Source organism: Rana temporaria, chromosome 10 (genome assembly GCF_905171775.1).
Source record: "Rana temporaria chromosome 10, aRanTem1.1, whole genome shotgun sequence".
In the NCBI taxonomy this organism is placed as follows: Eukaryota; Metazoa; Chordata; class Amphibia; order Anura; family Ranidae; genus Rana; species Rana temporaria.
Genome location: NC_053498.1, coordinates 37,795,718 through 38,055,086, shown reverse-complemented (window position 1 = coordinate 38,055,086; position 259,369 = coordinate 37,795,718). Strand labels below are relative to the sequence as shown.

Sequence of the window (259,369 nt, the reverse complement as noted above, 5' to 3'; positions counted from 1 at the left end):
TCTGTGGGTGGATATTTTTAATTTCCATCAAATGATGTGCCATCCTTTCATTCCTAACACATTGCCCAGTCCATATCAGTATAGATATCCAGCATGAGATTTTTGCCCGTTGAGATCTGATATGTTTTCAAAGTGTTCCTTTCATTTGATTGAGCAATATATATAAATAAAAAACATATGCATCATGAAAATTTCAGACGCAATATCAAACAGGATCTACCAACATGTTTTGCGGTATTGCTTCTTCAGGGCTTTAATATCAGTGTGCGAGTCAAAACACCTAGTATATGTATAAACAAGACAAAGTTAGTAACTATACATTTTATCATACTGTACATTAAAATATTATATATTGTCATATATACACACACACACACAAATAACCTGAAAAGGGAAAGAAGAAAAAAGTTGGTAATGGGTGGGGACCAAAATTGGAGGTGTTTGAGCTAGGAGGGACAAAAATAAGACAATTCACCTTGCTAAATATAGTGCAGAGACACGACCCAGTCATCACATATATTACCCATTACAAAATGCAGGAAAACCTAATGAGAAAACACCAGGGACAGAGAGGGAAGAGAACACCAAACCCTCCATTCAACCATCAGTGTAACAATATACACAAAAACAGGTAAGGTGACCAAAATCTAAACAAACATTGTTGCACTAACCTGCATGGAAAAAAAGGGCAGCACCAAGTATATTCAATCATTAAGGAGCAGAGCACAAGGCAAGCCCAACATAAATTTAAGCCACCAACAAGAAAAAAGCCACTTCAGGATATACAGCGAAAGATGCAGATAAATACAACTTCCCTATATATCACGCATAGACTCCATTGTTAGGGTAAGATATGCACAGTCTACCTGACCAAATGTAGATGGCATTCAATCCAACGTTATCAAATCCTTTATGCCTGAGAGGTCAGTGCAGTTGTCTCGGTCTCCCAGGAGCCCATTACTCCAGCAGAAAATCCCTACACAGAGCAGCCCTCAAGAGGACACAACTGGGTGGGCCCTCTCTCACTTGGCCATTATCCAATCAATCAATATGGGTCCATTAGCCCAATGGGGAAGGAGCGCCAGAACGGTGCCAAAATATACCTGCTCCCCCTTCCCTCTGACCACGTCCTTGCGGTCAGTCCAGATGCCAGCATTGCCTTCACTTCTTCCTTCATAAACTGTGCTACCACCAGGATACTCGATGTTCTCGAATGCCCGTGCCACAAATTATATGTAGGCAAAACAAAAAGACAGTTACGGGTCAGATTCGGGGAACACCTGAAAAGTATCAGACAGAAAAAGGAAATCCTGGTAGCTCAACATTTTTTGAACTTCCATGAGGGTAAAACCTCTGGTTTAACTGTGAAGGGTTTTTTCTCCCTCTCTCTGACTGATCGCAGAGGTGATTTTGACACGGTGCTCCTACGTAAGGAGAAGAGCTGGATTTTTAGGCTCAGGACCCTTCAGCCGAGGGGCCTGAACCATGAACTCAGCCTAAGTGTCTTCCTTGAACCTTAGTTGGCTCTCTGTCCTCCTCTATGTATTAGAGTGTCAATCATCCTAGTACCCATTCCCTCCCTCCCCACCCCCTTTTCCATTTCCCCCCCCCCTTTTTTTTTCCTTTTTGAAGCTGCAGAAAGTCAGATAGAGCCCACACCTTGTTTTTCTGGCTGCAGGATGCCCAGTATTATCTAGTCTTTTCCTCCACAGCTGGCCTCCTCTACCAGCCATAATCTGAGAAGTGTATGAGGTCGCTGGGTCTAGAAAAAGATGTGTAAGGAATATGAAAAAGCTTTATTCAGAAATGGTATTAGTGTATTGATGAGGAGTATGTGAGCTAGAGATATACGGTAACTTTATGGGCCTACTTCAACCCCTTACTCCCCCCCCCTACCCTTTTCCTACTCCAGGCCATCCTATTTGGTTAAGTTACTTTTACATATGCGATTATCCTGCGGGTTTGAGTTTGAGAGGACTGTGATTTTAGAAAACAGATTGCTTTATCCTGCCCCCCCCCCCCCCCCTCAAAACTCTCCCCGCGGCAAGACTTTATTTAGCATTCTATTAGCACCTTTTTCTTTTTCTCTTTTAATTACTGCATTATCAAATATGACCACAAGATGGCATAGTATTCACTTTAGTGTTGATTGATGTGATTGGATATCTATCTCTATATAAGTAACATATATGCCAACACTAATTTGTTCTGAAGAAGTGCATGGAGATGCACGAAATGTTAACCTAGCCTATGCAGAGCTAGTAAGCTGGCTTCAAGTTTGCTACCCAGTCCAGCAATGCAAAGGACTCACTTGCTGTAACCGACTACATTTAAGGCACTGCTATCTACAGTCCACTTCCGCCCATGCTGATCCAACATTGTGTTCCAGACTTTCCTTTTGCATACCTGACCGGTCATGTGACTGCACATTACGAGAGATCTCCCTTTGGTAATTTACTGGATAATCCAGCCACATGCTGCAGCTCTGATGACAGCCTGAAGCCGGCATACAGCCATCCACGGCCGAGCAGAGGGGGGACAGAGACTAACTGTCCCTGGCAATAGGGCTATCGAGCGACTGATTTACTGAGAGCCCAGCTGGGCAACCGTTCGCTACCTTTTACCTCAAACCCTCTCTCATATATGCCTGCTCCTTCTTCCTCTATGGAGGTTTAATGGACACCTGCTGTCCCAGTGAAGGGTGAAACTCTATCCACCTATTCCGGTCAGATTTAAGGACCTGAATGAACCACCTAATATTAAGAGTCTGAGACCTTGCTATATATGCTCCTGGATTTGGATGCTTTCAGTGTCTGGAACCCTGCATTTTTAGCACATAGGTGGTTAAATCAACACAAGTGCTCTGAAGGCTGTTGATGATCTAGAGATTTCTGTGGATCTGTGTGTGTCATGAAATACCTCAGCCACCAGATGGCGCTAGCGGCGCATCGGCGCGCGCGGGGCACGCGCAATCGCGGCAACGGCGCACGGGCACGCGCGTTCGCGGTACTACGGCGCGCACGGGCACGCGCACCGGCGGCAACGGCGCACGGGCACGTGCAAACGGCAATTCGGCGCCAAAACAAGGTACTTAAGGCGTCCTGAGAGTCTGGCCTCTTGCTGTCCGGTCTGAAGTGTTTCCTGAACCTGCCAGTACCTGTTACCCCTGCTTGAATCCTGATCCTGATACCCGGCTTGTTCCTGTTGATCCTGTCTTCCGCCTGCCCTGACCTTTTGGCTTGCTCCGACCATCCCTCTGCCTCATCCCTGGTACTCTGCCGCCCGCCTGTTACTGACCCGGCTTGACGACCCCTCTACCATCCTGACCTTCCTGTGCCTGATCGGCTGGTCCAGCTTCTCTCCGGCTTCTGGGACTTGCACTGTCTTCTGGGACTTGTTGCTGCTTGATCTTCCAGACCTCTTCCCACCGGTCTGCTACTTGCCAGGCTGCACCTGCCTTCCAGAGACTCCATCAGATCCTGCAGAAGCAACCACCAGCCCCTGCATCAGCGTCTCTCCAGGCGCTTGTGCGACTCTGTATTTCCGTTCCCCCTGTCTACTCTACCAGGGGTCCCGGAATCAGAGGAGTAACGGCTGCCACTTCCTGCACGTCGGGCTCACCCTCTGAGGTACGTGACAGTACCGGACAGCCATGTCCGAGCCCGCGCAGGGAGTGGATCCTATGCAGGAACTCTGCCGCCATCTTGAGGGACTGACCCAGGCCGTCCGAACCCTACAAGAAGGCTACACGCGTTTGGAGAATCGTGTCCAGGCTCTATCTACTCCCACCACCACTGCAGCGGCTTCTGGGGCATCTGCTTCCCCATCCGTGATCATGCTGCCGCCCGAACCCAAAGTCCCTATGCCCGAGAGGTTCGCGGGTGAGCGTAGTAGATACCGGGCCTTCCGCAATGCTTGCGAACTGTACTTTGCTCTGCAGCCACGGACCTTTTCGTTAGAAGCCACTAAAGTGGGTTTCGCCATCTCACTGCTGTCTGGCGAACCGCAAGCTTGGGCCCGTCGCCTCCTGGAAAACAAAGATCCATCACTTGACAATGTTACTACCTTTTTCCAAGCCATGTCTCTGCTGTATGAGGACCCTCACCAGGCCGCCTCCGCGGAGGCCGATTTGCACGCCCTGCAACAGGGTCGCAGACCAGCAGAGGACTATGTGTCCGAGTTTCGCAGATGGAGCTCAGACACAACCTGGAATGACTCGGCCCTCTGCTACCAATTCCGCCTTGGTCTTTCTGAGCCACTGAAGGACGAACTGGCCCGGGTAGGGGTTCCAGGGACCCTGGATGCATTAATTAACCTGACCATCCAGATCGATCGGCGCCTGAGGGAGCGCCGAACGGAAAGGACCACTGCCCCATCTCGTCCGGTCTGGATGCTGCCACGGGTGCCTCCCGTTTCCAGTATAGTTCCTCCGGTTCTTTCAGCCTCATCTGTTCCTGACACCTCAGAGCCCATGCAGCTGGGTCTCCTCCGTCCTTCCCTGACACCCGAAGAACGACAACGCCGCAGGGTCAACAACTTATGCCTGTATTGCGGAGAGGCCGGGCACTACGTGAGGACCTGCCCTGCCAAACTTCGTAAGTGTCTGTCCATGTCTTCCGTTCACCTACCTGTTCTGCCAAGTAATTCCGCTCATCTGGCTATTCCTATTCTCTTCCAGCTTCCAGGAGAGTCCATCCAAGTCAGCGCTATAATTGACTCAGGGGCCTGCAGCTGCTTTTTGGACCAGTCCTTCGCCATCAAGCATCGGATCCCTCTTCGTCCCAGGACTACTGGACTCTCTGTTTACCTAGCGGATGGCTCGGTGTTAAAATCCGGACCAGTCACCCGAGAAACCCAGCCTCTGCCCACCACCATTGCTGAAAATCACCATGAATTGCTATGCCTAGATGTGATTCACTCTCCCCTGTTTCCTGTCATACTGGGGGTACCATGGCTTCAAATTCACAACCCGCAGATTGACTGGACCGCGGGCAAGGTCAGCTTCGGTTCTCTGTTCTGCCGACAGCACTGCTTACAAGTGTCACCTCCTCCTCTGCCTTTACTTTGTATGGACTTCGACATCGAGACCCGTCAATCTGTTCCAGAAGCTTACCATGACTACCTGGATGTTTTCAGCAAGAAGGGGGCTGAGACCCTTCCACCACACAGGGCCTACGATTGCCCCATTGAACTCCTTCCAGGTGCTGAAGTTCCTTTCGGAAGGATCTTTCCCTTAACAGGACTTGAACTAGAGACTTTAAAAACATACATCGATGACAGCCTGAGGAAGGGGTTCATCCGCCCGTCCACATCACCCGCGGGAGCGGGCATCTTTTTTGTGGAAAAAAAGGACCATTCCCTTCGCCCTTGTGTGGACTATCGGGAACTTAATAAGATAACAATTAAGAACCGGTACCCTCTCCCCTTGGTGCCTGAACTGTTTCAACGTCTTGGGTCCGCGGTTGTCTTTACCAAACTAGACCTCCGTGGGGCCTACAACTTAGTCCGCATACGTGAAGGGGATGAGTGGAAAACCGCTTTTCGTACCCGTTTCGGGCACTTCGAATATTTAGTCATGCCCTTCGGGCTCTGTAACGCCCCAGCAACGTTCCAACACTTCGTGAATGACATTTTTAGAGACTACCTGGACCTCTTTGTCATCATTTATCTGGACGATATCCTGATCTTCTCCCCTTCTCTGGAAAAACACCGGCTACACGTCAGGAATGTACTTGAGCGTCTCCGAACCCACGGACTGTATGCCAAACCCGATAAATGCGAGTTCGAACGCTCAAGTATACAGTTCCTGGGGCTTATAATTTCCATAAAAGGCGTTGAGATGGACCCCCAGAAGGTCTCCGCGATTCTTGACTGGCCAGCACCTACTGACCGAAAGGGCGTTCAGCGATTCGTCGGCTTCGCGAATTTTTATAGGAAATTCATCAGAGCCTTCTCCAACATCATTGCTCCTATAACGGATTTGACCAAACAGACTGCTCGTTTCCGTTGGACTACAGAAGCCCAAACAGCCTTTGAAACCCTGAAGGACTTGTTCACTTCGGCATCCATTCTCAGACACCCCGACGCGAGTTTGCCATACATTCTTGAGGTGGATGCGTCTGAAACCGCGGTTGGGGCAGTTATTTCGCAGAGACAGGGCCCCAAGGCTCTGTTACACCCCGTTGCTTACTTCTCCCGTAAGTTGTCTGAAGCAGAAAGAAATTATGACGTCGGGGACCGAGAGTTGTTGGCAATAAAGGCCGCTCTGGAGGAGTGGCGTTACCTCCTGGAGGGCGCAGCGCACACAATTTTAATTTACACCGACCACAAGAATCTCGAGTACCTGAAGGTGGCCAAGAGACTTAAACCACGCCAGGCCAGATGGGCACTTTTTTTTACGAGATTCTCTTTTCATATCACGTACAGGCCAGGGTCAAAAAACACCAAGCCGGATGCTCTTTCCCGCATGTACGGAGATTCAGGGTCTCTCAGCCCCCCTGACACCATCTTGTCATCAGGAAACTTTCTGTTGTTACAAAGGGACTTATTACCGCAAATCAGGCAAGCCTCTGCTGGAATTTCCCCTTTATCTGGTTCGGAGCTGCAGTCCAGGGACGGTTTGCTATGGCATCAGGACAAGATCTTCGTGCCCGAGAGTCTACGAATTGATGTTCTGAGCTCTTGTCACGATCATGAGTTGGCCGGTCACTTTGGGATACAAAAAACCTCGGAACTTTTGCAACGCACCTTTTGGTGGCCTCAACTTCTGAAGGATTGCAAGGACTATGTGGAGTCATGCACCACGTGCATTCGCAACAAGGGAAGCAAGCTTAGAGCCTGGGGACTCCTTAAACCGTTATCAGTGCCAGAGAGACCATGGAGAATGATCTCCATGGATTTCATTGTGGAACTTCCCCCATCAGAAGGCTTCACCACTATCTTTGTGGTCGTGGACAGGCTCTCAAAGATGGCACACTTTGTCCCTTTGAAAGGCACACCCTCTGCCCCGGAAACAGCCAAAGTTTTCATCAGGGAAATTGTTAGGCTTCACGGCGTCCCAGCGGACATCGTGTCCGATCGGGGGGTGCAGTTCACTTCCAGGTTCTGGAGGGCACTCTGCAGTAGTCTCAAAATCGGTCTCTCCTTTTCATCAGCATACCACCCACAGTCAAATGGGCAGACGGAGAGAACAAATCAAACTCTTGAGCAGTATCTCCGCTGCTTCTCCTCTTTCTCTCAAGAAGATTGGGTGTCCCTGCTGCCCTTAGCGGAATTCGCTTACAATAATTCTATTCACTCCGCCACCAAACAGTCACCCTTTTATGCCAACTACGGGTTTCATCCTTTGTTCCTGTCTAATTCTATTCCGGAGAGTACGGTACCCGCTGTCCAGGACACTTTAAACTTTTTCAACACAAATAACAGGATCCTGCAGGAGACAATGACTAAGACACAGGAACGCAATAAAGAGATCTTTGACAAGGGAAGAAGAGGAGAACTCAATCTGGAACCTGGAACCAAAGTTTATTTGTCCACTCTGAATCTAAGACTTGCATGTCCCACGAAGAAGCTAGGCCCTAAATTTGTGGGCCCCTTCTCTGTTAAAAGAAAGATAAATGAGGTAGCCTACGAACTTGATTTACCAGAAACCTTTCGAATTCATCCAGTCTTCCATGTTGCTTTGCTCAAGCCGGATGTTCCCAACCCCTTTCCTGAACGAGATACTGGTCCCCCAGAACCGGTATTAGTCAATGGGGAAGAAGAATTTGAGGTAGAATCCATCCTTGATTGCAGGAGGAGACGCAACCAAATTCAGTTCCTCGTTAAGTGGAAGGGGTATGGGCCCGAGGAGAATTCATGGGAACCAGAGGACAACATACATGCTGAGAGACTAATCCAATCATTTAAGGACTCGCATCCACTGGAGATGTCTCGATTGGGCATCCGGAGGCTGCCCATTGGAGGGGGGCAATGTCATGAAATACCTCAGCCACCAGATGGCGCTATCGGCGCGCGCGGGGCACGCGCAATCGCGGCAACGGCGCACGGGCACGCGCGTTCGCGGTACTACGGCGGGCACGCGCACCGGCGGCAACGGCGCACGGGCACGTGCAAACGGCAATTCGGCGCCAAAACAAGGTACTTAAGGCGTCCTGAGAGTCTGGCCTCTTGCTGTCCGGTCTGAAGTGTTTCCTGAACCTGCCAGTACCTGTTACCCCTGCTTGAATCCTGATCCTGATACCCGGCTTGTTCCTGTTGATCCTGTCTTCCGCCTGCCCTGACCTTTTGGCTTGCTCCGACCATCCCTCTGCCTCATCCCTGGTACTCTGCCGCCCGCCTGTTACTGACCCGGCTTGACGACCCCTCTACCATCCTGACCTTCCTGTGCCTAATCGGCTGGTCCAGCTTCTCTCCGGCTTCTGGGACTTGCACTGTCTTCTGGGACTTGTCGCTGCTTGATCTTCCAGACCTCTTCCCACCGGTCTGCTACTTGCCAGGCTGCACCTGCCTTCCAGAGACTCCATCAGATCCTGCAGAAGCAACCACCAGCCCCTGCATCAGCGTCTCTCCAGGCGCTTGTGCGACTCTGTATTTCCGTTCCCCCTGTCTACTCTACCAGGGGTCCCGGAATCAGAGGAGTAACGGCTGCCACTTCCTGCACGTCGGGCTCACCCTCTGAGGTACGTGACAGTGTGTTTGAACTTTGGTTTGGCTTTGATTCACTATTCACATGAGCCATTGAGCCTAACGTTGAGTAATTTCATCATTCTAGTGCATCAAATACTCTGGATGTGTATACTGTATGTGCGTTTTTCAAAATACCAATATCACCAAAATTTCACACTTATCTAACAGCACATTATTGACTTTTTTGCAGTGCCTCTCTTTTCTGGACAAACGGAGTCTGCAAATTTTTGATGCCTGTTAGAGCGCTCTGCATTTTTCATTTATATTTGCTGCAGCATGTTTTTTAATTAAATGGTTAGGTATTGTGAGATATACTGTAGGGATGCACCGAAATGGAAATTTCAGAACCGAAATGAAACCGAAATTAAAAAAAAATTCAGTCCGAAACCGAAAATGACGTTTCTTTGTTTTTTCCCCTATTTCATATTTTTTTTCAATAATTTTATGTATGGCACAGTGGCTGCGTTTGATGGCACAGTGGCTGCGTTTGATGGCACAGTGGCTGCGTTTGATGGCACAGTGGCTGCGTTGGATCACAGTGGCGGCAATTGATGGGGCAAACTGGCAGTGGCAAAAATAATTGATGGTTACAGTGGCTGCGTTTGATGGGCACAGTGGCGACGTGTGTTGGCACAGTGGCTGCATGTGATGGGCACAGTGGCTGTATGTCTTGGCACGGTGAGGCTGCAATTAATGTTTTTTTTGGTAGTCAGATAAGGCAAGCATGGCTCAATAACACACAAACGTTTTTTTTTTTTTTTTAAAAACGGTTTGTGTGTTATTGAGCCATGCTTGCCTTATCTGACTACCAAAACAAATATCAATTGCAGCCTCACTGTGAAAAAATGGCAGATTTTTTTTTTTTTTACATAGTCACTCACCTTAGTTAACCATGTGCCTGTGCCTCCGTCCCACCCCCCCCAAAAACAAGGAACGAATTTGCCATTTAACAGATTGCTCCAGTCCTAACAGGTTTTGTACACAACTTAAGTTACTTAGTAGTAGTACTGCTTACTTTTTGTGGAGGTTCCTCCTAGGCAGGCAGTGAGATGTCTGATCCGACACAGCTCCCTGCGCGCTCCGAGTCCTCCCTCGCCTCTGGCCGTGACGTCACGCGGCTCACGCCGCTGGTCTAAACCAAGAGACTCCCCCATAGGGGGGAGTCCAAACAACAGGCGATAGGTCTTGCTAGGAGGACAAGGTGGAGCGCGAGCAGCAGTCGGCACACAGTTAGTACAGTGCCGCTGCTCGCGCTATGTGCAGATCTGGCGGCCAGCATGTGGGTCTACATACTGTATATTGATATGAACATTGCCTCCCCCGCCTCATAGTAAAAAATGGTTTCACCCAGCTTGATTATCGGCATTTTAAGTTTATTTCGGCAGGGACCCAGAAACGCTATTTTCGGCCGATATGTATCGGCCACCGATAATCGGTGCATCCCTAATATACTGTGTTATATTTTGTTCCTCACATTCAGCCTATCCCCGACGACGTCCTGTTTGTGACTAAACGCGTAGGTGTGGCCTAGCTCGAGACGTCATCACGCACTATACGGAGACACGCGGCGACGGAATTGAGCAGACGGAGGAAGAACAGAGGAGACGCCACTCCATTACATTCACTTTTGCGCTGTACTTTTTTCAACTAATTGTAAGTGCAAACTTTTACCTTATTAACCACTTCCATACAGGGCACGTATACACCTTCCCGCCCAAGCCAATTTTCAGCTTTCAGCACTGTCGCACTTTGAATGGCAATTGCGCGGTCATGCTACACTGTACCCAAACAAAATTGGCGTCCTTTTTTCCCCACAAATAGAGCTTTCTTTTGGTGGTATTTGATCACCTCTGCGATTTTTTTTTTTTTTGCGCAACAACTAAAAAAAGACTGAAAATTTCGAAAAAAAAATACGTTTTTATTTTTTTCTGTTAATTTTTTTGTAAATAAGTACGTTTTCTCTTTCAATTACGGGCACTGATATGGCGGCACTGATGAGATGGCACTGATGGACATCGATGAGGTAGCACTGACGGGCACAGATAAGGTGGCACTGATTGGCGGCGCTGGTATGCGGCACTGATGGGCACACATAGGCGGCACTGATGGACACACATAGGCGGCACTGATGGGCACTCAGGCGGCACTGATGGGCACTCATGGGCGGCACTGATGTGCACACATAGGCAGCACTGATGGGCACACATAGGCGGCACAGATGGGCACTCATGGGTGGCACTTATGGGTGGCACTGATGGATACTGATAGGTGGGCACTGGGCATGGATGGGCACTGTGGGGTGGCACTGATGGACACTGTGGGTGGCACTGATGAACACTGTGGGGTGGCACTGATGGGGCGGCACTTATTTTTCCTATGTTGCCAGTCAGTGCCCATTTGTGGGCACTGATTGGCATCTTTTTTTTATTTGTAATGGGTTTTTTTTTTTTACTTTTTTTTTTTTTTTTTTAGACTTTTTTTTGTTGTTGTTGCCCTTCCCTGGTGGTCCAGGGTGGGCTTCCCTGGTGGTCCATGTGGCGATCCGAGGGGGGGCTAAACAATCAGGGCGAACCCCCCGTCAGGAGAGCCGCCGATCGGCACTCCTCTACTCGCATCTGTCAGACGCGAGTGAGGAAGAGCCGTCGACGGCTCTTCCTGTTTACATCGTGATCAGCCGTTATTGGACACGGCTGATCACGTGGTAAAGAGTCTCCGTGAGAGACTCTTTACCGAGATCGGTGTTGCGGTGTGTCAGACTGACACCCCGCAACAACGATCGCCGCGATGCGCGCCCCCGGGGGCGCGCAGCGGCTTAGAATCCTGAGGACGTCATATGACGTCCAGTCAGGATTCTACAACCACTTTGCCGACGTCAATTTGTCATTGGCGGGCGGCAAGTGGTTAAAACCCTCAATGTAAACGGTTTCACTTTATGTGGTTTCCCATAATTTTTCATTGCATGGGAGTTTGAATCGATATTCATTGGTGGCACGCAGTGTGACGGGCTGGGGTATCACATGAAAGACAAAACAGGCACCCCATAGTCTGTATTCATTTATTTTTATTTTTGCTATCCTGCTATTCTATCAACAACCAGTAGATGGCAGAGAGGGTACCCAAACAGAGTCTATATAAGGCCACAGGCACCAAGTGAAACTCAGTCAAGTCATAAAAGGTAAATGGTCACATATCTTCCTGTTCGTATATTCTTGCAGGTATGTACTTTAAATCATTCTCATTCTTACTAAACTGTACTAGAAAGATTCCTAAACATCTGGAGCAGATGTAGGAGAAAGTTTTAGTAGATTTTGTGCAATGGTTTTGCTGTGATTGGACTTTCAGAGGAGCATGTGTTGGGAGCAGTGAAAATGGCGCCAAAACCCTAAAACTACTGTACTGGTCGGAGTAACTGTTTATTGCAAGCACTAGAATGTTATATATGGGTATATTTCAACCTGATTTATGCAAAGTTACATATATTAGAAACCACATGTTAAAACTACATGAGATGATAGAGTCTCTTACTGAAAAGGTTATACACTGCTCGTACAGACATGCAATGTGCACCATCTAGTGGTCAAAAGAGAGAATTGCTTCAGAATGTATATATTTATTAAGCAATGCTATGCAATTCTCATTATGACACAGCTAAAGTGTGCCATAGAGATAAAGATAAGTGTCTATAACAAAAAAACTGTATGTACGGTTATATAAAAGTGAAACTCATGCAAGTCATAAAGGTGAATGGTCACATATCTTCCTGTTCGTGTATTCTTGCAGTACCCGCCGAGATGATCACATCACATCATTACGTCTACAACCATCAGTTCCCTTAATCTATATTTTGGGACCGGTAACATATACAATTTGAAATTGTTCCAGCTTCAGAGGTAGTCTTATTGGGAAGCCTTTTAAACATCCCTGAGCCCCATAAGACCGCTGAAAAACCGGTCTTTCCATCTGGTAAGGAGACTACATCTTTATTTATCGGGTGTTCCTTTCGGTGGAGGACTTCTTCTCAATTTATTTAGACACTATTATCCATGAACTTTTTTCATTTATTTATTTGGATGTGGAATACATTTCTTGGACTTTTTTTGACATCACAGTTCTTTTTTTCACAGTTCACTTCACCAATTTATTTTTCAGTTGTTTTTGGTGGTCAATATTTTTTTAGCGCTGTACTTTCTTGTTTTAATTGTTCCTTACATATGCTTGATATGCTTAATGTATATGCTACCCCCACCCCAAATAAAGCCTTTTTCATCTTTTTGTACCTTAAGCCGTTATTGACCAGACATTCTTTGCTTTCTGGGGGCTCCCTTGTCCCCGCCAAACCTTTTTTATATTGCCATCTCTTCTACCTTTGTCAAAAGCGGAAGTAACGTCAAATCTTGTCGGGCGGAAGCAGCGCCAAGGAGATCACAGCCCACCGCCATATCCAAAAATGGGTTCCAGCACACACTCCCTTAGTGGTAGACCATGTAATTGCATGCACTGGCAACCAAACTAGTCTGGAACACAGCATGACAGCATTCCATATGCTGGCAGCGACAATAGTCCCAAACAAGACACATATCAGTCTAGATGTCCCACCACATCCTCAAACTCAATATATCCAAAACCGAGCCCATCCCTGCATGCCAAGGTCCTAGGTGTAGTCCTGGACTCTGAACTCTCCTTTAAGCCCAATGTCTTATCACTGTCCAAATCTTGCCACCTCAACCTTCACAAAATATGCCCCTTTCTAACCAATGGCACAACAAAGCTCTTAATTCACTCCCTGGTCATCAGTCGCCTCGACTACTGCAACTCCCAACTCATTGGCCAACCTCTACACCTTACCAATCGCTCTGTGTCTGCTACTCCTCTCTGTCAATACCTCCACTGGTTCCCGCTCACCCAACAAATTAAATTTAAAATACTAACTTACAAAACCATCCACAATTTAGCCCCCAGCTACATCACTAGCCTAGTCTCAAATACCAACCTAATCGTTCTTTTCTTTCCTCTGAAGACCTCTTGCTCTCTAGCTGCCTCGTCACCTCCAAATTTGTTTGCCTCCCAAGATTTTTCCAGCACCTCTCCAATCCTATGGAACTCCTTACCCCAACCTGTCCGATTATCTCCTACTCTATCAGCTTTTAGACGATCCCTGAAAACCCCCCTCTTCAGAGAAGCCTATCCTACCCATACCCAACAACTGTACTTTCATTTTCCCCATCAGTTCATCCCCCACAGTTATTACCTTTTTTTTTTTCACTTGACCATCCCTTCTAGATTGTAAGCTCCAATGAGCAGGGCCCTCTGATTCTTCCTGTATTGAATTGTATCTGTATTGTCTGCCTTCATGTTGTAAAGCGCTGCAAAAACTGTTGGCGCTATATAAATCTTGTATAATAATAATATTATCATCCAAATATCCAATAAACTGGGGACCTTGCAATGATTACAATACTGACTGGAACAGCCTTGAAGGAGGCTACCATGAAGCCTAGAACACACTAGGAGAATCTTACAGGATGGGTGTATGTTTGACCTCAATTCCCGAGCATGGTCTCCGAGAGCAAGCAGTTTCTTCTCTGGAAGGAAAACATTTGCTTAGGTTGTGTGCAGAATCAGATCCAAGTACTCCAAGCAAGGAGAAGGCTGGAGAACAGATTTTTGGAAGATGTTCACCCAACTGAAAGCCTGGAGAATCTGAATTGTCCTGTGGATGTGTACAGATAGCTGGAAGGGATAGGAGTCCTCCAGAAGTAAAATAAGGCTCTACAACAGTAGATCTTGGTATAGTGACATTTAATCACATAAAGCAAAAAGGCATCACAGGATAACTTCACTACAGCACCCTATGCAAACTGTAGTGCAGACAGATGAAATACAAAATTCTTCTTCAAGAGAAGGTCATCTAGATAACCTGTGTGACCTAAATGCGTTCTTAGACGGCAAGGATTGCTGCAGGGGAATGTCTGCCAAAAGGCAGTGCAACAAACTGATTTTTTTTCTACTGCATAATCTACGAGATAGGATATTATCCACCTGATGAAGTGGATAAATGGCAAAATGCAGATAGGCATCAATGGCTACAGATGCCAAGTATTCTTAATTTTCCCATGAAGGCAGTAACTGTCCTTGAAGATTCAATTTAAAATTTTGGAACTGCTAGGTATTTGTTGAAAGATTTTAGAATCTCTTGAACATATCTGACCTGACCTGGCTTTGAGCCACAAGATTCTGCATATGTAAAACTGAGATCAGAGCCTTTCTGAATGTTTGTGTAATTACTTGATTAAGAGCATCCACACAAAAGAACAGGGCAAGTATTAATTGCTATAATTTCTCAGGTAAGGCAACATCCTGAAATACAGGATTGTGATGGTTGCTCATTGCCTTAGTCCAGTTAGCTGCAGTATGAAAGACAGAAATTGGATTGATTGATTATTATACAGGATTTATATAGCGCCAACAGTTTGCGCAGCTCTTTACATCAGGGAAGACAGTACAGTCACAATACAAATCAATACAGGAGGGATCAGAGGGCCCTGCTCGTTAGAGCTTACAATCTAGAAATTGATGGATAGAGCTGGGTCTGCAAGTGTTAAAAAAAACATCTTATGAGTGTCTCAAACTTCCTATCTTCAGAATCTTTGGATGAATATCTCCAATCGATACAGTGAGATGTTTAAGGCTGAGATGGAAGGATCAACTACCGGAACAGACCACCTTTTGGTAAACTCTGTTTTTTCATTGGATAGTGCTCAGCAATGATTTTCAGAGCAGTGAAAATCTTTTCTGGATTGACCCAATCATCGTAAATTGGCAATTTTATTTCGTAATGAAAGGAGAATGTCTTTTTAGATTTAGTTGGAATTCTTGTATTCAAAGGGGCAATGAGAGGCAAAAAAGAGGTTCAAAAGTGAGGCTTTTGCGCACAGCAGAAGTGAGCATGTCCATAAAGGAAAGCATGTTGCGTAATCCTACAACTTAAGGTGTACAGGATAATAGCCTGTGGATTACTCACAATGTAGATTGCAGGATAATGGGTTAGCATGTTCAGAAGGAATACACAGTAACCCTGGTGCTGTGTCGTCCTGTAGCAAAGTCTTTGTGGCAAAAGGATGGAAGGAAGCATTTTAGGTGGAAGTGGCAGTACAGTGTGTGACCTGTGGTTGGATGTAACATCTGGTCATCCACATGAGACTAAGCTCTGAGTGGTTGAGTTTTTAGCACCAAGCATGAAAAGTTTATACTTTAAGTAAATACATTGCAAACGTAGCCCCAGTTTTTATAGTTATTGTCAGAAATACTGGGTGATCTCGTCTTACCTGTCCACGATGCTGGTCTAAACAGAATCTCCAGACTTCACCTGTAAATGTAGGCCAGGGGTGTCAAACTCAAATTCATCGGGGGCCGCATTAGCAGTATGGTTTGCGGTTGTATCTGTAGGACTATGTGTCCACTATTTAGTATCATAAAGAATTGTCACTGCATTTGTTTATTACTGGTTTTATGGAGTGCAGGGTTCAGGAGCTTGATGCGTATGGAGCGCAGGTTTCAGGAGTTTGCTGCATATGGAGTGCAGGGTTCAGGAGTTTGCTGCATACGGAATGCAGGGTACAGGAGTATGCTATGGACAGTGTGCAATATCTGACCTGATGAGATGGGGTGGGATAGGATGGGATGGGGTAGGGTGAGATGGGGTGGGGTAGGATGAGATGGGGTAGGATGGGATGGGATGGGGGTGGACGGGATGGGGTGGGGTAGGATGGTATGGGGTTGGGATTTGGTGTGTGTGTGTGGAAGTCTTGCAGATCTCACCAACAGAGCACACAGTAAGTATCCATGCCCCCAACCCCTGTGTGTGTTGTAACTTGCACAGACCTGCTCGCTGCCACTGCTGCACGATAACTGCTTCCTCCACCAGCTCTCTACTGCTGGAGATCATAACCTCCCCCACCTCCTGTTCACTGCACTGCCGCTGCCTCTTTCTGAGCTGTGATGAACGAGGGGACACTTGTACCTGCAAGAGCCTGTACGATGTCACCTGGGCCAATCATGGTCCTCTCACCCGCTACACCGCTGTCTTCACTCTGCAGAAACATATCCTCTGACAGTCACGTTGCATGGCGCTCGGAGATGGAAAGGACACTTTACCAGGGGTGAACACATACCCTGCAGCCCGCACACATATCTGCTAGTATTCCATACTCAGCAGCGTCCCCTCAATCCTGGAAATTAATACAGTGACAGAGAGATAGTGAGAGCGGGGAGGTGACAGGGGCAGGTTCTGTGCCGGCTGGTATAAACACTCTCCCGAAAGCCTGCATAGAGGAAGCCACCATCCAGTCTGAATGTGTTTCCGGGTTTCGAGCGTGCTGAAAACCAGACACATGACTCAAAAACCAGACAAGGTGGCAACAGACGGAGGATGTTTACTCGTGTTGCCTGGGAGACAAAAGAGGTGGCGACCTGCCGGCCGTTGCGCGGGCCACATGGCAAGGTCTGGCGGGCCGGATCCGGCCTGCGGGCCTTGTGTTTGCCACCCCTGATGTAGGTACACCCCTTTAGGGGTCTTTAGGATTTGGGTTCCACAGGGATGAGCCATGGCCATGTATAGCACCCTGCAGTTAGCTATTTGCGCTGGACAAAGTTCCAAGGTGAGCACCTATGCAGGATCCAGTGCCTGAAGAAACACTGCACGTTGTCCCAATGGCGTGCGATCTGGGTATGGCTCCCACGATTTTACTAAGGTTGCACAAATCCAGATGCACTGCTTCTCTTGTTGTATTAGAGGATAGTTAAGAGTTGATTGAAGATAAAATAATAAGCTAGTTAGGCCAAGAGTGATTTCTCTATAGGGGAGACTTCGGCCATCACCTTAGGACCTTAAAAATCTGAGGACTCAGAGTGGGTTAGGATTATAGGGCAAGCACCCAGGAGACATGTCCTCAATCTTTTCCAGTGTCCAGTTACCTGAAGGTACAAGCTTATAACCTATGGTCTATGAATACATCTTGTAACCCCTAATCAGTTCGAGAGACAAGAAAAAAAAAAAAGAGAGACTGGGATATTTAAATATTGGCTTTTTATTGCCCTCAAGTCCTTCCCGATTTGAAATTGCATTGATGATGGCAAGAACAAGAAAAAAATAATTATACAAACTTTTGAACTAAACACAGAAAAAGCAAGTAACTCCATAAAGCCAGTTGAATATAATAAAAAAGGCTAATTTTGTCTAATAAACATATGAAAAAACATTGTGTTGACTTGTGCTAGAAACGTATCCATAGAATGCTCTATAGTGCAATTAGCTAAATTAACATTGTGTAAATATCTTCAGCATACTGGTGGCCTACATCAAAAGACAGAAAATGAGCAGTGTATCAAACAAAATACATTTTGTCCCGGTAAAGGTTTTATAAAGTGAAAAATTACTTTGATAAGATGTTTTGCCAACATTGGTTGAAATATTTCACTTCTTGAGTCATTTAAATGTGTTTTCTGGTAAAGCCCAAGTTCACAAATGTACCAAACATTTATTTTTATTTTTTTCTTCTTTTTTTTTTTTTATAATGAAAGGATCAAGAATAAAAACCATTTGCTTCTAGAGCAACCAATAAACTTTGTGAAATCTACTCAAGAAATTGGCAGCTGGGGAAGAACGGTTGGTTCTTATTGGTTGATCCAGTTGCAACAGTTATTTTTGGAACTAGAATACATAAATTTCCCCCTTTTTAGCAACAGACGATTTAGTGCGTTTCTTAAAGAAGAACTAAAGTTCCACTGTCGCAATCTGCGATCAGGCAGGCTTTTCACTGCAGAAGAGAGACAATGCATGCGCAGCTCAGCTTTTATTACTGATACAGTCCCTACACATGAGCAGGAGTTACGTCATTCTGCTCTAGCCTGTTTTAAGATGGGTCTGCAGGTTTCCATAACATTAGTAAGAAGTTAAAAAAAGACTTAAAAAAATAAAAATAAAAAATAAACCCCCCAGCGCCATTTTTAAGTCCCTTCAATACTATAGGGGGGTCATAGGTTAGTATAGAGCGGGAGCTATGGAGATTTTATTTTATTCATTTGAAAATAACAAACATGTCATACTTACCTGCTCTGTGCAGTGGTTTTGCACATAGCAGCCCCAATCCCCCTCTTTGCAAAACAAAAGAACAAATTCTTCTGGACAGCCGCACACCGAATAAAAATTACCTTTATTGTAAAATCCAAAACGGCACTACATGTCACAGAAAACCGGTAAATCTGACACCTTTCACACTATATTAGTGTTTAGTCATAGCTATGACGACAACACTAATATAGTGTGAACGTGTCAGCTTTACCGGTTTGCTGTGACATGTAGTGCCGTTTTGGATTTTGGGATTTTCCAATAAAGGCCATTTTTATTCGGTGTGCAGCTGTCCAGAAGAATTTGTTCTTTTGTTTTGCAATCACGCATGCATTGCCTGCACCCGTGGTTCTGGGAGAAGTAATCACCTTGACGATTTCCACACCTGAGTGTTTTTTTCTCCTTTGCCCAATCCTCCTGTTCTCGGATCCCTCTTCGGCGCTTCTGGTCCCTCCCCCCTGCCAAGTGCCCCCATAGCAAGCTTGCTATGAGGGCACCGAGCAGAGCCACTGCTCTTTGTGTTAATTTATACACAAAGCCGTAGCCCGGCCCCGCCCTCTCTCTCCTCATTGGCTCAGTGACTTTGATTGACGGGAGCCAATAGTGCTCCACTGATGTCTCAGCAAATCAGGAAGGAGAGTCCAGGCAGCCAAGTTTCTTGTGCAACATCACTGGATCGAGATGGGCTCAGGTGTGTATTGGGGGAGGGGGGCTGCTGCACACCATTTTTTTTATCTTAATGCATCAAGATAAAAACCTTCTGAGTTTACAACCAATTTAAAGAAACCCTGCCACCAGTTCAAGCTTTTGAATTTGAATGCCTTTATAAAAACAGGTAGCATAACAAATATATTTAGGTTTTATTTTTTCTTCCTCTATCTATAAGCCCTGTAAAATTAACAGGAAACAGACACTTTGCGTCAGATGCCATTTTCAGGCTTCCTCCTGCAACTGTCACTGTTCATGCCGACAGAGCTTGAGCCGCATGACGAAAGTATGAAATAACGTTTTTTTTGGTCAGTTGTGGGGGAGCTGGAAGAGAGAAGTACCTGAGATTTTTGGGAATGTCAGGTTCTTATTCTGCAGAGCTTTCAAATAAAGTGTGCACTAGTGATATGGTCTCTTATCGGAGCAAGATTCAAAGCACAACTAGTAGTGTTCACCACAGAACACAGTAGGAAGAATGAATTCGAAGAAAAAATAGAGGGGGAAGTGACAAGATTTGTTTCCCATCTTTCCGAGTATATTCCTTAAATTGATAGCAAAGACAGTAGTTTTGCACAGAGCAGCCCGTATCCTTCTCTTCTCGGGTCCCCTGGTGGCGCTCCAGGCCCCTCCTTCCTGCCAAGCTCCCCCAAAGCAAGCAGCTTGCTGTGGGGGCACCCGGTGCCACTGCTCTGCTTGTCCATTCACACACAGAGCCACGGCTCAGCCCCATCCCCACTGGCTGTGAATAATAGCAGCGGGAGCCAATGCTGTCTCAGCCAATGAGGAGTAAGAGCCGATGCCGTCGTGCACATCACTGGATCGCGATGGGGCTCAAGTATTAGGGGGGCTGCTATGCAAGAATAATGTGTATGCATCTTATCCCTGTCTTTTAGAATAGTTAAACAGTCACAGTAGCTTGTAAGAATAATTTTGACCTTTTTACAGACCCACAGAAACAACAACAGGTTTCTATTCTCTCTCCTGAGCTGCAGCCAGACTCTGGCAATGTGATGTAGTGAACTTAATTATGCTGATAATATTTATTGTTCTTACAGAAGAGCAGCATGGTGCTTTACCAGAAATCACTTCTAGTGTGGACATCAAGGGTACTAGTATCTTAATAAACATTCTGATAATTTAGTGAAGCTATGGGAAAAAAAAGTGACAAAAATGCAGAAAAACTGATAGCTGATAAACACTTGGCAGTATATTCATGCCAAGGAGAATCATATACTCTAATAAATGTACCCAATTCCCCCCATCAACACAAGTCAACGGGGGAATCCCTCCTGCTGCACTATTGTATTTTGAAAACAGGATGTTTTTCCGCGGTTAGATTACAATAATCACTGCCAGCCGCAATAGCTACCGGCAGTGACCACGCAAAAAACACCTAAAAAAAAAACGAACAGGCTGGCTGTACTGAGGTCGATCGGTAGATGGACTTCAGTACAAACAGCCAGCTCATAGATCAAAATTGTCCATGGCCAGCTTAAAAAAAAACAATAGAGGTAAAATAGTACTTAGAATTCAAACAAAAATATACACAAAAGATAAAACACAAAATAAAATGTTTGCATTGAAATTCAGGTATACAACTTGGCTTATACAATAAAGCAAAGGTTAACATGCAAAATTCTGTAACAAAGAGCAATCACAAGCTCTCTTTCACGAAGGCCGGCCATGCACGGAACAAATTTCTTAATTGCAACCACGGGATGCAGGAAATAAATTAGCTTGATTCCCTCATCAACAGTGTTGATGCAGATATCCCTCCTGCCGGGCCACCGAAGACAGTGATTAGTGCTAGTGGCTATAGCAGCCGCAAGCGATAATTGAAGGTAACACCCAGCATGCTGGTTGTACCCAAACTGATTGATTGATAAACTTGGTACATTCTGCTTGCCCATCATTCGAACCGAGTTCGGCCTGCCAAACCAGACTAAAATAAACTGAAATCGGTTTAATAACTATGTTTTGCTACAACATTAAACCTTTTACACCGTCTTACTGAATAAACCAAGTATTATCCATATGTGTGTTTGTGTGCGACTCTTAAAGTAAACCTGACATGGACAAAAACTGCCACTGGCTTCTTCTGGTACTTACCCATCCATGGGTCAGTTTCCCCCTTTCAGTGCTTTAAGCACACTGAATCCTAGGTCATTATGGTATACGAATATAACCGCCTTCTTTGTCAGTCTGGCTTATGCTGACCATGGTGCTGAATAGTACCTAGAGATCTAGAGATTGATGTCTACTATGTGGAGCCGTGGCAGTCTCTTTTTTCCCCCCACACATTTTCGGTTTGCTTTATAAGACATAGTAAAAATTAAGTCTTTGTTTTATACCCGTGTTGTAATTTGCTCAAGTATGACCCATAATCAGTTAGAGATGGAATTGTAAAAATAAGGATATTACCTAAATAAGAATTTATAAATAACAGCCCCAAACATTTTGATTGATCGTTCTTTCCTATATGTAGCTCTGGTGGAGATTTTTCTGCTTTTTTAGCTTAAATTAGTTAGCTTAAATTAGTACTCCACCTGAAAATGCTGGCTCCGGGGTAAAACAAGCAAGTCATTATATGGGTTTCAACTGCTAAATCAACCATACCCTGATTATTTCCACTGAGAACATAATTTGTTTTGGTGGGAGTCCTCTAAACTGAAAGCCCAACTTAAAGATCATGTCTTTGGAAAGGCATAGAATAAGGTGAAAAACAAAGAGAAAAAACAATTACTTTTAAAAGTATGAAATAAAACTTGGCATGATCAGGCAAACACTCCAGTTCAGTTACAGCAGCAATAAAGCAAGCAACACATATAACATAAAGCCAAAAAAAAAAGGGGGTCTTTGAAATAAAAGGAAAACTGTTGGTGCTTATGGGGTGCCTCAAACAAATGTGGCAGGTATGACAACTAGGAAAAATATTGCATTGCGTTGCTTGACACTTCACTATAATAAGCCATAAATTTACACAGAACATATAAGGCACCAGCTCACGCACAGAACTCATCCGATCTCCAGCACCTTAAGCAAGATGCTTGTTCACATTGCACGTCATACATCGATTAGAAGTATGCTTTTGTAAAAAATTAAACTCAGGGTCTGAGTTATACGAGTATTTCCCTCAGCACATTGTTCCTTGTATACAGGAAACTTGAATGAAAATTTGTGACAGATTGTTCTTCTGTTGTGATTGTACTGCTTCTTGAATACATGTAGGATCTTACATGTAAGGCAGTGTTAGACGGTACTCATCATGCAGACGAGGTTCTTGTAGCTTTTTGTGGCTGAGATGTAAAACAATGGTCCCAGTCTTTGGAAGCAGTTCAGTTGAATTTTTTTCTTGCTCCTTGAATGTAACTCCTAGATGTTTGAAAGGCTGGCAGGATAGTAAAAAACATTCTACTTATTCTCCAGCTTGAACAGGCTCAGAATGTCAAGCAGAGATTCTCGAATGTGCTTGCCAAAACGGTGGGAATCCTGCGGAGAGCGAGATTGAAAAAATGAAGGTCAAAATCAGAGGATTGCAGATTGGTGTTATAACACCTATAAGTGCACTAGACCCACAGGAAACAGTGCTGAAATGCAAAAATGTGTGCAAACAGATATACTATACTACATCATGAAGGGTTTTTGCTGCATCATTATCAGAATTTGTCATCTAAGGCCCCATGCACACAGGACACCGGTGCAAACTCTGCTGAAGACACGTTTTTAAAGGCTAAAACCAGCGTTCAGAAACGCCCGTTTTGCCGAGATTTTCGCAGCGTTTTACCGCGTTTGCGTTTAGTTAGGAAACATCATAAGACCCTCCCTAAGCTCAAAAAACTGTATTGTTTAACCATTTCAGCCATTTTGTGAGACCAGAGTGAGTAGCAGCTGAGAGAGCAGCAGTGTACGTGTATTTAGTGTGTCATTTGCCACATCACCTGTCACAAGCTGAGGATTGTCCACTTGCCACATCATCTGCCACAAGTTGTGATTGTCCACTTGCCACAAGTTGTGGATTGTCCACTTGCCACGTCACCTGCCACAAGTTGTGGATTGTCCACTTGTCACGTCACCTGCCACAAGTTGTGGATTGTCCACTTGTCACAAGTTGTGGATTGTCACCTGCCACAAATTGTGGATTGTCCACTTGCCACGTCACCTGGCCACGTCACCTGCCACAAGTCGTGGATTGTCCACTGGTCACGTCACCTGCCACAAGTTGTGGATTGTCCACTTGCCACGTCACCTGGTCACAAGTTGTGGATTGTCCACTTGTCACAAGTTGTGGATTGTCACCTGCCACAAATTGTGGATTGTCCACTTGCCACGTCACCTGGCCACGTCACCTGCCACAAATTGTGGATTGTCCACTTGCCACGTCACCTGGCCACGTCACCTGCCACAAGTCGTGAATTGTCCCACTGGCCACGTCACCTGCCACAAGTTGTGGATTGTCCACTTGCCACGTCACCTGGCCACAAGTTGTGGATTGTCCACTTGCCACGTCACCTGGCCACAAGTTGTGAATTGTCCACTGGTCACGTCACCTGCCACAAGTTGTGAATTGTCCCACTGGCCACGTCACCTGCCACAAGTTGTGGATTGTCCACTTGCCACAAGTTGTGGATTGTCCACTTGCCACGTCACCTGGCCACAAGTTGTGGATTGTCCACTGGCCACGTCACCTGCCACAAGTTGTGAATTGTCCACTTGTCACGTCACCTGCCACAAGTCGTGGATTGTCCACAATGCAATGCAAGCAATTTGTTTTTTTTATAGTTTAATGGTTTTTCATCATTTGCCATAACTTTTGAGATTTCTAATGTAAAAAAAATAGGTCACCTTTAAAAACGCTTATAAACTAAATTGCGGTAAAATGCTGGTACCGCGTTTAGCTTCTGAAACGTGGAAAACTTTTGAGCCTGAACCCATTTTTTTGCTTCTGGAAAAATGAGGTTAAACGCAACTGCCTAAAAACGGCAATAAACGAGACTGTGTGCATGGACACATAGGATAACATTGAATGCATTCAGGGGCAGTTGAAAAAAGTGTCCAACTGCCTCTGAACACGTGTTTAACAGTGTCTCGTGTGCATGGGGCCTAACAGCTCAGCCTTTGTTAAAAAAAAATGCAATGCTGTCTGAAAAAACAAGTGTAAAGCCTGGTGCACAATATATATATATATTTTTTTTACAAAAAATAACTGTTAGCTCTGGTCGGAGCAGCTGTACTAACCATGCAAGGCTAGTTCAGCGATCTCCCCTGCTGAGCTGTTGTGTTCTGACAGGGGGATGGCCCCCTTACCAGAACACTTCGATCAGCGCTCTCTGCCATAAGAGTGCTGATAGGGAGACCGACATACACATGGGCCGAATGTCGGGCGTTTTTTTTAGCCGTTTCCCGACATTCGGCCTGTGTGTACAGGATTACTGTGCAAAAGAACGCCAACTGAGTTTAGCATTTACATAGTCTAAACTCTCGTTATGAAAATACTATAATGATTAAGCACAGATCAGATGTGTGAAATGCGTCTACGTGACTAGCACCTGATTGTCTCTGGTATATTTTAACCGTCTGCAATAAAAGGTATTTTTGGAAACTTTGGATATGCAGCCATTTCTTCTTTTTCTCTAATATTTTTATCTAGGGTTGCACCGATACCATTTTTTTTTAAGACCCAGCACAAGTACCGATACTTTTCCTCAAGTACTGGCCAATTACCGATACTTAACAAATAAAAATGGAAATACATTTTTTTTTTTTTAAACACTGTACCTTTAACTTTTTTTGGTGGAGAGGTGGGAAGGGGTGTTATTGTTTAGGGTGTAGAGGTTAGGGAGGAGTGCAATTGTTTATCGGGGAGTATTGAAGTACTTGTACAATATTAAGGCATCATTCCAGCCAAGAGGGCACAAAAATAGGATTATTATAACAGCGTACCTGTAAAATCCTTTTCTTGGAGTACATCACGGGACACAGAGCCTAGTAATTACCAAGTGGGTTATATTCCACCTTCAGGTGCTGGACACTAATCAATTAAACGATATAACCCCTCCCATACTGGGAGCACCTCAGTTTTTGTAGCAAAGCAATAAGTGTCCCAATATCCCCAAACAAGAGGGGCGGGAGCTCTGTGTACCGTGATGTACTCCAAGAAAAGGATTTTACAAGTAAGCAGTTATAAAAATCCTATTTTCTTTATCGTACATCATGGGACACAGAGCCTAGCAATTACTAAGTGGGACGTCCCAAAGCAATGCCTACTGAGGGAAGGGAGACACAAATAACACAGACCGCCATCAGATGTGAGGACCTATACTGCTGCCTGCAGCATACTGCGCCAAAAAGCGGCATCCTCTTGCCGTCTTACATTCACCCAATATAAATTAGTGAACGTATGCACCGACGACCAAGTTGCAGCCTTGCAAATCTGAGTCATAAAGGCTTGGTAATGCACCGCGCATGAAGCGCTTACTATCCTGGAAGGGTGCACTCTAAAGGAAAAAGGGGGAAACCCTCTTTTTAAACCACAAGCCTGAATCATAACCTGATGAATCTACATAGAAACAGTTGATTTAGGACGCTGCCTGCCCTTTCCCAGGGTCTTCAGATAGGCCTTGACTGCTCTCACTCCAACAAGAGAGCGTAACCATTTTAATAGCCGATTTGAACGCTGCATGCCCATTTCTAGGGTGTTCTGGCAGCACAACAAAACGTCAGTTTCCTAGATCTGAAACCTTCAGATAGATTTTTAAGTGCTCTCATCTATATTGAGAGAAAAGTAATAACTCTTCCTTCCGCAGAACAAGGTTCTGGAAAAAAGGAAGGCGAGAAACATCAAATGAAAACTAGATCCTTCTAGGAAATAAGGCTGGGTGAGGATTTAACATCACCCTAGCCTTAAGAATAATTAAGTATGGATCTATACAAAGAAAGCTGCCAATACTGAAACTCTCTTGTGGAGGCTACTGCAACCAGGAACACTAATTTCCTTGTTAGAAGGATGAAAGGGAAATATGGTGCATCGGCCCAAGGTGGTAAGCTGACAAAACTAGACTCAATCCCCCAAGCACAAGGGCGACCTAACTGGGGGACTTATACGCATTACCTCTTGTATAAAGGCCCGGATTTAAGAGTGTGAATCAAGCGGCCTTTGAAAATACTGACAAGGCCGACATCGGATCCTTGATGGAACTTAAGGCTAGCTCCATCTCCTTTCCTAATGTAGGAAGGCAAGAATTCGACCTATGGCATACTTCCAAGGATGCCACCCCTTGGTTTCACACCAGGAACATGGGCTTCCAGATACTATAAAACATGGTCCTGGAGGCCAGCTCTCCTGTACGAATCAAGGTAATTTGCCGCCGATTCTGAAAGCCTCGATCCTCAAGAATGCGGGCTAAAACAGACAGACCATTAATTCCTATGTTTGCAAGACAGGATGGCATACCCCCTTGCTAAGTAGGTCTGGACAAGATGTAAGGGACCCTGGGTCCTCTACTACAACCCTTACGATCCCTGCACAGTAAGGTCGTCTGGGTCATGCCGGAGCCATTAGGCCGGCTTCCGTTCCCCTCCGATGTTGCATAGAAGCCACAGTAGTCACTGTGGGGAGAGAACGCATAAACCAGTGACAACTGGTCCCATGAGGTCACTAATGCATCTGTCCCGCATGCGAGTGGATCCTTTGTCCTTGACACAAAGCTGCTCAAATTCTTGTTGAACCTGGACACCAATACATTTTATGTCCGGGGTACCCTTTATCTGGTACTTGGCCAGAAAAAAGTCGGAGTGTAGAGGCCATTCTCCCGGGAACAATTTTTGACGGCTCCAGAGAACCGCCTGCCAATTCTCCATTTCATGTAATGAAGATTGTCAATAGGCAAGGCACAAGCTCCTCTGCCCAAGCCAGAATATGGCTCAATTCCCTCTGGCTGTGTGACTTCTAGTGCCTCCTTGGTTAATTAAGTAAATCACTGGTGTGGCATTGTCGGGTTGTACTCTGACAAAACAATCCTGCAACCTAAACACCCAGGCCCCTAAGCCAGACGTGCCATCCGTAGTTCTAGAATTTTGACGGATAAGGCTCACTTGGAGCTTGACCACTTCCCTTGGGCAGTGGTCTCTTCCAGGTCTGGACTCCATTCCTAGAGACCAGCCTTCGTAGCCGCCACCTCCCAGGTAACCGGCATGAAGGATCTTCCTTTCTGCCAATCTTTTGGTTAAGAACCACCAACTGAGACTCCAGCGTATCCCTGGGACCAGACTCTTTGGATAATGCTAGGTTAGGATCTACTTGTTCTAGGCCAACAGAATAATGTTTATAGCAAACTTGAACGAAACTGAGCATAGGGAACCGCTTTGAATGAAGCCACCATCTTCCCTAGCACCTTAAGCAAAGGGCAAATGTAAGGAACTCTTCTTTGCCTTGACCACATAGACCAGCTTTTTTACAGCGCTGACTTTGTCTGAGGTAAAAAAAAAAAGAAAAACTCTCCCAAACATTCCAAGCTTCTTACCGAATGTAAGAATGTACCTTTAGACTGGGATCCTAACCCAGGAGTTCCAGATACGTGACCATGCTGGAGACACTTGGGTCCAGCCATGCTACTGTCTGATCTATCAGCAGCAGATTGCCTAGGTCTGCCATTACTGCTATTCCCTAGGCCTTTAGACCTGCTAGGAGGCACGCCCTAGCAGCCTTTAAACCCGAGCGCGGTGGCTAACCCAAGGGGCAAGACCACCAACTGGAAGAGGTGCTGTTCTCCTGCAAAATGCAGACAACCTCTGCAGTCTCATGTAAATAAACACATATGCAAATGACTCTCCATATGTGTATGTGGCAGGTGTTAAAGCCATGTGCCTCTATGGAAGCGTGTGTTCATGGAAGCATGGATTCATACAAATATGTTTTAGGCAAAACATAAAAAAAGTGTACGCTGTATACACGCATACATATATCACGTGTGCTATGGAACGGGCATCGTGCACGCAAGCATGCGTTTTTGAACGTGTTATGCAACATTGCGCAACATGTACCCATGCAGACAGGTATTCCTACGTGAACACAAGGAATCCTGTATAATTTAAAAAAAAAAACGTAATTTATCATGCCTCATTATGCAGCCATGCAAAATCTAGGTGAACATGCAACTTTAGGCGATCATGCATCCTTATGCGATTCAGCATTTGTTTATGCCATCAAATATCTTATGCATTTTAAGCACTACTGTGCGGACAAGTACCCTTGTGTGACCAAGGACTCTTGTGTGATCAAGCACCCCTGTGCGATTCAGCATCTTTATGCAATCAAGCATTTTTATGCGATTTTAGGCATTTTTGTGAAAACAAACCTCTTTGTGTGACCAAGTATCCTTGGGTAATCAAGGACTTGTGTGATCAGGTAACCTTGTGTGGTCCAGCATCTTTATGCAATCAAGATTTTTTTAATGCGACTCTAGGCATTTCTGTGCAAAAAAGACTCTGTGCGACTTAAGCACTTTAATGTGACCAAGCATCCTCATGCTACTATGTAAAAAACATATAAATCCATACAAACAGAAACATGTATCTTTATGTGATCAACAATAAACATGTTCTGTGACTTGTTTTTACCCCACATGCATTTTGTACATTCCAAACTCATGTATTTTAGGCATACATGTGGAAGTTATCCTCTGCAGACGTGCGTTTCCGCAATCATGCGATATAGCTGTTGTGCCTTAGCAATGCGCACCAGCAACTGTGCATCCCAGCAGTAGCAGTTGTACGTTTGGCTAGCCTGAAGCCAGCACCAGGATGAGGATCCTGTGGAGGTTTTTCTAGCAACCTATACTCCTCGGCTAGAGTTTTTAGGGGGAGAAAAAGAAACAGCTTATGCGGGTGCCCAACCAGCAGAAATGAACTGTTGCAGTAATGGATGGCGTGGGAAGGTACAAGCAACCTATGGGATTTTTTTTTTTTTTTTTTTTAAAACCCCAAGGAGAAGCCAGAGTCTTTGGTCGTCTAGGCTGAGGGTAAGTTATATGCAGTATGAATCTCTGGAAAAGACTGCAGCTGCCACTCCAGACCTTGTGAGGCTTCGGATACCTCTGCCTCGTTAGACTGCACCTGTTCCCTGTCCTCTGATGGTGAACTTTCATCCTCAGGACTTTAATCCTCTTGGTCTGAGGATTTAGAGCAGGAGAAGGGGCACACCCCGGTTTATGCTTCTGGTGAGGATGCTCCTCCAACATTGCAGAGTGGCTGCAATGTTGGAGGAGGCTGCAATGCCCGACAGGTCCGATGGCTCAACCTGTGCGGCTGCCTCAAGTCTCTACAGGGAAGGATGGTATCACGCAGGCATGAGAAGGGCCACCAGATTCAGATGGCGATACCTTGGTCCTGCCCCTGAAACTTTTCTACAGGGAGACATAGTCCTAAACTAAAAGCAGAGGAACTTAACACAGGTGCATCAACAGCTGAACTTAGTCTAGCAAAAAACAATGCCTGCTAATCTGCACAGCTTGATGCCGAGTAGGCATCTTGGGTATGTCTGTATCCAACACACAGGAGGTGCTTACGTGCCACAAGCTGCTGTGTCCCTCTGGCTTTATAGAGCTCTGGCGTTTTGGACTTTTTTGAAGGGCCCGCCCAGCGCGACGGCGTGCACACCAGCAGCAACCACACCCCCTCCCCCTCCTACTGGTTTCAAAATCGTGCGTGCGTAAGGGAAATGGTGGAGGCGAGAGGGGGAGGGCGAGAGATCCCCCAAGGAGTGCCGTGGACCCTGACTACAAGGGACCCCCCAACTGTGGCAGAGCCTGAAGAGGAGGAAGTGAGCCGCTCAACAGACCGGCTGACACTGAGCTTTCGTTCGTGGAGAGCATGGCAAGTGAAACACCAAGTATGTCTCTTTACTGCCTCTAGTGGTGGAAAACAGACAAGACATGCAGCTACTTATGGGAGATAATCCTTAAGGTAGTTACCAAGGATTGTCTTCACTTACCTTCTCCCCGCCGCAGGATACTGCTGAGCACACAGACCCAATCTTCACCCATCACGGCGGGTTAAGTCAACAGACCTTCAGGGACCGGGATCCTAGACAGGGTTTCCACTCCCCTGGACCTGAACTGCATCCTGCCAGAAAATCTTTGGTATGTGGTTATAACCAAAGTACTGAAACCCAGGATCCAGCCCTTCGAAAAGAGGCATTACAGGCAAAAACCTTGTGCTTCGGATATGAGGCCGAAGGTACCATCCAATTTGGCCTCAATGGTACTTTGGATGGATCTGGTCTTTATGGAGGCTATTTAAATCCAGCATAGATTCCTCCAGTGGAGCTTCTTAGAGCACATCTTCACTCGTGACCAACACCTTATACACCGGTGAAAAAACCGAGGTGCTCCCAGTATGGGAGGGGTTATATAGGGAGGAAACTTCCTGTCTAATTGATTACACCAGTGTCCAGCACCTAAAAGGCGGAATATAAGCCACTTAGCAATTACTAGGTTGTGTGTCCCGTGATGTACGATAAAGAAACAAAGTCACAAATAGGTTAATCCAAAGAATAATATTCTGCAGGCAATGGATTCATTTAATTATCTTTAAAAGTTACTCTGCAATTATACACTCACCCCATTTAGTGTGGTTATAGTCTAATTTTCTTCCCAGAGGACTTCTGAAAACCCTGCTCAATCTAGCAAAGGGAATATTTAATGAAAGCCTGTGAACTTCTAGGACTAGTTCACGCCAGGTGCAGAATGTGTGCTTTATTTAAATGTTTTCCCACACCACACAAATGCGCTGCCTTTTTGCAGCATTCACAAATTACCAAGCATTCTGGTGAGCCATGATTTTATAAATCATGCCAGCACTTTTTTTTGTGCAAAAAAGCAAGCGTCCTTAGGACGCACCTCTTGGTGTAAATGATGCCCTAGAGCAGGGATCTTCAAACTACAGCCCTCCAGCTGTGGTGGAACTACACTTCCCATGAGGCATTGTAAAAATCTGACATTCACAGACATGTCTAGGCATGATGGGAATTATAGTTCCTGAACAACTGGAGGGCCATAGTTTGAAGAGTTGACCCATGCCCTAGAGTTTTTGCAGGCTTTTTTAACTTCAGGATGGCAGAAATATCTCCTGAAAAGTAGCAGGTCAATAATGAATGATTAGTCAAAAATAATTTGGAAAATATTCAGGGCACTCACTGTCTCATGGCTGGAGACCTTGCAGGACACATGGAAGTTGATCAGATTTTCACCAACTATTATGTAGGAGACCCCATATCCATCATCGGCCACCTGAAAAACAGGAAACAGAAATACAGACACTGAATACTGGAAACACAGCTTCCTGTAACCCATTTATTAGAGATAAGTGAAGCAGAAAAGGAAGCTAATGAGATTCTCTGGCAAACTTAAATACATACAGTATAATGTGAAAGCAATTAACCTTCTTCAAATGGACAAAAGGTCAGCAAAACTGTTCCTTTACACATATGTAATGCAGAAGGTAATTTGTTTATCGCGTTCATGCTTTTTTTTTTTTTTCGGTGTCCATTTCTCCTGCAGGTAGTAGTAAAACCCCACCAGTCTAAAAATTGTAAGAATTCCTGTATCCCTCAAATGGACTCCAAGAAAAGTATTTTTTTAGGTATGTAAAAAAATCCCTTTTATTCTTTATTCACAGGAATTCTTAGAACGTTGGGATATCAAAAACAGTTTTAACAGAGGGGTGGGCAAAATAGCAACAAAAGCCAATAGGCAGAAGCAAAAAAAAAAAAAAAACAGAAAACTGGGTCTGCCTGCAGCTCAAAGAGCCACCTGAAGGACCTAATGCCTGAAGCTGGTGTCAGATGAGCCTAGGGTCTACTCGCGAGGAAAAAAAACCCACAGATACTGAAAAAATAAAGAAGCACCGCAAATTTACTATACCACAGGTTTTTGGTGATTGTCTAAGACCCCTTTCACACTGAGGGCGCATTGCAGGCGCTAAAGCGTTAAAAATAGCGCCTGCAATCCGCCCTCAAACAGCTGCTTCATTGTCTCCTGTGTGAAAGCCCGAGGGCTTTCACACTGTAGCGTTGCACTAGCAGGACGGTAAAAAAATCCTGCTAGCCGTATCTTTGGAGCAATGTGTTTACCGCTCCTCCACCGCTGTTGCCCATTGAAATCAATGGGACAGCGCGGCTATACCGTTTTTAACCCTTTCTCGGCTGCTAGCAAAGATTAAAAGCGCCCCGCTAGCGTCCGAAATGCTCCGCAAATCCGCCCACAGCGTCAGCGCTAAAAAAAAAAAAAACAGTGTTTTACCGCCGACGCTATGGGCGGCTCAGTGTGAAAGGGGTCTAAACAAGTAAAAAAGGCGCAAAGCACAGGTACCTCAAGTAGTAGTACACAATAGTCTAAGGGCAAAGGTAAGAAGGTGTGTATATACACATATATATGCACACATAGAACTATATGGCAGGGGATCAGTCAGGGCAGCCACCAAGAAAACCAAAAGCCGGTTCCAGTATACTAGGAAAAAAAACAAGAAAAGGGGCGCCTCTGAGTATATATCATAAGAATAAGTTAATAAACAACAACATCCACTCATATGGAAAACAGGTAAGTTGCATTCAGATCTGGTTGCTGGGCTGAAGAGATGAAAGTGGGACTGCAAGTCACAGCAAGTCCTGTAAAGCTGGCACCACATCAGATCTGTTCAGGATGGAGTGGGATGGCTGAGCACAGCGTGGTTTTCTTCAGTGATCCAGGCTTAGGCATATCTTAGTCTATTAAGAAAGGAAAAGTCCATCTGATAAGAATATGGGTTCCAGGTAAAAGGTGTAGTGCAGAAGGACAAGCGTCAGTGGTTATGGCAAGCCGCTCTGTGGCTTCGGTGTGCACTCTGGCTCACGCTGCTGTCAATAAAATCCAGTGGCGCGTCGGGGGCAGGGCCGAGTCATACACTCAGCGGCTATGGCCGCAGATCGTATCACACGGAGCACGCCTGCAAGGTAACCACCTTGGGAGAGAGCTTCCCAGAGGGTGTCAGCTCTTGCAGGGAGGAGCCGCGAGACCCCAGAGGAGGACGTTTGGGGCCACTTTGTGCAAAACGAAGTGCACAGTGGAGGGAAGTATATGTTTGTTATTTTTTTTTTCTTTAAAACAAAGCTTTAGTACCACTTTAATGAGGAAGTGGAGAGACAAAAGAAACAGTTGTTAACAGTAAGAGGGATGGGTAAAACTTGGCAGTCTATTCCTTGGGCTTTTTCTGCAGGGGAAGATGGGTACTCTTGCCGTCAGTAGCATCCTAGAAAATAGTATTTAGAAACAATCCAAAGGGATGTTCCTTGAAGACCACGTGGAACAAATTCCAGAGGGTAGTATTGGGGGCATTAGTCGTAGGTTGACTAAAGCACCTAAAACTGCGGTTAGTACAGTAACAAGTCCTATTTGCAACCTCAGAACACCCAATAAGGAGATAGTATGCATCCGGATAGTATGTGTCCAGACTAAACTACATGGCATGTTCACCAATGCCAGGAGTCTGGCGGACAAGATGGGATAACTAGAGCTACTGTTGTGCGATGAGGATTTAGATTTTCCGAGACTTGGTTCAATAGCTCTCATGATTGGCTGGCAACCATTCAAGGGTATTCCCTATATCGCAGGGATAGGGAGGGTAAAAAAAGGGGAGGGGTATGCCTGTATATCACAAATTATCTACAAATGAATGTGAGGGACGACATCACTAATGGAGCAAGGGAGGAGGTGGAATGGGTAGAGCTACAAAAGGAAGGAAACTAAGGGCAAAATAATACTGGGAGTATGCTACAGGTCCCCTAACCAGAGGGAGGAGGGGGAGGTGGCAAGGATGGCATTTGTTATTATAATGGGGGATTTTAATTATCCAGACATAGACTGGGCGGAAGGAACCACACATTCATCTAAAAGCTCACCATTTTCTACATGTCTTGCAGGACAATTTCATGGGTGGTAAACGCACCAACAAGAAACAAAGCGTTATTAGATCTACTGATTACCAACAATAGAGTCCTGATCACAGGTGTGGAAATATGGGGCAAATTTAGGAAACAGCGATCACAGGTCAATTTGTTGCAGTATAAATCACACAAAAGGGAATACAAAGACACTGAATTGAAAAAAAACTTCCCTAAACTATGATCCTTGCTAGAAGATACTAAATGGGATAAAATCTTAGGAACAAAACAACACAAATAAAATGGGTATGTTTTAAGAGCATATTAAATAAGGGTATTAGCCCACGCACCCCAATGGGAAATAAAGGAAAAGGACTTAAAAAAAAATACAACGCTGAGGGATCATTATCAGCATTCCAACATTACAAAGAATGAAACAAGAAATGTAAGGGTGCAATCAGGGCGGCTAAGATAGAACACGAAAGGGACATAGCGGAGGAGAGTAAAAAAAATCCAAAGAAATTCTATGTATATAAATAGTAAGAAAGGCAGGTCAGATCAGATATTGGCCCCATAACGAATTGTGAAGGGAATCTGGTTACAAAGGATGGAGAGATGGCGAAAGTACTGAATTTATTCTTCAGTCCTCACAAGGGAAACGGGGAGGGGGCTTGAGTAACCAAAACTGCAATGCTTATCCTCATGACACGTTACAAAGCACCCTCAAGGATAACAGAGGACAGAATTAGACTTGAAAAACGTAACATCAATATGTCACTGGGACCGGATGGCTTGCACCCGAGTGTCCTTAAGAAACTTATTCAAGTAATTGCCAGACCATAGTTCCTAATTTTTATGTCTGACTGGAATGGTACCAGCAGATTGGAGAAAAGCCAATGTAGCACCAGTATTTAAAAAAAGGCCAAGATACATCCCTAGGAATTACAGACCAGTAAGCCAAACACCAATAGTATGCAAGCTCTTGGAGGGGATGAAAAGGGACTATATACAAGATTTTAGTAATGAAAAGGGTATAATTGGCAGTAATCAGCATGGATTCATGAAGAATCATTCTTGCCAAACCAACCTATTAACCTTCTATGAGTAGGCAAGCTGCCATCTAGATAAAGGAAGGTCCGTAGACGTGTTGTATCTGGATTTTGCAAAGGCATTTGATACAGTTCCCCATAAACATCTACTGTACAAACTAAGGTCTGTCAGCATAGACCAAAGAGTACATGAACTGAAAACTGACTACAGGGGCGAGTTCGCAGGGTAGTGATAAATGGGGAGGTTCTGTCCTGGGATTTAATTTATAAACAAACAATCTGGAGGATGGGACAAACAGCTCAATTTCAGTATTTGCGGATGATACCAAGCTAAGCAGGGCAATAATTTCTCCGCAAGATTTGTAAACCTTGCAAAAAGATCTGAACAAATTAATATGGTGGGCAACTACAGTGGAACCTCGGATTACAAACATAATCCATTCCAGGAGAATGCTCGTAATCCAAAGCGAGTTTCCCCATGGAAACAAAAAAAAATGTGTTCCGCATTGACTTCAATGGCATGCAATACCGCATGCTGCCAGAGGTGGCGGGACACCAGAGAGCCTCGGAAAAGGCCGTAAAGGCCCGAGGACACCTTGGCAAACCTTTAAAAAACTCAGTTCCCAAGGTTTTCCGAGGTCAGCTGAGCTGTCCTCTGGCCTTTCCGTGCAATTCTGAACGACGCCGTTCAGCTCCGCTTCGCTTTGGCCTGAATCCTGCTCGTTTTGCGAGACAACACTCGCGTTGTGTCACATGTCACGTGACTTTTTCTTTGAGAACTACTGTATATGGAGAAATTCAGATAAAAGCATACATTGCATATGAAGATTACCAGACAGACTTGCGAGCCATAATCTGGAATTGATCAATTGGACTAATATTATGATCAAGTTAGTTATCTTTATTATTAATGGCACTCACTAATTACGATTAGATGAGTAGGCTAGTCCAAAAGTGGTGGTGGTGATCATTTGTTTACACATTGGATTTTATTGTTACATATTTAAATGTATCGGTTTGTTTTGTTATATCTATTATCCTTGTTATAGTCTTGTGCAATATTAGAAGGTTGATTTTAGCACACTATTGTTTTATTATTTTATTAACCTTATACTGTGTAGAGGGTTCTTTACTGTAAGAGTGGTAATGATGTGGAATTCTCTTCCACAGGGAGTGGTTTCAGCAGGGAGCATCGATAATTTCAAAAAACTATTACAGAAGCACCTGAACGACCACAACATACAGGGATATACAATGTAACACCGACATAAAAGAACACACACAGGTTTGGATTGATGGTCTTTTTCCAACCTTGTCAATTATGTAACTACACTATGTAACTGTAACGACACCCCGAGTATGAAAGGGGTTAAAGTCGTTTAGGACATTCCCTTTCCGAACACTAAGGCAGCTACCAACACTCCAACCAGCCGAACAAGAAACCCATACAAATGATTCTCCTCCAAATACGAGACGAGGCTCCGTGTTGGGGGTCAAACAGGAATATCTATCTTTATTGAAAGACTACAGGCTTATATACAGTAAAAGAGGTGCAGCATACATATCCTGCTCATATTACTCTGAAAATACACCTGTGACCTGACCTAATAAACATGAGCTAATTAACTAATCCCTTTAAGCAGCCAAGATGACTCAGAGGCATGACCTTTAGGGCTATACTTGCTGTCTTGTAGACACAATCAACATTATCACCAATCAACACAGAACTCCTTCACACAATTACAGGGTCAAGTAGCACAAGCCACAATGAAAGACCCTTAGAAGTTATCCTAGACTCATTTACATTATAACAGACAGACAGGTGGCTGGAGGTGAAGACATTAGCATCTCCTTACAGTATATGTCCCAACAGTATGAATGAGTCACTCTTTCCAATATGGAATATATCCTGGAAGATATTGTGGATAAATATTACTGTCCCATTTGAAGTAGTCAAACATATTTTCTCAGTTACCATATGCCCCTAATGGACATAGGGTGATTTAGACATAAGAGGTGCATGGGGAGCAGAAGAAAGGGTATCCCATAGTTTCTGGGATTCTGGGTTCAACGGGCCCTCCAGTTACAGTAACCATGCAAAGTAATGCTACGGATACAAGAAGTCTACAGTCCTGCACCATAATCAGGGTGCCCACACGAGTACTAACGGGAGCACAATGTGATTGCAAAACTGGGAAGCTTTTAAAAGAATGACACAGTTGAAATAATAAAGTTACAGCTATATGTCCAGGCGCGCACCATGGTTTGACAAGATATCAAAAACAGGAGCCATTGATGCCATTGTGACTGTCACAATAAGGAGAAAATAAATTCTCAAATGTGGGTGTAATAGTTGCAGACTGAAATTGGCCTGAACTACAGAGGGCATAGAGCCCATATATAATTATGGATCTAAATGGAAAAACTGCCTGTTACAAGGCTATTAAACCAATAGATGGCAACAACAGCATCAAGCTGCATTTACTGTGTACAAGACCAGAAAGTTCCTTCCATATAGATCCAAGGAAGAAAGGAGGCTATTGTTTGCTCACACTCCCAAGCTTACCATGCACATACCCATGTGCATGACCCAAAGCATTTAGTAAGAGTGCTTCACCAATGCTTGGTCACAAAAAATGACACTCACGGCTCCCGCGGACTGAACCCCCCCCCCCTTCTCAAGACTTTTTTTAAAATAAATGACACTAGCGGCTCCCGCGGACTGCCCCCCCACCCCCGCTTCTCTACAATCAAGGATCCCCAACACGGCAAGTCTGCAACATCCACTCACCAGGATGAGTCTCCAGAGACAAGGCCAAGTGAAATCTGGCTCAGTTCTGGAAGATAATCCATAAGGAATGCCCAGACATACTGCCTTGACACGAATAGTGAAGTCCTCTGTGAAATGCAACACAAATATCACTACCAACTGCAGGCCTAATGCAGTGGGAACACCAGTATAGGAAATGAACTGGAAACCTGTGCTGTTTGGCCAACCGAAGAGTCATTCACGGTTTTCATGAATCTACCTGCAGCTCGTGATAGCAGGAAGATCATCAAAATCAACAGAGAACTGCACAGCTGAAAAATAAATTTCCACCCGAGGACAGTTGCTAAACACAGAGACATGAAGGTGTGGGCAAGGGTATTTCATGCTGACCAATGTTTTATTGTTACCAGTGTCCGTTTCTCCCATAAGAGGCAGTATAACCATGACAGACTAAGAATCCTAAGAATTTCTGTGCAACTCAATGGATGATAAAGAAAAGCATTCTTAAAGTAATGACAGACTTCTGAGCGTTTTATGAGACATTAAATCCTATAAAAAGGTCCTTAACCATCTCAGTACCAGCATGTTTCACCCCCTTCATTGCCAGGCCATGTTCAGTTTTCAGTGATGTGATATCTTGATTGACAATAACGTGGCCATACAACACTGTACCGTCTCCGCTCTCCCTGCATTCACAGGTACAGAGGCAGTAGCAAGGGCCATTTAAACTACTGCACCAGTAATTCAAAGCCAGTAAGGAGGGAGCAGGGGGTGGGGCCACGCACCACACAGCAGCGAGCCCACTGCGGTACACCCCATAGGAAGAAGCTTTTATTGGGGCACAATGAGAAGAAAAGGGAGCAGAGAGCGCTGGCAGGGGACCCCAGAAGGGGAGGATTGGGGCTGCTCTGTGCAAAGCCATTGTACAGAGCAGGTAAGAAAAGGTTCATTATTTTAATTAAAAGACACAGGAGCTTTTACATCGACTTTAATATACAGGTCAGAACAAAGACAGCAGGGCATATCCTTTAGAAGTATGAAAAGCAAAAAGGGGTGTATTTTATCGGTTAGCCCTTTTACTGAATTGCACTTCTCCCTTGCACATACTGGCTGCTTTTATCCCCTCTGCTGCACAAACTGTTCAGCTGCCATAAATATTGTTTACTATGCATTTCCCTAAAATGGTCAGTGCACCCAAAAGTAATATTTTAGTTACGAGTGGACCCTGGTGAGCTGAGTAAGATCTTGGCCTATTATATGCCTTGTTGTCTTGGATAGTACACCTGGGAGTTATGGTGTCCTCACCCACCTCTGCATTAATCAGCACCTCTTGTTGCCTTTTACATAATAAAAAATAAATAAAAAAAATGGAGAGTGGGGAACCCCAATAATGGTCACAGCAGCTGTATAAACTGTAGGGGTGCTGAAATTAATTGCTGCATCACGATTCGGGTGTCCGTGATGTGGCATTGATGCATGCAACCGGAAAAATCTATGTCGGGTGACCTCATTTCAACTTGCCCTGCCCTTCCTGGGATAGCGCTCCTGGCTGTCAAAACAACTGTGTGGTAATAAATGCAGAGTTACAATCCATTAAGTGCCCACCGCTGTATGTGCATTTTAAAATATATGCAGCTTCATACCTGCATTTCTTAATCTGTGTATATGCCGCTCATGCGACTGCCCGGCCTGCTCCTCTCCTCTCATGTCTCTCCTGATGTCAGCCTCTCTTCTGATCTGATAGCTACAGTAAGTGGGCAGGGCTGAGAACTCCCGCTGACGTCAGGAGGAGAGAGGCGGGCTGGGCAGTCGCATGAGCGGCATATACAACTATACACAGACTAAGAAATGCAGGTATGAAGTTGCATATATTTTAAAATGCACATACAGTGGTGGGCACTTAATGGATTGTAACTGTGCATTTATTGCAACACAGTTATTTTAACAGCAGTAGAGTACAAATGTGTTTGTACTCTACTTACACCTCCTACACTGCTCTGTGCTGACATTTTCCCAAATTCCCTCATTTGCACATTCCACTGTGTTAACTACTAGTGTGCTGGAAGGTGCAAACAGAGAAGCCATGGAACTGTCAGCACAGAGACAGTAAGTACAGGGAATTTCACAGGGCTGTTTGTCAGCTGTAAATTCTAATTTCTACTGACCTCCCAGCAGCTATGTGCATGAAGGCCTGTACCCTGTAGTGCACCGGATTAGTGCACTCCTTAAAGCGGAGTTCCGCCCGTTTTTTTGTTTATTAAAAGTCATCAGCTACAAAAAGCATAGCTGCTGACTTTTAATAAACAGACACTCACCTGTCTCACGGTCCATCAATGCTGCCGCACGGAGCCCGGCTCCTCTCCTCGGCGCTGTCACATTTACTGTGGACACCTGGCCATGACAGCTTACGGCTTCATGGCCGGGCACGCACTGCGGGAGCCGCACTGCACTCAGCCATTGGCCAGCCAATCTTCTGCAACCTGTGTGGTGTCCCAGAAGATCGCTGACAGGGAGGGGCCGCCTAGGCGGCCAGGACGTACCACTAAAAAGGCAACACACAATAACCCCCCCCCCCCCCAAAAAAATTACATGCCAATTACATTTTTTTTTTATTCAAAAGCAGAGTAAATTTTGTGTTTATTAAAAGTCAGCAGCTACAGAAAAAAGTGCATCTTCTGACTTTTTAAAAGACACTCACCTGTCCCACAATCCAGCGACGTGGCCACCCAAACCCTCTATTTTTCTCCCCTGCCTGTCCACGGTGCTGGCAATACTACTGTGGGCACCTGTCTGACAGCTTGCAGTTTCACAGCTGGGTGCGCGTGTCTCACTGCGCTGTTCTGCATAGCTGGACAATATTCTGGGACCTGTGATGTGTCCCAGAAGATTGCAGGGAGGAAGGGCCGCCTAGGCGGCGGAAGTGGGAGCGTGTCAGTAATCGTGATGCATCGCAAAATCGAATTGTTGACCAGGTAATCGAAACGTGAGACCAGTGAAGATGCGCATCTCTAGTAGACTGAGGTGAGGAAATGTACAAAACTTGAGCAGTCGAATTATGGAGCAGCTGTACACAGTAACCAATCTGCTTTTAAAAAGGAACTTCACTATCTCAATCATCAATTACTATATTTAATGCTTATGCTGCTAGCATTAGTAAATAGACAGGCAAGTATATTGTATATTTACTTGTTTTAAACTTTTTTCACATTTCCCCTGTTACTTCCTGGTTTCCAAACCTAGACAAATAATGTCATATATCTACATAAGTCTTCAGGAGTGGAGGAGAAGTTTTCTCAGCTAAGCACACCATCCTCCTGCCTGTATGCTTAAAGGGACACTAAAGGTACATGTTTTTTCACCTTAATGCATCCTATGCATTAAGGTGAAAAAACACTTAATGCTAAAAAACACTTACTTACCTGAGCCTGTTCACCAGCAGCGCTCGCCCCCGACGTCCTCTTCGCCGCTCAGCCTGGTCGTTGATTGGCTAGAGTGGATGGATTGAAAGCAGCGCAGCCATTGGCTCGGTCAATCACATACAATGAAGCAACGCACCGGGGGGCGGGCCCGAGTGATACAGTGAGCAGCTATAGCCGCTGGCTGTATCATGGGAGCGCGCTCGCAAGAACTTACCACCATGCGAGCTTGCATAAAAGTGGAAAGTTCTTGCGGGCAGGACCAGAGACAGCCGCCGAGGGACCCCAGAAGACGTGGATCGGGGTCACTCTGTGCAAAACGAGCTGCACAGTGGAGGCAAGTATGATATGTTTGTTATTTAAAAAAATAAAATTCTCTTTACAACCCCTTTAAGCGAAGGCCAGAACGATTTAGTGGCAATAAGTGCTACATGAATCATCTGCCCTTACACAAGATGGTCACTACCAGAAATGCTAAGTGGGTGTTTTTCAAAGTGATTTCTCAACAAAATAAAGCATGGGTCCGTTTTAATTTCAACTTGTTACACTTTGAATATGACAGCTGGAGGCGGATTGACTGCCATTCACGGCTGCACCAGATTCTGGCTACTCCAGTCTTCGTAAATTCCCCTCAGAAACTCAAGCACAGACATTCCAAGAAAATTGTCCCCATGTAAAATAGGTACACGTTAGGTGGTATAGCCATCCATCATATAGCAAAGGCAAGCAAAAAAAATTATAATAATTATATATTTATTATTATTATTTTTGGCAGACTCTTTAACCCAGTCAATTCGAAGAGAGGGGATTCCAACAATAACAACATCACATCATTCACCTAGGTGCGGTCATATTCAGACTCCATTACAAACCCAAACTAAGATATATCCAAGAAAAAAAAAAAAGAAATAATGTACTAGTAAAAAAAAAAAGAAAAAAAGAAGAAGAGGTCATTCCAACAACCACAAAGATGAATGCCCTTAGAAAAAAAAAAAAAAAAGCTAAGAATCAGCTTTAAAGTTTGGTGTACGAGTTATCTTGAATCTGAAACACTGCACTATAGTTACTTACAGGGCCAAATCCACCTCCACATGAGACATATTCTGGATGGTTTACTAAATCAAAGAGTTCCACTTGCTGGATAGGAGTCTGGCTTGTGGAGAGGCGCCAGGGTTCAGACAGCACCTAGGAAAGCAAATTTACATAAAGAGATAGTTAAACTACGAATAGTAACACTGTAATTTATTCAACAAAGCACACATCAGTGTTTTACCTCTTTCAAGAAAGGTGAATCCATCCCGAGGTATTTGGATACTACATACATACAAAACAAATGCCGATCAATTCCAGCTCCAGTCATTGCATTTCTGTACAGCAACTGATGCTTATCTGCTGCTTTTCTAAAGAGTTTTAGCCTTTCCTCATCCTGATAAGAGATAAAAAGTTAGCATACAAGCTTGTAACAGGGGGAGCAAATACTGCGCTAAAGGTAAAATTTGTGGAAATTAAATGGTGCGACACAAAAACAGGTGATAATCATGTAAATATGTGTAAAGAGAAAAAGTTGTGCTAAGTGTATGTATAAAAAGTATGTACATGATGTGATATTGAAATGTGTGATTAATGAAATTAGTGAACCTTGGGTGAAAAAAAGTATCCAACCAAATAAACCTGTTCAGCACCCTACAGGAATGCCATAGCTCTGTGGTGTCCAAGATTTCACTATGCAGGGTCTAGCGCCCGAAGGTCACATTACAGGAAAAACCTCACAGGATCCTTGTGTCTTTTTTTTGAGGCTCGGGTACCATTTAAGCATATAAGCTTTTCCTAAAATGGATCCGATCAGTCAATCCCTTGATTCATTATAAGAACCGTTTTTGGGACTAAAGACCTGGAGCTCAGAGAGCTCAAACAAATGTGCCCATCCACCCTGCAGACACTGGTAAAAAACTGAAGCACTTCCTGAATGGGAGGGGTTATATAGGGGTGGACATCCTGTCTAAAACTTTACCAGTGTCCATTCACCTAGAGATGGCGTACAACCCAGTAAGTAATGAATAATAGCCTATCTCTGTGTCCTGTGATGTAGGATAAACAAATGATAAATGTTTTTCAAAATTATTTTCAAATGTGTGAAAAGCATGGCGTGTATTTGTATACAGCCACAGTAAATACTTTGTAGAACCACCTTTCGCTGCAATCACAGCTGCAAGTCTTTTTGGGGATGTCTCTGCAAGCTTTGCACATCTAGGAGAGTGACATTTTTGTCCATTCTTCTATGCAAAATAGCTCAAGATCTGCCGGATTAGATGGAGAGCATCTAAGAACAGCAATTTTTAAGTCTTGCCACAGATTCTCAATTAGATTTAGGTCTGGACCTTGATTGGGCCATTCTAACACATGACTATACTTTGATCTAAACCATTCAATTGTAGCTCTGGCTGTATGTTTAGGGTCGTCGTCCTGCTAGAAGGTGAACTTCCACCCCGGTCAAGTCTTTTGCAGGTTTTAACAGTTTTTCTTCTAAGATTGCCCCATATTTGGCTCCATCTATCTTCCCATCAATTCTGGCCAGCTTCCTTGCCCCTGCTGAAGAAAAGCATCCCACAACATGATGGTGCCACTACCTTGTGTAACGGTGGGGATAGTGGGTTCAGGGTAATGGGCAGTGTTACGTTTTCCACCACAGAAATAGTTTTGCTTTTAGGCCAAAAAGTTAAATTTTGGTTTCATCTGACCAAAGCACCTTCTTCCACGTTTGCTGTGTTACCCAACTGGCTTCTCGCAAACTGAAAATGGGATTTCTTATGGCTTTCTTCTTGCCACTATTTCATAAAGACCAGATTTGTGGAGTGCACAACCAATAGTTGTTCCTGTGGACAGATTCTCTCACCTGAGCTGTGGCCCTCTGCAGCTCCTCCAGAGTTAACATGGGCCTCTTGGCTGCTTCTCCAATTAATGCTCTCCTTGCCCGTCCTGTCAGTTTAGATAACCGACCATGTCTTGGTAGTTTGGCAGTTGTGCCATACTCTTGAACAGTGCTCTGTGAGATGTTCAAAGCTTGTTTTTGTTTTTTTATAACCTAACTCTGCTTTAAACTTCTCCACAACTTCATCCTTGACCTATCTGGTGTGTTCCTTGGCCGTCATGATGCCGTTTGTTCACTAAGGTTCTCCAAAAAACCTCTGAGAGCATCACAGAATGTTTATTTTTACTGAGATTAAATTACACACAGGTGGACTCTATCCGCTAATTAGGTGACTTTTGAAGGCAATTGGTTCCACTAGATTTTAGTTAGGGGTATCCGAGTAAAGGGGCTGAAAACAAATGCACGCCATTATAAGTTATACATTTTATCGCGTCCATTCTTTTTTCTTTTCCTCCACTATTCCTTTCCTCCCTGTGTACAGGGATGAAGAGATGTAAAAACATTTTGAAAATAATTTATCATTTTCCTTTCACTTCACAATTATGTGCCACTTTGTGTTGGCCTAGCACATACAATCCCCAAAAAATACATTTACATTTTTGGTTGTAACAGGACAAAAAATTGGGAAAAATTCAAGGGGTATAAATACTTTTTCAAGGCACTGTATATTACATTTCATGTCTAGCCATATGAAACCACCTTATTTACATTTTATCAATGTAAAGTTAGTTTGTCGAAGATGCATATCTATCTTGTACTCTGCCATTATAACATTCATCGAATATGCTTGGAAAAGGGGCATTAGTGATCTGAACACTTATTTTTTAATAACTGTTGCAGTTGGTAAAGAGAACCAGCCAAAACAGACCTTATGCAAAAATCCGATTATTCGCTCTTACATTATCATAAGCATCATCCTTATAAAATTCACTAAAGCAATCTACACACAATTTGGTGTCTGGCTGTAAATTAATGATCCAGTCGCCAAGCAATCGTACCAATGAAGCAATCACTAATAGAGGTCTTCATTTATCCTGTTCACACGGAAACTCAAAACTATTGTGAACAGTGATGATAAATTATTAGCTACTTTGAATGACAAAATATCTTTAGTTGAAAAAAATAAAGGGATTTTTAATACAGCTTACCTGTAAAATCCTTTTCTTGGAAGTACATCACGGGACACAGAGCGGCATATTCATTACTATGTGGGTTATATGGAGTACCTTCAGGTGATGGACACTGGCAATCTCAAACAGGAAGTCCCCTCCCTATATAACCCCCTCCCATAGGAGGAGTACCTCAGTTTTGTAGCAAGCAGTATGCCTCCCAAAATGGTCCCTATAAGAGGGGTGGGAGCTCTGTGTCCCGTGATGTACTTCCAAGAAAAGGATTTTACAGGTAAGCTGTATTAAAAATCCCTTTTTCTTTCTCGTACATCACGGGACACAGAGCGGCATATTCATTACTATGTGGGATGTCCCAAAGCAATGCTTTAATGAGGGGAGGGAGACATCTTCCCAAGACAACAGCATTTAATTAGAGGTACACTCTAAAATAATAATAATAAATCCAACTTAGTCAAAAAAAGAATAAATTTAAATGTAAATTTAAATCAAGGGTGCCCCCGATTCCGAGGGTCTTAAATCGCAGCCTGCAGCACTGCCTGCCCAAAGGCTGTATCAGTATTCCTTCTTACGTCCAACTGGTAGAACTTTGTAAACGTGTGGACTGAAGACCAGGTTGCCGCCTTGCATATTTGAGCCATAGAGATCTGATGGTGTGCTGCCCAGGAGGCGCCCATGGCCCTGGTAGAATGAGCCTTTATTGATAAAGGAGGAGGCAACCTCTTCAAGCCGTATGCCTGAGTAATTAACTGTCTAATCCACCTCGAGATGGTGGATCTTGCAGCCGCCTGCCCCTTCTTGGGCCCGTCCGGCAAAATGAACAACACCTCTGTTTTCCGAATCTTCTCTGTAGCTTTAAGATAGGCCTTCATGGCCCTGACAATATCTAGGGTATGCAGCAACCCTTCTTTTCTAGACGTAGGTTTCGGAAAGAAGGAAGGTAGAATCAAATCCTGGTTTAGGTGAAAACCGGATATAACCTTCGGCAGAAAAGAAGGATGAGGACGGAGAACCACCCTATCCTTATGCAGAATAAGATATGGTTCCTTACAAGATAAGGCAGCCAATTCTGACACTCTCCTGGCTGAAACTATGGCAACCAGAAATACCAATTTCCTTGTTAGTAAAACCAAAGGAATCTCAGCCAAAGGCTCAAAGGGTTGCTTCTGCAAAGCTGATAGAACAAGATTTAAGTCCCACGGACAAATTGGCGACTTGATCGGAGGATTAATACGTAAGACCCCCTGAATGAAGGTCTTAACCAGCGAGTGGGTGGCCAACGGCCTCTGAAACCACACTGACAGAGCTGAAATCTGTCCCTTAATTGTGCTTAATGCCAGGCCTTTATCCACTCCCAGCTGGAGAAAACTTAACACTCTATCAATGGTATACTTGCGAGAAAGCCATTTCTTGGACTCACACCAGCCTACATAGGCCCTCCAAACCCTGTAATAAATTATTCTGGAGACCGGCTTTCTAGCCCTGATCAGGGTGGAGATAACCTGCTTAGACAGACCTCTACCCCTGAGAATCAGGGATTCAGCCGCCAGGCCGTCAAATTTAGACGCCGTAATGCAGGGTGGAGGATCGGGCCTTGAGAGAGTAGGTCTGGTCGTAGTGGAAGAGTCCAAGGGTCTTCTACTGCCATCCTCAAGACTAGTGAGTACCATGCCCTCCGGGGCCACGCTGGAGCAACCAGGATTACTGGCTTGTGCTCCATCCTTATCCTGCGCAGCAGGCGGGGTAGTAACTGGAGAGGGGGAAAAGCATAAAGGAGTTTGAACTGATGCCAAGGGCAAACTAACGCATCGGTTCCGCAGGCCATCGGGTCCCTTGTGCGGGACATGAACCTGTCTAGCTTCTTGTTGAACCTCGATGCCATGACATCCACGTCTGGCACACCCCACCTTTGGCAGATTGTCTGAAAAACCTGGGGATGTAGAGACCATTCCCCTGGCGACATAGTTTGGCGACTTAAGAAGTCTGCCTGCAGGTTGTCCACTCCGGGAATGAATATTGCCGATATGCAGGGCACATGAGCCTCTGCCCACAGAAAAATCAAGCTCACTTCCTTCTGAGCGGCCTGACTCTTGGTTCCCCCTTGGTGGTTTATATATGCCACAGCCGTGGCATTGTCTGATTGTATTCTCACCGGGAATCCCTTCAATTTGGATGTCCATGCCAGGAGGGCTAGCCGAGCAGCTCTGAGCTCCAGGATATTGATGGGTAGCTGCTTCTCCGCCGCTGCCCAAGTACCTTGGCGAGTATAACCATCCAAGACCGCTCCCCAGCCTTTTAGGCTGGCATCTGTGGTCACTATTTTCCAGGCTATGGTGCTGAAGGTTTTCCCTTTCAGCAGATTCTGAGGGTTTAACCACCAGCACAGACTTTGCCGGGCTCTTGATGATAGAGCTAAAGGAAACTCCAAGGCCTGTGCTTTCCCGCTCCAAGCCGCCAGAATGGCTGCTTGTAGGATGCGAGTATGGCTCTGTGCGTAAGGTACCGCCTCGAACGTAGCCACCAGCTTGCCTAGTAAACGCATACATAGGCGAATAGTTGGTTCTTTTTTGCTTAGAACCAGCTGAATCAACTCCTTGATAGCTTTGACCTTTACCAGGGGTAAAAATACTCTTTGCTGAGCTGTATCTAACCTCATGCCGAGATATTCCAACTGTTTTGTTGGTTGGAATGCTGATTTTTCTCGGTTTAAGACCCAGCCGAAACTCTCGAGGTATTGACCCGTGAGGGCAACCGCTTGCTCCAGGCAAGCCGGTGAGTGATCTATGATCAAGAGATCGTCCAAGTATGCTAGGACCGTGACCCCTTGGATTCTTAGATTGGCTAAAATTGGAGCTAGAACCTTCGTAAACACCCGGGGGGCCGTAGCCAGCCCGAAAGGAAGTGCCACAAACTGGAAGTGACGCTGAGCCACCGAGAAGCGTAAAAATCTTTGATGTGGCTGAAAGATCGGTATATGAAGGTAAGCGTCCTTTATGTCTATGGAAGCCAGAAAGTCGTCCTTCTGGAGCGCGGCGGCTGCTGACCGAACCGATTCCATCCGGAATGACTGAACCCTTAGGTAAACGTTTAAACCTTTTAGGTCCAAAATTGGTCTGACATCGCCGTTGGGCTTTGGTACGACAAATAGATTGGAGTAGAAGCCTAGTCCTTGCTCTTGGACTGGTACCTCTACAATCACGCCCTGGCAGAGCAGACGATCCAATGCCGTTAGGAACGAGGCCTTTTTTGCTGGATCGTTCGGTACCCTTGACTCCTGAAAATGAGGCGGCGGAAACTTTAGAAACTCTAACTTGTAGCCTCTGGCCACAGATGACCGGACCCATCTGTCGGGGATGTTGGCTTCCCAAACCTCCGAAAAGAGACGAAGCCTTCCCCCTACTCAAGTGAGCGGGGGCGCCCCTTCATAAGGCAGACTTAGGGGCTGGCTTTGTTGGTTTGCGATACCATGGCCTCTTGCCCCCAGGGGCCTGTCCCTGTGACTTATTGTTAAAGTTGGATCGCGCAGGAGGCCGTCGATACTGCCTGGAATTTGAGGGCCCCGGGACAGGGGAAATCGGCCTCTTAAAGGCAGGACCCCGGAACTTCTTTTTGACTGGTAGGAGGGTACTTTTACCACTCGATATAGTCTGAATGTATTTATCTAGATCTTCTCCGAAGAGTCTTCCCCCATGGAAGGGAAACCCTGCCAGAAGTTTCTTACATGGGGGCTCGGCCGCCCAGTTCTTTAACCATAAGAGCCTTCTCATATGCACTACTAATAGTGATAAACGAGATGCCTGCTGGATGGAGTCCTTTATAGCATCCACCGCAAAGCATAAAGCTCTGGGAATATCAGATAGCTCCTCTGCCTGTTGGGCAGGGATGTCTTTCAGCATCTGTTTAGTCTGGACCTTCAAAGCCTGACAAACTCCGATAGCAGCTACTGCCGGCTGTACCACTGCTCCTGCCGTAGCAAAGGAAGCCTTTAAAAGTGTCTCTAAACGTTTATCAACCGGATCCTTAAACATTTGTATGTTTTCTACCGGACAAGTTAATGTTTTATTTACGCACGAGATGGCTGCGTCCACAGCTGGGGGCGCCCATTTTTTGGAAAATTTCTCTTCCATGGGGTAGACAACAGAAAATCTTTTAGGCGGCAAAAAGATTCTGTCCGGTCGTACCCAATCTTGGTAAATCAATTCCTCCAACAGAGGATGGACCGGAAAAACTGCGTTATTCAAGGGGGCTTTTAAAGAGCCCAAGGAGAATCCTCAAGCTCTGAACCTTCTAGGTTCTGGTCCACCAGGTCCTCCTGAGATTCTAAGTCCCCTAGGGAGAGAACCTCCGCATCTGAGTATACACACTTTGGTGAAGGGGACCTAGTCCGCTTTTTGTCTGGCAATGAATTAGCGATCATAGCTGCCAATCTTTTCTCTAGCCCTCCTAAGGAGATAGCTAGCATTTCCTCAGTGATAAACACCGGGTTGGGAGGATCTGGGCCAGCCTCCGCACCAGACCCCCCTATTGGCTCAACCAAGGCGGCCATCCCTGGGTCAACAGGAGGGGAGAGTACTGGCATAGCCTGACTCATATCCTCAGAATCTGAGGGGGAACCCTTTTGTTTTTTGGCATTTTTTGCCCCTCTAGATCCCGAGCCTTTGGGAGCCATGGTACAAGACCGAGGTACCCCAGCATACAACAACTGACTGTTTGTAGCTAGGAAAAAACTACGTGGTTAAGGGAACAGTAGTATTACTAATGTCCCTAACCTGGTGGGGCTCCGTATGTTCCAACAAAAAAGAACCACTTTTTTTTTTTTTTTTTTCAATACATTAAATATATATATATATTTCCTTTACCTTATTAAAGGCTTTTTTTTTTTTTTTTTTTTTAAAACATACAGCCCCACCAATACTTTACCAGCCTCCAACCTGCTGCAAAGAGGATTTTTGGCTTAATAGATATGCATAGGCTAAGCCTAGCATGTACTACCCCTTTCCTGCCACCGGGGGTCACTAGTGTGCCGCTCTGTGTCCTCTCGCTCTCAGCTCAGTTTCAGACTGAGCCATAACGAGGACCTGCTTCAAATAACAGAGGCGAAAGCCCGCCTCTTTCGACGTCGGCCTGCACGCTCCCCGCCCCCCCTCCTGAACGGCGCGAAACTGCTCTATTAAGTGTGCACGCGCCCGCGCCCGTATGTCAGGGGAGGGGAACACACGGAGACGCGCTGCCAGGCTTCAGGAAGCAGGGAGGATCGCCCCTACGGCTGCAGAGCGGCAATTTCAAAAACCCCGGCCAGGTAGGACTTAAACACAGGCCTATTAAGGACACATTTATAGCCCTGAGACAGATCTCCAAAGAAGACCTTCCCAACCAGCGGGGCAGCAGGTAGCCAGTAAAGAGATGCCTAGACAGGGGGATCCAGTCATGGGGGGAAAAGTTAGGTCATCCAGACATAACAGACATAGTGACCATGGTGCCAATGCAGAGCATACTCAGGCAAACCCCCCGCAGATCTCCCCTGGAGAGCCCACTGTCGGACCAAGTCCCGCAGACTCTCCACTTACCTGCTCCATGCCGCAGGACGTTTGCCAAGCAACAACAGTCCAATCTTCTCCCATCTCCGTGGGTAAAGTAGTAGACCATCAGGTACTGGGGTCCTAGGAAGGAACCGACTGACCTGGACCTATATAGCACCCTGGCAAACAGGATACTTTTGGCTTAGGAAAAGCTCTAAGTCCTGGGCCCAGGGTCCATCCCTCTAGAGAGGGCATTATAGGCAAAACCCCACGGTTTGGGGCCCGGGTACTGTCCACTTTGGCGCTGAGGCACTTTGGACAGATCCGGTTAGCCCGCCTTAATCCCAAGGATACAGAGGCAAAGCTAATCCATGACCAACACCTAAGACACTGGCGAAAAAACTGAGGTACTCCTCCTATGGGAGGGGGTTATATAGGGAGGGGACTTCCTGTTTGAGATTGCCAGTGTCCATCACCTGAAGGTACTCCATATAACCCACATAGTAATGAATATGCCGCTCTGTGTCCCGTGATGTACGAGAAAGAAATGAGATCAATGAAGAGAGTAAAATGCTGGACTCGCAGGATGAATGAAGATGTGGGACAAATCTCTCTACACTCTTCTCTTCTTCAATCTTGTATCTTACCCCATTTCTCTTCCCTAATGTCAAGTACCGTAGATCTAATTATATTTTCTACAGTTTACACCAGTATTGTTACTGTTGTAAAAAGTCCTTTTGATAGAAGGCTCGCTTTCTTTTTTTACATATGAACATGAGGCATGGTGTTTTATTGCTCTGACCCCGAAATTGGGACTTGCATTAACTCGGGAAACCTCATGTCACATCTGAACCATTCAGCCCCGGAAGGATTTACCCCCTTAATGACCAGGCCTTTTTTTGCGATATGGCACTGCGTAACTTTAACGGACAATTGCGTGGACATGCCAAGCTGAACCCAAAAAAAATAATGTCCTTTTTTTCACACAAATAGAGCTTTCTTTTAGTGCCATTTGATCGCCTCTGCAGTTAAAAATGTTTGCGTTATAAAAAAAACAAAAAAAAAAGGTCGACAATAATACATATACAATTTTTTTTTTATAAATTTCTTCATCAATATGTATTCTTCTACATAGTTTTGGTAAAAAAAAAAATCACAATAAGCGTACATTGATTGGCTTGCGCAAAAGTTATAGCATCTACAAACTATGGGATAGATTTATGGACTTTTTTTTTTATTATTATCGTTTTTACTCGTAATGTCAGTGATTTTTAGCAGGACTGACATTGCAGCGGACAAGTCTGACTCCAAGTGACAATACAGTAATCCGTGCTAAAACAATGCACTGATCACTGTATAAATGACACTGGCAGTAAAGGGGTTAACATCAGGGGCGATCAAAAGGTTAAGTGTGCTCTAACTGTGGGGAAAGTACCGACAGGAAGAACACAGAGATTGTTGTTTCTTATTACTAGGAAGATCTCTGTATACTTCCCTGTCAGAACAGAGATTTGCCTTGTTTACATAGGCAGACCCCTGTTCTGCCTCTCTGTAAAGCGATCGCGGGTGGCTGGCTGACATCGGGTCAGCCGGACCAGCGCATTGGCTCCCCCCTCCATACAGGTACGTGGTTTTGCACAATACACCAGCCCTGCCGCAGTATATAAGTGGTTAACTGCTTGCCGACCAGCCGCCGCAGTTATACGGCGGCAGGCCGGCTCCCCTGCGCGAGAGCCCGTAGCTAGATGTCGGCTTTCGCGCAGGCCACTGAACAGAAGATCACGAAAAATATGTAGAAGAATACGTATCGGCCTAAACTGAGGAAAAAAAATTGTTTTATATATTTTTGGGGGATATTTATTATAGCAAAAAATATTCATTTTTTTCAAAATTGTCGCTCTATTTTTGTTTATAGCGCAAAAACTAAAAAACCGCAGAGGTGATCAAATACCACCAAAAGAAAGCTATTTGTGGGGCTTTGAGAATGGACGACTGCTTTCTGGGATACACACAGTTCCCATAAGGCAGCTTGACTCTTATCATACTTACCCCTCACATAATATGATGGACAACTCCCCTACCCCCCCTGTATTACTCAGTTTGCTACTCCAGAAAGGCAATGTCACTTTGTTTGAGAATGGGAACTATTTCCTGCTTCTTCTACCCTTCACCTGTTGCTAGGTCGGTTCCCTGTCCCTATCCTTCCCTTGACGGGGGAATGAGGTACTCTGAATTGTTATTACCGAATTGTACTACTGAACGAGTATGACGTTTTGCACTGTTTTTACGCTATCCCTTTTAAGAGGGAACGACTGCATGGATGATTGTTCAACTGTATGTTATGTATACGACCGCGTATGATTACTTCAACCATTATCACTGCTCTATGGGGGTTTTTTTTTCTGTTTGTATTGCTTTTTTCTTTTGAAAATAAAAAACTTTTCTGTTAAAAAAAAAGGTTTTGTGCCAATATTGACACTAAGGCCCCTGTTTCAGCTGAAGAAAAAAACAGCCCCAAAGCATGATGCTGCCACCACCATGCTGTGTATATGTAGATGTGTGTGTGTGTGTGTGTGTGTGTAATATATATATATATACACACACACACACAAAGTCTACACAAACAGACAAAGATAAATCAGCTCTCCCCGTTCTTCAGCTCCGGGGACCGATCGCGGGACTCCGGCGGCGATCGGGTCCTCGGGTCGTAGAGCTTCGGACCAGACCGGACCCATGGCTGGGCACTTAAAGAGGACGTACAGGTACGTGCTTGTGCCCAGCCGTGCCATTCTGCCGACGTATATGTGCAGGAGGCGATCCTTAGGTGGTTAATGTTGCTGTAGACCTCTTGGCAGCCTCCCTGACCATTTTTCTTCTTGTCATTTCATCAATTTTGGAGGGGCATCCAGTTCTTTGTTATGTCACTGTTGTGCCATATTTTCTCCACTTGATTATGACTCTATTCACTGTGTTCCAGGGTATATCTAATGCCTTGGACATTATATTGTACCCTTCTCCTGACTGATACATTTTAACAATAAGATCCCTCTGATACTTTTGAAGCACTCTGCGGACAATGGCTTTTGCTGTAGGATGCGGCTAAGAATATGTCAGGAAAGACCTACTAGAACCGCTGAACTTTATTTGGGGTTAATCAGAAACACTTTAAAATGATGTCAGGTGTGTATCGACTCCTATTTAAAATGCGTTTAAATGCGATTACTTATTTCTGAACATAGCTACATTCCTAGTTATATTTATTTTCCAACACTGAGTTATATAGTTTATAGGTCACATTTAAAGATTGAAAAAGTTATGAAGTGATTTATCTTTGTCTGTTTTTTTTACATCACAGAAACCTGACATTTAACATATGTAGACTTTGTGTGTAATATATATATATATATATATATATATATATATATATATATATATATATATATATATATATATATATATATATATATATATATATATATATATATATATATATATATATATATATATATATTTATTACACACACACACACACACACATCTACATATACACACACGCATACATACGTACATATATTATATATACACACACAAACGTATTATTTAACAGAGACTCTAGGAAATAAAATAGCGATTGCTGCAATTTCTTTATGTTACACAGCATTTGCGCAGTGTTTTTTTAAATGATTTAAAACAGCACAAGTCAATCAGCGGGTGTCGGCCAATAGATGTCCGCCGACACCCGCTGATCAGCAAGGAGAGATACTGTACAGAACAGATTTCTGCCTATAGTGTGGAAAATAATGATTTGATCCCCTGCAAATTTTGCCCACACAGTTTACAGTGTTTATAAGCATTATGCGTGTGAAATGCCAGTAAACTACAGCCTTAAACACAATTTTCTGCTGTTAAAAAAATGCCTGTAACCTTAAGTGCCTCTAAACTGCTATAAACTACTAAGTGTACATGTACACATAAGATAAGCTAACAGAGGAGGATTCAGGAGCTGCTAAAAAACGTTAGTTTAGCAGCTCTGGGCTTAAAGCGGAGCTCCACCCTAAAGTGGAACTCCGGCTGATCGGAACCCTCCGATGTAAAATTTGACAACTTTCAGGGGGGAGGGGGGTGCAGATACCTGTCTAAAGACACGTATATGCACCCACTTCCAGCCACACAGTCTCGGGTAAACTGCGGGAATGACGTCACCTCCCGTCCCCCCCCTGTTGTGTTCTGGGAACATTCGGCTCCCAGTACACAGCGGGAGCTAATCGGCAGGTGTAGCGTGACTTGCGAATGCGCCGTAGGGAACCGGGCAGTGAAGCCGGAGCGATTCACTTCCTGGTTCCCTCACCGAGGATGGGGGGGCAGCAGAGTGACGATCGCTCGTCCTCTGCTGCGGACGGCGCTGGACTCCAGGACAGGTAAGTGTCCTAATATTAAAAGTCAGCAGCTGCAGTATTTGTAGCTGCTGGCTTTTAATATTTTTTTTTCAGCGGACATCCGCTTTAATATGCTTCTTTTCTTGAGTCACTCCTTTGTTGCCTTGGCAGTAATGTTTTTGGGTACTTTTGTGAACTTATGTTTATACTGTATGTGCACACATACGTCTGTATATAGAGGTTCTTTACTCTAGGAAGCATTAAAAACATAACACTTACTGTTTTTGTTGAGTCCATCATAGACTTTACAAAATTTGATGACTCTATAGTGCATGAACGCACGGTTTCTGTTCTTCCTTCTCTGAAAAGTCGTGTCATGGATGCTTCGTATGTTAAGCAGAATTTTCCTTTGTCCTGGAATACGCAGATTGTTTTCTCAAAATAGTTTTATTACACACAGCAAAATAAATGAAAACACAAAAATGTATTGCACCAGAGCACTGCAATGTATTAGTGTGTATCACTGCAGAGCAAAAGGTGTGACCCTTAATCAATACTTTAGAAAAATGTGTGACAAAAATAACATGCATTGCAATTACCGTTGGAGACCGCTACAGTTCATCACTGTAACTTTTTTTGAAATGCAAAAGAAAAAATACTGCGCTAATAATGTGTGAGTGGAGCAGCTAACACAGCAAGAAAGATCAAATTGCTAAAAAAAGTATTGTGGAAAGAGTGTAGCGCTAAAAATGATTGAATTTCTAGGAAAAATTCATAAATAAATGGATAAACAAAATTCATATACAACACCACATGTGAAAATGGATAATGTCAACACTAATATTAGTCCATAAATTTCCAATAAATGGATACTAGTGACAAAATCTGGCCGATGCAAGAAGGACAAAGGTGAAAAAATCCAGATGAAGTACTATTGTAACGAAACATGCCGGGAAGGACTGCTGTCATCATTGCTACCCTGATTTTATGAGCTTGTTTTATCACTGCAATATGTGAGTTTCTTTCTTTTAATACATTTCGTGCTATTTATACAGAATTATGCTATGTGCACTCCAATTTCTTCTTTTACATTGGGATATCTGATGTGCCATCTCTGGGATTTTCTGTAAACCATCACCTGGTGTAAACCCCTGGATTTCCCTGCCTGAGGTCTTATCAATGATTCCTGGCTTTGAGACATCTGTGGTATATCCTCTAAAGTGTATCGTATTTACAAGCTTGATTGGCCTAGTGGGTATATGCCCTTCTGGGTCCAATCTATCCGGTAAGCTCCCTATCATAAGTGGAGGTGGATCTTCTGTCTAGCAATCACCGTTGGATTCTGTTTATCCACCTAGTCACTGGATTTCTTATATACAAACTTTTTCCTCTACGAACATTTTTTCACCTTTGTCCTTCTGGCATCGTCCAGATTTTGTCACTAGTATTCTTTTTTGGAAATTGATGGACTAATATTAGTGTTAACATTATCCATTTTCACATGTGGTGTTGTATATGAATTGTGTTTATCCATTTATTTATAACTTTTTTTGAAGCCAACAACAGTTTTGTAATGCAGGTTGGAGCCCAGGTTGTCAAACTGACAGAAAATCACTGCACCTACTCGTGTAGACGTGTGCTCAGTAGGGCAGGACTTCTGAGGTCTATAACTGGTTAAACTTCATCTTTCTGAAATACATTAAGATTACCATTGATCAACTACCTTCCCTCCTATTCTCATACTGTACATTATAATTATTACTAAATAACACAAACATTTGAAGAATAATGTACCCCAAACGTGCATTTATCAATTATATTGCCTATGTTATAATTGAAAGCTATAGAATAGAGAGAGTGACAGAATGGTAACGGAGCCTCACCCTGTAGTGAGCAAGTTGTAGAGCGATCTGGATGAAAGCATCAGGGCTGGTTTTACACTTCTTTATTAAACCTTTACCAAACTCTTTGAAGGGAAATGTATGGAAGTCAACATCTTCTGCTAAAGACTGGGCCACTTTTAGGGAGTCCTGTATGATTTCTTGACACTGTAAGAGAAACATAGAATCAGCAAGTTTGTGCTACAAAGTTAATATTTGGGTAACACACTGCGTACTTGTGGGTTTAAAAAAATACCAATGGAATATGGGTTCCATTTTAAAATTAAAAGATGAACATTAATAAAAACACTTTTTTGTTCATGAATAAATCAACATTTCTAGTTTTCACTTTCTTAAACAGCAGCTTTAAAAAACATAGGCGGTCTGAAACCCTGACTTTCAAGTTCTCCATTAAACCCGGTTCACACTGGTGCGACATGCGCTTTCGACTTCAAGAGCACACGTCGCATGACAAGTCCTACCCCATTAAGTGCAATGGAACCGTTCTAATGGGAACGACTTGAGAAGCTCTGACTTAGAATAAGGATTCTGTACTACTTTTGGTGCGACTTCTGCACAACTTGCATTGACTTCTGTTAACCACTTGCCGACCACCTCCCGCGTATATACGGCGGCAAGGCGGCGCAAACTGATGTACCTGTATGTTGGTCTGTGCATGTGGTACTGTGGGAGATAGAACGGGGATCTGTAAAAAAGGCGGATCCCTGTTCTGACATGGGAGGAGAGAGAGAGATCAGCTGTACTTAGTGATCAGGAACAGCGATCTCTCTAATCCCAGTCAGTCCGTCCCCCTGACATTTATAAACACCTCCCTAGGGAACAAGCACCCTAGTGTTAACCCCTTCCCTGCCAGTGCCATTTACACAGTGATTAGTGCATTTTTATAGCACTGATCACTGTATTGGTGTCACCAAAAAAAGTGTCACTTGGGGTCAGATATGTCCACCGTAAGGAGCAGTCCTACTAAAAGTCCCTAAAGTAGTGTCAGAAAACAAGGGGTGGGAAAAGCATCAAACAAAATTCACCCCAAACAAACAGAGCTCCTCAATGGAGGAGTTGCAACCTTAAACAGCCGCCTGTAAAACCTTGCGGCCGAAGCAATCATCCGCAAGTCAACCTTGTAAAACTTAGTGAAAGTGTGGACAAACGACCAGGTCGCCGCCTTACACACCTGTAAAACAGACACTTGATGTCGAAAGGCCCAAAAGGCACCAATTACCCTGGTCAAATGCGCCGTGACAGGAAAGGGCGGTGCCCGCCCTTCATGGGCGTAAGCCTGAATCAAAATCTGTCTAATCCACCGTGAAATGATGGCTAACGAGACCGCCAGTCCTTTTTTTGGACCAGTCACCTAAACAAACAGTGAGTCTGACCTCCGAAACTGAGCCGTAGCAGACAGATACATTCCTTAGACATGGTACGTGCTCTACAGGTGTAACGCAACCTCTATGAGATGCAACGTCAAAGGACACAAGGATGGAAGTACAATGTCCTCATTCAGATTAAAAGCCAAAACCACCTTCGGAAGAAACGAAGGCTGCGGTCGTAGCACCGCTTTATCCTTGTGGAAGATCAAGTACGGGGACTTGCAACAAAAAGCCGCAAACTCAGAAACCCTCCTGACAGAAGTAATGGCCACCAGAAAGGCAACCTTCTGAGAGAGTGAGAACATCAGAGATTCCTCTTTTGACAAAGGGAGGTTTCTGAAGTACAGAGAGCACCAGATTCAAATCCCACAGAGGTAGAGGTGGTCGAACTGGAGGAGCCACATGTTGGACCCCTTGCACAAACGTACTCACCAGTGAATGAGCCACAAAGGGTCATTGAAAGAAAACAGCCAAGGCTGAAATCTGTCCCTTAACGGTGCTTAAGGCAAGTTTCTGATCCACTCCACGCTGTAAAAACAGCAGGATCCTGGAAACCGAATAAGCCCGTGGGTGCCACCCCATCTCCTCACACAGAGGATGTAGACCTGTTACGTGTGGTGATAGATCTTCCAAGAAGATGACTTCCGTGCACCTCAGAATGGTGGTAACTGAATACAACAGGCCTTGTCCCCTTAGTACCTGACATTCAACAGCCACGCCATTAAAGCCAGCGACTGTAAAGCAGGATGAAGAAGTATAGGACCTTGCGACAGAAGGTCCTCTCGCATCGGCAGTCGCCAAGGGGCATCCGCCACCAGGCGCACTAGGTCGGTGTACCAGGGACGCCGTGGCCAATCTGGGGCAATTAGAATCACCGGAATCCCCTCGGTCTCCACTCTGCGGAGCAGACGAGGACGAAGTTCCAGTGGGGAAAGGCATAAATTAGCTGATACTGTCCCCACGGGACCACCAATGCGTCTGTCCCGTCCGCCCAGGGATCTTTGGACCTGGCCACAAACCTCAATACCTTCCAATTGAGTCGAGAAGCCAGGAGATCCATGTCTGGCGTGTCCCATCTCAGGCAAAGAATTCGAAACCCATCCGGGTGTAGCGACCATTCTCCTTGGTCCAGCATCTGGCGACTTAGGTAGTCTGCTTGCCAGTTTTCTACACCCAGAATTTTTACGGCCGATAGAGCCGGCGCGCTCCGTTCTGCCCACCGCAGGATATGAGCGACCTCCGATGCTGCAGCCGAGCTTCTTGTTCCTCCTTGATGGTTCACATACGCCACCGCCGTGGCGTTGTACGACTGGATCCTGACTGGACGCCCCTGTAGCCTCTGTGACCATGTGCAGAGGCACTGCCTGATCGCCCGAAGTTACAGGACATTGATTGGCAGGCGGGATTCTTCCCGTGTCCAGCAACCTTGCGTCGACTGAACACCCTAAACTCCCCCCCCAACCGTTCAGGCTGGCGTCCGTCGTGATCACTGTCCAGTGAAAGGGAGGGAACGACTTCCCGGACTGAAGGGCTGGAAGCCCTAACAAGTTGACTCACCCGGATTTGACAATCCGGGGACAATGGAGACCTGTCTCATTTGGACAGGATCTCCTTCTGCAAGACTCGAGTGTGGAATTGAGCATACTATACCGCCTCGAAAGAGGCTACCATGAGACCCAGGACTCGCATGCAAAAGCGCAGCGTCGACCACCTGCGGGATGCCAACAACTTTACCATCGTCTGCAATTTTTCCAAAGGAAGAAAAACCTTTGCCTCCGATGAGTCCAGAATCAAGCCCAGGTATTCCAGGCGCTGAGTCGGCACCAACACTGACTTCTGGAGGTTCAGTACCCAACTAAATTCTTGAAGGGTCCGACTGGCAATCGTCACATCCTCCTCTAATTCTGAGTCTGAAGCAGCTCTCAGAAGGAGGTCGTCCAGGTAGCCCACGATTGCGATCCCTCGCTGTCTTAGCAAGGCCATGATCGGGGTGAGCACCTTGGTGAAAACCCTTGGTGCTGATGCCAGGCCAAAGGGAAAAGCTACAAACTGGTAGTGATCGTCCCCGACTGCAAAACGCATAAATCTCTGATGCCTGACATATATGGGGACATGCAAGTGTGCATCCATGATGTCCAAGGACGCCAGAAAATCCCCCGGATGGAGTGCAGTGACCACAGAGCAAACTGATTCTATCCTGAACGTTTGTATTTTTTTACAAAGGTGTTAAGGGGGCCTCGAGATCCAAAATTGGACGGACCCCGTCCTTTTTTGGGATGAAAAAACTGATTGGAGTAGAATCCCTGAAACCTTTCCGGCAGTGGCACAGGTACTATTACCCTGCGCATCAGCAAGTCCTGCACTGCCCTAAACAGGGCATTCCCATGAGCCGGAGGAAGATGAAGGTTGGAGGGAAAAAATCTGTTTGGTGGACAAGAAAGAAATTCTATCTTGAACCCTGATGAAACCACTTCACAAACCCATTGGTCGGAAAGCAGGGAGGTACACCGAGCTGCAAACTCGCAAAGGCGACCCCCCATCAGAGAGTCGGGCGGGGGCAAACCTTCATGCTGTCGCAGATTTGTTCGCAGGCTTGTTTGGCTTGCGAACCCAGGGACGCTTTTGTCCCTCAGCTTGTCCTGAAAAATTATGTTAGTGCAAATAAAAAAAGTATCACGGACAGTACTCAATTTTCTCTGTCACAATTGCACTAATATGTCTACAATCACGTCAAGTATGTCTGTCTCAAAATACTTTAATAAAAATAATAAAATAAATGAAATAAAAAAGAGGCTTATATCAGACAATTTAAATAGCCATAAGAGAAAGGACCTAGCAGCTAAATGGGCAAACAATTTCAAGACGAACTAATGGAACTGGGGGTAGTCCTAAAAAAATGAAATAGCAGTATTTAAAGCGATATTAAACCCAAAAGGCAAACATTTATTATATTGCAGCTTACTACATTCTTAGACATGATGGCTGCATTTGTTTCTTTTTTTAGGCTCGTTGAGATAAAGCATATAACACAGCTTTTTTTTGTAAAACCGTCATCTCAAAAGGAAAAAAAAAAAAGATGTTTCTGTAACTGCTTATAAAGTGTTAGCTAGAATTTGACTTCAATTTATTAGTGTATTTAAAAAAGAGAAAGAATGCAGCCACCACACCTAATGATTGGTAAGCTGTAATAAATGACATTTTTGGTTTCGGGATTAACCACTTAATCCCCGCCCCATAGCCGAATTACGGCTACAAGGCGGTTCCTTAACTCTGGTAGGATGTCCATGGACGTCCTCCCAGAGAATCGTTCCCACGCGCACACGTGATCATCTGTGCTCGCCGGGTCCACGGGACCCGCAGCAACAAGGATCGCGGTAAAGGGCCAATGAACGCGGCTCTTTACCACGTGATCGCGCCGTCCAATGACGGCAAGATCACAAATGTAAACAGGGACACGGGGTCAGTTTGAGTTCATCTCTCTCCTCTCCTCACACCGATCCAGCGTGAGAGGAGAGCAACTAGAGACAAACTAAGTGCTTTTTAGTGCCCAATAGTGCCCAGCAGTGCCACGCCTGTGCCACCTCTGTCACGCCTGTGCCACCTCTGCCACCTTTGCCCATCCGTTCCACCTGCGCCGCTGCAGTGCCACATGTCTACTTTCCAAAAATGGGTCATTTGGGGGGTATTTGTACTTTACTGGCTTGTTAGGGTCTCAAGAAATGAGAGAGGCTGTCAGTATATCAGGTGTGATCAAATTGATCAATTTTCAGTAATTGGCACCATAGCTTGTAGACCCTATAACTTTCACCCAGACTAAATAATATCCACAATTTGTTTTTTTTTAAACTAAAGATATGTAGCAGTATACATCTTTGGCCAAATTTATGAAGAAAAATTACTTTTTTGCAAAATTTTATAATAGAAATTAAGAAAATTTCATTATTTTTTTTTACAAAATGACGTTTTTTTTTCATTTATAACGAAAAAAATAAAAACCGCAGAGGTGATCAAATACCACCAAAAGAAAGCTCTATTTGTGGGGGAAAAAAAGGACAAAAATTTCATTTGGTTACAGTGTTGTATAACTGAGTAATTGTCATTCAAATTGTGAGAGCATCAAAAGCTGAAAATTGGTCTGGTTATTAAGTGGGTTTAAGTGCCCAGTGGTCAAGTGGTTAATACCGCTTTACAAATTTAATAAAATTTAAGATTGACCAGTATTTAGGATGTTACCTCATTGGAGATTTCCCACTGCATTCTCTGTGGTAAAAGCAGTGTTGGGTCAGCCTGGCCCTTGCAGTGTCCCTCTTCATTGTATCCAAGCTGGAAGCAGTCTGTATACAATGTAGACTAAAAAGTATGAAATAAAAGGTGTTAGAAGCAAAAGTACTTTTAAATAAACAAGGATTATATGATAACAGACCTAGAGACATATGCCTGTACCTCCCACAGATGTCCAACAATGGGTGCGTCTGCCCATGAATGTTCAGCATTCAATCCAATTTTCCCATTTTTAAAGATAATTACAGAAATCGATTTATCAAACCACCTGAGGAAGGACACATGAAGGAAATCAACATGTTACATAATTAAAAAGATATGTAAAAATACAGAATATTTATATATTAAAGCTGAACTCTGGGCAAAAAGCCAAATAAACTCTTGGTACTAGCTTAACCTTTTTCTTTTTTTACACACATAATTAGAATTTTTGTCCATAAAATGACTTAAAGCTCTCGAAACATTATACATTTTCAGAAAGCAGAGTCCCAGTAGAATTGAGATAGTAATTGCAATTTTTTAATGTTGCATATTTTCTGGAGAGAATATAATAAAATACATTTTAATGCAAAACACACAATAAATACACAATTATTTGGCAAAATATAAAAGATGGGGGTTGAATCAAGTACATAGATGCCAAACAAGTCTTCATAGGCAACACTAAAAGATTTTATTGCTTACCAGTTTAGAGTCAACAGGGCTAAGGTGCTAGAATTATTGCGCTCACTTTGAGTTTCATGGTGATACCTTATGAGTGGTACAATTATGGTTTACATACACGTGTGTACTCTGTGCATGCGTTTGCATTTGTAGGTGAGTGCAGGGCACTGAGGGTTACGGTTATTTTTTTTTTTTATAATTAAAATTTTCTTTAAACTTTTTTAAATTCAACTTTATTGCCATCACATAGGGTTAACAAAACACCATGTTACAGCAATAAGCATGTGACAGGTACCTTTTATGAACACGACAAACTAAAACAATTGAGAGGACTAAAATACGACTAAAACTAAAATGACAAAAGACTAAAATGGGACTAAAACTAAATAGAAATTTGACTTCAAAATTAACACTGGTCTGTAGTGCATGTTCATACCTCAATACCATAAATAACATATGAGATTTTTCACTCCAGCAGTATATAATGAGTTTGGAAGTTGTAGAGAAATGCTTAAATAATGCATTACAATTTAACTACACCCATTAGATTTTAGATGACTAAAATTAGTTTTAGTCTACTAAAATGTCCTTGAGATTTAGTCGACTAAATACGACTAAAACAATTGCAGAAGACTAAAATGTGACTATAATTAAAATGCCATGTTAGTCCTAAGGCCAAGACTAAAACTAAATTTGCTGACAAAATTAACTGCAGGGAAGAACCTGTCCAAGCCAGGGAATGATGGCCCCGAAACCAGAAATAAAGAAATAATCATTGCTTCTGGCTTCCTTAACTGCAGGGGAAATAAAAGAACAGATGCATCTTGGTCTTCTCCAGCTCACCATCCTGAAGCCATTCAATGGGGGGGGGGGGGGGGGGACGACCACACCGCCCGTACTTAAAAGTGCTATACAGCCGCATGGATACATTTTACTTTACAGTTAGGAGCTGGCTGAACAAAACAACAAGCTTATAGTTGCTACTGCTCTTCACTTAACCTCCTCATGCCCGCGCTATAGCCGAAAGAGGGCTGCAGCGCAGGCCTAAATTGCCGGGAGGGCATCCATGTGCGGGCAACGCACTTTCTGATTAGCAAGTCCATGAGACTCGGCTGACCACAGATCAAAGCAAGGGGCCGATTCTGGCCCCTTACCACTTGATCAGCTGTTCACGTGATGTAAACAGAAGCCAGTTTCTCCTCACGCTCACAGCGCGAGAAGGAAAAAAAAAGCTGATTACCGGCTTGTGTAAATGGGACATTGGTCCCGCACACGGAGAGCCACTGCCGTCTCATCAGTGTTCATAAGTACTGCTAAGCAGTGCCTCATCATCAGTGCAGCCCATCGGTGCTCATCAATGAAGGAGAAAAATTACCTCTTTGCAAAATTTTATAACAAAAACTGTTTTTTTTCTAAATTTTTTGTCTTTTTTCTGTTCGTTTAGCAAAAAATAAAAACCCCATTAGAAAATAAATACCACCAAAAGAAAGCTCTATTTGTGTGAAAAAAAAGGTCATATGGGTACAGTGTAGCATGACCACGCAATTGTCATTCAACGAGTGAGCGCTGAAAGCTGAAAATCGGCCTGGGCAGGGAGGGGTTTTAAAAGTGGTTGTGAACCCTTACAAACCACTTTTTTGCTACAGGTAAGCCTATAATAAGGCTTACCTGTAGCTACCCTGGATATCTCCTAAACCTGCACGGTTTAGGAGATATCCCCTGTATCTGCATGTGCCGAAGTCATCGGCATGTCGTGCCGTTGCTTCAGTTAGACTGTGCCGTTATCGGCGGCTCCGGCCAATCACAGCCGGAGCCCGCGATACCCAAAAGTAACTCCAGGAGTGATGTCAGCGGCTGGTGCTGTGTACACAGCACCGCAGTGAGGGCTTCGATCACAGGTGAGTTTTACATAATAAGCTAGTACTAGCTCATTATGCCTCTGTCTCGCAGGTGTTTTTTTTTTTTTTTTTTACACAATAAGGGTTTACAACCAGTTTAAGCTAAGCAAGTGGTTAAAAAAGGGTGTTACTCTTTTCCTCCCCTTCCAGTTCCCTATCCTACTTTCAGAGTTTTTCTTTTGCTTGGAGAAGGTATCTGCTCCACGTCTGCTCAGATTTCCTAGACGATCCGAGCCGAAGCTCAGCCCCCACAAAACCTCCTAGGACATGTTATGTTATAGGTCCCAAGAGGCTGTGGGTCTATTGAGAGAGCACAGCACTACTCACGCATATGCAGTGGGAAGTCAGCTGTGAAGCACCAGGAAGTCACAGCTGGCGGCTCCAGGGACCCAAAGACTGGCAAAGAACTTGCCTGGGTTTTTTACCTATTTTGTTACATTACAGCCTTCAGTTCAATGTCTTTTTAATCTGAATTATATGTGATGGATCAGAACACAATAATCTAAGTTGGTGAAGTAAAATTAGAAAAATACATACATAAAACTATTTTTCAGAAAAAAAAAAAAAAAAATGATAATTGCCATGTGCGTATGTATTCCCCTCCTTTGTTATGAAGCCCATAAAAAGCAAATGATGTCCACCTGTGTGCAATCTAAGTGTCACATGATCTGTCATTACATATACACAGCTTTTTGAAAGGTCCCAGAGGCTGCAACACCTAAGCAAGAGGCACCACTAACAAAACACTGCCATGAGGACAGAGCTTGATCCCATGACTGGTAAATGCATTTTTATTAAAATTCAGCAGCTATAATATTTGTAGCTGCTAACTTTAAAAAAAATGTCAAGAGTGAAGTTCCTCTTTACCTCCATCAATACAGGGCTTATTTACCCACCTCCATACCGGCCTATTCTGGCACTTCTCTCCTACATGTACAAATCATCATTCTTTTGCTAGAAAATTACTCAGAACCCCCAAACGTTATATATGTTTTTTTAGCAGACACCCTAGGGAATAAAATGGCGGTCATTGCAACTTTTTATCTTGCACGCTATTTGCGCAATAATTTTTCAAGCGCCTTTTTTTTCCCCTCGAAAAAAATGGTTTCATGAATTAAAAAATAACAAAAAACAGTAAAGTTAGCCCAATTTTTTTGCAATATATAAAAGATGATGTTACGCCGAGTAAATAGATACCCAACATGTCACGCTTTAAAATTGCGCACACTCATGGAATGGCGCCAAACTTTGTTACTTAAACATCTGACTAGGCGACGCTTTGTAACTCTAAACTGGTAACCTGTAAAAAAAATTCAAAGGAGTGCGTTCGCTTCTGAGCACGAGCTACCAGGGACAGGGGTGTTTTAATTTTTTTTTTTTTTTAATTCTTATTTTATTATTTCATTTTTTTTATCACTTTTTTTACCATTTCATTTTTTTGACCACTTTTATTCTTATTACAAGGAATGTAAACATCGCTGTGTGTCACAGGTCCTCTTTAGGGAGAGATGCGAGGTCAATAAGACCCCACCATCTCTCCTCCAAGCTGAAAAACATGAGATTGTGAAAAAAAAATTCACTGATCTCATGCTTACTAGCCGCAATCGCGGCTTTGTTTACTTCCGGGAACCCGGGCGTGACATCATCACATCGCGCCCGGGCCTCCGACAGTCATAGAGATGACTGGTGACCATCTGGTCACCAGTCATTTCTATGCTCCCCATCAGGCGCTGGACGATTCTTTCTCCGGGCCCCCGATGGCACAAGAGAGCCCGGAGAAGCACCGGATGGCGGCGGGAGGTGGGGGGGGGGATGTCCCCTCCCGCCGCCTATAGGAATGATCAAGCAGCGAAACCGCCGCTATGATCATTCTTATGGTGCGCAGAATCGCCGCTGGCAAACAATAATATCTGAATGATGCCTCTAGCTGCAGGCATCATTCAGATATCCCCTCACAAAGCCCAGGAAGTCATATGACATCCACCCGGGATGGGAGATCCCCTCTGTGGACGTCATATGACAATGGGCCGGTACGGAAGTGGTTAAGCCTAGGTTCACACTGAATCCGTTTTGCAGTACAATTCGAAGGAGCAGCTCCAGTGCGAGTTGATGTGGTTCAGAAGTGATTATAATGCGTTTTTGATACTATTTGAATATAGCAAGTCAGTCTCATTCTCTCTTGCTGACATGGACCAAGAATGTGAGATAAGGAACAAAAATTTACAGTGTTATCTTAGGACAGATGAGCAATCTGCATGTAATTTCCATTCAAGTCTTTGTAGCTACAAATTGCACCACAGTGCACCAAAAACTCACACACGCCCATTTTTAAAATCACATTGGAATTACACTGCATAAATGTAAACAGCCTTCATAGAAACTTATGTTACTTCACTTGTGATGCCATTTCATGAGCTCTGGAACACATCAGAAATCACATCAGTGTGAACCAGGGCTTAGCCTTCACTTTTTAGATATGCTACGTACATCCAGAGAGCTAAAATGGTTAAGACAACACAACAGAGAACAACATTTTTTTGTAGATCTTACAAATTATTTCTACCAAACAATTAAAATTACTGTACTATAAAGACAATTTTTAAAGAACTCCTCTGGTCAAGAAACTTGAACCAAGAAAATATTTAGGTTGCCAATGCCAAATTTGTTTTGAAAATGCCATTTGCCTGGCTATTATGTTTCAAATGCTTCATTACCTTTAGTCACTGATCTTGAACAAGCATGAGGATCATGAGTTTGAATCTTGCTCTGCTTTGCAAAGCTTTTACTAGGTCAGGGACAAAGTAGTGTAGTCAGAGCCAGCCAGAAAAATGCCATGTTTGGAAGGAGGACAGTAACTGCAGCCCTAATATGTCTCCCTGTACATGTTGCCCCTACATATATATATACACACACACACACACACACACACACACACACACACACACACACACACACACACACACACACCCTGTATGTACCTGTCATAGCATTGCCCATGTAATAGAGATTTAGCATAGGCATCCAATGAATCCACTGGATCTTCACTACGAAATCCCTTCTCGCTTTCATCTAAGGTGACAAAGAAAGCTGCTTTCTCCACTAGATCCAACGACTGCAGGTTTTTCCCACTGCGGAAGTATGCTTTACGAGCTCTGGCCCATGTTGCCCTACAAACAAGATCAAGAAAATACCTAACATTCAGATTCTTTTGTGGGCAGTTATGCAATAAAAACAACCAAGAGAACAATCAGGTACAAAATGGAGATACTGAAACAGTTACTTGGATGTACAATCAGTGTCCAGACCATAAACAGTAATATTGTGCTTAAGCCGGCCATAGACCAGTTCGAATCTCCTGCTGGACTGGCAGAGATTTGAACCATGTATGGGAAGGCTAAATGTACCCAAGTTGATCGATCAACTTGATTACAGCCAGCCTGCTGGATTTTACATGGCTCTGGCAGGAGGAATTCCCCCATCAACACTGACAAATTGTAGTTGCAGGAAAGAAAAATCGCGCTGTCTATGGCTGGCTTTAGAAGAATGTTCCTGAAGATGCAGATAGAGGGGGAAGAGGGAGAAAGCGGGCAGCACTGGCAACACTTATGGCGACACTCATCTCGGCATGAACAATAGTGAACAGGGCAGAGTTTCTACCTTGCCTGGTTAAAGTTGGAGGATGGGGGCCAGCACAATTACATGACATTATCACCTGATCCATCACCTCATGTCTGGGAGTGCCTTTAGACCTTATGTGTGTGCCAATGCTCTGATGCCACTAATCTTAAACACTACCGTAAGTCCCCTACTTACGAACGAGTTCCGTTCTGGAAACTTGTTTGCAAGTTCAACTTGTTCGTAAGTCCAGCAAAGATCAGCCCTTGCAGACAAAGGCTGCGAGGAGCCCTGATCAGTGTGTTCTGGTGAGGGGGTGAGCCCCCGTCAGAACACAAATGCACAGCATTGGAGGTCGCTGCAACAACATTACTTGTATTGGTATGGAGATCTGTCAGTTTTTTTTTCATTCAGCCCGCTGGGTTGAATAAAAAAATAAACTGGAGTGTGTGTACCCAGTTTTACAAGATTAGACATGTTTGTATCTGTGAAAGTCCGTAAGTAGAATGTCCGTATGTAGGTGACTTGCTGTATTTGTTTGACACGGTTTGACTATATACACACTATATATATATATATATATATATATATATATATATATATATATATATATATATATATATATATATATATATATATATATATATATATATATATATATATATATATATATATATATATATAAAAAAATATATAATAAAAAAAGCAAAAAACAAATAGGCACCTTACCTCTCTCCAGCAGTTAAAGCAGCTAGTTTCTCCTCGCCAGGCTGAGAAGGGCTAGTGTCCTCCAGAATGTTCTGGAACTGCAGCTCAAGTTCCTTAGGGTTCAGCAAACGTCCGCTATTGTAGACCCAGACTCTGAAGAAACGCCCCTTGTGATACACCACTATGTGCTTACTATCAGAGTAGTGTTGGATGCTGTCTACACAGAGATTAGCATGAAAGAGGGTAAACATCTTTAAAGGCATTCATTAACAAAATGTTTCTATTGTGTCTATTCTAAATACACAAGCAACATATCAAATATGGGCACATTTTTTAATAAAATATAAAGCAAGCTTACCTAATTCTACTACTAGTCTTCAAAGAGTACAAAAATGCAATACTCTATGCAAGTGGCAATTTTTCCTTAAAGAATAAGCAGATTTTGGGCGCCAAGAAGTTGCTAGGATAGTTCTATTACGTGGTTGCTCCAGGTCTTCCCTGCCACCAGCCTTCAAATCATGATTTTTATACAGCCCATGCCTTATTAAGAGAACACATATTCCCTTCCACATACCAACTTGCCAATTATGTGGGTGTGTGGAAGGGAATAAGGCGCATCTAAATCAAATGCAGAAGGTCTAAACCTTGCAACTTTTAAGATCAAAATAAATCTGAGAAGTTTGAAGTTTAGGCGATATCCTTACCCCACTACTTCAACAGAAATAGAAAAGGTGAAAGAGAATATTTGCAACTGCTTGATTTTCCTGCATGCAGTACAGGAGCCTTAAACTTATAATTACTTTTTTTCAAAGTAATACACAATAAGACCTACAGTGCCTTGCAAAATCATTCACCCCTCTTGGCATTTCCGTGGTTTGTTGCCTCACAACCTAGAATTAACATTGACTGTTTGAGGATTTGCATTATTTAAATTTACAGAACATGCTCACAACTTTGCTTCACAGTAATAAAAAAAAAAAATCTTCAAACAACAAATAGGAAAAAATAAGAGAAAAAGTCAACGTGCATAACTATTTACCCCCCTAACGTCAATACTTCTGCGGTCATCACAGCTCCAAGTCGCTTGGGATAAGTCTCTATGAGCTTGTCACATCTTGCCACTGAGATTTTTGCCCATTCCTCCTTGCAAAACTGCTCCAGCTCCTTTAAGTTGGATGGTTTGCGCTTGTGAACCGCAATCTTTAAGTCCAACCATAGATTTTCTATTGGATTGAGGTCTGGGCTTCGACTAGGCCATTCCAACACATTTACATGTTTCCCCTTAAACCACTCAAGTGTTGCTTTAGCAGTGTGTTTGAGGTCATTGTCCTGCTGGAAGGTGAACCTCAAATCACACACACAGAGAAGTACAGGTTTTGCTCAAGAATATCCCTGTATTTAGCAACATCCATCTTTCCCTCAACTCTGACCAGTTTCCCAGTCCTGACTGCTGAAAAACATCCCCACAGCATGATGCTGCCACCACCATGTTTCACTGTGGGGATGGAGTTCTTGGGTGATGTGATGTGTTGGGTTTGTGCCAGACACAGCATTTTCTTTCATGGCCAAAATGTTAAATTTTAGTATTTTTCAACCAGAACACCTTCCTTTTGCTGAAAGTAATGTCTTTCTTCTGGCCACTCTGCCATAAAGCCTAACTCTATGGAGCGTACGGTTTATTGTCATCCTATGTACAGATACTCCAGTCTCTGCTGTGGAACTCTGCAGCTCCTCCAGGGTTACCATGGGTCTCAGTGCTGCCTCTCTAAAAAATGCCCTCCTTGCCCGCTCTGTGAGTTTTGGTGTGCGACTGGCAGTTGGCTGTTGTGCCATGTTCTTTCCATTTGGTTATGATCGATTTGATGGTACTCCTAGGGATCATCAAAGATTTAGATTTTTTTCCTTGGTTTTTGGTTAGTGGTGCCTCTTGCTTAGGTGTTGCAGCCTCTAGGGCCTTTCAAAAAGGTGTGTATTTGTAATGACAGATGACGTGACACTTAGATTGCACACAGGTGGACATACTTTCCCCAATTATGTGACTTCTGAAGGTAATTGAAATGGGAAAAGGAAATTGTTGGGACTTTAATTTAAACAGAACACTAGGGCAGAGTGATTCAATATGATAAAAAAATATTTATTAATGGCATGCAAGGGCACAATGCAATGTAGGTAAACAGGATAGATCAATAAATGAGTTACAATGTATAACAGACGCATGATTGGTAAATCATATAGCATTCTAATAGTAACAAAAATAAACATAATAACACGATAAACAATGAAGCCAGCAATGTGACCCAGAATGACATATAACCATAATAAATATTAAAATACACTTGATTCAGAAAAATATCAAGCCCATAGTAATAAACACCTTAAGGGTTTTATATGCCCTGACCTGATTTAAATATTTTCACTTTTATCATTATAGTTTTTGCCTTTGACTAGTTCAGTTCACAATTTTAATGCATAATTTATTATTTGTTACAGAAACCCTCATGGCTTTCGCTGTTATACCTATCACTACATTATTACCTTGTCAATTTGGGTGTCCCCTGCCGCCGCTTTGCAGCCACTTCAGCTCCCGGGGATATGATCTCTCAGCCCCCAAATCCCTTCTATCAGTTTTCCTACTGCTTATATTGTTTTACCAAATACCCATAGGTAAGATTGTTAGGATCACCGTGTAGTGTTCCCTCTCTTCCCTTTCTAATTAATTACCATTAATTAGTTTCTCTTTATCAACTATTATTTATTGTAGGTTACCCCAGTCCCTAGCGGCTCCTGATGAGTGGAGTTATTCCACGAAACGCTTCGAGCATACGAACATACAATATAGCCGTCATGTCACAGTGAAGGTGTTTATTACTATGGGCTTGATATTTTTCTGAATCATCAATTGTATTTTACTATTTATTATGGTTATATGTCATTCTGGGTCACATTGATTGTTTCATTGTTTATCATGTGTTATGTTTATTTTTGTTACTATAATAATGCTATATTATTTACCAATCATGCTTACGTTAAACATTGTAACTCATTTATTGATCTATCCTGTATTGCATTGTGCCCTAGCATGCCATTAATAAATATTTTTTAGCATATTGAATGACTCACTCTGCCCTAGTGTTCTGTTTTAATTAAAGTCCCAACAATTTCCTTCTCCCATTTCATGTTGCCGGGGATAGAGGCCTACGTGCCGGATGGCCATAGCCTCATTTAAAGTCCCACCCAATTAGGTTTTAAATTTAGTAATTTAAACTCCATATTCTGAAGGTAATTGGTTGCACCAGAGCTTTTTATGGGCTTCATAACAAAGGGGGTAAATACATACGCACATGCCAATTATTTTTTTATTTCTGAAAAATTGTTTTATGTATAGATTTTTCTAATTTTACATCACCAATTTAGTTTATTGTTTTCTAATCCATCACATATAATTCAGACAAAAAAACATTGAACTAAAGGCTTCAATGTAACAAAATACGTAAAAAGCCAAGGGGGGTGAATACTTTTGCAGGGCACTGTATCCCAGAAGTAAAGAACCTTAAATGTTATCAGATTTAGCAAGCCATAGCATTTTAAAATACTGTCTGTTGGATATATAATGTAAGGTTTAGTTACATTAACTGCACATAACATTTAGGGGTTGATTTACAAAAGGCAATTGGAGTGTGCACTTTGCATAATGCAGTTGCTCCAAAGTTTAGTAAATTTGGTAAAGCAGTATTTTTCAACAAATACCCAATCACGTGCAAGTAAAATAAAAAATACAAATAAAAAAATGTTTTGCTTATTTTTGCTTGCACGTGATTGGAAGATGAATGTTAACAGAGCTTCTGCTCATTTACTAAGCTCTGGAGGAACTGCACATGCAGAGTGCAACTGCACTTTGTAAAGTGCAAAGTCTATTTGCCTTTAGTATATAAACCACTTCGTCTTTTGATCCAGTGGTTCCCTCTTCGTATACACATTTTGGATATTTTCATTTAAAGTGAGGCAGTCAAGGTAACAATTGTACTGTAATTTTTTTTAGCAGACAAATGTATTTTACAATACACACTGCAAGCAGCATTAGATGCATAGGGAACATTTAAAGGCACACTAACCCTATGTTTTCATTTGAATCTAAATGTCTGTAAGGCAAAACATTGACAAGGCGCTACAGACCCATTAAGTTTGCAGCCTATATTTTTTTTGTCAGATACTGACAAAAAGACAAAAAAAATCACTAAAGAAGTAAAAGCAGAATCATTGCCCACAGCAATCAATGAGGTTGCGAATTTCATCCTCAAACTAGTTTTGTTCTTGGCTCCCCCTCTTCTCCCTGTGTTCCAAAATCGTGCCACATGCTATGGGGGTACACATGCATGCTTGCTCCATAGACACACTTCGATCTCACAACATTTGATTGACAGCAGCAGGAGCCAATGCACCACTCTGCTACCCAAGAGAAGAGATCCAGCCATGCACAGTGAATTGAGGACTCAGGTAAGTATTTAGGTAGGTGGGGGAAGACAGCAAGCTCTAAAAAATGTTTTTTTTACCTTAAAGTGGAGTTCCAGCCTTTTAATGCTTATTAAAAGTCAGCAGCTACAAAAAGTATAGCTGCTAACTCTTAATAACCAGTCACTTACCTATTCCATGGTCCAGCGATGCGGCCGCACGGAGCTTCGCTCCTCTCCCCTGCGCTTCCATATACACTCTGGGCACCCGGCCGTGACAGCTTTCAGCTTCACGGCCGGGCACTCACTGTGCATGCGCAAGTAGCACTGCGCTCCCTGTCACGTGTCCCAGGAGATCGCCTAGAGAGAGGGGCCACCTAGGGGCAGAGGAGGAGTCGCCTAGGCGGTCCCTACGAGAAAGTAGGAAGTGGGACAGGAAGTCTCACTCCTAATGAACCCACCCCCCGCAAAAAAAATGACATGCCAAATGTGGCATGTAAGGGGGCGAGGAGTGCTTAAAGCGGAAGTTCCACTTTTGAATGGAAATGCATTAAGGTATAAAATAGGATTTTTAGAACAGCTTACCTATAAAATCCCTTTCTTGGAGTACATCACGGGACACAGAGCAGCCATAGCAATTACTATGCAAGTTATACAACACCTATAGGTGAATGGACACTGGCATACCAAAGAGACAGGAAGTTCCCCTCTGTATAAGCACTCCTTCACAGGAAGCACATCAGTTTTTTTGTGGTAAGGGATCTCGCGCCAAAAAAAATGTGAATAAAGGAATAAATGAATAAAGCTGCTCCCCACAAAAATTCAAACTTGAATCTAATGTATGGAAAAGGTGGATAAGGGGGCGCTAGTGAGCCAAATACATATAAAAATTAATCAAAGATATACAATTAGATACATAAAGTGCATGTGCAATGATAATAATAAAAAACTCGTGATATAATAAAGAAAAAGGTGTGCAAGTACACACAACAAAAGTCCATATAGTGAAATGAATGATCTATTAAAAGTCCATAGAGATCTGGGTTTTCACTGTGCCTGTGGTAAATAAATTAGTAGAATTCCACCTTCACCGATCTAAGACACCCAAACGTGTGTAAACAGATGGACCCTTACCGCATGGAGTTGACCTAGTTCGTTAGAAAGAGGTCAAATAAAGCTTAATTGTCACCTAAGGACAAAGATAGGAATGCCTGGAGTTCCTGCTGGTCAGCTGGTATGGAGCGTCATAAAATATAAAAGAGAGATATCGCCATCGTATAATACTGTTTATTAAAGGTTAAAACATAGAAAATGCCGAATGGAGGCTTACTTTTGTGGTGCCCGCATCCCGGCACTGAGGCTTGAGGCTATGTGAAGCAGCGGATCGTGTGTCCGGAATATGGAGAGGATGATGTCCGCGCTGGTGGAGTCTCCGGCGTGCGCTTCACCTCGCTTGAGCCGAGAAACCAGCCGGACCGGAAGTTTACTTTGCGTGGTCTGCGTGTCGCCTCGACGTGATCGGTGAAGGTGGAATTCTACTAATTTATTTACCACAGGCACAGTGAAAACCCAGATCTCTATGGACTTTTAATAGATCATTCATTTCACTATATGGACTTTTGTTGTGTGTACTTGCACACCTTTTTCTTTATTATATCACAAGTTTTTTATTATTATCATTGCACATGCACTTTATGTATCTAATTGTATATCTTTGATTAATTTTTATATGTATTTGGCTCACTAGCGCCCCCTTATCCACCTTTTCCATACATTAGATTCAAGTTTGAATTTTTGTGGGGAGCAGCTTTATTCATTTATTCCTTTATTCACATTTTTTTGGCGCGAGATCCCTTACCACAAAAAAACTGATGTGCTTCCTGTGAAGGAGTGGTTATACAGAGGGGAACTTCCTGTCTCTTTGGTATGCCAGTGTCCATTCACCTATAGGTGTTGTATAACTTGCATAGTAATTGCTATGGCTGCTCTGTGTCCCGTGATGTACTCCAAGAAAGGGATTTTATAGGTAAGCTGTTCTAAAAATCCTATTTTATACCTTAATGCATTTCCATTCAAAAGTGGAACTTCCGCTTTAAGCACTCCTCCCAGTTTTTTTAGCAAAGAGGGGAGGGACATCTGTGTCCTGTGATGTACTTTTCTTTATCGTACAGCTTGCCACAGAGCCGGTCCAGTCTTGGCGTCATCACAACCATGGAGTCGGGATCCACCTAGATCCCTGGACCGCAATCCAGCTCAGCCTCTCATCAAGAGACCGACAGTCACCAGCTCTCTGTTCGGGGAGCTGTGTGAACCAAGCGATCGACTATGTTCGATCGCTCGGTTCACAGTGTAGAGGCGCCAGGGGACCCATGCTGCATTCACCTAGGTAAGTATGAATAAAAAAATAAAAAAAATAAAAACACACATACTTCTCTTAACTTTCTAAGTGTAGGAGAAGGAACAGTTGGGATTTAAAGGGGTTGTTAAAATTCATGTTTTTTCACCTTAATGCATCCTATGCATTAAGGTGAAAAAACATCTGATGTTTGCCGCCCCCCCCCCCCCCCCCCGGTTTACTTACCTAAGCCCTCGAAAGTCCCGTGTTGAGAAACGCGCTTGATCTCGGCCTGGTCTTCTCAGGTCTTCATTGGATAGATTGATAGCAGTGCAGCCATTGGCTCGTACTGCTGTCAATCAACTCCAATGATGCAAAGGGTTGGAGACGAGTCCTGTAGTTGGCAGCTATGGATGGCTAGGGAGCGCGCCCGCAAGGTAACTCCCTTGGGAGAGCGCTTCCCAGGGGGTTACTAATAGCGGGGAGGAGCCAAGACAGCTGCCAAGGGACCCCAGAAGACGAGGATCAGGGCCACTCTGTGCAAAACGAGCTGCACAGTGGAGGGAAGTATGACCTGATATTTAAAAAAAAAAAATGTTTTAAAGCTTTACAGCCCCTTTAAAGTTAAACTGAAGACTCATTAGAACAGACCTCCAGCAAGCAGGGTATTATCACAGAAGACACATGCAATGTCTTTGCCAGCGCTGGCAAGGGACCTGGACCTTTAGATAGGAGGCAAATTTAGGTAGGCTTAGGTTTACACATTTTATAGATCTATTCTAGAAACATAGAATACAGGGTGCACCCATGTCACTGTTTTTTTTTTTAGAGAAATCTTGGTTTTAATATTAAGCATTTTATCTTTAGCGGTGTGTGCCTTTAAAAACATTCCCTGAATAGTGTTATTTTGTTTAAGGCAAAATTAGGTTGCTTATTCTTTAAACCAATATGGCAGTAATGATCTGGACAGATGGAAGAAGAGAAAGCACAAAGAAGAGACTAAAATGCCACTTCAAACTGCAGAACTTGGGCAAATTACCTGACACTGCTGTGCACTACTGACAGTAAGCGAGATTCAGCACCATGCTCGAAAGCGGTAAGCACATTTGAGGGTTCTAGTTTTTATATGCTGTAAGTCAGTGATCCTTCAGATACACAAGATTGTTCCTACCTGTATCAATTCCTGGAATACGCGCCGTGTTAAACATACGCTCATACTGAGCAGAGCACATAGGCAAACAATCTTGGATCAACAGCTGTATAAAGGGCAAAAAGGGACCAACACCAAAGAACACAAGACAAAAAAAACGCAAGGAAAACACAGCAAATGATGACAGATTTAAGACCAAGGGTGCGTAAATTACAAAATTAAAAAGGTGAAAATAGACAATACATGGGGAGACAATGATTTTAATAGACAAACAGTTTTGGATTGTGTGCATTGTGGGTAAATGATCAATTAATATAGCAGGATGCAAAGACACAAAAATAAATAAAAAATAAAAAAAGGAAAGAAAGAAAAAACACAGAAAGGAGAAGAGAAGGAAGCAAAGAAAAGACACTAATCAATAAAGACATTCCACCATTACAGAAAGATTCATCAATATAATACACGTTATATGTTAATCCCAGCATCTGCTGACACAACCGATGCTGCAGGCACACCTTTACCCTTATAGAGTTCAGGTTACCAGTTTAAAGCTCATTAGGTTTTAAAGAATAATATGTTTGGAGCTTTAGAATTGGACTTTATTGCTGTTATTAAAAAACACTTAATAGATACACTGGCCAAGCCAGGATATTTTATGCAGGTCTCAGATGTGTCTGAAAACTAAAAAAATAAAAATAATCTTTGGTTTTAGCTCACTGTCCCCTAGCCATAATTAAAAAAAAAAAAAAAAAACAGTTTTTAATGTACTGAAACTTAAAAAAATGGATCATATGATAGGGAGAGTACAACATCACAGTGAAGCAGTCAAGAAACTGTTCAACATATTAATGCTGCCAGTGTCCAATACAGATGAGCATGCCTCTAAGCAAAAGCTCCAAACATAGAACCCAAAACCTAAAACAGATTTCACACAGATATACCATTTGAAAAGAGAAAAGGAAAACAAATATGGCCTTTGTTAGGACCCATTCACCATAAGGTATAAGGGTTCTGAATGGGGTGCAGCTGCACACTTACCAGTCTCCTCTCCAGGTATGCGGGTGGTATTAAAGGTGCGTTCCCACTGGGACGAGCACAGCGGGATAATAGATCCTGGAACCCTGCTCTGTACCCCGTTATTACACAAAAGGTAGGGACGTCATGGGTACAGAAGCATCGCAGACACACCATGGGGGAAGATAACAATGCAAGAGAGAGTTGACATCACTGTCTAACTTACATTCCCATTATGAAAGCATATTCAAAAATGAGAAACATATTTGCTTTTTAGGTATGAGAGGGCTGCATTTTTTTATGAAGGGTCACAGTTGAATGAATAAAGGAGGCTGGATTTTTTGGGGTTAATTTCCTGAACTTGTCTTTTAGTGGATACATGGAGGCTCTGCCATTGCTGACCAGATGCTGGTTACCTTATTCTCATATCAAGCTTCTGGTTTCAATACTAACAACATTACTATGTGTGAAGAGGTATATCGGCTGGAGATATTAACGCCCATTAACAGGCTATTGTTTATAGCGCGTAAACTTAACGCTATGAAATGTTTTTCGCTGAGCCCGCCATTTGAAGAATGGCGTCTCCAGGTAAAAGGACACCCTCCTGAAAGAACAAGTTTACCGAAATAGGGGCACACTACTATAACTTCTACAAACTCTGGGAGCCAAGATCAGTATGTGGATCAGGATTGCTGACAAAGTGATTGTAATCCTAAAGAAAACAAAGGTCCTGTTTTTTTTAACCACTTAAGGACCGGGCCTATTTTTCAGACTCAGTGTTTACAAGCTAAAATTATTAATTCTTTTGCTAGAAAATGACGTAGAACCCCCAAAACATTCAATATTTTTTTTTCAGACACCCTAGAGAAAATGTCGGCCGTTGCAATACTTTGTCACACCGTATTTGTGCAGCGGTCTTACAAGCGCACTTTTTTTTGCAGAAATACATTTTTTTAAATAAACAAATATGACAACAGTAAAGCCCAATTGTTTTTTACACTGCAAAAGATAATGTTACGTTTCCCCCCAATCTTCTCAGACTGATAAACCAGACACCGAGAGGAGAGACACGGGACCCCGACAAACAAGTCCATGATATCACGATTGGATATCGTTGAATGTTTAACCCTTTAAGGGTTGATGCAGTTTTGCCGAGCATGAGAGTGCAAGGCAACATTATTTGGCGAGTGCATAACCAAAAGGGAAGTGGAAACACTGATTGCACGTGGTGTAGTGAAAGCTGTGAAGATCTCACATCAGGACATTTTCATCTTTTGTTTAAGACCCAAGGTCTCATGTATGGACTGTTTAATCATGGACTTTACTAGATATTGTTTATGATTATTTTTTTTCACCAATTCATGAGGTTTTATCATCATCACCTGTCACTGGGTTCATTGATGTTAATTGATTATTTGGTCAGTGCTATTTACTTTAATTTATATTGTAAATATATTCAAAGATAAGGTTACGCCGAGTAAATTGATACCAAACATGTTACCAATCAAAATTGTGCCCGCTCGTGGAATGGTGACAAAGTTTTACCCTTAAAAATCTCCATATGCGTCGTTAATTTTTTTTTTTTTTTACAGGTTACCAGTTTTGAGTTACAAAGGAGGTCTAGGGCTAGAATTATTGCTCGCACTACAACGATTGTGGTGATACCTCACATGTGTGGTTTTAACATTATTTTCATATGTGGGTGCGACTTGCGTATGCGTTCGCTTCGTGTGCGAGGACAGAGGAGAGCTGCGGACGACAGAGGTACATAAACTGACCACCGTATCAGGGGCTCCACAGCCATGATAACCCTTGGTCAGTTTACAGAGGCGATCAGCCAGGTATTTTAGGTGATATAAAGGGCCAAATTACACAGCACAAGCACTGTGCTGTATAACACGACATGCTTTAAAAAGGAAAAGGATTCCTTTATTTAGGGCAGGGGTCCTCAAACTACGACCCTCCAGCTGTTGTGGAACTACACATCCCATGAGGCATTGTAAAACTCTGACATTCACCGACATGACTAGGCATGATGGTAATTGTAGTTCCTGAACAACTGGATGGCCGTAGTTTGAAGACCCCTGATTTAGGGTTACAGATGCTTTATCTCTGACTTTCCTGATAGGAGTACATGTTTTTGGTCAGTGACTTTCAAAAAAATGAAACCAGAGCTTAAAATAGAACTTTAGGCACAATATTTTTTTTCCATTTTTGATAGAGCAAGGGAGGGTTATAACCCATCAGATTTTTTTCTTGCCACCTGTTCCTTTTCTGAGATTTTCCTCCTCCAGAACTAGTGTCTCCATTGGAAGATTTCCCTATCCCCTTTTCTGGGGACAACCCAAACTTTGGGATTTTTTTTTACTTTCAATTATAATGTTAAACAGGACAAAGTGTGAATCTCCTTAAAAAGGGACACAGAGCAATAAAAACCGACAGGGGTTGTAATACCTCTCCACTCTATCCAAAAGCTAAAAAGTTTTACCTTTAGTTATACTGTAAACATAACACTAAGGCAACTAGATTTTCAGAATGTGGTCACCAGTGGCAGTTCCTATATTTCTCATATTGACAGCAGGTACTATCTGCAGATCAAAATATCTGAAACTTGTTTACAGATTTTCTGCTTTCTAGAGACTTACAAAAGTATGAATCTGAATGCTAAACGAATATTGCACCCAAAGGGTGAATTTGAGGGCAATCCTTGTTCTACCAATCTGTCACCTGTTCCCGGCACCAACAGAACTCACAGGTAACACTTTCACCTTACTGCAGGAGGCATTTGTCTATACACTTCAAAAATGGCAAGATAAAGCAGACATATGCAGGTGCGTTTTTTTCTGTCCTGGAACTACCCAGGAAAACGTACTTCCAAAAGATATACGAATTGAGCGTTATTTGCTCCACTCTACCCTTCCAAATTCAATTAGAAAAAACCTGACCTATTAACCATACAACATTTAAGGGGGTTTCTTATGTAGATGTTTTTTAAATAAATGGTGGGTTTGCACACAACTGCTGTCAAGGGGCGGGGTTAGGGCATGCTGCTTGTTGTTGCTGCTGCTCAGGGTAACCAATACATACAGAACAGCAACTAAATGCACAGTTGGGGCAACCTAAAGATAACCATAAACATGCATACACAAATCTACAATGTTATATAAACAAGAGCACTTAGGTATTTTTAGATCATACTTCTCTTGTGGGTCACAAGAGTGTGCTTACTTTTCAACTCCTGTGACCAAGAATCAGCCTATAGTGGGTATCAGCTGATCCATTTAGCTGGCTTCAACTCTCAATGTGCAGTTGAAATCTGAAGCTAGCTGTGCCAACACTCTCTCCAATTTGGCACCCTCGTGAGTGATTGAGGGGAAAGCGGACAGCGGTGACCGACATTCACTGCTCTCATATCACACTGAAACTGCAGCATAGAGGAGAGTATGTAGGTTTTTTGTTTTAAATTTCCATATTTATCCTTTACCTGTGCGAGGGCCAGGTTTGCCTGCACAGGGATGCAATGGTGTCCGATGCATTCTCATGCAGGCAATCCCATTGATGTCAATTAGGATGCAGTGGCTCCACGGATAGAGTCGCTGGTCCCATTTTGACATCCGTGCAGGTGCGTTTCCCCAAACGTACACTCTTTGCACTTGGATGCAAAGCACCCAGACAGGATGTTAAACTGTAACCTCTCAGGTGCTGAAAAATAAAAATCTTTTTTTCTAATAAGCATGCAAATCATATGCAGTTTAATATTAATATCAATACTACTTAACATCAAACACTACCTAGTAACAATTGTAATAATGTGTTTACAGACAATAATGTGCTTTATATTATCCTGTCAAGGCTCCCGACCTACTAAAAATACTAAGAGTAGGCACTGGGGCAACAGGTGCTTTTCTTTCTAGGCAACTCCTCCTCTGTGCACTCCCATGTGCAAGCTTAAAGTGCAGCCTATTCGATTGTGGTGTAGTAGGTCAAATCGATCCAATTCAAAATCGAGAATACAGTTCTGGCATGCACTTTACAATTGCAGGAGGAGGTGGTTTCCCATGTTCAGAAAAGAAGAGTTGACTAAAAAAAGACATTTGAGAAAAAAGGTACATGAACCTTGTAATGCATGCTTTTACTTTACATTGTTAGTAGGTGTTGCGACAGAAGTATGTTCTTGCTTGTTTTTTTACAAGTATACTTTAAGGCAGGAGTGCCCAACATTTTGAAGCGTGGCATGCCACAATAAGCGGAGTGGGAAAATGACAGGTCCGTGTCTGCTCTGCATATGCAGAGCAGACACAACCCACTCTACTCTATGGGCACTCTGATCCGATGCTGGCTGGCACTGCTGGCGGGTATTGCTGGCTGGTTTCCGACCCGCCATCTGATCAGTGCGACAGGATTCGGTGCTAGAGGAAGCATGCGGCTGCAGTAGGAGAGCAGAGCCGATGCTTCCTGTACCACTCCTGTCACAGTCAGAGTACATTTGGCATCACTCCCCCTGTGACAGGAAACAGCGTAATACAGGAAACATTGTCTCGGCTTCCAGTCTTTACACTGATGCTCAGAATAGCAGGTTGAGAACCTGCAAACTGGGCTTGCCAACCCACCATCCCAAAGCAGAAGGTGGCGGGAGACATCAGAGGGTGCTGCAGGCCAGCGGTTGGGCACCCCTGCTTTAAGGCAGGCCATAGACAGTGCATATTTTTTCTTGCAACCCTTGGTTGCAGTCAAGAAATTTGCACGATTCCCCATCCCTGCCGGGAGAAGACCGTGATTATTGCTAGTGGCTGTAGCAGCCGCTAACTATAATTGCAAGTGCATCCGGCAGGCTGGTTGAACCCATGCTGATCGATCAACTTGGTACATTCAGCCTGCCCCCACACGGTTTAAATCTCTCCCGGTTCCTGCTGAACATCTATGGCCATTCCAACTGGTAATGGTATGCACGTATTCAAAAATATTTTTGCAGGAAATCTTAGTTTAAATGGATAATCGCATCTATAATCTTACCGGTTTAAGTTCCTCACGGCTGAGCTTACGTCTGTAAAGGAGCAGAGCATGGACGATGTTACCTGCACGAGCTGCCTGAATTGGAGTTGGTGTCACATACAAGAAGTCCTAGTGCATAAAACGTACAAATATATCTGTGTAAGAATAGTTATCAATTCACATTTTATTCATGTATTAAGTGCCGACATATTCCAGAAAGCGTTACACAGCAAGGCACATCAGTCCTTGACCAGATGGTCCAACAGGCAAACATACCCAATAAACTGCAACATGCAGCATGATTTCATGCTTGAGCAGGTGGCAAGCTATACAAGTTTGGCTCTAAATTTACTTTCTTTGAAACAGTTGTGCTAAAATAGACCTAATGCCAGTGATGAAGAATAAATTCATCGGGTATGGAATCATGGATATATTGCACTTTACATACACATGGGTTCTGAAGATCTCCGTCCCCAATACTTTTATTCCCAAATGTTTAGACCATTTGATCTTACTACTTTTTTAAAGGGATTATTCTACTAGATAGTATTGCTTACAGTTGATTATGTTCTATATACAAAATGCTATAACGTGTACCATTAGTACCTCAGTTTATAGGTTTCCATGTGTCATACAAGTCAATGTACTGACTCGTTATACCACTGAGCTTTAAAATATATATATATATATATATATATATATATATATATATATATATATATATATATATATATATATATATATATATATATATATATATATATATATATATATATATATATATATATATATATCTGAAGAGAAATTAAAAGTATAGGCCTGATTGCAGACAAATGAAACATCTTTAAGCGCTACAATCCAGCATGTTCTGTCAGGGAAGAAGACACTGAGGATTTGGTATCACTGCCCACAATGCATAAGTGTTTATTTGGGGCTTGAGATTAGGCTGGTAGCGTTTGAGATTAGAAAGGTTCTTTCACCTTTTAGGGCTAGGTTAGCAAAATAACTGATGGGTGTTGTGTGTTGATGTGCGGTTATATTATTTTGGCCAATGGCATGAACGAACGTCCAAAACTTGACATGCTTGAACAAGTTTGCAAAATGTGGCATTATGTTCATTTTTATTAAGCTACTTTTCCTCTTCTGAAGCAAATCCATCCAGGAGAAGAAAATTACTATATGCCTGGAAGTGGGTGCAAATACCTATATTATACAGGTATCTGCACCCCCTTCCCCCCTGAAAGGTGCCAAATGCGACACCGAAGCAGGGGAGGGACCTTCGCTTTAACAATTTTTTCAAATCAATTAATGTTGGAAGAGAAGAAGTACAACCCCGACATCAGCAGAGGGGCAAAAAGGTAGGGTGTTTCACTTACCATATTTATCGGCATATGACACGCTCTGGCGTATAACACGCACCCCAATTTAAAAGAGAAGTTTCAGGAAAAATAAATAAAAATAAACCACTTTGAAGCAAAATAATGGTCAGTGTCCATCTGCAGCCTGTGTGTCCATTTGCAGACTCAACATCTCCTCGTACAGCCGTCATCCCCTGTTCACTCGGCGTCAGCAGTCACATACACAGTCCCGCCTCCGCCATCGGCATTGGACCAGCTCCTGTGATTGACAGAACACTGGTCCAATGCCGGTGGTGGAGGCAGGACTGTGTGTGTGACGTCAGAGCCAAGTAAACAGGAGATTACGGCTCGGTGAATTCCGGCGGCACTCGTTCCCCTCTGAGTCTGAGGTGCACTATCGGTGTATAACACGCACACGTGATTTTCCCCCTATTTTCAGGGGGGAAAAGTGCGTGTTATACGCCGATAAATACGGTATTTTGCAAAACTGGACAACCTCTTAAAAGCAGGACTACATTCTCCTATCCTTTACAGCCTTTACACAAAAAAAAAAGAAGATAAACCAAGGGTTTAAATAGAAGCTTCAGGCTTTTCGATTAGGATGCCGTACGCACGCACGTGAGGACGTGAGTCGCGCTCTTGGGTGAGGAGGAAGGAGCATGGAGGAAGCAGGAGACAGGACGGATCGCAGCATGTGAGGGAGTGACGCTCTCCATGCACTCGCCGCACATTGCTCGCCATCGACATCCCACGGAGCCGCCGGGATTCCCCCCCCGCCGTGCTGCTCTGAGCGGGCTGTCAGCGCTGTATCATATGCCCTGTAGTACCGCGGCGTGCAGTCGGATCTTGGGCGGTAAGTCAGGAGACACCGTAAGCGGAGCAGGTTATGTATCGGGAGGATAGCGCCTACTGCCCACAACATCTCTGCTCAAATGCACACCCACACATGTAAGTATATGGAGCCGGCAGTACGCTGAGCTCCGGAGGAAGAGCCTGCACCCTCCCCCAGTGGATACAGACGCAAGGTACTTTCCTTTTTTTTTCTTTAAAAAGCGAGGGGGAAAAAAAATGTTTAAAAAACTATGTAACAGAAGATTTTTGGTAAGCAGCAACCTCGATGGACATAAGGCGTAGTGCTAAAGAGAGATACACTTGGCTGATTAGTAAAGCTCGGTAGAGCGTCCCTTACTTCTGTTTGGTATCTTACATCTTGCTTGTCCTCTTTCAGTTGGATAGGTCATGTCCTTTATGAGAGTGAAATTTGGTCATTGGTTGCTCTGAGAAAAAAGCCCTGTAAGATCTGACGGTACATAGGACTCCCTACAATACCTAATCAGGAGGACCCAATTATTGGGGGAGTGGGAACCTAAGGATAAACAGCTGCAAGTCAAGAGTGACCTCGATCGGAGGGGTAGAATATAATTTTACACAAATACACGATCTTAATAACCAGTTTTCAGCAGGGTTCACCCCTCCGTTTTCCTATCCGTACCTCCTCCCTTCTCTTACTGGGGAGTGTCCTTGGGAGTCCCACAGTCTGGACCCCCCACCCACCCCCTTAAAAGCCTCATTTCTACTCCCAGGTCTCAAAGACTATGCTTCTAGTAGACCCAGATAAATATACTTTTTGAAGTATATTGGGTGTTATCTTAAAATCACGGTCAAAACACCTGAAAAGGAGAGGAAAATTATTGGGGAAAAGAGGAAGGTAAAATAGAGGAGGAAAATAAAATTTCTGAAAATCGATCTGAAAATTCGATCAGGACCACAAATAGATAGGAATTCGGATCAAAACCAGAAAAGAAACTCAAACTTTAAAAAAAAAAAGGGGAAGAGTACAAAAATATATATTTCTCTTCTTTTTTTTTTTTTTTTTTGCCTAGACACTTTTCACCCCTCCCCGCCCTGCAGCCCACATACGTTATTACATCAATATTAAATCCTGATCTCCCTTTCTTTTTGGAAATAAAGGGCCAAGCTGGGGAAGAGAATTAGGAGGAAAGAATCTAACATGAGTAGAATGATAAGCAGATCAACAAAAGGGGGCCCCCCCACTACCCCAAAAAATATAACAGCTACAAGCTCAATAAGGCCCTTTGTGACCAGCAGCGAAAGCCCGCAGGCTCTCGGAGCTCAGGGGACAACTAAGCAACAACAAGGTAACAAAATGAAAAAGAATGAAAACAAGAAGCCCCAGAGGGAAATCTCCGGAGAAATCTCTCAGGAATCAAGGGAAGAGGTACCTATGGGTAGTGGACTGGAAAGCAGTAGGATAGACGCACAGTCCCCCTCAAAGGGTGAAATGGCAGAGATGTTGCTAAAGCTGGAAAACGCGATAAAGGGGGAAATACAGAACTTGCGGACAGATTTGGGCTACTTGCTCGTCAGAATAGAATCAGCAGAGGAGCAAATTGAGAAACAAGCCCAAGAATCAAACATACTAAAAAGTCAGATCGATCAGATCCAATCACAACAGAGGCATATCCTTTATAAATTAGAAGACCAGGAAAACAGAAATCGCAGACAAAATCTAAGGATAAAATTAATACCAGAGAAGAGGGGGGAGGATCTCAGGGTAATAATGCAGACAATATTTAACCCTGTATTAAAAAGAACAGCAGACAATCCCATCATGATTGAAAGGGTACATCGTGTGGGAAATTCGAAAAGAGCACCATCCGAGCTAACAAGAGATGTTATAATAAGGTTTCGATTCTATGAAGATAAAGAGGAAATTTGGAAAAAATTGAGGGGGCAACCCCCGATAGTATTCGAAGGGGTGGAAATCCGGATTTTTACCGATGTGGCCCCAGAAACTTTGGCGAGGAGATGGTTGTTAAAACCACTCCTAAAACAGTTGATCGATCTAAATATTAAATACAACTGGGGATTCCCAGCGTGTTTAATCGGGACTAGAGAAGGAAGAACAGCGATCTTGAGATTCCCCGAGGACTTAAGTGAATTTTGCGGGAAATTGGATATTCCGATCCCCGACTTGCCGGGATGGGTGTAGGGGGGGGAGGGGGTCTTCCTTTTTCGGGGATCCCCCCCCCCCTCTCCCTCTCTGTCCACCCGGTCCCGATTTGGGTTGCAACATGCCTCTCTGGAGCCCTCATTTGAGGACATACCCCCTTTTTGTTTTTGTTTTTCTCTGTTATTTGGGCACCGGGCGGATACAGGGAAGATGGCTATGACTAGTCCCCCACCCCTTCTTTTTAAAGGAGGGGGGGGGGGTGGAGAAAAATCCTAAACCTCACCCAGAGCAAACTGAACCAAGAAAGGGTAATTGGTTCAGAGGTCTTTAAAAGGCCAATTGGGAGGGAGGGAGGGGGGGAAGGGGGAGGGGGGGAGAGGGAGGGGAGGGGGAGGGAGGAAGGGGGGAAGATATCCTATCTCACCAAAACAAGTGGAAGAAACTGTAACCAACAACCAAGATGCCGGTAATTAAATGCCTATCTTATAATGTAAAAGGCCTCAATAGTCCATCAAAGAGACATAAGGTACTAAAGGAACTAAAGAGGTATAGGTCAGATATTGTCCTCCTGCAGGAAACCCATCTTACATTGGGATCAAACATAAAGCTATATTCCCCTGACTTCCCCATATGGTACTACGGCGACACCATTTCTAAAAGGGCCAGAGGGGTAGCAATTGGGATAGCTAAGGGGACCAGGTTTGTGTTAACAGACCGAATGACAGACCCAGAAGGGAGATTCCTCTTTTTAAGGGGAAAACTAGAGGAGGAGGAATATACTCTCGTAAACATATATGCACCGAATACCTCCCCGATGAAATACCTCCAGGGAATCCTGGGGAAATTAAAAGATTTTAGGAGGGGAAAGATAATATTGGGAGGAGACTTAAATTTCTGTATGGACACAAAGGCCGATAAAACACACCAAACATTAGAGACTCAAGAAAGGCAACTGAGAAGGGTAAAAGGTAGTCTACATAGAAGCCAATTAGTAGACACATGGAGGATCTTTAACCCAAGCAAACGAGACTATACATTTTATTCTCACGTACACGAAAGTTACTCCCGGATCGATCACATTTTCATTGAGCATAGAATGTTAGATGCGGTGGTCGAGACAAAAATAGAGACCATGACGATTTCCGACCATGCCCCAATCAGTATATCCATAAATATTACAGGCAATCAAAGGACCTACCCAAATTGGAGACTAAATGAGAAACTACTCATAGAAGAAAAAAGTTTAATGAGGGTTAAAAAAGAATTAGAGGAATATTTTAAGATAAACAAGACAGATGAAATCTCGGCAGCAACATTATGGGATGCCCATAAGGCGGTGATTAGAGGGGTGTTAATCTCCGAAGGGGCAAGGAGGAAAAAAGAAATGAACAGTAAGAAGGAAAAATTAGTAGATGAGATCTTCAATTTGGAACTAATACATAAGAAAAATGGTAAACAACGAGATATTTATATGGACTTAGTTAATAAGCGGAACGAACTTAAAGAACTTATTGATCGGGAAACAAGAAGGGAATTTAACTTGGTGGCAAGGGAGAGATATAGGTGGGGAAATAAAACAAGCAAACATCTAGCCCGGATGGTACAAAAAAAGAAATCAAGGAATTATATAGATAAAATTAAAGACGAAAAAGGAGAGGTCTTGCATACAACAAAAGATATTGCTGAAACATTTAGATTATATTATGAAAAATTATATTCAGTAGAACAAAAAAGCTGGCAAAAAGGGGAGAAAGACAAAAAAATCTCAGCATTTTTAGAAGAAGCAAGGTTATCAAAAGTCAGTCAAATAGACGCACAGGAGATGGACAGGCAAATAACGGAAAACGAAATTAGAGTAGCATTATCAAGCTCTGCCTCAGGTAAAAGTCCGGGGCCAGACGGCTTTACAGTAATGTATTACAAAAAATTTAAGGAGATACTTCTGCCAAGGCTATGTCAGTATTATAATGGGCTTGGAAAGGAGTACGAACTAAGTAAAGAGGCATCGGAGGCAACTATCACCGTTATCCCTAAGGAAGGGAAGGACATCGGAAACTGTTCAGGATACCGGCCGATATCTTTGCTCAATACAGACTTAGAACTGTTTGCAAAGGTATTGGCTGGGAGAGTTAAACAGGAAATGGCGAGATTGGTGTACCCGGATCAGACGGGTTTTGTCCAGGGAAGAGAGGGGAGAGACAATGGGGTTAGAACACTGTTAATCCTCCGGAAAATGAAGGCGGCGGGGTCCCCGGGTCTACTTCTGTCGATAGACGCAGAAAAAGCGTTTGACAGGGTAGACTGGGGACTCATGTTGCTCACCCTGAAGGAAATGGGGTTTGGACAGAGGATGATGGAGTGGATTGGCACTCTCTACAGGTCCCCCACGGCCAAAATAAAAATAAATGGAAGTCTCTCTCAAACCTTCTTAATGAGAAACGGTACGAGGCAAGGGTGCCCCCTATCGCCATTACTGTTCGTGCTCGCATTGGAACCCCTGCTGGCTAGGATCAGAAACTCTCAAAAAATAAAAGGGGTTAAAATAGGAGAGGAAGAACATAAACTCGCAGCTTTTGCAGACGACGTCCTCTTCTATTTAATGGAACCCAAAACATCAATCCCAAACCTCCTAAACCTCTGTAGCGAATACGGAGAAATCTCAAACTTTAAATTAAACATCACAAAAACGGAGATTATGAGTATAAACATAAGCAAGATAGAAGAACAACTCCTGAAAATGAAGTACAAATTTGCTTGGGTTAAAGAACTTAAATACCTAGGAATACTGCTAGCAAAATCTACTAGGGAGATGTATACGATAAATTTTATCCCTTTATTAAATGAAATTAAGACAGAAACAAAAAGGGTAGAAAACAGGGCAATATCATGGATAGGACGAATTAATTACTGCAAAATGGTCATTCTGCCAAAAATTTTATACAAGTTCCAGATGATCCCCATTGCCCTCCCCGGGACATTGTTCTCGGCCCTTAGAAAATTAATAATGAATTACATTTGGAGAAATAAGAAGCACAGGATAGCACTTCAGACCCTAAAACAACCAAAAAAAAAGGGTGGATTAGCGGTCCCCGATGTCAAAAGATACTATGAGGCGGTGATATTAACAAGAGTGGTGGAGTGGGCCAGGGCTAGCAAAGAAAAAAGGTGGGTTAGTGTAGAAAATAAATTGTCACAGGCAAGCTTAGATAAGATAATTTGGAACCCTCCACAATTTAGAACAATAGATAAAAACGCACACGAGATAACTAAAAATGCACTTAAAGTTTGGGACACGGTCTATAAAAAAATTGTGAAAGAATACAATTCACCCCTTATACCACTAAAGAATAACGATTATTTTGCACCAGGTAAAACACAAGTAGGGGGAAATTGGATTAAAATGGACACTATACAATTAAGGGATATAATGAAGGAAGGGCACATTTTAACACTACAGGAGTTGAAATTAAAAAACTCTTTCCTAGAAATTAATGAATGGAGATATCAGCAACTAAACCATTTTATCCAAGACCTTCCACACCCACTGAGGTCGGGAGATCAGTTATTGGAATTGGAAAAAATATGCTCTACAAAAAAGGCCAGAGGAACAATCTCGGGACTATATAAGATGTTACTGAAGACGGAAGAGCAGAACATACCCCCATTCATTAAAAAATGGGAAAGGGAACTAGGGACACATCAGGATAGGATCACAATAGAGAAAATGCTGACCCTGACACACTCCTCCGCGGTAGATAGCCGCACAGCAGAGATGTGTTTTAAATGCATAGCCGGATGGTATATGACACCAGACAAATTAAAAAAGTTTAAAGAGGGACAGACTGGAGAGTGCTGGAGGGGATGCGGTTTACCAGGAAATATGGCGCACCTGTGGTGGGGATGTCCTAAGATAAGGAGGTACTGGGAAAAAATATTGGCCTGCGTCGAAGAGATTACAAAGAAAAAGATAAAGATGGACCCTTGGGTTGTCCTGTTCCACGGGGGGGAAGAAGGCACTAAAAGCTATAAAAAATCACTAGTACCACACCTATTAAATGCTGCCAAAAGATTAATTCCAAGGGGCTGGCAAGAGGTGGAATGCCCATCGATCTGGGAATGGATCGATGCGGTTGAAGAAACGTATAAAATGGAGGAACTGCAGGAGGACATGGAGGGTAATAACATATTACAAAATATGAAATGGGAAAATTGGAGAACTTTTAAGAAATCGTGGAGTTACGCGGAAAAATTAAGAGAAGACACTTAAGGCCATTATAGAAAAATCAGCGAGAAGTAGAAGTATAAGGAGATTGTTTTGGTGAGATAGGGGGGGGGGGGGGGGGACGGGTAAGGGGAGGGGAAGTATTAAGGGAAAACTTTTGTATATGCCTAGCAAAAGAAGTTAAAAATGTACCCAAGAAAATAATACAATATATATATAATATAAAAAAAAAAAAAAAAAAAATAACACAAAAGTGGAAAACAAAACAAAAACAACCAGCATAAAAAATAGAGACACTAATGATGCAAAACCGAAATAGAGATGCAATGGGCTGGTACGCAGAACATGAGCATGTAAATGCACACTCTATGAGGTGGAGTCTGAAGTAAAAAAAAAGAAAAAAAAAAAAAAAAAAAAAAATAGAAGCTTCAGATGGAACACTGCAGGATAAATGAAAAAAAAACTTTAATTAATGCAAAAAAAACAAAACACATAGAAACGTTACAGCTGGCTGATGAGCCGAAATGAATAGAACCTGGATGTTTAATAGTCTGGGAATTGGCATCTGGCAACACTAAATACTAGGGAGAATACATTTCAGAGATCCCCTGAATCCACTGATGAGACAAAAATGTCACAAACTTAGAGCCAGAAATACCACTCTGGAAAAACAGCCACAGTAAAACCAACAGTATGGTAAGAGCAGAGATGCACTTGTTAAAAAAAAAAAAATTTGTATGTATGCAGATACAGTTGTGCTCATAAATTTACATACCTTGGTAGAATTTGATTTCTACTTGGACATTTTTCAGAGAATATGAATAACACAAGCTTTTCTTTTACTCATGATTAGTTTTTGGCTGAAGCCATTTATTATCAATCAGCTGTGTTTACTCTTTAAATCCTACTCACAACTGAAACTACGAAAATTACCATGATCAAAAGTATACATACCCTGGTGATTTTGTCCTGATAACATGCACACAAGTTGACACAAAGGGGTTTGAATGGCTAATAAGGCTGGGTTCACACTGGTACAACACGAGTTGTACTACTTTGGATCCGACTTTGCCCTGCGACTTGAAGTCCCACATGCATCCGACTTCAATGAACAGGGACCCAACTTCGATCCCTGACAATACCAAGCACTGTGTCCACACCAAATAAAATAAAAACGCCATGGGTTTCCCTCCCCAAGAGAATAGCAGGCCCTTTAGTCTGGTATGGATTTTAAGGGGAACCCCCTACGTCGAAAAAACTGCATGGGGTTCCCCCCAAAATCCATACCAGACCCTTATCCGAGGACGCAGCCCGGCCGGTCAGGAAAGGGGTGGGGGCGAGCGAGCGTGCCCCCCCTCCTGAACCGTACCAGGCCGCATGCCCTTAACATGGGGGGTGTTCAAGAAGGTAAAAGTACACAAACCACAGGATGGGCTATGGGTGTCCTAAAGTAGTACAGTGCCACGTCCTAAACTGTAATAGGAGAATTTGTTGTTGGAGGAAAAAGTGGACTTTCTAGGCACTAATCGTTGACACAGAATACATTTTATTGACGCAATCCCAAAAAGGGCTATTGAATCAACATTACAGTAAGCATTTGTAAAAATACATTAAAAAACAATTATCACAAAATATTTGTAATAACTTTACAGAAAAGTAATATCAAAACCAATTCTGGTCCAATGAAGACATCAACAGTTGTTGATGGCCAACGTATGTATTGGTAAATTTTCACATAAGCTCTACATGTTTCGCAGTTGAGTGCTTCTTCAGGAGCTATAGATTTTTCATCCACGGTAATGGATAGGGTTAAATATGGAGCCCGGTAGGAGGAACTGGTTGTGGTAAATAAGTGAAATATCCAGGTTTTACAGGCGGTCCTGATGGTAAAACAGCTGATGGATCAATCCAAAAGGCAAGCACCACAAAAGATAGAGGCTGGTCAAATTCTTTAAGTCAGTAAGGATATTGCAAGCATCAAGCAGCATATATAGGTAAGAGGGAAATGTATCCCATAAGGTTTGGGAAATAGATAGATTCCAAACATAGAAGGACCAGGAAGTGATCAGTGGGCTGCAATGTAAAGTGGCATCAGCCGCACCAACGACCACACCGTTCACATTAAGGAGAGGCCCTCCTACCAGGCTCCATATTTAACCCTATCCATTAACGTGGATGAAAAATCAATAGCTCCTGAAGAAGCACTCAACTGCGAAACATGTAGAGATTATATGAAAATTTACCAATACACACGTTAGCCATCAACAACTGTTGATGTCTTCATTGGACCAGTATTGGTTTTGATATTACTGTTCTGTAAAGTTATTACAAATATTTTATGATAATTATTGTTTTTTTAATGCATTTTTACAAATGCTTACTGTAATGTTGATTCAATAGCCCTTTTTGGGATTGCGTCAATAAAATGTATTCTGTGTCAACGATTAGTGCCTAGAAAGTCCACTTTTTCCTCCAACAACAAATTCTCCGATAACATGGGGGGTGGGTGCTTTGGGGCAGGGGGGTCCATGCGCCCCCCACCCCAAAGCACCTTGTCCCCATGTTGATGATGATAAGGGCCTCTTCCCAACAGCCCTGACCGCTGGTTGTCAGGGTCTGCGGGCGGGGGGCTTTTTGGAATCTGGGAGCCACCTTTAATAAGGGGGCCCCCAGATCCTGGCCCCCACCCTATGTTAATGAGTATGGGGTACATCATACCACTACCCATTCACCTGGAGAAAAAAACGTGTCAAAAATAAAAGTACACTACACAGGTTTTAAGTAATTTATTAGGCAGCACCGGGGGTCTCTTCCGATTTCTTATCCTCTCTCCGGCTCTTCTCCTCTCTCTCTCTCTTCTCCAGCTGTCCGTTGTCTTCTGCCGGGCCCCTCCGCTATCTTCTGCTCTTTTGATAACGAAATAGACTGGGCAAAAGCTGTCTTCTTCCCTCTCTTTCACAATGGGACTGTGCAGTGGGGCTGTACAGTGATCTTCCATGATACCGTGATGCCAGACCAGTTCCGTGCACAACATTTAAAAATTTTTGAGAGGTCTCATAATTCCTCTATTGATGGACTAAAAGGAAGGTTCTTTTTTGCCTTAATACCCAACTGCAGAGGTGAATATGACAAAATCCTGCTGCGGAAGGACAGGGAATGGATTTTCCAGTTATGAGCCATGATCCCGCAGGGGTTAAACACTGAACTAAGCTTAAAAAAGTGTTTCTTAAACACCAATTCCGCTGATTGGAATTTATACTGTAAATATACTAATTTCATTACAGATCTACAGTCGATATAAAAAGTCCACACACACACGCACGTTAAAATATCAGGTTTCTGTGCTGTAAAAAATTAGACAAAGATAAAACATTTCAGAACTTTTTCCACCTTTAACGTGACCTATAAACTGAACAACTCAATTGAAAAAAAAAAATGTAATCTTTTAGGGAGGGGAAGTAAAAATAAAACAAATAAAATAATGTGGTTGCATAAGTGTTACCGTGTTTCTCCGAAAATAAGACCGGGTCTTATATTAATTTTTTCTACAAAAAACACACTAGGGCTTATTTTCGGGGTAGGGCTTATTTAATTACGGCATTAAAGTGGTTGTAACCCTAAAAAACAAAACAAACAGTTCCTTTTAAAGCATGATAGATAGCACAGTGCATGTGCTGCATCATTTACCCCTCTCCATGTTCTAAAAAGCAATGAATAAATCAATCAATAAGAAATTATACCGTTCCTGTGTCACCCCCACCCCTTCCCCCTCCCACTGTCAGGTAAGAAGTCAGTTTAAATATAAAAAAAAAACATCTTGCTTAAAGTCCTTATCAAATACCTTTTACAGCTCCCCTGGGCATTCACGTGTGATCTGCTCTTCTTCTCCGAGATCCCCGCTGACGTCAGCCCCCTCCGTGTACTGCAGAGGGAGGGGCCGCATACATCAGTGGGGGGAGAGGAAGAGAGAGAAGAGCCGAGATCCCGCTGATGTCAGCCCGCTCCATACACTGAAGATGAAGGGGCTGCAGACATCAGTGCGGGGGAGAGGATAAGAGAGAAGACCCGAGATCCAGGCAACGTTAGCAGGGAGGAGAGGATGAAAGCCGAGATCCCGCTGACGTCAGCCCGCTCGTACACTGAATAGAAAGGGGCTGCAGACATCAGCCAGGACAATAAAAGAGGACCTCCAGTGGCTGTAAAACATATTATTAAACCGTAATAAACAGAGACACTGCACCAGTATACAGTAATGGATTACAGGTTTTTTTTGTGAACTTTGATAGGGCTTATTTTCGGGGTAGGGCTTATATTGCAGCCCACCCTGATAATTGCACTAGGTCTAACTTTCGGGGTAGGGCTTAATTTCGGGGAAACACGGTATTACTGGGGATGTAGCCGTGTTCAGAATTAAGCAATCACATTCAAACTCATGTTACATAGGAGTCGGTACACACCCGCCATCATTTAAACTGCCTCTGATTAACCCCAAATAAAGTTCAGCTGTTCTCTTAGGTCTTTCCTGACCTTGTCTTAGTCGCATCCTACAGCAAAAGTCATGGTCCACAGAGAGCTTTCAAAGCATAAGAGGGATCTCATTTTTAAAAAAGGTATAAAAGTCAGGAGAAGGGTACAAAAGAGTTTGCAAGACATTAGATATACCATGGAAGACGGTCATCATCAAAATGGAGAAAATATGGCACAACAGTGACATTAACAAGAACTGGACGTTCCTCCAAAAATGATGAAGACAAGAAAACTGATCAGGGAGGCTGCCAAAAGGCCTACAGCAACATTAAAGGAGCTGCAGGAATATCTGGCAAGTACTGGCTGTGTGGTACATGTGGCAACAATCTCCTGTATTCTTCATATGTCTGGGCTATGGGGTAGAGTGGCAAGACGAAAGCATTTTCTTAAGAAAAACATCCAAGCCCAGCTAAATTTTTCAAAAACACATCTGAAGTCTCCCAAAAGAATGTGGGAAAATGTGTTACGGCCCGATGAAATCAAGGTTGAACTTTGTGGTCATAATTTCAAAAGATATATGACGCAAAAACAACATTGCTCATCACCAAAAGAACACCATACCCACCGTGAAGCATGGTGGTGGCAGCATTATGCTTTGGGGCTGTTTATCTTTAGCTGGAACAGAGGCATTAGTGAAGGTAGAGGGAATTATGAACAGTTCCAAATGCCAGTCAATATTGGCACAAAACCTCAGGCTTCTGCTAGAAAGCTGAACATGAAGAGGGACTTCATCTTTCAGCATAAAAAGACTGAAATGACCCAAAGCATACACCCAAATCAACAAATGAATTGCTTCAACGAAGAGGAAAGTTTTGAAATGGCCCAGACCTGAATCCGACTGAAAATCTGTGGTGGGTGATCTGAAGAGGGCTGGACACAGGAGATGCCCTCGCAAACTGACAGATTTGGAGTGTTTTTGCAAAGAAGAGTGGGCAAATATTGCCAAGTCATAGCCAAAAAGACAGAGTGCTGTAATAAAATCAAAAAGGTGCTTCAACAAAATATTAGTTTAAGGGTGTGCACACTTATGCAACCAAATTATTTTAGTCTAGTATGAATGCTGTAGATCAGGGATGTCAAACTCAATTTGCATACCCTCCTCTTACATTGGATGTCAAGAGCCACCCATCCATCAGAAGTTGAGTTCCCCACTCTCCCTTATATCACAGTGCACACTCTCCCCTCCTTTCCTTATGCTGCTGCTGGGAAGAAGCTGGATGCATTGATTAAAAGCAGAAAGTAAGGGTCTGGAGGACCAGGAGAGCTGGAGCTCTCCCTAAAGATGCAGGAGAGGTGCAAGGGCCACATGAATTGGCCTGGAGAGCCGGATTCGGCCCACGGGCCTTGTGTTTGACACCTGTGCTGTAGATGAATTACTTAACAGGTCAGAATGTGCATTAGTGATACCAGTATTATCATCATCATCATCATCATCATCATCATCATCACATTTTAAATGCAATAACACTTTTTCAAACAAATTTGATTTAACATTTTTAACATTTAACATTTTTGATACTATAGTTCTAAGGCAGTGGCCCTTTAAAAGTGCAAAATCTTAAAGGGGAGTAGCATTCCCTTTATAAGCATGCCAAGAAGCCCACTGCATTGTTCTCACGAAGCTTACGGAGTTGAGCAAAATGCATTCACATCTCAGTGTCCTACAGCCCTGCCACACACAGGCAGATCTTTCCCCCACCTCACGCCGCATAGCACGGAACTGGTCTGGCATCACGGTATCACGGAAGATCACTATACAGCCCCACTGCACAGTCCCAGTGTGGAAGAGCTCTAAGCAATACACACCTGGATGAGGTTCATTCCAACGTTGTTATCGAACATAAGGCAGATTACTTGGGAGACCCTGTGAGCCTTTTGGTGGTTACATTTCATGGTCACGCACAGAATATTGGAGCAGGCTGCGTGACGGGTGAGAATCTTTCTATGGGACGGTCAGTCCAGCTTAATATATTTACACGGTGTCTTGATTATACAGACTCTCACACCAATATATTGCTGCAACTTCACACATTAGAGACAATCCATCTCCACCTGTATGGTCCTTCATTGATATTCTCCATGTCTGTACCATTTCCATCTGGGATCTATCTGCATACATCCAAATGAATGATTTTTGGAAAAGTACATCTCAGCTCAAACCATATTGTTGGTTTACTGTGGCGGTTCGTATGGTGGTATCTCTGGCTCCGAGTTTGTGACATTTTTGTCTCATAAGTTGATTCAGGGGATCCCTGAACTTCATGCTCCCCAGAATTTAGTGTCACCAGATGCCAATTTCCAGACTGTAAAACATTTAGTCACCCCGGTTAATGTGAGAAGTGAAGATTTGTGTGCCCAGGTTGTTTTTATTTATATTGCGACAACGTTGCCATAATGTTTTTATATTTCTGGTTTAAAGGTTCTGTTCATTTTGGCTCATCAGCCAGCTGTAACGTTTCTATGTGCTTTTTTTTGCATCAATTAAAGTTTTTGTTGTACCCATACCGCAGTGTGTTCCATCTGAAGCTTCTACTCAAACCCTTGGTTTATCTTTGCATGCCTCTTAAGGCTTCGGGAACCCCAGCTATATCCTAGCGGAGCCGGTAGTGTACCCATTACACTCTCAGTCAGTGTGAATCTCACCGCAGTTTAGTTTTTTGGAAAGCTGCCATCTTAGCCTCAGTTTGATCTGCAGTTGCCATGGTGCCCTACATGTGATGAATTATGACACCAGCCATTTGATGGCTTGACAGTTTTGTTGAGTGCACAAGCTACTGTGACAGTCATCAATTACCGAATGCCTTGAATTTAAGAAACGGGTTAATCAATGGGTTTAACTCTGCTTTAAAAAAACTCTGTAAATAAAAACACTTATTTTGAGGTTTTAGTTTATTGACTTTCATACTTACCATTGCATAATAGTTGCTGTTAACCATAATTGGGCTTCTTCCACGCAAGTAAATATATTCTTCCCACCAATCACTAACCTGGGAAAAAATAAATACAAAAAAAACCCTCTTTAGAACTCACACTATTTATGCAAAATTAAAGCAAGACAAGTATGTAATTTAGAAATGCACTAAGAAAAACAGTTATCTTAGAAAATAAACGGCAGTGTACTTTTAGCCATTTTTTAATCTAAAGATTAGTGTTCTTACATAGTTCGATGCCCACCAGGATTTCAGTTTCAGGTACCACTGCAGCTTGGGGGCCAGCTTCAGTTCAAAATCCTTGGCCAGTGCCGTCATACGCTTGAATTCCTCATCATTCATCAGAGGTCTCACAGATTCCAAATACTTAATAAAATAACAAGTTATAGGATATAAGGTTTTGCCATCAGGATTCACGAGTAAAAATAAAACAAAAGCACAAAAAAAAAAAAACAAAAAAAAAAAAACACATGCACATTTTAATTATCTTTCTAAATAAGTTGTGTCAGTAAAATATATAACAATTATCTCTGGAGTTTGCTCAGCGAATACTGTAGTCAAGGTTGATTTTCATTTAGGAGATTCTTCATATTCAACCTCCAATGTTGGCAGCGCAACTGGCAGCAAATTAATAAACATACATGTAAATAACAGCGCAAAAAGAAGTCCTAAAAAGGCAATGATAGCTACAATCAGATAGAGAAGTTATAGTGGATGTAAACCCACTCTCATCCTGCCATAGTGCTGATCTATAAGGATATAGATGCCTCCTGCATGTATCCTCACCTGTCAAATGTTTCCCCTCTGTCTGTTATAAGAACTGAAAAACTGCAGATTCTGTGGGTGGATCTGTTGTCTGAAGCTGTGTGGGTGGAGTCGTGATGTCAGTAGACTCCCCGCCCTCCTCTACACTCCCCTTACACTGAATTATGCTATGATCACTAACATCCAGTCAAAATCCAGAAAAGTAACCACATGACTTCAGAAAAGGAGGGTGGGAATTAAAAAATAATGCCCGTCTCCAAGCTAGTGCATGAGATATGTAAATAACCTGTCATTCACAGCAAGGGGGCGGAACGGACTAAGGTTTTTCTCTGCAAGTCCGTTTTATTTCACTGAACAATAAAAGAGGATTGCTCAGAGCTGGATTAACTCTGTGTGGCAAGACTGGGCACAAATTATAGGAAATCTTATACTGTACATTGTGACATCAAAAAAAATAAAATTTGGGTTTACATCCACTTTAAGTTCAGTCCAAACCCAAAAAAAGAAACAAACGCGCATGGTGCTAGTAATTAAAGTGGCACATGCCGGAAATGTAACACTCCCATTGGTTGTGCTCTCAACCAAACTGTCAAATCATCAAATGGCTGGTGTCATAACTGATCACGTGCATAAATCAAGGCAGTTGTAGAATAAAAAAGGAACAAAGATGGCAGCTTCCTTGGCCGAAAACGATTTGTTGAAAGTGCAAGTAAACCGAACGCGGTGATCTTCCACCTCTGTGTTGAAAAACAAAATGTGCTCATAAATAATCCTCCACTGGGGAATGGATGGCAGTTCATCTTATACTTAGACCCCTGTTTCACCAGTGGGTCAAAGTAAAGAGTCCCCTAAAGGGGGTAAAATCAGGTGAATGCTTCCTCCGCTCTGCTCTTTACTCTCTAACAGCTCCCGTCAGTGATAAAAGGCACTCAGCCGTGCCAGCATAATAAACAGATAAACTCTCAGTGGGCTTCAGCATAGATGGTGGTGACCACAGGATGATAGCTGAGCTGAAGCACGTTGGGTGATATCCAATTATTCCGCCGGCATGGCGTGCCTTTTATCACTGACAGGAGGTGTTGAAGAATAAAAAGCAGAGCAGAAGCATTAATCTGATTTTACCCCCATTAGGGGACTGCTTACCTTGGACCCACTAGTGCGGGCATCACTAAATGGCGGACCGCGGGCCAAATGCGGACCGCCTCACTCTCTTATGCGGCCCGCCGCGGTACCGCCATTTAGCAGCCTTTTCTTTCCCCTGCCGTCTCTGTAATCCTCACACAGAGCCGACAGGAGGAGGCGGGACAGTTCTGGATGCAGGGCGGAGTTGCCGGAGGTAAACAAGCAGGTGATTGGCTGCTAGGATGAAGGGCAGTCTTAGCAACCAATCATCATCTTACAACACCCGCCCTCCATCGGAGCTATGCCGTGCCTCCCTCCGATCTTCGGTCTATGCAAGGTGAGTGAGGGGGCAAAGTTGCAGTGGCTCTGTAGTTCCCTCACTGCGGGGGGGCCCTCAGGAGACCGGGATATCGCTCCATTGTTGCTGGCTGCAGTTATGAGCAGAGAGCGTCTACTCTCTGTCACACTGCCAAGACCTCGCACTGACAGCCCACCCCCCTCCTCCTCCGGACACTCAGACAGGAGAGGAGATAGAGAGAGCAGGAGCTTCTCCTCCTGTGTGCACCAGCAGCCCCGCCCACATCCAATCCCTGGCAGCTCCGTGCCTTGCAAAGGGAAAGTTCAGCAGCCTGCAGCTAGATAGATAGTGGATGAAAGATTGCAACCCTCCACAATAGGGGATCCACAGCTCTCCAGGACAGCCTTTCTTCCTTCCTTCAAACCTCTCAGTGATTGAAAAGAAAGCAGCTCACAGGTGGGTCAGTCATGAAGAGAGAGTCTGTTGTCACCTCCAGTGCCCCTCTACCAACACAGCAGCCTGCTGGGATTTCCCTGGTATGGTGCACTACAAGCCCCAGCATGCTCTGTCAGCCTATGTGTATGTATAGCACAGGTGAGTAGGCCTGCTTGCTGACCACAGTGGCAGAACTCCACTGCCCAAGTCAATGGCAGCTGGTGCTCAAATAAACTGAAAAAACCCCCCCCCCATCAATTGCAGCCTCACTGTACCATCAAACGCAGCCAATGTGCCCCATCAAACGCTCCCACTGTGCCCCATCAAACGCTCCCACTGTGCCCCATCAAACGCTCCCACTGTGCCCCATCAAACGCTCCCACTGTGCCCCATCAAACGCTCCCACTGTGCCCCATCAAACGCTCCCACTGTGCCCCATCAAACGCTCCCACTGTGCCCCCCCTACCGCTGTCTGCCCGGCACTTACCCTGTCTCAGTAGGGCGGGCGGGTGGGCACAATGCCCCCCCGCCATTTAGCAGCCTTTTCTTCCCCCTGCCGTCTCTGTAATCCTCACACAGAGCCGACAGCAGGAGGCGGGACAGTTCTGGATGGAGGGGGGCAGCAGTGGTTTCCTCCATGCTACCTTATATTTATTCTCTTTTCTAACACAGCTGGGGGAACTGCGAGTGCCAAGAATAGGGGGTGTCGGCGGCGGCCATTGATAGATTCATGCATTGCATGAATCTATCTATTGGTGATAGAGGGGGGTGGTTGGAGAGAGGGGACAGCGACCGGGCGCACCACCACTGACCCAAGCCTCCATCTATGATGGAGGCTTTCTCTTATCTCGCCAGCCTCTGAGCACACCAATGTAAGGGAGAGCTCCGTGGACTGTAATGTAAAGGGGGATTCTGATATAAGTGAGGGCTTTGGTGAGTAGAGACCCCCTTATATCGGTTCCCAGAGCACCCCTTACATCAGAGTTCCCCTTTATATTACAATCCACAGAACTCCCCCTTAGGGCCCTTTCACATGGGACAAAACGGACACCATGATCATTGGAAAGGGCCCCGGGACCAGAGATCAGGGGGGCCTTTATGGTTCCCTGCACCGGGGCCCAGATGGTTCTAGTTATGCCTCTGAGTTACAGGGAGGTGAGGACACTGGTCTGGAAAGCGGAAAAAGATAACTCGCTGAGGACATTAAAGTGGAGTTGTTGAGGGCTGTCATGTGGTGGGCTGAGGACATTAGGGTGGGGGGGAGGGAGGCTGAGCGGACTGTGATGTATGGGGGGAGATGTGGATATTACAGGGTGGGAGATGTGGACATGACAGGGGGGAGGCTGAGGACTGTGATGTGGGGGCAATGAGGACAGTAATGTGAAGGGGGCTGAAGATAGTAATGAGGGGGGATAATGTAAATTGGGGCAAAGGACAGTACTGGCGGGGGGGGTTAGTGTCAAGGAAGTCTGAGAACATTACTGTGGAGGGGGGAGATATAAAGGAGGACCTGAGGACACTCCTCAAGAGGGCTCTGATGTGCACTGGGGACTGAGGATGCTGATGTAAGAATGGGTTCAGATCTGTACATGTGCATGAGGTGCACATGTCGTGGGTAGGTCAGCCCTTTTTAAAGGGCTGCACTGCCCGCAAAAAAACTGGAGAAAGACGTCCTTGACGTCTTTTCCAAAATAGTGCGGCAGCAACATGCGGTTTGGCACATGCGAAAAGGCGCAACGGGTAATGACATGATGTTCGGACCCCTGCTGGAAGAAAATTTTGCTGACCGGACCTCAGTGAATTTTAATTCATTACCCCTGCACTAGTGAAACAGGGGTCCAAGTATAAGGTGAGCTGCCATCCATTCACCAGTGGAGGATTATTTAGAAGCACATTTTATTCTTCAACACAGAGGTGGAAGATCACAGCATTTTTTTTTACTTACTTGCACGATGAACTGTTGAGTCACAAGAATGTTTTTTTTTGGTTTTGATTTTTTTTTTTTTTTTACTGCTCTGATTGTAGCAATCATTGCCTTTTAGGACGTCTTGTTGCACGCTTATTTACATGTATCCACTTAAAGTGGAGTTCCACCCATTTTTGTGTTTATTAAAAGTTAGCAGCTACAAAAAGTGTAGCTGCTGACTTTTAATAAATACACACACTTACCTGTCCAACGGTCGAGTGATGCACCCTCCCTTACTCTCCGCAATGTCGATATCACTACTGTGGGCATCGTTCCTCCAACTAGTAGAGGTGGAGCCTGGCGGTGGAACCTTGTTCGCTACAAGTGAGACCTGTTTTGGATTATGTATCTAGGCTTATTACTTTTAAATAAAAGAGTTTAATAGCTGGGGTGGTGAGGTTCTGGTCATTTAATACTGAGAGTACTGCACCATTGGAGGCAATTTTGTCTTTCATGTCATTTTAAATCACTGGAGACTAATGTGGAGCCAACTCTGAAGCAGCTACATTGGGAGGATGCTGCATTGGGTGCAGAGTGAGCTATACCCTCACATAGCCTACCAGTAACTAGTGAGGACCAGTGTGGAGTCATCCTTAAGGCCCCTTTCACACTGGGGCGTTATTCAAGCGTTATTCGAGCAAAGCCTCATCTGCAATCCCAATGTGCTGGTAAAGCACCGCTAAGACCCTAACGTTTTAGGGCGTTTTTGCAGTGCCTCAGTGTGAAAGGGTAAGGCGTTTTTACAGCACTTTCAATTCATTTCAATGGAGAGGGGCGTTTTTGGAGCGTTTTTTTCAGCGCCCAAAAGCTGCTCCAAAGATGCTGCTTGCAGGACTCAGTGTGAAAGGGTCCATTGACATGCATGGAGAGCGTTTTATGAGCGTTTTAATAGCGCTATCTTTAACGCTAAAACGCTGTAAAAACGCTTCAGTGTGAAAGGGGTCTAAAAGGAAAATTGCACAGTGTGCAAGGCGTATTTGACCCCTTGCAGGGTCTTATAAGGAGGTGAGCGTGCATTGCACTCGGTGGGAGCACCTTAACAAGTGGTGTGGAGTCACAGTGAAGCACAATCGCAAACTTTACCCACGATTTTTTCACATTGATAAGATTACTTTTATGTCACTTTTGGACTTTCATTAAATTTGATGCACTGTTTAAATGCGATTGTCATATTTAAATTCATTAAGCAGCACTGTTACATTTAGTTTGGCTGGGTGTGCACTGCACATGCGCGAGTGGCGCTGCGTGTCCTGAGCGGCCGTGCAATCTTCTGGGACCAGAAATGTGTCACAGAAGATTGCTGGAGGGAGGGGGAGAGGAGTCGTTGTTTAGGTGGCGTTTGAGATTAGAAAGGTTATTTCACCTTTTAGGGCTATGTTAGCAAAATAACTGATGGGTGTTGTGTGTTGATGTGCGGTTATATTATTTTGGCCAATGGCATGAACGAACGTCCAAAGCTTGACGTGCTTGAACAAGTTTGCAAAATGTGGCATTATGTGCATTTTTATTAAGCTACTTTTCCTCTTCTGAAGAAAATGCATCCAGGAGAGGAAAATTACTATATGCCCGTAAGTGGGTGCAAATACCTATATTATACAGGTATCTGCACCCCCCCTCCCCCCTGAAAGGTGCCAAATGCGACACAGGAGCGGGGGAGGGTTCCCGAAAACCGGAGGCTCCATTTTTGTGTGGACCTTCGCTTTAACCACTTCAAAACCGCACGCTGTCATATGACGTCCAAAAAGGGGATCTCTTAGCCTGGGTGGACGTCATATGACGTCCTGTACTTTGTGCGGTGATATCTGAATGATGCCTGCACCTAGAGGATGTCGAGAACATGCGATCTCTGTTTGGTTTAAACTGAAATTTAATCATTTGATGACCACTAATATCCACGTAATTGATTGGACCATTGATTTTAAATGCTTTTCTATGTATTTAATAAAATCATTTTGTAATTTTCATGGACACAAGACAAGTTCTTTCTCATCGTTACCATAACATCAATTGCATCGTAATATATCCCTCTTTTCTCCCCTTCCATAATTCCAAAATTTTTGTTTGGGATTAGGTGCCTATATTAATGGGTGTTTTTCTGAATAATTGGACTTCTTTAACGAACTTAATAAACGTTTATATGTTTTCATAGGTGATACTACTGAATGCGTTTTTTGCAAGCTGAAGTTCAGCTTTAAGTAGTTGGTGTTTGGCTGAACTTCCACTTTAAGAACAGCTTGTAATTTTTTTTTACACTTCAATGGGTCATTGCATAAAGGCAACTTGCACGAGACTTGGTAATTACTGGCATTCATAAAGCGATACACACCAAGTTAACAACCAGTGCCCTATAGCCTTGAGAGGACGGGATGTGCCTCGTAAAATCGCCATGCATGAAAGGCGAGCAGAGAACCTTCCAAACTCTGAGGCAGAGCTGGAATTGTTTAGCATGAAGGTAGAGGCTTCAATGATGGCCATGGCAGAGGAAAGTTCCAACTGACAAGACATGCCACTAAAATGTTTGAGACAAGCAGGGAGCTGGTGTATTCTTTGGCATTCAACTAGTGAATTACTTTTTAGCAGTACTTTAGGACACTATACAGTCATTCATTCCCCACTGACATTCTAAAAAAGTTAATGTCCTAACAAGAAGAAAAAAAAAAAAAAAAAGGTATGCATCTAGTAAGGAGATACCAACCCTTTGCATTGTATCCCCAACTGTTGGTACAGGAAGGCGAGGGAGTGATGCTTGATAGCTGTACAACATGGGCTTACGACCAGAGAATATCTTCACCAAAGTCTAAATGGATAAAAAGGGAACAAATAAACAAAGTAATAAAATAGCCTTCACACACACAACATTGCTTAGAAAGGAGTTTTTCATAAAAGGAAGAGTAAGATCCTCCACCTGTGGGTGAGTGCTTCACATAGGAGGGTCATCCTAAGCCACCCAAGACAATCAGCAGTTAGGTGGCTTTGCAAAAGCAGCTTCAGGGCTACTGGAGCAACCTGACCTGCTCAGTTTAAAACTGGAGCAAAATAATCTTATAAAGTGCAATTGTAAACACCAAGGGGTAGATTCACGTAGAATGGCGTATCTTTGTGCGGGGCGTAACGTATCCTATTTACGTTACGCCTCCGCAACATTTACAGGCAAGTGCTGTATTCTCAAAAGAAAGTTGCGGCGGCGTAGCGTAAATAGGCCGGCGTAAGCCTGCCTAATTCAAATTGTGAAGAGGTGGGCGTGTGTTATGTAAATTAACCATGACCCGACGTGATTGACGTTTTACACGAACGGCGCATGCGCCGTCTATGGAATTTACCAGTGTGCATTGCTCCAAAGTACGCCGCAAGGACGTATTGGTTTCGACATGAACGTAAATGACGTCCAGCCCCATTCACGGACGACTTACACAAACAACGTAAATGTTTCAAAATTCGACGCGGGAACAACGTCCATACTTGACATTGGTACGCCGCATGTACGCCACCATATAGCAGGGGTAACTTTACGCCGGGAAAAGTCTAACGTAAACGGCGTAACTGTACTGCGTCGGCCGGGCGTACGTTCGTGAATTCGCGTATCTAGCCGATTTACATATTCTAGGCGTAAATCAGCGTACACGCCCCTAGCGCCCCGCGTAAATATGCAGTTAAGATCCGACGGCGTAAGAGACTTACGCCGGTCGGATCTAATAGAAATCAATGCGTAACTGATTCTATGAATCAGGGTGCATAGATACGACGGCTTAGACTCAGAGATACGACGGAAGATCTGGAGATACGCCATTGTATCTCCTTTGTGAATCTGGGCCTAAATGAAAGTTTCATCAAGAAAAATCCATAAATAAATCATGCTTCAACTTCGATTCTGTGCACCTTCACCAATGAATAAAGCTTTATATATGTCAACCAGTGGAAAGTGAGTGAAATGCCTACTCACCAAACCAACATGACCTCTTTAAAAATCAGGTCAGTTTGTGCAGTAATAAATTAATCTTTTACTGTCTTGCTGCTCTATTGATATGGCTGGGAACCTCATATATATCTCCACCAGAGTAGCCCATTAAAAGACAGATAAACACCGTTGCTTACCATTGCACTTTATAAGATTTTGCACTGACTACTACTATGCACTTTATTACTGTAATTCTAATGAATCATGTGATGTATTTGGTCGAATTAGCATTTAACACTTTACATCGATTTAGCACAGTTAATTCGAATATTAGCGACCCCCTATACTTCACATATTTCACTAGTCAGAATTAGCACATTGCACTTTTCTGGGGAGCAGCTTTCTCTTTATATTATACATTTGAACTACCGGTTTATCTCATAACAAAGTTCTTTTTGTGTTAAAACTGGAGCTGCTGTTCTGAAAATGGAATATAGCACGATATACAAGTTGGAGTGATGTGAAGTATAATAAAATAAAAAAAGTGGTAGATTTTAGACAAGACTTTATTCTCTGATCATCTACCAATCCTTCCAGTTATTTTTTTTATTCTATATCCACATACCTCCAAATCTGCGTACTAGGTTTTACATCCTTTACTTCTATCTGCATGAAACCAAACACTGCGATGTATACTCTATGCCAGTGGGGGCCGTCCATAAGGGGCACCACCCCCCTAATCTACATGCAGGGCGGCAGATGCATGGATTTCAATATTTTTTTTTTTTAAAGCACATGATTAGAGCCCGAGGCTCCAATTGGCTTAAAAAAGGAGTGGGCTCAGGGGAGCAGAGCACTGTGCCCTAAGCCCACCCAGTTGCGCAACAATAGCTAATATTCACTATTGTCTTCCTGATTCTCATCCCAGCCAATCAGGAAGTCGGTCCTGAGACCCGATTGGCCAGGGATTCTTAGGACTCCCGGGCAATCAGGTCTCAGGACCCACTTCCTATTTGGGCAGGAGGAGAAGCAACGACCCCAGCTCTTCTCTTGGCAAGCTGGAGCGAGGAGCATCAGCCCTACCCCAGATCCTCGTCATCTGCCTAAGGTAAGGAGGCCTCCGATCACTGCTTTCCCATCTATCTCCTGGACGGGAAGGCAGACGTTTAGGAACACTCCTGAGTAAATGTTTAGAAATTTCGGTGTTAGCCCTGCAGCTACTGATGCATGCTAGGTATGGATTCGAGTGCGGAAACAAATGTTTTCTCATTGTGCTTTGGGACACAGGCCAGACCCACAGGACACCGGAATTTTGTTGAAAAAACCTGGACAGTCTAGCAAAATCCAGGATATTGGGAGGTGTGATAATGCTGGTGTCATAAGGTAACAAGTGGATTTTACTTCGGACTATACGAATGAGGCACATCAGAGAGAGAAAGCAGGAAGTTTGGATCACATAACATGTCATAATAATAGGACCTGTGTGGAACTTGGTGGGATCAAAAATCCAATAATATTGAACTGTCCTCTGCCCACAGCACCCCTGAAAGACTTATACTCACAAGTCAGAAGAAAGAATTGGGTCCCCTAACTGGACTTTTAAGGCACCAAAATTATTATGATTCACAAAGTGACCAAAATATGTGATAGAAAAAAGATTATATTTTGTAACATTTATTTAGAATATAAAGAGAATTCAATAAAGACATAGACATGATCTGGGGTAGACATAAATCGTTGAACAGACAAGTACAAATATACAAAGTTGCACTATATAATGTGATTCTTCAAATTATCCCGACGTTTCTGAGAGATGTCTCTCTTTCTTCAGGGGTATAGCGAAGGATCGACCGTTAATCTATAACATGTATGATACATAGTCAATATAGACAGTACGATACTTATTTACAAAAACAGTAAAGTAAAAAATATGATAAATGATTTTTCAATACTCACAGCTGAAAAAGCTGGAAAAGTCATTTCGATCATGTGATTAAAAGCACGAGTTGCATTCTGGTCTAGAATCACTGGTGTAAACAATTAACCAGGGGATTGGTAATTAGATCCTCTGGTGTGTAGCCTGGATCTCCCACAAATAAGAGTGCTGCTGGAGCCAAGTCTATCTGGGCCCTGTAAGAGTAGTATACAGTGGTATAATATAGATCCTAGATTAAGGATTTATCTGACTTGAGTTGAAAAGTATAACAAATGTTTTACCAGATTATTCTTAATTGGTGAGATAGTTTATTTAGATTGGAATATATTCCTTTAAAATAATGTACTTGGTTGTTTTATAATCTCACAGGCAAAATAAATACAAATATATAGATGCCAGCAAAATTGGCTATATGTGCTTATCAAAAATAATTTAATTGTGATCAATAAGAAAAGTCATATTATGCTCTTAGATGTAATGTTTAGACATTGCCACTAGGTGGCACATGTCAACAAGCCATTCCTGGCTGAGATTTAGATGCATTCAATGAATGGTTAATTCTATTATACATTGTTATATTAAAGAGTCACGAGGTTCCAGCAACAAGATCAAACTATGGGAAGGAGATTATGCAAATAGCAAGTGAGAAAAGCGTTTCTCACTGAGCAAATAAAATGAAGTAAAGAGTTATTTATTACCTTCGAGAGATCAGTGGAGGGAAGCAGTCATGTTGTCCAGACTTAAGCTGGACCGTGAATGACTGCTTTCCCTCCTGAAGGGAAAGCAGCACCTAGTGGCAATGTCTAAACATTACATCTAAGAGCATAATATGACTGTTCTTATTGATCACAATTAAATTATTTTTGATAAGCACATATAGCCAATTTTGCTGGCATCTATATATTTTTATTTATTTTGCCTGTGAGATTATAAAACAACTAAGTAAATTATTTTAAAGGAATATATTCCAAACTACTATAATGATGCATTAATTGTTATACTTTTTCAGCTATCTAAATAAACTATCTCACCAATTAAAAATAATCTGGTAAGACATTTGTTATACTTTTCAACTCAAGTCAGATAAATCCTTAATCTAGGATCTATATTATACCACTGTATACTACTCTTACAGGGCCCAGATAGACTTGGCTCCAGCAGCACTCTTATTTGTGGGAGATCCAGGCTACACACCAGAGGATCTAATTACCAATCCCCTGGTTAATTGTTTACACCAGTGATTCTAGACCAGAATGCAGCTCGTGCTTTTAATCACATGATCGAAATGACTTTTCCATGGTACAGCTTTTTCAGCTGTGAGTATTGAAAAATCATTATCATATTTTTTACTTTACTATTTTTGTAAATAAATATTGTACGGTCTATATTGACTATGTACCATACATGTTATAGATTAACGGTTGATCCTTCGCTATACCCCTGAAGAAAGAGGGACATTTCTCAGAAACGTCGGGATAATTTGAAGAATCACATTATATAGTGCAACTTTGTATATTTGTACTTGTCAGTTCAACGATTTATGTCTACCCCAGATCATGTCTATGTTTTTATTGAATTCTCTTTATATTCTAAATAAATGTTACAAAATATAATCGTTTTTCTATCACATATGTTGGTCACTTTGTGAATCATAATAATTTGGTGCCTTAAAAGTCCAGTTAGGGGACCCAATTCTTTCTTCTGACTTTTTCTTTGGATGTGGCACTGCACAAGACAAACACCGATATTTCTTTTTTCCACTTGATTTAACAAGATATTGCTTAAAATCTTTTAAGGGCATAACATGCATGTGTAAAACACTTGGTTCAGTTTTCTAGAGAGTTTATACTGCATGGTCCAGTAGAGTATAAACTCTCCATAAAATTGAATGAAGAGTGCAGTGTGTTCTTGCACTGGCCTACCTGTAAAGATTTTGATAAGCATTTCAGATTTTTTGTGGGCAATATTTTAGTTACAGTTGCGACAGGTTGGTACAAGACTTGCAGGAAGGGCTTGGGATGTGGGAACACTAGAATATATTACACTTAAAGCAAGTTTACAAAATTTTGCAAGCAGTAGAGCCCTGCACAGGTACGTTCAGCTTTAAAGCGGAGTCCCGCCTGGGTAAAAAATAAAAATAAAATAGGCACCTGAAGCCGACATGTCCCTCGGCTCTGAGTGCAGGTTCCAGTATACTTATACACCTATACTGCTTTTTCTGAATGGCCCCTACTGTCTTCTAGGACCTGTGTCTCCCAGAAGGCAGCGGGGGGGGGGGGCTGGACATTGTGTAGTTTGCCGCACAAAATTGCAGCGATCTTTCCCCTGAAGTGGGAGCAGATGCCTGGATTTGACAGGTATCCACTCCCCTCTGAAAGGTGCCAAAATGTGGCATCGGAGGGGGAGGAGGAATCTGATCCACAGAAGTTCCATTTCTGGGTGGAACTCCGCTTTAATGTCCTAATTATGCAAATTCTAATAACGCAAAAACAAATGGTTGGGGGGGGGGGGTATATACACAACACACATATACATACACACACTCTGTATGTTCTACCAGATTTTACCCTTTTGTACATATAAACACACAATATATATACATACAGTACAGACCAAAAGTTTGGACACACCTTCTCATTCAAAGAGTTTTCTTTATTTTCATGACTATGAAAATTGTAGATTCACACTGAAGGCATCAAAACTATGAATTAACACATGTGGAATTATACATAACAAAAAAGTGTGAAACAACTGAAAATATATTTCATATTCTAGGTTCTTCAACGTAGCCACCTTTTGCTTTAATAACTGCTTGGCACACTCTTGATGAGCTTCAAGAGGTAGTCACCTGGCGCAGCACCCCATCACTCTCCTTCTTGGTCAAATAGCCCTTACACAGCCTGGAGGTGTGTTTGGGGTCATTGTCCTGTTGAAAAATAAATGATGGTCCAACTAAACGCAAACCGGATGGAATAGCATGCCGCTGCAAGATGCTGTGGTAGCCATGCTGGTTCAGTATGCCTTCAATTTTGATTAAATCCCCAACAGTGTCACCAGCAAAGCACCCCCACACCATCACACCTCCTCCTCCATGCTTCACGGTGGGAACCAGGCATGTAGAGTCCATCCGTTCACCTTTTCTGCGTCGCACAAAGACACGGGGGTTGGAACCAAAGATCTCAAGTTTGGACTCATCAGACCAAAGCACAGATTTCCACTGGTCTAATGTCCATTCCTTGTGTTCTTTAGCCCAAACAAGTCTCTTCTGCTTGTTGCCTTTCTTTAGCAGTGGTTTCCTAGCAGATATTCTACCATGAAGGCCTGATTCACACAGTCTCCTCTTATCAGTTCTAGAGATGTGTCTGCTGCAAAAGGTGGCTACTTTGAAGAACCTAGAATATGAAATATATTTTCAGTTGTTTCACACTTTTTTGTTATGTATAATTCCACATGTGTTAATTCATAGTTTTGATGCCTTCAGTGTGAATCTACAATTTTCAGTCATGGAAATAAAGAAAACTCTTTGAATGAGAAGGTGTGTCCAAACTTTTGGTCTGTACTGTGTATATTAGACGTTGGTTCAGTGCCTACATAGCCCCACCCCTAGAGGGTTTTCTCTTGTGTATATACACTAGGGATGATGGCACCCCACCCACTATAACCAGAACTTTACTCCCTATCAAAAGCAAACTGCACACTGTTTTACATCCCATACCACAGCAAACCATGCATGTATACATAAAATCCTCTTACCAGCCACAGCTTGGTGGTGGCAGACATCTTGCCATGCTGTTCATACATCCAGCCATGGTACGATAAAAGCTGCTTCAAGATGTAACGCATAGTCATAATAAGCGCAAACCACAGGCCTGTGGAGAAGAGTAGGGCGCTGATAATGCTCTGACCCTGGTGAGATAGGTAGCCGCTGCAAAGATATTATGAAAATAAAATCACCAATGGTGCAACACATTATTAAGACTAACAGAACATATGGAGCATCTGCATTTTTATACATTCCACCAGGATTTAATGACATCTAAAATGGCCACATAATTCATAATTCTAAGGCAACCTCAAACATAGTAGAACATGTTCAATGACTAGAAAAAAAAAAAAAATACTGACAAAAGGACCTGGACACAAAGCCAATACTCAGCATATTTGAGCAAACGGAACAACCTTGGAAAAAAGCTCTACTGGCATTATTTCCAAAGAGTTTCTCCTGTGCTGTCAAAGCAGGCAAGGCAGTGGGTACAGACAACTTTTTTCAGGCATCAACCCCTGACCTGCATTATTAGCTGTTCAAAGAGGTCTTGACTAGACATGAACCATTTTCATCACTTTTTTCAAAGATTCTATCATGCTTTTACAAGGTTTCTGAAGAGCTCTGCAATACTTTCATTTGTAAAGTGCTGCACAAACTGGCACTACATAAAATTATGAATAATAAAAAGACTGAATAATAATAATAATAATAATAATAATAATAATAAGGCTTCATTTCCACTGGCGTTTTTACAGCCACTTGTGTTAGCCTTTTTTACAGCTTAAAAACGCCTGTCCATGTTTATTTTGTAAAAAAAAAAAAATATATATTTTTTTGTGAGCTGGAGCTCAAAAACGCAGCGGTATCGTTTTTGAGCGTTTTCGCGCGTTTAACGTCTGACGTTTTTACAGCTCTACTCTGGAGCTTCAGAACGCCCTGGTCCTGCGTTTTTTTTACAGCTCAAAAACGCCTATGTGGGCATGATGCCATAGAATAACATGGACAGGTGTTTTTAAGCTGTAAAAAACGCTCAGAAAAGTGGCTGTAAAAACGTCAGTGGAAATGAAGCCTAATAGTATGAATAATAATAATAATAATAATAATAATATTATTATTATTAACACCACACATTTTCTATTCTTTGCAAACAGGACAGGGAGGCTCTTTATTGCAGAAGAGACATGCAATGTTCCTTCTGCAATAACAAAAACTTACCTGCCTGTTCACAAATCTCTGTATAATGTAAAAAGAACTGCACATGCTCAGCTCCCTTTACACTTGCAGTACAGTGCCATTGTACCAGGAAAAACTATATCATCCCACACAGGCCAAGACGGCCAAAGACCAGCACCTAGTAAAAGATGGGTAAAAGATGATGGCGAGGGACTTTGCAAACTTCAGACTGTTGGAGCAGAGTTTAGTTTTGCTTTAAAATGTTACATTTTGCACCCCATTATGGCCAACATAACTACCATTCTGCACTGCTCCTCTATTTATACCTGACTGGCAGATGTTCTTTGATTTTTCCAATCATTCCCATGGATGGGTCTACACGAGCGTACATCGTTCCCATGATGGCAATCACCACAAACAGCCAGCTTGAAGGACTGGCAGGATAGACACCAGTAATGAAACTATTCTGGAAAATAAAGAACAGTAAATGTATTAAAGCATGTGTACATACATTCCCGTAGTACACTCACTTAATTTTCCCCTTTGTGCTATCTCTATAAACAAATCTGCAAATACAGAAAAATACATTTCCTCTTAACGTGAGATGACAACACAAAGAACTTTTTATTTTGAATCTCAAAAACATGTAAGGTCAGCCCTCTCATATTCCTGCCAATACAAAGAACACAGATCTCTCATCTCCTCCCATTCCTTGTGTATAGACAGAGAACACAGGAAGTTACCAGTTCACAAATTGTGTGGCAAAACCAGAAATCTAGCATAAAAAAAAGTCAAAAAGGCATATTTTAGCAAACCAAAATATAGCAAATAACATAAATTGTTGGGGGTTGCATACACTAAAATTTATAGCAAAAAAGAGACACAGAGGTTGACAAAAAACAAAACAAAAAACCCATAGCTGAAACTGAAAGGAAAGTATAGCGAGTTCTTCTTACAGTGTTTGTAGTAAACTACTGAAAAAAATAAAACTGCAGGACAATGGGGTTGATTTACTAAAGGGAAATCCACTCTGCACTACAAGTGCACTTGTAAGTGCAGTCGCTGTAGATGCAAGGGGAAGCTCTGCTGAGTTTATCATCCAATCATGTGCAAGCAAAAATGCTGTTTATTTTCCTTGCATTCCCCCCTCAGATCTACAGCAACTGCCCTTGAAAGTGCAAAGTGGATTGCCTTTCGTAAATAACCCCCAATATTATAATGTGCTGCATACTAGCACATTATGAAATACTTAGCTTAGAAAGAAGCTCCCACATCGCGCCCGGTCACCGCTAAGAGGGCTGACATGTTCCCTCTGAGTTGCTTTCTGGTTCAAGGGCTGGTTCTGGTTCAAGGGCTCCAGCACTGAGTGGTTGGAGCCACAATGATGCCCTTCGTTTCCAGCATTATCCATCGGACTTTCAGAGCGCATGTACTTCTTGCTAGGCAGAACGAAACTGAGGCTGCATGCTGCAGTGAGGAGGGTTATGTCTGGAGGGACTGGGCGGGGCTGTTCAACTCTGTTAATGTAACATGTATTTAATGATCTAACATGTTTCTGCCTAGTCCTCTCCTGTAAACAGGGAACATAACCCACGTGTCAAGATTTAAAGGGGGAGTTCACCCCAAAATCAACTTTCTGCAGTTAGATCCAGCATACTGCTGACATCTGCAGTATGCTGGTCTTTTTTTTTTTTTTGGTACTTATCGTTTTAGCAGTATTTCTTCTATGGCTCCGAGCGGGGATTACTTCCTGGTATAGGCGCTCCCGAAGACAAGCAAGTTGATTGACAGCCTTCGATAGCGCGTCACGGCTTCCGAAAATACACACGAGTGACACTCTGCAATTTACGGCGCCTGCGCAGTCAGCTCTACACGGCAGGCGCAGGCGCCGTAAACAGCCAAGTGTCTCCTCGGCTATTTTCGGAAGCCGTGATGCGCTATCGAAGGCCGTCAATCGACTTGCTTGCCTTCGGGAACGCCCATTCCCCGCAGGATTCCCTGCTCGGAGCCATAGAAGAAATACTGCTAACGATAAGTACCAAAAAAAAAAAAAAAAGACCAGCATACTGCAGATGTCAGCAGTATGCTGGATCTAACTGCTCCAGCACACAGACTGTGATTGACAGCCACTGCTGTGCATGTTCCCCTGTAGTTCCCCACCAGTCAAGCTCAGAGTTCTTCTCCCTGAGCTGTGCAGTTCAGATCCCTGCCCCCTGCTTTGTGCTGCTGAGAAATGCTGACAGATTCTGTAAATTCTGAGTTTTACAATACTGTACAGCAGTGCCCTTCAAACTGTGGCCCTTTGCTTGCCTTTTTCTGGGCCTTTGGTTAATATTCCATCAACTGATACCAATGATGGAGCACCATCCCCCCTTACTGCCCCCATCATTGAGGCACTATTCTTTCCACTAAAAAACAATGAAGTAGGCATTGACGTCAGGGCATTTTCTACTCTCACTGGCCACAGTGCGGCCCCCTTAAAGCCTTAAGGATAGAAAGTAAACTGGCCCTTTGCTTAGAAAGTTTGGAGACCTTGTTCTACAGACACATGGCTGCAGATAAACAGGCACAACTTAACCGCTTGCTGTCCAGCCGCCGCAGTTTTACGGCAGCAGGTCGGCTCGGCTGCACGCCCCCCTGGTCCCGACGCGTGTGCCCGGCGGGGGCGATCACCGCCGGGCACCCGCGATCGCTCGTTACAGAGCAAAAACCGGGAGCTGTGTGTGTAAACTGATCGCTATAAAAATTACAATGGTCCCAAAAATGTGTCAAAAGTGTCTGCCATAATGTCGCAGTACCGATAAAAAAAAAAATAAAAAAACGCTGATCGCCGCCATTACTAGTAGAAAAAAATATTAATAAAAATGCCATAAAACTATACCATATTTTGTAAACGCTATAACTTTTGCGCAAACCAAACGCTTATTGCGATTTCTTTTTACGAAAAATATGTAGAAGAATATGTATCGGCCTAAACTGAGGAAAAAAAATAGTTTTTTGTTATATTTTTGGGGGATATTTATTATAGCAAAAAAATATATTTTTTTTTCAAAATTGTCGCTCTATTTTTTTTATAGCGCAAAAACTAAAAACCGCAGGAGGTGATCAAATACCACCAAAATAAAGCTCTATTTGTGGGGAAAAAAAAGAAAAAAAAGACGCCAATTGTGTTTGGGAGCCACGTCGCACGACCGTGCGAATTGTCAGTTAAAGCGACGCTGTGCCGAATCGCAGAAAGTGGCCCGGTCATTGACCAGCAATATGGTCCAGGGCTGAAGTGGTTAAGTAGGAAGATTTGTTTCATCTTCATGTATCATCTGAGGCCAGTCACTTCACTGGTTATATGTAGGGGTTTTAACCACTTTAATGCTTTCCCTACATTAGGATAAAAAATGCCAACTACCTGTTCTGAACCCACATCCCTAAACTTTTATCTCACCCCTCTCACTTCCTGGTGTCACAGGAGACACCGAGAGCAGCATAGGCTTTTGCTGCCGTTATTCAATTGCATCTGCGGAGGGAGTGTGGGTGCGGCTTCCCACACGGTGTGTATAAATGCACACAGCCCAGCTCAGGAGCACATGCATATGGGTTTCCCAGGGCGCCAACTGTCAGATTTTGGATGGTACTTATCCCCTTAATTCAAGGCTCCCACAAAAGTAACCAAAAGGTAAATAAAGAAGTAGCTGTAAATATTTCATAAGCTTGCACAACCATAAGTCTTCATGTACACTACTGCTGGTAAACGAGCGTGAGCAATAATTCTAGCCATAGGCCTCCTCTGTAACTCAAAAGATGCAACCTGTAGAGTTTTTTAAACGTCGCCTATGGAGATTTTAAAGAGTAAAAGTTTGTCGCCATTCCACGAGCGGACACAATTTTGATGTGACATGTTGGGTATCAATTTACTCGGTGTAACATTATCTTTCACAATATAAAAAAAAAAAATATTGGGCTAACTTTAGTGGTGTCTTATTTTGTAATTAAAAAAAGATTATTTTTTCCCAAAAAAGTACGCTTGTAAGACCGCTGCGACAGAAAGTATTGCAACAACCGCCATTTTATTCTCTAGGGTGTTAGAATAATATATATATATATATATATATATATATATATATATTTGGAAGTTCTAGTTAGAGGGAAGGAGATGGCAGTGAAAACAGACAGGGGAAGCTCCAATAGCATTGCTGGTTGTCTTGTCATACCAACGGCCACCACAAGATGGCGCCAGATCACAGAAGGAAACATAGGCCTGCAGAATGCCGTGGCCTCAATTAACGACCGGCGCGGCGGGGGCGCACTGAGACACAGGATACCCCAGCTGTGCTGCCCTAGGCACCAGATCGTTAATTCTATTCACAATTGCGACCTGGCGCCCGGGGTTTGTTGAACCCTGATTCAGAGGCATCTGAAACGCCTGTAACAGCTTGTAAATGTGTGTAAACGCGGTAACCCGCGTTTAGCCACATTCCGTTTACAGGCGTTTTTAAGCATTAACTACAGATACTCCTCGTTAAACGACTTACCTGTTTACCAACCACTCTCGAACTTACGACCAGCTGTCCATATCCAATAGACCAGCTATACATCATTGTATTGTACAGAATTTTTGTTTGTGTTTTAGACTCACGGAAATTAAAACAACGTTATTGAGCTAGTGTTTTGCGTTTAGACCTTTTTTTCACAGTGCATTAGTTAAAGCGGGGGTTCACCCTATTAAAAAAAAAAAAAAAAATTTATTCTAGCATTACATTCGGCATCGTAGCGCGAGCTACAGTATGCCGGTCTTACATTTTTTATCCCCGTACTCACTGTGCTATTCCACATTGAAGATTCCGGGGAATGGGCGTTCCTATGGTGAGAGAAGGTGATTGACGGCCGGCCCTGGCACGTCACGCTTCCCCGGAAATAGCCGAAATAGGCTTGGCTCTTCACGGCGCCTGCGCATAGCCTGTGCGCAGGCGCCGTGAAGAGCCGAGACCTACTCCGGCTGTCTTCGGGGAGCGTGACGTGCCAGAGCCGGCCGTCAATCATCCTCCCTCTCCATAGGCACGCCCATTCCCCGCGGGAGTCGGAATCTTCAATGTGCAATAGCACAGTGAGTACGGGGATAAAAAATGTAAGACCGGCATACTGTAGCTCGCGCTACGATGCCGAATGTAATGCTAGAATGATGTTAAGGAGGGTGAACCACCGCTTTAAGAATGCTTAAAGTGATCCTGATAGAGTAGAATGGTAGGACGGGGTCGTATCCCAAAACTACCAGTTGAGAGGTTAATGGGATGGGTGGCTTGACAAACATTGTACCTATGGCATCAGGCTAGGCTGGTTCTTCCCCCCCCCCCTTTTTTTTTTTTTTTTTCTTTTTGTTTTTTCCCTGTTATATGATTTTTTTTATTATTTCTATTCCTCTCCTGTTTGATGTATCGAGAGGTGATGTAACAGATGTACAGGATGATTACTTCAGTACCGTTATTGAATTTATCTGTTGCTCCTTGGCTTATTGTTCAACTGAATATGTATCCTGTGTGGCCCTTGTTTCTTTTGGGTCATTTATGTGCACTGTACATGTCTTGTATTTTGTACTGCCTTTTTTTTCAAAAAATAAAAACTTTTCTGATTTAAAAAAAAGAATGCTTAAAGTGTAAGTCCAACACTTACATTTCTCCCCTGCAATCTACCTTTATTTTGCAGTATCCAGTGCTGTCACATGACTTTAATTCTACTTCCTTCTGAGAGTAGAATCAGCAAGTGGGTGTGGTTCCTGAAAGTTAGTGACATCACTTCCTGGGAGGGACACTGTTCCTCTGTAGCCAGTGGGTGTATACATAATGGGAGGAGCTGATTTTGGGTTCCCACCCAGTGTTCTCTCATTGTACATGAGAAAACTAAGAAATAAAAAGCCCCGTCAAACAACAGCAGGGGAGATGTGAGGTGCAGTGCACATATACAAAAATTTTAACTGCAGAGGTGATCAAATACCACCAAAAGAAAGTTCTATTTGTGGGAAAAAAAGAACGTCAATTTTGTTTGGGAGCCACGTTGCATGACCGTGCAATTGTCAGTTAAAGCGACGCAGTGCCGAATCGCAAAAAGTGGCCTGGTCTTTGGCCAGCGCTTAAGTGGTTAACAACCAATTTGTTTAACGACCTGGTTGTTGGTATGGAACCTGGTCGTTAAGTGAGGAGTACCTGTATTTGAAAAAAAAAAAAAAACTTCTAAAAATGCAAACACTGCAAAACAGACGTTTTTAAACATCGGTTACAATCTGTCAAGTAAAATTGTTCAGGATACGTTTTAAAACACCCCATGTACATTAAGCCTAGGAACATCATTATCAAATCAGGTTTCTAGGTAAGGCATGCTATGACTGCTTCTTTTTAAATTGCAGAAACAAAGTTGCTGGAACAGACACACAACACAAAAGTCATGCCACATTGCTTACCCTGAGGCGAGCGATCTTCTTCTTCCAGGATCGGAGCCCGGAGATGTAAACCTGTTTAAGAGCCTCATGGCTTAATCGAAGGTCAATACCTTCTGGTGTAACTGTAAACTGGAATGCCACAGCCTGGTGGGCTTCTGCCATTGTGGAAGTTCTTCAGTCCAAAGCTATTATGAAACAAAAAAAGAAAAAACTGTAATAAAATAAAGTATCATAAAACCCTGAGCTTTCATCGGCTAGTAAGTTGCAAAAAAGATATATGCTCAAAAACACAAAAAGGAAACGGTAGTGCTTATTCAGGGCTGGTTCCAGTGCCGGCCCAAGACATTGTGCTGCCTGGGACCAAGAATGAAATGCTGCCCCCCCCCCCGAAAAAAAATCACGCCAACCAAAAGGCCTCCACATTCATTATTTTATATCATGATAACTAAAGGGGACCCGTCATGGCTCTATACATGTATAAAGAAGTATAAAGAGGACCTGTCATGGCTCTATACATGTATAGGAGTATAAATAGGACCTGTCATGGCTCTATACATGTATATAGAGGACCTGTCAAGACTCTTTACATGTAAAGGAATATAAAGAGGACCTGCCATGACTCTATAAATGTATATAGGAGTATAAAGAGGACCTGTCATGGCTCTATACATGTATTAAGGAGTATAACGAGGGCCTGTCATGGCTCTATAGATGTATAAAGATGGCCTGTCATGGCTCTGTACATGCATATAGGCGTATAAAAGGACCTGCCATGGCTCTATACATGTATCCAGGAGTATAAGGGGACCTGTGAATTGCCGGCAGCCACAATGTCTTTTGCACAAACTAATCAATGTACGCTAATTGTGTTTTTTTTTGGTACCAAAAATATGTAGAAGAATACATATTGGCCTTAACTGAAGAAAATAAGTTTATTTTTCTAAATTATGGGGATATTTATTATAGCAAAAAGTCAAAAAATATATATATTTATAGCACAAAAAATAAAAACCGCAGAGGTGATCAAATATCACCAAAAGAAAGCTCTATTTGTGGAAAAAAAAGGACATGAATTTTATTTGGGTAACGGAGCTGGCGGAACAGGCTGGTGGGCATCAGTATGCTGCCCCCCTAAAAGTGCTGCCTGGTACCCATGGTACCACCCGGTCCCATCATATGGCCGGCCCTGGCTGGTTCAAATCAGATGCAGTCCAGTGAAAAAAAATGCATGGACGGTGTTTACCATTGATTCAAATGGCTCTAATTCACGCCAGTGCAGTGCCTTCCAGTCCAATCAACAAAATTAGAACATGTTGCATTTTTTCCATGTGGAACGTACCTGGAATGTAGCAAAATGCATCAAAAACGCACCAGTGTATTTGAAAATGTCTCTTAATAGCAAAATCCTATACCTGGCTAACATATACAGGTGATACTCGAAAAATTTGAATATTCAGCAAAAGTTCATTAAATTTCACTAATGCAACTTAAAAGGTGAAACTGACATGAGATATGACAAATCAGGGCTTGAACTAATTGGGATGATTGTGGCTTACAGCTCATGAAAACCCCAAATTCACAATCTCAGAAAATTAGAATATTGTGAAAGAGTGCAATACTTTAGACTCAAAGGGCCAGATTCACAGAAGAAATACGCCAGAGTATCTACTGATACTCCGGTGTACTTTCAAATTTGCCGCGTCGTATCTTTAGTTTGAACCCTCAAACCAAGATACGACGGCTTTTGGCTTCAATCCGACAGGCGTACGGCTTCGTACGCCTTCGAATCGTAGGTGTAATACTTCGGCACCCGCTGGGTGGAGTTTGCGTTGTTTTCGGCGTCGGGTATGCTAATTAGCTTTTTACGGCGATTCACGAAGGTACGCGCAGCCGTCGCATTCTCTTACGTCGTCGCTAGTCGGCTTTTCCCGGCGTATAGTTAAAGCTGCTGTTTGGTGGCGTATAGATAGACCTGCCATGTTAAAGTATGGCCGTCGTTCTCGCGTCGAATTTAAATATTTTTTTTTATTGCGCAAGTCGTCCGTGAATAGGAAAAGACGTAACTCATGTCGACGTTCAAAAAAATGACGTCGGTGCAACGTCATTTCGCGCAAAGCACGGCGGGAAATTTCAAAACGGAGCATGCGCAGTAGGTTCGGCGCGGGAACGTGCCTAATTTAAATGATCCACGCCCCATTTGAATTAGGCGGGCTTGCGCCGGAGGGATTTACGCTATGCCGCCGCAACTTTACAGGCAAGTGCTTTGTGAATCAAGTACTTGCCCGTAAAACTTGCGGCGGTGTAACGTAAATACGTTACGCCGCCGCAAATGTACCTGAATCTGGCCCAAAGTGTCCCACTCTAATCAGCTAATTAAGCCATAACACCTGCAAAGGGTTCCTGAGCCTTTAACCACTTCCCGCCCGGTCATGACTGGACATCCATTGACGTCCTGCAGGATAACATGCCGGCGCGCGCAGAGCAGCGGTCGGTGATGCGGGGTATCAGTCTGACACCCTGCATCTCCGATCTCAGTAAAGAGCCTCCGGCGGAGGCTCTTTACCACGTGATCAGCCGTGTCCAATCATGGCTGATCACGATGTAAACAGGAAGAGCCACGATCGACGCAAGTAAAGGAGAGCCGATCGGCGGCTCTACTGACAGGGGGGGGTTCGCACTGTTTATCAGCGCAGCCCCCCTCGGATGCCCACACTGGACCACCAGGGAAGACACCAGGACCACCAGGGAAGGGGGGGAACATGTGGATGGCCAGGTACATCCCCCGTGGCCATCCACATGTAAAAAAAAAAAAAAAATTACAATAGATGCCAATCAGTGCCCACAAATGGGCACTAACTGGCAACATGAGCACTGTGAAAAATTTGTAAATAAGTGATGCCCAGCAATGCCATCAGTGACACCCCTCAGGGTCCATCAGTGCCCATCCATGCCCAGTGCCCATCTGTGCCACCCGTGAGTGCCGCCTATTAGTACCACCTCATCGGTGCCCATCAGTGCCACCTCATCTGTGCCCATCAGTCCTGCCATATCAGTTCCCGTAATTGAAGAAAAATTACTTCTTTAAAAAAAAAAAAAAATTACAGAAAAAAATTCTAAATTTTCGGTCTTTTTTTAGTTGTTGGGCAAAAAATAAAAACCGCAGAGGTTATCAAATACCACCAAAATAAAGCTCTATTTGTGGGAACAAAATTATAAAAAAAATTGTTTAGGTACAGTGTAGCATGACCGCGCAATTGTCATTCAAATTGCGACAGCGCTAAAAGCTAAAAATTGGCTTGGGCAGGAAGGTGCGTAAGTGACCAGTATGGAAGTGGTTAAATGGTCTCTCAGTCTGGTTCAGTAGGAATCACAATCATGGGAAAGACTGCTGACCTGACAGTTGTGCAGAAAACCATCATTGACACCCTCCATAAGGAGGGAAAGCCTCAAAAGGTAATTGCAAAAGAAGTTGGATGTTCCCAAAGTGCTGTATCAAAGCACATTAATGGAAAGTTATGTGGAAGGGAAAAGTGTTGAAGAAAAAGGTGCAAAAGCAGCAGGGATGACCGCAGCCTGGAGAGGATTGTCAGGAAAAGGCCATTCAAAAGTGTTGGGGACTTTCACAAGGAATTGACTGAGGCTGGAATCAGTGCATCAAGAGCCACACCACACACAGACAGATCCTGGACATGGGCTTCAAATATCGTATTCCTCTTGTCAAGCCACCCCTGAACAACAAACAACGTCAGAAGTGTCTTACCTGGGCTAAAGAAAAACAGACCTGCTCTGGTGCTCAGTGGTCCAAAGTCCTCTTTTCTGATAATCTCATTTGGAAGACAAGGACCCAGAGTATGGAGGAAGAATGGAGAGGCACACACTGCAAGATGCTTGAGGTCCAGTGTGAAGTTTTCACAGTCTGTGTTGATTTGGGGAGCCATGTCATCTACTGGTGTTGGTCCATTGTGCTTCATTAAGTCCGGGGTTAAAACAGCTGTCTACCAGGAGATTTTGGAGCACTTCATGCTTCCTTCCACAGTAGGGTGACCAGACATCCCCAGTTTCAGGGGACAGTCCCTTGATTGAGGACACTGTCCCTGGACCAAGTCTGTCCCTGGTTTTGTCCCCAGATTGGATTTAATAGGGGGCAGTGGCAATTTCAAAGACAGTCAGTGCAGAATTAAAATATTTTTTTTTTGAATTACACACCCTCCACTCCTCCATGCCTACTAGCATATGGGGGGTTGTATTTTTCCCACTATCTGTGCCCCTTTCTGATGATCATGTGCTGGTCGGCGCGGAGGGAATATTTCTTCAGTTTCGGGCGCATGCCCATTCAGCTTCGCTTGCATGTTCTTCTGCCTTGGCTCAAATCCTGGCCAGCCACCTGCCTACCTCCTTGCCTTCCCTGGCGGAGTGATCTTCCTCCGCTTCCCATCCAGTAGTAACCGGGGCCCGAAGAGTAAGACTTGAGAGGCTATGAGGCGGGCGGCGACGGGCAGAGAGTTGCTGATTGTTGCCATTACTAGTAAAGAAAAAATAAGCCCCCCTGTATTTCATTTTAAAAATCTGGTCACCTTATTCCACAGACAAGCTCTATAGGGATGCCGACTTCATTTTCCAGCAGGACTCGACACCTGCCCACACTGCCAAAAGCACCAAAACCTGGCTCAATGACCATGGGATGCTTGATTGGCCAGTAAACTCGCCTGACCTGAACCCCATAGAGAATCTATGGGGCATTGCCAAGAGAAAGATGAGACATGAGACCGAACAATGTAGAAGAGCTGAAGGCCGCTATTGAAGCATCCTGGTCTTCCATAACACCTCAGCAGTGCCACAGGCTGATAGCTTCCATGCCACGCCACATTGAGGCAGTAATTGCTGCAAAAGGGGCCCAAACCAAGTACTGAGTACATATGCATGCTTATACTTTGAGATTGTGGATTTGTGATTTTTATGAGTTGTACGCCATAATCATCACAATTATGACAAATCAAGGCTTGAACTATCTTGCTTTGCATGTAATGAGTCTATCTCATATATTAGTTCCACCTTTTAAGTTGCATTAGTGAAATAAATGAACTTTTGCACGAGATCGGTGGCTCTTTACCGAGATCGTTGTAGAGGTGTGTCAGACCGGCACACCGCACCACCGATCGCCGTGCGTGCTGGATGTCATATAATGCCCAGTCAGGATAACTGAACCACTGCTCGGCTATAGGCCAGACGGGAAGTGGTTAAAGCAAAACTGGGCAAAAACTTTTTCCCAGGTCCTTGTTGCTGACCTACTTTCACCAACTTTGCCATCCATGTTCTTCTGAGCTCTGTAGTTCCTCTGCAATAGCCTGCTGAACTTGCTGAAAAAAAGGCTTCTATTCCTCTCCTAAGCTCAGCTAGCGGTCTGACACGCCCAGTTATAGGTCAATCCACAGCGAGCAGGGAGTTCCATTTCCTGTTGTGGGCAGAGAGGTCTCATCCCCTAGTCTGTGCAGCCCATGAAGGTGGTGTCCTCCTCTGCTCTGCGCCAGTCTCCGCCCCTCCACCGCCCCCCCCTCCCATCTCTGTGCATAGCCTGATAGTTATCAGATGACCGGTAATCTCCCGCTGGCATTGTGATTGACAGCACACTGTGCCAATACTGCTGGAGATTACAGTGATCGGTGTTCTCGACTACAATACCTGTCACAGCCAGGAGATCCATGCTGTCTCATGCAGTGATTCGTGCCAACGATCCCGCTATGCACTGGGGGGGGGCTGATGAGCTGCACTGGGGGGCCACTGATTGCTGTTAGAACGATCTCAAAGCTGCAGCAGGAGCAATATTTCTAATGCTGAATTACAGTAGAGTACAGTGTGTATAATATATAGTTATGGGATGTGTCTACAGTTCAGTAATGATTACATAAAGTAAGGGCAATATGATCATCTCCTGTTGTGGCTGGACGGGAGAGAACAGACATGCTTTACATTCATAAGGAGTTGTAACCTATCATACTGTGTGTTAAGTATGTGTGTTAAGTATGGCTTGCTGGCTGCAGAATGAGGGGTGTGATTTATGTTGAAGTTTTGGCGTGTGAAACACACCCAAAAAATCCACCCGGTGCCAAAAAATGTGCACACACATAAAGAGTGACACAAAACGTGCAATGGGCGTTACACTGTCCTCCACAGGGGACCCCCCGGAGCGTTAGGCTTCTGACAGGGACTGAGGTACTCACTTGGTCCATCTGGCCAAAACCAGACGGACCCCTTTCTCTGGAGGGTCTTCCGAAACAGACCCACCCAAGTACTTGGTGGGGCTCCCCCGAAGGGAGACCCCATCAAAGAGGGCGAACTAAGCCAGAAGGCCATGTCCATCCCTTCCCAAGACATTCCGGGCAGGCCCAAGGACATACACCCTACTTATCACACTGTGACAACACGTGTAACAACCAACAAAAAAAATACATAAAAGTGACGAACACAGGGATAAATAGAAAGAAAGTGGGAAGAAGGAAGATGGGAGAAGTAAAAAGTGGCCATTGTGTGATACAATGGCCGACCCTTCGGCCAGGAATCAAAAATTCCTCTGGTCCTAGCCAAAAGGCTCTGCCCTAGAGGCAGGTGTGAAAAAAGTGTGTATGGTTATGTTTAAGTGGGCGAGTTTATATTTACCGTACATATACAAGCCTAGTGTACCTCCCACATTCACTCCCATCCCAAAGATTCATGGAAAATGTAGGTTGATTGCAGTTAGAGAGAGAAGAGGATATTACGCAATCACTGTTCTAAGAGATCCTCCCTGCCAGAAAAGATGCATTTTTTTAATTTACAGGAAGTCAGCTCCATGATTCAATCAGTCATATCTCTTAAACCTTAAGAAATGTCACAAATGTAATAACTGTTAAGTGTTTTGTAGGGGGGGGGGCTTACTAATGGGGGATTTTTGGGGAATCCAATTACATAGAAAATGTTAGTTCCGAACAAGACCCCTATAACTTACAATGCAAGAACATGTAATACTAGTGTGTAAACAGGGGTCTGACCCATGCAAGCTTAAGCCACAAGAGCGTGCATTCTTTTTTTTTCCTATAAAACCTAAAATTAGGACATAGATGGGGGATCAGAGAGGAATGGTGTGCGAAAAAAAGGGAAGACGAAAAGCAAGGAATTGGTGCAGCAGCTGGTGCTCACCCAAGAAGCCAAAGGATACCAAACAATCAATCACCACTGGGCCTGAGCCATACATATCAAGGGGATAGGCAACAATGAAAGTCGTGTCAATAATAGCACATTTTGTGAAATTTTTCCTCCTTGCGTTTCATGGCCGCTGTTAGGCGTTCCATATCATTGATATCGTTAACCACAGCTATCCACTGACCAATTGACCGGGGGGGTAAATGTGTTTCCATTTTTACACACCTTGGCTGCATTAAAGGGGTTGTAAAGGTACATGTTTTTTCACCTTAATGCATTTTATGCCTGCAGAAGGGAATTCCACAACCTTGCCACTCTTACAGTAAAGAACCTTCTACGTAGTTTAAGGTTCAACCTCTTTTATTCTCATTTTAATGAGTGGCAACATGTATTGTTAAACTCCCTTCCGTGAAAAAAGTCGTATCCCTATTGTGGGGTCACCAGTATGGTATTTGTAAATTGAAATCATATCCCCTCTCAAGCGTCTCGTCTCCAGAGAGAATAAGTTCAATGCTTGCAACCTTTCCTCATGACTAATATCCTCCAGACCCTTTATTAACTTTGTTGCCCTTCTTTGTACTCTCTCCATTTCCAGTACATCCTTCCTGAGGACTGGTTCCCAGAACTGGACAGCATACTCCAGGTGCGGCCGGACCAGAGTCTTCTAGAGCAGAAGAATTATTGTTTTTTCTACATTCAACCTCATTTGCCATGTAGTTACCCACCCCATTAATTTGTTCAGATCTTCTTGCAAGGTTTCCACATCCTGCAGAGAAATTATTGCCCTGCTTAGCTTAGTATCGTCCGCAAATACAGAGATTGCACTGCTTACCATATCCTCCATGTCGTTCAAGAACAAATTAAACAGGATTGGTCCCAGAACAGAACCATGGGGAACCCCACCACTGACTATTCCAAAAACTCCATTAATCACCACTCTCTGAACTCGCTCTTATAGACAGTTTTCAATCCATGCCAACAGACCTTACTTTGTACAGTAAACGTTTATAGGGAACTGTGTCAAATGGTTTTGCAAAATCCAGATACACCACGTCTACGGGCCTTTCTTTATCTAGATAGAAACTCACCTCCTCATAGAAGGTTAATAGATTGGTAAGAACGATTCTTCACGAATCCATGCCGATTACTGCTAAATTATACTGTTCTCATTACTTAAATCTTGTTTATAGTCCCTCATCATCCCCTTCAAGAGCTTACATACTATTGATGTTGGGCTAACTGGTCTAAATCCAAGGGATGTATTTTGGGCCCTTTTTAAATATTGGTACTACACTGACTTTTCTCCAATCCGCTGGTACCATTCCAGCCAGTAGATGGTCAGTAAAAATTAGGAACAATGGTCTGGCAATTACTTGACCGAGTTCCCCAAGTACCCTCGGGTGCAAGCCATCTGGTCCCGGTGATTTATAAATGTTAAGTTTCCATAGTCTAATTTTAATTCTGTCCTCTGTTAACCATGGAGGTGCTTCCTGTGATGTGTCATGACGATAGACACTGCAGTTTTGGTTACCGAAGCCCACTGATTCCCTTATGAATGCTGAGGAGAAGAATAAATTCAATACTATCGCCATCTCCCCATCCTTTGTAACCAGATGTCCTTCCTTATTCTTTATGGGGCCAATATGGTCTGTCCTCCTTTCTGGGGATTTATTTTACTCTCCTCCGCTATGTGTCTTTCATATTCTATCTAAGCCGCCCTAATTGCACCCTTACATTTCTTGTTGCATTCTTTATAAAGTCTGAAAGCTGTTGATGATCCCTCAACCTTGTATTTTTTGAAGGCCTTGTCTTTTGCTTTTATATGCATTTTTACATTGGAGTTAAGCCATCCAGGACATTTGCTCGCTCTTTTAAAATGTATTACCCAATGGGATGCATTGGCTAATGCCCTTATTTAATATGCTTTTAAAGCAAACCCATCTCTCATCCGTTTTTTTTGTTCCTAAGATTTTATCCCAATTTATGCCTTCTAGCTATGTAGTTTAGGGAAGTTGGCCCTTTTGAAATTCAGTGTCTTTGTATTCCACTTATGTTTCCTATTTGTGTGATTTATACTGAAGCCAATTGACCTGTGATCTCTGTTACCTATATTTCCCCCGTATGTCCACATTGGTGATCAGGTCTGTATTGTTGGTAATCAGTAGATCCAGTAACGCTTTATTTCTAGTTGGTGCAACATCTTCCCAGAAGGGTTGTACACTAAGCCACGACCAAAAAATATGCAACAACGTGCCTGGTTCTTTTTGGCATCGCCAACACAATGGAGAAACAGTGGGGTAGAACAGCATCGCACTGTTAAATGTATTTTCGCAGAACTTTCTGGCGTTGTTTATTCAGTTCTATTCAACACAGCGGCAGTACATGGCTATGCGGAAAGGAGTACTGCACTGCAACGCAGTGAAGTTAACCAATTTCATATCAGACAAGGAAAATTGCATTGTATTTATGATGGGACTGCAGTGGGCAAGGCTACCCAAGGCAGCTCAATGCCAAAGTGTGAACGGCCCTTAGGCCCCGTACACATGACCAAACATGTATGCTGAAACTGGTCCGCGAACCAGTTTCAGCATACATGTTCGGTCGTGTGTAGGCGCGAGCGGGCCGAATTCCAGCAAACATTTGCCCGCCGGGCCTTTTCCCAGCAGACAAATATTCCTGGACGTGTTTTAAAACCGTCCGCTGGAATCCTGCCCGCTCGGACATGTATGGTCGTCAGTACAGACCTACCGTACATGTCCGAGCGCCCGCCGTCCCTCGCATGCGTCGAATGACTTCGACACATGCGTGGAAGCCTTTAAATGGCAGGCCCGCCCGCGGCGACGACGACGACGCGGACACGCCCCGCGTATTGTTTACGCGCGGACTTCTGTACGATGGTTAGTACAGCCATCGTACAGAAGCCCTCTGGCAGGCATGTACGGTGAAAACGGTCCGACGGACCGGTTTCATCGTACATGTTTGCTCGTTAGTACCCGGCCTTAGACAAATACAGAAAATCATGGCAATTTACCCCCGCAGAAACTGAAGAAATGTGTTTCCTGTTCATATTTGACTAGCTTGAAACTTTCGCATAAGAGGCAGCAAACATGAGAACCAGTCTTGCAAGTCTGTAACAGCAAGTTGCAGATAGCACATGTGTTGCATGCTACAGCACACATAATTCAAAGTCAACTTTTTAGAACTACAAAAGACATTCAGATTAAAAAAAATAACTAAAACACACAACAGCAAACTAGGATGTATACTGGGGATAACAAACACCAACAGAATAAAAATCCTTACAGCTTATGAAGTTTAAGCATGAATCTCCAGCAGGTTATTCAACAGCTTGCAATCCTCCTACATTCACTGGCCACATACAGACAAGAAGCCAAAACACTCACCCCCAAGCCAGAGAGGCTGGCAAAGTCTTTACAGTGGAGACACCTTGGTGCATGGTTGGCAGAATAAGGACCTCTGAGGAACTCTGGTGTATTGCTCGGTAAAAAATAACCAACTCACCATGATGTGCATGCATCTAAAACAGATAAGTCCTGCATCCAGATGCCCTGGACCTGAAGTCTAAGCAATTTTAGTTTCTAAATAAATACTTTGGGCCAGATTCATGTACAATTCCGGCGGGGTAACGTATCCCATTTACGTTACACCGCCGCAAGTTTTCAGCGCAAGTGCTTGATTCACAAAGCACTTGCCTGTAAACTTCCGGCGGCGTAGCGTAAATCCATCCGGCGCAAGCCCGCCTAATTCAAATGAGGCGTGTATCATTTAAATTAGGCGCGTTCCCGCGCCGAACGTACTGCGCATGCTCCGTTTTGTAATTTCCCGCCGTGCTTTGCGCGAAATGACGTTGCACCGACATAATTTTTTGAACGGCGACGTGCGTTACGTCTAGGGTTGTCCAGATACCGATACTAGTATCGGTATCGGGACCGATACCGAGTATTTGCGGGAGTACTCGTACTCGCGCAAATGCTCCCGATACCTAAATAGAATACTTTTTTTGTATTTATCAACATGTTCTATGAAAATTCTTTGAGTTTTTTACTACTGCGTGACAAGCAAATAAAACATTTTTATTCATTTTTACTCATTTTTATTCTTTTATAATGTCTTGAGTTAGAGTTCTTCATAATTCTAAAGAAAATATCCTTAGTCTGTATTGTGGTTTGAAAACTGTCACATGACATTTAAAAAAAGTATCGGTATTCGGTATCGGCGACTACATGAAAAAAAGTATCGGTACTTGTACTCGGTCCTAAAAAAGTGGTATCGGGACAACCCTAGTTACGTCCTTTCCTATTCCCGGACGACTTACGCAAAAAAAAAATTCAAAATTCGACGCGGGAACGACGGCCATACTTTAACATGGCTAGTCTAAATATAAGCCATTAAAATAGCATCCGTAACTTTACGACTGGAAAAGCCGACGTAAGAGAATGCGACGAGCGCGCGTAGCTTCGTGGATCGCCGTAAACAGCTAATTAGCATACCAGACGCGGAAAACGACGCAAACTCCACCCAGCGGGCGCCGAAGTATTGCATCCTAAGATCCGAAGGCGTACAAAGCCGTACGCCTGTCGGATCTTACTCAAATGCTGTCGTATCTTTGTTTGAGGATTCAAACTAAAGATACGACGTGGGAAATTTGAAAATACGCCGGCGTATCAGTAGATACGCCGGCGTATTTCATCTGTGAATCTGGCCCTTTGATCCCATTACAGGTACTGAGAACTGAATGGAACAGACTGACTTGTTTTGCTTGGGTACTGTGAACACATTTTAATAAAAAAAAAGTGGAAGGTTCCTGAAGGTGCTCAGGGATTAACAATCACTGGGGAACAAGCCATTATAGCATGGTTAAAGGGTCACTAAAGGAAAAAAGTTTTTTTAGCTGAAATGACTGTTTACAGGGCATAGAGACATAATAGTTAACTGATTCCTTTTAAAAATGATTAAAAATTGATAAAAAAACAATCATATAATGTGCCTGCAGTGTAGTTTCGTTTTTGCTATTGTTTGCTGGTTCTCTGATGTACAGAGAGCCACTAGAGGGCAGTCAGCCAATAGAGAGCAGTGATACTTTGTCTAAAACTCCTCAGCACCAATCCAGTTTCGTTTTACACACAGTAATCACACCTCCTTGATTAGTGACCACCGTGAGAAATCTCCCAGTACTGTGGTTATCAGGAAACAGGCAACCAGGAAGTGTCCAGAACAGAGAGGATTTACAGCAACATCAAAGCAAAAACGAACACTGAGGACATGAAACCAGGACTGCAGCAAGGTAAAGGAAGCTATTTAGCTAAAAAAAAAAATTCCTTTAGTGACCCTTTAAGAATGATTGGAGGACAAAACGTGTGAAACTAGTCAGTGGCAAGACTGGAACACTTAGGGAAATGAACACCCTGGTAATGAACCCAAAACCAAAAATGTAATATATTGGATCTTACCAATTATTAGATGTGGCGGCTGTATTTGCTTTTTTTTAGGCTTTTTCCTCCCTTAATTTTTACTTGGTGAAATGGCCAATAATGCACCTTCTGTTAGAGTGCCCCCAATCTGGAGCAACAGAGACACCTTTGGACAGCAGCATTAATCGGGGGGAGGTGGTTTTATGCCCCGTACACACCATCACTTTATGTGATGAAAAAAAACGACACTTTCTGTGAAGTAAAAAATGACGTTTTTGAAACTTCAATTTTCAAAGACGAAGTTGCCTACACACCATCGTTTTCTCACAATGATCTTGCAAAGTGAGGTTACGTTCCACCACGTTTTACCATTGAAGCTTGCTTCATAAGTAGCTTCTGGGCATGCGTGGATGAAAAAACGTCTTAGAAAACGACGTTTTTTGCTACACACGGTCAATTTCTGTGAAGTAAAAAGTGCACTTTTGAAAAACGACACATAAAATTGAAGCATGCTTCAATTTTATTTGGTCGTTTTTTACAAGACATAAAACTACGTTTTCCCCCACACACAGTCAATTAAAGTGACGTTTTTAAAAACGTCATTTTTTTTCATCACATAAAGTGATGGTGTGTACGCGGCATTAGATGTATTAACAGATTTATATACACTGACAAATTGCCGCTGATTTCTAGCTTACACTGTATAAGCAGTTACAGCAAACATTTCTCCTTTTGGGATAAAGGCTTTACATAAATAAAAGATGGCCATTGTAATCACCCCTGTCAGGGGCAAGTTGTTTGTCTCAACACTCTAATACTGCTAGCATCTGCAGAACAGCTGTTTAAAAACAACAGACTTACTGGCTGGATTTCCAGATAAAAATAAAGCAAAGAAAGCCTAAAAAAAACTAAAAAAACAAATGCAGCCGTCACATCTAAGATTTCGTAAGCTGCAATATAATAAAATACTTTTGAGTTTAATGCCACTTTAAAACAGAATCACTTAAACTATATATAAAACCATTTTTTTGTTTGTTTTGAATGAGTGGGCAATTGTTCTAACACCCTTCACGCATGTGCAGTAGGAAACCAACTGTAGAGTCACAAGGCTTCACTGCAGTTTTCCCTTAGTCAAGATGGCAGGGGCAGTACCTGATAGCTGATTGAAAAATCGGCTTGGGTGAGGACACCACTGGATTCCTGGACAGGAAAATGCCTAAACAGTATTTGCAACTGCTGACTTTTTCTGAAAGAGACCGACTAAAATAACTCATATGCATCTTTAGAAAGGTAAAGTTCCAAAAGTAAATTTGTACATGAACTCCAGCAAAAGTATGTAAACTCATCCACGTGATTATGTATTTAGAGCAGAGGTCACAGCATTATCCACACCCAAAAAAAAAAACATTCCTTGCAAGGAAGAGACACGCATCGCTCTCACTGAAGTTTAAATTCCACATGATAATTAAAAGGCCACAGTGTAAAGCTAACAGATGTCTGTTAAAATACAAGCTAGGCAGTCCCAGGAATTTCCAGCGTAGAGGATTCAAAAGCAACACAACTACTTGAAAGAAAACAAGTCACCAAAGAAAACCTGTCATGGGTGAAACATAAGTAATGCCGGGATGACCTCTACTTTTGTAGCCGTCATGCGGACTCTTTTGTTTTAAATACTTTAAGACCTCTTTCACACTGAAGGAGCATTTCAGGCATTTTAGAGCTAAAAATAGCACCTAAAAAGCACCTCTTGAGCCTCTCTCCACGGGGGTTCTCGGCTCTTGATTGATAGCAGCGCAGTTATTGGCTCCTGCTAGATACAAAATACGAAGAAAAGATACCGCGCCATCTAATAATGTGTGAGTGGAGCAGCTAACACAGCAAGAAAGATCAATTTGCTAAAAAAATATTGTGGAAAAAGTGTAGCGCTAGAAATGATTTGAATTCCTAAATAAATAAATTGAATAAACAATACCACGTGTGACAATGGATAGTGTTACCATTAGTAGTAGTCCTTAAACCTCCAATAAATGGATACTAATGACAAGAAACTGGACGGAGACAGAAAATAAAAGTGAATGAAAACTGTTCATAAAACAAAGTTCATATATGAAGAATCCAGTGACTAGGTGAATAGACAAAATCCAACGGTGATTGCTAGACAGAAGATCCACCACCACTTATGATAGGGGGCTTACCGGATAGATTGGACCCAGAAGGGCATATACCCACTAGGCCAATCAAGCTTGTAAATACGATACACTGTAGAGGATATATCACAGATGGAGATTTTTAAGTACCGAAGTTTGACGCCATTCCACGAGTGCGTGCAATTTTAAAGCGTGACAAGTTAGGTATCTTACTCGGCGTAACATCTTTCACATATATATTCCCGTGATCGGGAACGGTCATCAGTGACGTGTCATGTGTAGCCACGCCCCCTAACAGTAAGAATCACTCATTGGTACTGACTTAACCCCTGCAGCGCCACCTAGTGGTTAACTCCCTCAATGCCAGGGTCATTTTTACAGTAAATCGGTGCATTTTTATAGGACTGATTGCTGTAAAAATTACAATGGTCCCAAAATGGTGTCAAAAGTGTCTGATGTGTCCGCCATAATGTCGCAGTCATGATAAAAATCGCTGACTGCTGCCATAAGTAGTAAAAAACTAAAAATATTAATAAAAATGCCATAAAAAACAGTCCCCTATTTTGTAGAATCTATAACTTTTGCGCAAACCAATCAAACGCTTTTACCAAAAATACGTAGAAGAATTCATATCGGCCTAAACTGTGAAAAAAAAAATATGTTTTTTTATATATTTTTTGGGATATTTATTATAGCAAAAAGTGAAAAATACTGCATTTTTTCAAAATTGACGTTTTTTTTATGTTTATTGCGCAAACAATAAAAATCGCAGAGGTGATCAAATACCACCAAAAGAAAGCTCTATTTGTGGGGAAAAAGAAAGGACGTCAAGTTTTTTTGGTGGGAGCCATGTCGCACGGGCACGCAATTGTCAGTTTAGCGCGATCCACGGCTGGGCACTTAAAGGGGATGTACCTGTACGTGCCTGTGCCCAGCCATGCCATTCTGATTCTAAGAATCACCTAGCAGGGCACACAATTAACCCCTTCATCGCCCCCTAGTGTTAACCCCTTCCCTGCCAGTCACATTTATACAGTAATCAGTGCATAGCACTGTTTGCTGTATAAATGTGAATGGTCCCAAAAATGTGTCAAAAGTGTCCGATGTGTCCGCCGTAATATCGCAGATCGCCGCCATTACTAGTAAAAAAATTAAAATAAATAATTCTATCCCCTATTTTGTAGAAGCTATAACGTTTGTGCAAACCCATCAACATACGCTTATTGCGATTTTTTTTTTTTTACCAAACGGAGGAAAAAAGTTGTTTAAAAAAATAAAATTGTGATATTTATTATAGCAAAAAGTAAAAAATATTGTGTTTTTTTTTTTTTCAAAATTGTCGCTCTTTTTTTGTTATTAGCACAAAAGATAAAAACCGCAGAGATGATCAAATACCACCAAAAGAAAGCTCTATTTGTGGGGAAAAAAAGAAGGTCAGCGTTGCACGACCGCGCAATTGTCATTCAAAGCGTGACAGTGCTGAAAGCCGAAATATTGCCTAGGCAGGAAGGGGGTATATGTGCCCAGTAAGCAAGTGGTTAAAATGGAAAATGTTGAAGGAACTTCTACTCGTGCATGGCAAGCTTTAGATAGTATAAGTAAAGAAGCGGAACTGTTTGGTTTTCTTAGGAATAAAACAATATTATAGGTTGCTAGGGGCAATGGCTGTAGTGTGTGGCGTCATTGGTTGCTAGGAGCAACGGCTGTAGTATCTGGTGTCATTGGTTGCTAGGAGCAACGGCTGCAGTGTCTGGTGTCATTGCTTGCTAGGAGCAACGGCTGTAGAGTGTGGAGTCCTTGATTGCTAGGAGCAACGGCTGCAGTGTCCGGTGTCTTTGGTTGCTAGGAGCAACGGCTGTAGTGTGTGGTGTCATTGGTTGCTAGGAGCAACGGCTGTAAAGTGTGGAGTCCTTGATTGCTAGGAGCAACGGCTGCAGTGTCCGGTGTCTTTGGTTGCTAGGAGCAACGGCTGTAGTGTGTGGTGTCATTGGTTGCTAGGAGCAACGGCTGTAAAGTGTGGAGTCATTGGTTGCTAGGAGCAACGGCTGTAGTGTCCGGTGTCTTTGGTTGCTAGGAGCAATGGCTGTAGTGTCTGGTGTCATTGGTTGCTTGGAACAACAGCTTTAGTGTCTGTGTAATTAGTTACTAGGGGCAACAGCTGCAGAGTGTGGCATCGTTAGTTGCTAGGAGCAACAGCTGTAGTGTCTGATGTCATTGGTTACTAGGGGCATCAGCTGTAAGGTGTGTTATTGGTTGCTAGAGAGAATGGCCCCTGTGTGTGTGTCACTGGAGGCTGGCGAGCCCTCATTCATTGCCTGGGGTTCAGCTCCATGACATCATTACCAGCACTTATTATTAGAGCTCGTGGTGATTGGCCTGCACTGTGTGAGAGAAGGACGGGAGCACAGTCAGAACTCCGATAAGGAACCGCCTGACCAACCCGTCCGGTACTTACCGATACCGGCATCACTTGGGACACACCACACTGGACCGCGCAGCAGCCGATAGTTCTCGCGTAGGTAGTAATTAGTGGTGACGCGCATGCTCCGTTGACACACAGTAAAGCCGAGCACGGAGGCGCATGCGCACGTATTTTATGTTATTAATGGTCGCTGACAGGATGTTGGGCTGTGGTTAATATGTACAGCGGTTGTATTTTCAGGAAGGCACTGAAGGTCTGGCTTACTGTTGGACTTTTGAACGTCATTGTATTATTTGAGGTGCCCAGGATCCTCTACATTCAGTGAGGGCTTTTGTCTGCCACACAGTTTTTTTTAAATGGCAGACATGGATGTGTGTTAGTATGAAGGCAAACTGACATGGCCTAATAAAGAATGAAAAATGTATGCATTCAGAAATAAATAATGGTAAACTACTTACTAACTTTTTATTGCCTTTTTTTATATATACTAGTGTTGCAAAATTAAATATAATAAACTGGATTCCGCACTGCTTGCTGTTCAGCATAGCTCCCAACTGTCTCTGTTTTCAAGGGACTGTCCCTAATTTGGAACAAAGTCCCTCTATTCTCCTCATTTGTTAATCGCTTTGGTCTGGTTTATATAGTGGTATATAAAATGCACTTTTTATCCTTCAAAAAGTGTTTCTCAGTGTTAAGGCCCCTTTCACATGGGGTAGATCCGTTTAGCGAACTCCGCTATTTCAGAGGGAGATCGTACCGTTGATCTCCGCTGAGCCGATGTTGTGACGAGAAATGACCCCCGTCGAATAATGCCGCCCTGTACTGTGCAGGCGCAGCGCTTGCACAGTATGGAGCCGCCAAAAGTCTTTAACCACTTGACCACTGGGCACTTAAACCCCCTTCCTAACCAGACCGATTTTCAGCTTTCGGTGCTCTCACAATTTGAATGACAATTAGACCCCTTTCACATTGAGGCGTTTTTCATGCGCTAAATATAGCGCTGCTATACCGCATGAAAAAATCATGCCCTGCAGGCTTCAATGTGAAAGCCCGAAGGCTTTCACACTGAAGCGGTGCGGTAGCAGGACCGCTCCAAAAGTCCTGCTAGCCGCATCTTTGGAGCGGTATAGGAGCAGGGTGTTTACCGCTCCTATACCGCGCCTTTCCCATTGAAATCAATGGAAAACCGCAGTAATACCGCCCGCAATGCGGGTGGTATTAACTCTTTTTCGGCCGCTAGCGGGGGTTAAAACCTCACCGCTAGCGCCCGAATATCGCGGTAAATACGACGGTATAGCGGCTAAAAATAGCGCGGCTATACCGTCACCGCACCTCCGCTGCCAATGTGAAAGCAGCCTTACTCAGTCATACAACATTGTACCCATATAACATTTTTGTCCTTTTCACACAAATAGAGCTTTCTTTTGGTGGTATTTGATCACCTCTGGGTTTTTTATTTTTTGCGCTATAAAAGAAAAAATTCTGTAAAAAAAAAAAAAAAAAAATCTTGTTTCTGTCATATTAGCGGGTTATTTCTCACACACAGCAGATGCATACCACAAATTACACCCCAAAACACATTCTGCTATTATCCCAGAGTATGGCGATACCACATGTGTGAGACTTTGAGGCCCCGTACACACGAGAGGATTTATCCGCGGGAACGGTCCTCCGGACCGTTTCCGCGGATAAATCCTCTGGCGGATTTGGATCCGTTGGCATGTACTCACCATCGGATCCAAATCTGCGCGGATTTCAACCGCGTCGGCGCGACACGTCACCGCGGTTGAAATGCGCGACGCTGTCATATAAGGAAATCCACGCATGCGTCGAATCATTACGACGCATGCAAGGGACGGGTTCGGACGGATCGATCTGGTGAGTCTGTACAGACCACCGGATCGATCCGCTGGAGCCGATTCCAGCGGATAGATTTGTTAGCCTGCTAACAATTTTTTATCTGCTGGAAATCGTAAATATCCGCGGATAAATATCAGCTGGAACGTACACACCAGGGGATCTATCCGCTGAAACCGATCCGCTGAGATTTTTCAGCGGATGGATCCTCTCGTGTGTACGGGGCCTTACACAGCGTGGCCACATACAGAGGCCCGACATGCAGGGAGCACCATCAAGCGTTCTGGAGCACCCAGACCAATTCTGACATTTCTCTCCTACATGGAAAAATCATCATTTATTTGCTAGAAAATTACATAGAACCCCAAAACATTATATATGCTTTTTTAGCAAAGACCCTAGAGAATACAATGGCGGCCATTACAATGGAGGACATTACTTTTTATCTCGCACGGTATTTTCGCAGCAATTTTTTGAACGCGTGTTTTAAAAAAAAACTGTTTTGTGCTTAAAAAAAACAAAACAGTAAAGTTAGCCCAATGTTTTTGCATAATATGAAAGATGAAGTTACGCCGAGTAAATAGATACCCAACATGTCACCCTTCAAAATTGCTCACGCTCGTGGAATGGCGTCAAACTTCGCTACTTAAAAATCCCCATTATTTTTATTGGTTACATGTTTTTAGTTAGAGGAGTTCTAGGGCCAAAATGATTGCTCTCGCTCTAACGTTCGCAGCGATACCTCGCATGTGTAGCACTGTTTTCATATGTCGGCGGAAATTACGTATGCGTTTGCTTCTGCATGCGAGCTACAGGGGACAAGGGGCGCTTTAAAAATATATATATATATTTTATTGTTCATTTTACTTTATTTAGTTTGACACTTTTTTCCCCAAAAATATTTTTTTTGATCACTTTTATTCCTATTATAAGGAATGTAAACATCCCTTGTAATAGGAATATGGCATGACAGGTCCTCTTTACAGTGATATGTGGGGTCAATAAGACCCCACATCTCACCTCTAGGCTGGGAAGCCTGAAACTAAAAAAAAAAATTATATTGGCTTTGATCGTAGCGATGAGTCTTTAAAAGCACCAAAGGACGTATTGCAGGGTATTGGAGTATTGCAGGGTATTGGAGTATTGCGGAGTATTGGAGTATTGCAGGGTACTGGGGTATTGCAGGGTATTGGGGTATTGCAGAGTATTGCGCAGGGTATTGTTGCAGAGTATTGCGCAGGGTATTGTTGCAGAGTATTGCGCAGGGTATTGTTGCAGAGTATTGCTGCAGAGTATTGCGCAGGGTATTGTTGCAGAGTATTTTGTGCAGGGTATTGTTGCAGAGTATTGCGCAGGGTATTGTTGCAGAGTATTGCGCAGGGTATTGTTGCAGAGTATTGCGCAGGGTATTGTTGCAGAGTATTGCGCAGGGTATTGTTGCAGAGTATTGCACAGGGATGGATGGTTGGATCTGTGACTGCAATTGTCACAGATCCAGCCCACAGCACTGCTGCTGCCATCCGATCCCTCCCCCTCTCCTCTCACACTGTACCGATCGGTACAGAGAGGGGAGGGAGGAACCGGCGTCATCACATGACGCCGGTTTGTTTACAAGTGATCGCTCCGTCATTCGACGCAGCGATCACGTGGTAAACGGCCGCTTTCAGCGGGAATTTACCGCGATCCGTGATGATTCCGGGAGCGCGCCCCAGGAGTAACTCGACCGCGCTGTAGACCTCTTTTGTCGCGGTCGACAAAAGGTTAAACATGAACAGCTGTACACGGCGCCTGCGCAAAGAAGACGATATTGTGCCACACGCTGCCGATGCTCGTGCAACTCTGCAAGGGGCGGGTGTATTATTGATTGAACTCTGCAAGGGACGGATGCCTACAGAAGAGGATGTATTGTATCAATGTCAGGGCCGGATTAACAAGGGGGCTGATGGAGCTGCAGCTCCAGGCCCCTTTCTCAAAATAGGCCCATTTGCCCAAAAAAAAAAAAAAAAAAGATCGACTTCAGTGGTTGTAGCTCGACGACCAGAGGTCGCAGAAACCCCACATTTGGGGGGTGGGCAGATGAAGACATACCCCACAACTGGTCAAAATATGGGATGGCTATCATTTATGGTTCCGGAGATACGGGCCTGCTTGCACAGCCTGTCAGAAGCTACATTCAGAGCGGCCAATATAAATACATGCTGACACACTGCAGCAAACTGATAGGATCACAGGGCTTATAATAATTATTTGTATATTACTCATGGTAATTAACCCCTTGCCACCCAGGCCAATTCTGACACTTCTCTACTACATGTAAAAATCATCATTTGTTTTTTGCTAGAAAATTACTCTATGGTGGTCTTTGCACTTATGTTGCTGCACGATTCTGGCTAAAATGAGAATTGCAATTTTTTTGCTTAGAAGATAGATCACGATTCTCTCACGATTCTTGCGGCGTAACATCATCTTTCACATTAAAACAACAAAAAAAAAAGGCTAACTTCACTGTTTTGTTTTTATGGTTGTTTTTATGGTTTTTATTATTCATTGAAGTGGGCAAATGCAGTGTGACATTAAATATTGCAGCAATTGCCATTGTATTCCCTAGAGTCTCTGCTAAAATATATATAATGTTTGGCGGTTCCAAGTAATTTTCTAGCAAATAATATTGCTTTTTAATTTAAGAAACAAGTGTTGGACTTTAAGTGGTTACATTTCCCGCATTTACACACAGAAGTTTGATCTAAGAAGGAAGTTAGTTACAAAGTTACAATGTTTCATGTTGTTTACAAACTTGGCAGACTGCCCAGATTTTTTCTTTACACACAGTGTGTATCCCTTTGATCTAAGAAGGAAGCGTTAGTTACAATGTTTCCTGTTAAAAACTTATAAAACAGATATTTTCTTTTGATAGCTGAAAGTCTCTCCACTTGTTATATGAAAGAATCGGCAAACTCTGCATTGGAGATTGTCAGGGGGGTTGAATCGAGATCATGATTTTTTTAACGATTAATTGTGCAGATCTAGCACAGTATTTGCGCAGCAATTTTTGTAAACATGTTTTTTTTGGAGAAAAAAAAATGTTTCATTCATTAAAAAAAACACCAGTTAGTTAAGTTAGCACAATTTTTTTTGGTATCCTAAGCGATGCTTTACATTTTTTTTAGGTTACATGTTTAGAGTTACAGAGGAGGTCTAGTACTAGAATTATTGTTCTCGCTCTAACGATCGTGGCGTATGTAACCTGTGTGTATCTGGCTCTGATACTACCAGTGCCCTCCCAGCCACTGACTAGTATCTCTCCCCAGCCTGTCCCCACACACCCTCTCACCTGCTGACCTGTGGATGGGGGAATCACTCCTGCAGTGTTATTGTGTTCTGCCAGTGAGTACAATGATCAATGTTGCTAATTATAGCTTGCAGCACTGATTGTTTTGGGAAAAACCTAACAGGCTGGTTGTACTTAAGTCGATTAATAGATTGACTTGTGTAAAACCAGCTAGCCCATACATAGATCGACTATGGCTGGTCTCTGCATAATTGGCGTAATTTCAATCCATGTTTGACCCGCTTAACCACTACGCAGTCCCTAAACATCCTTCTACTCTTGTACATAGTGCTCACTGTCATACTCTCCACACTCCTCTCCTGTACATAGTGCCCACTGTCATACCCTCCACACTCCTCTCCTATACAGAGCGCCCCCTGTGATACCCTTTACACTCCTCTCCTTTACATAGTGCCTGCTGTCATACACTGCTCTTCTGTACATAGTGCCAACTGTTGCACCCTCCACACTCCTCTCCTGTACATACTGCTCACTGTCATACCCTCCACACTCCTCTCCTATACATAGTGCCCACTGTCATACCCTCCACACTCCTCTCCTGTACATACTGTTCACTGTCATACCCTCCACACTCCTCTCCTATACATAGTGCCCACTATCATACCATCCACATTCCTCTCCTGTACATACTGCCCACTGTCATACCCTCCACACTTCTCTCTGTTACATATTACCCTCTGTCATACCCCCACACTCCTCCTGTACACACTGCCATACCCTTCACACTCCTCTCCTGTACATAGTGCCTGCTGTCATACACTTCTCTCCTGTACATACTGCCCACTGTCGTACCCTCCACACTTCTGAGTGAGTGAGTGAGTGAGTAACTTGTATAGCGCAGCAAATGCGAACTTAATCGCCTCAAGGCGCTTGACATCCAGAGTAGTACAGATTTTTCAGAAGAGGTGGGTCTTTAGCTTTTTCCTGAATGCCCGATGGTTCTCTCCTGTACATACTGCCCACTGTCATACCCTTCACACTCCTCTCCTGTACATAGTGCCTTTTGCCGTACCCTTTGCACTCCTCTCCTGTACATAATGCCCACTGTTAGACCCTCCACATTCCTCTCCCTCACCTGCACATACTTCCCACTTATATACCATCCATACTCCTCCCCTATGTTGCTTACCCACAAAAACAGTTCTTTAAAATTATACTGAATATCCTCAATGTTACCAGCTCTAGAATGGACACACTTTTGTTAGTTCAACTAAAGGAAATCTCAGTTCTCATATTTGTTCTGCCCCATTATTAGTACTCATTTAATTTTGTGATTACTACTGTGATGTATAGAGGAACATAGAGGATCTCAGCTACTCTAAATATAGCACTTGTATAAAAAAGTGTCCCTGAAAATATTTTTTAAATGGTTCCTGGGATCATGTGATAATAAAGCGGTAGTAAACTTTCCTGACATTACTACTTTTTAGAGGCCCTGGGGTAGGTTATGCCACAACGTACAAGTATGCACAGCATATTAGCACATTAGGGTACACTTAAATTTTCAGACTGAGCCCTCCAGTGCTGCGCTGTGATAAATCCGGCGGGGCCCGGGCACTTCCATCTTCACCCGGTCTTCCTTCTGGGTTCTGTGCCTTTGGTCACTTGACTTATCCGGGCTGCGTTGATGTCATTCCCACGCATTTATTTATTATTTATAAAAGGCCCCACCAAAATCCTCAGCACCAGGCCCATGATGTTCTTAATCTGGCCCTGAGGGGGACTGGCAGGAACACTAGGATTTCACACAAATTAAGTAATACAAAGAGTGCAGGATACTTTTTAACACAAGTACATAGAACAGGAGGCACCTATCAAGAACATAAGGTTTTGGTGGCAAGATATGCTTTAACTGAACTTAAAGAAGCGATATGGATTTGTCAACTTTTTGTGGACATTGGGATAGACATGTCAAAACCAATTTCGATTTTTGAAGACAACCAGGGATGTATAACGCTTACACAATCATATAGGGCCAATCCTAGGACCAAGCATATTAAATATAAGCATCACCCACTGAGCGACAATCAAGAGCAAGGGGTTATTGACATTCAATACTACCCGTCATAGGAGATGACTGCTGATGCACTTACCAAGCCCTTATTGAAGGAACGTCACAGTTAGTTATTTACAAAGGAAGCTGAATATAATTTGACAAAGCTCATGCTGTTGAGAAGGGGTGTTGAAAAAGAACAACAGCATGTAATGTAACGTTGCTTTTATAAACTGACAATACTATATACATTATCCCGATCTATGCAGCAGGTGGCACTGTAGTATTATAGTGTATAGTTCATGTTTTCTATGATATAACAGGATGTATTGTCTATCTATGCTCAATGTACTCGTTTGTGTTCTCTTCCTGTCTGTCTGCATGATGATAAAAAGGCACGTAATGTATTTCTCCATGAAAGTTAAGCTAATTGCTGAAACAAGTAGCTTCCAGCTCATAATTATTCAATAACCTGTTAATAGAAAGGGCTGTTGGAAAAGCATTGAAGAATATATTTTCAGATAATTGCGCCTGTGTAAAAAATGGTTTGCATCCATTTTTCATTGTGCGGCGCTTTGATAATTCGGCTACAATCTAGTGCAACACTAACAAATGTACAAATGCGCCCAGCCGTTTCTAGATGTGTCGCAAACATTTGCAATGCAACTGGTGTGGCACTCACACAAGCTAGAATAGGTACAACAAATGCTTTGCACACATTTGCATGGTGTGACATTTGCAAATACAGCACAAATGCATTTATAAATGTTCCGTTGTGTGCTCAGGTGCTCCACTTGACATACCAAGGCCGTGTTGTACAGAGTGGAGGTTTCAAGAAAGCAAAGCAATAAAACAGTTACTTTAAGATAGCTTTTATCTCAGAAACCATAAAATACAGTAAGGCCTCATGCACACTGGGCGTTTACCCAGCTCTTCTAAAAATCTTGCAAACACGTTTAGGCATGTCAAATGTTTGGGTGTTCATTCATTCCAGTGGCCAGAATATTAATTTGCCATTGAAATGAATGAATATGCCTAACATAGTTACATAGTTAATCAGGTTGAAAAAAGTCCATTTAGTTTAACCAATAAAAAAAAAAAAAAAAAACTTACAATTCCATATACCCAATCCTAAACCCACAGTTGATCCAGAAGAAGGCGAAAAACCCCAGCAAAGCATGATTCAATTTGCTATAGCAGGGGAAAAATATCATTCCTGATTCCCCGAAAGGCAATCAAATATTCCCTGGATTAACGTTACCTATAAATGTTAGTACCCTTTTATTTTTTGTACATTTAGGAAAAAGCTACTGAGCTGGCCAGAACCACCTCGGCTGGGAGTCTATTCCACAGGTTCACAGCTCTTAGGCCCCGTACACACCATAGAATCCATCCGCAGATAAATCCCAGCAAATGGGTTTCTGCGGATAGATCCTATGGTGTGTACACGCCAGCGGATCTTTTTCCACGGATAAATCTCCCCTGGGATGGATTCCAGCAGATCGGATATTTGCTGACATGCACAACAAATCCATCTGCTGGAATCCATCCCAACGGATGGATCCGCTCGTCTGTACAGACTCACCGGATCCATCCGTCCAAAGGGATTCCCCGCACGCGTCGTAATGATTTGACGCATGCGTGGAATTCCTTATATGACAGCGTCGCGCCCGTCGCCGCGTCATAATCGCAGCGACGGCGCGACACGTCATCGCCAGAGGATTTCCGCGCGGATTTCAATGCGATGGTGAGTACACTCCATCGCATAGAAATCTGCGGAAATCTTTGAGAGGATTTATCCGTGGAAACGGTCCGCTGGACCGTAATCCGCGGATAAATTCTCTCGTGTGTATGGGGCCTAACTGTGAAGAAAACCAACATACTCAGATGCTTCAGCGTTTTTTTTACGAAACACTCCTCTCCTGAGCACACAAGGGATGTTGTTTTTCCTGCTTCTAAACACCTGTAAATGCCTTTTCGTGCATGGACACATAGGCTAAGATGAAGGGGCATTTAGATGCCATGGGTTTGATTTACTAAAACTGGAGAGTGCAAAATATAGTGCAGCTGGGCATGGTAGCCAATCAGCTTCTAACTTTTTCCGATGAAAAAACTCTGATGGTGCTGCACACAATAGTTTTTTTTACAAAAGTAAGCACACCCCTCACATTTTTGTAACTATTTTATTATATCTTTTCAATTGACAATACTGAAAATGAAATCGACACTTTGCTGCAATGTAAAGTAGTGAGTGTACAGCTTGTATAATAGGGTAAATTTGCTGTCCCCTCAAAATAACTCAACGCAGCCATTAATGTCTAAACCGCTGGCAACAAAAGTGAGTAAACCCCTAAGTTAAAATGACCAAATTGGGCCCAATTAGCCATTTTCCTCATCTGTGTCATGTGACTCATTAGTGTTACAAGGTCTCAGGTGTGACTGGGAAGCAGGTGTGTTAAATTTGGTATTATTGCTCTCACTCTCTCATACTGGTCACTGGAAGTTCAACATGGCAAAGAAGTCTCTGAGGATCTGAAAAAATGAATTGTTGCTCTACATAAAGATGGCGTAGGTTATAAGAAGATTGCCAAGACCCTGAAACTGATATGCAGCACAGTGGCCAAGACAATACAGCAGTTTAACAGGACAGCTGCAGAGGTTGAAAGGGTGGGGGGGGGGGGCAGCCTGTAAGTGCTCAGACAATATTCAGCACACCACATAAAATGGGTCTGCATGTCGTCCCAGAAGGAAGCCTCTTCTAAAGATGATGCACAAGAAAGCCCACAGTTTGCTGAAGACAAGCAGACTAGGTACATGGATTACTGGTCTGATGAGACAAAGATAAACTTATTTGGTTCAGATGGTGTCAAGCGTGTGATATGGCAACCAGGTGAGGACTACAAAGACTAGTGTATCTTGCCTACAGTCAAGCATGGTGGTGGTAGAGCTACAGTTCATTGAGGAAACCATGAATGCCAATATGTACTGTGACATACTGAAGCAGAGCATGATCCCCTCCCTTCAGAGACTGGGCCGCAGGGCAGTATTCCAACATGATAATGACTACAAACACACCTCCAAGACGACCACTGCGTTGCTAAAGAAGCTGAGGGTAAAGGTAATGGACTGGCCGCTATCCACTGATCCTCATCTAAATCCGCTATAGCCTGACACCGTGTCTGTCTGCATCTAATCAAGATTTTTTAGCTAACTGCCCTATTAAAACTTCATAAAAATCACCAATTAGACCCTTTTTACATACAGACAGTGTCATAGAGAGAGTGTTTAAAAAGTTAAAATATCTAGGATATAAATGAGTCTGTGAGTGTAATGCGCAGCGAAGCTGTAAGTACTGGAAAAATACTCTATTCGCTACAAAAAGGTTAAAAGATAGCATAGTACCTCCATTATATATTTGATGGAGATATACAAGACCAGATTGTTTCCAAACGCTTAAAACCTGTAAGTGTATTTACTTCTGGAAGATTCAAATTATTCCAGATAAGCATATACTGTGTATAGCCTGTATGGCCCAGAGTGACACGAACAGCCTCCCAAACCTTAGGTATCAGCAAAAAGTTTGGGGAGGAACGGTGCTTCCAAAAGTGACCTGCCTCCAACAAGGAGACAAGGGGATCTTTAGACAGAAACGAAAGAAGAATTTTATGGATTGGATCATGAATGTCAATTTCCGCCCATCCCGCCATCTGTTGAATCTGAGATGCCAAAAAATATAGTCTAGCGTTGGGGACCACCAACCCACCACTATCATTAGGAAGTTGTAGAGCACTTAAACGGATCCTGGCCTTCCCATGCTTCCATAAATGTTCTCGAAATAATGTATCTGTCTAAATATTCGTTGGGGTATCCAAAGTGGACAGTTATATAGCATAAAAAGGAGTTGGGGCATCCACACCATTTTTATCAAGTTGACCCTCCCCACTACTGACAGTGGTAATATAAACTGTTTTTGCTCATTTTATGCAGTAATGGAAAAAAAATCAAATTAAAATATTCTGCAACATTATGGGACATCTCTACTCCCATATATTTAAAAGATGTAACCAACTTTATTTGAGAAGCTGCAATTGGAAGGGGCTTCCTAATTGGATCGACAGCCATATCCCTGAGTTTGAACAGAACTTTGAGATATGGTTGCTGGACAATTAACTGATCTCTTTAACCAACTTCTTCTAAAATCGCTTAAATCTATACATAATAATAGTTAAAGTGTTACTAAACTTAGTAATATAAAAATAGTTCATCCGCCCCCCACAATGCCCGCAGCTTATAAATTTTCTTTTAACATAAAAATATTGCCACTATATACTTTTTTGAATGATCTGTATACCATGGTTATATGATAACAGTTATAACTTAACATGTACAGTACGTACTGTATACACAAGTGCTCTTGCGATAACCTATGTGCATTTATGACTGCTGCTACTCATCAGTAACCCATGTACGGTTATCTGCATAACATACTGTATGTTAATTCTTACCATCTCCAACACACAGAAGGGGTTAAAAGCACCCGTAAAGCGCTGCTACCGAAGTAATTTGCAGGCGCTAGGGCAGCGCTGCCCATTGATTTCAATAGATAGGGCGGTGCGGGAGCGGTGTATACATTGCACCGCCCCAAAGATGTTGCTTGCGGGACTTTGCAGACCGTCCCACAAACGCACTGCCCCAGTGTGAAAGCACTCAGGCTTTCAAACTGGGGGAAGCATGAGAGGCACTTTGCAGGCACTATTTATAACGCTAAAACGACTGTAAAGCGCCTCAGTGTGGAAAGGGTCCTAATGTTTCAAAAAGCAAAATATTTCACTTAGGAAAAAAATTGTCATCTAATAGTGTACAATATTTGGGGTACAGTGCTGTCCAGACCTACAGAAGAAAGGGATTTTGGGAAAACAGAGTATCCTAGGGTGCATCACTAGAGGAATCACAAGAAAGTAAGATCCTGATACCAATATGCAGAGCTTTAAGCCGGCTATAGACAAATGGAGATTTGTCCGGTTTCTCTATTGATCGACTTCAGTACAACCAGGGCTGTCTTTAAGGAAGGGCAAAAGGGGCAGCTGCCCTGGTCCCCATCATTGTGGTGCCCAAAGCATCTGCTTCATACTTGCCAACTATACCAGTTTAGATTCCCTTGAAGTTTTAGTCCCGTGCTGTGTCCCGATAGCTCAGTGTAAAGTTCTGTTACTAATACTAGCCAGCTCTGCCATATTGCCATGTACAGATGACTCACCTGCAGACCCTGTGTTTACATGTAAATAGCCGTGGACCGGCGGCATTGATATATAAATAGAGGCAGCATTCATATGTATATCATGCCTCCCTGAGGTCATATTCACCATCACCTCACATGCAGCCCACTGGGGACGTAAAGGGGCATGCTTGAAAGTCCTGCCTACAACTGTGGTCATTAAGCCTAACATCAGCCTGTTCTGCAAATGTAAGCAAATTGAAGGTGGAACCCTTTTTCAAAATAACATGGTGCCACAGCACCCTACATTTTGGTGCATATGAATAGGCACATTTCAGCAGACACATGAGGATGTCATTAAAAATTAATGGCATCTGCTAAAGGGCAACATATTTCAGAATCTGTGGTGTCAGGAAAGCAATTTTGCATGTGTTCCCAATACATACAAATGTGAACACAGGCTAAATGTCTCAGTTACATTGGTGGTCAGTGTAAATCTTCTCATTACATTGGGGCTTTGTTTGTTTCATTCACACTTTTGGCCCGTGTGAAGGTCCCCCTTACATTGGTGGTCAGTGTAAATCCCTCCTTTCATTGGTGGTTACTGTGAGTGCTCCAGTTACATTAGTGGTCAGTGTAAATCCCCATTACATTAGTGGTCAGTGTAAATCCCCATTACATTAGTGGTCAGTGGGGATAGGCTGAATGTTCGAGTTCAACGTAAGCCACTCGAACATTGGCCGTTTGGTTGTTCGTAGAACAAACAAACAAATGGGGCATTCGTGGGAAGTTTGCTCGCTCTGGAGTGCCCCATAATGCACTGCGAGATAGCAGTGCATTGACGGCTGCCGATTGGCCGAAGCATGCACATGACCTGTATGCTTTGGCCAATCACAGCGCAATGTGCTGTGAGAGCCATGATTGGCCAAAGGCAATCATAGCTCAGGGGCTAAGTCCACGCCCCACACTATATAAGGCTGCTGCTTACATGGCGGCCGTATATAGTGGATGAATGGGGATTTGGCAGGCAGTGTAGTGTGCAGTAAGTCAGTGTAGTGTTACAGTTCAGAGTATATAGTGCAGTATATATAACACCATTCAGAGTATATAGATGTGGTATCTTGCTGGATGCCTTTCCCTGCATAGCTGACTACCTGTAGATGTCTCAGAGTTTGCCAATTGACATTGCAACTACTAAAGGGTTTCCTGGCCCTAAACCCTCTTTCCCACAGTTCTGTTCAAGAGAAATAAAATCTCTTTGCATTCAAAAAGTGTCTGGCGCCCATAATTCTGCCTTACACTACACACACTATCCCTTAAAACCCACTCTATACGAAAGGATGTCAGCAGCCCTTGGCTCTGGAGGTTCTCATGAGACTAAGGCCCGGAACCTTGCTACATGCAGTTGAGTATATAATACAGTCCGTATAGTATATATAATACAGTTCAGAGTATATAGTGCAGTACTATAGTATATATCACACAATCGCTGCCGGCGGCTATAGCTACCAGCAGTGACCATTGTATTCTGTCAGTGGAGAAGGCTCTCTATGTGCCCCACCAGCAGAACAAAATAGCACTGTGGGAGGAATTCCTCCATCAACACTGAAGCCCCATACACACTATCAGTTTTCCTGTCAGTTTTCTCTTCAGGTTTACCAAAACCATGTAGTGCAAGGGCCTGCCTGATTGCATACAAATTGAAACTCTTGAGGTTTTACCTCATATTAGATGGTTTTGGTAAATCTGAAGAGAAAACTGTCAGGAAAACTGATAGTGTGTATGGGGCTTAACTGGTGGTTGAAGGAAAGAAAATTGCATGATGTATGGCTTTACACCTCATATCTTACAAAAATATATTGATAAGATAGTGGTTTCCACAGACAGACAACAAAAATGGTGTAAGGCCTGAGGAATAAAATGCATCAGGAAAAACTGGACAAACTTCATGTACAGCCTCGAGGCATGAAGGAAGGAAGTGTGGACATGCCTCAAACCTTTAATTATGGTAAGGGGATAACTAAAGTATAGAAGGACAATATAGTCAATATTAACCTGGGCTCAAGAACATGGGGACATGATCACAAACTAGCAGGAGAAATCTTCAACATGTAAGTGGTTCCAAAGGCAGAAGGTTTTTTACCTTATTGCATTCTATTTATTAAGGTAAAAAACCTTCTGGGTGCAGCCCCCCACCCCCTCCCTATACTTACCTGAGACCCATCTCGATGCAGCGATGTGCATGAGAGCAGCAGCTCTCCTGGGTTTCTCGCTCTCCTCATTGGCTCACATACCATCTCCTTCTGCTGTTGATCACAGCCAGTGAGAAGAGAGCGGGGGGGGGGGGGGGGGGCTGAGCTACACTCTGTATTTGAATGGACAATGTCCATTCACAGGAGTGCAGCTCGGAAGCGAGCCAATAGGCTTGCTATTGGGGCACTTGGCAGTGGGAAGGAGCGAAGGCCACCAGCGGGGATCCAAAAAGAGGAGGATCATGGCTGCTCTGTGCAAAACCTTTAGAATCACTAAACCACTTAAAGTGGTAGCAGGGGCAGACTGACCATTCAGGCAATCGGGCACTGTCCGAGGGCCCCATGCCACTAGGGGGCCCCATCAGGGTTGCCAGCCTCAGTAAAACCAGGGACAGTATGTAAAAATCTGTGTTTTTTTAAAAGTCCCAAGACTTTCCAGTACCTTTTCAGTGTGTGTATATATGTGTATACTGTGTGTCTGTATACTGTGTATGTATACTGTATGTGTATGTGTATGTATACTGTGTGGCCCCATAATCTCTTATTGCCCAGGGGCCCCGTGCGTTGTCAGTCCATCCCTGAGTGGTAGTAAACCACCACTGAAATAACAATTAAGTTGGCCCAACTGCGGGGTTAAAGGGGTGTTCCAGGCATTTTTAATGTTTATTAAAAGTCAGCAGCTACAAAAAGTGTAGCTGCTGGTTTTTAACCACTTAAAGACCTTAGGTGTTTTTCAGATTTGGTGTTTGCAAGACTAAAACAGTTTTTTCTGCTAGAAAATTACTTAAAACCCCCAAACATTATATATTTTTTTTTCTAACACCCTAGAGAATAAAATGGCGGTCATCGCAATACTTTTTGTCATACCGTATTTGCGCAGCAGTCTTACAAGCGCACTTTTTTTGGAAAAAATTCACTTTTTTGAATTAAAAAATAAGACAACAATAAATTTGGCCCAATTTTTTTATATATTGTGAAAGATAATGTTACGCCGAGTAAAATGATACCCAACATGTCACGCTTTAAAATTGCGCCCGCTCGTGGCATGGCGTCAAACTTTTACCCTTAAAAATCTAGATAGGCGACGTTTAAAAAATTCTATAAGTTGCATTTTTTGAGCTACAGAGTAGCTCTAGGGCTATAATTATTGCTCTCGCTCTAACGATCGCGGCGATACCTCACTTGTGTGATTTGAACACCGTTTTCATATGCGGGCGCTACTCGCGTATGCGTTCGCTTCTGCGCGCGAGCTCGTCAGGACGGGGCGCTTTAAAAAAAATTTTTTTTTGGTTTTCTTATTTAATTTTATTGATTTTATTATTTTTTACACTAAAATATATAAAAAAAAAAAATGATCACTTTTATTCCTATTACAAGGAATGTAAACATCCCTTGTAATAGAAAAAAGCATGACAGGTCCTCTTAAATATGAGATCTGGGGTCAAAAAGACCTCAGATCTCATATTTAGGCTTAAATGCAAAAAAAAAAAAAAAAAAGGAAAATTTGTCATTTAAAAAAATGACAAAAAAAAATTGTCTCTTTAAGAGGCTGGGCGGGACTGACGTTTTGACGTCACTTCCGCCCAGCAGAGCTATGAGGACGGGTGGGGGCCATCTTGCCCTCACTCAAGTCCTCACTCTCCAGGCGGCAGCATCGGATCTCCTCCGCCGCTACCGACGGCTCCGGTAAGCGGAAAAGCGGCGGGAGGGGGGGGGGGCCCTCTCCCGCCACCGATAACGGCGATCTCGCGGCGAATCCGCCGCGGAGACCGCCGTTATCGTTTACACGGCCGCCCGCTGAAAACATGGATATCTCAGTTGTGGCAGCAGCTGCTGCCGTTACTGAGATATCCATGTTTAAAAAGAGGACGTACATTTACAATAGGCGGGTCTTTAAGTGGTTAATTAACATACACTCACCTGCTCCACGTTCCAGCGACGCGCCGGCCGGGGCTCCGCTCCTCTCCCTCCCTCTCCGGCGGGCGTCTTCATTCTATGTGTGGGCACCCGGCTGTGACAGTTTTCGGCTTCACGGCCGGGCACTCACTGAGCATGCGTGAGCGGCGCTGCGCCATCTGATTGGACAGGCGAACGCCTGAGACCTGTCACGTGTCCCAGGCGATCGCCTACAGGGAGGGGCTGCCAAAAGGCGATATGACGTATCGCCTTAGCAGCCCCTCAGTGGAAGGAGGAAGTGGGACAGGATGTCCCACTCCTCCTGAAGCCCCCACTCCCCCCCCCCCCCAACAAACTGACATGTCAAATCTGGCATGTAAGGGGGCGAGGAGTGGATTAAGCGGAAGTTCAACTTTTGGGTGGAACTCCACTTTAAGTCATCGCATACTAGCACATTATGACAGACTTCCCTGTAAAGCAAATCACTCCTGTGCAACACTATCACTGATCCCGGCGCTGACATCTTCATCTGGTCTTCCTTTTGGGTTCACGGGCACCAACTGCATGAATGGCTGGAGCCATGGTGACGTCACTCCCATGCATGCACACGGGGGCCCTCTGCAGCACAGAGCTCTGAAGGTAAGACACGGGTATGCCGTCCCTTCAGAGTGCATGCGCTGGTGATGTCACCGGCAGCATCCCTTGTGACTATTTCCTAGATACTAGTTTAGTAGCAACTGCAAGTTTAGGAGATATTCAAGTTCAAAAGTGGAGTTTATCTCCACTTTAAGGACCAGGCTTTTTCTGGCAGTTTTTGTTTATATGCAACAATCATTTTTATTTTTAAGAAAATTACATAGAAACCCCACAATTGTTAATGTGTTTAATAACTCACCCGTATGCATCACAGCATTTTGGTTTAGAAAAATGTAATCTCTTTTTGAGAACTTATTTGGAGGAAAAAACAACCACGTATAAAGTTAACAACCTTAATGCTAACCAAAGAAGCTGGCGGTCTGGCGATCCCCCATTCTAAAAAAAAAAAAAATTTTGCCTCAAAATTACAAAAAATTTGTGGATGGACAGTAGTATCAGACTCTGATCCTATACAGAGTCTGCTACTATCAGTATAAGACGATTACCCATTACGGTAATTTCTTTATTGGAGATGAGAAACCAATTGTCTGATGGGTATGGCAGGAAATGAAAAAATAAAAAACTGAAATAAGGGTTATACGTTATATACCCAGGGCCGGATTTGCTCTCCCTGCTGCCCCAAGGCCAGGTTCCGCAATGCACCCCCTCCCTGCCAACCAAACCACCCCCCCAAATCAACGGAGAATGGCAACTGGTTAGTTCAAATATTTTTTGTTTCTTTTTTTTTTTCTTTTTTATCACTTTTTTTATTTTGTAGCTTGTCGTTTACTTTTTTTTATTTTTGTATAATTTTCTTATTTGTTTTTAATATTATTTTTCTTATTCTTCACTTTTAAATTAATTTTGTATTTTTATAATTTAATTATTATTTCTTATTTTTATTTTTTTTATCAATTTTTTTTACTTAGCTTAATTGCTATCACACAGGAGAAAGCAATTCCCTGTGTGATAGCAATTGGAGGTGACAGGTTCTCTTTATTGACCCTGTCACCTCCAAAACAGGAGTCCTAGCACTGTGCTAGAACTCCTGTCACAGCTGAGATGGGAAGAGCACAGCTCACCCCTCTTAGGCCCCGTACACACGATAGAATCTATCCGCAGATAAATCCCATCGAATGGGTTTCAGCGGATAGATTCTATGGTGTGTACACTCCGGCGGATATTTATCCGCGGATATTTCCGAATTCCAGCAGATAAATATTTGTCGACATGCACAGCATATCTATCTGCTGGAATCGGATCCCACGGATGGATCCGCTCGTCTGTACAGACTCACCGGATCCATCCGTCCAAAGGGATTCCCCGCACGCGTCGTAATGATTTGACGCATGCGTGGAATTCCTTATATGACAGCGTCGCGCCCGTCGCCGCGTCATAATCGCGGCGACAGCGCGACACGTCATCGCCAGAGGATTTCGGCGCGGATTTCAATGCGATGGTGTGTACACGCCATCGCATAGAAATCTGCTGAAATCCTCGAGAGGATTTATACGCGGATAAATCCTCTCGTGTGTATGGGGCCTTACTGTGTACATCGGCGGCAGGGACAGTCACAGGAGACAAACTCGGTGGCCTGGGGGAGGACAGAGTCCCGAAGACAGAGCCAGTAGAGAGAGGTATGTGGGGGGGGGGAGGACGGACGGCAGCACACATTTTACAAAAGATTGCGGCGACATCGCCAAAATCACTTGTTAACGAGCGAGCGGATTCCAGAAAGCAACTTACCGCCCTTAACTAGCCGTCGGGGGATTCCATGCCACTGCCACCCGTCTGCACCCTGCCGTCCCAAGGCCTGGCCTTGGTGGCCTTGTGGGAAATCCGGGCCTGTATATACCCCAATATGGAACAATAGTAGTTATGCAGAACTGATGAAACTGGAAGGGTACGAGATATGAAGGATGAAGGGACTAAGGTATATGGCACATCTATTCCAGGAAGATGTGATGAAAACCTTTATTGTATTAAGAAATTAATACAATATTCCAAATCAAAGATTTATTTTTATTTTTACAGTTTAGGCATGCATTAAAAGCACAGGACTGGTCGCATAAACTGAAATTTAATAAATCAGTGCTATTAGCCTTGTTGGATAAGACGGGCAAAAAATAGGGTTTGATATCACAATTATACAATATATTATTTGATAATAATGTGGATATACCAGCAAGTTCAGCCTGGTCTTGCGATATAGGGACAATTTCAGATGAACAGTGGGCATTGGCATTGTTGGTAATACCCCTGGCCTCCCTATCCATCACAACATTTAACACAAATTATTCACTTTACATAGGGATCATTATACACCAGAGAGATTATTTAAATGGAAACGTAGATCCCAATGTCCGAGATGTAAAGGGAGCCCTGCTATTTTAATACATATGCTATGGAGATGCCCTAAACTCCATCATTACTGGCATGAGATGGTTTCTATGATCAACAACAATAGGACTGGGATGTCTCTAGAGCCGGGGAGTGTCTTCTGGGTATCCTGGATGAATCGAGAACCCCGGGTGAATATACGTTATCAATAATAAGGAGTCTATTCCAGGCTAGTAAGGGAAAAGTAAGTAAGGGAAACCCCAATTAAGGAAAAATATACTTTTCTATATAGAGGTTGTCTAGGGAAATTTGAAAAGATATGGAGAAGATGGTCTGACATTTTGGATGTATGATGAGATGAGAATAGATAGACTTAAGAGTAATGGGGAGGGAGGGGGGGGGGGGGTGAGTGTTTTTTTTTTCTCTCAATACGTGCCTGGGTTGTATGTTGTTTTTGTTGTTTGTATATAAAAGAAATAAAAAAATTGGATTAAAAAGAAACCCCAAACATTATATATTTTTTTAAAGCAGAGGCTCAAATAAACTTTTTTGAATTCTAATGCAAAAAAACACAATACATAACCCAACTTTTTGTAAAATATAAAAGATAATACCAAGTACTGTATGGTGTGCATGCTTTAAAATTGCACACATCTGTGCAGCAGCGACAAACATTGTACATTTTACTATCCATAGGCGCTTTAAAAGCTTTTACAGGTTACCTCTTTAGATTTACAGAGGAGGTCTAGTGCCAACATTACTGCCCATGATCTGACATTCGTGGTGATACTCAATATGTGTGGGACGATTGCGGTTTGTGTGTGTGCAGGATGGACCGACGCATACGTTCGCCTTTGCACACAAGCACAGGGGGTGGGGGCACTTAATTTTTTTTAATTATTAATTAATTAATTGTATTTATTTTTACACTGTTGCTTTTAAACATGATCATCACTTATTGTGGATGTTTACATTCCTTGTTGCATATTGTGGCCACCTCAAGGGAAAATACAGGTTTGACTACTTGCCTGTGTGGACTAGCATGGTCTGGACATGTTGCTTAGCAACATCCTGGCTTTCAAGAGTGTTTTGTAAAAAAAGTATCTGAAAAGGAAAGGAATTTTTTCCATAGTAACCAGACTATACCTAACACAGCGTATAGCAGATAAGTATAGCCTGTTTTATGTTGAGTGTCAGCATTCAGGGTTTTGAAAATCCGTACCGATAGAAGGACATTCTGGAACTCAGAATAACGGTCTAGTTATTGCTAGATATATGAGTGTTCAAAAAATTATCAATTGTTTGCAATGGGCAATATGTACAAATTTCCTGACAGACACTTGATACACAAATGAAAAAAAGACATGCAGACTGTTGACATCCTATTACACATGTAGGTGTTCCTTTCAGCGAAGTTCTGCCCCTTGCGTTGTGTAGTGACTACTTGTCAATCTCTCCTTTTTTATACTTCGGGATATAAAAGGCAGTTGGTGGTCATAAGCAAGGAGATGTGTCTTACAGACACCCCTGGTGAGGAATACCATCACTATGGATAATGTCAGAGGGAATGGCATAAGTGACTAACTCACTTTAGGGGTTCCTTATTAACCTCTTGACCACCGCCCCATGTCCAAAAGACGTCCTCTTTTTAAAGATGGATATCTCGGTAACGGCAGCAGCTGCTGCCACAACCGAGATATCCAACTCTTCAGTGGGCGGTGGTGTACACGATAACGGCGGTCTTCGCGGCGGATTCGCCGCGAGATCGCCGTTATCGGTGGTGGGAGAGGGCCCCTCCTGCCGCTCTCCCATGCCCTCCGCCGCTTACCAGAGCCGTTGGTAGCGGCGGAGGCGATCGGGTCCGTTCGGCAGCTGACTGGGGTTGCGAGTGAGGGAAAAATGTCCTTCACCCGTCCACATAGCTCTGCTGGGCGGAAGTGACTTCAAAACGTCAGTCCCGCCCAGCGTCTTAAAGAAACATTTTTTTTTTTGTCATTTGAAAAAATGACAGTTTCAATTTTTTTTTTCTTTTTTTGCATTTAAGTCTAAATATAAGATCTGAGGTCTTTTTGACCCCAGATCTCATATTTAAGAGGACCTGCCATGCTTTTTTCTATTACAAGGGATGTTTACATTCCTTGTAATAGGAATAAAAGTGATCAATTTTTTTTTTTATTTCAGTGTAAAAAATTATTAACTTAATACAAATAAATAAGAAAACAAAAAACATTTTTTTTAAAGCGCCCCGTCCCGACGAGCTCGCGCACAGAAGCGAACGCATACGCGAGTAGCGCCCGCATATGAAAACTGTGTTCAAACCACACAAGTGAGGTATCGCCGCGATCGTTGGAGCGAGAGCAATAATTCTAGCCCTAGACCTCCTCTGTAACTCAAAAAATGCAACCTGTAGAATGTTTTAAACGTCGCCTATCGAGATTTTTAAGGGTAAAAGTTTGACGTCATGCCACGAGCGGGCGCAATTTTTAAGCGTGACATGTTGGGTATCATTTTACTCGGCGTAACATTATCTTTCACAATATATAAAACAATTGGGCAAAATGTATTGTTGTCTTATTTTTTAATTCAAAAAAGTGCGCTTGTAAGACCGCTGCGCAAATATGGTGTGACAAAAAGTATTGCAATGACTGCCATTTTATTCTCTAGGGTGTTAGAAAAAAAAATATATAATGTTTGGGGGTTTTAAGTAATTTTCTAGCAAAAAAAAACAGTTTTAGTCTCGTAAACACCGAATCTGAAAAACAAGCCCGGTGGGAAAGAGGTTAATGGACGCTTCAGCTGCATCTTGGAGAAGGGAGTGCCTGCCGGAAGACCCTGACCTAGGGGGAAAAATTTGTAAATTCTTCCTCTATGTGAGTTCTAGGGCTCACATTAACATTAGCTTTTGGAAAAGATTCCATTAATGTTGAGCACTGGATTTGTGACTTCTTTATGGAGTTACTTTTTTAAGCCTTGTGTTAGTTCTCTTTTGTTACACTTGAAGTAAAACTAGTTTCTACCGTAAAATCCCAACACAACTGGACATTGTGTTATTGAAGTACCAAGTTATTTATAGAGGGATATTCTGTATTGTGAGGGCATGTGAAAAAAAGTGAGGATTATGTGGTTGACGGAGATGGCCTGCTGATTGTCTCACTTGTGTCCACTGTAGTGAGCGGGTGGGTGAAGGATCACACTCCCTCTGTTTCTGCTATGGGTGACAAGGAACTTTGGGTCCAAGATTTGGTAATCTATTGTCATCAGTAGAAGCCATGCTCTGTGCGTAGAGACTAGACTAAAAGTGATATTAAAGGTTTGCGTTTTAAAAAAAAATAACAAACATGTCATACTGTCCAGTTCATTTTGCACAGAGTGGTCCCGATCCACCTGTTCTGGGGTCCCATGGTGGCTCTCACTGCTCCTCCCCGCATTAGATAACCCCCTCAGGGAAGCTCTCAACCGAGGGGGTTACCTTGCGGGTGCTCCTGTGTCATACACTCAGCATCCATAGACGCTGAGTGTATGACTCGGCCCTGCCCCCCGGGACCCAGCATGGGAATTTGGGGCTCAGGTAAGTAAAACGGGGGCACTGGGGGGCCAGACACTGCAAGGTGTTTTTTCACCTTAATGCATAGGATGCATTAAGGTGAAAAAACACATAGGTTTACAACCCCTTTAAAGTTGAAATCCTTGGTGTTGGTCTTGTACCTGAAGAAGTTGTGGTCGGGACCACACTGCTCTGACGCAGCAGACGGTGTCCGGCGAAACCGGTTAGGCTTTCTTTCTCCTTGTCCACCTTGCCCCTGTGACTAGAGGATATGAACACTTGCTCATGCTTGATGGGCCTCATTGGAGATTGGCACTGAAGATTTGTCTTTCCATCACCACCTGATAAGTATCCATTTACTCTCTTCCAACTTGGGACTACAGTCATGGCCGAAATTGTTGGCACCCCAAGAAATTTTTCCAGAAAACCAAGTATTTCTCACAGAAAAGTATTGCAGTTACACATGTTTTGCTATACACATGTTTATTCCCTTTGTGTGTATTGGAAAAAAAGCAAAATGTCACACAAAACTCCGAAAATGGCCTGGTCAAAATTCTTGGCACCCTTTTAAGAAGACTCGGCGCATCACTGATCACAGTAAATTGCCGCTCATAGAGGCCGTTTACCACGTGATCGCTCCGTCAAATGACGGAGCGATCACTTGTAAACAAACCGGCGTCATGTGATGACGCCGGTTCCTCCCTCCCCTCTCTGTACCGATCGGTACAGTGTGAGAGGAGAGGGGGAGAGATCGGATGGCAGCAGCAGTGCTGTGGGCAGCTGGCTGAGGATCTGTGACAATTGCAGTCACAGATTCAGCCATCCATCCCTCCATGCTCAGCCATCCCTGTCCATAACCAGCAATACACAATACTCTACCAATAATCCGCCAATATAATTTTTTTGTTCTTTTTATTTCAGGCTTCCCAGCCTAGAGGTGACATGTGATGTCTTATTGACCCCACATCTCACTGTAAAAAGGACCTGTCATGCTATATTCCTGTGAATAATAAATAATAAATTCCAATGCGCTACTGTGAGTAAACAGAATAATGAAAAAATAGTGTGCAGATAGTACCTGAGGCAGCTGTATCTAAAAGTGTTCACATAACACAAAGAAGAAAAAACAAGCTAAATAAATGATAAGCGCTCCAGGTATGTGATGAATCACAACACAGTGTATAAATAAATGAATGAAACACAATCAAATAAAGGGGGGTGAGTGACCAAACTCAAAAATGTGCAGTACGTGTCAAAAAATAACACTAGAAATACACTTGAAAGAAATCTGTGTTAAGACACCGTGAAACCCTTTGGGGGTGTCGCGTCCCCTGTGGGTTAAAAGTCACTAAAATGTGCACACATATAAAAATAAATAGTATATAAAAGGTATAAGATGTATAATATAGAATGTGATATCCAAAATTGGTGAAAAGAGATCTATAGTAAACAACAATAGTGATGCTGATATGACAGTCTATTGATGAGGGTAATGGGATGTTCACATGTGAAGATTCCCATTACCCTCATCAATAGACTGTGGTATGCATATGCTGTGTGTGAGAAATAACCTGCTAATATGAAAAATTTGTGAAAAAAATTACAACTTCAAAAAACTCACCATGCATTTTTCTAAATACCTTGGAATGTCTTCTTTCCAAAAAAAGGATCATTTGGGGGGGGGGGGGGGGGGTATTTGTACTTTTCTGGCATGTTAGGGTCTCAAATTAGATAGGCGGTCAATACTTCAGGTGTGATCAATTTTCAGATATTGGTACCATAGCTTGTGGACTGTATAACTTTCACAAAGACCAAATAATATACACCAATTTGTACTTATTTTTACCAAAGATATGTAGCAGTATAAATGTTGGCCAAAATGTATGGAGAAAAATTAATAATTTTCAAAATTGTATAACAGGAACAAGAAAAATTCATTTTTTTATAGAATTTTCAGTCTTTTTTCTTTTATAGTGCAAAAATAAATAAAAAACCCAACGGTGATTAAATACCACCAAAATAAAGCTCTATTTGTGTGAAAAAAGGACAAAAATTTCATATGGGTACAATGTTATATGACTAGTAATTGTTGAGTAATTGTCATTCAAATTGTGAGAGCACCGAAAGCTGAAAATGTATCTGGTTAGGAAGGGGGTTTAAGTGCCCAGTGGTCAAGTGATCAAGTGATCGCTCCATCATTTGACAAAGCGATCACGTGGTAAATGGCCGCCATCAGCGGCTATTTACCGTGATGCGCCGGGTCTAGACGGACGATTCCGGGGGCGCAGGAGCAAGATTCTGGGAGGACGTTCCAGGGACGTCCACCCAGAATAACTCGACCGCGCTGTAGACATATTTTGTCTATAGCGCGGTCGGCATGTGGTTAAAATCTGTCACATACATACTGTGACTGAACCTTTCAATTCCATATAGAATTCCTCTAGACCACTGTTGACCCAGGGTGCCGTCCCTTCCCCTTTCATATGACAGCAATTCCCGCCTGTTGGATACAATAAGGACTTAACAACACCTACCACAATATGCCAGAGTGCCTCTTTCCCAGGATCCAGGTCTGATCTTCCTAGGCCCCCATTGGGAGCCAACCTAGCTCCACATCCCATTCACATGCATGCAATTTCCATATTTCAATTTATTATTGCTGCTCAGGATTGAAGATATTGTATTTTAACATTCCTCGCTACATATTGATTACTGTCACTGGATAGGGGCAAGAATGGTGGGCATTGAGTTTTTATCACAGTATGATTGACACATTGTAAATGATTCAGTTTTTATCAGTGGCTATTCCATTTATGTGTTTTTACAGTGGGCTGTGTACAGGGCCGGATTAACAAGAGGGCTGATGGAGCTGCAGCTCCAGGCCCCTTTCTCAAGATAGGCCCAATTGCCCAAAAAAAAAAAGGAAAAAAAATAGATCGACTTCGGGGGTTGTAGCTCAACGACCAGGGGTCACAGAAACCCCACATTTGGGGGGTAGGCAGTTGAAGACCTACCCCACAACTGGTCAAAATATGGGATGGCTATCATTTATGGTTCCGGAGATACGGGCCTGCTTGCACAGCCTGTCAGAAGCTACATACAGAGCGGCCAATATAAATACAAGCTGACACACTGCAGCAGACTGATGGGATCACAGTGCTTATAATAATTATTTGTATATTACTCATGGTAATTAAACCCATTGCCACCCAGGCCAATTCTGACACTTCTCTACTACATGTAAAAATCATCATTTGTTTTTTTGCTAGAAAATTACTCTATGGTGGTCTATGCAACTTTTTATGTTGCACGGTATAGAGCTGCACGATTCTGGCTAAAATGAGAATTGCAATTTTTTTGCTTAGAAGATAGATCACGATTCTCTCACGATTCTTGCGGCGTAACATCATCTTTCACATTAAAACAAAAAAAAAATGGGCTAACTTCACTGTTTTGTTTTTATGGTTTTTATTATTCATTGAAGTGGGCAAATGCAGTGTGACATAAAATATTGCAGCAATAGCCATTGTATTCCCTAGAGTCTCTGTTAAAATATATATAATGTTTGGCGGTTCCGAGTAATTGTAACCTGTGTGTATCTGGCTCTGATACTAGCCAGGGCCTTCCCAGCCACTGACTACTATCTCTCCCCAGCCTGTCCCCACACACCCTCTCACCTGCTGACCTGTGGATGGGGGAATCACTCCTGCAGTGTTATTGTGTTCTGCCAGTGAGTACAATGATCAGTGTTGCTAACTATAGCTGGCAGCACTGATTGTTTTGGTAAAAACCTAACAGGCTGGTTGTACTCAAGTCGATTAATAGATTGACTTGTGTAAAACCAGCTAGCCCATACATAGATCAACTATGGCTGGTCTCTGCATAATTGGCGTAATTTCAATCCATGTATGACCCGCTTAACCACTACGCAGTCCCTAAACAACCTTCCACTGCTGTACATAGTGCTCACTGTCATACTCTTCACACTCCTCTCCTGTACATAGTGCCCACTGTCATACTCTCCACACTCCTCTCCTGTACAAAGTGCCCACTGTCATATCCTCCACACTCCTCTCCTATACAGAGCGCCCACTGTCATACCCTTCACACTCCTCTCCTGTACATAGTGCCTACTGTCATACACTTCTCTCCTGTACATAGTGCCCACTGTCGCATCCCTCCACACTCCTCTCCTGTACATACTGCTCACTGTCATATCCTCCACACTCCTCTCCTATACATAGTGCCCACTGTCATACCCTCCACACTCCTCTCCTATACATAGCGTTCACTGTCATACCCTCCACACTCCTCTCCTATACATAGTGCCCACTATCATACCGTCCACATTCCTCTCCTGTATATACTGCCCACTGTCATACCCTCCACACTCCTCTCCTGTACATACTGCCCCATCATACCATCCACACTTCTCTCTGGTATGTATTACCCTCTGTCATACCCCCACACTCTTCCTGTACATACTGCCTTTTGCCATACCCTTTGCACTCCTCTCCTGTACATAGTGCCCACTGTTAGACCCTCCACATTCCTCTCCCTCACCTGCACATACTTCCCACTTATATATCGTCCATACTCCTCCACTATGTTGCTTACCCACAAAAACAGTTCTTTAAAATTATACTGAATATCCTCAATGTTACCAGCTCTAGAATGGACACACTTTTGTTAGTTCAACTAAAGGAAATCTCAGTTCTCATATTTGTCTGCCCCATTATTAGTACTCATTTAATTTTGTGATTACTACTATGATGTATAGAGGAACATCAGGGATCTCAGCTACTCTAAATATAGCACTTGTATAAAAAGTGTCCCTGAAAATATTTTTTAAATGTTGGCAACTGTGCACTTAGGCACTGCCCAAGGGCCACTGGGTCAGTAGGGGCCCCACGAGAGGCTCCTGGGATACTGTGATATTAAAGTGGTAGTAAACTTTCCTGACATTACTACTTTTTAGAGACCCTGGGGTAGGTTATGCCACAACGTACAAGTATGCACAGCATATTAGCACATTAGTGTACACTTAAATTTTCAGACTGAGCCCTCCAGTGCTGCGCTGTGATGAATCTGGCGGGGCCCGGGCGCTTCCATCTTCACCCGGTCTTCCTTCTGGGTTCTGTGCCTTTGGTCACTTGCCTTGGCCAGGCTGCATTCATGTCATTCCCACGCATTTATTTATTATTTATAAAAGGCCCCACCAAAATCCTCAGCACCAGGCCCATGATGTTCTTAATCTGGCCCTGGCTGTGTATTTCCGTTTCTCTTTTCCTTATCCCCTTTTATATGTCATTGGAGTCAGAGGAGCCCAAGCAGGGTTTTTATTATGAGTTTTTGAAGTTGTGGCTAATCCAGGGGCTGGAGCTCCCCTTTAGATTGTGTCTAATTCAGGAGAAGTCCTTTGTACTAAATTCAGTCTTTGACCTCTTAGTACTAAAATTGTAAGTTATGTCTCAAGTTTAGTGAATAATGCTCCATAGGAGATCTGCTTCCACAAAGACCTCTGTGGCCACAATGACTGAAAATCATTATGTATATGAAGACATGTTTCTTATGGGGTTTTTTTTTCATTGAAGGCTTACATAAAGAAATATGTTCATAAAAAAAATAAAGGTGGCCCATGTACAATCTGCCTACACATGAGGGCCTAAGTCATTTTTTACAGATCTGGACCTTATATGGCTTTCTCATCTTCAATCTTCATGATGATGATAAAATACATTAGCATTATCGCTGTTAGAGGACAAACTATGCTTACGCAATAAAACAGTCACGTGAGGGCACTTCACATGCCTGGTGCCTGGTGACATTTTCACCTGCAGATAATAACTGACATGGGCGTATAAAATGGTGACAAAGAAAGGCACTCTGCTCTGTAGTTACAGCATAACAGTTTGAAATAAAAAGGAAAAAAAATAATGGGCCTTATATAAAAAGAGTTTGAAAATAAACCAACGGTACTTCTAAGCCAAGAAGGAAATACTACTCAAGGTAGTGACAAGGCAGACTTTTTGAGGCAATCACAGGGACATAGGGATTTAGAAAAATATTAATTTAATTACAAAAAATACATACAATAAATTCAATAAAATACAATGAAAAGATACAGAATATACATTCACAAGCAATATTTTCTTTCGTCTCGCCTTGTGAATGTATATTCTGTATCTTTTCATTGTATTTTATTGAATTTATTGTATGTATTTTTTGTAATTAAATTTATATTTTTCTAAATCCCTATGTCCCTGTGATTGCCTCAAAAAGTCCGCCTTGTCACTACCTTGAGTAGTATTTCCTTCTTGATTCAATATTTCGGATGTTTTCCCCTCCCCTTACCTTTTTGAACTACTGTTCTAAGCCATCAATCAGATATTCGTTTTCATGTTGCTAGCCTATTTTGTGTGCATTTTATTTAGTGCTCACGGCAATAGAAAAAATTCGTTTTTTTAGACACAATTCCCAAAACTATTTCGCTCATGAATTTCTATTTTAAGAAGAGGACATATACAGTACATGACAATTTAACATTCTCCTTGACACTGTAATATACATTTTGCACATAAAAAAATCTTAATTAGAATAATACATATCCAACTGACAACTAAGTCAGGAAAATTCAATCCTTGAGGGGGAGACTAAAGTATCTTAATTCATCATATTACTATTTACACATCATGAAACCTGCCTATTACAGCCTACAAGTCATTCACAGGGAGTTCTAGGTTATCGTTGTTTATCTCTGACAAAATTAAGATTGAGTGAAGCATTTCATTCAGAGGGATGGCTATTAATGCTGATCTCCCCATCATCTAAATGGGACGCACAGGTCAATTGTTTCATGATCTGCCATGCAACAATATCAGAACAAGAAAGGTTGCCTTAACACTAGACCTTTTAGTGATTTTTTTAAACATGTCTCTTTGTATGAACACTCTAATCAAATATTCAAAACGTAATTAAAATATGCCAGAGATTGATTGCCACAAGAGAAAACCTTAAGCCACCTACTTTTGAATAACCTGATATAGAGACTAAGGCCCGGATTCACATACATCGGCGCATATTTATGCCGCCGTAGCGTATGTCTTTTACGCTACGCCGGCGCAGCGCACAGATGTAAGCACAGTATTCACAAAGCACTTGCTCCCAGTCGCTCTCAAATCTACGCTGGGTTTCCTCAGCGTAAGCCAGCGTAGGTGGAAGTGGGCGTGAGCCATGCTAATGAGGCGTGACCCCATGTAAATGAAGGACTGAGCGTCATAAAGTTACGAATAACGTACGGTGCATGCGCTGTCCCGTGGACGCATCCCAGTTCTATGCTCTTAAACTTCCTGGGTTCAAGTCCTACCAAAAACACACTGAACATACAGTTTATACACCTTTCCCTATGGGTTTGCCCTGGTACTTTGGCTTCCTTTCACAATTAAAAACATACCGGCAGACTTAATTGACTTTCACTCAAATTGCCCATGTTGTGTGTGTGTATAAGTGTATTAGGGCCTTTAGATTTGTGACCCTTGTAGAAGACAGGGACTATTGTGAGTAGATCAATGTACTGTGTAAAGCACAGCATACTGGGCCAGATTCACAGAAAACTCCGGCGGCGTAACGTATCGTCTTTACGTTACACCGCCGCAAGTTTTCAGCGTAAGTGCCTGATTCACAAAGCACTTACCTGTAAACTTGCGGCGGTGTATCGTAAAGATGTCCGGCGCAAGCCCGCCTAATTCAAATGGGGCGTGTACCATTTAAATTAGGCGCGCTCCCGCGCCGGACGTACTGCGCATGCTCCGTTTTGAAATTCCTGCCGTGCTTTGCGCAAAGTGACGTAATTTTTTTGAACGGCGACGTGCGTAACGTACTTTCGTATTCCCGGACGTCTTACGCAAAAAAATATTTTTTGGAAATTCGACGCGTGAACGATGGCCATACTTTAACATGGCTCGTCTAAAGTTAAGCCATGTAAAAGCATGCTTAATTTTTGCGACGGGAAAAAATTACTAGCGACGACGTAACAAACGCGAAAACCTTCGTGGATCGCCGTAAAAGCTCATTTGCATACCCGACGCTGGAAAACTACGCAAACTCCACCCAGCGAGGGCCGAAGTATTGCAGCCTAAGATCCTACGGTGTAAGTCAATTACACCTGTCGGATCTTAGGGCTATCTATGCGTAACTGATTCTATGAATCAGCCGCATAGATACTCTCAGAGATACGACGGTGTATCAGGAGATACGCCGTCGTATCTCTTCTGTGAATCTGGCCCACTGCATCTGCACTATAAAACTACTGCAAATAAATACATTGAAACAACACATTTTGGCATATTCACCAAGGCAGTGCAAAGAGTAGTGACTGAACAAATATTGGTAACCCACAGCAACGAATTAGACATTAAACATTTATGGATCTGCCAAAAGTTAAATCAATTTCATGGGTTGTTATACGTTTCCACACTTTGCAGATCATCCGTTTTGCAGTCCTTTATTGAACAGGTTTGATTGTCTATTATAAAGAGAAACAATTGAGACATCTATATTGCTTTTCCTACAAGGTTCTGCAGTGACTGATAACACACAGTTATTACAATTATCTTCTGCTAGTCACTAAACAAGATAAAAAAGAAAGCACTATTGCATTATCATTGGATTGCTATTTACTACTGATATTCTAGTAGCTAATTGATAAATCATATCTAGGTCTTATTGAGTAGTAAAATGTTACCTTTTTCCTTACTGACAATAACTTCCCAAGTAGTAAAAGAAGCTTAGCACAAGAGAAAGCAGATTTGTAGGGAGCGCCGATCAGTTTGCCAGCCCTCATTTGGCTCTGCCAAACAGGTTTGACGTGTTTGCATTGATAATGTCAACGCCTTGAATCAAAACTTTAAAAAGGTGAGACTAGAACTTTGACAGCAACAGAGGAATTGTCAGGTAGGTGTGGCCAGGAGAAGCGTGATTCTGTGTCATGTGTTCCTGCAGCAACTGATAAGAACCCTCAACTGACTGGTTTATATACATATAATAAAAGCAATAAAGCAAAGTTTTATTTTTTTTATAAAAGCTGGGACAAATCTGGCATTTAATTTGGCAAAAAACAGGGAGAAGTTCTGTGTTGCTGTCTGTATCCCTGTTATGGAGAGCAGGGCCGATCCGCCCTATAGGCTCACTTTGCAAGCCGCTTAGGGCCCCCGCAAAGCTGCGAAGGCCCCCCAAATTACTAGAGGCCCCGCCTGGTGAGAAGTCATTTTCGCCCCCTCACCCCGCTTCTCAACTCGCTGGCTGCATGGGAGAAGAGGTAAGAAGTCAGCACCCCCTGCTTCTCAATTTAATGTAAGATGTCATTTCCGACAGCAGAACACCCTCTACCCCCGCTTCTCAACTTTCTTTAATGTGACATGTCACTGTCGTCAGCGCCCCCCGCTTCTCATTTTTAATGTGCCATGTCATTTTGCTTGGGCACCAGGGAGGTCAGGATCGGCACTGATGAAGAGTCACCCTCTCCATCACCACAAGTGAAAAAGAAAAAAAATCCCAATTTTTGAGTTGACAATAGAACAAGAAAATTGTCAAATAGGGACACTAGCTGTGGTAATCCTAGTGATACCCATGGGTTTCTCTCACTTTGGAGGACTTTTCTGTTACTTCCTGTTGTGGCTTTGGGGAAGGAAGTAAAGGAAAATCTGCGCAAAGGACATAGATGAAAAAGACTGACAGCAGCTATATCTCTCCCTTAGGCCTCGTACACACGACCAGACATGTCCGATGAAAACGGTCCGCGGACATGTCTGCTGGGAGCATTTGGTCTGATGTGTGTACACACCATCAGACCAAATTCCCCGTGGACAGAATACGCAGTGATGTGGCGGCGACGCGCGTGACCCAGGAAGTTCAATGCTTCCACGCATGCGTCGAATCACTTCGACACATGCGTGGTATTTCGGGCCAGCGGACATGTCCGATGAGTTGTACTAACCAACGGACATGTCCGTCGGACAGCTTTCCAGCGGACATGTTTCTTAGCATGCTAAGAAACTTTTGTCCGCTGGAAACCTGTCAGCTAGGCCGGAAAATTGTCCGGTAGGCCCTACACACGACCGAACATGTCCGCGGAAACTGGTCCGCGGACCAGTTTCAGCAGACATGTTCGGTCGTGTGTACAAGGCCTCATTCTATCCAAGTTTTGTCTTAAAGTGGGAGTAAACACCCATCTCTGATTTCTACATATGGGTACTGTAAATATCTCCTAAACATGCACCATTTAAGAGATATTTACTGTACATGCAGCCGGTGATGTCACTGGCGCATACGCTCTGAAGGAACGGCCACCTGGGCCGCTCTTTTAGAGTCATGTGCCATAAGCGGCGGCTCCCGCGTGCATGCATGGGAATGATGTCATTGCAGCTCCGGCCACTCACACAGCCGTAGTCTACAAAGCAGGGTGAAAATGGAAGCTTTGTTTTCAGGTAAGTTTCACATAATGTGCTAGTATGAGATGCATACTAGCACATTATGGCTTTACCTTTCAGGTTGCAAAAAAAAAACTTCCGCACACAGCGGTTTACTGCCACTTTAAGTTCTACTTTAAAGTGAATCTGTCTTCATTAAAGTGGATGTAAACCCGAATCGTGAAATTTGAGCTGGACACATATTGTGCCACCTCACTCCCAGGGACAGAACGGGGTACCACCAAGCACCTAGCGTGGACCTTAATGTGTACACTTACTTAACTCTTTCCACTCTGCTATAATCATATGACTAAGCTATGGGTCTCGGTAATGCGGGTTCAGCCCCTGAAACCTACAGGGAACCGGCGGCTAGGGAGGAAGCCGGAACACCAACTCCCTTGATCCACCATGCCAGGTACCAAGCTACAGGACCGGCTGCAATGTACTTTTTCTTTGTACCCATAGCAACTGCATTCCTCCTCAAGTAGACCTTCCATGGTGGTTTTGCTTCATAATGAACATGTGTTTTACTGATCCTGGGGTAGATTCAAAGAGCAATTGCGCCTGCGTAACCATAGTTACGCAGCGCAATTGCTTACTTGCCCCGGCGTATCGAATGCTTCTGATTCAGGAACCTCGATACGCCGACTGCAGCCTAAGATATGAATGGCATAAGGCTTCTTATGCCATCGTATCGTAGGCTGCATTCTTACGATGGCTGCTAGGGGGCGTTCCCGTAGTGGTCAGCGTATAGTATGCAAATTGCATACTAACGCCGATTCACAACGTTACGCGAGCGCTGCGTACGCAGTTTACGTTGTTTCCGTCCGTCGGGTTTCGCGTAAGGCTGCTCCTGCTGATAGCAGGGGCAGCCAATGCTACGTATACCCGTCGTTCCCGCGTCGCGAAGTTTAAATTTTACGTTGTTTGCATAAGTGAATCGTGAATGGCGCTGGACGCCATTCACGTTCACTTTGAAGCAAATGACGTCCTTGCGACGTCATTTGCCGCAATGCACGTCGGGAAAGTTTCCCGACGGAGCATGCGCCCTACGCTCGGCGCGGGAACGCGCCTAATTTAAATGATTCCCGCCCCCTACGGGATCATTTAAATTGCGCGCGCTTACGCTGGGCATTTTGCCGGAGCGCCCACGCAATTTACGGGTAGCACAGGTAATTTGCGGAGGCGCAGCGGCAAAACGGTGCGCTGCGCCTCCGTAAAAACTGCGCAAATCTACCTGAATCTACCCCCCTGTTTTTTTATACTCCAGAAACCATCATGCATCCCTTTAAAATACTTCAGACCAGGCTTTAAGCTGCCCAGACATACATCAACATGGTTGTAGCATATTCATGGCATTTCCCCATGGCTTGGCAGCTCTCCAGACTCCCAGTGTCTCCTGACGGACTACTAGATACAGCAGTCCCCCTTAATGTTCCATAGCTGTCACAGTACCTTCGAGAGTAGACAAACTCTGAACCAGACAAGTATGGAGCCGTAGTGAAACGTAGGTGGAGTACAGCATGACAGGGTGTAGGTAACTGGCAGTGGGGAAGAGGTTAAAGGAATGGGGGTGGTCAGTAGAGTAGGAGTCTTACTGGATTGGAGGATGCAGCAAAGGGGAGGAGTTGGCTGGATTCGTTGGGAGAGAGGAGGAGGGGGCAGCAGCAGTCTAGGAGAGGAAGCCTGCAGGGAAAGTCATCCAGCATCCTACAAGCGGTACGTTCGGCCTGGTTAGACAGTGAGGGACCATGAGTGAGGTAGCTAGCTTGTTAGAGCAGCTGAAGGCTGTGGCAGAGACTCATGGCGCGGACTGGCTACAAAGCCAGATTACCGCGTCTCTGCGGGGGGTACAGCAGGGCCCTCCCACCACGCGGCCTGCATCCACGCGCTCCAGGCGGTCTATTCCGCCGGAGCGTTTTAGTCCGGACAATACCCCCAGGTCACAGAGGAGGGTGAGGAGCCCCAGTCGGTCCCCGTCGGGCCCCCCCGCGAAGCAGGCCCAGGCATCCGGTTCCCGCGCGGGGGGGGGGGGAGGGCGCAGGGCGCACAGCGCGGCGATTCCCGGGGGTTCTAGGCCTCCTTCCCCTATGGTAGTTCGGGCGCAGATTCATTCGGCTGCCCCCACTGGCGATGCTCCGGTCGGGGGGGCGGCCCGACGTGGGAAGGATCCTCCAGCAGGCGCCGGCCTAGCGCGATCCACAGGCGGCGGCCTAGCACGTGGCGAGGCCTCCACTAGCGGTGGGGGGGGAGCGGCAGCAGTATATTCGCGCCAGTCGGGAGGTCCCGCCTCCAGGTCTCGGCAGGGGCCTGGGAGGGTTGACCGGAGAGAGGATGGTGCTCAGGCCGCGTCGGCGGTGCTGAGGGACGAGCTTATCGAGGAGTTCAGCAGCGATGGAGAGGAGAGCCCTCGGGGGGGGTCGCCCCCGCCCCTCTCACTACGCCAGCTGTGTCCAGCGGTCGAGGTGGAAGAGGAGAGGAGCGTCTGCGGCCACACGGGCAGGCGGCGGTGCTATCCAACAGCAGTGAGGAGGGGGAGCTGACGGAGGACCCCCTGGAGGACGGGAGAGCAGCAGGACTTTCGGCTGGAGGACCGTCACGGCCGCGCCGACCTGGTAAGACCAAGTCTCAACGTTCTATGGGGGGAGGTGGGTCGGTGGGGTCACATGAGATTAGTGGGGGGGTGGCGGTGCTTAATCACACGGGGAAGGGGGGGTCTGGGATGCTTTGCGGGAGCTTCTGCGTAGGTTAGATGGGAGTGCCCCCCAAGTTCCAGCCCCGGTGAGTCCATGGGTCCCTCCCGCACAGGTGGGTCTCCCCACGGGGTCAGCACCCCTTTTGCAAGCAGCGCAGGTACCAGGGGTTACCCCCCCACACAGACAGCACCCACAACAGGAGTTGCAGGGACGCAGACAGAGAAGGACAGCGAGGGATCTGCGGCGACGCGGAAAGACAAGGACAAGGATAAGGACGTCGAGAAAGTCCGGTTGGACGACGCGGCAAGGGGAGAAATTTACATTTGTTTTGAGGGGCCGCTAGGGGCCCACCTGAAGCCGGAGGTGAGGGAAAAAATTGGAAAAGACGAGTTTGTGGAAATATTTTCACTGCTCCCGCTGGAAAAATTTAATCTCGACCGGGTAAAACCGGACGAGAGTAAAAAAGATGAGGAGGAGAAGCGCAGATACAGGCTGATTCCACGCACGTTTGCGAATTGGCTGCAAGCGTTTGCGATTTTTGCGAGTGTAATTGGGGAAAAGGCCCCCGAGAACTGCTCCGCATAGGGTTTATGGGGGGTTAGCGTGGCTGCGGTATGACGAACAATTTCGTCAGCGTAAGGCAGTGCGGCCGTCCATTCGGTGGGACCATAAGGACATTAGTTTGTGGATGAGGTTGATGACCAGGCCGGCGAGCCAGTCTTTTCCAGGGGGGGCCGGCGGCACTTCCGCCGCGGGATCGCCGGCCCTTAAAAAGAAAGGGGTCTGTTGGCAGTTCAATGACGGAACCTGTAGGTTTGGCTGGTCATGCCGATTCAAACATGAGTGTTCAGGATGTGGGGGGACACACGCCTTTAACAGATGTTTTAAACAAGGGAAAGGACGTTCCGGAGAGGGCGCTGGAAAAGGGACTGACGCCGGTGAGACTGGGAAGGATGCTGCCTTTTCTAAGTAAGTATCCGGATAGGGCGGCGGCGGGCTTGTTGGAAGCGGGTTTCAGGGAGGGTTTCGTGATCCCTAGTACGATGCTGGAGGTCCCTCCGGTGTCGGGGAATTTGAGGTCGGCACTGCTCCATCAAGGAGTGGTGTCGGCAAAATTGGCCAAGGAAGTGGCGCTAGGCCGGATGGCTGGCCCATTTCCGGAGCCGCCGGTAGCGGGCTTGATAGTGTCCCCGCTAGGGGTGGTTCCTAAGAAGGAGGCGGGGCAGTTTCGGATGATTCATCATCTGTCTTACCCAAAGGGGAATTCGGTGAATGATGGTATTGACCCGCAGCAATGTGCGGTTACCTATACGTCGTTCGATGTGGCGGTTTCCTGGGTTCGGAAATACGGCAGGGGTGCCCTGATGGCTAAGACGGATGTCGAGTCGGCATTTCGGCTTTTGCCGGTGCATCCCGCCAGTTTGCGTTTGTTAGGATGTCACTGGCAGGGTGAATATTTCGTTGATCGTTGCCTGCCGATGGGGTGCTCCATTTCCTGCGCCTTGTTTGAGGCTTTTAGTTCATTCTTTGAATGGACGGTCAGGGAGGTGGCGGGGGTGAATTCCGTCGTCCATTATTTGGATGACTTCCTGTGTGTGGGGCCCCCGGAGTCCCGCTGTTGCGGGGTGTTGCTAGGCACAGTGCAGTACTTGGCGGAGCGTTTTGGCATTCCCTTGGCGGCGGACAAGACGGAGGGCCCGACGTCGGAATTGGTTTTCTTAGGGATCACTATTGACTCCATGGCCATGGAGTGTAGGTTGCCGGAGGACAAAGTGGTGGCGCTGCGGAGTGAGGTAAGTGTAGCTCGGGTCAAGAGGAAGATTCGGTTGAAGGAGCTGCAGTCTTTGTTGGGAAAGTTAAATTTTGCCTGTAGAATCATTCCTATGGGGCGCATTTTCAGCCGGCGGTTGTCGGCGGCCACGGCGGGGGTTCGAGTGCCGAACCACTTTGTGCGGCTGACCGCTGAATTGAGGGATGACCTTAGGGTTTGGGGGACCTTTTTGGATTCCTTCAATGGTCGCTCGGTGTGGCAAACAGGACCGGTCAGCAACGCTGATTTGGTGTTGTTCACAGACGCGGCAGGGTCAGTTGGTTACGGAGCTTACTGTCAAGGTCGGTGGAGCGCTGAGCCCTGGCCGGAGGCATGGAAGGAAGCTGGTTTCCTTCGCAACTTGGTATTACTGGAGTTATTTCCCATTGTGGTGGCAGTGGAATTGTGGAGGGAATCTCTCAGGAATAGGAAAGTGCGGTTCAATTGCGACAACATGGGGGTGGTGTGGGCCATTAACAATATCTCGGCATCTTCCCCCCCAGTGATCAGGCTGCTGCGTTACCTGGTGCTTAAGTGTTTGAGGATAAATGCTCTGATTTATGCGGTGCACATTCCCGGAGTGGATAACAGATTGGCGGATGCTTTGTCTCGTTTCCAGTGGGAAGAGTTCCGGAAGTTGGCGCCGGAGGCCGAAGGGCTGGGAGAGCCTTGCCCGCAGAAGTTGTGGGCCATTGCACTGGAGTCGCCGCAGGACTGATACGGCAGTCGCTCAGCGAGGGAACATGGAGGGCATATTCCAAAGTGTGGCAAGAATGGGGCGCGCTGAGGGAGGAGGTAGGAGGGTCGGAGGACCCGGAGGAGGTGCAGGCGTTAGTTTTGTTTTTCATCTGCAGCAATTATGAACAAGGTACTTCGAGAGCAGCCATAGGTAAAAAAATGTCGGCGTTGGCGTTTTTATTCCAAATGGCGGGCCTCAAGGATTTTACTAAATCCTTCGTGGTGCGCCGGGCTTTGAGGGGATACGGGAGGGGCGGTCCTTCCAGGGATTCCAGGCGCCCGGTCTCATTTGCGGTTCTGGATACAGTATTGGGAAATCTGGGGCGGGTATGTTCGTCACCTTACGAGCAGATACTATTCCGGGCCGTTTTTGTGTTGGCCTTTTTTGGGGCATTCAGGGTGGGGGAAATAGTGTCTCCTTCCAAGGCGGTGGTGGGTGGACTACAGTTTCGGGACGTCCAGTGCTCCGAGGAGTCGGTAGCGATCTGGATTAGGCGGTCAAAAACGGATCAGCAAGGGAAGGGAGTAAGAGTGGAGTTATTTCGGGGGCATTGCCCGTTAACTTGCCCAGTGGTGACGGTAAGACAATTTTTGGGGGTTCGCCCACAGGGAGATGGTGCCTTCTTTGTGCATCAGAAGGGGGAGTGCCTGTCGAGGTTCCAATTTACAGCGGTCTTTAGGAAGTGTCTAAAGGAGGGAGGTTTGGTACCAGGGGAGTATTCGGCACACTCATTTCGCATTGGGGCAGCGACGGAGGCGTCAAGGTGGGGTTTGCCTGCAGATTCTGTAAAGCGGATTGGCAGATGGGAATCTAACAGATATAGACTGTATGTTCGTCCTCATTTGTTATGAATATGTTGACTGAGGTGGTTATGATATGTCATGTTATGTGTTAGTTGGGGCCTTTTTTGCTAGGTATTTTCAATTTTTGTCATTTCAGATCCCCAAGGATGCCTAGTCTGGATTTTGGGACATTCATTTGTTTTTTGGGGGGCAAGGCGGGCGGATGTCAAGCCCGGGGGTAGACAGCTGGGTTTGCCCAGGGAGGAAGGAAGGGTCAGGTGGATTGGTATCCGGGGCTTGATGTGGCAGAAGGTAGTACCGGAGGTTCACAGGGGCGCAAGCTTAGACCGGGTCCCGGACATTTTGGTAATACATGCGGGGGGGAATGACCTGGGCATTCGTCCTATGCGTCAGGTTATTAAGGACATCCAATGGGATTTCCGGCGTCTCCGCGCCTCTTTTCCCGACTTAATCATAGTCTGGTCAGATATTGTGGCTCGTATGGCGTGGAGAGAGGCTCGGTCGCTGGAAAGGTTAGATAAGGCCCGCATAAAAGTAAACAGGGAGGTGGGCAGGTTTGTAGTCCAACAGGGGGGGGTGGCAGTTCGCCATCCAGAACTCGAAGTCGAGACCTGGAGGTATTTGAGAGGAGATGGGGTGCATCTCAACCCGATCGGGATCGATCTGTGGGCCCTGGGATTGGAGGAGGGCATCAGGAGGGCTTTTTTCGTTTGGCGGCGGGCACAAGTGTGAGGTGTCTCACTTGTGCCGCAGTGGCGGTGTGTGCCCTGACGTTTTTCTAAAGAGAAGGATGGTTGGGTACAACGGTAGGGGCACGTTTCAGGGATTGAGTCCCCCTCGGTGGTCTGGTGTCAGTCTGGACCACCAGGGAGAAGTGGGTGGGTCTGTGGTCAGCTAGGGTCCTCGAGGCGGTGGTTGCGACTGGGGACATGTTGTTAGCTACGAGGGTACCACAGGCCCAAAAAAGAGTGATCAGTGGGTTGTCAGGGGGCTGACAACCAAGGAATGGTAAAAATGTTTATTTAAAATGTTGTTGTTTATATATTTGGGATTGGGATATATATATATATATTTTTATATATATATACAATTATTTTGGTTATTTTGTTAAATAAAGGCCGAACAGGCCATTTTAATCCAGCAGGTGTCAGTGTGGTCATTTATAGAGAGTTAAGGGGTATATGTATTTGTGTTGGTTGGTGCAGTAAGTTATCCGGCTGCCCTAGTCAAGACAAGTATGGAGCCGTAGTGAAACGTAGGTGGAGTACAGCATGACAGGGTGTAGGTAACTGGCAGTGGGGAAGAGGTTAAAGGAATGGGGGTGGTCAGTAGAGTAGGAGTCTTACTGGATTGGAGGATGCAGCAAAGGGGAGGAGTTGGCTGGATTCGTTGGGAGAGAGGAGGAGGGGGCAGCAGCAGTCTAGGAGAGGAAGCCTGCAGGGAAAGTCCCGCCCTCCCGCCCTACTTTTAGGAGGTAATTGGGGGGTTGTTGGTTATGGGGTAGCGGTGTGTGCCCTGACGTTTTTCTAAAGAGAAGGATGGTTGGGTACAACGGTAGGAGCACGTTTCAGGGATTGAGTCCCCCTCGGTGGTCTGGTGTCAGTCTGGACCACCAGGGAGAAGTGGGTGGGTCTGTGGTCAGCTAGGGTCCTCGAGGCGGTGGTTGCGACTGGGGACATGTTGTTAGCTACGAGGGTACCACAGGCCCAAAAAAGAGTGATCAGTGGGTTGTCAGGGGGCTGACAACCAAGGAATGGTAAAAATGTTTATTTAAAATGTTGTTGTTTATATATTTGGGATTGGGATATATATATATATATTTTTATATATATATACAATTATTTTGGTTATTTTGTTAAATAAAGGCCGAACAGGCCATTTTAATCCAGCAGGTGTCAGTGTGGTCATTTATAGAGAGTTAAGGGGTATATGTATTTGTGTTGGTTGGTGCAGTAAGTTATCCGGCTGCCCTAGTCATGGCTTTTCCCCAATATTTATATCACAGGGCAGATAGGCAGGGCCCAAAAAGCCTGGAAACTGAAATGCAAAATCCTAACCCCCTTCTCCAGCCTGGGCCAACCAGCTACCTAACTAGCATACTGTAGGCAACCTGCCTACACACTATACTGTACACACTGTACATAGTTATATAGTCGTGACGGTGAGGTTGAAAAAAGACACAAGTCCATCCAGTCCAACCTGTGTATGTGCTTAGTACATTGTATACCCCTGTATGTTGTGGTGGTTAAGGTACCAATCTAACCGCTTTTCGAAATTATCGATGCTCCTCGCTGATGCAACTGCTTGTGGAAGAGAATTCTACATCCTTACCACTCTTACAGTAAAGAACCCTCTTTGCAAAAGCACTCTAAAAATGCCACAGTGTGAGAGGGGTCTTAAAGCGGAGTTCCACCCAAAAATCGAACTTCCGCCTTTCGGATTCCCCCCCCCTCTGGTGCAACATTTGGCATCTTTCAGGGGGGTTGGGGGGAGCAGATACCGGCCTAATACAGGTATTTTGCTCCCACTTCTAGGCATAGATACCCGAGCCACCCGTAGGTATCTACGCCACTTCCGGTGCCTTTCCCCCCCCCCCCCCCCGCTGTTTTCTGGGAGACACACATGCATGTGCATTAGGGAACCCGGAAGTGAAGCTGTAAGATGGCGGCGGCAGCACCCAAGAGCTGAGGGATAGATTGGCTTCGGGTGCCGACATGGCGGGCGCCCTGGACAGGTAAGTGTCCTTATTTTAAAAGTCAGCAGCTACAATATTAAAAAATCGGCGGAGCTCCGCTTTAATGTGCTATCATCACTGCATGCATGTCTGTACCCTCCTGCAGGCTCTTCCTAGTTAGAAAGTCAGGTGAATACACACCTGAAGCCAAATAGACACAGGACTGACCTGCACACTCTAAGGCCTTGTACACATGATAGGTTAACCAGAGGACAACGATCTGAAGGACCGTTGTCTTAGATTAACCTATAAAGCTGACTGATGGTCCGTTGTGCGTACACACCATCAGTTAAAAAAACGATCGTGTCAGAACGCGGTGACGTAAAACACAACAACGTGCTGAAAAAAACAAGTTCAATGCTTCCAAGCATGCGTCGACTTGATTCTGAGCATGCGCGTGTTTTTAACTGATGCTTTTGCATACTAACGATCGGTTTTGACCTATCGGTTACCAGTCCATAGGTTAAATTTTAAAGCAAGTTCTCATTTTTTTAACCTAAGGTTAAATAACCTATGGGGACCGTTGTCCTCTGGCGATCCTATCGTGTGTACGAGGCCTAACATTATGATTATGAAAATCTCGACTGGATTTGCTGAAAGAATCTCTCAAAGGCTTTTTAACACATAGATGGATGAAACAGTGGCGTAGCGTGGGTTGTCAGCGCCCGGGACAAGGCAAGTAATTTGCACTGCCTAACCTGCGGACTTTTAGCACTCCCAGAGTCCTGTCCCTTCCCTTCCTACAATAGTATTGACCAGCCTGATTCCTACACTGACCACTGCACTAACCTACATGATTCCTCTACTGACCACTATACTACACTGACCACTAAACTACACTGACCTACCTGATTCCTATACTGACCACTACAATACACTGACCACTACACTACACTATACTGACCACTACACTATACTGACCACTATACTACACTGACATACCTGATTCCCACACTGACCACTACACTAACCACTATACTGACCACTACACTAGACTACACTGACATACCTGATTCCTATACTGACCACTACACTAACCACTGTACTGACCACTATACTATACTACACGGACCACTATACTACACTACACTGACCACTACACTAACCACTATACTGACTACTGTACTGACCACTACACTGTACTGACCAATACTGACCAGCATGAAGAACCCTTCGATTATACATAGTTACATAGTTACATAGTTACATAGTTAGTCAGGTTGAAAAAAGACACAAGTCCATCCAGTTCAACCACAAAAAACAAAATAAAAAAACACAGTAAAATCCTATACACCCAACTCCATACCCACAGTTGATCCAGAGGAAGGCAAAAAACCCCAGCGGAGCATGATCCAATTTGCTACAGCAGGGGAAAAAATTCCTTCCTGATCCCCCGAGAGGCAATCGGATTTACCCTGGATCAACTATACCTACAAATCTTAGTACTCAGTTATATTCTGTACATTTAGGAAAGAATCCAGACCTTTCTTAAAGCAATCTACTGAGCTGGCCAGAACCACCTCTGGAGGGAGTCTGTTCCACATTTTCACAGCTCTTACTGTGAAAAAACCTTTCCGTATTTGGAGGTGAAATCTCTTTTCCTCTAGACGTAAAGAGTGCCCCCTTGTCCTCAGTGATGACCGTAAAGTGAATAACTCAACACCAAGTTCACTGTATGGACCTCTTATATATTTGTACATGTTGATCATATCCCCCCTTATTCTCCTCTTCTCAAGAGTGAATAAATTTAGTTCCTCTAATCTTTCCTCATAGCTGAGCTCCTCCATGCCTCTTATCAGTTTGGTTGCTCTTCTCTGCACTTTCTCCAGTTCTCCTATATCCTTTTTGAGAACTGGTGCCCAAAACTGAACTGCATATTCCAGATGAGGTCTTACTAATGATTTGTACAGGGGCAAAATGATATCTCTGTCTCTGGAGTCCATACCTCTCTTAATACAAGAAAGGACTTTGCTCGCTTTGGAAACCGCAGCTTGGCATTGCATGCCATTATTGAGCTTATGATCAACTAAAACCCCCAGATCCTTCTCCACTACAGATCCCCCCAGTTGTACTCCCCCTAGTATGTATGATGCATGCATATTCTTAGCCCCCAAGTGCATAACTTTACATTTATCTACATTAAACCTCATCTGCCACTTAGTCGCCCAATCAGACAGAGCATTGAGGTCGGCTTGTAAATTGGAGACATCCTGTAAGGACGTTATTCCACTGCATAGCTTGGTGTCATCTGCAAAGACAGAAATGTTACTTTTGATCTCAGACCCAATATCATTTATAAATATATTGAAAAGTATAGTTTTGTGTCCTAGTGTTGAACTGCTTGCAGGCAGCCCATATTAGTGAATGGGCACACATCAGCTGTACAGACAGGTATGCAGGAATGGCGGCATGGCCCTGGATGCACAGGCTTCCCTTTGGGGCCTGTGCAGCTGATGCATAATCCTTTTACTTATATGAGCTGCCTGCATGCAGCTCAGCACTGGAACATAATACTAAATGAGGGGCCTTCACGCCATAAGGGCTGAGTGCCAGTGTGAATAAGCGTTTAGTTGTCATGCAGCAAAATCTCAGCAAATTCTGGAATTTTTGAAAAAATAAATGCCAAAAGTTATGTAATGGTACCACATAGGCCCAAAGAAAAAAATAAATCTTAGTGAGGTATTCTATTCTGGTGCATATTCCATACTTAAAGCAATTTTGCCCATATATCACATTATATGACATTTCACCTAATTCTTATTTACCATTTCTTATTTTTAAGTCAGTTTTTTAAGCAGTCATGTGTTTTGAAGATCAGGAACCAGCTGTACAGCCTGAGGGTTTAGGCTGTGATCTCTAACAAGGTTATCTGGGGTAAAGCAGTCATTCTAATGACCTGGGAGGAGTTCTATTGCTCAAATGTCACATGTTTGGAATGTCTTGAAATAGTATGGGAAATAAGTATGTAGCGCCCCCTTACTTTCAGTATGGGCACTACACTAAAGTTAGTGGGGAATGGGAGAGTTATTTTGCTCCCAATCACAATTTGCTAAATTATGGGCTGCTGTCATTCCTGAACTATCCTGTAGGTCAGTCTGCGCTCCAGGGGTGTTGTTTCCACCCCTGGGTGACAGGTGGCGCTAGAGGGGTTCTGGCAGAGCCACTCTTCCCCTTGAGCCAATTAGAGGAGTTTTTCTCTTGTGGGGCATGCTGGGAAGGGGTATATCTGTGGCAGACGCCATGATTATTGGTTCTTCCTGCGGGTTCCAGGTTCGGCATCCACCTTCAGGGTGCGCGCATCCAACGGACCCCGGCGATGGCCTTCCAGGCCGGGGTCGTAGGCTACGCGGAGCTCCAAATTGCTGAGAGGGGCCCCAGTGACTTACTGGGTCCCCCAAATTACTGAAAAGATCCCAGGCTGGGTGCCGCTCGATTGGGGGGTCGGCTTGAGGAGAACCAGGAGGCAGGTTGTCCAACAGAGCTTGAACGAACCATCGGGGATCTGGTGACCGGAATGCTGACAGGTACTCTTGCTGTCATCCGGTGACCTACTTTCAATCTACTGGGAGGATTCGCTCAATTCATCCGTTTAGCTCATTCAAGTAATAGGCCTGTGGCAGAGGCCCTAGAGCTAGGTCTGTGGCAGAGCCCTGTTCCTCCCAGCAACTCAAAGTGACACTTCGGCTGCCAGGCTTGTGACAGAAGTCTGTCCGGGGGCACTTCACCCACTCTGGCTAGAGTGGTGACGAACAGTGACTATAATTATTGTGCTGCTGAGAGCAGGATTGCTCTTTCTATATCCAGGCCTGATACCGCAAGTTCTCTATCGCTTCATCAACCTTTCCTTCCTACTATATGTTGATGTTGGCTATGTTGGGCCTGAAATAAAGCATTTGAAAACCCTTTCTTCATGTACTGGACATTTGCTCACTACGTTATTCACCAACTGCACCCCTAGACAACATCGAGGTAGGCCCCATGCACACGAGACGCAAATGCAAACACATCTAAACACACTTTTTCAAAGGCAAAAACCGGCGTTTAAAACGCCCGTTTTTGCCGCGAATTTCGCAGCGTTTTACCGCGTTTAGTTAAGAGACATCATAAGACCCGCCCTAAGCTCAAAAAACAATATTATTTAACCATTTCAGCCATTTTGTGAGACCAAAGTGAGTAGCAGCTGAAAGAGCAGCAGTATACTTGTATTTAGCGTGTCACTTGCCACATCACCTGCCACAAGCTGTGGATTGTCCACTTGCCATGTCACCTGCCACAAGTTGTGAATTGTCCACTTGCCACGTCATCTGCCACGTCACCTGGCCATGCCACCTGCCACAAGTTGTGGATTGTCCACTGGCCACATCACCTGGCCACGTCACCTGCCATGTCACCTGGCCACGTCACCTGCCACAAGTTGTGGATTGTCCACTGGCCACGTCACCTGGCACAAGTTGTGGATTGTCCACTGGCCACGTCACCTGTCACGTCAACTGGCTACTTCACCTGCCACAAGTTGTGAATTGTCCACTTGCCACGTCACCTGGCCACGTCAGCTGCCATGTCACCTGGCCACGTCACCTGCCACAAGTTGTGGATTTTCCACTTGCCAAGTCACCTGGCCACCTCACCTGCCACAAATTGTGGATTGTCCACTGGCCACGTCACCTGCCACATGACCTGTTCACATCACCTGGCTAGTCACTTGGCCACAAGTTGTGGATTGTCCACTGGCTACGTCACCTGCCTTGTCCCTAAGCTCAAAAAAGCAGCTGAAAGAGCAGCAGTATACTTGTATTTAGCGTGTCACTTGCCACATCACCTGCCACAAACTGTGGATTGTCCACTTGCCATGTCACCTGCCACAAGTTGTGAATTGTCCACTTGCCACGTCATCTGCCACGTCACCTGGCCATGCCACCTGCCACAAGTTGTGGATTGTCCACTGGCCACATCACCTGGCCACGTCACCTGCCATGTCACCTGGCCACGTCACCTGCCACAAGTTGTGGATTGTCCACTGGCCACGTCACCTGGCCACGTCACCTGGCCACGTCACCTGGCACAAGTTGTGGATTGTCCACTGGCCACGTCACCTGTCACGTCAACTGGCCACTTCACCTGCCACAAGTTGTGAATTGTCCACTTGCCACGTCACCTGGCCATGTCAGCTGCCACAAGTTGTGGATTGTCCACTGGCCACGTCAGCTGCCATGTCACCTGGCCACGTCACCTGCCACAAGTTGTGGATTTTCCACTTGCCAAGTCACCTGGCCACCTCACCTGCCACAAATTGTGACGTGGCCAGGTGACGTGGCAGGTGACGTAGCAGGTGACATGGCCAGTGGACAATCCACAACTTGTGGCAGGTGACGTGGCCAGGTGACATGGCCAGTTGACGTGGCAGGTGACGTGGCCAGTGGACAATCCACAACTTGTGGCAGGTGACGTGACCAGGTGATGTGGCAGGTGACGTGGCCAGGTGACATGGCAAGTGTAAAATCCACAACTTGTGGCAGGTGACGTGGCCAGGTGACATGGCAGCTAACATGTCCAGGTGATGTGGCCAGTGGACAATCCACAACTTGCGGCAGGTGACGTGGCCAGGTGATTTGGCAGGTGACGTGGCCAGGTGACGTGGCCAGGTGACGTGGCCAGTGGACAATCCACAACTTGTGGCAGGTAACGTGGCCAGGTGACATGCCTGGTGACGTGGCAAGTGGACAATCCACAACTTGTGGCAGGTGATGTGGCAAGTAACGTGGCCAGGTGATGTGGCAAGTGAACAATCCAAAACTTGTGGCCAGGTCAGCTGGCCACATCACCTGCCACATCACCTGACCATGTCACCTGCCACAAGTTGTGGATTGTCCACTGGCCACGTCACCTGCCACAAGTTGTGGATTGTCCAGTGGCCATGTCACCTGCCACGTCACCTGGCCACATCACCTGGCCACATCACCTGGCCACGTCACCTGGCCACGTCACCTGCCACAAGTTGTGGATTGTCCACTGGCCACGTCACCTGTCACTTCAACTGGCCACTTCACCTGCCACAAGTTGTGGATTGTCCACTTGCCACATCACCTGACCACGTCACCTGCCACAAGTTGTGGATTGTCCACTTGCCATGTCACCTGGCCACGTCAACTGGCCACTTCACCTGCCACAAGTTGTGGATTGTCCACTGGCCACGTCACCTGCCACAAGTTGTGGATTGTTCACTTGCCACATCACCTGGCCACATTACTTGCCACGTCACCTGCCACAAGTTGTGGATTGTCCACTTGCCACGTCACCTGGCCACGTCAGCTGCCACAAGTTGTGGATTGTCCACTGGCCACGTCACCTGGCCATGTCAGCTGCCATGTCACCTGGCCACGTCACCTGCCACAAGTTGTGGATTGTCCACTGGCCACGTCACCTGCCACATCACCTGTTCACATCACCTGGCACGTCACCTGGCCACAAGTTGTGGACTGTCCACTGGCCACGTCACCTGTCACTTTAACTGGCCACTTCACCTGCCACAAGTTGTGGATTGTCCACTTGCCACGTCACCTGACCACATCATCTGCCACAAGTTGTGGATTGTCCACGTCAACTGGCCACTTCACCTGCCACAAGTTGTGGATTGTCCACTGGCCACGTCACCTGGCCACGACACCTGCCACAAGTTGTGGATTGTTCACTTGCCACATCACCTGGCCACGTTACTTGCCACATCACCTGCCACAAGTTGTGGATTGTCCACTTGCCACGTCACCAGGCCATGTCACCTGGCCACGTTACCTGCCACAAGTTGTGGATTGTCCACTTGCCACGTCACCTGGCCACGTCACCTGCCAAATCACCTGGCCACATCACCTGCCGCAAGTTGTGGATTGTCCACTGGCCACGTCACCTGGACATGTTAGCTGCCATGTCACCTGGCCACGTCACCTGCCACAAGTTGTGGATTTTCCACTTGCCATGTCACCTGGCCACGTCACCTGCCACATCACCTGGCCACGTCACCTGCCACAAGTTGTGGATTGTCCACTGGCCACATCACCTGCCACGTCAACTGGCCATGTCACCTGCCACAAGTTGTGGATTGTCCACTGGCCATGTCACCTGCCATGTCACCTGCCACGTCACCTGGCCACGTCACCTGGCCACGTCACCTGCCACAAGTTGTGGATTGTCCACTGGCCATGTCACCTGTCACTTCAACTGGCCACTTCACCTGCCACAAGTTGTGGATTGTCCACTTGCCACGTCACCTGACCACGTCACCTGCCACAAGTTGTGGATTGTCCACTTGCCATGTCACCTGGCCACGTCAACTGGCCACTTCACCTGCCACAAGTTGTGGATTGTCCACTGGCCACGTCACCTGCCACAAGTTGTGGATTGTTCACTTGCCACATCACCTGGCCACGTTACTTGCCACGTCACCTGCCACAAGTTGTGGATTGTCCACTTGCCACGTCACCAGGCCATGTCACCTGGCCACGTTACCTGGCCACATCACTTGCCACAAGTTGTGGATTGTCCACTTGCCACATGACCTGGCCATGTCACCTGCCACATCACCTGGCCATGTCACCTGCCACAAGTTGTGGATTGTCCACTGGCCACATCACCTGGCCACATCACCTGCCACATCACCTGACCATGTCACCTGCCACAAGTTGTGGATTGTCCACTGGCCACGTCACCTGCCACAAGTTGTGGATTGTCCACTGGCCATGTCACCTGCCACGTCACCTGGCCACATCACCTGGCCACATCACCTGGCCACGTCACCTGGCCACGTCACCTGCCACAAGTTGTGGATTGTCCACTGGCCACGTCACCTGTCACTTCAACTGGCCACTTCACCTGCCACAAGTTGTGGATTGTCCACTTGCCACATCACCTGACCACGTCACCTGCCACAAGTTGTGGATTGTCCACTTGCCATGTCACCTGGCCACGTCAACTGGCCACTTCACCTGCCACAAGTTGTGGATTGTCCACTGGCCACGTCACCTGCCACAAGTTGTGGATTGTTCACTTGCCACATCACCTGGCCACATTACTTGCCACGTCACCTGCCACAAGTTGTGGATTGTCCACTTGCCACGTCACCTGGCCACGTCAGCTGCCACAAGTTGTGGATTGTCCACTGGCCACGTCACCTGGCCATGTCAGCTGCCATGTCACCTGGCCACGTCACCTGCCACAAGTTGTGGATTGTCCACTGGCCACGTCACCTGCCACATCACCTGTTCACATCACCTGGCACGTCACCTGGCCACAAGTTGTGGACTGTCCACTGGCCACGTCACCTGTCACTTTAACTGGCCACTTCACCTGCCACAAGTTGTGGATTGTCCACTTGCCACGTCACCTGACCACATCATCTGCCACAAGTTGTGGATTGTCCACGTCAACTGGCCACTTCACCTGCCACAAGTTGTGGATTGTCCACTGGCCACGTCACCTGGCCACGTCACCTGCCACAAGTTGTGGATTGTTCACTTGCCACATCACCTGGCCACGTTACTTGCCACATCACCTGCCACAAGTTGTGGATTGTCCACTTGCCACGTCACCAGGCCATGTCACCTGGCCACGTTACCTGCCACAAGTTGTGGATTGTCCACTTGCCACGTCACCTGGCCACGTCACCTGCCAAATCACCTGGCCACATCACCTGCCGCAAGTTGTGGATTGTCCACTGGCCACGTCACCTGGACATGTTAGCTGCCATGTCACCTGGCCACGTCACCTGCCACAAGTTGTGGATTTTCCACTTGCCATGTCACCTGGCCACGTCACCTGCCACATCACCTGGCCACGTCACCTGCCACAAGTTGTGGATTGTCCACTGGCCACATCACCTGCCACGTCAACTGGCCATGTCACCTGCCACAAGTTGTGGATTGTCCACTGGCCATGTCACCTGCCATGTCACCTGCCACGTCACCTGGCCACGTCACCTGGCCACGTCACCTGCCACAAGTTGTGGATTGTCCACTGGCCACGTCACCTGTCACTTCAACTGGCCACTTCACCTGCCACAAGTTGTGGATTGTCCACTTGCCACGTCACCTGACCACGTCACCTGCCACAAGTTGTGGATTGTCCACTTGCCATGTCACCTGGCCACGTCAACTGGCCACTTCACCTGCCACAAGTTGTGGATTGTCCACTGGCCACGTCACCTGCCACAAGTTGTGGATTGTTCACTTGCCACATCACCTGGCCACGTTACTTGCCACGTCACCTGCCACAAGTTGTGGATTGTCCACTTGCCACGTCACCAGGCCATGTCACCTGGCCACGTTACCTGGCCACATCACTTGCCACAAGTTGTGGATTGTCCACTTGCCACATGACCTGGCCATGTCACCTGCCACATCACCTGGCCATGTCACCTGCCACAAGTTGTGGATTGTCCACTGGCCACATCACCTGGCCACATCACCTGCCACGTCACCTGGCCACATCACCTGCCACGTCACCTGCCACGTTACCTGGCCACATCACCTGCCACGTCACCTGGCCACAAGTTGTGGATTGTCCACCTGCCACATCACCTGGCCATGTCACCTGCCACAATTTGTGGATTGTCCACTGGCCACGTCACCTGCCACACGTTGTGGATTGTCCACAATGCAATGCAAGCAATTACAGTTGTTTATGTTTTTTTAATGGGTTTTCATCATTTGCCATCATTTTTGAGATTTCTAATGTAAAAAAATAGGTCACCTTTAAAAACGCCTATAAACGAAATCGTGGCAAAACGCCGGTACCGCGTTTTGCGTCTGAAACGTGAAAACTTTTGCGTCTGAACCCATTTTTTTGCTTCTGGAAAAACGAGGGTAAACTCAACTGCCTAAAAACGGCAATAAACGAGATTGTGTGCATGGACACATAGGATAACATTGAATGTGTTCAGGGGCAGTTGAAAAAAATGTCCAAATGCCTCTGAACTCGAGTTTACCAGCGTCTCGTGTGCATGGGGCCTTAATATGCCGATCCCAACAACAAACCAGCGGCTCCTTCGGGGGTGAGCGCTACAATTATTTATAATGAAACAAGTGTACTACTTGGGTACTTGGGGCTCACCTTCAAGCAAGAAGTGGATCTAGCTTATTTTGTCAGATCACACCATAGCACCAGAGTGAAAAAAGATCAATGTGTCTCTCAGCGCACACCGCCAACGGCCATGCAATCAGCGCAGATTGCTAGTCTGAATAGTCTGACAGAGACTGCCCTCATGCAGCAGAAAATTTCTCAGAGGGCTCGCTCACAGTTAGTTGGGAGGTGGTAAAACCCCACAGTTGAGCAGCGCTTTTACTGCTCTGCAACTGCTACCCCCTTTAGCTGCAGAGGCAGTGGCCAGGGGTGTACACATGCTGCAAAAATAATTATACCCCCTGTCATTTTCAGAGGGGCCAAAAGTGACCCATTCAAGTGCACGAGACTGCTTTGCAAGCGCTCTGCAGCCGATACAATGCATGCGGTTGTGGCACACTACTGCGGGGTTTAAGGGCTTGGGCACAATAGTTTTTCTCTCTAAAGAGTAATCCACATTCTGACAGGTGGTGAGAAGTTGATACAAAACTTTAACCCTCTATACTTGTGCCACAACTGCATGTCACTACCATAATCAGTTGACCACGTATAACTAGCTGTGTAAAACACTAGCGACTAAGAAAAAAGGGAAATATATGACAATAATAAATAAAGTTGGGGTAGTAGTTAAGGCCGAGCATAAGTTCAGGACGAACATCGCCTGTTTTCGGTCCGTGGGCACAGCGAATAGCTGCCGGTTGAATGAAAAAAAAAACCCATTGTCGGCAATAGAAAAAAAACATTGTGGGGCCCCCCAATCCATAGCAGACCCTTATCTGAGCATTCAGCCTGGCAGGCCAGATAAGGGGGGGATGAGCGAGCGAGCGCCCCCCTCCTGAACCATACCAGGCCACAAGCCCTCAATATGGGGGGGTGCTTTGGGGCAAAGAGGGGCTCTGCCCCCCCCATCCCAAAAGCACATTGTTCTCATGTTGATGGGAGCTGCCTGGTGACATCACCTGGTGGCACTGCCCCAGGGGACGCGTCACAGACCCAGCATGCATCAGTCAGTAAAGCACCCCCCATGTTTAGGGGGGGTTACCTGGTATGGTTACTGGGAGTGTGGGGGGAGTGCTCGCTCGCCCCCCCTTTTTTTGGGCTGCCAGGCTGCCATCGGATAAGGGGCTGGTAGAAAAATTTTGGAGAGAGCCCACGCTGTTTTAATTTTTAATTTTTCAATCGCCGGCAATGTTTTTTCTTGTTATTCAGCTGTCAGCGTAGAACATTATCAATATCATTGATACCTCCACCATGTTTCTTTTTTTATTTGTATTGCCAGCAATGGCTTGCAGCTGACAGCTTAAATTTAAATGTCATTTTTTTCTTTATATATGTCAGTTTTGCTGCAGCAGGATCTATACACAGTACAGATGTGCCACTTTACAGGCAGACTAAGGGGACCCTCAGGCACTATATTTAACTACTTGCCCTCCGCCCACCTTCAAATGATGGTGGGACAGTGCGGCTCTCATTCTGGGACGCCGTCATATAAAAACAGCCACTCTTGCATGCCCTCAGCATGTTGCTAAGACATGGTGCAACCCCAATCTCTGCTAAAAGCCGCGTGATTGGCTGTGTCCAATCACAACCGGTCACACGTAAACACAGAGATGCCGATAATCGGCGCTCCTCACACTGAAAGAGTGTGTGGCGAGGAGAGCCGATCAGCAGCATCTCCTCGTAGGGGACATCTAGATATGTAATCAGGGCACTGATCATCAGTGCCCTGATTACAATACAGCGCCACCATTTCACCAATTAGTGCCAGCAATTAGTGTCCACCAGTGCCAGCAATCAGTGACCACCAGCATCCACAAGTGCCACAAATCAGTGCCCATTAGTGAAGCCAGTCAGTGCTGCCCATCAATTGCCATCACTTCTGTCCATCAAGGCCCATCAGTGTCGCCCATCAGTGCCACCCATCAATGTCCATGCTTGTCGCCTATAAGTGGCAATCAGTGCCACCTATCAGTGCCCATCAGTGCCGCCTATCAGTGCCCCTATCAGTGCTCATCAGTACCACATATTAATGCCACCTATCAGTGCCCATAGGTGCGGCATATTGGTGCCTCCTCATCAGTGCCACCTAATCAGTTCCATTAAGTAACTGAAAAAAACAAAAACAGCAGTGATTAAACACCAAAAGAAAGCTCTATTTGTGTATAGAAAATTATAAAAATTTAATTTGGGTACAGTGTAGCATGACCGCGAAATTGTCATTCAAAGTGCAACAGCACTGAAAGCTGAAAAGTGGCCCGGGCAGGAAGGGGTGTAAGTGCCCTGTAGGCAAGTGGTTAAAGGAATTTTACATTTTTATTGTTATTCACTTTAAGCATCATTAAAATCACTGCTCCATTAAAAACTATATTAAAAAAAAAGGTTGCATTGATACATGTTCCCCAGGGCAGTACCCAGGCCCCCATACCCTTTTTATCAGGTGTCAAACTACAAGACAAGCAATACGACAAAGATCACATTGACATTTTTTCTTTCTTAATCACAGTGGCCCGGATTCACAGACATCAGCGCATATTTATGCCGCCGTAGCGTATCTCTTTTACGCTACGCCGGCGCAACGCACAGAGGCAAGCACTGGATTCACAAAGCACTTGCTCCCACTCGCTGTTAAAGATACGCTGGGTTTCCTCTGCGTAAGCCAGCGTAGGTGGAAGTGGGCGTGAGCCATGCTAATGAGGCGTGACCCCATGCAAATGATGGGCCAAGCGCCATAGAAGTACTTAAAATGAACGGCGCATGCGCAGTCCCGTGGCCACATCCCAGTGCGCATGCTCACAATCACCTTGAGACAACTGCCTAAGATATGTCGAATCACTGCCTATGACGTGAACGTAACCTACGCCTAGTCATATTCACGTAGAACGTAAAAGACAAAAGATACGACGGCTTGTGTTCCCTGGTCCATACCTTTGCATGAGTTGCGCCTCCTATATGGGGAATAACTTTACGCCGTACGTACGACTTACGCAAACCGCGTATATGATGCGCCGGGCGCAACTACGTTTGTGAATCGGCGTATCTTCCTCATTTGCATATGTGCATAGAAAATCTATGGGAGCGGCAAATGCGCCCGGCGTAAATATGCGCCCACGATACGACGGCGTAGGCAAGTTACGTCGGTCGTAGGAAGCCTATTTTCAGGCGTATCTAGTTTTGTGGGCACGTCGCATAGATACGACGGCGCATAGTTACACTTACGCAGCGTATCTCGAGATACGTCGGCGTAAGTGCTTTGTGAATCTGGGCCAGTGTGTACAGTTTTCTTAAAGCCCATCTTCAAGGAAAGTAAAAATGCTTCATTGCAGTGAAATTAACCCCACTGCAATGATTAAATGCTTCTTTATGCCTAGGGGACAGCAGTTTTACTTATGCCGGTCAAAGACAGTTCAAATATTGGCCTGTTCAGCGCAACCATCCGAGATTCGATCCATGTATGGGCAGACAGAATGTACCCAAGTTGACTGATTGATCGATCGATCAACTTGGGTACAACAAGCCTGCCAGATTTTACATGCAATTATTGCTAGCGGCTGTTATAACTGCTAGCAATAATCACTGTGTTCTCCCAGCAGGGGCGCTTCCCACACTGGTGGAACACAATGGTTTGGTGGGAGAGATTCCCCTGTCAACACTGTGTTGATGGGGAATTGGGGTCAACCCGTGGTTGTAGGAAAGAAATTCACTCCACTTATGGCAGGCCTTTACCCAATCCTCTGTTCGACCGGCAGCTGGCACATTCCTCTATTTTCTTACGCTCCGGCAGATCCTTCTCCATCCTTAGCCACTATTGACTCCCCCAGTTGTTCTCCTACTGGAATGTATGGTGCATGAATGTTTTCGCCCCCAAAGTACATAACTTTAAATTTTTCAACATTGATCCCAGGTTCACACTGGGCTGCGGAAGTAAAGCTGTGCGAGTTCAGCTGAACTCTTATGATTTCGCTCCCGCTTGTCAGTCCCGATATCGGCCGCGATTACAGAGACATTTGGGCCGAAATAGCAAAAAGTAGTGTAGCGGGTATCACCCTTTTGATATATAAATATAAAGACTACCATTGCTGATCGTGAAGGATCTCAGCTCCCTCTTGTGGCCGAGATGGGTTAGAGCCACCTGTTTACACTAAAGTTTTCCAAGATTTACTGTATCTTGGCCTAGGCCAGTGTTTCTCAATTCCAGTCCTCAGGCCCCCCCAACAGGTCAGGTTTTCAGGATTTCCATTATTTTGCACAGGTGATTTGATCAGTTTCACTGCCTTAGTAATCACCACAGCCTTTTCATCTGAGGGAAATCCTGAAAACCTGACCTGTTGGGGGGGCCTGAGGACTGGAATTGAGAAACACTGGCCTAGGCCAACAAGGCCCAGGCCTAGGGCAGCACTTTTCAGGGGGCAGCATGAAAAGAGTCCCCGCCGGCTTATGAGGTGGACTGGGCCGCAAGACAAATTGTTTTGGCGCCCCCATAAAGTGGCCACACTGCTGCCGGTATGATAGGGATGGTGCAGACACAAGGGACCCTGACATGGTCACCTATACCTGGCAGGTAGGTAGTAGGACTCTCCTGCAATCCTTTTCTTGTGTCAAATGTACATATTAACCGCTTCCCGACCGCCGCATGTAGATATACGTCGGCAGAATGGCACGTACAGGCACATTGGCGTACCTGTACGTCCCTGCCTAGACGTGGGTCGGGGGTCCGATCGGGACCCCCCCCCCACTACACGCGGTGGTCGGATTCCCTCGGGGAGCGATCCGGGACGACGGCGCGGCTATTCGTTTATAGCCGCTCCGTCGCGTCGCTTCACTATGGCGCTGCATCGATCGTGTGATCCCTTTTATAGGGAGACTCGATCGATGACGTCAGTCCTACAGCCACACCCCCCTACAGTTGTAAACACACACTAGGTGAACACTAAATCCTACAGCGCCCCCTGTGGTTAACTCCCAAACTGCAACTGTCATTTTCACAACAATGCAATTTAAATGCATTTTTTGCTGTGAAAATGACAATGGTCCCAAAAATGTGTCAAAATTGTCCGAAGTGTCCGCCATAATGTCGCAGTCACGAAAAAAATCGCTGATCGCCGCCATTAGTAGTAAAAAAAAATAATTAATAAAAATGCAATAAAACTATCCCCTATTTTGTAAACGCTATAAATTTTGCGCAAACCAATCGATAAACGCTTATTGCGATTTTTTTTACCAAAAATAGGTAGAAGAATACGTATCAGCCTAAGCTGAGAAAAAAAAATATTTTTATATATGTTTTTGGGGGATATTTATTACAGCAAAAAGTAAAAAATATAGCATTTTTTTCAAAATTGTCGCTCTGATTTTGTTTATAGCGTAAAAAAATAAAAAACGCAGAGGTGATCAAATACCACCAAAAGAAAGCTCTATTTGTGGGGAAAAAAGGACGCCAATTTTGTTTGGGAGCCACGTCGCACGACCGCGCAATTGTCTGTTAAAGCGACGCAGTACCGAATTGTAAAAACCCCTTGGGTCATGTAGCAGCATATTGGTCCGTTCCTTAAGTGGTTAAGGAATCTTAATTTTATTTCTGTTCATTGCTGATATGAAAAATAAACAGATGGATTTATTTGTTCCTGCCCCAATCCTTCCTTTGCTCACTTCCTGGACCACATACCTTCATCACTGTGCTATATTTTTTTCTGCTGCACCACTGGCATGGTTATATTCTCTTATGCCGCGTACACACGATCATTTTTCGGCATGAAAAAAAACAACGTTTTTAAAAACTTCATTTAAAATGATCGTGTGTGGCTTCTGAAAAACGACAAAAAAAAAATTCGAACATGCTGCATTTTTTCACGTTGTTTTTTAAAATGTAGTTTTTCGTGTTAAAAATGATCGTGTGTGGGCAAAAACAACATTTTAAACCCGCACATGCCCAGAAGCAAGTTATGAGACGGGACAGACAAAAAAGCGCGAATCGTCTTTTACTAACAAGGAATCAGCTAAAAGCAGCCCAAAGGCGAATAGCACTTCCCCTTTAGAGTGCTGTTGTACGTGGTGTACGTCACCACGCTTTGTTCATCATTTTTCAATGGGCAACATCGTTTTTAATGATGAAATTGGAAAAACAACGTTTTTTTGAACATGCTGAAAAACTACGTTTTTTTTCATCCCGAAAAATGATCGTGTGTATGCGGCATTAGTCCTCCAAAAATTTAGAAGAAATTTGTGCTTAAAATAGAACTAGGGTAGGTCTTAAACAGGAGAAAGTGTGACCTTGACAGTAAGGGGTGGATCATATTTAAATTAGGGGTTACATGAGTTTAGTCAGGCCTAGGGCAGCACAAAACTTAAATACACCACTGAAGTGAGGACAACTCTCAATAGAACTGTGTAGCAAATTATCTGTAGGACCATACAGCGCATGTATGGAATGAACAAGTCCCTTTGTAGTAGACGGAAATCAGTGAACTTTGTCTCTTCAAGACACCAGCAAGTGTCCCCTTTAGCTCACACACCCAGTATGCTGACTTTTAAGAGGAAGTAAACCCTGATGGGTGTTACTTCCTCTTTGTTTCCCTGTAAAGGTAAATCATAATGGGCTACTATGCATTGCATAGTAGCACATTATGTGACACTTACCTGCAGGAGAAGCCCCCGACCCCGTCTTCCTCGCTAGTAGCGAGCGGCCATTTTTCACCCCTGTTCCTTCCGGGGCACCAATCTTCAGCACTGTGACTGGCCGGAGTTGCGTGACGTCACTCCCACGCATGCACGCAGGAGCCACCTTTAACGGCATGACCCGAGATAAAAAGGACACGCTGTACCGTTTCTAACTCCAGCGCATGCGCAGGAGAAATCGCCGTACGCCGATTTGCAAATATCTTTCAGGCCTGGTTCACACGGGTACGATTTGAGATGCGATTTGAGATGTCAAATCACATCTTAAATCGGCGGCATTTGCCGGCAATTGTCGGCAATGGCACCGTCCTAATCGGTGCGGCGCTGCACCGATTTAAAAAAGTAGTTCCTGTACTACTTTTTGCCACGATTTACATTAACATCTGTGCAGAAACCTGCACAGATGTCTCTGAAATCGCGGCTGAAATCGGGACTGCCAGCGGTAATGAAGTTCAGCTGAACTCGCATGGCTTCACTACCGCAGCCCAGTGTGAACCTGGGCTTAGACTGTGCAGGTCAGGGAGATATTTCAATCACCTACAGGTAAGCCTTAAAGTGGTTGTAAACCCCTGAAATAAAATAAAAAAGCATAACCTTCTATGGTGTGTACATGCCTCAACCCAAAGCACCTAGTTTGATTTATTTTTTTCTCTCATTCTTCTTCTAGCTGCATGAGTCAATTCAGGCAGTCTGTGCCTGGAGAGGGCTTCCCCCTTCCAGGACATGGCAAGTTATTGACCGCTTAAGCTGTGCATGTTTCCCTATGAGACTGGGTAGAGGAGGAATGTATCCTTTCCCCACCACTTAGGTCTCAGATTACACTCGGCTCCCTGCTCTATGCTATGCAGTTTGTGACATCAGATTTCCACCCTCTGCCTTCTGGAGATTCGAAATGCTGTGTAAATTCTGCACTTAGAATTGGCTGTAGAAGATAGGGGGCTGCAGATAAACAGGTACAACTCATGTAGGAGGATTTGTTTAATCTCTGTGTTTCACCTGAGGCTTGTCATTTCAGTGGGTATATGGAGGGGTTTACAACCACTTTAATCTAGGCTTATCTGTAGGCTAAAGTGGTTGTAAAGGGTTTACAACCACTTTTGGACCAAGACAGGGATTTCAGCAACACACAGTCTCTGGGTTCCCTTTAAAGCAGTGGTCATGAATCCTGTCCTCAGGGCCCACTAACAGGCCAGGTTTGCAGGATAACTGAAATACATCACAAGTGATATCATTCGCTGCTCAGTGATTGCAGTATTCTAGTCTGCATCTCCCCATGGTAATACATAAAACCTGGCCTGTTAGTGGGCCCTGAGGACAGGGTTGATGACCACTGCTTTAAAGGGTCTGTACTCACAAGGCCCTGGTCCTATACCCACCTGTATGATGCATCGAAAGGTATGGAACAAGTCTAAACAGTTGCAATATATAAAAAGAAATTTACTACATATAGTCCGATCTGGGGCAAAAAAATGTATGAGGAACTGACTTAACACTAACAGGGGCCTAGGTGGCGGTCTCAAGGGGTAACACACCTCTCACATATTTTCCACAATGGGAAACTACTTTTTTTTCAGGCTAAGAAATCATTTATTTTATTGCAATTATTTTTGCTTATACATTTAAGCAAAATATAACATTCTAACAGACTTTGACCAGGCCCGGATTGGCCATAGGGCAAACCGGGCATTTGCCCGGTGGGCCGCGGCCGCCGGGCCACTGTTCTGACTTGCGGGGCCAAGGCAGGCTGCTCTTTAAGCCCGCGCCGGTCCTCCGACCTTTCCGCGGCCGCCCGGCTGCCAGTTCAGCCTCAGGCTCAGCCTTCGGCGTCGGCATCAGCAGCTCCTGAAGGGGGAGGGACTAGAGGAGACACCGCTCCACGGCCGCCAATGAAGTTCAGCCATTGGTGCCGGGGGGCGTGACCAGGAAGGGAGAGGAGTCTGCTACAGCCTGTGTTCTGCCGATGGGATCTCTCAGCAAAAACGTAAGTGCGGCCCCTGTAACCTGAATAGGAGGAGCGGTGGCTGCATATAGAAGAATAATTCTCTCCATCGTCCCCCCGCGGTTTCTGAATGCCTGCTTCTGCTCCTCTCCCTCTCGCAGGCATTCAGGTACTGCGGGAAGAAGATGGAGAGAATGATTCTTCTATATGCAGCCACCCCACCGCTCCTCCTATCCTGCTTATCTCTGCTGCCCCCCCAGTGCTCTCTAGTCTCTACCCCCCCCCAGTGCTCTCTAGTCTCTACCCCCCACAGTGCTCTCTAGCCCCCCCAGTGCTCTCCACCTCCCTCCTGTGTTCTTCACCTCCCCCCTGTGCCCTCTGCCTCTCCTCCTCTCCCTATGCTCTACACTTCCCCCTGTGCTCTTCACCTCCCCCCAATGCTCTCTAGCCCCCCCCCAGTGCTCTCCAGCCTCACCTTCTCTCCACCTCCGTCCTGTGTTCTCCACCTCCCCCCATGCTCTATGCTGCCCCCCTGTGCCCTCCATCTCTCTCCCTGTGCCCTTTATCTCTCCCCCTGTGCTCTCCACCTCCCCCATGCTCTACGCTCCCCCCTGTGCCCTCCGCCTCTCCCCCTGTGCTCTCCACCTCCCCCTGTGCTCTTTTCAATTCCCCCTAATTCTCTACAGCCCCCCAGTGCTCTCTATCCCCCCCCAGTGCTCTCCAGCCCCCCTCTTCTCTCCACCTACCTCCTGTGCTCTCCACCTCCCCCCATGCTCTAGGCTGCCCCTTATGACCTCCATCTTTCCCCCTGTGCTCTTCACCTTCCCAATGCTCTACGCTGCCCCCCCCTGTGCCCTCTGCCTCTCCCCCAGTGCTTTCTAGCCCCCCAGTGCCCTCTAGCCTCCCCTGTGCTCTCTAGCCTCCCCTGTGCTCTCTGCCTCCCCTGTGCTCTCCAGCCCCCCAGTGCTCTTTAACACCCCAGCCCAGTGCTTTCCAACTCCCACATGCTCTACGCTGCCCCCCTGTGCCCTCCGTCTCTCCCCCTGTGCTCTCCAACCTTCCCAATGCTCTACGCTGCCCCCCCTGTGCCCTCCGCCTCTCCCCCTGTGCTTTTCACTGCCCCTGTGCTCTCCACCTCCCCCATGCTCTACACTGCCCCCTGTGCCCTCTGCCTCTCCCCCTGTGCTCTCCACCTCCCCCTGTGCTCTTTTCAATTCCCCTAATTCTCTCCAGCCCCCCCCAGTGCTTTCCAGCCCCCCCAGTGCTCTCCACCTCCCCCCATGCTCTACGATGCCCCCTGTGCCCTCCGCCTCTCCCCCTGTGCTCTCCACCTCCCCCCATGCTCTACGCTGCCCCCTGTGCCCTCCACCTCTCCCCCTGTGCTCTCCACCTCCCCCTGTGCTCTTTTAAATTCCCCCTAATTCTCTACAGAATCCCCCCTCCTCCATCTCTCCCCCTGTGCTCTCCAACCTTCCCAATGCTCTACGCTGCCCCCCCTGTGCCCTCCGCCTCTCCCCCTGTGCTTTTCACTGCCCCCTGTGCTCTCCACCTTCCCCATGCTCTACACTGCCCCCTGTGCCCTCTGCCTCTCCCCCTGTGCTCTCCACCTCCCCCTGTGCTCTTTTTAATTCCCCCTAATTCTCTCCAGCCCCCCCAGTGCTCTCCAGCCCCCCCAGTGCTCTCTATCCCCACAGGTGCTCTCCAGCCCCCCTCTTCTCTCCACCTCCCTCCTGTGCTCTCCACCTCCCCCCATGCTCTACGCTGCCCCCTGTGCCCTCCGCCTCTCCCCCTGTGCTCTCCACCTCCCCCTGTGCTCTTTTCAATTCCCCCTAATTCTCTACAGCCCCCCCCAGTGCCCTCTATCCCCCCAGTGCTCTCCAGCCCCCCTCTTCTCTCCACCTCCCTCCTGTGCTCTCTACCTCCCCCCATGCTCTAGGCTGCGCCCTATGACCTCCATCTTTCCCCCTGTGCTCTCCACCTTCCCAATGCTCTACGCTGCCCCCCTGTGCCCTCTGCCTCTCCCCCAGTGCTTTCTAGCCCCCCAGAGCCCTCTAGCCTCCCCTGTGCTCTCTAGCCTCCCCTGTGCTCTCTGCCTCCCCTGTGCTCTCCAGCCCCCCAGTGCTCTTTAACACCCCAGCCCAGTGCTTTCCACCTCCCACATGCTCTACGCTGCCCCCCTGTGCCCTCCATCTCTCCCCCTGTGCTTTCCACCTTCCCAATGCTCTACGCTGCCCCCCCCCTGTGCCCTCCGCCTCTCCCCCTGTGCTTTTTACTGCCCCCTGTGCTCTCCACCTCCCCCATGCTCTACACTGCCCCCTGTGCCCTCTGCCTCTCCCCCTGTGCTCTCCACCTCCCCCTGTGCTCTTTTCAATTCCCCCTAATTCTCTCCAGCCCCCCCCAGTGCTTTCCAGCCCCCCCAGTGCTCTCCACCTCCCCCCATGCTCTACGCTGCCCCCTGTGCCCTCTGCCTCTCCCCCAGTGCTTTTTAGCCCCCCCCTGTGCTCTCAAGCCCCCCCTGTGCTCTCCACCTCCCCCATGCTCTACGCTGCCCCCTGTACCCTCTGCCTCTCCCCCAGTGCTCTCTGGCACCCCAGTGCTCTCCACCTCCTCCCATGCTCTATGTTGCCCCCCTGTGCCCTACGCCTCTCCCCCAGTACTCTCCAGCCCCCCATTGATCTTAACCTACCCCCTGTGCTCTCCACCTCCTCCCGTGCTCTCTGCTGCCCCCCACTCCCTGTGCTCTCCAGGCCCCCATGCTCTCCAGCCCCCTTGTGCTCTCCTCTTCCTTCCTGTGTTCTCTGCCTCTGCCCCGTGCTCTCACCCCACCCCATGTTCTCAAGGTTCTTCCCGGTGCTCTCTGCCCCCCCCTGCTTTCCCTGTCCTCTTGCCCCCTGCACCTTTGCAGGGTTTCCCCCTCCCCTCTCCCGGGGGATCCCTCAGGATAAAAAGTGGAGAAGGAGCCGGTTAAGATGTCATGGGCTGCTCATTCCAAAATGCCCAGGCCTATTTTTTGTGCCAGTCCCGGCCTGACTTTGACTGTGTTTGAAGGGCACATGATGGAGATTATTTCCAGGCCATTTCCAGGTCCAGGAGTTGGGGTGAAATGGAGCCTATTTCAGTCTCACATTGTTTCTTACAGTCTGTAGCTAGACTATTAAAGATGCTTTTTTGGTGTGACTTTGTGTGCTTCGCATAGGGAAGCAGCTCATTTGGTTTTTAAACTTGAGATCAACTTCCAGTTAGAACTTTAGGCAACAAACCAAATCAGTTGGTGAACTACTAAAAAAAGGCCAAATGCTTTAGCAAGAGGACTATGTCCAAAGTCATAGTCCAAAGCCTACACATTTTTATATTTGAGTAGAATGTAACTTTAACATGGAAAAAAAATTGGGAAATGTTGTGATATTCAGTAGATGATGCACAGGTTACGGAGAGGTGAGAACTAAAATAAAAAAGTTGAAGCCAAAAACTAAAATAAAAATAAATGTAAACCTCTATACTTAGCATTTGGTTCAAAAAGGATACATAATAACATTCCAAGGGTAGACCAAGGTGCATATTAGTAAATATAAATATATATTGTCAACTTCACACATCCAGAAACCACCCTGAGGATGTGTCATCGTATTCCAGACAGGTTGGCATCAGTATACATGATATTAATGTACAGGAGTTGGGAAAACATAACGGGAGAGTGGGTAAAGAGTAACACACAATTATACCCAGTGGAAGTATATATTATCATGCCAACTTTTGATTTTCAAAGGGTACCGTCAGACATCCAGTTGTCTACAGTCTTTGTACTTTAAAATTGTGTCTTAGGGAAAAAAGTTAGTTGTCACCACAGTTTTCTTTGAGTTTGTCGGATGGGACAAATATACCATGAAAAAACACAAATAGGAGGAAGCACATAATAAGTTAACTGTTACATTAGCGGTTAAATAAATGATTTGGGGTTTGACGATACACAGTGTATTTTCATTCCAAATTTGTATGGAATCAGAGCTTTCCTGCCAAGGTGCATGCTGTGCCTCGGGGAGAGCTCACATCTTCATCTGGTGATGTAGAGGGTTGACTACAATCCATATTGGAATTGCCATTGTAACATTTACCTTAAAAAGGAAGTAAACCCTGATGGGTTTTTACTTCCTCTTTATTGCCCGGCAAAGGTAAAGCATAATGGGCTACTATGCATCACATAGTAGCCCATTTTGTGTCACATACCTGAAAACAAAGCCTGCGATGTCACCGATGTCCCCTCTTGCTGGAAGCGTCCATCTTCACCGCTCTTCCTTCCGGGGCCGCAGACTCTGGCTCTGTGACTGGCCAGAGTTGCGTGACGTCACTCACACACGGGAGCCGCCAGTTACGGCATTATTCTTTTAGAAACGACACGATCGTGCTCTTTTTTTCTAAAGTGCACATGCACTGATTAAATCGGCATATGCGTATATAGAAAATATCTCCTAAACCGTGCAGGTTTAGGAGATCCTTCTAGCACCTACAGGTAAGCCTTAACCTCCCTGGCGGTATGATTCTTTCAGAAAAAAGGTGCTGAAAGCGGTACCATTATTTGCAAGGAAATTTGGCGTTTTATACTGTAGGCCTGTAATTTTTAGAAATAACTCACTTAAATCTGACCAAACAAGATTCTAATAGGCATCCCGGGTATGACATTTTTTTTAAAAACAAAATTATAAATTATAATATAATAAATAATTATAAATAATTATAACAAGTAATAATATAATTCTAATACAAATGATTCAATAATGTAATCAAATCAAAATCACTGAAATTTGCTCAGTTGCAGAATTGTCGCTGTCATTATTTTTTTTTTTTTATGACGAATTTCCCCACAAATCGCTATCGCACAATTCTGCAAGTGATTATAATTTATTATCGCTGTTTTTTAGCTGCTCTAAAACTATTTTTGACATAAAGGGACACTTTTGGTTGCTATGGACAATCTACAGTTTACAGGCAGAAAAAAAAAGTTTTTATTATATAAAAGTACATGTAGGGCACTGGGCAGACCACTAGGGACAAGGGGGGTGTGTATTTTTTACATACAGTACTGTAATCTATAAGATTACAGTATACTGTATGTAATGTGTTTGTTTAAATTTTTGAATTTGGCGCCGTTCTCCGCTCCCGTGCGTCGTAACGTCGCAGGGAACGGAGATCGGCGTCACACAGAGGCACTGTGTGAATCGAGCGAGGTCCCGCTCGCTCGCACAGCGCGGTGGCATCGCTGGATCCAGGGACAAGGTAAGTAAACACTCCCTGTGGATCCAGCGAGGCAAGCCCGAGTCTGACTCGCAGCAGGAAAATCTAACCCCGAGTCAGACTCGGGAATACCGCCAGGCAGGTTAATATAGGCTTACCTGTAGGAAAAAGTGGTTGTATGGAGTTTACAACCACTTAAAGTACATTTTTATGTAACTATTTTCACGTTTACCTATTGTGCCATATTTTAAATGTTCACATATCATTATACAATTTTGTAGGTTCTATAATGGGCTACCTGCATATCAGAGTGTACATAAACTTCTTATGACAGTATCTTGTTGACCAGTGGTGAACAGTGACAGCTGTGGCCAGCACCCCAGAGACCACAGATGGGACGCTTTCTACTGTATATACTGTACAATACATTTAGATACTTGGCTCATGCCCCCTTTTCTTGCCATTTGGCTTAAAGTGGTTTTTCGCCCTGTTTAAAAAAAATTAAAAGTCAGCTCTGTGAGTGAGGTGGTGCAGAATTGAAAGGCATACACCAATCAGCCATAACTTTATGACCACTGACAGGTTAGGTGAAAAACATTGATTATCTCATTACAATGGCATCTGAAAGTTGGTCATCGCGAAAAAATGGGCATCACAGTTGGTTGTGTATGGGTCTGTGTAGTCACAGACTGGTAAGGGTGTCCAATATTGACCTGTAGCCACAGCCAAAAGTACCTACAATGGGCACATGAGCATCAGAACTGGATCACAGAGCAATGGTAGAAGGTGGCTTGGTCTGATGAATCACATTTCCTTTTACATCATGTGGATGGCCTGGGGAAGCGATGGCACCAGGATGTAGTATGGGAAGGAGACAAGTTGGAAGAGGCAGTGTGATGCTTTGGTCAATGTTGTGCTGGAAAAACATGGGTCCTGCCATTTTTGTGGATGTTACCTGACACATACCGCCTACCTAAACATTGTTAGTGAATACGTACACTGCTTCATGGAAATGGCTGTTCATCAAGATAATGTGCCCTGCCACACAGCAAAAATATTTCAAGAATGGTTTGAGGAACAGTTTAAGGTGTTGACTTGGCCTCCAAATTCTCCAGATCTCAATCCAATTAAGCATCCGTGAGATGTGCTTATGTAGCATGGCCCCCTTGAGCACTGCTTGGATTTACCTGCTCATCTGCATCTCCATGACCCTGTGAACATTCCAACCCACCGGACACTTTGGGTTCAGACATCATTGCAACACCTTTAAGTAATAAGACAACACTCAATATGTATGGAATACTTCAGTAAAGATATGGTTGTAAAAAAGAGGTAATGGTTCAACTGAGCTTGGATAACAGCATGGGACATGCTTCCTCGCCTTCCTCATTCTACATTGGCCTGTCCAGCATGACGTTGGCAGGGCCCCGCCTTGAACTGGGGGGATTTATCAGCCTGAGATGGCTGGTGGTTCAATCTGCATGATCCTATCACTTGGAAGGGTATTCAGATATGAGTTTGTTCATACATTATATTCACATATAACTAATGGGTTTATTTTATCATCCTATTCACACTTATCTTGGGTGGTTTGCACTATTTTTGTGACAGTATTAAATTTGTTTAGTGGACACATTCACACTTACTATCACTACCATATGTAGTCCCCTCGAGGGAACACTTAGATAACCCTTCACATTCCCACTCAGTCATTCACTTTTTTCTTATACATTCACTGTAGGACACTATGCACGATATGCGTACACATACAGTGGCGTATCCACGGTATGGCAGCTATGGCAAGTGTCATGGGCGCTATCTAAGGGCGCCAAAAAAAAAGCCAAAAACGCCCAAAAAATTCCCACGTGTCCTCCTGCGGTTGCCTCCCGCACTATAGCCCCGGCGGCACAGCACTTCACCTGAAAAATTCTGTTACTTAGCTGTTGGCCGTATAGAGGAGTGTAACAGGCACCCCCCCCCCCCTCATACTCGTTGACGAGTGTGAGCGGCCACTCGGCCAGATCGTCATTCGTTTGACTGGAGGAGGCGGAGCCTAAAGCTCCACCTACCCTCCTCTGCGCGCCTTCATCTTTTCCCCGAGCGAGCGAGCGGGTCGGTGAGTGACGTCAACTGTCATGTGAGGTTGTTTCTGAGGAGGACAGAGGAGACCTGCACAATTAGGGGAACCCCCCAGCCAGGCAGCAGCACTGCAGCAGGCCAGGTACCGTACTATAGTCCCAAGTCAAGTCAAAACGTACCTACCTATCATCATGTGCATGTATGATGTTCTGCCAAGTTCCAACTGCCAGTGCCAAGCAGCCAAATGTATAGTGCTTTCTCAATATGGATTAAATAAATTAGAATTATGCATAGCTATAGATATCATAAATAAAGTGATTTGTGCAAGTAGTGCCTAATGTTGCACAAATCACTTTATCTATGGCTATGCATAATTCTGATTTATGTAATCTATATTTGATTGGCTGCTTGCTTCTGTTTGGGCATGTGCTTGGCACATGACTAATGCCACGTTCATACGATCGGTTCATCCGATGAAAAAGGACCGATGGATTTTTTCATCAGATATCTGATGAAGCTGACTTTCATCAGTCTTGCCTACACACCATCAGTTAAAAATGCATTCGTGTCAGAACGCGGTGACGTAAAACACTACGACGTGCTGAGAAAAATGAAGTTCAATGCTTCCGAGCATGCGTCGACTTGATTCTGAGCATGCGTGGATTTTTAACCAATGGACTTGCCCACAGACGATCGTCCTTTGACAAAGCGTCTGGCACGCGAAACATGTCAGTCACGGCTCACCCCCATCTCGTTTGATGCCCCCACTTGTCTACAAGAAGCCAGTTTTGAGACACTGACATTCTGGGAATTCCTCCAGTGACGCCAGCGCGTTGACCTACACTGCTCTTCTATCTCTTCCACTGATTGGCCCCTGGAGTCACATGATCCTTGAGGGATAGAGTCCGGACATCATTCCCTTCCCCTTCGTGTGACGCAGCGGTGATTCCGCCCCTCCCTCCTTGCCTTTGACCGACGCGGCGGCGTCCTCGTACTGGCCCTGTGGTTCCCATCCAGGATCTTCCCCGCTGCCCTACATCTTCGTTGCGAGGAAAGATCTCGCTCCCATCGGCCTCCCTGTTGGTTCAGATCCACAGTAACATCCCCCTCGGCAGGTGAACAGCATTTACGTTTACTTTCAGCGTGGATGTCATCTCCCCACTGCTTGTTTTTCATCTCCCTGCATAGAGGCACACGGACGGCTGTACCACCTCCACATACCACTGTGTGTACATTGGTTGGAAGCTTTTTACTACATCCTCCCAGTAGTGATTTTAGGTTGCTATCCCACAATCACCATACGGCTTCTGTACATGTGTTGGGGACCTTTTATTAGATTTGATTGTTAAACTGTTTGCCATCTGTGCATATACATATATATTTTTTTCAGTTCATGTATATACATTGCACTTATTTTAAGACTATAAAGTGATTCTTACCCCACCCCTGAGCGCTGTATTTTTTGTTTTAGTGTGTTGCCCATATTCTCAAGTGGTTGACAGCTGCACGGGATGGTTTTTGTGTTACCTTTTTTATTACACAGAACACTGTGTACTATTGTCTTTATGGTGTAGAGCTATCAGTGGGAATTTTTTTCTTGTATTACTCTGACCATTCCTTGACTGCTGCTTTTGCCTGAACTGATCCTCCATGTATGACCTGGCTTGTCTGACTCCTCTCCTGCTGTTGTCTGCACTTGCGTGCGCCTGTTGCTCTCAGGCACACCTACATCCGGTGACCTGCATCCTACTGACCAACATCCAGCTAAACAGCATCTGCTGACCTGCATCCGCTGACCTGCATCCAGCTGACCTGCATCCAGCTGACCTGCACCTACAGCGCTTCCAGCCGTCTCCAGCCTTTTTCATTGACCTTCATCTCCAATCTCAGAGAACTCTGCAGGCACTCATACCTCACTGTGCTCCTATGGTCATTGTCTCAACCTCAGAGATCCCGGCACCAGTGCGGTACGCAAGGTCTCCCTCTGCACGTACGGTTTATTCCCAAGGTGCGTGTCACACATACTAGAAATTAGACAAAAAAGTCCATATGTGCAACAATATAGTAAACAATATTCTTCTTCTGTATATTCCAATCACCGTGACTTGTGCAAAAGTGCTTCAATAAAAGTGCTTCACCCGAAGTGATCATTCTCACCAGATAACTTTGGCCACAAGGTGACCTACAGGCATGTAGTATAGGGTGCCTTTAGGACCTCCAATGTATTTGTCCAAGAATCACACAGCAAACCGCATCCATTGATTTCCAATCTGATCGATGTCAGCATATGTTATAGATATTTAAGCTCACATTCCCATCATCTGCAAATATTAGCTCCTCCAAATAGATCCAAAGAAAGGCATAGAGTAGTAACGTCTTTTAATTTCTTAAAATGCAGAACTTACATATCACGTTCAGTGTAGATACAGCAGGGTAACATACAGCTTGAGGGAGAGCAGAAGCCAGTCCATCACCAATGAATTGCTCCATGGTGTGCAGCATGTTTACGTTGCTTTCCCTTGCCATGCCATTCTGCCGACATATATATGTTAGGCAGTCGGCAAGTGGTAAATAAAAAAGAAGAGAAGAAAACTCTGATTGGAATCCATGCGTCTGGCACCCTTCAAGTAGATCAGGGGGCCAGACGCATGGATGGGGGGTGGAGCCCCTTACGGATGGGTCACCACTGCTCCCACCATAAACACCAATTACCCCAGCATGGCTCCCACCATGAGTACTAGTGGCAGCAGCACTATTCTCACAATCCATATGCTGGGAGTCCACCATTTCACTCCTGAGTCTCATGTTCTGTAAATGTCTGCTGGGTTAAACTGATGTTCCCGCTATCTTCCAGAGCTGTAATTCCAGCAGGAAAAACAGCTCCAACCTGGTGTTGCTCCTTTTTGTCCTCCAGAGGCTGCAGAGTCTTCCTTTCAGGAGACACATTTGGTGGCAGCGTGCGTTGGACCGCTTCCCCAGAGTATGAGTATGAAAAAGACTCAATCCTTCCACTCAATCTTGCCTCAAATCGATCACAATTCTGGTACACCTCCATCAATGACCCCAGTTCTTCCAGAACAGCATCAATGTCCTTTGATACACTGGCCAGATCAATGCCCAGGGAGTTCAGTTTGCTGTCATTTAAGATTTCCTTCTTGGGGTTGGCAGCTTTATGTCAGGTCACCTGTGGCCAGGTGACAAGTGCACCCCGTTGGGGTCAGGGATGCAACACAGGGTAGTGAACCCTATAGCCGACTGCTGCAATCAGAGAGGAAGCGTGAGCCCTAGATTCCCCAGGGCGCGGAGTCTAAGACACAGCTTTGTGTTCACCAGAGCCTCTAGTGATGAGGATGGCCTTCGCTGCAGCTGGATCCAGGTTGCAACCCCTGGGATCCCCTAGGTCACGCTCTGCAGAGAGAGAGAGGAAGCAGCAAGCAGGACAAGTGATAGTGATGGGTAAGCCGAGGTCGGGGCAAAAGGCAGACTAGGGTAACCAAGGGACAGGCCAAAAGGTCAGGGTCACAGGCAAACAAGAGTAGTCAGGGACGAGCCAAATTGGTACACAGAAAGATTAACTTATCACACGGCAGACAGGAACTAAAGCTACAAACAAAGTTGAACAGCACTGCAGACCTGCAGTGCAACAGTTAATATAGGCTTCCTGTGATGGCCTGGGGTGGAGCCATACAGGGAGGAAGGTGATAAAAGTCAGCCAGGAAGAGAGTCAGGCCTCTAATCAACACATGGAGACAGGTAAGCTGCCAGACTTTATTGCATATCCATGACACTTTAAGTCTATAGACAGAGTCAATCTCTATCTGGATTTTAGCCTTATTTTTCCTTAGGGCCTCCATTCTATTTGCCAGGGAAGAAATCTTATCAGCCAGGTGCAGCACAGGTTACAACTTTAACCCCTTTCTGCTTCGTGTCTGCAGGACATTTTAAATCTTGGTCCACCTTTCTATCACTAGTACTGGGCTGAGGGTCTCCATGTGGTGAACAATGATTCCCTGGGGAAGATTGAAGAGCGTTATTACCACCCTCCCTTTTATTCTGATGCAGTTTAGAGCGTGATAAACGCTCCTTGCCACTGCCCACCATTACACGCTGCTGGAAGTTATTTTTTGTGTTTTGTGTTGGGCTAAAAGGGCCGGGAGTGAGATTTTGGACCATTTTTTGGCTAAAAGGGCAAAGGTGCAATTTGGACCATTTTTTGGCTAAAAGGGTCGGGGTGCAATTTGAACCATTTTTGGGCTAAAAGGGCCTGAAGTGAGATTTGGACCATTTTTGGGCTAAAAGAGCCGGGAGTGAGATTTTGGATAATTTTTGGTCTAAAAGGGCCGGGGTGCAATTTGGATCATTTTTTGGCAAAAATGGACAGGGTGCAGTTTTGGACCATTTTTTTGCCTAAAAGGGTCGAATGCAATTTTGGACCATTTTTGGGCTAAAAGGGCCGGCAGTGAGATGTTGTACCATTTTTGAGCTAAAAGGGCCGGGAGTGCGATTTTGGACCATTTTTGGGCTAAAAGGACCGGGGTGCAATTTTAGACCATTTCTGGGCTAAGAGGGTCAGGGGTGCAATTTTGGACCATTTTTGGGCTAAAAAGGGCCCGAGGTGAGATTTTGGACCATCTTTGGGCTAAAAGGGCCGGGGTGCAATTTTGGACCATATCTGGGCTAAAAATACCAAAAGTGACATTTTGGACCATTTTTGGGCTAAAAGGGCCGGGGTGCAATTTTGGACATTTTTTGGGCTAAAAGGGACAAAGGTGAGATTTTGGACCATTTTTGGACTAAAAGGGCCAGGAGTGATATTTTGGAAAATTTTTGGGCTAAAAGGACCAGGAGTGATATTTTGGACCATTTTTGGGCTAAAAGGGCCAGGAGTGATATTTTGGACCATTTTTGGGCTAAAAGGGCCAGGAGTGAGACTTTGGACCATTTTTGGCTAAAAGGACCGGGAGTGCAATTTTGGACCATTGTTGGGCTAAAACGACGGGGTAAATTTTGGACCATTTTTGGGCTAAAAGGGCGCTGCTGGAAGTTATTTTTTATGTTTTTTGTTCTAATGAAGTCCTCATATATATGAGCGAGCAGTACTAGGAGAAACAGATTTTTCTGCTCCACTCTGATGGGCCTTCTGTGGTTGCAATGGCTGGCTGCCTTGAGTTTCACTTCCAGAACTAGGACTGTGTTGAGCGACGATATTATTTGGTTGACCAGACTGAGCTGGGCCGGGGTGCATTTTTGGGCCAAAAGGCCCAGGGTGCAATTTTGGACCATTTTTGGGCTAAAATGGACGGGGTGCAGTTTTGGACCATTTTTTGGCTAAAAGGGTCGGATGCAATTTTGGACCATTTTTGGGTCAAAAGGGCCGGCAGTGAGATTTTGTACCATTTTTGGGCTAAAAGGGCCGGGGGGCATTTTTGGACTGTTTTTGGGCTAAAAGGGCCAAAAGTGAGATTTTGGACCATTTTTGGGCTAAAAGGGCAAAAAGTTAGATTTTGGACCATTTTTGGGCTAAAAGGGCCAGGATGCAATTTTGGACCATTATTGAGCTCAGAGGGCCGGCGTGAAATTGTGGACCATTTTTGGGGTAAACGGAACGGGTCACTTTTGGCCTGGGGTGCAATTTTGGATCATTTTTGGGCTAAAAGGGCGCAATTGAGATTTTGGACCATTTTTGGGCTAAAAGGGCTGGGAGGGAGATTTTGGACCATTTCTGGGCTAAAAGGGCCGGGGTGCTATTTGGACCATTTTACGGCTAAAAGGGTCGGGGTGCAATGTTGGACCATTTTCGGCTAAAAGGTCCGGGAGTGAGATTTTGGACCATTTTTGGGTTAAAAGGACCAGGGTGCAATTTTAGACCATTTTTGGGCTAAACGGGTCAGGGTGCAGTTTTGGACCATTTTTGGGCTAAAAAGGGCCTGAGGTGAGATATTGGACCATTTTTGGGCTAAAAGGGTCGGGGTGCAATTTCGGACCATTTTTGGGCTAAAAGGGACAAAGGTGAGATTTTGGTCCATTTTTGGGCTAAAAGGGCCAGGAGTGATATTTTGGACCATTTTGGGGCTAAAAGGGCCAGGAGTGATATTTTGGACCATTTTTGGGCTAAAAGGACAGGGTAAATGTTGGACCATTTTTGGGCTGAAAGGCCCCGGGTTAATTTTGGACCATTTTTGTCTAAAAGGACTGGGAGTGCGATTTTGGACCATTGTTGGGCTAAAACGACGGGGTCAATTTTGGACCATTTTTTGGCTAAAAGGACGCAATTGAGATTTTGGACAATTTTTGGGCTAAAAGGGCTGGTGTTCAATTTGGACCATTTTTTGGATAAAAGTGCCGTGGTGCAATTTTGGATAATTTTTGGGTGGAAAGGGCTGGGAGTGAGAATTTATTAACGTTTTTGGGCTAAACGTCCCGGAGTGAAATTTTTGGACCATTTTTTGGCCAAAAGGGTCGGGAGTGAGATTTTGGACCATTTTGGGCTAAAAGGGCTGGGGTGCAATTTTAGACCATTTGTGGGCTTAAAAGGGCTGGGAGTGAGATTTTGGACCATTTTTGGCTAAAAGATCTGGGAGTGCAAATTTGGACCATTTTTGGGCTAAAATGGACAAAAGTGAGATTTTGGACTATTTTTGGGCTAAAAGGGCCAGTAGTGAGATTTTGGACCATTTTTTGGCTAAAAGGACGGGGTCAATTTTGGACCAATTTGGGCTTAAAGGGCCAGTGTTCAATTTGGACCATTTTCTGGCTAAAAGTGCCGGGGTGCAATTTTGAATCATTTTTGGGCTGAAAGGGCCGGGAGTGAGAATTTATGACGATTTTTGGGCTAAATGTCCAGGAGTAAAATTTTGGACCATTTTTTTGGCTAAAAGGGTCGGGAGTGAGAATTGGGACCATTTTTGGGGTAAAAGGGCTGGGGTGAAATTCTGGACCATTTAAAGGTACGGGAATGAGATTCTGGACCATTTTTGGGTTAAAGGGACAAAAGTGAGATTTTGGACCCATTTAAAAAAATTTGTGGAAAAAAGGGCTGGGGATTCGATTTTGGACCATTTTGGGGACAAAAGGGTCGGGGTTAGATTTTGAAACATTTTCGAACATTTTGTGGACAAATGGGCCAGGGGTTAGATTTTGAACTACTTTCGACAAAAGGGCCAGGGGTTAGATTTTGGACCATTGGACAATTTGGGGGATAAAAGGGTTGGAGGTTAGATTTTGGACCATTTTTGACAAAAGGGCCGGGGGCTAGATTTTGGACCATTTTGAGGTCAAAAGGTCCGGGGATTCGATTTTGGACCATTTGGGAACATTTTGGGGACAAAGGGGCCGGGGGTTAGATTTTGAAACATTTGGGACCATTTTGGGGACAAAAGGCTGGGGGTTAGATTTTGAAACATTTTGGACCATATTTCTGATTTTGCTAATTTTGAACTATTTTGGAGACAAAAGGCCTGGAGGTTAGATTTTGAACCATTTTGGGGACAAAAGGGCGGGGGGTTAGATTTTGAACCATTTTGGAGACAAAAGGGCGGGGGGTTAGATTTTGAACTATTTTGGGGACAAAAGGCCCGGGGGTTCGATTATGAACCATTTTGGGGACAAAAGCCCAGAGGGTTAGATTTTGAACCATTTTGGACCATATTTCCGATTTTACTAATTTTGAACCATTTTGGGGACAAAAGGCACAGGGGTTAGAATTTTAACTATTTTGGGGACAAAAGGGCTGAGGGCAAGATTTTGGATCATTTAAACCATTTTGGGGACAAAAGGGCCAGAGGTTAGATTTTTGACCATTTTCGAAAATTTTGTGGACAAATGGGCCGGGGGTTCGATTTTGAACTACTTTCGACAAAAGGGCCAGGGGTTAGATTTTGGACCATTGGACAATTTGGGGGATAAAAGGGTCGGAGGTTAGATTTTGGGCCATTTTTGACAAAAGGGCTGGTGGCTAGATTTTGGACCATTTTGAGTTCAAAAGGTCCGGGGATTAGATTTGACCATTTGGGACCATTTTGGGGAAAAAAGGCCGGGGGTTAGATTTTGGACCATTTTGGGGACAAAAGGACCAGGGGTTATATTTTGAACCATTTTGGACCATATTTCCGATTTTGCTAATTTTGAACTATTTTGGGGACAAAAAGGCATGGGGGTTAGATTTTGAACCATTTTGGGGACAAAGGGGCTGGGGGTTAGATTTTGAACCATTTTGGACCATATTTCAGATTTTGCTCATTTTTAACCATTTTGGGGACAAAAGGGTGGGGGGTTAGATTTTGAACCATTTTGGGGACAAAAGGGCGGGGGTTTAGATTTTGAACCATTTTGGGGACAAAAGGCCCAGGGGTTCGATTATGAACTATTTTGGGGACAAAAGGCCCGGGGGATAGATTTTGAACCACATTTCATATTTTGCTAATTATGAACCATTTTGGGGACAAAAGTCCCGGGGGTTAGATTTTGAACTATTTTGGGGACAAAAGGCCCGGTGGTTAGATTTTGAACCATTTTGGTGATTAATGGCCCGGGGGTTAGATTTTGAACCATTTTGGACCATATTTCAGATGTTGCTAATTTTGAACCATTTTGGGGACAAAAGTCCCGGGGGTTAGATTTTGAACCATTTTGGGGACAAAAGGCCCGGTGGTTAGATTTTGAACCATTTTTGTGATTAATGGCCTGGTGGCTAGATTTTTAACCATTTTGGACCATATTTCATATTTTGCTAATTATGAACCATTTTGGGGACAAAAGGCCTGGGGGTTAGATTTTGAACCATTTTGGGGACAAAAGGCCCGGGGGTTAGATTTTGAACCATTTTGGGGACAAAAGGCCCAGGGGTTAGATTATGAACCATTTTGGACCATATTTAAGATTTTGCTCAATTTGACCCATTTTGGGGACAAAGGGCCAGATCCACAAAGAGGCGCCGTAACTTATCTATTCTGATTTAAGTTACACTGCCGCAAAATTTCTACCTAAGTGCCCGATCCACAAAGCACTTACCTAGAAATTTTCGGCTGTGTAACTTAAATCCGGCCGGCGCAAGGCGTTCCCAATTCAAATGGGGCGAGTCCCATTTAAATTAGGCGCGCTCCCACGCCGGACGTACTGCGCATGCTCATGACGTAATTTTCCCGACGGGCATAGCGCGAAATTACGTTACGCCGTGTTTTGTGAATCGCGCCGGGTAAAAAAAGTTGCGTCGGGAAAAAAAAGATACGGCGAAAAAAAAAAAAAAAATCAGCGTCGCTGCAAAGAAGGGTCTACTTTTACAAGGTGTAAACAGTTTACACTTTGTAAAAGCAGCCCTAATTTTACGATTGCAACGTAAGTATTTACAGAGATTTCACAAAGCTAAACCGGTTTAGCTTCGTGGATCTCCGTAAGTGCTCATTTGCATACGCGAAGCGGCATTTCGACTCAAAATGCCCCCAGCGGCGGATGCGGTACTGCATCCTAAGATCCGGCAGTGTAAGTCCCTTACACATGCCGGATCTTCTGCCTATCTTTGGGAAACTGATTCTGTGGATCAGTTCCAAAGATAGAAACGCCGGCATATCCCTTTTGAGGATCTGGCCCAAAATGCCCAGGGGTTAGATTTTGAACCGTTTTGGGGACAAAAGGCCCGGGGGTTAGATTATGAACCATTTTGGGGACAAAGGGTCTGGGGGTTAGATTTTGAAACATTTTGGAACATATTTCAGATTTTGTTAATTTTCACCCATTTTGGGGGAAAAGACACGGGGGTTAGATTTTGAACCATTTTGGGGACAAAAGTCTCGGGGGTTAGATTTTGAACCATTTTGGACCATATTTCCGATTTTGTTCATTTTGAACCATTTTGGGGACAAAAGGCCCAGAGGTTAGATTTTGAACCATTTTGGGGACAAAAGGGACAGGGGTTAGATTTTGAACCATTTTGGGGACAAAAGGCCGGGGGTTAGATTTTAAAACAATTTGGGGACAAAAGGGCTGGGGGTTAGATTTTGAACCATATTTCAGATTTTGCCAATTTTGAACCATTTTGGGGACAAAAGGGCGGGGGGTTAGATTTTGAACCATTTTGGGGACAAAAGGGCGGGGGGTTAGATTTTGAACCATTTGAGACAAAAGGGCGGGGGGTTAGATTTTGAACCATTTTGGGGACAAAAGGCCGGGGGGTTCGATTATGAACCATTTTGGGGACAAAAGCCCAGAGGGTTCGATTGTGAACCATTTTGGACCATATTTCCGATTTTACTCATTTTGAACCATTTTGGGGACAAAAGGCACAGGGGTTAGAATTTGAACTATTTTGGGGGACAAAAGGTCCATGGATTAGATTATGAACCATTTTGGGGACAAAAGGCCCGGGGGCTAGATTTTGAACCATTTTGGGGACAAAAGGCCCGGGGGTTAGATTTTGAACCATTTTGGACCATATTTAAGATTTTGCTAATTTTGAACTATTTTGGGGACAAAAGGCCCGGGGGGTTCGATTTTGAACCATTTTGGGGACAAAAGTCCCGGGGGATTCGATTTTGAACCATCTTGGACCATATTTCAGATTTTGCTAATTTTGAACTATTTTGGGGAGAAAAGGCCCGGGGGTTAGATTTTGAACCATTTTGGGAAAAAAAGGCCTGGAGGTTAGATTTTGAACTATTTTGGACCATATTTCAGATTTTACTGATTTTTAACTATTTTGGGCACAAAAGGCCTGGAGGTTAGATTTTGAACTATTTTGGACCATATTTCAGATTTTACTCATTTTGAACCATTTTGGGGACAAAAGGCACAGGGGTTAGATTTTGAACCATTTTGGGGACAAAAGGCCCAGGGGTTAGATTTTGAACCATTTTGGGGACAGAAGGCCCAGGGGTTAGATTTTGAACCATTTTGGACCATATTTCAGATTTTGCTAATTTTGGACCATTTTGGGGAGAAAAGGCCGGGGGTTAGATTATGAACCATTTTGGACCTTATTTAAGATTTTGCTCAATTTGACCCATTTTGGGGACAAAAGGCCCGGAGGTTAGATTTTGAACCATTTTGGGGACAAAAGGCCCAGGGGTTAGATTTTGAACCATTTTGGGGACAAAAGGCCTGGGGGTTAGATTTTGAACCATTTTGGGGACAAAAGGCCTGGGGGTTCGATTTTGAACCATTTTGGGGACAAAAGGCCCGGGGGTTAGATTATGAAACATTTTGGGGACAAAAGGCCCGGGGGTTAGATTATGAACCATTTTGGACCATATTTCAGATTTTACTGATTTTTAACTATTTTGGGGACAAAAGGCCTGGAGGTTAGATTTTGAACCATTTTGGGGACAAAAGGCCCGGGGGTTAGATTTTGAACCATTTTGGGGACAAAAGGGCCAGGGGTTAGATTTTGAACCATTTTGGGGACAAAAGGCCCGGGGGTTAGATTTTGAACCATTTTAGACCATGTTTCAGATTTTGCTTATTTTGAACCATTTTGGGGACAAAAAGGCCCGGGGGTTAAACCACTATAGGGCGGTCAGCAGGGGGTTAAACAGTTTGCAGAATGAATATAAGAAAAAAATGTATATATTTATGTAGCATTACCCTCGGAGGAGCTGCTGGTTGTTTGGGTTACCTCGTGACTCTTCCGAAATTCCTAGGGGTAAATGATGTGTATTGCATGAAGTAGAAGTAAAAGGAATGTCAGGTGCTCTTTGCTGTGCTCTATTACGCAGCTGGGTAAAAATAATAAATCTTGTGGCACAAGCACCCCGGTCCGAAGCTCTGTTAAAAAGTCATCTTATAAAACGGAAAATACGGTAAATATATATACATATACACACACACACACACACACACACACACACACACACACACACATATATATATATATATATATACACACACACACATACATATACACACACACACACAAACACATATATACACACACAAAAATAGATTAGAATATATATACACACACACACACACACACACACACACACATATATATATATATATATATATATATATATATATATATATATATATATATATATATATATAGATTAGAATATAAAGATTAGAATATATATATACACACACATATATACACATATACACATATACACACACACACACACACACACACACACAGTCCTGATCAAAAGTTTAAGACCACTTAAAAAATGGCAAAAAATCATATTTTACATTTTTACAAGATCTTGGCGAATCTTCAGAAGGAAGTAAAAGACTGTTTTAGTCTAACAAGTTTAAGAAGTTAAATGATTTTCATATTTCATATTACACCCCTCGGGGTGTTATACTAGTTTAATCATTTACATAGAAAATGCTCTAAATATCATTGTTTGACAAACTCCCTATAGAATAATCATGCAACACTCCCCTCTAGTGGTTAAAAGTCATAATTGCTTCAGTGAATTCTTCCACCTCTCATTTATGCTACCCTGCAGGACTTATGTTACTGGTAGTTCCCCTTTGTTTCTAAGCATATTATAATACACATACTTCTGACACCTACAAATTTAAAATGTAGGACCCAAGGCTTCTATTTTATTCCCGCTCACGTCCAAGTTAGTAAATAATTCCCTATGCTCACCAATCCATAAGCACCCCTGTGACATTGTTTTTTTCTTTTTTCAAACCAACTGCTCCAGAGTGCTAGATTCATTGACAGATAGGAAAGAGAAGGAAGTAGAGAGAAAGAGTGAGAAAAAAAAAATAGGTTTACACATAGGACACATTCCTCCTCTGACTAAGTATCTAACATTTTAAATTAGAATTACATACACATATCGGGACCGATTATAGCCACGAACCCAAACAGAGGGCAAAAACCCCATTTGCCCTTTGAACCATTAGGCATTTTATAAATTAGGGTAGGCTAGCAAGTCTAAGCCTACTCCCAGGTACTCCCTCCCCCATACTCCCCTGCCTCCCCCCCCTCTTTTTTAATTATTATTATTTGTCCATTCTTTTATCTTGCACTCTCCCTCCACTTAACCATCGAAATTCACACATCACAGATCATTGACGAAACAGTAAGAAATCATCTTTTTTCATTTTCGTGAGCCTGCTTTCATTATACTACAGACAGGAAAATAGGATAAAAATACTTATATTCTAGAACAATGTCTTCCAACACCCAACAGACCATGCCATTAGCTATTAAATTACTTTCTGTGAATGCCAAAGGACTCAATATACCTGAAAAAAGGACCAAATTCCTTAATGAGTTCCACAAACAAAAAGCAAACATGTGTATACAAGAGACTCACTTCAAATCCGATAAAACCCCAAAATTCCAGGACAAGAGGTATCCAATAGCTTTGAATGCCTCAAATTCAGAAGGAAAAACAAAAGGGGTCTCTATCCTAATTTCTAACCAGTCTCCAATCCAGATACATGACACCATGCTAGACCCCAGTGGTAAATATATTTTCATTAAAGGTAAACTGGAAAACCATCCAATAACAATTGCTAACGTTTATGCCCCAAATTCAGGACAAGTAGCTTTTTTTCACAAGATTAAAGAATTACTGACGAGCTTTGCCACGGGCATTCTAATCTTGGGGGGGAGATTTCAATATCCCCTTAAAATCCCTTCATTGACACCTCGAATGGAGCATCGAGCCTTCCTTACAGAGCACTGAGACAAATTAAGTTTCAGCTAAATGATTTAATGCTACATACCTGGAGGACTCCGTTTCCACAAACCAAACATTTCACTTACTTCTCTGCCATCCATCAAAAATACTCTAGAATTGACTACTTATTTTTTTTTTCAATAGTTTTTTATTGAAATATCCACAAATGAATAACAATAGAAATACAGGTAAAACCGTCATAAAGCATTCAGCATAGCAGTACAATGAATAACAGATAGCATGTCAAAAAGGAAGACATCAAACAGGCTCCAAATGGGCCAAAATAAAACAATCGTTACCGGCAGAGGAGGACAGACTCACCCCCCCCCCCCCCCAGCACCCCTCATGGTTTCAGACTGTGCTGGAAAGAGAGTCCGCCCCCCTGGACAAAAAGTAAGCAGTATAAACACAGATGCCCAGTGAAGCATAGATGCAATACATTATGAAGAGAGAGAGAGAAATAATAGAGAATTACTTTGGAAATACCTAGCAAGCCAACCGATCCTAGACTCTTGATCAGACTATTACAATCTAAACATATATCAACTTGTATGCATCAAGCAAACAGGAGAAGTCATAGTAAGAGTCCAGATAACATCAAACAGTTATAAAAACTAACAGTTGAAGCCTCTCTCGTAAATCAGGAGCGATCAAAATTAGTGTCTCCAAGAAGTAGTCAAGAAGTAATACCTGTAGGGTGATAATGTATAGAAGAGAAGAAGAAAGAAAAGAGAAGAAGAAGGAAAGGAAGGAAAGAGAAGGTAGGGGTAATACACTAAGACGGTGCAGTACTCGCTCATCTATCCGGACCCGGGCGGCAGGCAAGTGGAAGGCGGCAAGGATAGGTATCAAATTGACTACTTCTTTATATCACAACCTGACTCAACCCTCTTGAAAGACGCTACAATCGAACCCATGACGATATCAGATCATCACCCTATAACCGTGACATTGACTTTCCCTGATAGAAAAACTGTGACCAAAATGTGGAGACTCAATTCCGCAGTACTTAAAGACCCCGTAGACATACTTGAGTTCAAAGACAAACTGATAGATTACTTCTCAAGAAACGAAAACGATTAAACTTCATCAATAACTCAATGGGAGGCACACAAATGTGTTATCAGGGGTGAATTCATTAAGAGAGCTAGAATAAAGAGAGAACGCCAATTGAAAATGAAATCCCTAGTAGACCAGATCCATAAATTAGAAACAACACATAAAATAAATATTGCGGCATCAACACTTGATGAGCTGACCAAAACAAGCACTTCTGGCGGAAGAACTAAACTTGAAAACAAAAAGACAATACATATTGAGACATAAGATATATTATGAACAGGGAAATAAGAGCGGGAAATTACTGGCTAAGGCAGTCCAGAGTAAGAAAATATCTTCAACCATACACCAAATTAGGGATAATCAAGGAAAATCACATTCCACTAATGAGGAGATCGCCAAGCAGTTTGAAGTATATTATTCTCTGTACAATCTCCCGTCAAACCCAAAAGTCCCCAGAACTCAGATAAAAGAACTAAGCTGATCCAGGAATTCTTAGGAAAATATAGCCCACCTAAACTACCTAGTGACAAAGCCCAGGAACTTGAAGCCCCTATATCAGGGCCGGAATTTGACAAGGCCATTAAAGAGATGAAAATAGGCAAGGCACCAGGCCCAGATGGATTACCCCTACAATATTATAAAACGTTTAATGATATTCTGAAACCAAGATTCTTGAGAACCTTCCAAACACTAAACTCTGAACACCAACCTCCCAAACTATTAGAAGCCCACATTACAGTATTACCCAAAGAAGGTAAAGATGCAACACAAGTTACAAACTACAGGCCCATTTCCTTAATAAACGTTGATGTCAAGATCTACGCTAAAATCCTAGCCAATAGACTGTTACCCCTACTCAACTCCTTCATAACTTTAGACCAGGTGGGGTTTATCCCAGGTAGAGAGGGTCGGGATAACACAATTAAAGCGCTAAATATAAGTAATTGGTTAACCACTTAACCCCCGGACCATATTGCTGGTCAAAGACCAGAGCACTTTTTGCGATTCGGCACTGCGTCTTTTTAACTGACAATTGCGCGGTCGTGCGACATGGCTCCCAAACAAAATTGGCGTCCTTTTTTCCCCACAAATAGAGATTTCTTTTGGTGGTATTTGATCACCTCTGTGGTTTTTAGTTTTTGCGCTATAAACAAAAATAGAGCGACAATTTTGAAAAAAAAAATATTTTTTACTTTTTGCTATAATAAATATTCCCCAAAAATATATAAAAAAACATAAAACATATTTTTTCCTTAGTTTAGGCCGATACGTATTCTTCTACATATTTTTTGTAAAAAAAAATTGCAATAAGTGTTTATTGATTGGTTTGCGCAAAAGTTATAGCGTTTACAAAATAGGGGGTATTTTTATTAATATATTTTTTTAATAGTAATGGCGGTGATCAGCGTTTTTTTTTCTGTACTGCGACATTATGGCGGACACTTCGGACACTTTTGACAAATTTTTGGGACCATTGGCATTTTTATAGCGATCAGTGCTATAAAAATGCATTGGATGGGGGGCGCATGCGCGGCGCGATGCTGACAGGACCCGCCTGAGCACAGCTCCGTCGTACCCGGTCCTCTTGGCTCATTTCCCCGGGGCTATACAGCACAAATCGCGGCGAAAACACCGAGCACCCCCGTGGGAACAAAGGGTGCATGCCATCAGCGAGGAAGAACAGGTTTAAAAGACCCCAGCACTGCCTCACAAACTTTCTCCTGGACATGGAGCAGAGGAGCAGCAAGGCATCCCAAGATGGCGCCGGCGGCCTCACGTGGGGAGGGGGAGAGCAGGCCTCACTACAGCCCAGCACCCAGGAAAATCGTGAGTACAACTCCCCTCTGTCAAAGGCAGACCTGGATGAGAGTCTCACCTCCATATATGTCAAGCTTGTGGAGAAAATAGAGAGAGAGGTGCACAAATCTACTACAGCCCTCTCGCATGAGATAGCCACCATAGGCACACGCACAGATCTCTTAGAGACTAAACATGACGAGCTCTCACTGGCCCATAACGACCTGAGAAAAGACTATGAGAATCTGGCAGATAATTTTGCCTTTATGCAGGCACAGGTTGAAGATTTGGACAACAGAAATCGCCGCCAAAATATTCGGCTGCGTGGGGTCCCTGAGACTGTCACAGAGCTAATGCCTGCAGTGTCTAAAATCTTTCATGGTCTCCTCCCAGACAAGCCAGTAACTGCTTTTGCATGTGACAGGATTCACAGAGCCCTTCGTCCAAAACCCACAGCTGATAACCCCCCCAGGGACATTATCATGTGTATGAAGGACTTCTTGGTCAAAGAGGACATCATGAGGGCATCCAGAAACACTCCCAATATTTCACATGAAGGGAAAAGAATCCAGATATACCCAGATATCTCCCCTGCCACGCTAGATAGAAGACGTCGGATGAAGGAGGTCACCTCAGTTCTACAATCAGCCAGAATAAGATATCGCTGGGGATTCCCATTTAAGCTCACAGTACCCCACAATGGATCCACATACACTGTTTTTAATGTGATCGAAGGCAAGGAGCTTCTGATAAAATTGGGCCTGCTGACACAAGATCCTCACGCCCGTCCTCCATCCACTCCAAGACCCTCACCCATCTGGTCCACCCCCCCTAACAGGCGCAACCAGAGGGACCAAAGGAGACTGATCAATTCCTTTCAAAATCAACATAATTGATAATCCCAGCTACATTGGAATCGCTTGGAGCTGCACTTACTGCGATTTGATTATTACCACTCCCTCCTGTGTCCCCTAAACCTTTACTTTTGGATATATTTTTTTTTCTCTTTTTTTTTTTTCTTTTTCCAGAAGCCCCTGAGGAACGAATCCTCCCTGGGAAATGAGGCTGACACCTCTGTCCTTGCCTTGTCCCACAGACCCCCCCCCCCCCCTGCTCCTGAAGTCTTTTATACCTTAATCACTATCCTCCAGAACATACTACAATGTTGTCTAATATGCCCAGTAGTGCTTCTGGTATATACAGGACTTGTAACTTTCTCGGAGAATATGCATAGTGACTTGCAACCCTTGGACAGCTCTAATTATTTACCTTCCTCCTTCCACAGGTCATATGTTTATGCTGAATAGCAGGGAAGGAGAGATTTTTTCTCTGATTAATGTGATAGTGGTTTTTGTCCAAGGTTTGCATCATAGGCCTCCCCCCCACCCCTCTCCTGCTTTCCAGGTTATAACAACCTACCCTGGGTCACGTATCTACCTCTCCCTGTCTCGATACCCTCATCAGGGCAGAGTATCTAATAACCCAATCATCATACATGCTCATCCACTGTGTGAGGTGTGACAACCCCACTAACCACTTTCCTATAGGAATGTGTCATTCTATAACTTGACAAGATTAGACTAATCTCCTATTGCTCATACATAATATAGCTGATTTAAAGTAGAACATGTAATGATCTATAACTTAGAGGCATATCTATACTTCCTTCTTAACAGCTCATATGTTTATGATTATGCATACAAACTCCATGCACCAAGCTAACTAAATATATTATTATATATGTTTATTTTTTCTGCATTTTATTGTTCCAATGACCGGGGGCATCTGCCGTTGCTGGATTGACCCCACTCCTGCTCAGAGACTCGTCTGCTGCACATCAGACCCTGCAGCACCCGAGTCTACTGCAGGAAATGGACCCCTTTTTGGTCCTTCACACGTTATTGTGTTCTTTACAGGTTTATTTTGACAGACTTTCCCCTGTCCCACTGATGCTAGTATGCTTCAGCATTGTTTACCTTTACATAGCAATTTTTGAATATAAATATGCAATCTCATTGGTTCCTAATGATATGTATGCTCCTACAGATTTGTGTCCATATTACTTGATTTATGGTAATATCATCAGATTTCCCTCACACATTGAGGAAATCACCTTTACACCCCTTTTTATACCTATATGCGACTTTGTCTCTAGACACAGAAGGGTGCCATTCCTTCATTGTAGGGTTATAATAGGAATAGTTTTGTACGATATGCAGTCGATAGTTCTAGGAAAGATACAATATGGGCCTTAAAATAATATCCCACAACACAAATGGCTTTAACTCCCCTAATAAACGCAAAAAAGCATTCCAACAATATAAAAAGCTAGGAGCAGATATAATACTGCTCCAAGAAACACATTTCGCCACCTCAGCTCATCCTAAATATTTTCACAGATCTTACAATCAGGCATATTTCACCACCTTCACCAATAAAACCAGAGGAGTGGCGATATTTATTCGCAACTCAATAATCTTTGACATCCACCACACTTTTAAAGATCCTGAAAGTAGATACATCATCCTTAAAGGAAAAATAAATAACAGAGATATCACAATTGCATCCGTATATGCCCCAAATGACACCCATACATCCTTTTTCACGAAATTCTTTGACTCCATAGACAAATACCACTCTCCACATTTGGTGATTGGAGGGGATTTCAATCTGGCTGCTCACCCGGTTCTAGATAGGAGTAAGGTCTCCCCCCACACTAAATCTTTCACTAAGACAATCAGTAGACTTATTAATAAGATGCAACTAATTGACTCTTGGAGGGCCCACAACGCAGGAGTGAAAGCATATACTCATTACTCGCATCCACACGATTGCTACGCAAGGCTTGACTATATATACTGCACCCCAACCCTCATGGCAAACTCCGCCCAAGCACAAATCCACCCCTGCTCGTGGTCAGACCACAGCATCACCTCCTTTGATATCTCTTATATTGGCCTTGCCCCTTCCACCTTTAACTGGCGTCTTAATGACTCTTTACTTACAGACCCTACAATCATTGCGAAAATCTCCAACCATATTGACAATTATTTCACTGAAAACATAAACGACGAAACTGCGCCCACCTCAATATGGGTTGCCCATAAAGCGGTCCTGAGAGGACATATAATTAATATAGCTTCCACCAAAAACAAAGAAAGACAAGCAGACATTAGGAGACTCACTAAAGATCTACACCACCTATATAACAAGCTACAACACTCTACCACACCACTTATTACCCAACAGATTCAGGAAAAAAGGCAGGCCCTTGACCTGATATTATCATCTAATGCAGAGAAATCCCTTAGATTCTCCAGGGCCAAGTTCATGCTTTACAGCAACACTACCTCGGCGATGTTTGCCAGGAAACTAAATCAGGACTGTAAACCCACTCATATTTATAAATTAAGGAACAGTAAGGGAGACTTGGTCACCCACCCACAAAAGGTTCTTGAAATTTTTAGTTCCTTCTATAAAGAGCTCATGGCAGGCCCTGATGGAGATTCGGGAGACGCGTCCAAATTGTGGTTGGAGTCTCTTTCGGTCCCCTCCTTAACGCAACAACAAACTGACTACCTCAACTCCCCCTGCACAGTCGAAGAAATAACAAATATCATCAAATCCCTCAAAACCTCTACGGCCCCTGGCCCGGACGGTTTTACATCGTCATATTACAAAAAGTTTGCTCCACTCCTAGCCCCCAATCTTGTGAGGTTGTTTAACCACATACTCGAAGGTAACAACTTTCCTAACGAGATGCTTTTGGCAAATTTATCTCTCATACCCAAACCAGACAAAGACCATACCCTCCCACAAAATTTCAGACCAATATCAGTATTAAACAATGACCTTAAATTATTTGGACGGATTCTTGCGGATAGGCTAGCTAAGGTGATCTCCCCACTAATACATATTGACCAATCAGGCTTCATCCCCCATAGACAGATAACCGATAATATTAGACTAGTGACCAACATTTTACAGGACGCCAACTTACATTCGCGCCAAGCATGCCTACTCAGCCTAGACATACATAAGGCCTTTGATAGTGTCAGTTGGGCATACTTGAACAATCTCCTACCTAGATTTGGAATCTCAGGCCAATTCCTGCAAGGCTTTAACGCTCTATACCATGCCCCACAAACCCGCATTAGGATCCCGGGTTATAATTCGGATTTCTTCCCTCTAGGTAGAGGCACCAGACAGGGCTGCCCCCTATCCCCACTCCTTTTTGCTCTGGCCATTGAACCCCTTGCACAAGCCATAAGAGCTAATCCTGATATTAGGGGATACTCTAAAGATCAATCGGAATATAAAGTCAGCCTCTATGCTGACGATGCATTATTATATATCACAGACCCCCATATCTCTATCCCGGTCCTCCTAAAAGAACTAAACATGTTTCATGACATTTCAGGTCTCAAAATAAATCTAAATAAATGTTCAGCCTTGCCCATTAACATCCCACAAAACACCCTCTCCCTACTTCAAGCCAACTTCCCTTTTTCTTGGAACTCACACTCTGTGAGATACTTAGGGGTCAATATTACTCCTAATCATAATGACTTATACAAACTTAATTACGTTCCCCTCTTTAACCATATTAGCTCCCTCCTAGACACCTGGTCCACTTACAACATTTCTTTCCTTGGAAGAATTTGTGCTATTAAAATGAACATTATACCCAAAATGTTATACTTTTTCCGTACCCTTCCTATCAACATCCCCAAATCCAAATTAGAATCCATTCAAAGGCTTATTAATAAATTCATATTCTCCAACAAAAAACCCAGATATAGCTACGCCCTATTACACAGAACCCTCCCCAGTGGTGGACTAGGCCTCCCTAACCTATGGAAGTATTTTCTGGCTGCCAGACTCTCACAAATTTCACAATGGTTCTCCCCCTCTCAGGATATCCCCTGGATTAGATTTGAAACATCCTCCATCCTCCCTTATCATCTCCAGGGGATATTATGGTCCGACCTAGTCCTATACAGTAAACTCCGCAAATGTAATATGATAGTGGCACATATGCTTCAACTATGGCTTAAAGTTAAGGACACATTCGGACTATCCTCCCCCATCTCGCCACTCACATCCTTCCTTGGAGACCCCAGATTAGTTTCAGCACTTGACGATAGATCCACATTCTCATGCTGGATAAACTCCAATAAGACCACACTAGGATCTCTTCAACACAAATGGCAATTCAAGTCCTTCGACGCTCTCCAGAAAGTTGACGGATTCCCTATAGTCGAACATGAAAGGTATCTTATGATAAAAGAATTCTTCTCCTCCCACTTCTCCCTCTCCACCCAACCTACAAACACACTATTTGAGAGAATTTGCCTCTCCACTTCTAGAGACAAAGGGATGATCTCAAGAATTTATCAACACCTCAATGACATCTCCACTCCTGACAAATCACAACCAATGTTGCTCTGGGAGGCGGATATAGGGTCGAACTTCACCCCTGATACCTGGAAATCGATGTCTGAAAACCTCCGGAAAAGTAATAGGGCGGCCTCCTTTAGAGAGACCCCGATTAAACTTTTTTGCAGATGGTATCTAACTCCCTCCAAAATTCATAAGTATTATCCCTCAGTCTCCCCTAATTGTTTTAGGGGCTGCCCTACAGAGGGCACATTATTGCATATCTTCTGGAGCTGCCCCCACCTAACTCCAATCTGGAAAGCCGCACTACACAGATTTGAAAGTTCCTCTAAACAAAAACTTAATCTTACCCCACAAATATGTCTATTGTATTTTAGTATCCCTGATGTTCCTCCCCCATGTAGCAGATTGTTTCATTCTCTCTGTAGCTCCATCCAATGGATGATAGCTCTCAACTGGAGGTCAAATACCCTACAATGGTCACAGGTTCTAGATAGGATGGAATTGCTAAAACTCTCTGAAAAGATCTACCACACACTAAATGATACCCTACACACATTTGATGATAATTGGTCATACTGGTCTATAACACAATAATCTCAATCTCACTCACTAGTTTCTATATGACCAAAATATTAATTTCTCTCTTTTCTTATTCATTATTTCCTCTCCAACGGACTCACTAAATTGCTGTACCTCGTGTAAGATCTGCATACAATGTTAATTGGATGTTTATTTTATTTTTTTGTACCTCTTGAGACGTTTTCATACTTATTGACTATGTTTGTATTCATACTAATCTATACAATAAAACTTTTGTAAACAAAAAAAAAAATGCATTGGATTACTATAAAAATGCCACTGGCAGTGAAGGGGTTAACACTAGGGGGCGGGGAAGGGGTTAAGTATGTTCCCTGGGTGTGTTCTAACTGTAGGGGGGGTGGCGTTCGATAGAGTGGCCTGGGACTTCATTGACGCAGTATTAGAACACATAGGCATTCTATGCCAAATGAGGGCTTATATCAAAGCACTTTACATTAATCCAACAGCAAGAGTATGAGTCAATGGCCACCTATCGGACGCCTTCAAATTAAGGGCTGCCCCTTATCCCTCCTGCTCTTTGTCCTAACCTTAGAGACACTTTTAAACAGAATTAGAGCCAATCAGAACATCAAAGGAATCGAGATTCAAAAAAATACCTATAAAATCGCCGCCTTCGCGGACGATATGCTCCTTTTTCTTTCAGAACCTCACATCTCCATTCCCAACCTTTTACAAGACCTGGAACACTTTAATCTACTGTCCAACTTAAAGATAAATCATTCAAAATCAATCGCCCTAAACATCACGCTGCCTTCAAATGTTATAGATCTATGTAAAAAAAAAATCCCGTTCACTTGGGCCAAGCATAACATAACCTATCTAGGAATAGAAATCCCTCCAATTTAAAAGACCTCTTTAAACTCAATTTCCTGCCTATACTAAAAAAAACACACGAGGACCTAAAAAGATGGAATTCTCTAAATGTATCCTGGTTCGGTAGGGCTGTCATGGTCTTACCTCTTGCTGGCTTCTTTCATCTGACATGTGCTGGCGGCCATGTTGGTTTCTGGGCTTCTTATAACTTACCACACCCTGCGGCTCCTCCTTCCCACTGGAAGGAGCTGGATGCCTTGCATATATATAGGAGGTCTGTTGCTTCAGTTCCCTGCTTGGTCCTCTTGTATTCACATGCTCCTGAGATTGTGCTGCTGCTTTTGGTTACCGACCCGGCTTCCACGGACTACCCTTCTGGCTCCTGATCCCTGGCTTCGTTCGGACTACCCTTCTGGCTCCTGATCCCTGGCTTTGTTCAGACTATCCTTCTGGCTCCTGATCCCTGGCTCCGGTGGAAGACTCTGCACTGTTTGATCATCCGTTTGGACTTTTACCTTGCTGTTTGGTTTTCAATAAAGCCTTCCTATTTCATTTATCTATTGTTGTACGTCTGATTCATGCTTCCGTGACATTAGGACCAAGCCATGAATTCTGAAGGTACAGGGCCACCTTCGCTACTCATGCTGGTTGCCAGACTTGATCAGCAGGATCACCTGCTGGGTCAGTTCGCTCAGGCGTTGCAAACCCTGCTTGCACGCACAGCTCATCTCGCTCCCATTGCCGATAGGCCGGTTGTCGCTCCTTGGTCCGCTCCTACTGCTGCTCCGGTTGTTGCGCCAGAGTCTACCCCGACACCTGTTGTGCCTGCGGTGTCTCGGGGTATGACCGGTTCTGCCCCCCTTCCGCAGCGCTTTGGGGGAGAGCCAACTCAGTGCCGAGGTTTCCTTAACCAAGTGGGCATTTATTTCGAGTTGCTGCCACATGCCTTTCCTACTGAGAGATCTAAGGTGGGCTTCTTGATCTCGCTGCTCTCGGACAAGGCCTTGGCCTGGGCCAGCCCTTTATGGGAGAACAACAATCCGGTGGTTGCCGAGTTTTCCGGTTTTGTTGCTTCTCTTCGGAAGGTATTCGATGTACCGGCTCGCTCTGCCTCTGCTGCGAAGCTCCTTATGTCCATCAGACAGGGTTCACGATCGGTAGCCGAGTACGCCATTGAGTTTCGTACCCTGGCAGCAGAGGTGGGCTGGAATAATGAGGCTCTGGTCGCTGCTTTCTCCCATGGTCTCTCGGAAGCCTTGAAGGATGAGGTTGCAGCTAAGGACCTACCAGTGGAGCTCGAGGCTCTTATTTCTTTCCTGATATTGATTGACACCAGACTCAGGGAGAGACCTTCCTTTAAGGAGAGCCTGCGGAGGTCTCCTAACAGATTGGCGCCTACGTTTGCTGTCCCACCCGTGCCTCCCTCTCCTCCCACGCCTCCTGGAGTTGACATGTCTGGGGGTGAACCCATGCAGCTGGGGTTTGCTCGCCTGTCCGAGGGGGAGAGGGCACTCCGGAGACGCGAGGGCCGATGCATGTACTGTGGTCTCGGTGGGCATTTTCGGTTGGCATGTCCGAACCGTCCGGGAAACGCTCGCACCTGAGATCCTGTCGGGGGCAGATCTTGGGTGGAGTCTCTTCGTCCCCGGTTTCCCGTGCTGATAAACCACTGATCACCATTGTTCTCTCCTGGGTCGGGGGCTAGGTGACGACCCAGGCGTTGGTGGACTCTGGTGCTGGTGGATTTTTCATTGATAGTAAGTTCGCTGCCGCCAACTCCATTCCTCTGCAGGCTCGAGTTTCCCCGCTGGTTCTCGAGGCGATAGACGGCAGACCCCTCCAGCCGTCACACGTGACTCATGAGACCCTTCCAGTGGGGATAGCCATTGGGGCCGTCCACAGGGAGTCGGCCTGCCTTCAGGTCATTTCGTCTCCACACTACTCGGTGGTCTTGGGGTACCCCTGGCTCCAGAAGCATAATCCGACTTTCGATTGGAGATCGGCCGAGATCCTCTCGTGGTCACCACAGTGTGGGGCTAGTTGCATCCATGGGCCTGTCAAGTTGTTGTGTACCTCCTCGGACTCTGTGTTGCCTCCTGAATATGAGGGGTACCGGGATGTATTCGATAAGGTGCGCGCTGTTGCCCTGCCTCCTCACCGCCCATACGATTGTGCCATAGAGTTACAACCTGGTGCCGTTCCTCCTCGTGGCAGGGTCTATCCACTGTCGGTTGTGGAGAATGAGGCCATGGAGGAGTACGTGAAGGAGGCGCTTTCCCGTGGTCACATTCGCAAATCCTCGTCCCCGGCAGGGGCTGGATTTTTCTTTGTGAAAAAGAAGGGCGGAGAGTTGAGGCCTTGCATCGACTATAGGGGCCTTAATCGCATCACGATCAAGAATGCATACCCGATACCCTTGATTTCCGAGTTGTTTGATCGCCTGAAAGGGGCCACAGTCTTTACTAAACTCGACCTGAGGGCGGCATATAACCTGGTAAGGATCAAGGCTGGTGACGAGTGGAAGACCGCGTTCAACACCAGGACCGGTCATTATGAATCCTTGGTTATGCCCTTTGGGTTGTGCAATGCGCCCGCAGTCTTTCAGGAATTCATCAACGATGTTTTCCGTGACCTGTTGCAGCAGTGTGTGGTGGTCTATTTGGATGACATCTTGGTATATTCTGAATCCATGGAGGCCCACATTCTGGATGTCAAGCGAGTGTTGCAACGGTTACGAGAGAACAAGCTGTTCTGTAAGCTTGAGAAATGCGAATTTCACCGGTCCCAGGTAACCTTCTTAGGTTACATAGGTTCCGCTGAGGGGTTCTCCATGGACCCTGAGAAGGTTTCGGCTGTCTTACAGTGGCCCCAGCCCAGTGTTCTTCGTTCCCTGCAGCGCTTTTTGGGCTTCGCCAATTATTATCGGAAGTTCATCAGGGATTTCTCCATGCTGGCCAAGCCTCTCACGGATCTGACCAGGAAGGGCAGTAATTCCCAGGTCTGGCCGCCCGAGGCCATCCGGGCTTTTGAGGCTCTAAAATCTGCCTTTGTGTCGGCTCCAATACTGTCTCATCCCAACCCTGGGTTGCCCTTTGTTCTCGAAGTGGACGCGTCTGAGACGGGAGTAGGCGCCCTTCTGTCTCAGCGTCGAACACCAGAGGGTCCTCTGCTTCCCTGTGGGTTTTACTCCCGGAAACTGTCTCCTGCGGAGTGCAACTGCCAGATTGGTGACAGAGAGTTGTTGGTCATCGTGCAGGCTCTCAAGGAGTGGAGGCATTTGCTCGAGGGTTCGGTGGTTCCGGTTCTCATCCTGACGGACCACAAGAATCTGACTTACCTTTCTGAGGCCAAGAGATTAACACCACGTCAGGCCAGATGGGCCCTGTTCCTGTCACGTTTTAATTACGTGGTCTCTTACCTACCCGGTTCCAAGAACGTCAGGGCGGATGCCTTATCACGTCAATACTCCGAGCTGTCCAGGGAGGAATCGATACCGACTTCGGTCATACCTCCTAATCAGATCCTGGCCGCCATTCGCACCAGCCTGACCTCTCCCCTTGGAGAGCAGATTTTGGCGGCCCAATCTGGTGCTCCCTCTGGGAGACCCAACGGCAGATGTTTTGTGCCTGAGGAGTTGCGCACTCGGTTGTTGCGAACCTACCATAACTCCAAGACTGCGGGGCATCCTGGAAAGAATCAGCTGTCCTGGGCTGTTTCACGTTTGTTCTGGTGGCCTTCTCTACGTTCTGACATCGCCGCATATGTAGCGGCATGCTCTGTTTGTGCCCAGAGTAAATCCCCTCAACACCTTCCGTTGGGCCTTCTGCAACCCATCGCTACCGGGGAGCGTCCATGGTCACACCTTGGGATGGACTTCATTGTGGACCTTCCTGCATCCCGAGGCCATACGGTCATTCTCATGATTGTGGATCGGTTTTCCAAAATGTGCCACTGTGTTCCTCTCAAGAAATTACCCTCTGCACAAGAGTTGGCCACGGTTTTCGCCAGGGAGGTCTTCCGGTTGCACGGTTTGCCCAAGGAGATAGTGTCGGATCGGGGGAGTCAGTTTGTGTCCAGGTTCTGGCGCGCCTTTTGCTCCCAGTTGGGGATTCATCTCTCCTTCTCCTCGGCCCACCACCCTCAGTCCAATGGGGCCGCAGAACGATCCAATCAGGCCCTGGAGCAATTCCTTCGTTGCTATGTCTCCGATCATCAAGACAATTGGGTTGACCTTCTGCCTTGGGCTGAGTTTGCCAGGAACACGGCGGTGAACTCTTCCTCTGGGACGTCTCCCTTCATGGCCAATTATGGGTTCCAACCTGCCGTGTTACCGGAGTCATTCTCTCCCCAAGATATTCCCGCTGTGGAGGATCACCTTTCCACTCTACGTGCTTCTTGGATACAGATCCAGAGGTCCCTTGAGGTCTCTGCGCAGCGCCAGAAACTCCAGGCTGATTGCAGACGGGCGCCTGCTCCTTCCTACCAGGTCGGAGACCGTGTATGGTTGTCCACTCGCAACCTCAACCTTCGAGTGCCCACTCCCAAGCTGGCTCCTCGCTTTGTTGGTCCCTTCCGAGTGCTTCGCAGGGTAAACCCGGTTGCCTATGCCCTTGCGCTCCCACCTGGCATGCGGATCTCCAACGTGTTTCACGTTTCCCTGTTGAAACCACTGGTGTGCAATCGCTTCACCTCCTCGGTTCCTCGGCCTCGTCCGGTCCAGGTGGGCGATCATGAGGAGAATGAGGTGAGCGATATCCTGGACTCACGCTTGGTCCGTGGTCGGGTGCAGTTTTTGGTCCACTGGCGTGGTTATGGTCCAGAGGAGCGTTCCTGGGTTCCCTCCGCAGATGTCCATGCTCCTGCCTTGCTCCGAGCCGTGGAGGAGGGGCCCTTGAGGGGGAGGTACTGTCATGGTCTTACCTCTTGCTGGCTTCTTTCATCTGACATGTGCTGGCGGCCATGTTGGTTTCTGGGCTTCTTATAACTTACCACACCCTGCGGCTCCTCCTTCCCACTGGGAGGAGCTGGATGCCTTGCATATATATAGGAGGTCTGTTGCTTCAGTTCCCTGCTTGGTCCTCTTGTATTCACATGCTCCTGAGATTGTGCCGCTGCTTTTGGTTACCGACCCGGCTTCCACGGATTACCCTTCTGGCTCCTGATCCCTGGCTTCGTTCGGACTACCCTTCTGGCTCCTGATCCCTGGCTTCGTTCGGACTATCCTTCTGGCTCCTGATCCCTGGCTCCGGTGGAAGACTCTGCACTGTTTGATCATCCATTTGGACTTTTACCTTGCTGTTTGGTTTTCAATAAAGCCTTCCTATTTCATTTATCTATTGTTGTACGTCTGATTCATGCTTCCGTGACAAGGGCCTCCCTTATCAAAATGACAATACTGCCTCGATTCTTATAAGTCATGCAAACAATACCCATTTTCTTACCCGCATCTTTCTTTTCATCCATCCTTGCTCCACCTTTGTTTGGAGGGGGAAGTCCCCTAGAATCAAACTTTCCAGATTACATCTACCCAAAAACAAGGGGGGAATAGCATTACCAGATCTAAAAAAGTATCATCAAGCAACCCTCCTGATACGGATTGTAGATTGGAATATACACCTAGCCAGGGCAGGACTTAGGGTGGTGGGGGCCCCTGGGCTTGAGTGTTGAAGGGGCCCCCTGGAGCCGAGAATTGGGGGGGGTCGAAGAGGGGGGGGATCATAATTGTTGAGCGGGGGGGGCGCATTAAAGCATTAAAGTTGTTGAGCGGGGGGGGCGCATTAAATTTGTTGAGCGGGGGGGTGCCTCTCACCTGTGCACGGAATGTGTCGGCTCTCTTCCCTTAAGCAGACATCCACACACCTCTCCGGTTCCTCCTGGGGGGGTTTTGCAGTTGTTGAGCGGGGGGGGAGTGCCTCTCACCTGTGCCGTCAACAGCCGGGAACACAGACTGTCATTAGCCCGGCTGTCGGCTTTCTTCCCTTCAGTAGCCACAGTCCTCCACACACCACTCCGGTTCCTCCTGCTTCCGTGCTGCCTCCTCTTGCAGTGCGGGAAAATTAACCCTTTCGCGGGACTTCGGGAAGAAGTTGTCTGTGCGGGAAAGTCCCGCAGAATCCGTGCGTGTTGGGAGGTATGCGCAGGGCCACCATCAGGAATTTTGGGGCCCCTTACTAGGGTTGCCACCTGTCCAGGAATCACCCGGACAGTTCGGGTTTGGGATCTTGTGTCCGGGTTTCAGTCTGCCTGAAACCCGGACACATTATTTAGACTGGGCTGTGGCTCCCCAAGTAACTGAGGTAGTCACACAAAAATTTGTTGCCATTTGGGAGATGCAGGCCGCTGTCTGGGGGCAGGTTTGGCATCACTGAGGGGGAGCCATGATGTCAGCAAGAGCAGTTTGGCCACACCCACTGTTTGCCGCAGCGCGCTGCATTACGACTCTCCTTGAGGCACCCAAAGGTGCCCCAGGTCTTTTATAATCCTATTGTGTATACTACGAAAAAAATGTGCCCTGTGCCGCTAAAGTGTTCGGGTTTGGCTTGAAGAAAAGGCGGCAACCCTACCCCTTACACAGCTTAAGGCATGGGCCCCCTGGAGCAGAGAACCGGGGGGGAGGGGGGGTGCTACCACCTGAAATACAATACAATACAGACCAAAAGTTTGGAACACACCTTCTCAATCAAAGAGTTTTCCTTATTTTCATGACTATGAAAATTGTAGATTCACACTGAAGGCATCAAAACTATGAATGAACACATGTGGAATTATACATAACAAAAAAGTGTGAAACAACTGAAAATATATTTCATATTCTAAGTTCTTCCACCTTTTGCAGCAGACACATCTCTAGAACTGGTAGGAGGAGACTGTGTGAATCAGGCCTTCATGGTAGAATATCTACTAGGAATCCACTGCTAAAGAAAGGCAACAAGCAAAAGAGACTTGTTTGGGCTAAAGAACACAAGGAATGGACATTAGACCAGTGGAAATCTGTGCTTTGGTATGATGAGCCCAAACTCGAGATCTTTGGTTCCAAGTGTCTTTGTGCGATGCAGAAAAGGTGAACGGATGGACTCTACATGCCTGGTTCCCACCGTGAAGCATGTAGGAGGAGGTGTGATGGTGTGGGGGTGCTTTGCTGGTGACACTGTTGGGGATTTATTCAAAATTGAAGGCATACCGAACCAGCATGGCTACCACAGCATCTTGCAGCGGCATGCTATTCCATCCGGTTTGCGTTTAGTTGGACCATGATTTATTTTTCAACAGGACAATGACCCCAAACACACCTCCAGGCTGTGTAAGGGCTATTTGACCAAGAAGGAGAGTGATGGGGTGCTGCGGCAGGTGACTACCTCTTGAAGCTCATCAAGAGAATGCCAAGAGTGTGCCAAGCAGTAATCAAAGCAAAAGGTGGCTACTTTGAAGAACCTAGAATATGAAATATATTTTATTTATTTTTATATTTAGTTTTGATGCCTTCAGTGTGAATCTACAATTTTCATAGTCATGAAAATAAAGAAAACTCTTTGAATGAGAAGGTGTGTCCAAACTTTTGGTCTGTACTGTATATATAAAAAAGGGGGTAGCCATCTGGGGCCCTGGGTACCTCTGGGTCCTTTAATAAAAAGAAAAAAGAAACCTCTGGGCCCTTTAATAAAAAAAATAAAAATAAACATTTATAAAAAATACATAAAAAAAGAGGTTGCCATCTGGGGCCCTAGGCCTTTTGGGCCCCTCTGGGCCTTTTAATAAAAAAATAAACATTTATAAAAATAAATAAAAAAGGGGGGGGTTGCCACATGGGGCCCTGGGGACCTCTGTAAAAAAAACCTATATATATATATATATATATATATATATATATATATAAAGGGGGTTGCCATCCGGGGGCGCTGGAGACCTCTGGGCCCTTTAATAATAATAATAAAAATATATATATATATATATAATTTTTATATATATATATATATATATATATATATATATATATATATATATATAAAATATATAAACATTTTTTTTTTAAATAAAAAATAAATAAAAAAAGGGGGGTTGCCATCCAGGGGCCCTGGAGACCTCTGGGCCCTTTAATAATAATAATAATAATAATAATAATAATAATAATAATAAGAAGAAGAATAAATATATATATATATATATATATATATATAAAAACATTTTTTTTAATAAAATAAAAAGGGGGTCAAAGATTGGGTATCATTGGAGCACATACAATTTCCCCAAGAACTCAATACCTTACCATGGATTCGCCCTAAATACCATTCAAGGGGTATCAAATCACACCCTCTCATAGGTCCTACTTTAAGAGTCTTGCACAGCACCTTCAAATCCACTAATACAACTCCCTGGCTCAGTCCTTTAACAACACTAAGAAATAATCTGGATTTCCCCCCGGGTCTTGAGAAAAACTTTCTATTACACCACTGGCCACACGGGCGAATGTTGTCCAAACACTTTCTTAAAAATGGGAAAATATTGTCCTGAACAATGACATTAAGCCTTTCCAAATCCCACATTGGAATTACTGTACATCCAAATCAGACACTACTTGACCGAGACTGAGCATTCCTGGACAAGACCACTTGTAAAACTAGGACCTTTGCACAAAAGTAACTCCGCACAGACACGTCATATCGACCTTATACAACTCACTAATTGAAGACAAAACAGACTTCTCCAGCTCCTCATGTCAGAGTTGGGAAAGATATTGATACCTCTAACTGCTAAGAACTGGGTACAAATCTATACATATGCGCATAAAGGGTCTCTAAATGTGGCCACACAAGAGTGCAGTTTCAAAATAGTTACCAGATGGTACAGAACCCCCTCTATTCTCCACAAATTTTCTCCCCTAATCTGACAGATGCTGGCGATGTAAACAAGAGGAGGGAATGATGCTCCATATATGGTGGTCCTGCTCATTGATCCAAATTTTTTGGAAGTCAGTCCATGAAATTACTACCTCAATCACATCTGAAACTCTTAACTTCAATCCAGCACAATACCTCTTACACTTCCACTCCCTGCCAAGAAAACGTTATTTGAAATCGCTATCAATGTTTATGATCAACGCGGCACGTCAGTGTGTCCCTTCCCACTGGTGCACGACTATTACTCCTTCCAAAACAGAATGGTTTAGGAGAATAAACAATATTGAAAAAATAGAGGAACTCATAAGTATATCCCAGGAGAAAATAATGACATTTTCAACAACATGGCACAATTGGATGGTTTTCAAAGAATCTCAGACATATAGAACAATTATGCAGTAAGAAATAAAGATACCCTCAGCAAGACTATTAATTATACCGGAAAAGTGGAAGAAATTTAATAATAAATTATCCTAATTCATAAATATCATAATAAGCTCCCCCCCCCCTTTTTTTCTCTTTTTCCCTTTCCCTCTTCCTTCTCCCATCGCCCTAATACCTCCTTTCAACCGTTAAGGTAATATCTACTCCAACAACTTGCCTATTGGTTGAAATAGTAATAAAAAAAAAGAGAAAATCTTTTCTCTAGTGGATCCTACGTTTTATAATTCTCACACCTTCATGTTTTTTTCTTTTCTGATTAATGATTGTATGCCATCAAAAGATTGTAACATATGACATCATTACTAATGTTATTACTTGACATTGTAACCATACGCCACTTTTGTGCTGTATTACTTTGATGTTCTGTCATTGTTTTTATAATCACCAAATTAAACTTTATGAAACAAAAAAAAGTACAAGCACTTACCTTCTCTGGGACAACCAGGTAGATGAATCAGCTGCTCAAGTACCATAAACGCTAAGTCCTTCCTTCTCAGCTGCTCTCTCTCGTCCTGCTGATTAATTAGTAAGGGCTTTGTGCCTTTTTGAACATGGCGCTGTAAACAGCAACAATCGAGTCATTTCCTGTACCGAAATCACGCGATTTTTCTGCTTTTAGGAGCGCACAGACTCCTGGGAAATTATGACACTACATTCCCAGGGGTCTGTGCGGTGTAGGCTAGAAGGAAGGACCGCGGTGCAGGAAGAAGGCAGATTAGGAATTATGCCTTGCAACTTTTTTTTTTTTTTACTCGATAATGACATGTTTTTAAAAGTACTGATGTAGTTTGATTTAAGGGTGGAGCTCCGCTTTAACCCATACAGCGCCCTCCTAAACTGCAATTGTCACTTTCACAGTAATAACACTTTTCGCTGTGAAAATGACAATGGTGCCAAAAATGTGTCAAAATTGTCCAATTGTGTCCGCCATATTGTCGCAGTCATGGGAAAATAAAATATTAAAAAATCGCTGATCGCCACCATTACTAAATCATTTTTTAAATAAAAATGCCATAAAACTACCCCCTATTTTATAAACGCTATAAATTTTGCGCAAACCAATCGATAAACGCTTATTGCGATTTTTTGGACCAAAAGGAAGAATATGTATCGGCCTAAACTGAGGAAAAAAATTTTTTTTAGATCTTTTTTGGGGATATTTATTATAGCAAAAAGTAAAAAATATTGAATTTTTTTAAAATTGTCGCTCTATTTTTGTTTATAGCGCAAAAAATAAAAACTGTAGAGGTGATCAAATACCACCAAAAGAAAGCTCTATTTGTGGGAAAAAAGGACGCCAATTTTGTTTGGGAGCCACGTCGCACGACCGTGCAATTGTAAGTTAAAGCGACGCAGTGCCGAATCGCAAAAAGGGGCAAGGTCCTTAACCTGCATATTGGTCCGGGTCTTAAGTGGTTAAAATCCAGGGCCCATGATCGGAAGGCAAGAGGCTAGCATTCAGTCCTCTCCAAAAGTCTCTGTCCTGGCTAGGTCTGTCACAATCATATTTTAGGAACCCCAGGGGGCTGCATAAGAATTTATTAAAAATTTTATTCTAAGGCCCCGTACACACGACCAAACATGTATGCTGAAACTGGTCCGCGGGCCAGTTTCAGCATACATGTTCGGTCGTGTGTAGGCGCGAGCAGGCCGAATTCCAGCAAACATTTGCCCGCCGGGCCTTTTCCCAGCGGGCAAATATTCCTGGACGTGTTTTAAAACCGTCCGCTGGAATCCTGCCCGCTCGGACATGTACGGTCGTCAGTACAGACCTACCGTACATGTCCAGGCGCCCGCCGTCCCTCGCATGCGTCGAATGACTTCGACGCATGCGTGGAAGCCTTTAAATGGCAGGCCCGCCCACGTCTCCGCGTCATCGCCGCGTCATCGTCGCGGCGACGACGCGGACACGCCCCGCGTATTGTTTACGCGCGGACTTCTGTATGATGGTGTGTACAACCATCGTACAGAAGCCCTCTGGCAGGCATGTACGGTGAAGACGGACCGGTTTCACCGTACATGTTTGTTCGTGTGTACCCGGCCTTATTCATCTTTTTTCCACATTCACCACATTTTTGTTGGGACTTCAATTATAAACATTTTTTTTTCAGAGTCTGTTAAGATTTTTATAATAATTATTGAGATTGTTATTGATCTTGTCACTCACGATTTATTTATTCTTTTACATGTCGTGTGGGTATTGTACATTTTATTGACTTTTTCTTCAAAATTTGCTTGCAGAAACGCACAGTGAACGCAGAGATTGTGGCGTTAGTCTAGGTTTACATCTATGCGGGCTGCGCTTGATGCACTTTTCACAACATTTTGCAATGCGTTTTGCGTTCAAACCCTTTTTTAGGCGTTTTGCATGCAGTTCTCATGCATTTTGCTTTTTGTTTTTCCCTTTAACCACTTGCCGATCTGCTGCAGTTTTACTGTGGCAGAATGCCACGGCTGGGCGAAGCGACATTGCTTCGCCTTTTGCCCACGGCACGCCCCCGGAGCTGATGCGAGCGCGAAGACCGCCGGGCATCCTGGTTCTTATGCCTGATTTACACCTATGCATTTTTAGTGCATTTGCACTACAGTCCATTTAACATGGTTTCCTATGGAACATGTTTTGTGGTGCAAATCTGCAAAATGCAAAAAGCACAAAAAATGCATAGGTGTGAATAAGGCCTTAAAGGAGAAGAGACTGATCATCTGTTCATACAATGTATGAACACCAATCTCTCTCCCCCTAGGAAGTCCCACCGATACCCCCCACAGTTAGAACACAGTGAGGGAACACAGTTAACCCCTTGATCGCCTCCTAGTGTTAACCCCTTCCCTGCCAGTGACCTTTATACAGCAACCAGTGCATTTTTAAAGCACCAATCGCTGTATAAAGAAATGGTCCCAAAAATATGTCTAAAGTGTACGCCGAAATATTGCAGTTCCGATAAAAATCACAGATCATCGCCATTACTAGTAAAATAAAAATGCCATAAAACTACCCCCTATTTTGTAGACACTATTAGCTAGATTCACAAAGAGTTAAGCTGGCATATCAGTAGATACGCCGTCGTAACTCTGAATCTAAGGTCTTGTACACACGGGCAAACATGTCCGCTGAAAACGGTCCGCCGTACCGTTTTCAGCGGACATGCCCGCCCGGAGATTTCTGTATGATGGCTGTACACACCATCATACAGAATTGAGAGACAATCCGCGCGGACAGACAGCGCGGTGACATGTTCGCGCCGTCGTTGTGACGATGACGCGGCAACGTGCGCAACGCTGAAAGGTCAATGCTTCTACGCATGCGTCGAAGTCATTCGACGCATGTGAGGGATGGCGGCCGCTCGGACATGTACGGTAAGTCTGTACAGACGACCGAACATGTCCGACGGACAGGATTCCAGCGGGCATGTTTCTAAGCAAGTTTAGAAACATTTGTCCGCTCGAAAACGGTCTGGCGGGCAAATGTACGCTGGAATCCTGTCCGATCTTCGTACCCACGACCGAACATGTCTGCTGAAACTGTTCCGCGGACCAGTTTCAGCAGACATGTTCAGTCGTCTGTACGGGGCCTTAAAGTGAATATTTTTTTAAATTCCTTTAAATATCGTACCTGCTGGGTGTCTATAGTATGCCTGTGAAGTAGCACGTGTTTAGAACTGTCCCTGCACAAAATTATATTATTATAAGAAAAAAGTCATTTAAAACTGCTTGCGGCTTTAATGTAATGTCTGGTCCCTGCAATATGGATGAAAATCATTGAGAAAAATACCATGGATCCCCCCCCCCCCCTCCTCTCAGGTCATTACCAGCCCCTTTGGCCCTATATACTTTGAACAGCAGTATACAGGCGGTGCAAATAAGACAGGGACTGTAGGTTTGTAATTTTGAACTGGTACTTTTTTTAAAGTGTAGCTTCAGCCAAAAAATCGATTTTTAAACTTTTCGTAAAACATAGAGAAGGGTTATAACCCCTGTAACATTTGTTTTGCTGTCTATAAGCATCTGTTCAGAAGATTGCAATTCACTTTCTGTCCCAATGACAAATGATTTTTTGAAAATGTGGGTTTTTTAGTGAAACAAGGATTGGTGATAAAGCATCAGTGGACAGGAGACACCTCTTAGAGAAGAAAATTTCCCTTCTTAGGGGTAGATTTCTTCTCACTTCCTGTTGTATCCTTCCGTTTGCAAGTAGGAGTCGTTTGTAAGTTGGATGTTTGAAAGTAGGGGCCTTCCGTATATACTCTGCAGAAATTTGAGCCCTAGGTCAAAGTTGGTGTTGTCACAACACTGTAAGTCCTCACAGTTAGTCTTGGTGGGCGCTGGAACGCCCTGCTGTGAACTATTATATCAATAATTGTAATTACATGCCATTGTTGAACGGTGGTAGAAAAATTGGGCCTTTGTTGCTGGCGCTGGTGTCACAACACTGTAAGTCCTCACAGTTACTCTTGGTGGGCGCAGGAATGGGCCCTGCTGTGAAATATTAGATCAAGAATTGGGCCTTTGTTGGTGGTGGTGGTGCTGGTGCCACAACACTGTAAGCCCTCACAGATACTCTAGTTGGAGCGCAGTAATAAGCCCTGCTGCAAAGAATTGCATTAAAAATTGTAATTACACGCCCCTGTTAAACAGGGGCAGAAAAATTGGGCCTTAGCCACTGGTGGCGGTGCCCAGAACCAAAGATGTTCTTACAAGCTATCAGCATGATCATTGTGGAGGAAAAGGATAGTCACTCAGCATAACAGGAAAGTCACTCACCATAGGCATTCTTGAAGGGATCTGACATTTAAAAAAAAAAAAATTCAGTTACATCAGCATCAGGTGCTTGGTAGCTGGTGGTGATCCAAGCCTGATTCATTTTTATGAAGGTCAGTTGATCGACCGAGTCGGTGGAGAGGCGCACCCTGAGATCGGTTACAAAGCCTCCAGCAGCACTGAATGTGCGTTCTGAAAGAACACTGGATGCAGGACAGGCCAGTAGCTCAATTGCGTACTGTGCAAGCTCTGACTAGTGATCCATCCTCAAGACCCAGTAAGCCAGAGGATTTTCGGTGGGAAAGGTGTCCAAGTCTGATCATGCCCCTAGGTATTCCCGCACCATGTAAAACAGACCCTGGTGATGGTTGCTGGAACCGGTCATACCTTGGGGCTGCGGACTATTGTCTGAACGTATCGGTCAGACGGCCACCTTCTCCACCCCTTTTTCTGTGACTGACGGAAGCCTTAGCAACACGTTGTCCAGGACCAGGATTTTTTAACCTTCCAGTCTCTGGGAACGCATTGCACAGAACTTTCTGCAAAGCCTCCCGAAGATGTTTCATCTTCTGCTCCCTCTGCGCTGGCAAGATAAGGTTCGCAATCTTACTCTTGTAACGTGGACCAAGGAAGGTTGCTGTCATGAATATGCATCAAGCCTGTCTGCCTACCTGATCTCCATGTGTTCATTAGAGGCAGATCCTGCTCTGGTTCCCCTTTTTATCACTTCCTCTTCCTGTATGGCTCCACCCTAGTCCATCCCAGGAAGCCTATATTAACCGTTGCTCTACAGGTCTGCAGTGCTGTTCAACAGTGTTCCTATGCTTACTTCCTGTCTGCAGTGTATTGCTAGTTCCTGGTTGCAGAGTGCTACGATCATCTTCCGTGTACCGTTTTGGCTTGTCCCCGACTTCCCTGTCTGCCTGTGCCCCTGACTATTTGCATGTTCCATGGTTATCCTTGCCTGCCTGTTGCCCTGACCTCGGCCTGTCCATCACCACTGTTTGTCCTGCTGGCTGCCTCCCCCTTCTCCCTGCGGAGTGTGACTTGAGGAATCTCGGGGATGCGACCTGGACCCAGTAGCGGCCAAGACCATCCTTACCATCAAAGGCTCTGGTGAATACAATACTGGGTCTTAGACTCCGCGCCCTGGGTGATCTTAGGTTCACGCTTCATCTCTGCTAGCAGTAGTCGGCCATAGGATTCACCACCCTGTGGTGCATCCCTGACCCCTACGGGGTGCACTTGTCACCTGGCCACAGGTGACCTGACAGTTTGAACAGCCATGAATCCGGCCGACATGCCGCTCCCCGCAGATGATCCATTACAGGGCATTGTTCGCAGACTCGAGACGCATGAAGCTAATCAGGATCAGGTGATGCGTTTCCTTCAGGATCTGGCTTCCTGCTTTGATCAGCTTCAGACCTCGCTGGGAACCCCGAATCCGCAACCCCAAGTACAATCAGCAGCTGCACCTGTTGCACCAGTCGCAGAGTCGCATTCACTGAAGTTATCACCTCCAATCCGTTTTTCTGGAGACTCCAAAGCCTGCAGGGGATTCCTTAGCCAATGCACTATTCATTTTGAGCTCCTGCCCCAGTACTTCTTGTCTGATCGGGCCAAGATAGCCTATATCATTTCTCTCCTCTCCGGGGAGGCCTTAGCCTGGGCTGCCCCTCTGTGGGAATTGAATGATCCAGTGGTTTCTAGCCTGCCTGTTTTCTTGAAACTTTTTCGGAATATCTTTGAAGAACCGGCTCGTGTCTCTTCAGCAGCCAGCGCCCTTTTACGTCTCCGCCAAGAATCCCGTTCAGTGGGACAATATTCTCTGCAGTTCCGTATCCACTCAGCTGAACTGAGCTGGAACAATGAGGCCTTAGTCGCAACCTTTTTGCATGGCCTATCTGATAGAGTGAAGGATGAACTAGCAGGAAGAACCATCCCCACTGATCTGGACGGAGTGATCTCCTTGTGTAATCAGATCGATATTCGCTTTCAGGAAAGGACCCTAGAAAAGCGACGCCAACATTCCTTGGCCCTTAGTCAGCCTGAGCTCCCCTCTCTTCGACCCGTGGAGCATCCCTTGCCAACTGAGGAACCCATGCAGCTGGGTCGGACCAGGCTATCCCCTGAGGAACGTACCAGGCGCAGAACTCTAGGCCTGTGTCTATACTGTGGGGGCAAAAGTCATTTTCGTGACACTTGCCCTCTTCGCCCCGAGAAACGCTCGGGTTCAATACATCTGGAAGGTGGAGTATTGGATCCAGAAATATCTCCTTCACCTTCTCGTCTTTTTCTTCCTGTGTCCCTTCATTTTGGTGCTTCTTCTCATTCGGTCTCGGCATATCTGGACTCCGGAGCCGCTGGCAATTTCATAGACTGGGAAATCGCATCGTCCATGAGACTTACCCTTTTGCCCCTCACCACACCATTGGTGGTCTCGGCGATTGATGGCACTGTTCTCCCGGGGGGTCCTATTCGCTTCCAGACAGTCCCTGTTAAGATGTCAGTAGGCACACTTCACCATGAGTGGATATCCTTCCTTGTTCTACCTAAGACCTCAGCTCCTATCATTTTGGGTCTTCCTTGGTTAAGACTCCATTCTCCTCACATTGACTGGACTGCCGGACAGATCCTGGCTTGGGGTCCCTCCTGTTCCACGTCTTGCCTACCCAAGGTTGCCCCAAAAGAGAAACTTCCTGTTGCCACCATTCCAGAATCTTTTGCTCGTCCCACCACATGTCGTGATGTCCGGAATGTGTCCTGCAATAGTCAGGCTGATGCACTTTCTAGCCAATGTAGCACTCTGGATGAGGAGCCCGTCTGTGAACCTGAGCCGATCATTCACTCCAGTTTACCGTTGACTGTCCCTAAAACGCACAGCCAGGCTAACTTGTCTGCGAGTTCTGCAGTCACTACGCCTTGTGATGCGATTCGGGTAATCGCTACACCTGAATATGCTATTCAATCGGCCTCTGCATCAGCTATGCCAGGTCAGCCCATGCCCAGTGAGCCTCCTACCTTTTCTTGTTCAGGCCCTCCTGCAACCTGTCTAAGGGGCTCAATCCATCCTTTGGATAGATTGCCATCGTCTGCCAAATGGGGTTTTCTACCTTGTTTTCAGGGCTCTCTGCATTCTGCTGGTTTCCCTGCTATCCAGCTTGACTCCTGTGCCCTGTCACCTTCTAACCAACCTGACTTCAGGGTTCCTCTGACCTCTGCCCAGTCTGATGGTCCTGTGCTTAATCCCCAGTTCATCTTTAAGGGTCTGCTTGATCCTCCTCGGATTCCTGTTGACCCTCTCATGCCCTTACTTATTCCTAAAAGGCCTTTGGTCCTCAATAAATCCTCTCCTCCTGTCCCTACTTCGGTTCTGGTCAATGAGGATACTCAAGTTCTGGATTCTCGTCTCCGCAGAGGCGTTCTTCAGTACCTTGTGCTTTGGAGAGGATTTGGTCCTGAGGAAGCGTCTTGGATTTCTGCATCTGAGATCTTTGCGCCCGATTTGTCGAAGAGGTTTCTTCTGGGATTCTCCTTTAGCCCTGGCTCCAGGCTGGGGAGGGGGAGGGGCCTTAAGAGGGAGGGTACTGTCATGAATATGCATCAAGCCTGTCTGCCTACCTGATCTCCATGTGTTCATTAGAGGCAGATCCTGCTCTGGTTCCCCTTTTTATCACTTCCTCTTCCTGTATGGCTCCACCCTAGTCCATCCCAGGAAGCCTATATTAACCGTTGCTCTACAGGTCTGCAGTGCTGTTCAACAGTGTTCCTATGCTTACTTCCTGTCTGCAGTGTATTGCTAGTTCCTGGTTGCAGAGTGCTACGATCATCTTCCGTGTACCGTTTTGGCTTGTCCCCGACTTCCCTGTCTGCCTGTGCCCCTGACTATTTGCATGTTCCATGGTTATCCTTGCCTGCCTGTTGCCCTGACCTCGGCCTGTCCATCACCACTGTTTGTCCTGCTGGCTGCCTCCCCCTTCTCCCTGCGGAGTGTGACTTGAGGAATCTCGGGGATGCGACCTGGACCCAGTAGCGGCCAAGACCATCCTTACCATCAAAGGCTCTGGTGAATACAATACTGGGTCTTAGACTCCGCGCCCTGGGTGATCTTAGGTTCACGCTTCATCTCTGCTAGCAGTAGTCGGCCATAGGATTCACCACCCTGTGGTGCATCCCTGACCCCTACGGGGTGCACTTGTCACCTGGCCACAGGTGACCTGACAGTTGCCAGCCAGTAATGATCCCTCTCCTTGATAGCACAAATATGAGGATCCTTCTGCAGGCTTTGCAGGATCAGGGAGGCCATACAGTGTAGGTTTGCTGAGGCATTCGGTGCGGAGTCCTTTGGGTCACTGAGGACGACAGAATCCGCAGCCACCTCGTCCCAGCCACGTACAAGTCCATGGGTTTTTTGGGACTGTTATTGATCCCTTGAAGACTGCTGCTGATGCTGAGTGCTAGGCTCCACCTCCATGCTGACACAATCCTCCTCCTCCTTGTCCTCTTCCTGTGTGATAGGCGGGCAAGCAGGAACTCTGTCTGGATAAAGGGGACCTTGAGAGGTAAGGAAGTCCCTCTCTTCCTCCCTCTGATTTGCCTCAAGGGCCCTGTCCATTTATCCACGCAGCGTGTGCTCCAACACGTGAATAAGAGGGACAGTGTCACTGATGTATGCACTGTCACTGCTCACCATCCTTGTGGCCTCCTCAAATGGTGACAGGACAGTGCATGCATCTATGATCATGGCCCACTGGCGTGGGAAAAAACAAACAAGCTCCCCTGACCCTGTCCTACTGCCATATTGGCACAGATACTCATTGATGGCCCTCTGCTGCGCGTGCAGCCGCTGCAGCATGGCCAATGTAGAGTTTCACCTGGTGGGCATTTCACAGATTAGGCGGTTCTTGGGCAGGTTGTATTCCTTTTGGAGGTCTGCCAGCCGAGCACTGGCATTATATAACCATCCGAAATGCACACAGACTTACCTGGCCTGCTTCAGGACATGCTGTAAGCCCAGGTACCTGCCCAAGAATCGCTGCACCACCAAGTTAAGGACATGAGCAAAACAGGGCACATGGGTCAGTTATCCCTGTCGCAGGGTGCACGTGGGTACCCACGTGGTGGGTGCACGTGGGTAGGCACCCACCACGTGGGTACCTACCGGAGCATGATGGGACGGTGATGCCTATATAAATGGGATGCAAGGCGCGCTTCCATTATTGCAGTGAGAAGAGGCGACGTGTCAACATCGGAAGAAGGGAAGAGAAGAACATGACGTCACAGAAGACCGCGCTGGCTGCCTGCTAGTAATTGAGCTAACACACGAAGATAGCAGGCAGCCAGCGCTGAAGAAGAAGGCACCGGACAGCTGCAGAAGAACCGGGGTGCGCCGAGTCAACAGCGGAGAGCGGCGAAGATAGAAGAAGACCCCCGGAGAGCGGAGAAGACCCCCGGAGAGCGGAGAAGACCCCCGGAGAGTGGAAGAAGAAGCCCCCCTGGTATTAGAGCTAAAGAAGACAGGGGGGGCCTCCGGAGCAGACTAATAAATGATTTTAAAAACCCTTGTGTTGTGTGTTTAATAACTATCACTTTGCCTCCAGGTGAATGGGTAGGGGTACGATGTACCCCATATCCATTCACTTAGGGTGGGGGGCCGGTATCTGGGGGCCCCCTTATTTGAGGGGACTCCCAGATTCCGATAAGCCCCCCGCCCGCAGACCCCGACAACCAACGGCCAGGGTTGTCGGGAAGAGGTCCTGTCCTCATCAACATGGGGACAGGGTGCTCTGGGGTGGGGGGGCCCGCAGTGCGCCCCCCTGCCCCAGAGCACCCAACCCCCCCATGTTGAGGGCATGCGGCCTGGTACGGCTCAGGAGGGGGGGGGCGCTCGCTCGTCCCCACTCCTTTCCTGACCGGCCGGGTAGCGTGCTTTGGATACGGGTCTGGTATGGATTGTAGGGGGACCCCCTACGTCGAATTTTCGGCGTAGGGGGGGTCTCCTTACAACCCATACCAGACCTAAGGGCCTGGTATGCTCCTGGGGGGGGAACCCATGCCGGTTTTGATTTTACAAATTGCCGTGGAGTTCTCCCTCGGGAATGCATACCAAATGCCGTCGCTTGAATGGGCTTTTACATGGTGTGACTAACTTTCCACATTGTAAAACCAGCCCTAGTTTTGCGCAAGCAAATCGGAACTTACGCAGAAATCACAATGCTTAAAAGCTTTGTGGATCTGCTTAAGTCCTCATTTGCATACTCAAAGCGGCATTTCAATGAGAAATGCCCCCAGCGGCGGATGCGGTACTGCATCCTAAGATCTGACCGTGTAAGTGTCTTACACATGTCAGATCTTCTGCCTAACTTTGGAAAAAGCCTTTTGAGGATCGTTTCCAAAGTTAGGCACAGAGATAGGCAGGCTGAACAGCAGTTCCGCCTGTGTATCTCTTTTGAGAATTTGGCCCTCGATGTGCAAAGCTGGTAGAGACATACTCAAAAAGACTTGCAGCTGTAATTACAGCAAAATGTGGTTCTACAAAGTATTGACTCGGGACTCAATACAAATGCACGTCACACTTTTCACATATTTATTTGTACAAAAATTTGAATACCATTTATAATTTTCCTTCCACTTCACAATTATGTGTCACTTAACATTTTTGGTTGTAACATGACAAAATGTGGACAATTTCAAGGGGTATGAATACTTTTTCAGGACACTGTATATAGTATTGTAAAAATGCATGAAAAGCATTACAGGTTCCAGGGATTATATTTTTTAAAACAGTATATCACTCCTAACGGGTATAACAAATATTTATGTAGATTGTTGCTGTGCTAATCTATACATCTTCCTATATAAATGATTAATGGTTTCCTCCATCTATTTCCATTCCTAGGATAGCCAAATATTTTTGCTGTAGTTCATTGTGGGTGTTTTTAGGATAAGATAAATATCATAAGTAGAAATTTATAAGTCAAAATGCTGAGTGTGGGAGATGGAGGAAATGTATGAGGAATTTTTAAAATGTGCCCTTGTGTAAGATCAGAATGACCTTAGCTATCTTAAAGGCCAAGAGTTTTACAGTGCATCTCCAGGGTCTTGCAGATTTGTAAATTTTTGGCAGAGTTCAAGATAATTTCTGAGATTAGAAAACAAGTTCATATACAGTAAAATCATTTTTTAGATATTATTTGCTGGGTAATTTGGACATATAGCCAAAGGTTCTTTTGGTGGTATTTGATCACCTCTAAGTTTTTTGTTTTTTAAACAAAAAATTACTTTCTGCTATATACCATACCCAATAAGAAAAAAATTGAAATCTAATTACTTCATAAATTTAGGCCAATATGTATAATATCTGCTACATATTTTTGGTACAAAAAAACAATAAGCGTATATTGATTGGTTTGCACAAAAGTTATAGCGTCTATAAAGTATTTGAAAGATTTAGGTCATTTTTATTATTATTTTTTTTACTAGTAATGGCTGTTGTGGAAATTTTATGATGATGTATTTAATATGTATTGTCATAGTGTTGCCCATTGTTAGTACTCCCGCAGCCCGCTCTAAAGAGCTAACTGGGGCAGACTGATGCTGGTTGAGTCCCATCTGGTAGTGGAAAACTTCTTGAGGTTGGAGAGAGGTGTTTGCAGAGTGGGGATATGTCCGCCAGCAAAAAGGGCCCCTGTGCATTAGCACAGAACAATCGTCTGGAGTCGATATGTTCACACTGCAAGGACATTATTGGCTATAGGCGGATGTATGCTCTTGTCTGATCAGCACAGGTCTAGATTCATAGCGTGCACCTGCAGATAATCTCCCATCCACAAGGACCATTAGTATAATCCGGGTATGGTTTGTTCTCTGGAACAACGCATAATAAGGATTCCTATCAGCGGTAATACGGGAGCTTTTGGATTGTTATGGTCAGAGACAGAGTCCATGTTTGAAAGCCATGCGGCTCCTTTGTTTAGCTTCCATGCGCCCTGTCTCTGCTTAGACAAACCCATAGGACTCTTTTAGCCATTATTCATTGGTTGTTTGCATTAACTCATCCTGTCGGAAGGATTTCTTGTTTGTCATTTCCTGTAATGTCATTTTGTATTGAGAAAGCGATCGGCTATTGTGGTGATCACTTCCTGTTTGTCATAGCTTTTGTCTTTTACGATTAAAGGAGCCAAGCACACTGCTCCCTGGGGAGTCATGCGGATGGAGCTGAGATGTAAGCATGGCACTTGGCGCCAATCAGTCTATTTGAACTGCATCGGTGCTGTCTGATCTGCAGCTCCCTGTGTCCCTTATTCCCGTCATCTGCTTGTACTTTGACCTCCTGACTACCCGGCTTGTTACGTGGATATCCATTAGTCTTCCGCCTGCACCTGACCTTGGCTTGCCTTGACCCAGAACCTGTCTGTTCCTCTGTACCTCGTTGCCTGACCATTGCCAACCCTGCCTGTGACCTGACCAATCTGCTTACTCCTGATCAGTATCACTCACCTGTGTACCTGTCTGTCTGCCTGCCTGCTGCCAAGTGAGTCTTCATCCCTTCTGCATCTGGATCGAGAGCCACTTCTCCTGCAAATACCCACCAGGCTCTCTTACCACTCCACACTCCCGTGCCTCCTGTCTACACTACCAGGGACCGCGAGTCGTACATCTACGGGAGACCTTCCTCTTCTCCAAAACAAGAGTTGTACTTTCCTCATTAGCTGTCACCTACATTCTCAGCTGATGGGGTAGGTGCAGTCACTGTAACATGAACTTCAAAAGGTCCACCACAGGGTTCACGAGTCCCTCCTGGACCCTGACACAATAACCGGTTTACATTCTTTCCAACCAGGTGACTGGGTCGTTGTAAAGAAGCTTGAGGGACGAGACCACGCCAGCCACTGCAAGAAGCTGCTCAACCACACCAAAGAATTGAGGAGTATCTATCTTTATTTATATTTTTTTGTTTAGTAAATTTTAACAAGGGTAATGATGAAAAGCATCCCAACTTATTGTTTAAAGTGTATTCTCCGACTAACTAAGAAAGCAAACAGGACCAATTGCTGGGTCTACTCTGAATCTCCACCGAGATTTAGTCCTCAACGATGACAGCGGTACATGCTATTTATGATGCTTATATTGGTACGAGGAGTTTTGACAAACTAGTAAAAACTCCAAACAGACACTTGTCAATGGATATTAACGATACATTTCTAGAGGGTAAAATTAGTTATAATTTTAACAATAGCTCTGCCTCGTGCCGGTTTGGATATCGGGACAACTAGGTAGCCCACAAGTGTGTTTCAACTTTGGTTTGGTACTTATGCAGATCTGCAGCTTATAAGGTAATTCCACCAATGCAAGAGGTTCATACGTGCTGGTGAAACTCGTCCCAGCATCTTAAGTCACGATCGATCGTGAGGATCTGATGGAGCGAGAGAAGGTAAGTGTGACGGTATTAAGATGATATCCCCGTTAATAAACAGAAATTTATAAAAAAAAAAAAGATGATATCCCCGTCAAAGTCTTCCCTTCTCCCCATAAAGGAAATTACCCCAATATTCCACGAGGAGGGATATTCCTGGAATCACCCAATAAGCCACACATGGGTCACGCTTACTGCTGGAACAAGACAGGCTTTAATGGTATAACACACAGCTTATATGTGTCATGAATATGCATCAAGCCTGTCTGCCTACCTGATCTCCATGTGTTCATTAGAGGCAGATCCTGCTCTGGTTCCCCTTTTTATCACTTCCTCTTCCTGTATGGCTCCACCCTAGTCCATCCCAGGAAGCCTATATTAACCGTTGCTCTACAGGTCTGCAGTGCTGTTCAACAGTGTTCCTATGCTTACTTCCTGTCTGCAGTGTATTGCTAGTTCCTGGTTGCAGAGTGCTACGATCATCTTCCGTGTACCGTTTTGGCTTGTCCCCGACTTCCCTGTCTGCCTGTGCCCCTGACTATTTGCATGTTCCACGGTTATCCTTGTCTGCCTGTTGCCCTGACCTCGGCCTGTCCATCACCACTGTTTGTCCTGCTGGCTGCCTCCCCCTTCTCCCTGCGGAGTGTGACTTGAGGAATCCCGGGAACGCGACCTGGACCCAGTTGCGGCCAAGACCATCCCTACCACCAAGGGCTCTGGTGAATACAAAACTGGGTCTTAGACGCCCTGGGTGACCTTAGGTTCACGCTTCGTCTCTGCTAGCAGCAGTCGGCCATAGGATTCACCACCCTGTGGTGCATCCCTGACCCCTACGGGGTGCACTTGTCATCTGGCTACGGGTGACCTGACAATATGTAACTTCCAAAACTGTTACAATGACAAATCTCTGCCCCCTCACACTGGGGCTTCCATACAGATCATAGGCAGACATTTCGGAGCCGACCCTGAAAACACATTTTCTTTAGATAATGACATCAGTGAAGGTAATTACTAGTTGTACAGAATACATTATCTAGACAGCCTGGCCCCTGCATATAGAAGAAATAATTACCACAATGAAGCAATCAGAATAATTAACATGAGCCACTTCTAATCACAGTAAACAGTAACCACAGGGCTCCTTCACACACACAATTACCCTTTGAAATAGGACTGGCTGAGGAAGGGTCATTAACATTTCAAAAGCCTGTTAGCAGAGGGGTGAGTCACACCTGAAATCACCTGTTACACTTAACACACACACAATATTACTTAGCAGGGAGAATTTAAACGGAAGCATCCTTCACAGTAAGAATGGCAGGGACAGCTAGAAGGGAATTGTTCACCAACCCAGACCAGGTCTGGGCATGGTTTCCTGCATGTACAAGGTGGGGGGGCTTGAGCTTATGATAGGATTGAACAATTCTGATCCATTGTGGATGGGATGTTCATTTAAACGGTTGAAGCCAGAGCTATTTTGTTATGGAAGGAATATGTTTTATAGGAGACATTTGTTTCCAAATTTTTGTTTATAGTGCAAAAAATAAAAAACCCAGTGGTGATCAAATACCACCAAAGGAAAGCTCTTTTTGTGGGAAAATAATGAAATGTATTTAATTTGTGTACAGCGTTGTATGGCCACGCAATTGTTAGTTAAAATAATGCAAAAAAAAGGCCTGGTCATGAAGGGGGTTAAATCTTCCGGAGGTCAAGTTGGATAAGAAAGCCACGTTAGTAAACTGCTGCTGCTTGCAGGATAATGATATGACAGTAGTAGGTTGGTCCTCAAAATTTTAGCTAAACATCCTCATATTTTTTTTTACAACAGAGCACACTTCCAGCACTCTGTCTTTGTGACACACTTTAATAGCACATTGGTCTCACAGGTCACGTACCAACCTCGTGTGGTGTAGTATGTTGCATCTTAGCCCCAGGTGAAGAGGTGGGCAGGTAACATCGTAATCTCCAGCTCAGAGGCTCAATCAGAGGCTTTGTACTCAGAAAACAAAACTTGAAACTTCTAGGAGCGAAAGTCCTGTTGCTGGCCACAACACTGCATACTGAATATTGATGCTACATACAGTTTATCCAACGTTCACAGCAGGCACATCTGTTAGTGAAGGTGATAGCTTTTTTTGGACCAGCTTGGTCTTAACTAACTACTTTAAAGCGGTTGTAAACCCCAACAAAGTAAAACAAATGAAATAAAAACCTACAAGACAAAGGCATAATGAGCTAGTATGACTAGCATGCTAGCTCATTATGCATTTACTTACCTTAGATCGAAGCCCCGGAAGCCGTCCTCGTCTTCCTCTCCAGCCGCAGACATATCTCCCGGAGGTTACTTCCAGGTATCGCCGCTCCAGCGCTGTGATTGGCCGGAGCGGCGATGACGTCACTCCGCGCATGTGCGGGAGCAGTCAAAGCCGGCATTCTTCATTCAGAAAACCGGCATTCTGAGTGCGCCTGCAACGGTGCATTCTTTTTGGCAAATATCTCCTAAACCGTGTAGGTTTAGGAGATATTGCAAAAACCTACAGGTAAGGCCCCGTACACACGACCGAACATGTCTGCTGAAACTGGTCCGCGGACCAGTTTCAGCAGACATGTTCGGTCGTGTGTACGGCCGAGCGGACAGGTTTCCAGCGTACATTTGTCCGCCAGACCGTTTTCGAGCGGACAAATGTTTCTAAACATGTTTAGAAACATGCCCGCTGGAATCCTGTCCGTTGGACATGTTCGGTCGTCTGTACAGACTTACCGTACATGTCCGAGCGGCCGCCATCCCTCGCATGCGTCGAATGACTTTGACGCATGCGTGGAAGCATTGAACTTCCAGGGCCGCCCACGTCGCCACGTCATCGTCGCTGCGACGGCGCGGCCTCGTCACCGCGTACGCGCGGATTTCTGTATGATGGTGTGTACAGCCATCATACAGAAATCTCCGGGCGGGCATGTCCGCTGAAAACGGTCCGGCGGACCGTTTTCATCGGACATGTTTGCCCGTGTGTACAAGGCCTAAGCCTTAATCTAGGCTTACCTTAGGTGAAAGTTGTAATGGAGGGTTTACTTCAATTCTAAAGTGACAAAAAAATGGAGTTAGTCATTAATGCAGCTTGGGAACAAATTATATTATAAACCTTATACTGTATATTACAACCAAATTTTAGCGCCTACTGTACAGTATACTAAAATGTAATGTATTTTAAAAATAACATCAGCATTTGTTAATTTACTGTGTGGAATAATTAGATTTTTTTATGTGTCTGGCTTTGTTTAATCTGTAGTCAGTTGTCTAATTCCATATTTTGGACAGATGCCAGTTCTCACCAGGCACCACTGTGCTATCAAACTTATGGAAAGATTGTTTCGTGTAAATGAGCATCAAATCAACAATTAAACCATTGCTTGTTCCTGTTTGGAAATATATTTGTCTAATTTCTGCTCCATGAAATCAACGGTCCCCAGCCCCCAGAGGTCTCAGGAGGGATTATAAGAGCGTCTTCTGCACTAGTACTTTTCCAAGCATAGCAAGACTACCTCAATGGAATATTCAATTAAAACAATTGCATAATGTCCACTTGTATGTCTGCCTTGAAAGAGTCCAGTACTTTTCTGCCTTGCAATTCATTTCTGAGAAAAAATGTACAGCACAGGAAATATCTAATTGATTAGAAAAAGTCAATATGTTTATTATTTATCATATTATTATTTTTATACATATAAACAAGATTGCATTGGGTTCAACAACCTCATCCAAGACACTGCAAAAAGTAGGGATGATATTGGTACATGTGCTAACATATACGGTATCTTGATTAGGTATAACATCACGCAGCCCCATATGTGTAGCACCCTCTAGTGTGTTACTAGTGTGACCGCAGGAAAATTTATGTTTTAACTCATTCTTTATTTGCGACTCTTAATTGGGTCATGGATTTACTGCAGGTCAGGGCTGGATGACTCATACAGACAGGTCTCTGGTGCTGTTCCCTGGTCCTTGTTTGAAGAAACTTCTAGAAGCTGGAGGACGGAGGCCAGGAGGGTTGCTCTGCATATTAATGCCTTGTACACACGATCGGAATTTCCGATGATAAAGTCAGACAGGATTTTTTCATCGGATATTGCGACTGTGTGTGGGCCCCATCTGACTTTTTTCCATCTGAGTTTAGAAATAGAACATGTTTTATTTTTTTCCGATGGAATCCTATTGGAAATTCCGATCGTCTGTATGCAACTCCGATGGAGAAAAAAACATACATGCTCAGAATCAAGTCGACGCATGCTCGGAAGCATTGAACTTAATTTTTCTTGGCTCGTCGTAGTGTTTTACGTCACCGCGTTTTGGACGGTCGGAATTTGGTCTGACAGTGTGTATGCAAGACAGCTTGAATGGAATTCCGACGGAAAATTCCATTGGATTTTATCCCATTGGAAATTCCGATCATGTGTACAGGGCATAAGGCTGCTTTCACACTGAAAGTGCGGGGCGTCGGCGGTAAAGCATCCTGGTTAAATGTAGTTCCCAAAAGTCAATTTCAAAGCATCAGACGCAACTGCACAGACATCTCTGATTTTTACAAACAGGCCATCTCTAGATTTTTTTAGAAGGGTTCCCTCGAAGAAACTATTGATGATAGTATCACTTTGGTTGTGAATATGGATAGGGGACCATGTTACGCTGGGAGACAGTGGATATGGATACAGAGTGGTCTGTTGATAGATTTGGATGATCCTTGATTACCAGTTATTTTAATCAGAATTTTTTTATTAGAAAAATACTGAAGAAACATTGGGGTGTGATAAGGTTCTTGGCCCCATACTTCCTAACCACCCTATTGTAGTATATAAAGGGGCTCCATCCTTGCGATATAAGATTGCTCCCAATATTATTGATCCCCCAAAAACGATCTCTTTCTTTCAGTCTATGCAAGGCTTTTTCCCTTGTAGAAAGGGCAATATTTGTCAAATCAACTCCTTTAGAGATAGAAGGTGCTTATCTTTTTTAGTCAACACAAAACTCAAAAAAAACTATGATATCAATGCGTTTATTACATGTACTTCAAAACATGTTATCTACATTATCCAATGTCCGTGTTCTAAGCAGTACATTGGATGCACTAAACGTGCATTGCATGTACATTTTGTTGGCATTTGTTTGCAATATTAAACACATTTTTGAAGAACATAATTTATCTAGACATTATGCTAGACATGATGGCAAGAATTCA

General features: G+C 44.5%; 1 protein-coding gene across 3 annotated transcripts; it reads right to left on the bottom strand.

The window, feature by feature from the left end:
• Nucleotides 1–21,814: 21,814 nt before the first annotated feature.
• LOC120916530 (carnitine O-palmitoyltransferase 1, liver isoform-like) lies at nt 21,815–170,908 on the bottom strand. Of its 3 annotated transcripts, none has more exons than XM_040327555.1 (19): nt 170,785–170,908; nt 121,804–121,967; nt 115,685–115,824; nt 114,173–114,344; nt 107,284–107,385; nt 100,231–100,368; nt 99,982–100,059; nt 84,013–84,120; nt 79,024–79,111; nt 70,074–70,269; nt 68,708–68,896; nt 63,331–63,436; nt 63,121–63,237; nt 57,503–57,667; nt 55,899–56,033; nt 42,942–43,094; nt 42,740–42,853; nt 31,714–31,806; nt 21,815–23,011 (listed from the first exon to the last, which is right to left on the bottom strand). In XM_040327555.1, exons 2-19 carry the CDS (start codon nt 121,942–121,944, stop codon nt 22,934–22,936), a joined length of 2,313 nt encoding a protein of 770 aa, XP_040183489.1. In that variant the 5' UTR covers nt 121,945–121,967; nt 170,785–170,908; the 3' UTR covers nt 21,815–22,933. The 3 variants fall into 3 exon arrangements, with proteins under 3 accessions (XP_040183489.1, XP_040183488.1, XP_040183490.1); XM_040327554.1 differs by lacking the exon at nt 170,785–170,908 and adding an exon at nt 138,993–139,097; XM_040327556.1 differs by lacking the exons at nt 79,024–79,111; nt 170,785–170,908 and adding exons at nt 78,007–78,091; nt 138,993–139,097.
• Between the last annotated feature and the right edge of the window lie 88,461 nt (nt 170,909–259,369).

Coding starts and splice junctions, on each gene's coding strand:
- LOC120916530 (XM_040327555.1), bottom strand. CDS start 121,944: ATGGCAGAAGCCCACCAGGCTGTGGCATTCCAGTTTACAGTTACACCA. Junction 115,825..121,803: donor AGAAGATCGCTCGCCTCAGG/GTAAGCAATGTG, acceptor TTTATTTTCCAG/AATAGTTTCATTACTGGTGT. Junction 100,060..100,230: donor CCTGGTGGGCATCGAACTAT/GTAAGAACACTA, acceptor ATTTTTTCCCAG/GTTAGTGATTGGTGGGAAGA.